At 37.8% G+C, this 288,358-nt stretch overlaps 10 protein-coding genes across 16 annotated transcripts in view; 6 read left to right on the top strand and 4 right to left on the bottom strand.

Moving 5' to 3' along the window:
* Window positions 1-25,121: 25,121 nt before the first annotated feature.
* On the bottom strand, window positions 25,122-28,299 carry LOC134665386 (uncharacterized). The gene is made up of 2 exons (XM_063522317.1): window positions 28,192-28,299; window positions 25,122-27,770 (listed from the first exon to the last, which is right to left on the bottom strand). The coding sequence occupies exons 1-2, from the start codon at window positions 28,197-28,199 to the stop codon at window positions 26,339-26,341; spliced, it is 1,440 nt and encodes a 479-aa protein (XP_063378387.1). The 5' UTR covers window positions 28,200-28,299; the 3' UTR covers window positions 25,122-26,338.
* Window positions 28,300-28,717: 418 nt separating this feature from the next.
* On the top strand, window positions 28,718-52,850 carry LOC134665410 (brahma-associated protein of 60 kDa). Its single transcript, XM_063522364.1, has 11 exons — window positions 28,718-29,134; window positions 37,909-38,168; window positions 39,020-39,252; window positions 40,993-41,084; window positions 42,038-42,166; window positions 44,916-45,089; window positions 46,345-46,425; window positions 47,183-47,302; window positions 49,000-49,095; window positions 51,718-51,828; window positions 52,671-52,850. Exons 1-11 carry the CDS (start codon window positions 28,937-28,939, stop codon window positions 52,830-52,832), a joined length of 1,656 nt encoding a protein of 551 aa, XP_063378434.1. The 5' UTR covers window positions 28,718-28,936; the 3' UTR covers window positions 52,833-52,850.
* Window positions 52,851-54,907: 2,057 nt separating this feature from the next.
* Window positions 54,908-62,251, top strand: LOC134665533 (aquaporin-like). Its single transcript, XM_063522508.1, has 6 exons — window positions 54,908-54,991; window positions 57,516-57,685; window positions 60,073-60,288; window positions 60,877-61,014; window positions 61,371-61,451; window positions 62,063-62,251. Exons 1-6 carry the CDS (start codon window positions 54,952-54,954, stop codon window positions 62,249-62,251), a joined length of 834 nt encoding a protein of 277 aa, XP_063378578.1. The 5' UTR covers window positions 54,908-54,951.
* Window positions 62,252-93,563: 31,312 nt separating this feature from the next.
* Window positions 93,564-133,750, top strand: LOC134665385 (lens fiber major intrinsic protein-like). Its single transcript, XM_063522316.1, has 6 exons — window positions 93,564-93,659; window positions 112,590-112,786; window positions 114,640-114,811; window positions 115,504-115,685; window positions 132,925-133,005; window positions 133,465-133,750. The coding sequence occupies exons 1-6, from the start codon at window positions 93,647-93,649 to the stop codon at window positions 133,597-133,599; spliced, it is 780 nt and encodes a 259-aa protein (XP_063378386.1). The 5' UTR covers window positions 93,564-93,646; the 3' UTR covers window positions 133,600-133,750.
* A 2,029-nt stretch (window positions 133,751-135,779) lies between these two features.
* On the bottom strand, window positions 135,780-138,130 carry LOC134665532 (ubiquitin-conjugating enzyme E2 S). Its single transcript, XM_063522507.1, has 4 exons — window positions 137,727-138,130; window positions 136,855-137,003; window positions 136,309-136,503; window positions 135,780-135,974 (listed from the first exon to the last, which is right to left on the bottom strand). Exons 1-4 carry the CDS (start codon window positions 137,872-137,874, stop codon window positions 135,780-135,782), a joined length of 687 nt encoding a protein of 228 aa, XP_063378577.1. The 5' UTR covers window positions 137,875-138,130.
* Window positions 138,131-138,454: 324 nt separating this feature from the next.
* On the top strand, window positions 138,455-141,044 carry LOC134665628 (uncharacterized). The gene is made up of 3 exons (XM_063522586.1): window positions 138,455-138,632; window positions 138,840-139,089; window positions 139,452-141,044. The coding sequence occupies exons 1-3, from the start codon at window positions 138,587-138,589 to the stop codon at window positions 140,596-140,598; spliced, it is 1,443 nt and encodes a 480-aa protein (XP_063378656.1). The 5' UTR covers window positions 138,455-138,586; the 3' UTR covers window positions 140,599-141,044.
* Window positions 141,045-148,657: 7,613 nt separating this feature from the next.
* LOC134665416 (beta-1,3-glucosyltransferase) lies at window positions 148,658-198,437 on the top strand. Of its 2 annotated transcripts, none has more exons than XM_063522374.1 (11): window positions 148,658-148,760; window positions 159,529-159,576; window positions 190,669-190,778; window positions 191,354-191,545; window positions 191,759-191,907; window positions 192,652-192,841; window positions 194,826-194,961; window positions 195,215-195,368; window positions 195,573-195,682; window positions 195,909-196,075; window positions 197,079-198,437. In XM_063522374.1, the coding sequence occupies exons 1-11, from the start codon at window positions 148,751-148,753 to the stop codon at window positions 197,232-197,234; spliced, it is 1,422 nt and encodes a 473-aa protein (XP_063378444.1). In that variant the 5' UTR covers window positions 148,658-148,750; the 3' UTR covers window positions 197,235-198,437. The 2 variants fall into 2 exon arrangements, with proteins under 2 accessions (XP_063378444.1, XP_063378443.1); XM_063522373.1 differs by lacking the exon at window positions 148,658-148,760 and adding an exon at window positions 159,365-159,411.
* A 9,747-nt stretch (window positions 198,438-208,184) lies between these two features.
* Window positions 208,185-210,112, bottom strand: LOC134665531 (endoplasmic reticulum chaperone BiP-like). The gene has a single exon (XM_063522506.1). It carries the CDS (start codon window positions 210,066-210,068, stop codon window positions 208,185-208,187), a length of 1,884 nt encoding a protein of 627 aa, XP_063378576.1. The 5' UTR covers window positions 210,069-210,112.
* A 23,164-nt stretch (window positions 210,113-233,276) lies between these two features.
* Window positions 233,277-288,358, top strand: part of LOC134665434 (uncharacterized) — a 579,666-nt gene continuing 524,584 nt past the window's right edge. Inside the window, exon 1 of the mRNA XM_063522406.1 lies at window positions 233,277-234,154. Within this exon, the coding sequence (XP_063378476.1) occupies window positions 233,348-234,136 (789 nt within the window). The 5' untranslated portion in view covers window positions 233,277-233,347 and the 3' untranslated portion in view covers window positions 234,137-234,154. The remainder of the gene's footprint in view (window positions 234,155-288,358) is intronic.
* Window positions 238,873-288,358, bottom strand: part of LOC134665393 (integrin alpha-8) — a 169,643-nt gene continuing 120,157 nt past the window's right edge. For 3 of the 6 annotated variants that reach the window (XM_063522329.1, XM_063522334.1, XM_063522333.1), the window contains 24 exons: window positions 273,827-273,953; window positions 270,813-270,833; window positions 269,871-269,932; window positions 254,745-254,802; window positions 254,515-254,580; window positions 252,325-252,500; window positions 251,731-251,937; window positions 251,392-251,491; window positions 250,951-251,185; window positions 250,443-250,609; window positions 249,524-249,666; window positions 249,046-249,239; window positions 248,540-248,801; window positions 247,962-248,119; window positions 247,483-247,658; window positions 246,942-247,076; window positions 245,983-246,057; window positions 245,459-245,897; window positions 244,683-244,894; window positions 244,178-244,426; window positions 243,842-243,918; window positions 243,307-243,459; window positions 242,582-242,812; window positions 238,873-242,012 (listed from right to left, as the gene is read on the bottom strand). In XM_063522329.1, the coding sequence (XP_063378399.1) occupies window positions 241,935-242,012; window positions 242,582-242,812; window positions 243,307-243,459; window positions 243,842-243,918; window positions 244,178-244,426; window positions 244,683-244,894; window positions 245,459-245,897; window positions 245,983-246,057; window positions 246,942-247,076; window positions 247,483-247,658; window positions 247,962-248,119; window positions 248,540-248,801; window positions 249,046-249,239; window positions 249,524-249,666; window positions 250,443-250,609; window positions 250,951-251,185; window positions 251,392-251,491; window positions 251,731-251,937; window positions 252,325-252,500; window positions 254,515-254,580; window positions 254,745-254,802; window positions 269,871-269,932; window positions 270,813-270,833; window positions 273,827-273,953 (3,801 nt within the window). In that variant the 3' untranslated portion in view covers window positions 238,873-241,934. The remainder of the gene's footprint in view (window positions 242,013-242,581; window positions 242,813-243,306; window positions 243,460-243,841; window positions 243,919-244,177; window positions 244,427-244,682; window positions 244,895-245,458; window positions 245,898-245,982; window positions 246,058-246,941; window positions 247,077-247,482; window positions 247,659-247,961; window positions 248,120-248,539; window positions 248,802-249,045; window positions 249,240-249,523; window positions 249,667-250,442; window positions 250,610-250,950; window positions 251,186-251,391; window positions 251,492-251,730; window positions 251,938-252,324; window positions 252,501-254,514; window positions 254,581-254,744; window positions 254,803-269,870; window positions 269,933-270,812; window positions 270,834-273,826; window positions 273,954-288,358) is intronic. The other 3 variants (XM_063522331.1, XM_063522330.1, XM_063522332.1) reach the window with 3 other exon arrangements.

Below are 288,358 nucleotides of genomic sequence, written 5' to 3'. Positions count from 1 at the left end.
GTTGTAAGTTAAATTGTAACTAAACCTAGTTAGCCACGTTCCGAAAAGATTATTGACACCGATTTGAATACAATCGAATTCAAATTGTTAATTAACATTGAATTATGTATAGACTGCCATCAAATGAGCCAACTTATCGTATGCCAAATGTTTGTTTTGCTTTAACTTTTCTGGTGATAAACAATATAAGTTTAAACAAGTTTGTAATATTGTCTTCGGTTAGCGCGATAGTCACTCATGAAACGGATTATATCGCGTATATTGAATTCATACTATAGTCGCACCAATAAAAGTCTGCAGCGGATTTGATAGCCTACACAGTGTAAGTGTTATTTATACGTCATAATTTCATAGACGTTTAAAATGACACTTGCACTGCGTGGGCTATCAAAATCGCTGCAGACTTTTTACGGTCTATTCCTACATCCCAACGTGACTTCCCCGTCAGTCCCGTCACCCGTTCACCAGCACGAGCGCTTTAAAGGGTTCGAAACGTCGGCATGTATGTAGTATGAATTCAATATACGCGATATAATCCGTTTCAATAGTTTAATTTCATGTATAACAAGTTTGTATTGTAGTATTTGTAGTTTGTATTATAGATTTTGACCTGTGAATAATCAGTTCTTGGATTTTTTTCGTAGGTCCCTCGGGGGGGTCACTGGTAGTGTAAATTCAAAAAGTAAACTGAATCAGGCTCCTGTGTATATTCGAAAAACGGTTTTTCCTCAATAACTCGGCCATTTTTGATTTTACAGTAAAACCGTGAAGACAAAAATTGTAGGAAATTTGATTCACGACATTTTAAACGTCAAACTTCTATGAAATTATGACGTATAAATAACACTTACGCTGGGTGGACTATCAAATCCGCTGCAGACTTTTATTGGTGCGACTATAGGCATGGTGACAAATGATAAAGAGCCGACCGATCTTAGCCCTACAGATAGAGTCTGTTCGGAAAAAAATGTGTGTGTGTGAATGTATGGAGCCCAATACATTCCACGACTCTTCTCTTTCTGCACAGCCTCTAGTATTTTTAACACTTTTGTCAACTTATACATACCGGGTGTGGCCTGTAATATGAGCAAAAAATTAAACTGTAAGCTGTACTCCTCATACTGACCAATATTTGTTCAGCGACTTTTAAAAATAACTTGTGGTTTGATTTTTAATACACTTTAGAGTTTATTCTAAGACGCAATGTATGGCGAATTTTGTTATTTTTAAGGCGTGACAAGCAACGTCAATCACAATGATATGGCATGGTGATGGCGTCCATTGAAGATAATATTTATTTTGTATGAAAAATAGGGAGTCTAAATACTTCATAATTTTTAAAAGTTGTTGAACAAAAGTGTCACCGTTTGAGGAGTACAATCTATGTTTTAATTATTTGCTCGTGTTACAAGCCACCAGTGGCGGCGCGTCCATATAAGCCGATTCCCACCGGCTTGCCTGTTTTTGGACGTTTGAGCAGAGTTGTACAGGAAATATGTTAGACAAATTAGCCCAGGCTTGCCTATGGATATGTTTGACGCGCCGCCACTGCAAGCCACACCCGGTATACATATTATGTCAATCCTTACTTTCCCCCCAAATAACGACGCTCAACGCTGACCAAAGACAACAATATGACATCACTTAGTTTGACACACTCGACCCAGTTCCGATGTCCCACATCGAGTGATATCACACATCGGTCACTATAGAGACATTAGAGACTAGTAAAAATACTGCTGACCCTAGTGAAGGAATCGGAAGAAGATTATTGACCGAGCGTCAACGAAGATCTCCGTTTCAGCTTGGGCAAAAATGATTTCGTATGTTCTCCTCTGCAGGTCACATTTCTTAACCGATTCTCGTTAAATTCTTGATTTTTGAGCATGTTTGGTAGTTCCGTAGAATTGTTCTGCGGTTGCGTTTTTTGACAAATGTCGGACTCTACTGGATTTCGTACCGGACTCAGCGAAGTATGTATTTTTAATTTTTACAGTTTATAATTATCACAAGGTCTACACTACAGCTCATAAAGCCATGTGTAACGCAATTTTATATGGAGGCAGGCGTGGCTTACTCCGCGATGTTATTGCGTCGCTAAAAGTACATGCGGCCCACACCAATTTTGGTGTCTAGCCATAGTAGTTGCCGCGCACCGCTACGGAACGGACGCCTGCTCGCGCTTGCGCCACCTAGCGGTCATATTTGTCGTAAATATCGTAATAGGCACGTTTTTTAGAGAATGAACCTTCTGTACTAAGTACTATGTATACTATTATTTATTCCGCGACGGAGGCCCATTCTATATTATTTATTTGTCTGATGACAAGTACGAATAGGTACATTGATGAGCGATTACACTATTGCACTTTGCCCGATGCCCTAGTGAGTCGCGAGGATAGCTCGAATTGGAACAATCGAATGAGCAACATATTTGTTTGTAATTTTATTCATAATCGTAATTTAGACATTAGACTGATCAGATATTGAGAGAATACGAATAAGAATAATATTTGTTTGAAAGAAAAAAGCTTATTAACAAATATCAATATCCTGTGGCCCCACACTATGTAAGCTATGCCTGTCACTTAGTAGCCGGATTCGTAATTCGTATGCTAAAGGTTAAGAAAAAACTAATCTAATTCTAATAGGTGATGTAACCGTTAAGGAAATTATGAAATTCAAAAAAAGAAATATTTAGGAGGCTACCCAAGCTGACCAGGACCGGAGTCAGTAGAAGAAAAAGATTCGAGCCCTACACCCCAGCAGGGGGTAACAGGATGGAAAGAGGAAGATTGTTTCTCAATAAATAAAAAATAAGGTAGACCGGGGTGACTTTGGAAAATTTGGGGTTACTTTGATAGATTTAAAACGGCCATAAATTACCATTATTAATTATTTACTGAAAATGTTCCTGTAACTAGTTAGATTACATATATTCATATTCACCTACTCTAAAAAATCTCGCATAAATATATATTATGGCTTGAAAACTAGAATTTTAAAGTCGCCCCTGCATTTGAAAGTCACCCCGGTCAATGGTACTTACGTCAGCGTATAACACGAAATTAAAATTAGGTAAATCTGAAATTGCTTGAATTTAAATATTGCTAGTGATAAAATTAGCCCTTCACTCCCTTTAAGTCCTTTTTGCCCTCTATAATCGGTCGTGAGTGTCGTGACCCCCTGCGTACGTAGGTAGGGGTGCCCCTTAATACGCCTAACATCAATTGACATGATATGAATTCACATAACAGATTTGGCATAACATAATTGTTCATAACATTGAACAGGCATAATGATAAAAATGCATAACACTTATTGCGCATAATAATGAATCCGTATAATTGAAATATGCATAACATTATTAAATATAACTTTAACTGTCATAAAATGAATACGCGTAATTTTATAAAGCGAGCGAATTATTTAGATGAATCAGGGCAAAACTAACTTTGTTAGGTTAGACTTCGATGTTAGGTTTTTTTTTTAACAGCCAGATAATATATTATATTATATATATTCATGTCCTAATTAATTCCTCAGATCTAATTAAATAAATAAAACAATATATACAATCAAAACTACATTTGTCAGTACCTACAGTTATATTGTAGACCTATATTATGTTTTAACTCACATTATAGACGGGTCTAACGCGAATTATATTCAATTACCTTTATTTACCGACGTTTCGGAGCGTGCAAGAGAGGGTGAAAGAGCACATAGCGGCAGTTAAAAATCGCCAATTACACAAATCCGCAATCGCCGAACATCTTACATCTGGCACAAATCACTGGATTGAGTTGCATAGACCAAAAGTCGTCTCCACTGAACGCCATTATTATCCTCGAGTTGTGCGAGAAGCAATTGAAATCAAGAAACACCCCAGGAATTTTAATAGGGAGGATGGTTTCAACTTATCGCCAACTTGGGAACCAGTGATACAGAAGCTAAAGCCAAAGGATCTATCTTCGGACGGGTGCGTGGATATTGTGAGTGTTGCGTGTCGGACTATTGACAATAATTAACATTATGTGTGGTGGGTGGTTTGAAAATGTGATGTCTACCCCAAACTTTTCCATACACTTTTCGTCGGGTAGATGCACAAATCTCTGTTTTGACATTTTGCTGGGACAATCAGTCAGCCGCGACCACGACCAGTGAAACCTGTGTCGAAACGTCGGTAAATAAAGGTAATTGAATATAATTCGCGTTAGACCCGTCTATAATGTGAGTTAATATGTATTCAAAACGCGAAAGTTTAAAATACTATATTATGTTTACCAGTGTTCATAGAACCATAACTATAAATCGGTAGGATGGAAAAAAATGTCCAAACTAGGTGATGTAACAATCTTTTTCTTCCTTTTATATTTATACCATTTAATATTATGCAAAGTAACGTTATGCTTATTACATTTATCCTAATTCATCGTTATGCCAATTTAAGTTATGCGTATTAAAATTATACGTACTCTCAGTTATCCTAAATAATGTTATGCGTTTTAACATTTATGCGTAATTTATGTTATGCCAATTTCAATTAGAAATATTACGTTATGCGAATTAATATAGACCCACGTAGGTAGGTATAGGTATTAAAGTAAATTTGAATGTCCAGTGTGTGCTGGTCACAACAGATAACCTACCCTTAATTCATAAATAAGCGGTGCCTACTCCTAACTATAATGATGATGACTCATAACTATATTAAATTATAATGAGCACCTAAATACTAGGGTAATTGCGTCAGTTTACCGTCCAGTGTCAGTTTCCGTCTACTTGATTGATTAGCAAATTATAATACATTTCATTTTGAATTTGCTACTTGCGAAATATAATTTTTATATAGATACTGTAGATAGATAAATTGTTTAGGTAAATAGGTATTAAGGATTATTAAAAAGACTTGTAAATTATATGAATTTTCGACTTCTTCTTCTTCCTCGCGTTATCCCGGCATTTCGCCACGGCTCATGAGAGCCTGGGGTCCGCTTGACAACTAATCCCATGATTTGACGTAGGCACTAGTTTTTACGAAAGCGACTGCCATCTGACCTTCCAACCCAGAGGGTAAACTAGGCCTTATTGGGATTAGTCCGGTTTCCTCACGATGTTTTCCTTCACTGAAAAGCGACTGGTAAATATCAAATGATATTTCGTACAAAAGTTCCGAAAAACTCATTGGTACGAGCCGGGGTTTGAACCCGCGACTTCCAGATTGCAAGTCGCACGCTCTCACCGCTAGGCTACCAGCGCTTCCTAATGAATTTTCGACTATACCTAAATAATAACGGATTACCGGCCGATACCGCTTGAGTAGACACCGCACCGTATGCATCGCGTGCGTTGTTGCACTTTTTCCGTGGTCTATTTTTAGATGCATTATTTCTATTGCACTCTTGCTTCCGTTATAACGCTCAAAGCCAATGTAACTGCGACTATACTCTGTATATTTAGCTACTTAAATAAAAGTAAACAAACGATTTGTGCATTTTCGGGTAGTTATAACATTACCTTATATTTCGGGTAGTGTGTTCTAGACCGTTTGCGATGTAGACTAAGGCCTGAGTTACACTTGTAAGTTTTACTTACGTAAGTAGGGACAAAGCTATTTGTTAGAATGAGATAACGATATTCATCTCTCATTCTGTAGTATAGCCGTGTCCCTACTTACGTAAGTAAAACTTACAAGTGTAACTCAGGCCTAAAAGGGATACTTATAGGCAAAATATTACACTAGTCATTTTGTGTTCTAGACAGTCCGAGATCAAAGTATTGAACTTGTTTCGATACGACCTTGATATTGATGCTGATCGGTCCATGCAAAATTAAATTGAATTCGTGCGGCCGTTTATGCCGCAAATAAAGTAAACGACACTCAACTTCACTCAAGGGAATCAAAATTTATAAAGTATTTCCGAAATTTGGCAAGCAACCTCGTCTTAAGACGAAACAGGAACTGAGTTTTAAATATTTTAGGTAAATATACCCGTCTCGCTAACGGAAGCGGCTCCTAAAACTAGTGCGATAAGGACAAGGCGAAAAATCCTGCGTAAAAATTTCAAAAATCGAGGTTTCGTACTCGACTGTTTCCTCCTCCAAAACTTAACCGATCGTAACCAAATTTGGAAATCTAAATGATTATGAAATTATCTGTGTCAGACCGTTTCGCTTTTTTTGCTAATTGATATCAGTTTTGAATACTACGCCTCTCATTGCGGCATAGTCAATGAGGCCATTTTTGAAGGGCTCTAGCGCCTTAAAAACAAAAATATCAAAAAAAGCAAAACGGTCCGACACAAATATTGACAATATTAATCTGTGTTGAAAAAGTCATTGCTCTAGCATCAAAACCCACGGAGGAAACAGTCGAGTACGTTTTTGTATGGAGAAATGACCACTCCTGTTGGCTCTTAAACTACAGATTGGAAAAATCTAAAAACTATAAATTTGAAAAATAAATATTTTTGTACGGAACCCTCGGTGAGCGAGTCCCGCACTCGTCCGGTTTTTTTCTTAATGTGTATGTGGGTACTTATTTTACGTGATATGTAATTGCGAAATTAAATGTAATATTAGGTACATATAATTATGGATTACGTAGGATAGAGCCGTGTTCCCATATTTTTGCTACCTTGTCCGCTTAGTTATATTTGACCTTGACTGTACCGCAACGACAACACAAGGAACCAACTAATGAATTTTATTCCTGACTGACTACTTTGAATTTAAGATTTTTACCAAACTCAAATGCTCTCACATGTTGTTTCATATTGAACTTTAATTCGATGAGAATAAGATTGGTTTTAGTGCGTAGATATATATTCATGGCGGGCCTGACCTTTGCGCCCAAGTTGACATCGTGCATGTGTTTAGGTATGAGCAAGACTTACCATGAAGTTGGGATTGATTTTAAGATTTCTAAGGTTCAAGTTTCACCGGCTTCCAAATTTAATTTTTTTAACCTTCGTAAAACTAGTAAAAATAAAAAATAAAAACCGGGCAAGTGCGAGTCGGACTCGCACACGAAGGGTTCCGTACCATAATGCAAAAAAAAAAAAGCAAAAAAAATTGGTCACCCATCCAAGTACTGACCACTCCCGACGTTGCTTAACTTTGGTCAAAAATCACGTTTGTTGTATGGGAGCCCCATTTAAATCATTATTTTATTCTGTTTTTAGTATTTGTTGTTATAGCGGCAACAGAAATACATCATCTGTGAAAATTTCAACTGTCTAGCTATCACGGTTCGTGAGATACAGCCTGGTGACAGACGGACGGACGGACGGACAGCGAAGTCTTAGTAATAGGGTCCCGTTTTAACCTTTGACAAAGCCTGGAACCCTAAAACAAAGTCAATTGTAATCAATTGGCCGATTTTTTTTGTCAGGTTTTGATAGATTTCCTACTATCTTCCTACAAAACCGACGTTTGACAGCGATTCAGGGACGAATCATGCTATCCCTTTTTAATGTATGGCACTATGCAAATGAGAATAAGTACGGTGGAAAGTATTAATTTCGTGTTTTATCACAGTGACAATCAATATGAAAGTCGCTAGAGACCTCATGCTATTGTCACTGTGACAAGGTACAAAATGTGTCATAAACAGTCATAAATTAAAACTTTCTGTCAGTAATAAAACTGCATGTAACAATTTTTTTAACAGTAGAGTCTGCCGAGTCTGTACATGACATAGCCACATCACATATACATATAGTCTGTACATGGCATTAAGTCCGCCTTTTGTACTCAAAGATTTTTCTTTTGTGCAATAAAGATTAAATAAATAAATAAATAATAGCCATACATTTCACAACTTTTCTCTTTCCGCACAGACTCTTTAACTTGTTTTTAAAATATGTATACAGCGATCGCTAGCGACATCTAGTAGGGAGTAGTAACATTAGACTCAAACTTTTAATGTTCAACAGATGGCGTCACCGGCAATAGCATTGTTGGTCTTTTATTTTACAATTTCGTTCATCAATACTGGAGTCAGTTATGTAACGCTGCCATACATGACCCAAAAAAATTTTATTGAGCTATGAGCTTCATCACATCTGATATTTGAGTAATTCTAAGCATTTCTAGCCTGGGAGGCAAAAAGAAGCGTGCGTCTAGTCGGGGAGGGTGGGGTCATCTTTAAAAAAAATCTATTCGGATCCTGGTGGCTACTAGGGCAAGTTTGGTATCATTTTCGTATAAACCAAAGACGTAGAATTCATTGCTGATATTTGTTTTTTTCAGTTTCATAGTAATTTTACAAGAAAAACGTAAAAAGGTGAAAATTTTGGTTGAAGATTTTTGCTACGCGGTGCCGAAACTACAAAAGATAGAAAGTTGAAATTTGCACACTAGATTACATTTATAAAATTTACAAGAGATAAGAAACGATTTTGAGAAATTCAACCCCTAAGGGGTTTAAAAAGGGGATGGAAGTTTGTATGGGGTTCAAGTTTTATTTTAAGCTAGGAATTTGAAACTTCGTAAAACGATATATTATTAAAATACAAGAAAACTAATTTCAGCGTTTTTGAAAATTCATCCCCTAAGGTGGTGAAAAGGGGGTTGAAAGTTTGTATAGATATCAAAAAAAATTTCGAACGCGGGACTTGAATCTTTGTATTTGAGGATATTATTAAAAGACAGGAAAAGTAATTTCAGCGTTTTGTAAAATCCATCCCCTAACAGGGTTAAAAAGGGGTTGAAAGTTTGAATCCATTACAAATCCGAGTAGACGCACATTTCTTATTGCTTCCCAGGCTTGAAATGCTTAGAATTACTCAAGGAACATATGTGATGAAGCTCATAGCTTAATAAAAAAATTTTGGGTCAACTTTATAACTGCTTCCGCTACAACTCACTCTCTGAGATTTAAAACACCGTGATACAATGTCTAACTTCCATTTAGGTACTTATGTTCTGCAGTATTAAAAAAAAAACAGAAATAAAGAATTTGTGTTTTGTATTTGTAAAACCGTGATACCTACCATTATTGCCGAGGTCCGAGGAATACCTGAAAAGCAAAATTTCAAACAGAGCTTGTATATGTTTAGGGTAATTGAGATAAAAGGTAGAAAGCCGTGCAATGGCCATTTCTTCGGTCGCAAATTTCACGCGGCGGGGTATATCTCCCCCCTAATTGTTGTCCCCTTCTAATTTCCTGGCTTTATGCCGCCCTCTCATATTGGAACGATGTATTAAGTATAGGTATACTGCAAAACGTAATTCAAGACCAAAAAAAGTAAAATAATGTTGCCACTTTTTACTAGCGCGTCTTGTATTTATGTAAAAATAAGTAAATAAAAGTACTGTTTTAAATCGTAGGAGTAAAATTAGTAAAATTACTAATAAATAAATTATCTTGGCGTTTTTATTTATCAAAAGGAATTTACTATTTTACAAACAAATTATTGCAACATTGTCTTACTTTTTTTGGTCTTGAATTACGTTTTGCAGTTAGTATATCTACTTGAAATATCTATTACTATTATATCTATTACTACTAGTATATCTATTACTATTACTGTAGGTAGGTAATTTAAAATTAACGCAGCCTTGAAAAAAAACTAACGGTATTAGGTACCCCAGTTGTACATTTATTTGAAATGTTCTTAAAATAAGTATATTAGACTATTGATAAAATATAAATAGTCACATTGATTTAACACATTAACTACAAATTGATAAAATAATATCACATTGATTTAACACATTAACTACTATTGCTAAAATAACATATCACATTGATTTAACACATACTATTGATAAACATATCACTATTGATAAAATAACATCACATTCATTTAACACATTTACTACTATTGATAAATAAATATCACATTGATTTAACAGATTAACAATAATATCCGATTGACACCGTTATACGATACATGTAGGTAGACATCCTTAAAGTTATAATACTTAATAAACTGACACATAATTGAGCATTACAATCAATAAACACATTTATCACAATAGAATACAATACTAAGTGGAAGGTAGATGGAGACAATCTTAAAGTTATACACATCATTGCACTATCACAATCAAGAGACAATTATTACATTAGAATACAATAAATGTAAGTAGACAATATTATATGTTACACTTGAAAATAATTGTACAATTGTACACGGCTACAAGACAACCTTGTAGCCGTCCTTGTAGCTGCCCCGCTTCCCCCTATATCTACTTGAAATCACTATTACTCTAGGTAGGTAATTTAAAATTAACGCAGCCTTGAAAAAAAACTAACGGTATTAGGTACCCCAGTTGTACATTTATTTGAAATGTTCTTAAAATAAGTATATTAGACTATTGATAAAATATAAATAGTCACATTGATTTAACACATTAACTACAAATTGATAAAATAATATCACATTGATTTAACACATTAACTACTATTGCTAAAATAACATATCACATTGATTTAACACATACTATTGATAAACATATTACTATTGATAAAATAACATCACATTCATTTAACACATTTACTACTATTGATAAATAAATATCACATTGATTTAACAGATTAACAATAATATCCGATTGACACCGTTATACGATACATGTAGGTAGACATCCTTAAAGTTATAATACTTAATAAAGTGACACATAATTGAGCATTACAATCAATAAACACATTTATCACAATAGAATACAATACTAAGTGGAAGGTAGATGGAGACAATCTTAAAGTTATACACATCATTGCACTATCACAATCAAGAGCCAATTATTACATTAGAATACAATAAATGTAAGTAGACAATATTATATGTTACACTTGAAAATAATTGTACAATTGTACACGGCTACAAGACAACCTTGTAGCCGTCCTTGTAGCTGCCCCGCTTCCCCCTATATCTACTTGAAATCACTATTACTCTAGGTAGGTAATTTAAAATTAACGCAGCCTTGAAAAAAAACTAACGGTATTAGGTACCCCAGTTGTACATTTATTTGAAATGTTCTTAAAATAAGTATATTAGACTATTGATAAAATATAAATAGTCACATTGATTTAACACATTAACTACAAATTGATAAAATAATATCACATTGATTTAACACATTAACTACTATTGCTAAAATAACATATCACATTGATTTAACACATACTATTGATAAACATATTACTATTGATAAAATAACATCACATCCATTTAACACATTTACTACTATTGATAAATAAATATCACATTGATTTAACAGATTAACAATAATATCCGATTGACACCGTTATACGATACATGTAGGTAGACATCCTTAAAGTTATAATACTTAATAAAGGGACACATAATTGAGCATTACAATCAATAAACACATTTATCACAATAGAATAAAATACTAAGTGGAAGGTAGATGGAGACAATCTTAAAGTTATACACATCATTGCACTATCACAATCAAGAGACAATTATTACATTAGAATACAAGAAATGTAAGTAGACAATATTATGTTACACTTGAAAATAATTGTACAATTGTACACGGCTACAAGGTTGTCCTTACTTAAACGTTAATACTTATGTAAAGTGTATTCGGGTAATACCGAAAATTGCACATTGTCGGGTGTCGGGTAATGTTGAAAAAGGAAATATGATGGAATTATAGGTGATCAGAATTACCTGATATTCTGTGGTATTCAGAATTACAAATGCAAACTAAGTACCTACGTTACAATTATTTTATACCAAAAAAAATATTACGATAAATACACACATAAATAAAAGAGGGTCTATATATTACGTAACTTAAAAGAGACATTGACATGAAAAGGGTTCACGTATTTTGTGTAAATTTGTGCTTAACACAATTTTGAGATCAGGGTATTCTTTAGTACTCGAATCCAATGCTGGTGTCGTTATAGCCTCCACTTCAAGAGGAAACCTTCTATGGATAGAGCATTCATAGGCATTTCTCAGCCACTGGCGTGTAAACTTCACACAGCCCAGATCCTCTAGCTGTAATAATGCATAATTCCTTATCTTTCTGATATTGGTAAGGAGGTCTGAAGAGAGTATATTTTGAACGTAGCCCAAGCAGAATATAGTGACCGCAGGTGGCGGCCTGTAACATAACGTCGCGAGACCCCACCCGCTCCAATTTCTGTCTAACAAGTCATCGCGAACGCTGATATCTAAATACTCCAAATTGCTACATTTCGCCAGTGCCTCCAACATCTTATCATTCACTGTTTCATTATCCCGAAGAATAACTTGCTTCAGGTTGTGATATTGTCCTAAGCATTCATTCAAAGATTTTGTGATCCAATCGATATCCCATCGATCGCACCCATAAAAAGCACTTGGCATTTGATTCTCATATTCGCATAAGGATAGGTGTTCCAATTCCCTCATGCCATTGATAAATAGAGGAACATTCATGTATACATATATTGCACTCCTATCCAGAGCAAGTTTTTTTAAAGAGCCCAGGTTTTTGGAGGCACCAATGAAATGTTTCAAATCGAATGAATCATATAACCTGCTGATGCTTAAACATTTTAGTGTGTTTGACTTAATTGAGTTCAAGCAATCGCCATGGAAATTTATATTATATATAATAAGCTCTTCAATCTCCACTTTATTAAAAATTGCGCTCATTTCAATATCTTTTAAATTGGTTATATTTTTTAATTCCATCTTCCGTAAGTTCATGAAATTGTTGGATGTATTTAATGGGTTTGGGTAACTTAGTTGTTTTCTCCATTGTTTGATGTTATTATATCTTTGTTGCCATATACCCATTCGTCCCGTAAACTGGATTTCGCTCAAGTATGTACATTTCAGGGATATAAGTTCAAAGTATTCTTCTTCCAGCCATACTGTGGAAATTTTAACAATAGAATCCCCCCATTTATAGATTATGTTCCATGCCAATGAATCTGGGTAAGCTTCAGCTCGAATTAGTATTGTTCGGTGACTGTTGTGAATAGTCAGTTGAGCCAAATCTCTGCTGCAGAGATAGTAGAAGGTAATGTTATGGATACTCTGCATGTATTTGACGATTGCTCTCTGCCACCTCCGGGAAACCCGTTCCGATCGCACCAGATCCCCGATGGGTACATACTTCAGTATGGCTCGAGCACAAGTATCATGTTCAAGTAACTTTAATATTGATATCCTATTGTTTATTTCTTCTTCTTGGGCATCGTTGAATTGGCTTGAGCAGCAGTTTAAAAGAATACTGGAATGAACAAAAATGTTTTTATGTTGTTTTTTTTTATAACTAAAACTTTAACGGCTTAAGGGGCATATATCTTAAGTATGTACCCTATGTGCGATAAGAGCGTGACCGGTAAAACATGTATCGCGATATTTTAAACCATCTTCATTCAAACGCCTTCTGATTGTATCTAGAGATATCTTCAAAACTTTTTTCTTTAATTTTCTTGCCCAGGAGACCCAGAACGCAATGATAGAAGTAAATTTTTTGATATCATCTGCAAGACCCGTTTTAAATCCTATGTGGAGGAGGTCTTTTTTATTTTTCCCGTGTTCTGGTAAATGGTAAACATTTTATACTCCATATAATGCTTCACCCACTTAATTACAAACGCCTTCGATTTATTTATATGCAATCAGCTTGGTTTCGTGACATTTTGGGCCCTTTCGGGTACGTACAGAAGGACACTGCCTCATAATAACGTGAATCGTAAGCAACATTCTTTTTTTTATTCAAGTGTTTAAACAACAGATTGCGTCAGCGCATCGCGCTGATCCACGCAGATCAATCTGGGGCATAAGCCAGCATAAACATATTGTTTGAGTTCCGGATTCAAACCAATTACGCAAAAAGTAATATAGAAAGAGATGTTGAAGACATTCGAGGAATCACCGCACAATTCAAACACTACTGCGACACAGTAACAAAAACCAGTACGGAAATTCACTGTGCCCAATTGTATCGCCAGTTGTATGAAGGGCAAGAAAGATTAGAGGAAATCACTAATTTAATCTTGAATATAGGACAAATCAGAAAAAAAAGAGGATTATTCGGCCAAATGTTGACTTCGATATTCGGGGTAAATGACGAGGTCTACAAAGACATAGATACGTTACAAGGGAACCAAAACAAGCTGATAGAGGCCGCCAATCATCAAACCAAATTCATGATATCAACCATCGCAACAGTCAACCAAACAGAAGAAAGAATAGTAAAAAAGCTAGAAACATTCCAGACCAAGTTAAATCAAGCAATACAATATATGAACAATGTGAACAAATGGTACAAAAGAATAGACATCAATCGCGTAAACATTAACATTCTTCACATGTATCAACTCGCAGCTCATTACATAGATGAGATTATAGAACACTACTCCAGACTTCAAGAAGCATATCTACATCAAGGAACGATCTATGATGTACTACAACTAAAAGAAGTTAACCAAATTTTGACAAACGCCAATAGCAAGCTACCAACGAAGCTAAGAATAGTGCAAAATCAACTAATAGATACGAAGGTCACAGAAAACTCAACATACATAAAAGTATATGGTTATTTCGCATTACAAGATATAACTAAATACACTTTGATTCACGTGACACCAGTACCAAAGCAAAATAAAAAAGGAAAAGTATACAGTTTAGAAGTATATCACAACATAATTGCGATTGATTACAATAATGAAAATTACTTCGAACTAGAGACCGAAGAATTTAAAGCATGTCTCAGAAAGAATACAGAATACATTTGTTACCCGACATCAGTAAAAAATATGCAGGAAAATAAGAATTGCATCATTGATCTGTTATTCAAGGGAACTGAGATGGTCAACTGTAACACGAGAGAACTGAACCTAACAACAACCGTATGGAAACAATTATATATGCCAAACACTTGGCTAATCATGACAGCAAAATCAGTGAAAGCGTCAATAATTTGCGATGGAGAAAGGGAAGAAATTATGATCCAGAATACAGCTGTCATCCACATTGCAGAAAACTGTATTATCAAAACAAGAAGAAACATTCTAGCAGCAAGAAGAGCTAACACAATATCGGTGTTAGCAACGTTCTCAAGACAAGCCAACTTTTCATTAAATACAAACGAAACAACCAATCAAATAGAAGATATAACCAGAGATGAGGAAGTTCTTGACAGCTCCAGAGACATATTTAAACATCTCACTAGTAACGAGAATTTACTACAAAAACAATTAGATAATACAATTTGGAAACAGATACAAAGTAACTCAGTAGCAATTAGTCTCGGTTCGTCGTTAGCAGTTTTTATTCTAATAATACTAACAGTTTGTTATGGTCCACAGGTCCTGTTACACATTCGTACCTGCACAACCAGCCAGCGGTCTGCTCCACTGTGCGCCGCCCCCGCCAGGTCGGCTCCACCGAAACCCAAGCGCCACAGAACAAACCCAACGGCCAACAGCAGCCAGTTCGAAGAAATAGAATTACGTCCGATGCAGCCGCTATAGAGCAGCTTTCCATCATCCCCGCTGCCTTCGGGAGTCGCCAGGATGTTTAAACAACAGATTGCGTCAGCGCATCGCGCTGATCCACGCAGATCAATCTGGGGCATAAGCCAGCATAAACATATTGTTTGAGTTGCACTTTACATGGATAGAATACAAATAAGATTTACATATGTGTGCTATAGATTAAGTTGTGTATATAAAGAAATGCAAATTGTAAATAAATCAGATACCAATTGTCCGTTGGTGTTTCACTACCTCCATACCCAAAAACCTCTGCTTGCTCAGGGCGGCACTCTGAGAGTAGAGGCTCCCATCCACCACCTTTTTACAGGAACCCTTGCTGTGGCATAAGACTCCTTCAGCCTTAATCGATCGTTTGAGCCTGGGCGATCGGCAGCAAGTATCCATCCACCACCTTGATCCCCCCCCGTAGGGAATCCGTCTGTTACCGATAGGTCTCCCGGTACAGACATCCTTGTCATAGAATAAGTTAGGGCTAGGGAAGTAGGGACTTAGGCCAATAGGATCCCTTGCTATCGCCTCCCACCTTATTTTATGCAGTCTGTGCAGGCACATGCAACGCCTGAGTACCATTTGATTCCACATCATTTCAGTCCACTTAGTAATCCAGGTACTCGGCCTTAGCGTGTGGCTGTACATCAAGTTTAGGTGGGAAACTGTCAAATGAAATCTATTATTTTTTACGAAGCATTGTAGGCAAAAGGAGATTCTATTCAGCTAGTACTTTTTTTCTGTGCCACATCCTTAAATTATACATGAACACCGGTCACGCTCTTGTCAAACACACTGTATGTAGTGCTATATATAGAGCTGAAATTCAGAAAGAGTTATCTAAGTTGGTATTCCACCTGTCCAATTTCTTTGTCCAATGTGTATTTTGTATCACATTTTGGATGCAATTACATTTTACCAGGAAATTGGACAGGTGAAACGTTAGTATAAATTTTCTCAAATGATTTTTTCGAGCTCGGGCCCTAATCTGTTAAATAGTTATTTGTACAACAAGAGATCAAAGTTTAATATTTCTTCGATTGCTTATTTGGAGTCCCGTGCAAGCGAAAGATTCTATAATAGATTCACGAGCGTAGCGAGTGAATCTAATTTAGAATCTTAAGCGTAGTAAGGGATTCAAAAGCGCACGAGATGTAAATAAGTTTGATCTCGTGTAGTACCTACACAAAATTTTTCATCCTAAGCAGTGACAGAGGGACAGAGATAATAGAATCCAAGTATATCGAACTTGTATTAGACCCCGCATGTTGAAATGACATTTGACTATAAAAGTCACTTGAATGACATTTTGTCTCACTCAGTGAGCAAAATGCGATTTTGCTCACTCATACTGTCTCACTAAGTGAGCAAAATGCGATTTTGCTCACTGAGTGAGACAAAATGACTCAGTGAGCAAAATCGCATTTCGCTCACTGTTTTTAAGAAGCAAAGTGCCCTTGTTCGAGCTGCTGAGGTGAAAAAGCCTTTGTTTCTTTTAAGAGCGGTCTTCAGCACGTGCCAAAGCAACCGTGTCCTTTAAAAAGCAACTACCGTGATAGTATTAAAGTTCAAATTCATGTGACAGCTCATTCATAGAACAATTAGGCTGGTAATTTCTTTGACCCGAAGAATCGAACAAGGGTTAGGTTAGGTTAGAACTGCGAGCCTTACAGAAACGAAATGCTAGTAGAAAAGTGGGTGGTTTTACCTCCTTTTCTACATAGTGCACCATTTACGAATAATCTTTCACCGGCCCCCATAGAAGTAGGGTTTTTTTTTCTTACAAATTATGTTTAAAAGATTAGGGCCAGTGCCCGAAAAACTCATCTGAGACAATGCCTAGTTACTATACAATACATTACACTTTACACTAATCACAAAGAATTTTTATACAAAAATATCAAAGATTTTTTCTAGTATGATGAACGTAAGTATAAAACTTCCATGATAATTATAAAAGCTAACGTATATAAAAACATGTTAAATTACTTAAATAATAAATTGAATGCCGGTATTATTATTTAATACTTACTTGGCCATGATGCTTCACTTTATTGACAAAAAATCACCACAATAAGATCAAACTGTTATTGCAGGAAACAAGCAAAATTGATAGGTATTGATTTTCTTCGAGTTTGACCTTAAAATTAAAGGCTCCACAGGCTATGCAACGAACAGCATCGAATTTACGATGCATTTGATAGCACAGACTGAGCGGCTACCGCGAAAAACGAAATTCGAAAATTGCGGGGATCTTTCTCTTTTACTCCAATGAAGGCGTAATTAGAGTGACAGAGAAAAATCCCCGCAATTTGCGAACTTCGATTTTCGCGGTTACAACCCTGAAACCCGACGGTAATTCCCCGGGTAAGGAGTATTCACATGCTATATGTTTTTTTTTTAATTAAGAGTGGGAATCTCTATGGTCATGTCGTGGAACAAATTCAGATGTCTATGGATGGTCTATGGCACCTGTCTTTTTGGATGGAAAAATTTGTACGGTTACGGAATATCTGAATTGAAAGTGACTTTGTAATTTCAGCCTATGGAATCTGAAAAAAAAAATCCGTTCGTGTGAGACCCCTTATAAGGGGTTATTAAGTAGCTAACACACTATCGCACCGCACCAAGGTCATTGTGGGACACACCCATAAGTAAGAGGGAGAAAGAGATATCGCTTTCTCCCTTTTACTTATGGGTGCGTCCCACAATGACCTTGGTGCGGTGCGGTAGTGTGTTAGCTACTTTATACTAAACTGCAAAACGTAATTCAAGACCAAAAAAAGTAAGACAATGTTGCCGCTGCAATAATTTATTTGTAAAATAAAAAATTCCTTTTGATAAATAATCACGCTAAGATAATTTATTTATTAGTAATTTTACTCCTACGATTTAAAAAAGTACTTTTATTTACTTATTTTTACATAAATACAAGACGCGCTAGTAAAAAGTGGCAACATTTTCTTACTTTTTTGATCTGGATCTATAGAGAATGGTTGTATTATTTATACTCTGGCAATCCAACATTGACAGTAAAAGTCAAGGCCCCTACGCTTTCTGTTCTCTTTGACGGCGCAGCAACTAGTATAATTTCTCTCTCCTCGCTATTTTAAAAATGCCATTTGTCAAAAAAGGACAACCATACTGTTGACAAGGTGAACTTCAAATCAAGTGTTGCCTTTTTTTATGCATCCAGGCTGTGTATGTGTGCGTAAAAACGTGTATGTGTGCTCTTTTAGGGATGTGAAAAGTCGATTTTAATCATGTTATATATCGATAAACGCTACACAGCGGAACGAAATAGCTATTAATTGAAGCTTCAATATCTTCGTTAAACATACAGGGTGAAATTTAAATCACTGGCCAAATTGAAACACCCGAAAGAACTCGAAAAAATATTAAACACGTGTTTTTTCTTTTAATACCGCTCAGTACATTTTTTTCGAAATAACTCATCATCAAGTTGTCCTAAAAACCTCGTACGTTATGGTGAACCGACAACTACCCACTACACCCGCTTCTCTCTTATCAGTTAAGGTCATTGACACCCCGCCCCTCCCGTTGTTTGCAATCACGTCACCAATTATGAACCCTATTACAGCGAGATAAGACGCTTACCTACATAAGTTGCTAATTTTTCCTTCATACTTTAACGGGTTTAGAACCGTCAAAATGCAAAGGCAACCCATTTTTAATCTAAAATGTTATTTCTGACTAATGATTATTAACAAAACGTCCGTGGCTTTTTCAAAAACTAGGTCAGGAATCTTTGCATTCAGGCGTATTTAAAAAATTGAATCAACTTATGTACTTACATTTGATTAAAAGTCGACGCAATTAACGAAAGTCCCACGAGATGGTACTCTTGGATTCAATCCTTGTCTGCGAAGGCGTGGAACTGATTCCATTTCGTATAATCTTTGTGCACCACGTAAACACTCACCACTTAATAAATAACACCGTACCATTTCGTAATATTCCCGGTTCGAAATCATTTTTTTAAACCTTAGTACGCGCGCGATTATTATTTTAAGGTTGGCGAGTGACGAGTGACTAATCATTTATGCTTACCGTTATGTTTACCGCTAGCACGGAATGGTTTAGACTACCCTCGAAATTGATAAACCTGCCTACCATCGCCAACACTAAGTGGGTGGACCCTATTGCAACGATTATAAGGTTTAGTGTAGGTCAGATAAGGGTTTTGCTGATGTTGTTGTTAAAACCTACTATTAGGTTTGTTTACATTTGTGGTAATAGGGTGACCACGAATCATGGAAAATATTTAAAAATTGAAAAATTTAAATCAAAAAAAAATGTACTCTTTTTTTTCGCTAAATAGATTCCTTAAGTGTAACCTAGTGCCGGGAATGAATATGGCCAGTGATTTAAATTTCACCCTGTATACATAATTGAAATGCTAATGAATAATAAATATATTAGAATATAATAAAATCTTCAAATTATTGCGGAACACATATCTTAGTAGGTATTTATGTATTTTAATTAAATATCTGAACTTTCCCTTGGTTCCCTGCTGGGGCGTGATGATAAAATTGTGATCTGATAACCACAATAAAGAATAAAAGCGTTTTTGTTCATTTTAGATATCGTCAAACCTTTGAAGTAAAATTAAAATTGTAAGAAATGTCGATAGTTTATCGATATGACTTTATCGACATGGCTACAGCCTGCGATCATATATAACTATGGATACCGCCTTTAGGAACATTACCGTTCAAATTCTCGGGCCAAATTAGCACACACACACAATTACGCCTACATTCAAATAAGACGACGCGTTTACAGAGCCTGTAATCAAAGCTGGTAAACGAAATAATAGTCATCTTTATTACACTAATGGTACATAGCTAAGTGTAGATGAAATGCATATAATGTCAATAACTACCAATCAGCGACATTAATCCGCTAATAACCTTCTTGCTGTACGTACTGGCCGCTGAGAGTTCGCGGTTCATATTTGATTAGAATATGACTTGGACAGGGATAGGTTTATGCCATACAGTGAAGAACCAGTCAAATAATTCACGTATAATAATTTAATGCAGATTAAAAGATAACTAGTTAAAATGTTGTTATGACATGACAGACTAACTCAACATAAGTAAATATATCATTGTTGTATAAATGTATTCCGCTATAATAAGTATTTTGTATATTTTATTATCAATCTGCATGGCAGTGCGAAGTCACGTTCAGGTATAGTCTGTCCGTTTTTCTAAGATCAAGTACGCCATAGTAAATGTATGGCGAACTTGATCTTAGAAATCGAACTGGCTATACAGTCTGCAAAATTTACATGGGTACACGAATCGGGTCAAAAATATTTGAACAGGCGGAGTCACAATAAATCCCCACTTTCAGTTTAGAATATTTTATATGTATATAGCCCGTCAAGCAAGTTTGTCAGTAGAAAAGGTGCAAAATTAAAAATTTGTATAGGACTACAGCCGTTCGCGCGCTTACATTTTCTAAATTTGCCGCTCTTATAATATTTTAAACTTTCGCGTTTGAACACATATTAACTCACATTATACGAAACGAAACTGATTTACGTCGGTAAATCAAGGTAATTGAATATAATTCGCGTTAGACCCGTCTATAATGTGAGTTAATATGTTTGCCGCTCTTTTCTACTGACGGAAATGGCTTGAGAGAGAACCTACATATATGTGACAGTAGAGAGTGGATTCAAATGATCAACATTTTCAGATAATGTGTGTATTTGTTAAATTAATTCAGTGAAAGCATGATAGGAAAAATGTATCTACATATACCGGGTATGATTATCGCACGGGTTATATCTCATGAATAGAACATATTCTAGATATCTTGCCAGGCATCCACTCAATTTCATGTCTCTCTAATTGGACAGCTTTTTTCCATAGTTCTCTGCGAATAGCATCTTGTGGGAATCTGAATGGAAAGTAATGTAAAATGACAATACCAAATTTGATTATTAATTTGAAATAACTAGGTAGTTTTTTTATAGCTCCATCTCATGAAATAAAAAAGGAAAATACAAATCTGTAAGAAGGAATTTATTACTACATTTATAATTATATAGAAAATACCTAAACCAAACACAAGTTAATAAAATAGTCTACTTCATTTAGCATAACACCATCCCTATTATCCTCGCAATTTAAAAAGTCGTATGTTGTTATGAAAGTCGTATGCAGTTGTTACGTTTTAGCTTAGCACGGTAGTATTGAAAACAAATCGTCATGTTTTTTCCAAATTCTACTGAAGTTATCTGTTTACTACAAGTGAAAAGTGATTCCACTGTCCTTGGTATGAACTAAAATAACTTCTGCACCACTTCACGACACATGAATATATTTTTAATTACAAAAAAACGTTGTTTTTATAAATCAATTTAGCCATTTGTCACTGACTGTCATCTCGGTCGTACTGAGATTGCCAATCGAGCAGTTTGTAAGTACCGCCTATCGCGGGGTAGTTTGCGTTGGGTCATAATTGAGCGAACAGAATACTTCCATGTATAGCATTTCGCTGGCTACAGCAAGGTGGTGGTGGTGGTGAAAATTGTTAATCGTACACTAAACAAAAGTGGCAACAGTGACAGCTCGCTGAGACACCGTCTCTATATATTATAGGTCTATGGTAAAAGTAGGCGGCAACCTTTATAGGATTACTTACAGCTATCTGCAAAACGTAATTCAAGACCAAAAAAAGTGAGACAATGTTGCCATTGCAATAATTTGTTTCTAAAATTGTAAATTCCTTTTGATAAATAATCACGCTAAGATAATTTATTCATTAGTAATTTTACTCCTACTATTTAAAAAAGTACTTTTATTTATTTATTTGTACATAAATACAAGACGCGCTAGTAAATAAGTGGCAACATTTCTTACTTTTTTTGGTCGTTTTGCAGTTATAGGAACCCTTATAGGATCACTCGTGCGTCTATCTGTCTGTCTGTCCGTCTGTCACAGCCCATTTCTTCCTAAAGTACTGGACCAATTAAGTAGAAATTTGGTACATATTTGTAAATTTGTGACCAAAAGACGGACACCTTACGTAAACAAATTAATTTTAAACATGGAGGCCACTTTAGGGGGGTAAATGAGAAAATGAAAAAATATGTTTTTTTTAACTATATGTGACGTTTCATGGCAAAAGGTACCTTATGGCGGCTGGCGCTTAAGTCGCATAGCGCCGCAATAATATTGGAGCGGCGTTAGTAACAGCGTAAGCGCCAACCACCATAAGGTACCTTTACCCGTGGGACGTCACATATTGTGTTACATTCAAATGAAAGAGTTCATTTTGAGAATGTCAAATATATTTTGAGAATGTCAAATATATTTCTTTTTTAATTTTAAAATAAATAGTTAAGAAGATATTTACGAAAATAGCCAAAAACTTATCATTCCACCCCCCCCCCCTTTATCTCCAAAACTACTGGGTCTAAAATTTTGAAAAAAAATACACAAAATAGTTCTTTCCTATTTTATTTTATTATTCATAGGACTAATTACCTACTTAGTTTTTGATCCGACCAATACGGAGTTTTAAAGGCAATTCACTCGCGTTTCACATATAAAAAATACATTGTTAAAAATTGGGTAGGTACATTGCTAAAATCTACGAAACCCTTGGACCGCGAGTCCGACTCGCACTTGGCCGGTTTTTTCCTAAACTGAACACAATACCAAATATGCCCTTAAACGGATCCCCACTATTTTTGTGTATTTTATGTAACAAATTTTTAATTTTGTGCCTTTACTTGCCTGCAAAGTTGACTTGCCAAAGCATCTATCAACTATCATTTTTCAGGACCCTTTCTGCTGAGAAGGAAAGAGAAAGCTTATGATATGGTGTTTCACTGTCCTCCTCCACCACCACTTTAGCAACTAGAGTTAATAGTATTTCATATTATACATATACTTAATTTAAATTAGGTAATTACTCTAGGTACCTATAGCTTTTAATGACTCCTTTAATTAGGTATAGGTTAACTAGAGGAGATCCCTCTTAGGGTGTTTTATCTGATGTAACCAATATTCCGTTCTTTTCGTACAATTAAGTGTTTACTTACTAAGAGTTAAGCCCGCTCCACACTCGTGCGCGAATCGCGGCGCGAAGCCGCGAACGCGAGTCTGGAGTCGATTTCGCATATCAGCGAACTAGACTCCACACTCGCGTTCGCGGCTTCGCCCGCGATTTGCCCGTGATTCACGCGCATAGTCTGGAGGGGGCTATAGATCAATTTAATTTTGCAGCGATTTGGATAGCTCAGACGGTGCAAGGTGAGCGTCAGGATGGCGGGTGTTATTTAAACTTCATAATTTCATAGACCTTTAAAATAACACTGGCACAGTCTCGGCTATCAAAATCGCTGCAGACTTACCTTGGTCTAACTCTAGCAGTGTCCGACGAATGAATTAATAGATGTAATGTAATCCTTATACGAAGGGTTGGTTTCTGATTTCATGAAAGATTGAGGAAGTAAAATACGTGTGAATATATAAAACGCAAGTATAATAAAATCGAATAAATTTCTCCATAAACTTTAAGTAAGAATTAAATATACATTTCCAGACATCAAATTCCTATTTGTTACCAATGGGCCACTGGCTAAACAGCGATCATGAGTGTTTTTTTTATTATTTAATTGATTTTTTTGTGCTTTATCTGTGTTTTAATAAATTTATTTAACGTAAATACAAAAAGAAGGTATCTAGACACGCGGCAGCGTGTCAAGCCAAGTTCAAGCAAAGGAACTGGCTAGCCAGCGCCAAGTGTAATATTACACGAACCACTTGGTGCCACTTTTGACCCTTCTATAACTCAAAACATCTTTAACGTAAACACATAAAACTACGTGTGTTTAATTATATCCATAAGGACATATAGAAGCCCAAATTTCATGAAGCTAGCTCAAATGGTTATAAAGATATGAAGGTCAAAAAGTCGTAAATTTTAAGACTGAATGACATACCTATAGTACCTAAACCTAACCTACTTTCAGATGACCTAGAAGGATGAAATTTGGAATCCAGCTCAGTTATTGTGTGAAAGCGTAGGAAAAAATCTAAAAATTAAAAAAAGTTATAAAATAGGGGGGGTCCCCATACAAAAAAAACCATTTTTTATTGTGACTGACATATAAGTACCTAAACCTAACCTACTTCCAGATGACCTAGAAGGATGAAATTTGGAATCCAGCTCAGTTATTGTGTGAAAGCGTAGGAAAAAATCTAAAAATTAAAAAAAGTTATAAAATAGGGGGGGTCCCCATACAAAAAAACCATTTTTTATTGTGACTGACATATAAGTACCTAAACCTAACCTACTTCCAGATGACCTAGAAGGATGAAATTTGGAATCCAGCTCAGTTATTGTGTGAAAGCGTAGGAAAAAATCTAAAAATTAAAAAAAGTTATAAAATAGGGGGGGTCCCCATACAAAAAACCATTTTTTATTGTGACTGACATATAAGTACCTAAACCTAACCTACTTCCAGATGACTTAGAAGGATGAAATTTGGAATCCAGCTCGGTTATTGTGTGTAAGCGTAGGAAAAAATCTAAAAACATAAAAAAGTTAATAAATAGGGGGGGTTCCCATACAAATTTCTTTTTTATTGTGACTGACATATAGTACCTAAACCTAACCTACTTCCAGATGACCTAGAAGGATGAAATTTGGAATCCAGCTCGGTAATTGTGTGTAAGCGTAGGAAAAAATCTAAAAATAAAAAAAGTAATTAATACAAAGAACAGAAGTAAAAAACATGCAGCGGAAACACAAGAAAAAACATTAAATCTCAATACCTGCCTAGTTTTCTTTACAAAAAGTATTGATATCCCATCAAAAACATAAATGTAAAAAAGGAGAGCCAAGTTCAATACAAAAATTATGCTTGGCTGTGGGGTTCGCCGCAAAAAGAATGGAGATTTAAATGAGTGCCAAGTTCTATGCAAAATCCAAATATGTATTTATAGGAACAAAATAACATTATAAACAAGTATTAAACTCTATTTCTTTGCTTTATTGGATACCTATAACAATTGCTGTTATTTAAAAAAAATGTGAGATCTTAAAGTAGGTTAGATTTGGCTTGGCCAGTTTTTATCAGAATTACAAAATATATATGTTGAATAACTTTATAAAATGACTGATGTAATGAAAACTGGCCAAGGCAATTTATGGACCTCACCTTCGGTTCGGGCCACGAACACCTGCCATCTGAAGCATTTATGAATTCACCTACCTATGTAATGTACTATAATGATTCCGTCGCAGTTGTACCCAGTCAGTGTAAACAAATGTGAATTATTTTGTGCAATTTGTGCCGAGTGGCAATAGCCTCCGGCACCTCCGGGTGCAAATGGGAATAGCCGCCAAGCCGCCATCCAGATTTATTAATCTTTTGAACGTTTTACAATTTTACATCTTGAACAAAAACGACACTTACACGCCAGGGTAGTGGACGCAAGCGAGCTAATGTAAACCTTACTTCAAAGTTTCAAAGTGTCAAGGTTACATTGACAGCGTCCGCCATAACACCTTGTCCTTGACGCTGTGGGCACGACTAACGACTAGTAATAATTACTTTATTAGGTATTCTTGACATTCAAAGGGTTAAAAACAGCGCAGAATTCAAAATTGTTGTAAGTAAACCTCCGGGTTTATTTTTATTGTGTATCGTTTTAATTTTATGTACTTTAACACTAAATAATAAAAGTAGGTAGGTACAAAATATATATGTACTCTTATTAGATTATTTCATAGAGATCTACATAATAATATATCACATTCACATCCCCCATTATTTGGAAAGGCTACATTCTTATTGTTTGTGTAATTTGGTTATTGATTATGTTCAGCTCCACTTAACACGATTTTTAGATCAGGGTGAAATTCCTCTTTCAATGCTGGTAGGCTTATAGCTTGTACCTCAAGTGGATGTGTTCCCTTCATGGAGGCTCTAGAGGCTTCCTCCAACCATTGCGGCGTGAACTCCACGCAGCCTATAGTCTCTAACTGCTCAACCATAGGCATTTTTATATTTCTAATGCACAGCAGAAGATCTGAAGACGGCATGTTTTGGATGTAGCCGAAGCAAAGAGTAGTGACTGCAGGCCGAGGCCTCCGGCACAATGCCGCCACGCCCCGTTCGCTCCAAAATGTATAACGTCCAGCGTCATTACTTATATCCAAATACTCCAAACTTTTACATTTCACCAACTCTTCTAGCATCTCATCATCCACTGTCTCATTGCCCTTAAGATAAAGCCGCTTTAACTTATCAAGCCGGCACAGAGATTCAATACATCCGCTAGTCTGATAATCATTATCCCATCGTAACTCAAAGTAGTCGTAATAATAGTGGCATAATGATATATGCTCTAACTCGGGCATTTCATTCAAAATTAAATGCGCATGGGTGAATATGCTTAAGTAGTTGTTGTCTAGTGTCAAACTTTTTAAATTCTGCATGTTTTTGGTAGCACAGACTAAACAATTTAATAAGAAATATGTCCACATACAACTAATGTTTAAAGATTTTAAGCTATTTGGTTTGATTTCTAGCAAACTATCTCCATACAGACGAATATTACAGATCTCTAGTTCTTCAAAATCAATATTTTTAAGTATTATAGCCATGTCATCGTCTCCTAAATCAAATATATGTTTGAATGCTATCTTCTTCAAATGCTTGCATTTATTGATTTGTTTTACTGGAATAACTATCTGTTTTCCGCTTTGCCTACCCTGAAAAATCTGATTAAAGAGATTTTTTCTTTTTCTTTGACCCACAAACTTGATACAATGCAAGTATTTACATTTCAGAGATATAAGGTCAAAATATTCCTCTACCTGCCTTGATGTGAATACAGTCACTATAGAACGGCCCCATTTCTCGATTATTGCACAAGCAAATGAAACAGAACATGTGTCTGAACTGATTTGTATTCTTCTGTGGTAGCTGTTGCTCTCACTTTTATCACTACTACCATATTTGGCAAGGTGCAATGTATCTCTATCTGAAATATCATAAAAGCTCACCGTGTAAATACTATGCATATATTCATGGATTGCAATCTGCCACCTTCGGCAGACCCGTTCAGAGCGCACCAACTCTTTAAGGGGCACATGGTCCAGGATTGCTCGGGCACAGACATCTATACTAAGTACCCTTAGTACTGGGACTCCATAGTTTACATCTTGTTCGTATGTATCTACCACAGGTTCAGAGATTGTGTCAGCATCATGCTGCCGGAGACAGCAGCTCACAAAACTGGAATGAAAAATAAATAAAAACTTTTAAAACATTTTTGTAACTAACTGTCCCAAGATATATTATTATATTAAACCCACAGGCTGTGTACTGCGCACAAGCATTAATTGTTAAACAACCAATTTTATAGAAACCATTTTAAATGCTAATTTAAATTAATACATTAGATACTTTAATTTCCAGCAAGTAGAGTAGGTAATTATGTTTACTTGTTTAATGTCATAATAAAACTATTTCTTATGTATTACTCCACTTAGTTACTGTTTATGCAAATCCAGTTAAATTTACATTTTCCATCAACAATCGGACTTTATTTTTTAAATCTAAGTTTTCTCTATCAAAAGTAAATGGTTTGCGAGTTATATAAAATGGCATAAAACGGACATAAGCAGGATTTAGGCAAGTTTCTGTAGCTTATTACTTGGCCATGAATACCGTGTACACTGAGTTGAATTATATAAATGAATAACTTATAACAAAACCATCTAAGAAACAAACATTTAATTTAAACCACATTTAAACAAACAACGCAATGATAAAAAGACAAGTAGCATTTGACACTTTTAACAGCACCAAACTGACATTAACATTTTTTTTTTTTTTATAATTGGGCATCCTGTGGCCTATTTTATAAAGCTACAAGTTACAATTTACAAGCGGAAGTCTCGTTCTAACACATAGGGTTAGAAAGAGACTTCCGCTTGTAAATTGTAACTTGTAGCTTTATAAAATGGGCCACTGGCATTTGAGACCGTATCCCAATTATTACAAAAACTTGTGATTTGTTTTCGCATTGTAAAGAATATAATACTCAGTCATTATCGTTTTCAATGTTAAGAAAAGATATGGATCACGGTGTTGTGAGAATTTTATTTCGTCGTCAGCGATTATTGTATTGATGTGTTGGCAACATTATTTTCCATAGCGTCGTTCTGCTCTAAAGTCAAAAGCACAAAATCGAAAGGCAAAACGTCAAATTTACTTGTTATACTAAAAATTTGAATCATTAAGTTTAGTGTTCTAGGAATTAAAAAACTACTTAAAATCAAGTGTTTTAGAATAACTCTTTCACTTAAACTTATTGTAACGTAAGACAAGCGTAGTGATTACCAGTAAACGTGTAATGGAGTAGAGTGAATTTTGTGTGATCACCGCGTACGTGTATTATGGCTCAAAGATTCCCTCCCGGTGGCCCTCCTGTCGGTCCGAGCGGGCCCGGCGGGCCGGGCGGGCCGGGGCCGGGACCAGGACCGGGCCCGGGCGGGCCGGCGGGCGCGGCGCTGCCGCCGCAGCCGCGGTACGCGGGGGCTGCTCCGCCGCCTAACGCCATGCCGCCGCGACCGTATCCTGGACCTAATTTTCCGGTAAGCCCTTATAGAAGTACTATTTGTGAAAGACACATTTGTTTTTATTGGACAAGAATAACATTGCAATGCTAAGTATGATAGGCCTAGGAATTTGGTTGTTTATGAATGTGACATGAAGCAACTATATTGTTAGTCATTTAAACTGCAAACAGTTGATGAAAATGATTATTGTTTATTATAAATATGTATACAAAAGAAAAACAAATGAGAACACTTTTGAGTGTCCAAGTGGCTAAAAAAAGCTGCATTCAGGAGATATAATGTTCTGTCTTTGAATATTTAATTGGTATGAACTAGACTATAATTCTCTAGTTACTCTATGATTATTTGGTTAAAGAGTTATATGCATAACTAGGTCACCTTAGTCCACAAAGTGGTGTATTGTGTAATTTTCATTACAAATTCTAGATTACGACTATTGAAACATATGTAGAATAGTCGGTAAATAAAGTTCATCATCATCTTCCTCGCTCCATGACCTTATTTGGGGTCGGCTCTCCTGATACATTTCCGCCATTCTGGGTGTTGTTGAGTTAATTCGGGTGTCAGTCCCTCCGTCTTTAGGTTGTTTCTGGTAAATAAAGTAAAAAAAAATTAGCCTAGATTCGAAATTCGATAGACCCATGTTATAATAAATATTTTTTTTTCTTTTTTTTTTATCTACGTATTTTAAAGGGAAATTTATAATAATAAATATGTTTTAATAAGTGTTCTTTAAGTCTATTTGTAGAAGAGTTCACTGAAGCATGTTGAGCAACTACCAACTTAAAAACTATAAGTTAGACCAACCCATATAACCATTCCAGTCGCAGAATCATCAAAGTGGTAACTAAATGTCAGATGTGTCGTAACAGAGTCCACACAATGTGTCTAGAATTGTTTCGAAACAAAGTGTCGTCGCCGTGTGTACACTTTTCCGTAACAAGGTGTCGACACATTTGTGTGCACTTTGCGTGCGGTTTGCGACTAAATCTGACAGCAAATTTGTGACAGCAAATGTCAATATAAAATACCTCTTGAAAACCAAGGTTTGTCAAACTACTATTAGTGTCTCGTGTGCTTGTAATTCTAGTAAGGTATCATGGGCGATATGCGAATGATAAAAATCGACCAAAACCATATAAACACCCAACACCCGTCAACCTTTTACAGAAAAGTTTTTAAAGAAATGCAATACGCTACTAGGTCAGGCAACGAATGCTCAATAAAGTTGTAGAGGGAAATGCTCGGAACACAATTTTTGACTCCTTAACTTGGTTTGGACAAGTTAGGAGGTGAACATATCAAAAGTCCTCGGCCGTAGCCCTTGAGCGGGGGGAGAGAGGGGGCTTTGAAGGTCCCATTTTCCGGTTTTTCGATTATATCTCGGAAACTATGCATCTTAGCGACATGGCCACTTATACAAAATGAAAGTTAATTTAATTTGTTACAAGTTTATTCGTAAATTTTTTCGATATGTTGAATAGTTTTTGAGATATCCGCTCTTGAAAGTTTATTTAGGGCTCTCAATGTTATCTTGATATATTACATCAGTGAAGGTGCTAGGCCGTGTATGGTATCGTTTTCGTATAAATCTGGGTTGCTGAATCCATTTAAGGTATCACATTGACACCATTCCACAAAATTAAAAAAAATCTTTTTAGGGTTCCGTACCTCAAAAGCAAAAACGGAATTCTTATGGGATCACTCGTGCGCCTGAATACACAAAATAGTTCTTTACCTATAGATGACAGGAAAACCTATTAGAAATGTGCAGTCAAGCGCGAGTCGGACTTAATGTACGGAACCCTTAATACGCGAGTCCGATTCGCACTTGGCCGGTTTTTTTTTAACTCCTCTTGACGCTTAACCGCTGAACCGATTTCGTTGAAATTTGGTATAGAAATAGTTTGCGTCCCGGAACAGGACATAGGATAGATCTTATAACCAAAATCATCTTTTGAAGGTGTGAAAAGTGGCGTGGAAATTTGTACGGGAAATCAATAACCGCTGAACCGATTTACATTAAATTTGGGATAGTCTACATCTTTGATTTAGTTAAAAATTATAAAAAAAAACATGACTTCTAACCTAAACTTAAACAGTATTAACTTCAAGAAGTCAATTCTGAATTCCCCCCTACACCTCATTTCACACCTTTAAAGGATGATTTTTGAGATAACTTATTATGTCCTGTGTCGGGACTCAAAATATATGTGTACTAAATTTAAATTAAAACTGTTCAGCAGTTTAAGCGTGAGGAGGAGTTTAAAAGAAAGTAAGTTTATATGTTTTTACTTTGGAATGGTGTCAATGTGATACCATAACTAAATTTGGTACTGCGCATTTATACGAAAACGATACCAAACATGGCCTCGTAGCTTTACTGTTGTAGAAGTCAAAATAAAATTGAGAATCCTAAATTCTTATTACTTGACCAAACTTGTGTAAAAGGAAAAGGAAAAATAAAAGTCTTCGGCAGGAATATAAGACACAAATATATATATATTTTTTTGCGTTACTATTTCAATCATCAAATATTTAAACATATCTTGATTATATTATTCTAGTGAGATCCTCATAGATAAACAAAAACATTTACTTAAAAAATTACAAGGTCGAAATGTCACGGAACTTGTGAGTGTAATATGTGAAAAATAAAAACTTTTATGACAAAAAAATCTGGACACAATTTAAGAAGCATCCAATTGCGTCGAGGAATCATCTGTATTTTTGCTTGTTTCATTACCTCCTCGCTTCTTTTTTTGTCCTTTGTATTCTGTAGCAATTTGTTAGATCTGAAAATAAAGATAACTTGCGTCGTCACGGATGTCGATTTATAGGTTTTAGGGAGTGCAGAATTCGAAAACGATGATCATTTTACAATCCAAGATGGCGGCTACGTATTTTGTCATAAAAGTCGTCATGAATATCGTTTTATAGGTTTTAGGAAGTGCCGATTTCGAAAATGATGACCAGTTTGGAATCCAAGATGTGGGCCGTGCACTTTCTCATAAAAGTCGTCATGGATATCGTTTTATAGGTTTTAGGGAGTGCAGAATTCGAAAATGATGACCATTTTGGATTCCAAGATGTCTGCCGTGCACTTTGTCATATAAGCCGTCATTGATGTTGATTTATAGGTGTTAGGAAGAGCAGATTTCGAAAATGATGACCATGACCAACAAAACGACATCCATGTCGACTTTTAACATAGTGCATGGCCGCCATCTTGGATTCCAAACTAGTTATTAATTTTGAAATCTGCGCTCCCTAAAACCTATAAAACGACAGCCATGACGACTTTTATGACATACTGCATGGCCGCCATTTTGGATTCCAAAATGGTTATCATTTTCGAAATCAGGGCCCCCTAAAACCTATAAAACGACACCCACGACAACTTTTATGACATAGTGCATGGCTGCCATTTTGGATTCCAAAATGGCCATCATTTTCGAAATCTGCGTCCCCTAAAACCTATAAAACGACACCCATGACGACTTTTATGACATAGTGCATGGCCGCCATCTTGGAATCCAAAATGGTCATCGTTTTCGAAATCTGCGCCCCCTAAAACCTATAAAACGACACCCATGACGACTTTTATGACATAGTGCATGGCCACCATTTTGGAATCCAAAATGGTCATCATTTTCTAAATCTGCGTCCCCCAAAACCTATAAAACGACACCCATGACGACTTTTATGACATAGTGCATGGCCGCCACTCTGGATTACAAAATGGATATCATTTTATAAATCGGGGCCCCCTAAAACCCATAAAACGACACCCATGACGACTTTTATGACATAGTGCATGGCCACCATTTCGGAATCCAAAATGGTCATCATTTTCTAAATCTGCGCCCCCCAAAACCTATAAAACGACACCCATGACGACTTTTATGACATAGGGCATGGCCACCATTTCGGAATCCAAAATGGTCATCATTTTCTAAATCTGCGCCCCCCAAAACCTATAAAACGCCATCCATGACGACTTTTATGACATAGTGCATGGCCGCCATCTTGGAATCCAAAATGGTCATCGTTGTCGAAATCTGCGCCCCCTAAAACCTATAAAACGACACCCATGACGACTTTTATGACATAGTGCATGGCCACCATTTCGAAATCCATTATAGTCATCATTTTCTAAATCTGCGCCCCCCAAAACCTATAAAACGACACCCATGACGACTTTTATGACATAGTGCATGGCCGCCATTTTGGATTTCAAAATAGTCATCATTTTCTAAATCGGGGCCCCCTAAAACCTATAAAACGACATCCATGACGACTTTTATGACATAGTGCATGGCCGCCATCTTGGAATCCAAAATGGTCATCATTATTGAAATCTGCGCCTCCTAAAACCTATAAAACGACACCCATGACGACTTTTATGGCATAGTGCATGGCCGCCATTTTGGACTCCAAAATGGTCATCATTTTCAAAATTGGGGCCCCCTAAAACGTATAAAACGACATCCATGACGACTTTTATGACACAGTGCATGGCCGCCATTTTGGATTCCAAAATGGTCATCATTTTCGAAATCGGCACTCCCTAAAACCTATAAATCGACACCCATTTCGACTTTTATGACAAAGTGTTTGGCTACCATCTGTATGCAAGACATTTCTATTATTTATACGTACAAAAATGGCCCCCTGTCAACTTCCAACCGAGATTTAATCGATAATTTATGGGATTAATGTTCAGATTAATTCAATTTCAATCTATGTTAGGTCGACTAAACTAATCGTGATTAAAATTTGAGGATTAACTTTTTTTATTCCATTAATTAGTCGAATAAACAGTTAATCTATTAAGTCCCATCTCTGACCACGGCATTTTTACACTTTGAGAATATCTGAAAACAAATGAACACAAGGAGCCATTTTGCAAATCCAGTAACTTTGTTATTACTTTTGACAGCGCGTGTCATGTGTCTACACAGAGTCGACACAAAGTCGAAACATTTGCGACTACTTTGTGACTGCAATATTTCTCAGCCTTAAACCATATTTATACATTATAATTAACAAGTTTCGTAGTATGTAAAGCGTTATTTCTGTTATTTAAGTATAATATACGCATCGAAGTACTAAAAATGCATCAAATAATATAGTTATGAACACAGTCACTGAGAAGTAAACAATTTCATTTCCGGCTAAACTAAAACAATGTGGTGGCGCGTTGATTATATTACACTTAGTTTATCAAATCACTCGAGCAGTTTAATTCCCCATAATAATTTATGTCCTATTGTAATATAAATGCAAACAATATATAATTACGTCTTGTAATCCGTTTTAGAGATGGCGTATTAATGTCACTTATTTTTATTTAAGTATTTTTCCATCTGACAGTTTCCATTTGACAGGAACAAAATGAACGAATGAACGAATGATTTTGGCATAAAGTAGTCGCAAACCCGAAACAATGTGTGCACACGGCGACCACACTTTATGTCACTTTGTGTCATGTGTCGACCCTTCCCCATTTCTGGTAACTGTGTCGACACGGCGACGACTCTGCGACTGGAATTGTGACCGAAACAGACGGTGTCGACACAAGATGTGTCTACACCGCGTCGTAACGGCGACTGGAAATGGTTGTATGGGAAGCCAAGTTGGCAGCAATTTTGATATTTTAAACTTCAATAAAAAATATTTTTAACTTCTAACTTCTAAGATGAAATTATGATGTTACCTTTGTATAGCCGGTCAAGCAAATCTTGTCAGTAGAAAAAAACTCGAAATTAAAATTTTCTATGGGAATAATTAATAACCGATAACCCTTCGCGCCTACGTTTTTAGGGTTCCGTACCCAAGGGGTAAAACCGGACCCTATTACTAAGACTTCGCTGTCCGTCCGTCCTTCCGTCCGTCCGTCCATCCGTCCGTCCGTCTGTCTGTCACCAGGCTGTATCTCACGAACCGTGATAGCTAGACAGTTGAAATTTTCACAGATGATGTATTTCTGTTGCTGCTAAAACAACAAATACTAAAAACAGAATAAAATGAAGATTTAAGTGGGGCTCCCATACAGCAAACGTGATTTTTGACCAAAGTTAAGCAACGTCGGGCGTGGTCAGTACTTGGATGGGTGACCGTTTTCTTTTTGCATTTTTGTCCGTTTTTTTTTTTGCTTTATGGTACGGAACCCTTCGTGCGCGAGTCCGACTCGCACTTGCCCGGTTTTTATATTTGCCGCCTTTTTCTACTGACAAGATTTGCTTGACCATCTATAATATACAGGGTGATTAATCCAAATGGGTCAGTATGGAGAAGTCAGAAACTATGAGAGATAGCAAAATCTGTTCTTAGGAACCATGGCTTCGATTTTAGATTTAATAATAATGGCATTCAATCATTTTTTTTAAATCTATCATACATAACCGGGATTCGAACATGGTCAATATTCTTGTTGTTTGTTTGTATGGCAACTTTTAAACGATGCGTGATAGGTGGGGGGTGCTCGACCAAATATCATAGAGGGCCCCGAGACAAAACAAAGTACATAAAAAAAACCAAAATGGCCGACTTTTTTTTTAATTTTTTCAAGTTGGTCCGAGCGCGCTGAGATTCGGCATGCGGCGAGCCTGGGGGCCCAAGATTACAAAGTCAAAAAAATATTTTTGGAAAAATTCAAAATGGCGGTGGACACGGGCAAAGTAAAATTTTCAAGTAAATTAAACGAGCCCGAAGGGCGAGCTTCATGCCGGGAGGCCGAAGGCCGACCCCGGTGCAAGGCCGAATGCCCTGAGCCTCCACCCCTACTCCCAAAACGCGAGGCCGAAGGCCGAACTGCGTGAATTCGCTGCTTCCGAGCGTTCTACCAAGTCCACTGTATTGATGACCGAAGCCGGCAGGCCGAATGCCCCACGGCGAAGCGTCGAGGCTTGCGAAGGCCGAAGGCCGAGCTCTGCGTAGGGCCGAAGGCCCGAAGCGTCACACGAGAGGGGGAAGTTGGAGCTTAAACACGACCCAACACTTTTCCTATTGGGAGTCGCTTTTTGGGCGTTGGGGTGGAGGCCTCGGGCCTTCGGCCGTCCACCGGGGTCGGCCTTCAGCCTCCCGGCCTGAAGCTCGCCCTTCAGGCTCGCTTAACCTACTTGGAAATTTGTCTTTGCCCGTGTCCGCCGCCATTTTGGATTTTTCCAAAAATATTTTTTTGACATTGTAATCTTGGGCCTTCAGGTTCGCCGCATGCCAATTCTCAGCGCGCTCGGACCAACTTGAAAAAATTAAAAAAAAAGTCGGCCATTTTGATTTTTTTTATGTACTTTGTTTTTGATATTTGGTCGAGCACCCCCACCTATCAAGCATCGTTTATAAGTTTCCATACAAACAAACAACAAGAATATTGACCATCTTCGAATCCCGGTTATGTATAATAGATTAAAAAAAAATTGAATGCCATGCATTATTATTAAATCTAAAATCGGAGCCATGGTTCCTAAGAACAGATTTCGCTATCTCTTATAGTTTCTGACTTCTCCATACTGACCCATTTAGATTGATCACCCTGTATTTGGTGCTCGCTACCTACATGTACCTTGCTGGCCGCCGATCGCCGGATGAATTTGGAATGCAGTTTCGTTGACATCGACGAGATAATAGATATGTTTTTGTTCTTGCATTCGACAGCATCTCCCACAACGCAATCTGGAAGGCCCTCAATGACTGTAAGATAAGCTCCAAATACATCAATACTTTAAGGAATATATATGAAAACAGTACTAGCAGAGTTAAACTCGAAACAAGAGGAAAAAAATTCAAAATAGGCAGAGGAGTCCGACAAGGGGACCCAATGTCACCAAAGTTATTCATAGCGGTGCTGCAAAACATATTCTGCCAGCTAGACTGGGATACAAAAGGAATTAAAGTTTTTGATAAACACTTAAGTCATCTACGATTCGCGGACGACATAGCTATATTTTCAGAAAATTCCAACACTCTACAAATAATGCTTAATGAGCTAAACGAGGAAAGCTGTAAAGTCGGTTTGGAAATGAACCACACAAAAACCAAAATTATGACTAACAGACCCCCTACAAAAATACACATACAAGGCAAAGAACTTGAATTTGTAGATCACTATATATACTTAGGCAAGAGAATATCCTTTGACACAGACAGCAACAGCCAGGAGATAGACCGCAGAATCCATATCAGCTGGAGGAAGTATTGGAGTTTTAAAGAGCTTCTAAAAGGAAACTACAGTCTTAAACATAAGAAAACAGTAATGGACACATGGATCCTACCATGCCTCACGTACGGTTCTCAAACTTGGGTGCACACAAACAAGAACATGCCAGAGAGCAATGGAAAGGAGCATTCTCAGCATAAAACTAAAGGATAAGATCAACAGCAAATACATCCGATCCAAAACAAACATCATAGATTCACTCGAGTTTTCGCTGAAACAGAAATGGAGATGGGCCGGCCACATAGGAAGATTGACAGATGACAGATGGACCAACAAAGTCACAAAGTGGCCAGGACCCTATGGCAAAAGGAAGGCGGGAAAACCCATAACAAGATGGTCCAAGGACATCATAGCCACAGCCGGAGAAAATTGGCTGATCACGGCAAAAGACCGAAAAAGGTGGAAAGATTTGGAGGAGGCCTATATCCGAAAGGGATCCTTAATATAGCAAAATAACATCATAATTAAATACTATTTAAGGAAAAAACAAAGGCTTAAATAAAAAAATAAAAAAAATCTTGCAGAAAAATTATTGTTTTTTTACCAATCGTTTTGTGCGATATTACAGCAACGCAGCGGCTTCACCCCGCCGCCGGTGCCGGCGGGCGGCACGCCGCGGCCGGCGCCGTACGGCGCGCCCCCGCACGCGCCCCCGCACGCGCCCCCGCACGCGCCCCCGCACGCGCCCCCGCACGCGCCCCCGCACGCGCCCCCGCACGCCGCGCCGCGCCCCGCGCCCGGGCCCGGGCCCGCGCCGCCCGGCAAGCGCGCGCCCGACAACCGCAGCCCGCTGCCGCCGCAACATAAGCCGCCTAACATGTACAATAAGTATGTATTTTTTTTGTACAATCGACAGCAGAAGTCGCTTAGCGGGCTAGGTGTTCAAAATTACCTTGACAGTCTTGACACGCTCTTATTTTAACAATAAAGTCTCGTCAAGATCATTTTGAACACCTGGCCCGCTTAGCAACTTTTGCTGCTGACTGTACAGCGTAATGGCGTTATTCATAAACGCGTTACTAGCCTGAATTAGCTATGAATTGTGTGTCTTTATCTGTTATTTTGACGTATGTATTTGTGAGAAAGGGATAAACATAATATAACAAAATCAGGCCTGTAAAGTTTAATAAATATGGGGGTAAGTATTTTATGCTGTATAAAAAAAAGTATATTAAAAAAAGCCCTACGCAGTGTGCCTCGAAATCCATTTTATACCAAAAATGCCTTACATCATTTTGAATAAGAGTTAATATTCTTCAAACTACTGAATCAATTTCTATCAAAAAAAAACTAAAAGCCACCGCAAAACTCGCTTTCACGTAAAAAAACCGCATCGAAATCGGTCCACCCATTGGAGAGTTACGATGCCACAGACAAACAGACAAGAGTGTACATCCTGGCAAGCCACGGCTGCCATTCGGTGGTTTCCAACCAAAAGCGATGGTTGCGTCAGGGGAGTGTCAGTGTCACTACGCAGTTTAGGTACATTTGGCCGGCGCGCCTCCCGGGCAGGCGTATGGCAGTATTGGCAGTGGGCTGTCGCTCGGCTCGCACGATAGTCGTGTCACGTGGCGCTCGCACAAAATGAAAATACACAATGGCACGGTAGTTATTCTGTGGTTGCGTTATTCATTTCGCCTCTCCGAATCATACAAACTAACCTTGCCTATTTATTACAGCGAGTACGCAGCCGGCGGTGGCAAACGCAAGAAGCGTCTAGCAGACAAGATCCTTCCCCAGAAGGTCCGAGACCTGGTCCCCGAGTCCCAAGCCTACATGGACCTGCTGGCCTTCGAGAGGAAACTGGACGCCACCATATTGAGAAAGAGGCTGGATATTCAGGAGGCGCTGAAGCGGCCTATGAAGCAGAAACGAAAGCTGAGGATCTTTATATCCAATACTTTTTACCCAGGTAAAAACCCCACCACAAGCTGGCGATGAACTTGAATGTCAACGTAATAGTTACTTATTTATTACAGACACTGTGGCCTTTTCACGGGCACGTGCATATAATAATAGCCATCATAAAATATGCTTTCACTTTTCACGGGCACGTGCATATAATAATAGCCATCATAAAATATGCCTTCACTTTTCACGGGCACGTGCATATAATAATAGCCATCATAAAATATGCCTTCACTTTTCACGGGCACGTGCATATAATAATAGCCATCATAAAATATGCCTTCACTTTTCACGGGCACGTGCATATAATAATAGCCATCATAAAATATGCTTTCACTTTTCACGGGCACGTGCATATAATAATAGCCATCATAAAATATGCCTTCACTTTTCACGGGCACGTGCATATAATAATAGCCATCATAAAATATGCCTTCACTTTTCACGGGCACGTGCATATAATAATAGCCATCATAAAATATGCCTTCACTTTTCACGGGCACGTGCATATAATAATAGCCATCATAAAATATGCCTTCACTGTCACCCATAACCCGTAGACAACGCATTTACATGCAGTCGCCATCAGATATATCGGAGCGGCCGAGGCGCTCACAAATATCGGAACACGCCTCTATTGTCAAGGCGCCAGAGTGCGTGCTCAGATGTCTTTGAGCACTTCCGCAGCTCCGATATATCTGATGGCGACTGCACCAAAAACGGTATCTCCCCGTTATTACTCCATAAATCGTCTACACTACAATATGTCAATGTGTTATACGTTGCTGTTGTCTTTCTGTATTGTTTTTTTTTTGAGGTGTGTAATAATAGTACATTTCGATGCTAGTGCGGAAGGTATGTCATTACTTCACGAGTACCGAGATATCTTGCCACGAGCCGCAGGCGAGTGGCAAGACTCGGGACGAGTGAAGAATGACATTTCCGCACGTGTATCGAACGACGTTTTTTAATACAGTTGCGAAAAAATAAGAAAAACATTGTTAATCGTACACTAAACAAAAGTGGTAACAGTGACAGCTCGGTTAGACGTCGTCTTTAAGTATATTATATCTATGGGCGTTTGGCAGCTATTCCGTTCCATTCAGTCAACTTATTAAGAACGGAATTTTCAATATTGAATATTAAAAAATAAACGTGTTATAATGATGAAGAGGTAAGTAATTAAATATGAAATATGTAATATTTTTCGTATTCTTACATTAACGGTAGGTTTTTATGCTGATTACGACGTTTAAAGGAAACTAATATTAACACTCATCAATAAGTAGTCGTGAATTGGAACAAGTATAAATTTAAAAAAATTGGAAAAGTAAAAAGCACTAGTTCGAGATAACCAACTTTCCGCACGCTAAACAGCTACGTAAAGTAGCACTTTTTGAGCAACTGTATTAAAAAGAGTATTTGTATTGTATGAGGGCCTCCGAATCGCTAAACTTAATTGGCAATGGGCGGGGCACATTGCCCGTAGAACTGATGGCCATTGGGGCGGAAAGGTTTTCGAGTGGCAACCACGTACCGGAAGGCGCAGTGTGGGCAGACCCCCTACAAGGTGGACTGCCTACCTGATAAAGGTCGCAGGAGTCCGCTGGATACGGGTGACGCAAGACCGGTCATTGTGGCACTCTTTGGGGGAGGCCTCCTCCTCGAGACGTCCTCTGGCTGATATGATGATGATGAGGGCCTATTGTGAACTACTGTCTGATGCTCCTGTTTTCTTGAACAGGTCAGGGCGACAACGCGGTGGCGTCATGGGAGCTCCGTGTGGAGGGGCGGCTGTTGGACGACGCTAAAGGAGACCCTGGCAAGGTGCCGCAGGTAAGTACAGTATTTCAACATATCAGTTGAGGGACAACTAGACCTTTTTTTTTGGGAGGAAAATCCATTATGGATACCTCCACACCGCAGGGACAGCGCGGAGGTTATGTCGGACTTTCACCGACTAAAAACCTCCCTCCTCGGCGCATTTCGGACGGCTCTGGGATCTCTAATGAACGCGCCAGTGCCGTCCTAACGCTATGCCCCTTTGTGAGTCCCCTCGTTTTTCAGCCGCAGTCCCTAGCTGCGACTGTCTCCGACCCCGAGAACCCCTTTTAGTCGACTTTTACGACAGGCACGAAACTGTACGAACTGGCCCCAATTTCACCACGGTGACAGGTGCGACAATTGTAAAACATCAATGTTGCTGACGTCACAGGCATCCATGGGCTACGGTTACCGCTTACCATCGGGCGGGCCGTATTCCTGTTTGCCACCACCATTGTATTATTAAAAAAAACTTTATTATATCGGGAAAAACAGATATTTCTCTTGCTAAGTTTATGACAATTGTCACATGAAACACTACAATTGTCACGAAATTCCGACATATAACTCATTTCCTGTCAAGATTCACCGACAATTCTACAAATATTTCGACTAGAAAAAATAATTCTTGTTTCACAACATGATGATTGTAATACATACAATTGTAGCAAAATGCCTGTCATGTTTGTAAGTATTTCTATAGAAAATATTTTATAAAATTGTAATATGTCACCTGTCGCTTGACAATTGTCGCTCGACATATGGTCACTGACAATTGTAGCCGTGGTGAAATTAGGGCCTGGTCTTGCTATTTCAATCAGTCTCGGTACAAAAACTACTGAATTTGACTGAAGTAGCATGACAAATACGAACGTTGCCCATGGAAAACATCTATAATTAACTAATTATTTTTTGTAATGAATAAAACTGGTTTGCCAAACTAACTTCTATTTCTGTGTTGCCAGGTTAAACGCAAATTCTCATCATTCTTCAAGTCATTGGTGATTGAGCTGGACAAGGAGCTGTACGGGCCAGACAACCACTTGGTGGAGTGGCACCGCACCCTCACCACGCAGGAAACTGATGGATTCCAGGTACATCATTTTATTTACAAAAATTGCCTACCCATCTACCGCGATGTCAGAAGAATAGAATAAATTTTATTTATCTCACAAAGGATACATTTAACAATATACATGTACAAAACTTAAGAAACTAAAACCCGTTCTGAGCCATGCCGGGTCCAAAGGTCCCCATCACACTAGCATTACTCCGCTGAATGGCGATGGAGACCTGTCGGACAAGCCATGACTCAGAACGGAACAGAAGCCCTTCTCCCTGAGGCGCTTGCCAAGCTCTCTGATGAGGTGAGAATAGCATTGATTTTCTTATTTTTGCCAGGATGCCAGCCTTGTGATCCTAAAGGCATCGCATTACTATCCCGCTTGTATCTGACTCGGCCGTCGTATACCAAAGAGTTTTAATAGGATAAGAAGTATGAAGTCTCTGTAGTCAAGAACTTTTTACTTTTACTAATTTGAAGTAGGTAATATATCAAAGAGAATTTAGTGTAAAGGCGGATAGTTGAAGTAATTGTTGTAGCCAAAGTAAATTTACTGCCATCTTTCGACACATGATTAAAACTTTTAAAATGCCATTTGACTTTGATACTTATTCTTTCACTTGAGATGTGTTAAAGGGTCTAGCCGTGTTTGTATGGGGCATCGGCCCCAGAAGCCAATTTGATTGCCGTTTTGCCAATTTATTAGGCCAGATGTAAGATGCTATTTCACCAAAAAAATAACCCTAAAATGCTGCAGGTTTTTGAGAAAATTAAAAAAAAAGAAATTTCGTTTTCATTTTTTTTTATCTAAACTACCGAACCGATTTTTTTGTAACTTATACACATTATGTAAGTAATCTAGATGAATTATTTAAAAAAAAATAGAGTTTCAAATATCCTTATAACTAGTAATATTTTCACTTTTAATTTTTCAAAAATTTTTTTTTTATATTTCCGAAATAGGGACACCCACCAATTTTGGGTATTATATGTATAAATTAATGTTCTATAACATATATTTTTTTCAAAAATATTCATTTGGCTCAACAAGGTAAAAATACCGTATGTATGTATGTAATGTATGAACAGACACATCCGGGAGAACTCCCGGTCCCATATCGACCACCGCGCCGCTCTGTACGAATTTGAATTTCGAACGTAACAAATTGCTAAAATGGACTATATTATTATTGGCTGTATGCGGCTTGCTTGTCGTCGCGTCACGAAATTAAAAAATAAAAAGGCGGGAAACGCGGCTCACTAAAAAGTTCCGTTTTAATATGAGCTGCGTTGATATTGATCTTGCAATGGAAAAAAAGGAGATTATACACAAAATATTTTCAAAATCTCCAAGATCGTTACATTACTAAAGTCGCACCAAACAAAGTCTGCAGCGGATTTGATAGCCCACGCAGTGTAAGTGTTAAGTATACGTCATAATTTCATAGAAGTTTGACGTTTAAAATGACACTTGCACTGCGTGGGCTATCAACATCGCTGCAGACTTTTTACGGTCTAACTATACGTTCTTAGCAATATCTGCAAACGACTTCGAGAATATGCGATTGATTATATAGAAAAAAGCCCGCTGTCCTTAGAGGAAATGTAAGCTCTTATAGGATCACTCGTGCGTCTGTCTGTCTGTCCGTCGGTCACAGCCTATTTTCTCGGAAACTACTGGACCAATTAAGTCGAAATTTGGTACACATATGTAAATTCGTGACCCAAAGATGGACATATATTTATATAATTTTAAAATACATGGTTCGAAGTTATTTAAGAAAATAGCCAAAAAATGACCATTCCCCCCCTTTAATTCCGAAACTACTGGGTCTACAATTTTGAAAAAAATACTCATAATAGTTCTTTACCTATAGATGACAGGAAAACCTATTAGAAATGTGCAGTCAAGCGTGAGTCGGACTTATGTACGGAACCCTAGAAACGCGAGTCCTAATCGCACTTGGCCGGTTTTTTAATTTCGTGACGCGACGACAACCAAGCCGCATACAGCCAATAATAATAATATTATTATTATTGGCTGTATGCGGCTATTATAGACTATATTATAGTCCATTTTAGCAATTTGTTACGTTCGAAATTCAAATTCGTACAGAGCGGCGCGGTGGTCGATATGGGACCGGAAGTTCTCCCGGTTGTGTCTGTTCATACATTACATACATACATACGGTATTTTTACCCTGTTGAGCCAAATGAATATTTTTGAAAAAAATATATGTTATAGAACATTAATTTATACATAAAATACCCAAAATTGGTGGGTGTCCCTATTTCGAAAATATAAAAAAAAAAATTTTGAAAAATTAAAAGTGAAAATATTACTAGTTATAAGGATATTTGAAACTCCATTTTTTTTTAAATAATTCATCTAGATTACTTACATAATGTGTATAAGTTACAAAAAAATCGGTTCGGTAGTTTAGATAAAAAAAAATGAAAACGAAATTTCTTTTTTTTTAATTTTCTCAAAAACCTGCAGCATTTTAGGGTTATTTTTTTGGTGAAATAGCATCTTACATCTGGCCTAATAAATTGGCAAAACGGCAATCAAATTGGCTTCTGGGGCCGATGCCCCATACAAACACGGCTAGACCCTTTGTTAAATATCAAAAAGTGTCGCCATCTTTTTGAGCGATGGCGCCATACCTTTGGCCTATTTTTATTATGACAATAACTCTATTATACACTGTATTATCTTTGCTTTTACTAATTTGAAGTAGGTAATGTATTATTTTTGCTCACTAAATTTTGAATTACAGGTGAAACGCCCTGGCTACAAGAACGTGCGTTGCACTATCCTACTGCTACTGGACTATCAGCCGCTGCAGTTCAAGTTGGACGGTCGCTTGGCCCGTCTGCTCGGCGTGCACACACAGACTAGACCTGTCATCGTGAACGCACTCTGGCAGTATGTTAAGACACATCGTCTGCAGGTACAGACTCAACTACTTCTTGTATTTAATTATAAAACTATTCAATAACGCCCTGGCTACAAGAACGTGCGCTGCACTATCCTACTGCTACTGGACTATCAGCCGCTGCAGTTCAAGTTGGACGGTCGCTTGACCCGTCTGCTCGGCGTGCACACACAAACTAGACCTGTCATTGTGAACGTACTCTGGCAGTATGTCAAGACACATCGTCTGCAGGTACAGACTCAACTACTTCTTGTATTGAATTATAAAACTATTCAAAAACGCCCTGGCTACAAGAACGTGCGTTACTCTATCCTACTGCTACTGGACTATCAGCCGCTGCAGTTCAAGTTGGGCGGTCGCTTGGCCCGTCTGCTCGGCGTGCACACACAAACCATACCTGTCATCGTGAACGCACTCTGGCAGTATGTCAAGACACATCGTCTGCAGGTACAGACTCAACTACTTCTCGTATTGAATTATAAAAAAAAACTATTCAAAAACGCCCTGGCTACAAGAACGTGCGTTGCACTATCTTACTGCTACTGGACTATCAGCCGCTGCAGTTCAAGTTGGACGGTCGCTTGGCCCGTCTGCTCGGCGTGCACACACAGACTAGACCTGTCATTGTGAATGCACTGTGGCAGTATGTCGAGACACATCGTCTGCAGGTACAGACTCAACTACTTCTTGTATTGAATTATTCATTTAATTTTCAGTTCTATCATTGTATTTTAGTCAACTGAGAATAAATATTCAAAATATTCAAGGTGCATGACATGCATGTGTAAAGGATGACTCACGCTAGACCGGGCCGTGCCCGGGCCGAGGCGTCCGACATGTTACTACTCCTTGTATTGGATTATAAAAAAAACTATTCAAAGTATTCAAACAAAACCTTTTTTTGCGAACCTTATTATGAGACAGTTTAACCTAACCTAACAGTAAATATGCCTGTGTCCTGCCGTGTGTTCAACGCTCTTATAGATGAAGACTCTCGTGTGCTCTCTTTATCAATTTTGAAAGTTCTCTCTCGTTCTGTCTTAATCTAATGAGTAATGACAAAGGCATAAGTTGATCATAAAAATTGTATTTATTCAACAACGCAACCTTGTCCAGTTTTTTTGTACATCGCAAGAAACAAAAGAATAGTAAGTGATAGAAACTTCAGCAGCAGAATTATTAATTTTTACAAAATTTATGTGTATTTTGATATGAATCTTTTTATTTTCAGATTCAAAAATCTTAATTTTTTTTTAATTGTTGTATCCAGGATCCTCATGAACGCGAATGGGTCGTCTGCGACAAGTATCTGGAGCAGATCTTCGGCTGTGCACGTATGAAGCTTGCCGAGGTAAATATACGTCACCACACCATGACAACAGGTTGCAAATGCTCTCTTTATTCTTCAAAAACAAATGAGAAAGTTACATTTTACACACAAGCGTGGCAATATAATTTGAAGCAAATTTTTTTACTAGACTTATACCTATCGACCGGGATATGAACCGTGATTATCTTTTGTATTGTTTGTGTGTGAACGCGACCAGACCAACGAGTGTGAACGCATCCGGTGGTAACGTTGAAAGCGAACGCAGCCGACCCGTACGAATGAGGGTTAGACCGAGCGCGGTCTACACAACTTTGACACCTGCCCGCTACCTTCAGCTACCCGTGAACAAGATGCATGCTACTGATTCGAAATATCGGGAGCTCGAAAACAATACAAAAGCTAAACACGGTTCATATCCTGGTCGATATAGGTCTAGTTAAACTAACCGTGAATCATTCATTAACTGTTGACTGTATGTTCTGTCTTTTTTCTTCTTGTCTGTTACCTTCCGTGATTCTTCTCACTTGATGGTCTCATCGGAAGATCAGCGCTGGAAGCCACCAGCAACATGCTGAGATGGGGCCATTTCGTGGCACTTTAATCTTATTTTGTGTTTTCTTTTATACTATGTACTGTTCCGATTGTTTGTGCTTACGAATAAATCTATTCTATTCTATTCAAAACTGCATTTTATTTGTTGAGGAGTTAATTATTGAAGTTTAGCTTTAAGTGTCAGTTAGTAGTATGGTATTAATGCATGTTTATTTTGTGATTGCAGGTCCCGGGTCGCTTGGCCGCCTTACTGCACGCTCCGGACCCGATCGTCATTAACCACGTAATCGGCGTCGAAGCGCCGCATGACGCTAAACAGACCGCTTGCTACGATATTGACGTAGAAGTGAGTATAACCTAGTCAAAGCTTGGTCCTTTTCACGAGAAAACGAAATTATAATAAAATGTGACGTTCCTCGGGTAAAGGTACATGGCTGAGCCTATAGTTCGTTTTTAGGGTTCCGTACCCAAAGGGTAAAACGGGACCCTATTACTAAGACTTCGCTGTCCGTCCGTGCGTCCGTCCGTCCGTCTGTCACCAGGCTGTATCTCACGAACCGTGATAGACAGTTGAAATTTTCACAGATGATGTATTTCTGTTGCCGCTATAACAACAAATACTAAAAACAGAATAAAATAAAGATTTAAATGGGGCTCCCATACAACAAACGTGATTTTTGACCAAAGTTAAGCAACGTCGGGAGTGGTCAGTACTTGGATGGGTGACCGTTTTTTTTTGCTTTTTTTTTGTTTTTTTTTTTTGCATTATGGTACGGAACCCTTCGTGCGCGAGTCCGACTCGCACTTGCCCGGTTTTTTAGGGTTCCGTACCCAAAGGGTAAAACGGGACCCTATTATTTAGGGTTCCGGACCCAAAGGGTAAAACGGGACCCTATTACTAAGACTTCGCTGTCCGTCCGTCCGTCCGTCTGTCACCAGGCTGTATCTCACGAACCGTGATAGCTAGACAGTTGAAATTTTCACAGATTATGTATTTCTGTTGCCGCTATAACAACAAATACTAAAAACAGAATAAAATAAAGATTTAAATGGGGCTCCCATACAACAAACGTGATTTTTGACCAAAGTTAAGCAACGTCGGGAGTGGTCAGTACTTGGATGGGTGACCGTTTTTTTTTGCTTTTTTTTGTTTTTGTTTTTTTTGCATTGTGGTACGGAACCCTTCGAGCGCGAGTCCGACTCGCACTTGCCCGGTTTTTTTAGCTTTAGAAATAAGGTAAACAGTCTTGATGTGTCTTTTAATTGAAAAACACTTTTTAAAAATAAGTTACGACAAATATGTAACAATTATGAATCTAATACGATCATTTATTTTCATCTGCTTTCATAAGTAATAGTTTTTGATTTTTAAAAAACGTTTTCCATTTAAAAGACATGTCAAGATCGCTTACCTTCTTGCAAGTTCTTTCTAATGCAAAAAAAAACGAACTATAGTGTGGGGATCACTGTACCAGCACAGAATAAATAATAGTACTAGGTACAGAAGACTCACTCTAACAAAACGCGTCTGTTACGATCAGGACAGATATGGCTGCTAGGTGGCGACAGCGCCACGCGCGGCTTATGGCCACGGAAATTGGTGTGGAACGGATGTACTTGTAGCTACCTGTTGCAAAGCGACGAAATCGCAGAATCAGCCTGGTACTAGGCAGAATCTTTTGAAATAAATTGGAAAGCTGATTTATTGAAGTAAATATAATTTGAATTAAAATGAAGGCCAGAAAATGATGGATTTTACACGCTTTTCTTCCTATTGACAAAAACAAGTTACAGGTAGGTGTTGAAGTCCCTGACTTCTGAGCTAGGTAAAGACCTGTGTTACAGAAGTCAGTGTCCTCTCCCAGACAATAGAAACTGTATGAAGAATATCAAATCTTATTATTAACTACATTTCCCATTTTCTTTTAGTTTTTAATTTTATATTGAAAGAATTTAATTATATTTATTTACAGGGCTTGTTTTGACACCAAATATTACTCAATCAAATATCAACTGCCAATAAGTGAATAATTTTCTACGCAGGTGGACGACACATTGAAGTCCCAGATGAACAGCTTCCTTCTGAGCACGGCCAACCAGCAAGAGATCCAGGGACTCGACTCCAAAATACATGAGACGGTACGTACAATCAATCAAGGCTCGGAACCGGTTATTTTTTTTCATACAAAAAATACCGGTATTATTACGTTCTTTACGGAAAGAGCATAAAGTTATTAAAAATATTGGGCTGTTTTGGGATTTCAAAAAAAACCGGTTCCGAGCCCTGGAATCAATACTTTCACCAAAGACATATGTAACTTCGTATAAGACAGTGGCGGTACTTCCATACAAGCCCAAAAGCCGGGCTTGCCTTAGTTGCCTTACCGAAATTACGTAGTGATAAGATCAATAATCAATATAGATTATTTTTAAACCGCGCGCCAAATGAACCCTTACGTATTATTAAATTCAAGCCACAGCGCGAGAACCGCGGCGCCAGCGTGTTGCAAAATTTTGCCGTGGCGCCTCCTCCGCGCGAAAGAAATCAGGCGTAGGATGAATATCTGCTGAGAATTCAGCTATCCTGCTCGCTCTCGTCGGATTGCGGTTGCAAACCGACGAGTGCGAGCTTGCTTTTTCGTCCCGCTCTAGGCGGTCTAAGCCTACAAACGCCATAAAACGATGTAACTATTTGTTGGTATGTATAGCAATTTTATAAGGCGATTTTAAGCCGAGCTTTTGGTGTGAAGTTAGCTGCATAAGTTCACACGGGCACGCGTTTACTTCAAGTGTATTATTATTTAGCCGAGTCGAAAGTAACGTAACGAAAGGTCAATTCATTTAAGTGAATTTGAATTAAGTAGTGAATGTGGATTTCTTCGTTTGTTGTGACGTTTATAAGTGTTAACAATGGATGAAGTTGTTCCTTGTGACGGTATGAGATGCGTCCACGTATTACTCAACGAAAGCAAGGTAAAATCGTTAAACTTTGTAGAAAAACGGGATATATGTATATCATTTCCGCGCCAAAACCAACACCCGACTTGTGTGTTCTCAGATAAGTCAGTCGCATTAAGAGAAAATTTTGTACGACCGTTTACAAAACACAAGGATTGTTGGTTTACTCCAATCAAGGCGTAATTAGAGTGACAGAGAAAGAAGCATGCAATTTGCAAATTTCAGTGTATGCGGTAGGCCCTCTGATCATCATCATCATCATATCAGCCAGAGGACGTCCACTGCTGGACATAGGCCTCCCCCAAAGAGTGCCACAATGACCGGTCTTGCGCCTCCCGCGACCTTCACCAGCCCACCAGGTCATCAGTCCACCTTGTGGGCCCTCTTATATGTTTATAAAATTCTATCTAGTAGTTATGGTAGTACCTAGTATGCCCTGTGCTGTGCGCTATGATAGCTCGCCGCGATACGCTAGCAAATTCATTTGAGTCCAAAGAGTGAGATTGGACATTTATTACGAAAACATATCTTTCGGCTTGCCTTACTCCGAAACCCTAGGCACGCCACTGGTATAAGATGAATAAAGTCTGAGGATAAACGTGCCTCGGAAATAAAAAAAAAGTCATTCTCGGATAGATGGCGCCACACCTTTAGCCTATGCTCGGCTAGATGGCGTGACGACACCGTTTCATATTTAACAATTTTAACACATATATCAGTGACTGAACATGGATCAAAATGATACAAAAATAATAAAATCATTTATCCATATATGTACATTTTTTGGATAATCTTATACGTTTTCATTTTGAGTTTTAGTCGTGTGTCGATAGATGGCAGTAAATTTACTGTGACTACAAAATTTACAATGATAGGACCCCTCTATACTATCTATTCTTTTTGCTTTCACCAAAGAGAATAGAGTGTATAGAGAGTTCTGTCATGGTATGTAGCCACAGTACTTTTACTGCCATCATTAAAACTTTTAGAACGCATTTGACTGTGATTAGGGAATGCAATAACCGGCCAATCTTCATAACCGGTTTCGGTTACGGTTATGCCCGAAAAATAAACGAATATCGGTTATAATTATTTTCAACAAAAATGATAATTTTACAATGAAGTAAATAAACAAATACGAAAATAAAGGTACAGTATTAGGGAACGTGAGTATAAGTCTTCATTTTTTAATAAAACACAAAATATAGTAAGAGTAAAATATGACCTTGGACGTGATACAATATTCAATAAAAATATTTCATTAATAAGGGAAGTAAATTTGGTATATTTTCATTATTAAAGTGGATTACAGGAATGACAAAAATTATAGTCACAGACGTCACAGCCAAAAATGGCAAGATTTTGTAGTCATTAGAAGATAGAAACATAGAATTTAAGTCATAAATAAATAACCGAAAATAACCGTTACCGGTTATTCCATTTTCCAATATTGGGTTGTGAAATTTTGTCAAAATATTCGGTTATAACCGATTATTTCGGTTACGGTTATAACCGAATTACATTCCCTAACTGTGATCCTTATTGTTTCACTGATAATTATGTGTTCTTCTTCCTCGCGTTATCCCGGCATTTTGCCACGGCTTATGGGAGCGTGGCGTACGCTTGACAACTATCACGCAATCTTCTCGACAGTAGACCAAAGGTATGACGTATGACGCCATCGCTCGAAAAGATTACCTTGGGCCTAGTCTCGAGTAGATGGGTTACTTTTTGATAACTAACAAATTAATGAATCAGTGAATTTTTACTATTTTTAGTTATATTTTTTTTTACAATTCACAGGTGGACACTATCAACCAGTTGAAAACGCATCGCGAGTTCTTCCTATCATTCAGCAAGGACCCGCAACAGTTCGTGCATAAGTGGCTCGTGTCGCAGTCGCGTGATCTTAAGGTGAGTACACAGTGAATCAGTATATAGATCACAGGTGGACACAATCCACCAGCTGAAAACGCATCGCGAGTTCTTCCTATCATTCAGCAAGGACCCGCAACAGTTCGTGCATAAGTGGCTCGTGTCGCAGTCGCGTGATCTTAAGGTGAGTACACAGTGAATCAGTATATAGATCACAGGTGGACACAATCCACCAGCTGAAAACGCATCGCGAGTTCTTCCTATCATTCAGCAAGGACCCACAACAGTTCGTGCATAAGTGGCTCGTGTCGCAGTCGCGTGATCTTAAGGTGAGTACACAGTGAATCAGTATTTAGATCACAGGTGGACACAATCCACCAGTTGTTAGAGATTTATTTCAAATCGTCTAAAATCGCAAACCTTTTACTGACCTAACACTGTATAAAGTATGGGAGTGCTACAATTAATATCATTATTTTCATAGATATTTCACATTGTTTATTTATTTAAAACGCGAATAGTCACATATACAAATATAATTAATGATGACATTGCCACACATTGTTGTTGCAAATGCAATGCAGAGTTATCTTGGTCCGACTCTATAGTCTGTACTTTTAGGTACTTAAATAGTCGTAAACAATTCGTACATTTTCGGGTAGTTATAACATTTATTGGTTGACCAACCAAATACAAAACCGCCTGGATCTGTGACTGAACGACTTGACTTTAAGCTACTTTATTTGATCGTATAATGTTCTCATCTACCCTCAACTGGCTTTAGGAGTCATAGATTAGGTAGATTTTGTTTACGTTTATAAATACCTAAAAGTACAGGCTATAGACATTTTACATACCCAATGTGTCTTGTTTTTCTCCAGACGATGAACGGTGGCGGTGGCAACCCGGAAGAGGAGCGTCGTTCCGAGTTCTACGCGCAGCCCTGGGCCGGCGAGGCCGTCGCCCGCTACCTGTCCGCCCGGCTCACGCAACGCCGGCAGCAACTGGACGCGGCGCTTACTCCACATCTCACTAGACTTTAAGTTCTGTAGCTTTTTAGTCTATATTAAGAGAACTGTATTAGATCTACTAAGAATAAACGGTTTTGTAATCATGCCATATTGTTTTCTTACTTTTAGCACAGAATAAATAATAGTACTAGGTACAGAAGACTGACTAACAAAGCGCGTCTGTTACGATCAGGACAGATGATATGGCCGCTAGGTGGCGACAGCGGCACGCGCGGCTTATGGCTAGCCACACAAAATTGGTGTGCACACCAGCATTCAATTCGTAAGTATGAGAAGGAAGTAAGGAAGACGCTGCTCCTTTGATTGCGTTGTTTTTCAAACTGCTCTTATTTTTTTAAAGTTAGTACCAACTTATACAATTAATTAATTTATCTGTTACTTTTGTTACCAATCACGCCCGAAGATGAAATCACCTTGAATTAATTGTTGATTAATCGTCGACGTTTTCTAACAACAGACAGTTTGTAAAGGATTTTCCTATCTTAAACATGTTTGCTCTAAGATAACGTATATACTTGCTACTGTCACCTGTATTTGAGTTAAACTACAGACTACATGTATAATTCTGTTAAACAGATTTAGGCTTATCTAACAAATTGTATACTGCTTCTGAATTTTTATTCCTGCTTCGGATTTTATCCTGGAGGATAAACTACGAAAGCCGGTAGGAATCGAGTAGAATGTACCCACAGTTATTTTGCTAGATAGAGAAACACATTTGGTGTTCAAATGGTTTCTCTGATGTTTCATTTTATCAAACAAGATCAATAAATAAAAATTGAGAGAGGCTGTATCAGGGACACAGCCGCTATGGCTGACGTGAAACGTGGTGTGGACCGCCAATGCCAAGGCCGAAGGCCGAGCTCCACGTAGGGCCGAAGGCCCGAAGCGTCCAAGATGTCAGTGCTTAAACACATAACAATAGTACAAGTGACTAAATGCGAAGGCCGAGTTCCGCGTAGGGCCGAAGGCCCGAAGCGTCCAGAACATCAGTGCTCTAGCACAGAAAAATAGTACAAGTGTCTAAATGTGAAGGCCGAGCTCCGCGTAGGGCCGAAGGCCCGAAGCGTGTTCAAATGGTTTCTCTGCTGATGTTTCATTTTATCAAACAAACCTGATCAATAAATAAAAGTTGCACATTGTATGAAAAATTTATAAACTAAATACTTTATAAACAAAAATTCATTATTAAAACGCGAAGGACAATTTTCCTAATCGAAAGTCCTATCTGAGAAAAAAGCCCATTAACTAAGTACGTTAAATTTTTTTTTACTTCAGTGATAGTGATAGATCATAGTTTTTTGTCTACAAAAAATGCGGTAATCGTTTCAGCTAGAGTCCAGTGGCAAGCTATTCTAATCATTCGTAGACAATACATGAGGTCACTTGGAACCTAGTCTCCTTAAATAGAGTGCGAAAATTAACGTATCTCACTGTTGTCTCATGAAACGCTATTGTCAGCTGAAATTCTGAAGGGAATCGCGAGGCCATGTAAACAGACTAATATAACTCGAGATAACGTGTTTTGATAGACACCTGCCATTTGCGGAGCGGGTACTAAGGTGTTGATCCGTCTTTATAGTTAAAAACACTAAATAACTTTATAGAGAAAAACATACGGCGAGAAAAAAAAAATACTTAACGCGGTTAAAGCCTTAAGGAGAAAAAAATAGAGTCTGTGCGTAAAGTGTTCACGAGTCGTGGAAAGTATTGGGCCCCATACATTCCCCGACTCTTCTCTTTCAGAACAGACTCTAGAAGTATAGGTACCCATGGTACCATGGTAGTGAGTAGTAGTTGTTACTTAACGTGGCTACCCCAAAGTATAAAGCCCTAAGGTGAAGAACTTTAGAAGTGTTCAAGGTACTGAGTAGGAGTGATGTGTGCGTAGTTGATGTTCTATATTTGAATTTCAACGGTTTTACTACAGTTTTGACACAATACACAATTACTTACTACTTTTTTTTTACTACTTTTTTTTTAACTCAATTTGAGTGGTATTTTAAGTTTTGTAACTTTTTTGAGTTTATTGTATGTAGCCCATGCAATCCCTCAGTGATTTTATCTTAATGTGTAGTGCAGTTTGAACTGTAAAGTGACAGTGGAAACCGAACAGATAGAAACGGAAATCATGTCTCCGTCATCACAACAGGTCTCCGCACCGCGACGTAGTAAGTACCTACTAAGTTCCACACATTATTTATTTTCCTAATAGTTGGTTCTTTTAATAATACACGCACATACAGGAGCCTACATGATCGTACTCCGTGTCAGCCTGTGTGTAAAGGGGCCCACTGATTAACAGTCCGCCGGACGTAATCGGCCTGTCAGTTAGAACAAAAATTTGACAGTTCCGAACAACTGACGGACTGTTAGTAAGTGGTCGGCTTTAGATAGACTTTGGACAAATACAGAGGCGTCTACCGCGAAAATCGCGCGACGGGCTACCAAAAGGACAGCTTCTCCTTTCTGAGTGAGAATAAGCCCGTTTGAAAAGCAAACGACGGAAGTCCAGCTCTACTACTCCAACAAATCCTTTTGAAGAACTTCATTAAAACGCTGCAAATTAACATGAAGTACCTAATAAATTTTAAGAGCACGACGTAGTATCAATAGCTAGATTGAATCCTTACTGAATTAATTGTCGCTGAATTATGAAACTGTAGGTAATAGTTATTTGTTTTACAAGGGGGCAAAGTTGTTGTTTAACCGCTCGTGCTAATATTGATACCCAAGCAAGCGAAAGATTCCAAAATTGAACCACGAGCGTAGCGAGTGGTTCGAAAAATGGAATCTTGAGCGTTGCGAGGGTTTCAAAGCACGAGGGTTAAACAAAATTTGCCCCCGAGTGAAACACAAAATTTTTCACCACACCAACCCGAAGCAAATATTAAATGTAAAATATCAAACAAAATCAAACCATATCAAATCCAAATGAATGTTATTAAATATTTATCATCCAAAACCATCATTTAAAAGTCAATTCTACCAGCAAACATAAGAAAACAACTCAAAATTTGCATTTGATTACTTTGCCTCACATGTGGATAAAATGCAACTTTGCTATTCGTTTTCGAAGTGCAAAGTAAGCCTTTCCGAGCTGGTGTGGTGAAAATATTATTGCGTTTTTTTGATAAATAACAAATAACCGTGTGGCAGATTTATAATCTTTCTCTTAAGTAGGCCATTGTCATGAAGTACCTACTTACCTATCTCTTTATTTATTACGTTTTACTTATTACGTATTGAGAGAATTCAGAGGAAATTTGTGACACATTTAAATTACAAATTCAAAAAATCTATTGCATCTTCCTCCTACACTGATAAATGTAGACAATATAATCTCTTAACACTAGAAGACAGACGTAAACTTTCAGACATGAACTTCCTCTTTGATGTGGTTAACGCTCGTATTGATTGCCCAGAACTGCTATCCGGTCTATCATTCCGAGTTCCAAAACGTCGCACTAGACATACCGCCCTATTTCATGTTCCTTTCCACGTGACTAAGTATGGTGACAATACAGTATTATCTCGTATCCCTCGTTTATATAACTTGGAATTCGATTCTGCGGACCCCTTTTTCGGCTCTAAGAACAAATATATGAATGATATCCACAAGACACTTTTTAAAAAATACTAATAAATTAATAAAATTAAAATTGAAATTATTCACCAGTCTGTTTACCCTGACCATCGGAGACACACACTGAATTAACTGCAGATATTTATAAAACAAATAAAACCTTAAAATAAATGTCATAAACTAAAATTAAAAACTAGATATTACAACTAAAATTATAAATAAACTAATTGAATGCAGATTTATTGAAGCATATGCACTTAAATAAAAATGAAACACGAACAATATATTGTATGTATTTTAATGACGTTAGTTCATGAACACAAAATATACTTACATGTAATATGCAACTGCATGATAATCGTTTACGAACCTAAACTTACATTTATATATCTAAATATTATCATAACTTCATAATTTAATTAATGATGAGCATTTTGTATGACTAGCACACTGTCTTTTTTAGTTCTTAAATGTTTAATATGTTAATTGTTAAGCAATACCTAGATACTATTTACTTACGTTATTTTAAGTAAAATGTAATCAATGGATAACTGTTATTGGCCATCTGTTATATAAGCATTTATATGTAAAACTTTTATTTACGGCTGTTGTTGTCCTAAATATCAATAAATAAATAAATAAAAAAAATTAAAAATTACATGCAGGTAATTACTTTACACGCTGACGCTTACCTACCTAATCTTGTAGCAGCAGTGCTGAATGACAATAAATTAAAATCTTGTGTATTGGATTTTATTATAATTTTGTTTCGTCAAAACTAAGGATCACCCTTTATTCGGAGTCCGGTCTAGCGTGAGTCATCCTTTAAGGGCTGTGCACACCGGCTTGCGTGTGCGTCACGTGCACGCGCGCGAGCGCTAAAATGTTGGAGCCGCACACGCACACGTCGCGCAAGCGGTGTACCGTCTTTCATAAGGATCTGTATACTACAACGCTGCACGCGCACGTGCACGTCACGCACACGCAAGCGGTGTACCATCTTTCATAAGGATCTTTATACTACAACGCTGCACGCGCACGTGCACGTCACGCACACGCAGCCGGTGTGCACTGGCCTTTAGTCATCTGACAGATCTTCATTTGTTCAGCCAAAAGCCGCTGTAGTTGTGGACTCGACTACACAGCGCGTGGCGTGCTTCTAGCAGAGTGGGCGGGCACCACACTGCTGGTGTTCTTGAGCTGTCTGCCAGCATGCGCCGGCGCGCCGCAGTATGCGTGCGCAGGCGCCGCGGGTCTCGCTGTTGCGCTCCTAGTTCAGGTAATATTACTGCTTAAGCTCTGGTTTCCTAGGATAGCGGTGCCGTCATATAGCAGCCGTCTCCATACAAAAATACTACGACATCCATATTTAGCCGTATTATTTTGTATGGAGATGGCCGCTATATAACGGCACCGCGCTATCCTAGGAAAACCGAGCTTTAGACTGCTTAGATAAAGATCGGAAGTAATGAGCAAACTAAATTTGTCACAGTTAAAATGTTCGGTCATAGTCCAAAAAAAGCTTCATGGCGCCACATTGGGGGCAACCGGAGAAAGCGTTAACTCTGCACTATAAGCAGCTAGTAAAAAAAACCAGACGCTCTCCCTTGACTCTGAAGGCTCCAACGTCGCTAGAACATTCAGATAAAGATAAAGATAAAAAATAGTTTATTCAAGTAGGCATATTGCAATGCGCTTATGAACGTCAAATGAACCTTTACCGGCTCCAACCGTACACCTCTGCCCCGAGAAGATTTAAATCCCCCCTCAATTGGAGGAGGGTATCCCAATATGGGACCGGCAACAAACTCGGCGGGACACATCTTTTCAAAACATTATTACATCTTATAATTAACATGCATTACGAGTAATTAAGAAAAATACAATTTAAATTACTATATAATTCATGCAATTATACTCAGTGAGTACATAACTTTATAGAATTTGATATAAAAAATAAACATATATGTACATGAAATCACAAATACGTAGCTCTTTCAGAAAACATATCAAATCTTACAAAAGGAAAAGAAATTAAAATCAATAAAAGAAATGAGAATACATATTATATGAATCTGACTGATTGTTATGAGATGCTTTCATACAATTTGATGTGCTTTCTTACCTGAGCTGAGTCACCTTTAACTCTACACATAATACAATATTTTTAATTGCTACTTGTCGTTATTACAGTTTCTGGTTTGGACCATGCATGTTTGTCTGTCAAGTAGTCCTCGACTCTGTAATAAGCCTTCAACATCAATGACTTTTTTAAGTAATTCTTAAGAGCTGGAAAGGGTAATCTTAAAGCATCCTCAGGTAACTTGTTATAAAAATGAATGCATTGCCCAACGAATGACTTCTGTACTTTACGAACACGAAACTTTCTGATAGCAAGCTTATTTTTATTTCTAGTATTATAGTTATGGACATCAGAATTCTTAGTGAAGGAGTCTAGATTCTTAACAACATAAATAATACTATCATATATGTATTGGGAAGCTACAGTTAAAATATTAATTTCTTTAAAAAGTTCTCTTAATGATTCACGCACCCTTAAATTATATATAGAACGAATGGCTCTCTTTTGTAAGACAAATATAGTCTGTATGTCAGCTGCTTTGCCCCAAACCAGAATACCATATGACATTACACTATGAAAATAACTATAATAAACAAGGTGAGCTGTCTCAACATTAGTCAATTGTCTAATTCTCCTCACAGCGTAAGCGGCCGAACTTAATTTGTTTGCTAGTGTTCTTATATGAGGACTCCATTGTAGATTTTTGTCCAATGTTAAACCAAGAAACAGTGCTTTATCTACCATATCTAAGCATTCATTATTCAAAAGTATCTTAGAATCGACTAGTTTAACATTCGGCAAAGAAAATCGAATGCATTTAGTTTTCTTAGCATTAAGAAGCAAATTGTTCATAGTAAACCAGTTTAGTACATTAACGAGTGTGCTGTTAATTACACTGTAATCGGTAGATTTACGATCAACCTTAAAAAGTAATGATGTGTCATCAGCAAAAAGAACAATTTCACAAAGATTTTCTACTACACATGGCAAATCATTTATATAAACCAAAAACAGGAATGGACCCAAAATAGAACCTTGTGGCACTCCTAATTGGACTACAGTACCGCTAGACCGGGTTTTGTTTACAACAACTGTTTGTGTTCTGTTGCTAAGGTAAGAAGACATAAAGTTTAGGGCATTTACTGACAGACCATAGTGTTCTAATTTCAAAATGAGCGTTCCATGATCCACACAATCAAATGCTTTAGAAAGATCAGAAGGGAGAATTCCCTTAAATTTTTATCGCCTAACCTAACGTCAGCATGCGAGTTTCGTCACATTGCTGGCTACTGAAGTAGGTATATCGCGCAAGCGAGTCACGTCGTCATCAACGACCTCCACCATCTTATCTTATGGTTTTCGAGGGCGCTTGCGGATACACCCATATTAGGATCTTTTGTGCAATCACCCCTACCCCTTAAGAAAGATCCGTCAACTACCCAAGAGTTTTTTGGACCATCTCCATGTGCCGGATGATGCAGCTCATCGGTATCGTTTGAATTCCTTTGATTCCATATAGCCTGCTCCAAAGGCCCGAAGCGTGTTCAAACCTCCACTATCTAATCACAAAATCTGTATTCCAGTGCTTCGACCACATATCCGGCGCCATGTTCAATCCAACCGTTCTCCTAGCGGCAATGCTAGCGCGGCGCGTGGCGCCCGGGCTGGGCGCCGGCATGTTCGGCGCCCAGCTGCTGGGCGCCGCGACGGGCACCGGTCTGCTGCGGCTGCTGGCGCCCGGGTCTGACGCCGCTGATTTGTGTCTGACATTGCCCGTGGATACCTTATCGGTGTACAAGGTAAGAATTTAGCTATGATGATGTTCTGTAGGGACGTCCGACCATAATATGGGTTGATGTTGATCGCCTCTTACGTTCATTCAGCGCGATTCTCTGGAGTTGGAGCTGCAGGTCACTGTCCCGGTGGCGTTCTCACACTCTCTCTCTGTGGTCGCTCCCTCATGACTGAGGATCGTGGTCATCGGTGAATGTGGATGCTCCACACGGTTTTTATGATCTGCCTCCAACGGTGTCTGTTCATCGCGTCTCTGCATGACAAATGACAACCGAGCAAAAGTTGGTTGAGGATGGTTCCCACACTATTGCTCTCTTTTCCTGCAGAATAGAAGGACACTAAGGGTCAGTTGCACCAACTACAATAGACGGACTGATAACGTCACTCAGAGAAATTGGTCACGATTCACGAACCAATGTCATGGATGTTAATTTTTTAAATATTCAACCAAGTAACCAATAACAAGCTTATTAACACGTTCACTGTCCGTGCCCCCACATATGGGTCACGGACAGCCTCTATTACAAAGCCGTTAGGTTGACAGTTCAGTTTGGGACAGTAAACGTGTTAATATTTTATTTTTTTATTAACAGGCGGTGTGCATTGAGGCCGTCCTGGGAGGGCTATTGGCGCTAGCCAACATGGCGTCATGGGACCCTCGAAATCGACTGCTAGCCGACTCCTGGCCGCTACGAATAGGTCTGAGTGTTGCGGGCCTATCTATAATCGCGGTACGAAAGTTATTTTAGGCATTTCCTTCAAGTCGCTTATTTTTCATTGAAGGAGCTCCAATAATCCCAGTTTTTCCATGAATCCTACCATGTCTTTGAGGTTGTTGCTCCTTATGTCGATTTCTCATTCTTTTCCCTTCCTATTCTTTCATTCCACCTTCAACGGAAGCATAGCTATAGGCTTCTCCATTTGAAAACAATGAAGAGAGCCAATGACTTTCAAATCTGTAGCTCTTCGGACTCCTCTTGGCTCTTGGCGTCTAAATCCTTTCGATTTCGATCGCCAATCATCCTTGCCTGTAGGTATTTAGGCTTGTTCTTTTAGATAATTTGTTTATTATTTAATTTATTTTCAGGGTCCGCTGACTGGTGCGAGCATGAACGCAGCACGCAGTTTTGGGCCTGCGCTGTGGAGCGGCCACTGGGAGCACCATTGGGTGAGGCACAGACCCCTGACTTACAAATTAGCATTTAATAGTATATTTTTTCAATTAAATTTTACCCATAGTTTCGACGTGTACGTCGAATAATCCATTAATTTGCTGTCTACTTTATAGGGTATACTAACAGTTTCTAAGTTAAAGCGAATGGACGTAGACGTTCAATTTTGTCGTAGAGCTAATAGTAAAAACAAATTATATACCTAGGTATGTCTTAGGTATACTTATCTAGGTTTTCTATTTTATTTAGTTAAGCTTTTCGCGCCCCCCTTACGTACCATCGTAATAAAATAGAAACCCCAGATAACTAAGGTGTGCCTACTACCAGGCGTGACTCACTCCGCGATTTCGTCGCTTTGCTACAGGTAGCTAAAAGTGCATCCATTCGGCCCAAATTTTGGGGTTTGCCATAAGCCGCGCCTGGCGCTGTCGCCACCTAGCGGCCATATCTGTGCTGATCGTAACAGACGCGTTTTGTTAGAGAGTGAGTCTTCTGTACCTAGTACTATTATTTATTCTGTGCCTATACCACCCATTTATGGTAACGTGCTTGTACCAGGTTAAAAAAAATCATTTTAAATATTAACACGTAAAATTTTCTTTTTCAGATATACTGGGTGGGTCCCCTAAGCGGCTCACTTCTGTGCACACTCCTCTACCGCCGCATATGGGCGGTCGACGGAATGCCGCCGGCGCGCGCGGCGCCCGACGTCACCGCAGCGTTGCCGCTGCGGCGCGAGCGCGGATCACTCGATCCTGCAGTGGAGCCCCATAAGAAGACCCATTATTCTGTGTAAAGACGATTTTAAAGATTTGAATCAATATCTCTCTTGTCTTTTTAATAAGTCCTATTGAATGATTTTCGGTTAGTTTCACTAAGACTTATATCGGCCGGGATATGAACCGTGACTTTTGTATTGTTTTCGAGCTCCCGATATTTCGACGCAGTTACATGCATCTTGTTCACAGCAATACAAAAGGTAATCACGGTTCATATCCCGGTCGATTTAAGTCCAGTCCTAGGTACCTATATTTCTACAGTCCGCTTAAGCACTCTAAGTTATGGTGGTATTCCATCTGTCAAATATATTGGTTCAAAGTGTATTTGCATCTCACATTTTGCTTAATGAGAGAGTGAGACGCAATGTACATTAGACAAGTGGAACACCCTTAAGTTATTCTTTGCCGACTTTGGCGTTGCCATAAAATAAACGTCATATTTTTATAGAAACTAGATGTTCATGGTGATACTACACACTTGTCATAGCAAAATCTGTGCAGAGTGCAGAGTTAGCTTGGTCTGACTCTAACAAGCCCAGATAGATGGACATTAACAACGCCATCTGACGACGAGTAGGAGCAACAGTCGAGTTTTTTTAGTTTTATACTAGGTGGCGCTAGTGGCACGTGGCTGTTTAGTTTATACCGGTAATTATTTTATCTTTATTCCTTTAAGGGAAAATCTCTCGTAGAAAATTCAGTAGGTACTGTAAAACATTATCAAAAGTGGCACCAAGTGGTTCGTGTAATATTACACTTGGCGCAGTTCCTTTGCTTGAACTTGGCTTGACACGCTGCCGCGTGTCTAGATCTGCAAGTCAAACTTAGGGCAAATTAGATAGATTTAGATAGTGCACCATCAAACTCAAGTATCAGAATCATAACCGTCTTTCATTCGGGCTCATACAAGTCCCTTTGCGGGAGTCATCATCATCATCATCATCTCAGCCTATATACGTCCCACTGCTGGGCACAGGCCTCCTCTCGAGCGCGAGAGGGCTTGGGCTATAGTCCCCACGCTAGCCCAATGCGGATTGGGGACTTCACATACACCTTTGAATTTCTTCTGCTTTCTTTGCGGGAGTATTCATCGCTAACTACAAGCATCCATGCATTCTACGTATATACTATACGAGTTTATAGGTTATAGGTTCTCGACGGCTTGGTTTCCGCAATTCGACGTCATATTATTGCGCCTATTTTGCGTGATGGCTTGGCCTATTTTTGCCAACCCAACTCTACCAAGAAGCCTAGCAGACCCTTGACGTTGCCGACGACTTCTGGGAGACACCCCGATGAGCCGAGGTGTTGTGCCCGGTACTATGCCACCCCTGGACATTCGAGAATGCCCAGGTGAGAATGGTCTGCAGAGGGGGCTATCTGTAACACGTAGGGTTAATAGGTGCTTGTTTAATGAGGCGTGGCTAATCAATCAATCAAACAAACCATTTATTTTCAGGCAACTAAGCAGTGGCGGATTTGCTGTCTTTGCCGCCCTAGGCCCTGTGGCCGCCCCTTACGCAGCACCCATCACATTGTCTACCATTTGTGTTATTTCTTGTTATCATCTAGGATTTTGTCACAATTTGCCGCGCTTAATATCTTGCCGCCCTAGGCCCGGCTACTGGGCCTTATGGCAAATCCGCCACTGCAACTAAGGCCCATAGATACCTTGCAAACTAACATATAAGTATATCATCATCATCATCATCATCTCAGCCTATATACGTCCCACTGCTGGGCACAGGCCTCCTCTCGAGCGCGAGAGGGCTTGGGCTATAGTCCCCACGCTAGCCCAATGCGGATTGGGGACTTCACATACACCTTTGAATTTCTTCGCAGATGTATGCAGGTTTCCTCACAATGTTTTTCTTCACCGAAAAGCGACTGGTAAATATCAAATGATATTTCGTACGTCGTTTCGTAGTTCCGAAAAACTCATTGGTACGAGCCGGGGTTTGAACCCGCGACCTCCGGATTGCAAGTCGCACGCTCTTACCGCTAGGCCACCAGCGCTTCATATAAGTATATAGAATAATAAATCTTAAATACTAAAAAAATCATTTTGTTGATGCAGTTTTCTGTTACGGCGTCACCTGCTCTGTATTACACCCTTTGGCCAGAAAAAGTTATGGCCCCAGCCATAAGCAGGAGCTGCATACGTAAAAGATCTTTCTAGTATATTCAGTATCAAATATAAATAATTACGTAACAATAACAAGCGAGTGACCGCGTAATGTCCGATAACCCGAGATAACCTCTCAAACAGATAATTCACTTTAATGTTCCTATTATTCTACTTTTATTGTTTTAAATCGGTAAACAACCAAGCGTGATGCCATAATTTTTGTCAATGGAGCATTGAGAAATCGATCATACACAAAAAACATTATCTTACCTCCTAATGTAAGGACGGTGAATCCTGACCCACCGTGATACAGTTCACACTAGTACGGGGGTCAGATGACACTTACTTGCCTTTTGGTTTTGTACCATAACACAATGTAAGTTATGTAAGTAGTTTAAGCACCTTTATTAACTCAATAAAATATCTTTTATCTTTTTATCTTTTTTTTATCCTAAGTCCCTGCGTAAATTTTTTTGTACATGTACCAAAATCTATTTTGAACTTTTATTGTATAACTAAGGATTCCAATTACAAAAACAAAACAATTGCTTCTGGGTCTCAGGAGGATATAGGAGGCCAACGAGCAGACGAGTCTCCTGATGGTAAGCTATTACCGTCGACCATGGGCACCTACAACAGGATTGCGTGATGCCGGTGTATATTGGGAGTACGCCTTTTTCTTGAAGGTTTGAATGTCATATCGGTTCGGAAATACCTTTACATACGTTACCGCCTTAGAGGATATAACCAAACGAAGACGATCTGTAATTTTCGGTACAAAATAGTCTGCCGATTTTTGCGGAGGGGCACGTCAAATGTATACGTAACGCAAAAATTGCTATGTCAGATAAACATCGGTCCATACAATGCGTATGACCATTGGCCGCCAATTTTCGACAGAGGGGAACGCCTGTTAATGGCTACTCCGTTTGGTGATATCCTCTAAGGCGCAGGCGTCAGTTCATTCCTCAGTTCATTTGTTCGAAGCCCCCAACCTTTCCCATGATCAATCTATGTCCACCCCTTTGTTATTTTATTATTAACAACATATATAACTAACAATAAATTCTACCTATAAAACTGAACGCCGCAGCTTCGCGTATAAATCAGACACCGAATAGCTTAAGAGATTTAGTTCGCAATTTGCCGCTAGATGTCTCTGCTTGTGTTATAGATGACGCTAACGGTAGTCGTAGGTACGTAGTTTACTTAAGTTACATAGGTATTTAACTTTACGGCTAAGCTTAGGAACGGATCGAATGTTTATTAGCCATGAAATCTAATTAAATCAAATGAACTCAAATTTTTGAATTCGTCTATACAAATTCCAGTATGGACGATCTATTAGCGGTAAAATAATTGGAATGTTATCGCCATTAAGCCGGTTCGGAAATACGTTACCGCAGGCGACAGTTCATTCCACAGTTTAGCTGTGCGAGGTGCGAGTCAGGAAATCTCTGGAGAAAGGCACACTGCCGTATTCGAACTTCAAGATATTCACAAGAGACGACACGTACTAGATCCATTCTAGATACGTTAAAGTTTAGATATCAACTAGTTCTCTTTTGCAGCGCAATTCGGGCAACCAATGTCACTTTTACGTTAGATAGAGTAAGATATCTATTAGATGTGAATTAGATCTCTAAGTCATATCCTGTGCAAATCGTTCAAGAGTATATCTCCATCGCGCAAACGTCTGACAGGTTAGATCTTAAACATAATCGTTATCGTATCTTGGCGATGTCTGAAAGATGTCTCATAGATGTCTATTTCATAATCCGAATCGGGCCCACAGTTGAGGACTGCCAATAACCATCTTGTGGTGAAGATGAAAATGTAGAGCGATGGCTGATTTATTATCGGCAGGAATTATCCGAACCATTCCTCAGACCGCTTCCCGTTACTACATGTGTCAAACAGATTACTGTGTTACGTCTCTCCTGTAGACATACACAAGAGTTAAGGGCTGTAAAGGTTAATTTTCTTATTTCACCCTTATCCACGTGAAAAGGTCCTCCTTTTATTTAAAGAACTATGATGAAATCATTACTTACATGCCCACAAGCTGTTAACTATTGCCCACAGAACAGAAAACTAGTGTGTTCGCGCGAACTGTCCATTTTTCTCTCCTGTGGGCTATAGTTAAAAGCTTGTGGGCATGTAAGTAATGATTTCATCATTACCTTAACTCTTGTGTATGTCTACAGGAGAGACGTAACACAGTAATCTGTTTGACCCACATGCGATAGGATGCCAAGCCGATCTAATGAAATAATCTGATCTGATAAGAACAAATAGTGACCGGCAATTCGAGTCAAAAAGCTTCAGTAAATACTTCTTTTTAACTTAATTAAGTCTATGTGACTCTCACAGATCCAATAATACCTAATTATAATATATTTTCAAAAATATCTATTTTGCCCAAAGGCTGAGCTTAACTATACAAGTATTAGAGCGGGGAAATGCGGCCAGTGTCCTGGGGACTATGCAGTATGACCCAGGTGACATTAGGTTTCGTTGAAAATTGTACCTTTGTAAATATTGTAAATAATAATTATAAATTAATACCTAAATTGCCATTTGACCACGCAGAAATCGCCGCATCGTAAAGCGGTCGCTGGTTGATAAGCGGCCCGTGATAACCCGGGACGTATCACCATCATATCACCGTCTAAAATAACCAACATATCACGTTACAGTCTAAAATAACTACATTGATTACTGCAAACTTACTACATTCCGACAACATGTTTACCTTAATTAAATAAACAAAAACAACGGGTTGCACTCCGGGAGTACTAACAGAAGTGAAAACTCAATGACTAGAGTCTGGCTACTGGCACCTAAGGATATGCGTTAAATATACGTTGACGAGCACTCGTTGTCAGCTCACATAATTGTGTCGCTTAACTTCAAACTCTGGTAAATCCATTGGACCCTCTCAGCAGATATCTACCCTATTACCAAAATCGCATAATCTGACAGATGGATTTACCCGAGTTTGAAGTTAAGCGACTCAATTTCTACCACTATGTAATGTACAGTCAACGATAAACACATATGTTAACACTTTCCCACCATATAGCTTGTAAAAAGGCGAAAAATGAAATGTAGTGTAAATAAAACCTAGTTCGATAATACCGTAATATTAATCTATCACAAAAAAAATACATAAGTACTATGCCAAATATGCTAAGTGCTAAGTATCAAAATATGTATAGAGCACCAACCTCTTAATTTGTTTACATTTGTTAAGGAGTTGTAAAAATTGCATTTTTCGTTATTGCATACACGTCGACTTCGCACATTGTCGTAATTATTTACGAGCTTAAATAATAGTTTGCGAACCTCACTCAATATAGACATAATTACTATTATTTAACGAAAAACTGCAATGTTTACAACTCCTAAACAAATGTAAACAAATTAGAAGGTTGGTGCTCTATAAATATTTTGATACTTAGCATTTAGCATATTTGGTATAGTACTTATGTATTTTTTTTTTGGTAATGGATTAATATTACGGTATTATCGAGCTAGGTCTTATTTTACCATTTTATTTTTCGCCTTGTTACAATGGTATAATGGTGAGAAAGTGTTAACATAAGTGTTTATCGTTGACTGTTTACATAGTGGTAGAAATTATGTGAGCTGACTTTGAGTGCACGTCAACATATTATATTTAACTTACTTATATCCTTAGGTACCTTACGTGTGCACAGAAAATTAAAAATATTTTCTAGTATCAAAACTATAATTCCTACTACACAAAGTGTGACCAGCCCAAGATTTTTTGAATTTCCCGCCAAACATTTAGGTAAAATTTCAGTAGCCAGACTCTAGCTATGTATAATTGACCCATCCTCCTTTCTATTGAAAAACTTTAGTTCCGAAATTGCTGGCCAGTGAGCTTAAATTTGTATCGTTAATTGTTTAAAATTCGAATAGAAATTGAAAAGTTACCTTGCAGACCTCGCGTCTAAATATATTTGGTCATGATATTTTGAGTTTTATTCACCAGTACTAAAGTTCAATTTTATTAGCGATTTCATCAAGATGTAGCTTTATTGAATAATATTTGAGAAAGTTAGAATGTAACTGTGAGATCCTCGTATTTCAACCCGTTCAAGATTAGAACATTGAGCTTTATTGCTTAATATAAAAGTCCAGTTTTAAATAATTGACCTGATTATGATACGTTGTGACTAAAGTTCTTCGGTGAATAACATTGTCCATGACACATGCCGTCAGCGTTACGTTACGTTACGTTACGAGTTTATCATTTTTACCCCACCTCAAAAAGTGCTCAGCGCCGCTAAAGAAGTTTTCACTTCAAAAATGAAACATATTTATTGCAATAATACATTAATAAAGTTGGGACTTCTTATTATCATTTCTCCACTGCCTAAAGGTTGTCTGGAAGAGATCACTTTTTAGCGATAACACCGCCTGTTGTTACCCCTGTCTTCATGTAGGTATTTATGAGTGTCTCTCTGTAAATGTTTTTTGAGGTTGTGTAATAAAGAGGATTAGTATTTTATTGTATTGTAATTTTATACTTTATAGTTAGACTAGCCTATGCCCGCAACTTCGTCTGTGTTGAAGGATTTTCATTATAAAAGTTATAGGTAATATGAGTAGGGTTGCCACCCGTACTTTAATATCAAGTATTGTACTCTATTTTAGCCGTGTGTACGTTATTTTTTACGAAACACATAAAGTACGCCAAAATACTTTATTTACAACATTCATCAGTGATTAGTATTTTTTTAAGTAAAACACACATATTTTATAAATTTTCATACTTAAATTGAACAGTAAAATACTTTAGAGTATGTTTCTGAACGAAATTTTATTACATTTCGCATTTTATGGGGCCTACCTACACACAATATGAGTGAATTGCAAAAAAAATGTACATAGTTAAGCACATGTACTTAGTCTAAAGTAAATTGCTTCTATTGTTTTACTACATCAGTTAAGCCATTTCTATTTAAGTTGGATGCATGAAAGTGTATTAGCGTATGCTATCGACATGTGTACGAATTCGAATACGTATAGTATGTGTACGTTAAGTAGGTACAATAAATACAATTGACATAGTAAATTTTCGTAACACAAATTTTTATTATTTATTTAGTTATTTATTATACTAGAAGTTACAACTTTATTGTTACATACAATGCTCCACAAAACTACATTTAGTTTGACTGTGGAGTCATACTATAATACTATACTTAATTAAATTTAAAAATTAGAATAGGTTTACAATTAATATAAATTAATTAATCAATTAAGCTAAGACTAACAACAGCTTCTTAACTGCGCTTAATTACGTACTTACATTTTTCTTTTGCAATTCACTCATATATCTATGGGACTCTACATTTAAGAGGAAAGGAGACGACCGCTTCTCCTTAAAGGTAGTCCCCATTTTCCTGTCCGGATATTGACGTTGTGAAAAACACTTTGACATCATTTTATGAATATTAGTCATAGCTATAGCCTTTGACTTTTTTTCAATTTTTAGTGTTCCGTACAAAACTTTGTTTACGGAACACTTATGGGATCACTTCGGTCTTGTTTGGTTATTATAAGAATTAGGAGCGACAAATCAATTCCATACTATCTTATTCCATTATGCTGCTAACTCTTATAATAATTAAAATTTCAAAAAATAGCTGCACCGATTTGAATAAAACAAAAAGAGAAAGTGTCATTATTCATATTTTCAGGGAAAGAAAATAAAAAGAGAGATTTAACATTAACGATGACTCGATGACACTGCCGCACCTTGTCATTGCAAATGCCTGAAATGCCAATTGCAGGGTTATCTTGGCCCGTCTGTCATTGGGGTATTATTAGGTACTATAGAGAAGCCATACCAAATATGGGCCGGACACTATCATGAATACTGACATTACTTTGATGGAATGACGTTTTTACTTATAGTGTAGGGATTGGCATGAAGGAATGACGGCAAGTAATGAAGGTTATTTATATAATATTTCGTCAGTATTGGAGTTATGTCAAAGTAATGACGCTATAAATTTACATTACTACTGACAGTGAATTGATTAGAATGATGGAATCAGAAATGACAGAAAGAATGATGGACGATAATGAAGTTATTAAACTTTTTTGATATTTTTGAAGTAATGACATTATATCAGTATAATGTCATTATTTTGTCATTACTATCAGTAGTGAGGGAGCGCAAAACAATGAAATTGTCGTAATCGCAAAACGTCGTGAGGTGAGACTCACACGCGTATTCGGGAAACGAGATAATCACAAGATCTAGAAACGATATAGAGATCAACTAGATTTACATTAGATATCGACTAGATGTGACTTGGATATCAAAGTCATAACTTGTCGAGATCGTTCAAGAGGGCCTCCAGAATCGCGGAAACGTCAAATTTGACATATCTATCTTACAAATCTTTAAATTATCCATATCGTAACTTGTTGAGGTCTAGTAGAGATCTAATACATTTTCAGAATCGAGCCGTCACGCTCCGCTTCTACTGTTGTCAAAACAACGTCAACTCACTTGGCGTAAAATACCACTGGTTTTGTGTGTCGGTTCTATACGTTGTAATGTTGTTGTTGAACGTTGTACTTAATAATATTAATATTTCAACGGGCTCTGTTGGTTTGTAAGTTTTTGTGACACAATGTACCTATTATTAATATTGAAATCAATGACTCCTTTATAGATGACAACAACATGCTGCTCACGCGCCAGCCATCATTACAATACTATCTGCAAGTCAATAACTTCCTACTGCTAATGAAAACTCATTAATAATGATTACTAATGAGGACCGGTTAAGAATAATTTTTAAGAGTAATAGAATAAGAATAATTTCATTTATTCACTGCAAACTAAAACTACATTATATTACAAAAATAATATTTAAAGCATAGAGTATATACATAGTTTACCTCGAAATGGTCCTGCCTCAGCATGATGCTAACCCGAAAGTCAGCGCTGGTCTTCCGGCGAGACCATTTGTGTGGTTATTAGATCAACATATTAATATATCCCTTACGTCACTATAAGGGTAACATTCCATTTCCAACGACAGCTGCACTACTGTCAATTTTATGGTAACATTCCATTTGTGACTGCACCTGCACTACTAGTACTGAACGCGTCGCTGTTATTGTCAATTTCCATAGTAAAATGAACAGTAATGCAGCTGTCGTTAGAAATGGACTGTCACCTTTACTATGGAAATTGACAATGACAGCGACGCGTTCAGTACCGGTAGTGCAGCTGCGGTTAGAAATGGAATGTTACCATAACATTGTCATCATGGGGCATTAAATAAGGGCACTTAGGGAGTAACTACAGGTACAGGGTGGAGTAGGGAGAGGCTACAGAAATAGAGCCGGAGAAATAGCGTGTAGTCTAAAACGGACTTTATGAAAGCCCGAATTAGGGAGTCAAAAATGTACTAACAGCTTCGTCTATATGTATTTGATATATATTCCGTCGTCGTAGCAAGGCAGTACCTATATAAATAGCATAGCAGAGGCTTATCTAAATAAATTGCAGTTCACTAGGTCTAACGTTGCTCGTCAAATGATATCTAATTGTGTATAAACAAAGCTATCAAATACTAGTTAATTTTATCTGTTCCTTTTGCTAACAAGTTTATTTGTATTTTATCTGGTAATTGTACATTGTATCTAATGTATTTGTAGTAGCCAAACTGTAAAAACAAATAATTAAATATTTATTAGCAGAGCGAGGGATGACATGATGCGCGCCAATAGTCTCACAAAAGAGTATGCCGGCAAAGTCTGAAATTTTCTTTTTTTTTCATTTACCTTCTCAGGTTAGGCTTTGTAAAAATACATACAAAAACAATACAAAATACATATGAACACACTGTAAAAAACCTAACCTAGGGTGCCGCCAGCAGAGATGCAGGGCCCAAGCTGCCGGTGTGCCGGTGGTCAGGGCCGCAGAGACAGGAACCGATGGACTATCTGCGAATTATCGTCGAAGCAACATTCCCCATGGCGGTTATCAGGTGAGCCAAGTGAAGGTACTTCCTGGGGCCCGATTTTAGAATTTCTACCACTCGATTTCGTGTATTTCGTTAAATGATATCTCCACTACTAGGCATTTAAATTCTACTAATAGAATTGAAATCGAGTGGTCAATACCAATAGATTCCAAATTTCGATCGCTCGTACAGTCAAGGAATTTAATTTCCGACCCATTTCGTACTTTGTCACAGTGACAACCGTATGAGGTCTCTAGCGGCTTTCATATTGATTGTCACTGTGACAAAGTACGAAATGGGTCGGAATTTAAATTCCTTGACTGTACTTCAAAAATTACCATTTCGCAGTTTTCCACCGATATTCGAATGACGAATTCGAGCGATCGAAATTCAAAAATCGGCCCTCTGGACTTGTCCTTCTAGGCTTTCACGAGATTCTGTTTTATTATAAGTAATAGTTTTTCGAATGTGTGAGTCTCAAACAAACGACTCACAATAAATATTTACTTTAAACGTTATCTAGAGACAGTAAATCACGCTTTAAATCACATCAAAAGTGTATTGTTTAGTCATTTACATACGTATTGTTGACGTATTGTATTAAATTGTCAGCACTATCGGTCGGGAGAATTTGTACAGCCGCCATCAGATATATCGGAGCGGTCAAGGCGCGCACAAATATCTGAACACGCCTCTATTGTGAAGGCGTTAGAATGCGTGTCCAGATATTGTGAACACCTTGGCCGCTCCGATATATCTGATGACGACTGTACAAACATGACACTCCTCACGTGTCGTTCTTGTCTAACAAAACCCAAATATTTATTAGTTATAAACTAAAAACGAGAATCAGACAGACAAAGGCGTCTGACAAAAATTATACGCAATTCTTATGTATAAAAAAGATAAATACAATAAGTAAATATTTAATGAATAAGTCACACTGTCTGGAATACCGTGTGAACATGATAATTTACAATAATAATAAGGTAAACGTCCTAGCTCTCGACATGCTAATGCCCAATAGATGACACCTTGCTGTCATGAGTGTCACCTCTATTGAAAATCACTTAAGTTTCACTTCAAGATAACATATAGGTACTGGGACCGCGTCGAGTACCAGGGAGCCGATTCTTGTAATTCGACCGCTCAATTTCGTGTATTTCGTTCAATAATATCTCCACTACTAGGCATTTAAATTCTACTAATAGAATTGCAAACGTGGTCAATACCACTAGATTCCAAATTTCTATCGCTCTTATTCCAAAAATTAGTATATCGCTGTTTTCTACGGATTTCCGAGTGACGAAATCGAGCGATCGAAATTCAAAAATCGTCCCCCAGTACGTTTACTACACAGTTTTTTTCACCACACCAGCTCGGAAAGGCACTTTTGCACTTCAAAAACTGATAGCAAAGTTGCATTTTATTCACATGTGAGGAAAAGTCATCAAATGCAAATTTTGAGTTTTTTTCTTATGTTTGCTGGTAGAATTGACTTTTAAATGATGATTTTGGATGATAAATATTTAATAACATTCATTTGCATTTGTTTTGATTTGATATTTTACATTTAATATTTGCTTCGGGTTGGTGTGGTGAAAAGTTTTTTCCTCAACTCTTTCAAAGGCTCGGTTATATCGAAGTTTTTCTGGGAACAAGTAATTAGCGAATGATTAAGGACATCTAATGAGGGCAAACGGAAGGGCGTTATTGGCATCAACTGGATGAACGTCGATATCGCTCTGCTGAAAGAATAATCGCGTAAGTGCGGTTTCAGATGGCCTACCGCGAAGCACGTTCGACGTTTTGCCTTTCTGTCGCACTTATAAATTCGTACGTAAGTGTGACAGGGAGGCAACACGTCGAACGTGGTTCGCGGTAGACCCTCAGACTAAACTGCAAAACGTAATTCAAGACCAAAAAAAGTAAGACAATGTTGCCACTGCAATAATTTGTTTGTAAAATAGTAAATTCCTTTTGATAAATAATCACGCTAAGATAATTTTATATTAGTAATTTTACTCCTACGATTTAAAAAAGTACCTACTTTTATTTACTTATTTTTACATAAATACAAGACGCGCTAGTAAAAAGTTGCAACATTTTCCTACTTCTTTTGGTCTTGAATTCATCATCATCATTGGCCTTTACGTCTATTGCAGACGATTTATGGTGTAACATACATTACACCGCCTGGGACGGAATTAAGGAAACGCAGGGATGCCCAGCACCTGCATTACCCTCTCGGCTTCACTGTCTTAATAAATAAAACCCGGAATGGAGTTTCCGTAAGGCGCAAGTAGGGTCCAACCTGAAATATGCGGCAGATTCCTGCAGCTGACCTGTCTCCACACGTATTGGCTCGCCTTTCCTGTGGCATAAGACAGTCTTGAATTACGTTTTGCAGTATATCGTATTTTACTGCGCGATGGTCGTTTCGGCGTTACGAGTTTACACGCGTGTTACATTTCCCTACATTTGGTTATTAAGTGCTTACACGCGCGTTACTTTTCTCTACATTTGGTCTATAGTCTAGGCTTCTTAGCAGGTGCTGCCCCCTACGCTTCACGCTGGCTCTATTTCACATAGTGGGGTCTGCCATCTAGTGGCTAAAATCTAAAAATTGAAACTTAGCATTAGCATAATGCTCCGGGCCAATGAATAGAAGGCGTCTGTGCCGCAGTCTACAGTTCATGCACCCTCCCTATAGAAGCTTCTAGCAATTAGAATGACCTGCTATTTTGGCTAGCAACGCCAATCTGCCGTATTCGAACTTCAAGATATTCATTAGAGACGACACGTACTAGATCCATTCTAGATACGTTATAGTTTAGATATCAACTAGTTCTCTTTTGCAGCGCAATTCGGGCAACCAATGTCACTTTTACGTTAGATAGCGTAAGATATCTATTAGATATGAATTGGATCTCTAAGTCATATCCTGAGGAAATCGTTCAAGAATTTCTTCAGAATCGCGCAAATGTCAAATTTGACAGGTTAGATCTTAAACATATCGTTATCGTATCTTGGTGATGTCTAATAGATGTCTATTTCATAATCCGAATCGGGCCCAATATTACAGGATGGGTGACGGTCCGTTGCGTACCCAATCTCCCAGAAAGGAAGTTATTCAGCAAAAATAAACTAAATTTCAAGTAAACTCAATTGGGCATGTCGAGGCGATAAATCGGTTTGTCATCACCTTGGGTGCTTTTTTCATGCCCCCTAAGTGACCTGCCATGAGAATCAGCAAATAAGGTGCTAGCGTGTGAAACGTCTCAATGTCAAGGCATTAGACAGGCTCAGAACGGTTACCATCAGTTTGTCACTGACATAAACGCCGTCGAGAACGTAATTTACTTTCTATACATCCCGTTCCCACTAATATGCGAGTGCGAGCGGGATGTATAGAAAGTAAATTACGTTCTCGACGGCGTTTATGTCAGTGACAAACTGATGGTAACCGTACTGGGGGCCGATTTTTGAAATTCGATCACTCGATTTCGTCACTCGAAAATCGGTGGAAAACGGCGAAATGCTAATTTTTGAAATACAAGCGATTGAAATTTGGAATCTAGTGGTATTGACTACTCGATTTCAATTCTATTAGTAGCATTTAAACGCCTAGTAGTGGAGATATCATTTAACGAAATACACGAAATCGAGTGGTCGAATTTCAAAAATCGGGCCCCTGAACTATAGTGTCCAACCGAAACCGGATTTTTTTGCCGAATCCGAAACCAAACTGGCCGAAATTGGAGCAAATAACCGAATTTTTTTGGACGCACGATATTTTTTATGCCGCTTTTTGAATCCGAAACCGTATCTTCGGTCGAACACTAAAGGATGACTCACGTTAGTAGAAAGTATTCCCCGATTCTGGCCCCGCCTCTCAGTGGTCCCCGATCCTGACCCCAAGGCCGAGCCACCGCCCCTGCTGAACCTAAAAAAAAAAAAAAAAAACAAATAGCCCCCCATTTGAATTGATTGCGCTAGGTCTCAGCAGTGCCCGGCGCCTCCTTCAGGGACTTACGAAATACGCTAATTAAACAATACACCTTGTTCACCACGGTAACAATAGGCTTATCGACCCTTTTCTATTGTTCGATCTCGACTCGGGCGCGCTATTGTGTTACCGAGCATACTACCTGCCTGGACCCTTTCCTTAACCCACCGACGTCTCCATTCATGCTTTCTTTATGTGTGTATACTGTAGGTGTTTGTGATAGGTATTTTGCAATAGGTATTAGCGACAGCTATTTGCAATAGGTATTAGCGATAGGTACTTATTTGTGATGCATAGGTACTCTAACTACCTTTCTACTACTTTCACCTAGTCTTCCGATATAAAGTAAACTCGTAGTTACTTGTTTCTTTCTATTATTTAAAAAAATAACGAGGCGTGTGAGGCATTTCTTGTGCACTTGTGTTCATTGTTATAATAGCTTAATTGTTTTATTGATAGACGTCTATTATATTTTATACTGACAATGGATTTATTGTTTCCTATACCTATTCTTTTATAATTTGGGTTTGAGTAAAGAGAACGTCTGTTTAGATGAACTTGTTGATACATGTTACTTTGTGTGATTTAAAAAAAAGAACGAGACATGTCAACTGGTTTCAACATGATTTAGTCTAATACATCAACATTTCTTGTGCGTTGCTATTCATTGTTATAACAGCATAATTGCTTTATTAATAGACGTCTATTATATTTTATGCTGACAATGGATTTATTGTTTCCTATACCTATTCTTTTATAATTTGGGTTTGAGTAAAGAGAACGTCTGTTTAGATGAACTTGTTGAGACATGTTACTTTGTGTGATTAAAAAAAGGAACGAGACGTGTCAACTGGTTTCAACATGATTTAGTCTAATACGTCAACATTTCTTGTGCGTTGCTATTCATTGTTATAACAGCATAATTGCTTTATTGATAGACATCTATTATATTTTATACCGACAATGGATTTATTGTTTCCTATTATGCTTTTGAATTTGGGTTTTAGTAAAGAGAGCGTATGTATTAGATGAACTTGTTGAGACATGATTTTAACGGTACTGTACCCTGGTCATAGTGACACAGTATAAAAGCCGAAGAGAAATGAGTTTGAGTAAGTATTACCGTCGTGGCAGTCCACTGTATCAGAGCTCCTTGTATCTATTGCAGTATATAGAAATATAGTGTTAATTCAACAGTGAAGTGTTTAAGTGTTTATAGAAAGACCCAACAATGGATGTAAGTATGTCTTTTATTACCGTAACTTACTTTGTTTTGTTTTCACTTGTGTTCTTTGTGTTTTAATTATCAAGATCGTAGACAGTGTGTAAATTATTGTTTTATATTGTTTCAGTTCACTGAAAATACTTTCAAGAACTATTACTACCCGGATAATAATAAAGACGAATCAAGCGATGAAGAGGGTACGCTTGGTTTCAAAGTTAAACAAGCCATCGCAAAGAAACGTTCAGGAAACAATATCGATAGTTTCTTTGAACGACCTAAAAAGCAACCCAAAATTGTGAAACGGTCTTCGAATGTGAGCAAAAGTTCACCAGACGGTGTTGCAAACTTATCATCCGGACAAGACGACGGGGCGTATGCATCACATTTGATTAAAATCGAGATATATGATATGCAAACAATTAAAAACGTCCCACCCATGGAACACTGGAAGCATGCGGACTTCAGATTGAAATATTTTGCGTTGGAAGACGATTTGGAGCTACAAAATACGCGAAATATTATTTATAACATAACAAAGCAATTAGCTTGTAAGGACAGTAGTGTGAAATATTTTATAGATAATAAGAAACAGTGATAGTTATAATTATTAATGATAGTAGTAGCTTAATGATTGTGTTAACGTATTTCTCATTTTTTACCTCTCCTTAAGTACATTTTCCATGTAACAGATTATTTTTATTGTATAACATTACAACAAGTTTTAATTTAAACTTCTCACTTGTAAAGGTCACAGTCCCCACTCTTAGAAATCTTATACGTGTAGTCAACTATTTAAATGAAAGAAAGCACTGTATGATTTCTCATTTCATAATGGACTCTTTGAGCTGTGATGTCTACGATCTTGAACTTATCAGACTCTGTGAAGAAATAGAAGAAAATGAAGATCTATGCGAGGCTGCCCGTCTTGTGAGCCAACTTCATCGAGAGGCGTAAGTAAAAATATTCCTGTTCATACATGTTTATAACTCTTAACCGGTACCTGTTTAACAAAGGATGGGTCCGTAACTTGTTGTGACCTGAACTAATTGTTAGGATAAACGTGGGGTGGGAGAGGACTGGTTATATAAGCGGGGTATCTCGAGTTCATATCATTCAGTGTTTTGGTGCCGTGCTTGTATTGTGATATCCTTTTCCATAATGGTGTTTACTTATTATCATATTGGTCTCACCTTACCTCGTGATAAGATTGAGGAATTAAGTAAAGAATTTATTGTATCATATTTTCATAGAAATATTCGAATGTGGTACATTTCAAACAAATTACCTCACACGTTACTGGAAGATTCTGATATTATACCGTATTATACACCATGTGATGGGCATATAAAAAATTCCAAGGGGAATACTGAGTCATCAGATGTGATTGATGGAGTTTTGATGATGCAGGCCTATTGTCAGCAGTGTCGAAAAGACTTACGTTAGTATATACAACCAACCATTTTAGTAATTATTTTTATTTTATCTCACATTAAGATATTTATGTTTATTTTGTATTGTTATAGATCTTCTCAAATAGGACGGGGAGTAAAAAGGACAGCTGCAGTTTTGGAGACTGAAGAATTCTTGTTGAAGAAAAACCGTCCAGCGGCTGCTGAACCTGTCACATCAACATCACCCGAACCAGTTCCCGATGTCATTGTGAGTACAAATAATAATCATGAAATTGAATGTTCTGTGTGTAATAAGTTTGTCTCTAAAAGATATTTTAAAAATCATTTAAATAGTAATCTTCACAAAAATAATGTTTTAAGGGCTGACATTGAATGGGTTAATGTTCAGTTAATTGAAAATGCTTTTAAGAATAGGGTGGCCACTTACAGAATACTATTAAATGAAAATGTTCACCAACCATTTACTCCCGAATCTATTTTACTAGGAAATAAAGATAAAATCTTTGCATTATTGGATCGTTCCCTCACTGATCACCATGCTTTAAAAGTAAACTTTATTTTAAATGCGGATTTTACTCAAGAGAGCAAACAAGTAAATAATACATTTGATTTCCAATTATGTAACAATGTAGTTGATGTTAGCAGCGACAAAGATGAGATTTTCGAGTCAGTTGTTAAAGATATATTAACAAAATTATTTAACTTTGAGAGAAAAGATAGTGGATGGAGTTTAGTAAAATTTAACTATCTAGATGTCAATGTAAACAAATTTAATCCATTGCGTGGTTCTTCCTATATCGAATTACCACGTGATATTCAGAACAGAAAAGCAGTTATTAATGTAAAAAATAGTGATCATGAATGTTTTAGATGGGCTGTATTGTCAGGCTTGTATCCACCTACAAGTCATCGTTCAAACACTACGAAATCGTATATAGCGCATAAAAATAAATTAAATTTTGGAAATTTAACTTTCCCACTTAAAGTTGGAGATATTCAGAAATTTGAAAAAATGAATGATATAAGTATAAACGTTTTTGGTCTTGAATACAATTCGAAAAGTAAAATACATGATGTAGTAGGCCCATTACACTTAACAAAGTGCAAAAAAGCTACCCACTTGAACTTATTGTACATATCCAAAGACAGTAAGGGGCATTATTGCTATATCAAAAATTTATCTAGGTTAGTATCCAAACAATTATCAAATACACAGCATGCCGCACATATTTGTGATGGTTGTTTGTCGAACTTTACAACTCGTGACAATTTAATGAATCATCAAAGAAACGATTGTTTCCATGTTTGTACACATTTACCTTCAGAACAGGATAAAAAGAAAAACTGGTTCAATGAAAACGTTTCCTCCAATATACTTACTTTCGATAATTATGAACGTAAATTAAGGGTACCTTTTGTTATTTATGCTGATTTCGAGGCCTTTCTAAACCCGATTCAAACAGGTAAAATTAATCCTACTACATCCTCAACAACAAATATACAAAAACATGAGGTATATAGTTTTGGATACTATATTAAATGTTCTTATAATGATAAATTGTCAGTGTACAGAACATATAAAGGCAAAAATTGCACCCAGGAATTTATGAAGTATATGGAACAAGACTTAAAGGCCATTTGTAGGAGAAATACTTTTGTAAAAACTCCATTGCCTTTATCTAATGCAAATAATGTGCATATTTCTCAGAGTAGTACATGTTATATTTGTGATAAAAATTTAAACGAGGATTCAGTCATTTCCTATAATTACCATACTGGTCTTTATGAAGGAGTGGCACATAAATTTTGTTCTGAAAAATACAGGGCACCTAATTTTGTACCTGTATTATTCCATAATTTGTGTAACTATGATAGTCATTTTATAGTGCATGGGCTTGGTTTGATGGAAGGCGACATTGAACTGATTCCAGAGAACAAAGAGAAATACATTTCATTTTCTAAGAACTTGCAAATAAATAATCGCACAGTTAAATTGAGATTTGTTGATTCACTTAAATTTATGTCCAGTAGTCTTGACAAATTGGCAAAAAACTTGTTGCCTGAACAATTTCATGAATTAAAATTGAATTTTTCATGCGAGGAGGATTTTAAACGCTTATTACGAAAGGGTGTATATCCCTATGAACACATGTCATCATACGATTCTTTAAACTTAACAGCTCTTCCCTCTAAAGATGATTTCTTTAGTTCCTTGTCTGATAGTCACATCTCAGAGGAGGATTATGATCACGCAAAAGATGTTTGGTCTCATTTTCAATGCAAAAATATGGGTGATTATTCTGATTTATATTTAAAAACTGATGTTTTATTACTAACTGATATATTTGAAAATTTTAGAAACCTTTGTCTTAAGACGTATGGATTAGACCCCGCTCATTATTATACTGCTCCGGGATTAAGTTGGGATGCAATGTTAAGAACTACAAAAATAAAACTAGAACTCCTAACTGATATCGATAAAATAGCTTTTATAGCGAAAAATATTCGAGGTGGCATATCACAATGTAGTAATAGATATGCGAAGGCTAATAATATTTTTTTGTCAGATTATAATCAAAATATCCCATCATCATTTCTTATGTACTTTGATGCAAATAACCTTTACGGGTGGGCTATGTCTCAATGTCTTCCTACCGGTAAATTTGAATGGGTAAATACAGATACTGACTTTAATATATCTGATGACGCTGATCATGGTTTAATTTTAGAAGTTGATCTCGAATACCCTAACGAGTTGCATGACTCTCATTCAGATTTGCCATTCTGTCCTGAAAACGTTTGTTTGGGTAATTCCAAAGAAAAAAAATTAATTCCTAATTTAAATAAAAAAACGAATTATGTCATTCACTATAGAAATCTAAAACAGTGTTTAAAAAATGGTTTGAAATTGAGTAAAATCCATCGCATTCTTAAATTTCAGCAGTCTATGTGGTTAAAAAGTTACATAGATTTGAACACCCACATGCGATCACAGGCATCATCCGATTTTGAAAAAGATTTCTTTAAACTAATGAATAATTCAGTGTTCGGTAAGACCATGGAAAATGTTGCAAAACGTGTAAATGTCAAATTATTAAATAACTGGGAAAATCGAGGAAAAACACAGGGGGTTCAATCTTTGATAGCGAAACCCGAGTTCCATAGTTTATCCATATTCTCTGAGAATTTAGTGGCCGTTCAGTTGAATAAAACTAGAATATTTTATAATAAACCGATTTATTTGGGATTTTGCGTATTAGATATATCAAAAACTTTGATGTATGACTTTCACTACAGCTACATGAAAACCAAATATCCAGACAATCTTAAGCTTCTTTATACAGATACTGATAGCTTAGTATATCAAATTTTCACGGAAAATTATTACGCAGATATAAAATCAGACCTTAATTTATATTTTGATACATCTGACTATCCTCCTAACAATAAATATGATTTGCCGTTAATTAATAAAAAGCGATTAGGGTTTTTCAAAGATGAAAATAATGGTAGAATTTTAAAAGAATTCGTAGGTCTGAGATCTAAAATGTATACCTTAGATGTTGAAAAATATGACGAGAATGATGAGAAAACTGAAAAATACGGTGTTTTATCAAAAGCCAAAGGAGTCAATAAATGTGTTACAAAAAAATTTACTCTTGACAATTACAAAACGTGTTTATTTAATAAAAATTTGCAACGCGCTCAAATGCTAAGATTTAAGTCTATAAAACATATAATATTCACTCAAAAAATAAATAAAATATCATTATCGCATGAAGATACAAAACGATACTTATTAGAAAACTCTTCTGACACTCTTGCGTGGGGTCATTATAAAATACCGCAATAATTAAAAAGTTTTTTAAGTTGTAATTTAATCACACAGAACATTCGAATTCCAAATTATTGTTTGTACATTGTATATTTTTAAGATATTACTTGTAAACATGTAAAAAAAAAATGTATGAATTTTATTTTATTATATCTTTTAAGGAAGTTTTGTAAATAAGAAACAAAAAAATTAATGTTAAAAGTGTGATCATATATAATAAATTTATTTTTTTTACGTAATCCTTTTGTTTTTTTCTACTATATCTGAGTTGTTTAAATAGTAATCTTCTTTCTGAATATTACCATTTAAAGTCCATCCGTTAACATATCAACACTCACCCACACACACACACATACACATAGATTACGATATTTAATAATGATTCACTTTTATCATCCTTTCACCACCATTGTCGCAGGTCCTAGTGGCTGTGGTAAAACTCAATTTGTCACAAACTTTTTGAATAACTCCAAAGAGATATGTAATGTTGAATTTGATGAAATTATTTGGTGTTATGATGAAATGCAACCTCTCTACAATCTGGAAAATGTAAATTATAGTCAAGGAATACCAGATTTTTCAATTTTTGATGGGAAGAAACCTAAACTTCTTATTATAGATGATTTGATGAGAGAATCAGATGGACGAATCGTTGACATTTTTACGAAAGGTAGTCATCATAGAAACTTAAGTGTTTTTTATATTACACAAAACATATTTCATCAAGGTCGAGGTCAACGTGATATTTCATTGAATACAAGCTACATTGTATTTTTTAAAAATCCCAGGGATAAAACTCAAATACGCTACCTGTCACGACAAGTTTACCCAGAAAACTCAAAGTTTGTGGACGAAGCCTACAAAGATGCTACAAAGGAGGCTCATGGTTACCTCATGATTGACCTGAAACAAAATACAAATGACATATGCCGTTTCAAAACAAAAATATTTCCGTTCGATGGGCATTGCACAGTGTATGTACCTAAAAAGGGGTTTAAATATGATAAAAATCAGCATATTTTAGTCAGTTCTACATGATGCATGCAAGAGTAAACACATATAAACATTTACTTGAAGCATTGCAGTTGCTTAAACCCAAATATCGTACTGCGTTACTTAAATCTTGTGACGATGAAGAGATCAACATTATTTGTGAGTGTATTTATAACGTCCTAAATGGGAAAATTCCATTAGAAAAAAAAGAAAAGACGAAACTAAAAAAATATAAAGATATTTTAAGAAAATTAGTTTCGAAAGGGAAACATAAAATAAGAAAAACTGTTATAGTTCAAAAAGGAGGCGCATTTCTACCTATTATTTTAGGTGCAGTTTTAAGTGCTTTAGTGAACTCTTTATCATAAGCAAAATGGAAAACACAAAAAAAATGTTATTAGTAGAATCAGATTTTATTGAAAGACTGAAACGGAATGAGAGTCCACCCGAAAATTCCTCATCTCGGCTAGATGGAGAGATGCAAAAGATCCTTAAAAGTAAAATGAATGATCGCGAAAAGTGGACGTTATATTCTCAAGCATTACAAAGATTTCTACATTTTATTGAAACAGATCGAAAACCGTTTAGAATACCCATCGTGATGGAGGGGCTAGATCAAGTCATCAACGAAAGTAATGATATTATAAAAACAAAAGTGAACAAAAAGGAGGAGAATGAAAATAATGAGTCAGTTACAGATAATATAACTGAAGCAGCCACACCGTCATCGTTTAATACACCACCTGGTGAAATAAATCAAGAACTAATGCCAATCAGTCCATCAAAAATTATAAACATATTACCTAAATCTTATGAAAGAAAAGCTCGAACGTTGTTAGATTACATTGTTTCAAGTAAACCGAAAATTTGGTGGAAACAGACTGGTGAAGTTGTTATAAATAACCAAACCATTCAAAATAGTAATATTACTGATTTGGTAAGCGACACCGTTAGATGTCTTAAACGTCCTAAGCCAATTGGATGGGAAGTGTTTGCTTTACTTTTAAAAGATATCGAAGTTCCTAGGTCATGCATAGGTAATCCTACAAATTTAGCATTTATTAAAGGTACTCCTTTGATTGAACCCTTTACCCCCTCCACATCTGTGAAGACGAGAGCCTCAACAGATAAAGATAATAATACTTCTACACCTCTTGCTACACGGGAGCAAAAGAGATCCGGAAAGAAAATAGAGTGGGAAAGATGGACTCCTTATTAGACATTAACAGAATCTACTATGATGTCTCTAATCCAGCTGGCTATAGCAGTTTAAATAATTTATCAAAGGAAATGAAAGGTCAAATGAACAAAGAGGAAGTGAAAAAATGGTTACAATCTCAAGATACGTACACGCTGCATAAACCTACTCATAGACGATTTACTAGAAATAAATACATTCTCTCGAACTTTAATGAACTTTGGCAAGCCGATTTAAGTGATATGAGTACTTATAGTCAATATAATGATGGGTACAAATATATTCTTTGTGTTATTGATGTATTCAGTAAATATGCTTTTGCAAGAGCCATGAAGAAGAAGGATTCAGCAACTGTTAAACAATGTTTTGAAAGCATATTTACTGAAGCCAACTCTGTTCCCCGTCACATCCAATCTGATAAAGGTACAGAATTTGTTTCAAGGGCGGTTAGAGATTACTTTAAGAGCAAAAATATTAATTATTATACCACTAATAACCCCGACATTAAAGCAAGTATAGTAGAAAGGTTTCAAAGAACACTTAAAATGAAAATGTGGCGTTACTTCACTCATAAGAATACATATAACTACACAAATATATTACAAGATCTTTTACATTCTTACAACCATAGCTATCATTCTAGCATTAAAATGCGCCCAGTTGATGTTAGCTCTAATAATATTATGACTGTTTGGTGTAATTTATATGATCGCAAAAAAGATAGGCAAATTTCATCAGAAACTAAAAAACTAAATGTAGGTGATCATGTTAGAATCACTAAATATAAGCATGTGTTTCAAAAAGGTTATGAAAGTAATTGGAGTGATGAAATATTTATTATTGATTCGATTATTAATAGATCGCCACGAGTTGTTTATACAATAAAGGATTTAGAAGGTGAACCCATCATTGGTACATTTTATTCTAAAGAATTACAAAAAGTAACTTACCTCCCCTCCAACGAGTATAAAATTGATAAAATAATACGCTCGCGTCGAGTTGCTGGCAGAAAGGAAATACTAGTTAAGTGGCAAGGTTATCCTAATAAATTTAATTCTTGGATACCTGAATCAAACTTAAAGAAAATATGAGTGAAAATAGTTTTTATCTAACTTTGTTAAGTAATAGTTCATCAGATTACTACACGGATAACACGACTGCACATTTCTTAACTAAATTACCAAAGACCATTAAATTGGATGGAGAATGGGTAGTTGGGTTGGTGGAATTTCAATACCCTTGTTCCATGTATAATGTTCAAGAGCACGAAAACATCATTTATTTAAAGAAAACGGTGTTATCACCCACCGATAAAACTACAAAAATAGTGGATATAAAAACTCATATACCAGCCACTACATATGATAATATAGATCATTTTCTTCAAGCGTTTAATGAAAACCCACAGTTAAAAAATAACGTAAAATTTCGATATGATGGATTAACAAAACTGGTTGGAATAGCAACAACAAATAAAGAAATAACATCTATCATAACAACTCCGATACTAAGTCTGCAATTGGGTTTTAAACCGAGAACAAATTTAAAACAAAATACATTAGGAAAAAACCCTGCAAATTTATATTTAGGTTTACCATCTCAAATATTTGTTTATACTGATATAATACATCCACAAGTAGTCGGAGATGTTATTACTTCATTACTCAGAATAATACCTTTAGATCCAACTAAGTTCATTTATGGAGCTTATAAAACTCACATCTTCTCACCCGCTCATTATGTACCAGTTTTACGAAGAGAGTTCGATACAATTGAAATAGATATAAGAACAACGACTGGTGTCAGAGTACCATTTCAATTTGGATCTTCTTGCGTGAAGCTACACTTTCAACGAGTAAAATGATTTACAACAGATCGTCAGTCTCTTGTCCTTACGAACATTATTATTCACACCAAGCCGGCTCTGGGATAGGTATTGTCTATAAGGGAGCTCCATACCAACGAGGACATGGTATAGGCAGTTTTTTGGGTGGACTATTTAGATCAGTGCTCCCTTTGTTATCTAGCGGTTTAAAAACCATTGGAAAAGAAACCTTAGGGGCAGGGGTTGGTCTGTTATCTGATATGGTAAATTCTCGTCCTATGGATAGTTCCATTCGATCACGATTTAAGGAAGCGAGCGCTAACCTAAAAAGAAAGGCTGATGAAAAAATTGATTCTCTCATGTCAGGATCTGGGTATAAAATGTCGAATAAAAGAAGAGAACCGCTCATTACTCGAAAAGCATCGCGACGAAGAGGAAGTAAAAATAATAATAAAAATAACGATATATTTTCAAGTTAAATAATGTCATTTCTACACAATCATTCATGTGAATGTGCAAAATCAGAATTAGATATATTTGCCCTTCCATCAACTCAAACAAGTATTGAAAGCGGACATTGGATTCATTACAAACCAATTTCATCTTTAAGTGATGATGGCCCCATTGAATTTCAAGTACCTGGATCAGGAGATGACTACATTGATCTATCACACACAATGTTACATATTACTGCTAAAGTGTTGAATCAAGATGGGACAAAATTAAAAGCAGATGCCGGAGTTGGACCCACCAATAACTGGCTACATTCCCTTTTCAACCAACTTGATGTATATTTAAATCAAAAACTCATATCACCCCCAAACAATACATATGCTTACCGTGCTTATATGGAAAATCTTCTCAACTATGGACCGGCAGCCAAAAAAACCCATCTTACTTGTGGGTTATGGTATGAGGATACCCCAGATTTTATGGATACCGTTGACGCCAACAACAAAGGATTTCAGAAAAGACTAGAATTTATCAAAGAGAGTAAGCAAGTGGAAATGATTGGACATTTGCATGGCGATATATTTAACCAAGAGAAATTCTTGATAAATGGCGTTGAATTGCGTATTAAGTTAGTCCGATCAAAAGAATCGTTTAATTTAATTTGTCATCAAGATAAAAAATTTAAAGTACAAATAACAGATGCTAGTCTCATTGTTAGAAGAACAAAAATTAATCCTAGCGTTTTGTTAGCCCATCAAAAAGTATTGGCAACAACGACTGCGAAGTACCCCATTACGAGAGCAGAAGTTAAGGTTCTCACAATACCATCAGGGGTCCAGGGTAAAACATTGGATAATATATTTCTCGGACAAATTCCTAAACGGTGTATTATTGGATTTGTATCAAATTCAGGTTTTAATGGAAATTTAGCTTTGAATCCATTTAATTTTCAAAACTATAATATGAATTCATTTAGTTTGTTTGTAGATGGTCATGAAATTCCTTCTAAAACATTACAACCGTCATTTAGTTCTGGTTTAATAGCGGCGGCATATCACACCTTATTTTCCGGAACTGGTATTCATTTTCACAACGAAGGTAATGGAATAAGTAGAACAGATTATGGTGGAGGTTATTGTTTGTTATGTTTTGATTTAACCCCAGATTTATCTGCTAGTTCAACTTCACATTGGAATCTTGTTAGACATGGAAGTGTTCGGATAGAAGTACGCTTTGATTCGGCTCTAACTAGCACCATTAATTGTATCGTTTATGCAGAATTTGATAACATTATTGAAATAAACAAAAACCGTGATGTATCTGTAGATTATAATAGTTGAAAAACATAATTATATAAATACAATGTTTTCTTTCGTTTACTTTATTTTGTTGTAGTCATTGTTTGCAGCATCATCAAGACAAAAATTGTTATTAATTAAGTAATTATGGATACTAATGATATACAATTTTGTATGAAGAAATTAAACCCACTTTTTGAAACAAATGTTTTTGCTGCTAACAAAATACCTATTTGGGTCGATCTACCTGTCTTTATTGTTAGTAATTTGGACCCTGACACGAAACCAGGCTCCCACTGGGTTGCCATACACATTGATGTTACTGGTATAGGAGAATATTTTGATTCCTTCGGAAGGAAGCCTTCAGGTTACCATAACTTATTTTTAAAAAGAAACACCAGACAGTGGTTTTTTAACAATAAACCTCTTCAAAACCATTTTACTTCAGTTTGTGGTGAATATTGTTTAGTTTATTTGTATTTTAAATATCATGGAAAAACTATGAAAGATATGCTAAGTTTGTTTTCTGATAATTCTGTATGTAATGACCTTATATTAAGGAATATGTTTAAAACATTTTTTGTGAAATAAAATAATACGTGTACTTAAATAAGATTTTTTATTTTTTCATATAATACAAAGACCATTCTAAACTATACTTTTTTTTTAAATTTTATTATTTACAAAATATTTCTTAACATTCTTTGTTACTTAAAAACGAGACGACACAAAAAAATCTGTTACATGGAAAATGTACTTAAGGAGAGGTAAAAAATGAGAAATACGTTAACACAATCATTAAGCTACTACTATCATTAATAATTATAACTATCACTGTTTCTTATTATCTATAAAATATTTCACACTACTGTCCTTAGAAGCTAATTGCTTTGTTATGTTATAAATAATATTTCGCGTATTTTGTAGCTCCAAATCGTCTTCCAACGCAAAATATTTCAATCTGAAGTCCGCATGCTTCCAGTGTTCCATGGGTGGGACGTTTTTAATTGTTTGCATATCATATATCTCGATTTTAATCAAATGTGATGCATACGCCCCGTCGTCTTGTCCGGATGATAAGTTTGCAACACCGTCTGGTGAACTTTTGCTCACATTCGAAGACCGTTTCACAATTTTGGGTTGCTTTTTAGGTCGTTCAAAGAAACTATCGATATTGTTTCCTGAACGTTTCTTTGCGATGGCTTGTTTAACTTTGAAACCAAGCGTACCCTCTTCATCGCTTGATTCGTCTTTATTATTATCCGGGTAGTAATAGTTCTTGAAAGTATTTTCAGTGAACTGAAACAATATAAAACAATAATTTACACACTGTCTACGATCTTGATAATTAAAACACAAAGAACACAAGTGAAAACAAAACAAAGTAAGTTACGGTAATAAAAGACATACTTACATCCATTGTTGGGTCTTTCTATAAACACTTAAACACTTCACTGTTGAATTAACACTATATTTCTATATACTGCAATAGATACAAGGAGCTCTGATACAGTGGACTGCCACGACGGTAATACTTACTCAAACTCATTTCTCTTCGGCTTTTATACTGTGTCACTATGACCAGGGTACAGTACCGTTAAAATCATGTCTCAACAAGTTCATCTAATACATACGCTCTCTTTACTAAAACCCAAATTCAAAAGCATAATAGGAAACAATAAATCCATTGTCGGTATAAAATATAATAGATGTCTATCAATAAAGCAATTATGCTGTTATAACAATGAATAGCAACGCACAAGAAATGTTGACGTATTAGACTAAATCATGTTGAAACCAGTTGACACGTCTCGTTCCTTTTTTTAATCACACAAAGTAACATGTCTCAACAAGTTCATCTAAACAGACGTTCTCTTTACTCAAACCCAAATTATAAAAGAATAGGTATAGGAAACAATAAATCCATTGTCAGCATAAAATATAATAGACGTCTATTAATAAAGCAATTATGCTGTTATAACAATGAATAGCAACGCACAAGAAATGTTGATGTATTAGACTAAATCATGTTGAAACCAGTTGACATGTCTCGTTCTTTTTTTTAAATCACACAAAGTAACATGTATCAACAAGTTCATCTAAACAGACGTTCTCTTTACTCAAACCCAAATTATAAAAGAATAGGTATAGGAAACAATAAATCCATTGTCAGTATAAAATATAATAGACGTCTATCAATAAAACAATTAAGCTATTATAACAATGAACACAAGTGCACAAGAAATGCCTCACACGCCTCGTTATTTTTTTAAATAATAGAAAGAAACAAGTAACTACGAGTTTACTTTATATCGGAAGACTAGGTGAAAGTAGTAGAAAGGTAGTTAGAGTACCTATGCATCACAAATAAGTACCTATCGCTAATACCTATTGCAAATAGCTGTCGCTAATACCTATTGCAAAATACCTATCACAAACACCTACAGTATACACACATAAAGAAAGCATGAATGGAGACGTCGGTGGGTTAAGGAAAGGGTCCAGGCAGGTAGTATGCTCGGTAACACAATAGCGCGCCCGAGTCGAGATCGAACAATAGAAAAGGGTCGATAAGCCTATTGTTACCGTGGTGAACAAGGTGTATTGTTTAATTAGCGTATTTCGTAAGTCCCTGAAGGAGGCGCCGGGCACTGCTGAGACCTAGCGCAATCAATTCAAATGGGGGGCTATTTGTTTTTTTTTTTTTTTTTTTTTTTTTTTTTTTTTTTTTTTTTTTTTTTTTTTTTTTTTTTTTTTTTTTTTTTAGGTTCAGCAGGGGCGGTGGCTCGGCCTTGGGGTCAGGATCGGGGACCACTGAGAGGCGGGGCCAGAATCGGGGAATACTTTCTACTCACGTTAGACCGGGCCGTGTCCGGGCCGGAGCTTTGGGCGTATCGTTTGCTATGGGAAACATCACTGTCATGTCATAGAAAAGTAAGCGCCGGAAGCTCCAGCCCGGACACGGCCCGGTCTAACGTGAGTCATCCTTAACTCAGTGGCGGTATATGAGATTGATTTAGGGCGAAAATTTCAGTCTCTACTTATAAATTCCGGATGGTATTTAGACGATATAGTGGAGGGCGATAGGTTTAATAAAAGTAAGCATTAAAAAATTGTAATTGTTTAATAAATAACAATACGTAAACATGTCAATTCTAACGCTCATACCACACCACGTTCACACACACCGACATAACGACATGACGACCGGTCTGGCCTAGTGGGTAGTGACCCTGCCTGCGAAGCCGATGGTCCTGGGTTCGAATCCCAGTAAGGGCATTTATTTGTGTGATGAACACTAATATTTGTTCCTGAGTCATGGGTGTTTCCTATGCATGTAAGTATGTATTTATCTATATAAGTATGTATATCGTCGCCTAGCAACCATAGTACAAGCTTTGCTTAGTTTGGTGCTAGGTTGATCTGTGTAAGATGTCCCCAATATTTATATATATATATTTATAAGTATTAAGTAAGTACTTTGGAATTGTATTTGTCTATTTATAAACGCAGGTCATAATCATAAATAAGTCGTCTTTCCTAAATAGTCTCACAATTTTTAACCGACTTCAAAAATGGTGGAGGTTATCATTATCAAATCTACTTATATGTTATTTTTATACCTACGCACATAAAATAAGACAAACATCTGGATTGAGATAATAATACCAGTAGCAACTATAATTAGGTACCTACGTAGTACGTATTTCTCAAAACATGTTGAGTTTATATGTGACGTCCCACGGGTAAAGGTACCTTATGGCGGATGGCGCTTATGCTATTATTACCGCCGCTCCAATATTATTATGGCGCTATGCGACGTAAGCGCCAGCCGCCATAAGGTACCTTTCTTCGTGAAACATCACATATAATCGCGCCTATGTCACATCTGGATCCGAATATATTTTTTTACGTTTTTTATACATGAACAATTTTTGTTGATAACGTAGAATCCGTCTAAAAAAACAGTTCCAGTACTGGGCTATACAGGATGTTTGGTACATCGTTTGCCAAATTAAAACGGCAAATAAGTTGAGTCATTTGCTATCTTCTCAGGCCTAGAAATTTTTATTTTTGTGCAAATTTTTTTTTCACTTCTATGATAGTTTTTCGTAAATTACAAATTTTTACTTGCGTAGTAGTAAGTTTTCAATTTTGTTTTTCTAGGTATGAGAAGATAGCAAATGACTCAAGCTATCTGCCGTTTTAATTTGGCAAACGATTTACCAAACACCCTGTATACTACTGCGAAAACCGAAGTTCGCAAATTGCAGACATCTTTCTCTGTCACTCTAATTAGTCTAATTACGCCTTAATTGGAGTAAAAGAGAAAGATACTCACAATTTGGTGTGAATTTGTTTTGAATGAATACCTAAAGATACAGACTATATATAGGGTTACGGATCTCCCAAGAACTCTTGACGTTTGCGTAAAGCTTTTACTTTTAGCCCTTCCGCTTTTTGATAAGATTACAAAAGTTACACAATTTAGAAGATACAGTAGTTTGGCCGCGTCGGCCATTTCCGGTAGCTGTGATAAGGCCCCAGTGCCCGTATGGTTCTGTATCAGAGAGGTTACACTTTGGACACAGGGCGGACACGCCATACATCAAAAATCATTTGCGTTTACATGTGTGCGCGGCACGTCTGTACACGCGTCATTGTGTATGTATAGGTACGGCCTGATTCGAACTTTAAGATATAGGTACGTCAATAGATCTAGAAACGATATGGGTATATGTCAGTGTAAAATGTGACGTTTCTTCAAACACAAACGTCACTTTTGACACTGTCACATCGAATCCATATCGTTTCAAGATCTATATTAACTGACGTATCTTAAACTTCGAATCGGGCAGCCACTAGTTTCACGTCCAAGCGTAAGCTGCGTAAGCGCGTTGGTCAACTTTTGTCCTCCAAAGATTAGGCGGGAGGCTGGGCGCCGCCCGCGCATGTAGCGCGCACGTTACATCACAGTCCGCGTGCGACTCTCGGACGCGCCACACGCCACCATGCCGCGAAACGGTCAGTACCGGTGTCCGAATTATTTACGTATTTTGTGAATAATATTAAAAATAATGACCGGCATAATAGTGAAAATTATATAGGTCATACACTCGTCTGTCGGTCGTCTCTACGAATGCATGTATTTATTTTGCGAAAATTGTGAATTGAAATAAACGTCTGAATTCGTGAACTGGCATATAAAATATGGCCGGTAAATTAATGCAAATTATTCGTAGCGTACAATAAACTGACACTGCCATTCATATATTTTATGTGAAATCTGTGAATTAAAAAACCTACAGTCAAATTATTTACGAATGTGTGCATGTCTAATAAAAGTAATAAAACTACTGGTAAATAAGTGGAAACTTCAGAAGCCAGAGATAAAGATGTACCGGTCCGCCCGAGACACACAATGTTTTTCATCACACTTGTGAGGAAAAAGGGGAATAAATAAAACTTCTACCTAATTTCGTACGTACATTAGCCGTAGATCGAAATTTAGGATTTACGGACCGCGTCACCCCGCAAGTGTGATGAAAAAATACATTACAGCCCTTGTTCGAAATTTAGGATTTACGGACCCCGTCGCCTACGTGTAATAACACATGGGGGCCGATTTTTGAATTTCGTGTGGGTCTCTTCAATATATCTCCACTACTAGGCATTTAAATTCTACTAATAGAACTGAAAAAGACTGTGGTTAATACCACAAGATTCCTAATTTCTATTGCTTCTATTTCAAAAATATAAATTCGCCGTTTTTCACAAATTTTTGAGTGACTAAATCGAGCGCTCGAAGTTCAAAAATCGGGCCCCTGTTACAAGCTAGTGTGATGAAAAACTATTTACATATTTAGATGTCCACTAAGTACCGGTGATTTAGTGGCAATTTCAATAGGTCAGAGGTCTAAATGGACCGTCATATCGTGAATTTGATTTCCGAAAATGGCGGCTTATAAAACCGAATATACCAAACTAGCTGTTGCCCGCGACTTCGTCCGCGTGGAATCTTATCTCCAACATATTACATCTTTAGTACCTATAATTTTCATATCCAAGCAATGTTGAAATTAAGTATACTTTTCTTTTTTAGCAAGTTGTATGAAGTTTTAAGTCAAGTGGATTTTGATGTTGGTTGCTGAAATTACTTTTCTTGTATTCTCATAATAGGTAGGTAACCTATGCCCTTATACAAAGATTCAAGTTCCGCATTCCGCACTCACAAAATATCTGATCTCCATACAAACTTTCAACCCCTTTCTCACCACCTTGGGATGATTTTCAAAAATGCTTGAATTAGTTTTCATGTTTTTTAATTTATTACCTTTTTTCCAAAAAGTTAAAGTTCCTAGCTTAAAATTAAATTTACACCCCAAGACGAATTTTCATCCCCTTTTTGGGAATGAAGGGATTGAATTTCCAAAAACGTTGCAATTACTTTTTTTTGTAATCGGCTGTTATGCCTTTCTAAGAAGTTTCAAAACCATTTGTAATGGATTCAAACTTTCAACCCCTTTTTAACCCTGTTAGGGGATGAATTTTACAAAACGCTGAAATTACTTTTCCTGTCTTCTAATAATATCCCTAAATACAAAGATTCAAGTCCCACACTCGAAAAAATGTTTGATATCCATACAAACTTTCAACCCCTTTTTCACCACCTTAGGGGTTGAATTTTCAAAAACACTGAAATTAGTTTTCTTGTATTTTAATAATATATCTTTTAACGAAGTTTCAAATTCGTAGCTCAAAAGAAAACTTTAACCCCATACAAACTTTCATCCCCTTTTTAACCCTGTTAGGGAATGAATTTTACAAAACGCTGAAATTACTTTTATTGTCTTCTAATAATATCCCCAAATACAAAGATTCAAGTCCCGCGCTCGAAAAATTTTTTGATATCTATACAAACTTTCAACCCCTTTTTCACCACCTTGGGGGATGAATTTTCTAAAACGCTGGAATTAGTTTTCTTGTCTTTGAATTTGATACTTTTTTACAAAGTTTCAAGTTCCTAACTTAAAATAAAATTTGCACCCGAAGACGAACTTTCATCCCCTTTTTAACCCCCTTAGGGGTTGAATTTCCAAAAACGTTACAATCAGTTTTTTTTGTAATCGGCTATTATGCCTTTCTACGAAGTTTCAAAGCATTTGTAATGGATTAAAATTTTCAACCTCTTTTTAACCCTGTTAGGGGATGAATTTTACAAAACGCTGAAATAACTTTTCCTGTCTTCTAATAATATCCCTAAATACAAAGATTCAAGTCCACCACTTGAAATTTTTTTTGATATCCATACAAACTTTCAACCCCTTTTTCACCACCTTAGGGGATGAATTTTCAAAAACGCTGAAATGAGTTTTCTTGTATTTTATTAATATATCTTTTTACGAAGTTTCAAATGCCTAGCTTAAAAGAAAACTTTAACCCCATACAAACTTTCATCCCATTTTTAACCCCCTTAGGGGTTGAATTTCTCAAAATCGCTTCTTATCTCTTATACACTTTATAAATGCAATCTAGTGTGCAAATTTCAACTTTCTGGCTTTTGTAGTTTCGGCTCTGCGTTGATGAATCAGTCAGTCAGTCAGTCAGTCAGTCAGGACACTTGCATTTATATATATAGATAGATTATTTACATACCTATTTGTGCATGACCACTAAAATATGGCGGCAAATTAATGACAATTTTAATAGATATCTCTGACCCTCTAGCTATTTTGTTAAAATCGTTAGCTAATTAATTAATTAATTTACTTTATTTATTTAAGATAACATTGGGTCCATCGGTGATAGAGTCAGACCAAGAAAAGTCTGCAGCGGATTTGATAGCCCACGCAGTGCAAGTATTATTTTAAACGTCAAACTTCTATGAAATTATGACGTATAAATAACACTGGCACTGAGAGGGCTATCACAATCGCTGCAGACTTTCCGTGGCTTAACTCTAGTTCATTCTAGCCTACGTTAATACTTAATAATAAACATACAAAGATTTTGTCTTTTGGCTTTTAGACAAGTGAAAGACGTAATATGTATATCACGCGTATTCGGGAAACGAGATAATCACAAGATCTAGAAACGATATAGAGATCAACTAGATTTACATTAGATATCGACTAGATGTGACTTGGATGTCTAAGTCATAACTTGTCGAAATCGTTCAAGAGGACCTCCAGAATCGCGGAAACGTCAAATTTGACATATCTATCTTGTCGAAATCGTTCAAGAGGACCTCCAGAATTGCGGAAACGTCAAATTTGACATATCTATCTTACAAATATCTTTAAATTATCCATATCGTAACTTGTTGAGGTCTAGTAGAGATCTAATACATTTTCAGAATCGAGCCGATGGTTGCTTATGGCAAATTTATTAAGTATTTGAGAAACTAAGAAAAATGGCTTACAGTTTATTATAAACAGTTTTGTGGCATATTTAAAAAAAAATGAAAGTAATTACAAAGTCGTCAACACTGGGCAAATTATACTTATTTACTCCATGCATAAAGCAACGATGTATGTGAAACATGATATCAACATGAAAGACTATGTAAACTTATGTGATGAAAACGACAGTCAGACGGATACAAGGCGAAAAAATCAAATATACATGAAAATATACATGTAGTAAAAATACACGACTCGTGTAAAACATACGCGTCATAAAGGTATAGTTATATTTCTGGGTGTAGTTTACTTTTAGTTTTTTCTATAAATAAAACTTGGGTTTCGTGAATTTTTTATTTTATTTATTTCATTGCATGTTTGAGAAAAGCACTATACATACCTCGGCGGGGAATGGGGTTGCCCGCCTCAGACCTATCCTATCTATAGTCTATATGTCTTCGGCCGGCAACCCCTGTCGGTAGTAATGTACTATACTTAGACTACAATGGTAGGTACTACATTAATTTTATCAGTCCGCGATTAATGCGAATTAAACACAAATTTTATTACACATTCGAAATAATTAGTTGTCTATGTTACGGTGTGCATAAAAATATTGAAGCTGCGGCACTGAAAATAATCACTACACCTTATAAAAACAGTCCCGCGCCGCGTCTGTTTGTCTGTCGGCTCGATTCAGAAAATGAATTAGATTTCTACTAGACTTCAACAAGTTACGATATGGATAATTAAAAGATATTTGTAAGATAGATATTTCAAATTTGACGTTTCCGCAATTCGGGAGGTCCTTTTGAACGATTTCGTCAAGTTATGACTTAGATATCCAAGCAAATATCCAAGTCACATCTAGTCGATATCTAATGTAGATCTAGTTGATCTCTAAATCGTCTCTAGATCTTGTGATTATCTCGAAATCCGAATAGGCCTGTGTGTTTTTTTGTCCGGATTTTCACGAGGTTTTCAATAGAGTGATTCTTGAGGAAGGATTAGGTGCATATTTTGTTAAGCTTTTCTGTAACCAGTACGAAGCTGGGGCGGGTCGCTAGTTTGAAATAAAAAGGAAGACAAATGTCGTTAAATAAATACATAGCTTTACCTACATATTAGTTAAATTCTCACAAACCTGAACACTATACACCAAACTAAACACTATTCATTACTCATTTCATGTTATTTCAGAATGTCGTTTTCAGTGTTGCCAAATCGGATTTTGAAAAAAATGCTAGAATAATGTCTAGATTATGCCAAAATTATGCTAAAGATTTTTAAAATATGCTAAAATGTCACTTGAAATTAAACACTTAAAACACATACATTTTTAAATTTTGCCACCTTTTTCTACAGATAAGATCTGCTTGACCAACTTTATATAGATTGTCGACGTCCATCCGTCCACAAAAGTCAAAATTCATATAAAAATATGAACCACATAAGGCGATGGCGCATATTGTTGCTGCCAAGTTGGTCAAACTTGGCTTAGACTAAATTATACTAAAAAATATGCCAGATGCTAAATGGAAAATTTTGGTGCCAAAGCGAGTGAAAATATGTCAGATCTGGCATCATTTATGCCAAGTTGGCAACACTGGTCGTTTTAGAATGAGAGCGTAACTTCCATTGTATGGAAGCGCTTTTTGGCGGTGGCGGGCATGAACAAAACGATTTACATGAAATAAAAACAGATGTAGCATATAAATATGTAGGTATTCTAATCAAATAGAAATTGTAACAATGCATGTCTATCAACATTTATTAAATTCACACAAAAGATTTCAGAATTAGATTAGATTGTTTTATAAACAAAGTAAATTTAATCACTAATCGATCTAATCAGTGTCTGGAGATACAACATAGATACGGTCAAGAAATTTACATTCAGTACCATTTCAGCGTCTTTCATTTTGATTGCCACTGCGACAAGGTACGAAATGGTACTGAAATGAAATTCTTTGATTGTACCTTCCAAATTTTTGATAGTCATCTACATAATTAGGCAAACTAGTATTATGTATTACATAACGGTAATTATCATGAAAATGTAGGTACCGTACATTAAAAAAATGGTTGTCTGTAAAGTCGGTTTACGGACGATAATTTTGCGTGATAACGTCATAAGAAAACGTGGCCGTAACGTTACCATGGAGATTTGTCCACAACGTTACACTTTTTCGTGCATGCTACCGGTGTTCATCGATTTATCGCATTCACCGCCAGGGGGCGTGGCCTAGGAACAAACTCAACAAACTTGTATGACGGTGAACGCATATGTGCGTCGGGGGCAATGAATTAAATTAAAAGACGTTATCACGTCAAAAAATATATTTATTTACAAATCGTTTATACCTACATTACACTGAGAGAAAAATCATCACGAGGAATTAAAAAACAGTGCTGTACTGGGGGGAAAAAATGAAGTTTTAGTAATAATTATGGACGTTTCACTATTTCTGTAAAGTTTATTTATTTCTACAAACAGCTCAGTAATCCCAAATATAATTTCAACAAACAGATAATAGAAATTGCAAGAACTAATAGAAATTGCAAAAGTCAATTTGTTCCTATTAGTTAACTCTCTCTCTCCTTGTCCCCGGATTAAGTTTATTTTTGTAATTCTAAGTGTATTTTTGTTGTACTTTTCTCTCAGTGTATTTACGTGAGTGTTTCTGTGATGTGCTAACGGTACTCAGTGTGAAACTTATCGCAGACGGATTACCATCCAATACCCGGCATTCAAAGTCCAAAATAACAATTGAAATTCTAATGAAACAATTGAATATTTACTCAATTCGCGATCGACACTAACTTAGGCAACAAAAAGCAACAATCTTAACTATCCAGCGGTGGACCTTATGCCTTTTGTAATAAGGTTTACGAACTGCCAGTTAACAGTCTGGACGATGGTACGAATAGTACAGTTATTTAATTTTATTCACACTTCGCACATTCACATATTGTAATCATTGATTTAATTTAGATTGGTCTCTTTCTATTTCTACAAAGACGGTTAGAATACAAAACTATTTTTCACGGCGAAATAGAAATGTTTTTAAAAGGTATTTTTTCTGCTGAACTTCTTAGATGCGCCGGTAAAGTAATGATAACATTCCATTTCTGACCGCAGCTGCACGACTGGTACTGAACGCGTCGCTGTTATTGTTAATTTCCATAGTAAAATGAATAGTATTGCAGCTGTCGTTGGAAATGGACTATCACCCTAATTCTAATTAACTTATTTTTTTTTGATAAATGACAATAATGTTCCATTCGTGCTCTTTCACGAAACGATTATCAGAAAAATAATGTACACTTATACGCGAATTATACACGTAGGTATGATAAATAATAATACGAATATTGTTTAATGAATTCATTTGATAATAATGCTGCGTGCGAAGTGCGTAGGTATTAAACGACCATAGAATGTTAATGTCACATTTGCGTATTGATTAAAAATACAAACTGGTTTTATCTTTTTTGCTGTTTCAAGTGTTCAAATTAAATGCCTAGCTAAACTGGAGTTAACTTGAAACCTTAATAAGTTTCTTGTCAAAAATTTAATCTTTCCGGAAAAAAACAGATGGAAACTGAAACGGTGACCGAAGAGCTGGCGGCTTCCTCGCACAACGTATCAGCATTGCGATACAGCGAGGAAATGCCGCCAGCATCCTTGGTAATATGTACAATGCCTCAAGGGCCTATTTTAGGTTTAAGCTAGTTATTAATTACGTATTTGTATATATTTTGTAAATAAATAAATGACACTATAGAAGGCGTGGCTCACTCCGCGATTTCGTCGCTTTGCTCCAGGTAGCTAAAAGTACCTATATACATCCGTTCCACCCCAATTTTGGGGAAAGCCATAACCGCGCGTGCTGTCGCCACCTAGCGGCCACATCTGTGCTGATCGTAACAGACGCGTTTTGTTAGAGAGTGAGTATTCTGTACCTAGTACTATTATTTATTCTGTGACTATAGTAAAAACAAAATCGAATTAGTTGAAGTTCAATGTACGATATTATTTATTTATACCCGATCACGGTGCTGTACTTTTTTATAAATGATAACTGTAATCTTTATCTGGATACGTCGGATTGATATTGATAATTTCACCCTTCACACACCCAATTCTGATAAGACTGATAAGGTATCTTTTGTTGATTGAGTAAAAGTAGCAAAAAGTAGCGTGGGACGTGATTTTAACTGACCCTCTTATTGCATTTCTGATAGTGATAAGAGTTATAATAATAACCAAAATAATTCAGTACGAGTAAAACGAAATCAAAATGTAATTGTGTCACAACAGCTATATTATTAGGTACTCGGAAACTATAACATATATTTTAATGAAATGTAGAGTACCTATGTGTATTTTGTGTGCCGCTAGATAAAATTTAAAAAAAATAAATTATTTAATAATAATAAGTAATAATTGTCAGTTAAAAGTTGACGTCAAAGATATCTATCTTTACACTTTTGCACCTAACTACTTTTAGGCGGAAAATGTCTAAATATCTTTGGGCCCGATTCGGATTTTGAAATAGATATCTTTTGGACATCACCAAGATACGATAACGATATGTTTAAGATCTAACCTGACAAATTTGACATTTGCGCGATTCTGGAGATACTCTTGAACGATTTCCACAGGATATGAAAATGAAAATGAAAATGAAAATGAAAAATGATTTATTGGTTACACAATAATACTTTTTAACTGGAACTACAACAAGAACCTTCTTTTAAGTAAACAAATACTTGTGCCAGAAGGCTCCGCTCTTCCATTTGTTACAAAGATTTACCATAATTCTCTAAGTCTTAATCTTATACTTAATATAGGGTAAGATACTTTAAATTAAAAACTAAATCAAATTTTAATACAATTTACCATGCATTTTGACAAATTTCTAATTAATATGCGTGTGTGCGTATGCGTGCTAGTGTGTGTGTGTGCGTGTGTGTGTGTGTGTGTGTGTGTGTGTGTGTGTGTGTGTGTTCATGTGTCTATGTGTTGTTTTTATTATTTATTTTATTTATTTAATTTTTAGGCCAAGCAATAAGAAGTTATAGAGGGAAATGCTAGGAACACAATTTTTGACTACGTAACTTTGTTTGGACTAGTTAGGAGGTGAACATATCAAAAGTCCCCGGCCGTAGCCCCGGTGCTGGGGGGTAGAGGGGGGAAAGAAGGTCTCATTTTTCAGTTTTTCACTTATATCTTGGAAACTTTGCGTCTTAGCGACATGACTACTAAGACAAACCAAAAGCTGATAAAATTTGTTACAAGTTTTATTCAGTCAAGTTTTCCGATATCTTGAATAGTTTTTGAGATATCCGCTCTTGAAAGTTTATTTAGGGCTTTCAATTTTATCTTGATATCTACATTAGTGACGCTGCTAGACCGTGTTTGGTATCATTTTCGTATAAATCGGGGGTGTTGAATTCAGTTTTGGTATCACATTGACACCATTCCTAAGAAAAAACATATAAACGTTAAACAAATACCTTTTTTTTTTAATTCCTCTTCACGCTTAAACCGCTCAACCGATTTAATTGAAATTTGGTATACAGATATTTCGAGTCCCAAGACAGGACATAAGATACTTTTTATCTCAATAATCATCCTTTAAAGTTGTGAAATAGAGTATGGGGGGAATTCAACTTCGTCGACGAAACTGAATTCCTGAGGTTAATACTGCTCAAGGTAAGGTTTGAAGTCATGTTTGGTATCATTTTCATCTAAATCACAGATGTATTCCGTCCTAAATTTCATCTAAACCGGTTCAGCGGTTATTGACTCCCCATACAAATTTCCACCCCACTTTTCACACCCTCAAAAGATGCTTTTGGTTATTAAAACTATCCTATGTTCTGTGTCGAGACTGAAACTATTTATATACCAAATTTCAACGAAATTGGTTCAGCAGTTTATGCATGAAGAGGGATTTAAAAAAATATTTTTTTTTAAATTTTGGTTTTTCTTAGGAATGGTGTCAATGTGATACCATAAATGAATTCAGCACCCCCGATTTATACGAAAATGATACCAAACATGGCCTAACAGCTTCACTGACGTAGATATCAAGATAAAATTTAAATCCCTAAATAAACTTTCAAGAGCGGGTATCTCAAAAACTATTCATGATATCGAAAAACTTGACTGGATAAAACTTGTAACTAATTTTATCAGCTTTCGGTTTGTCTTAGTAGTCATGTCGCTAAGACGCAAAGTTTCCAAGATATCAATGAAAAACCGAAAAATTCGACCTTCTTACCCCCCTCTACCCCCCAGCAGCGGGGCTACAGCCGGGGACTTTTGATATGTTCACCTCCTAACTAGTCCAAACAAAGTTATGGAGTCAAAAATTGTGTTCCTAGCATTTCCCTCTACAACGTTTTTTGAGCATTCATTTCTTGACCTATTTATAGCAAGATAGATTCAATTTCTTTGTATGTTAAAATTTTTTGCCATTCAGTAACGATTTTTTTACAGTCATATAGTTGCTGTGGGTAGATATCGAGTAGCTCGTTTATGGTGTTATATAGCTTAGCAGATTGATGGTAGAACTGTCTTTTGGCAAATTTAGAGTTTGTTAGAGGCACTGGTGCAGCTTTGCGCTTTCTCCTACGAGTTACTGCACTAGTATTGTACTTTATTGTTGTGTGTAATTTTGTGACTTAGAGATCCAATTCACATCTAATAGATATCTTACTCTATCTAACGTAAAAGTGAAATTGGTTGCCCGAATTGCGCTGCAAAAGAGAACTAGTTGATATCTAAACTATAACGCATCTAGAATGGACCTAGTATGTGTCGTCTCACTGTCGTCTCTTGTGAATATCTTGAAGTTCGAATACGGCAGTTTGACATTGACGGTACCTGCGGGAAAAACAATAGTTTCCTGGTGTTTATATAACCACAAGCCGCAGCGGAGTGACCGCGACCCTGACTCCTTTATCTAAAAATGGCACTGTGTTCCTGAGGCCCTACCGATACCGTCTTCTTCCGGCCATGTCCCATTTCTAATTGGGGGTCTGCTCTCCTAATCCACCTTTTCCAAAGATATCGTCGTGATAGCCTAGGGCTTGTGCACAAATCACGCGAGCCTCGATAGGGGGAGGAGGATCACGAAAAAATCACGATAGATGTTACGTTGTGGGAGGGGGGATATAAGGAAACCTCACCAAATATCACCAAGAAAAGTACAAAAAAGTACAAAAAGTAGGGGGCTTCAAAAAGTAGCCGAAAACACCTCGCGTGATTTGTGCAAACGTGTAGAAAAACAAATATCTTAAATTTCGTTACCCGCCTCTCTATCGCTCGCATATATTACAAATTAGGTACAAAACGAGTGCCTCAATACCGCGTATTTTAATAGGTACCTACTTACTATAATATTGATATCCTAAATTTGATATCAATCCTTAGCTTTTGGAGACAGGAAAAATATTTTCGTTCGTAGACTTTGACCCAGATGTTTGTGAAGTGAAATGTACTCGCGTTTATAAATACCTACTCTTGTTTTCAGCTTCACGGAAATAATATCAACATTCACACCCATTTGAACATGCTGAGTAGGTTCAATGAACTAATTACCAAATATAAATATAATTAAGTAATTAAACTAGTAGCTCTGTGAGCTGTAGACCTCGCGATAAGCTTCATAAGCTTAAATTTAAATAAAAAAAATTTTCGTTATCATTATCAAAGCAAATTCACAACGGTTCTAGTGCCATAGACGGTGGGCCCTACTGGCACTTAAGTCCTTTATGCCAATAGAACATTTAAATGACAGAAAAATTCAGTCTAACTACCGAACTTGATCACAAAAATTCACGAGAAATGCGACAGGTTGAGTACGTTCGGAGTCCGGACATACGAAAGCATTTTTGTCCAAGTTGGAACGGAGACCTTTGCTAACGATGCCGATGCCGCTTTGCTAACAACGCCCTAAAGATGTCAAAATAAGCAATAACAATATTTCAAATTGGGTGTAAAATATAAATACATCCGTCACCCACGCGGCGTTTCGAACCAACGTCTCATGCATATTAATTTTCGTTTACGTAATATTGTATTATAATATTGATTTGTGACTTAGTAGGTGGGAACAGGAACACGGGGGCGATGGACAAACATATAAAAAAGCTGTACCAAATACTAATATTTGGCTTCTTAACATCCAAGGTTAATTTAGAACGATATTTCAGTTTTTTAAATGTTTGATACGAACAAAGACATATGTAACTTCGTATAAGATGAATAATGTCTATGAAAAAAATGTGCCTCGGAATTCAAGAAAAAGTCATTCTCGGATAGATGGCGCACACACCTTTAGCCTATGCTCGCTTAGATGGAGTGACGATACCGTTTCATATTTAACAATTTTAACACATAGATATCAGTGAATGAACATGGGTCTAAATGATATAAAAATAATAAAATCATTTATCCATATACCGGGTGTGGCCTGTAACATGAGCAAATAATTAAAACATAGATTGTACTCCTCAAACGGGGACACTTTTGTTATACAACTTTTAAAAATTATGAATTATTTAGACTCCCTATTTTTCATACAAAATAAATATTATCTTCAATGGACGCCATCGCCACGCCATATCATTGTGATTGACGTTGCTTGTCACGCCTTAAACAAAACAAAATTCGCAATACATTGCGACTTAGAATAAAGTTTAAAGTGTATTAAAAATCAAACCACAAGTTATTTTTAAAAGTCGCTGAACAAATGTTAGTTAGTATGAGGAGTACAGCCTACAGTTAAATTTTTTGCTCATATTACAGGCCACACCCGGTATATTAATTTTTTTGATAATTTTATACGTGTTTATTTTGAGTTATAGCCGTGTGTCGATAGATGGCACTACATTTACAGTGACTATGACAGGACCCCTCTATGCTATCTATTCTTTTTGATACGAATGATAAGGTACGAGTAATCGAAATATATATTTTTTTATTTGAATGCTGCCTAGAGCAGCAACTGCGGCAAGTAAAACGACATAAAAGATAGATAGATAGATAGATAATTTCTTTATTGATACCCACAACATACACGGCATTGAAAAAGTACAAGATAAGAACATGCAAAGCAACTTAATTACTAAAAACTATTAACTAATACATTAAAAAATTATGAAGCCATGTGTCGTGGCACAGAAAAGGCGCTGGCTCAGCATTGTGATGCGGCAAGCCACATCGCTGGTATTCTGCCAGTACCTTACATACAAATATGCAACGCTTATTTAAAAATAGTTGGTACGAGTAATATAAGAAAAAAAAAAGCTTGCGCGTACCTGCAATAATATGTTACACAACGACGGCCGCAAAAATATCTGCCACGATCTTATTTGTTGAGCCCTAAGAGAGTGCCGAGTGCCACATATTTTTGCGGCCTTCGAAGAGTAACATATTATTGCTGGTGACTGTACATAACATAAGAATAGATAAATAATATATAATTTCATATACATATTGCAACAAAGACATAGTTGTAATATATGAAATTATATGACACCGGGCACATAGCTTGCATTGTGCATTAAGTTACTGTCATGCAAGACAATTAATGTGACAGTTGACACATATTTTCAAACGCATTTAAGAAAATCTTCGTGAAATGAAATAGGTACTCCATTGATTTAAAATGTATACAATAAACCAACATTTATGATAATATTTAAGAGTAAAGCAAAAGTAAACTCTTAGGGGGCTTTGTTCGTTGTCATAATTTTTTAATGTAGGTAAGGTAAACGTACTAGTGCTCGACATGCTAATGCCCAATAGATGTCACCTTGCTGTCACCTCTACTGACGATGGCTTAAGTTTCAAGATGACACGTGCTGGGACCGCGTCAAGCGTGGCTCACTCCGCGATTTCGTCGCTTTGTTACAGGTACATCCGTTCCACACCAATTTTGGTGGCTAGCCATAAGCCGCGCGTGGCGCTATCGCCACCTAGCGGCCATATCTGTGCTGAGCGTAACAGACGCGTTTTGTTAGAGAGTCTTCTGTACCTAGTACTATTATTTATTCTGTGACCGCGTCGAGCACCAGTACATTTACCTTATATCATCATCATCATCATCATCTCAGCCATAAGAACATAGGCCTCCCCCTTTTTTAGGGGGTGAATGCCATAATCGCCACGCTTGGCAGGCGGGTTGGCGATCGCAGTCGAGTACACCGAATTTGAGGGACGCTGCTGCCCGTCCACCGGTGGTCTTGGATGTGGTTTAAGGACATACCCGGGTCCCTATACCTTATATGCTTTGTGTTAATAAATAAATTAATGAAAAAATAATGAAAGAAGTTAAAGTCAAACACGTTGAAGTCAAAATGAAATATAATGTACGTAGGTACCTAATTAGGTAAACAAGTCTGCTATGATACCCTTTATTCACCTTTGAAACAATCTACATAAACATCGTGTACAAGTACTGTTCAAGCAAAGCAAGCAAGTAAGCATGTGAAGCAAAAACATGAAAAAAAAACTCGTAGCGCGAGTTCAATGGGCCTTAAGGCCCCAGTACACAATGGGCCATGCCACTCCAAGGGACGCATTTATGCGTTAGAGGGAGCAAGTGATATTGCTATCTCATTCTACCGCAATGGCCGGCGATGGCCCATTGTGTACTGGGGCCTTAAGATAAAATCAGTAGCCAAACACCGAATTGCGAGCCCAGAATTTAACAAAATAAAATTAGTTTTTATATCATAGATACTAGTTTCAAATTGCAAATAAAATTAATTTTATATGCTTTCTTAATTGACTTTATTTAATTTTGTGAGAATTAGACCCGTGAAAATAAATGTAACTTTAACTTCAAACTTCAACATTTCTTCAGCAAATAGGCCACAATGGCACTTTTACACGTGAACATCGAATTTACATACAAGCAAAAATAATAATAATACATCAACAATTATAAAATACAAGTAACTGCAACTACCAATTCAAACTAACGTATTACAATTACTGAGAGATGTATGTTATGGTCTATTAATGTCGAATTACATAAAAAACTATATTAATATATTTCGATTTTTATTTATTTATTGGGAAATAAACAGCTTACAATTGTGCACAGTATATATTAAAATGAAATGCAATGCGATTCTATAATTATAATAGTCAACGGTGTAGCATTACACATTATTACATATTAAATTTATACAATGATAACAGCGGGGGTGTGGCGCTGGCGCCCGCATCGCTTTACATTTCTGGAATGACTCCAAATTTAATTAAAATAATTCTCGATTCTACTCGCGGACGCTGACTCCTGCTCACCGAAAACATTTAATTTATAAGCAATTTTCAACTTTATCCGAAGGAAATAAGGTGCAAGAATATGTGTTTTTGTCTCGTCACAATTCTTGTATACTGATTTCTGAATCTGGTCCTAAAAATATCCGAGAAATCAGTAAACATCGCATTTTAGGTGGGCGGTTCGTGTTTTTTCAATGGGAATTTAAATTATTATTTAGAAGCTAGGTTGCATTAGGTTGATAATAAGTTTTATGGCAATAATTTCATTTTTGGTACAAGCTCTGACTGTACTTTACTTTCCACAGGCAACTTATACTCATCGAGACTATTCTACCAACCCCAAACACAATTAGGTTGCGTTGTTTTATCACAGAGTTCCTATGGCCACCTCCTGTCTCCATCAGATCAGCACGGTGGTACCATAATATTGCATTGTCATCCAATTTACCATGTATGCATAATCGGAATAGGAACCGGATAGTGGGTAAAATTTAACTCGCAAGACTTGACTTGTACAAACATGGATTAATTCAGAGGAACGCAGAAAAAAAGGTATTACTGGATTGTAGGGGGCCGATTTTTGAATTTCGACCACTCGATTTCGTGTATTTCGTTGAATAATATCTTCACTTCTAGGCATTTAAATTCTACTAATAGAATTGAAATCGCGTAGTCAATACCACTAGATTCCAAATTTCGATCGTTCGTATTTAAAAAATTTGCATTTCGCCGTTTTCCAATGATTTTCGAGTGACGAAATCCAGCGATCGAAATTCAAAAATCGGTCCAGGGGGCCGATTTTTGAATTTCGACCACTCGATTTCGTGTATTTCGTTGAATAATATCTCCACTTCTAGGCATTTAAATTCTACTAATAGAATTGAAATCGAGTAGTCAATAAGCTAGATTCCAAATTTCGATCGTTCGTATTTAAAAAATTTGCATTTCGCCGTTTTCCAATGATTTTCGAGTGACGAAATCCAGCGATCGAAATTCAAAAATCGGTCCAGCACCAAAAGTAATTTCTAAACTAGTAATTAAACTTTTTTTTTGCGTTCTCTAAATTTGTCCATGAGTGTTGCTCCTTACTTACCTAGGTACAAATGGTAAGTTGGAATAAAGGCTTGTAAAAAATTACAGATTCGATGAAACCGGTAACACCTTACCGTTTTATGTCACCGTGATTTTGATTATACAATGATTCGTGTTTGGGATTATATGACTTGATATATATACATCAAGTCATATAATCCCAATAAAAATACGAAGCTTTATTGAATTGCCCCGTTAATCTATTACGAATTGTAAATATGACGAACCGGTAGCGTTGCTTACCTTCAACCAGTCCAACCAAGCTGTTGTAGGCATTCGTATAAAATACAATGTACATACATATTTATTAGAATGTAAATATAAAATGATAGCCTAAATATTTGCATATTTAATTTGGATATATTTACATTCGGCTAATGTGCTCACTTTTTAACTATTCACTAAATATATTCGCACGGTTATATGCTCTTTTCTAATTTATGTTAACACGCAGACTATATGTAGTCAAATATGTTATCGAAAATCAGTTGAAATCGGTTTGATTACAAAGTGTTTGCCTAGCGTTGAATACGAGTATTCTTATCATGGCCATGTAGCTTCTATCTCGAGATATGGACTAATAAATTGGGGAATCTCGATACTCGGATTCTTCTGTTACAAGACTACATTACTTCAAGAAAATATGATGTTATAAAGGCAATAGGAACGGAATTATGTTGCATTAAATTCATCACAGTTGTGCATTTACCTTCAGACGCCATGTCTGATTATTATGTATTAAATATTGTATTTACATATTATGGATGAATTAAACAGTTATGGCAATTCTTGTGTTATATTGTATGAATATTTTGTTTTACTACATATTTATGTATGACAATGTAAACAACACAATGGAGTGTATTTCCTAGATTCCTATTTACTGTATGTAGGTGTTAGGTACTGTAATTTATCCGATACGACCTTCAAACTTTCACGAAAATTAAGAGCGTAGCGTCCCATCTTAAAGGCCGGGAACGCACTTGTAACCCCTCTGGTGTTACAGGTGTCCTTGGGCGACGGTATTGTTTACCATCAGGCGGTTTGTCTGTTCGTTTGCCTCCAATATCATAAAATATAAACCTATCCGTTAAAACGTAAAGGTACCTAAACGGACAAACCACATGACATTGGCAGCGTGACTGGGTCACGCAGTATGGTTTATTTATCTACCCAAAACAAACATACAGACGTTAAATCCAGCGTCGTTGAGATCATTTTCTTCGAGTTTAGACATTTTTTTGTACACTGATCGATAGAGATGGAAGACTAACTAATACGTCCGTAGAGACGTAGAAAAAATTAAAATAAATTAATAATATACATAATTATGTAATAATGTAATAATATTTCGGCAAACTGCAAAATATATAAGTTTAATACTTATACCAGAAAAAATTATATCACCTTATAAAACGTCAAATGTTAATGTAACATTTAATCTAAACAGATGACAGGTGGGCACGTCTCCAATTTTCAACAATTAGGTACAATCCATTCCCTTTAGTCTGGCATCATTCAAATTGACTGACATGAAACATACACCTTCTTGATAAAGTAGTGTTATTATTGTTCTACTTATGTAGTGTTCATCCTTTTAATTTTAGCTGTACCGTATAACGGGGTGAGTAGGTTTCGCGGGGAGAGTTGGGTTATGAATGGGGAGAGAAGGTTTGAGAGGGGGGTGAGAAGGGATTTTAAGGCTACTGCTACAAAAATAATGTATTCAAATTTAAAATGGGGCTATAGTAATACGCATAATAAAAAAAATCGATCCAACAATCTTCCAAAATCACCTTTGTATGAAAAACCCTCTCACCCCAAATACGAGGCACTACGGGGTGAGGTGGGTTTTCCTCTTTATCGTCAAAGTTATGAAATGGAACTACCCAAAATAAAATACAAACGTCCGAACCACTTATTATACACCCAATTCACCCCATTTTACGGTACTTAAGGGATCCTATCTCATCGCATAATAATTGATTGTCATAATGTAATGTTACGCATAAATCTCTTTTCGCATATTTTTTCTCCAGCTGAAACAGAAAGTATTTTCGAAAATATTTTGCATAGGTTGTGTAGAATAGGGTAGGTTAGGTTTGTGTTATAATTTTTCAGAAATGTTAATATTTCCAGCACAATAACAATTATGCAAAATGAGTTTTATGCGTAACATTACATTAGGACAATCAATTATTATGCGACCCAATATGGACCCGTACTTAAGATGCGTCCACATTGGCGCCATTTACAGTCAGCTTTCAGTGCCTTTCCACATGAGGCGCGTCTAAATATTTATATTTGATGGCCTCCTCGCCTAATAGTCGGCAGTGACCCGGGTTTGAATCCTTGTAAGGGCCTTTATACAAATACTTATATATACATAGAAAACATCCATACCTCAAGAACAAATAAATGCCTTTACCAGGATTCGAAACCGGGACCTCCTGCTTCGTAGGCAGGGTCACTAAAGTCAGACCGAGAAAAGTCTGCAGTGATTTTGGCACACGCAGTGCAAGTGTCATTTTAAACGTCAAACTTCTATGAAATTATGACGTACTATCAAAATCCCTGCAGACTTTGCTTGGTGTGACTCTACCGACTAGGCTAGGAGGTCGTTATTTATTTATTTATATCAGAGATAACTCCGTATAAGATAAATAAAGTCTAAGAAAAAAAACGTGCCTCGGAAATCAAGAAAAAGTCGTTCTCGAATAGATGGCGCCATTACCTTTGGCCTATTCTCGGCCAGATGGCGTTGACGACACCGTTTGATATTTAACAATTTTAAATATACATATCAGTGAAAGGACATGGCGAGGGTTTGGAGGTCAAACCCGATAAATCCAAATATTTTATCATTCAAATAAAAATTCTACGCATGTCACATATAGTTCTAATTTCAAAAACCCTTTTACTCGACTTATCGGGTTTGACCACGCACCCCTCGAATTGGGTCAGTATGGAACAATAAAAATTCAAAATCATTTATCCGTAAACATATTTTGATTAATTTATACATTTTCAATTTTATTTTAAGTTTTAATCTTGTGTCGATAGATGGCAGTAAATGTACTGTGACTACAAAATTTACTTTGGCAATAGCCCTCTATACTATCTAATCTCTTTGTATATATTATATTTCAGACGAAGCCCGGGGCGTGAGCGGAGCCATCCGCGTGTACTGGCGCGCCGTACTAGGAGAGTTGGTAGCGACAGCACTGCTGGTGCTGCTAGGCATCGCGTCATTGGTGCCTAAGATCTCACAGACTGACACACTAATAGGCCCGCCTTTGGCGAACCCGGCTCTGGCTTTTGGCTTCGTAGTGCTGTGTCTAATACAGGTATTCATTTATTGTATCTAAGCCTAGGCATCATCCAATTTCTACAGATCTACAAAAACCTGTAGATCCATGGGGTCCTGGGACGCGCATAAGTTGATCGCAGAAATCGCGAAGCGTCTGGTTGACGTAACTGGTGACCGAAGAGCTGGCGGCTACCTCGCACAACGTATCAGCATTGCGATACAGCGGGGAAATGCCGCCAGCATCCTTGGTACAATGCCTCAAGGGCATATTTTACATTTAAGCTAGTTATTAATTTATTTTTAAGTAATAAATATATATATTTATTTATTATACAAAAGGTTAAAGGTACATAAATAATCATAATACAAAAGTAAGTTTTATATCTAAATATTAAAATAATCCACCTTTGCACCCGGTACAGCCCGCGCAGGTCTTTTAGATTAAAATATTTTAATATTTAGATATATTTAAGTAATTGGTTTTTTGACATTTAGAAAATTTCTCGCCATCTCGATTTTTTTGATCATAATTTTTTCAAGTGCATGCAGCATATATGATCGATACTTGGTTACTGAGCTGTAAACCTCGCGAGCACAATATAAGAATTAAGACTGAAAAAAATGCCCCACCATTCTAAAATTTCCCAAAGTGAATAGACAGAAAGTTCTATTTAATCATTGAACTTGTTCACAAAATTTGTGACCTGGCGAGAACATCCGGCTATGCATTTTTGCCCAAGCTGAATCGGAGACCTTCGCTAACGCTTCGGTCAACAAGTTGAATTCGAGTAGGTACAGAACAAAGGGTACTTTTCAAGACTTGTGTAACAATTATTCATGTTTATAAAACAAATATTAACTGTTACCTTATCTACCGAACGGGTGACCGGTTAGTTTATCTAGACAGGGCTGGGCTAACTACCATGTTTAGTTCAAATATTTGTTCCTGTGTCTTGGATGTGTTCCATACATGTACCTAGTTAGTCTTAAGTGTTTGTTTATGTAGATACTAAAGAAATGTGATCGAAAATATACTTTTTACCCGACTACGGGTAAGCAAAAGGAGAGTTATGATTTTGAGTGGTATGTTTTATACCAAAAAAATGTAACATAGGTATAAAGTCCGTTTAAAACGTTTCACACACCTTAGGTACTTAATCAATCGTCCTAACTGGCATCCTAACTATAGCCTCGTGCCGCCCACCATACAAAATTATAGCCAAGGAAATTAGAATCTTTTTGTATTGGGTTGAATTTCATTTGTTCGAAAATTTTACGAGACAAATGAAATGCTGCCTAATTTGTTTTCTATTAAGGTTGACATTCCATCGAAACTCATTGTACATCCTAATTACATTGGGCGGCACGAGGATAGGGTCCTAAAAAAATATTCCGAGTTTAGTGCAGTCAGACTCTTCCTAAACGCGCGGTTAGGTACAATTTAACGCCACCTTTAGGTTTTAAAAAATCTATTTTTTTTTGCTCCCGATTATTCATTTATTTATTTTATTTGCTCTTTCTCTATTCAACAACCGGTCATTGTTAAAATTTGTTTAATAGATTTAGATTAAATCTAGATTCCCACGATACAGGCTGAGCCTAGTGTGGGGATCGTTGTATTATTTATTTTCGTGGAATAAATATATTTTTATTTTATATGTATATAAATTATACTTTCTTAATTTCTATTTTTGAATAAATATCAGTTTTAAGCAACAACTAGGTATTGTTTACAAAAAACACTGCTGTAGGTACACTACCACCTGCGAGTGAGCGGTATCTCTTGACACAAGTGTCATACATACTGCGTACGCTTTAAAAGTCTAGTTACAATTTTATTACGTGTGTTTGTGCTTAATCAATAAACATGGTTTTATTCTATAATTACAGGCATTCGGCGAAGTATCCGGCGCGCACATGAACCCAGCCATCACTCTGGCGTCCACGCTGCTCGGTCGCACGCCAATCTTGCTAGCCGTGGCGTACACGGTCGCGCAAATGATAGGCGCCACACTTGGCTATGCCGCTCTATACTCTATAACGCCACAGAGAATTCTAAACGGTTCGTATGAAATCATCAGCATCATATCAGCCACAGCAAAGAGTGCTACAATGACCGGTCCAGCGGACTCCGGTGACCTTACCAGGTCATCAGCCCACCTTGTGGGGGGTCGTATGAAATATCGACAAAAAAAAGAACCAACTGCACAAAATAGTATGATATGCCATCTTTTCATGTTAAGAATGACTGATGCTAGAACGACCCGGGTCCGGGCCTAATAGGCAACCGACTCTTCATTTTCTATACAGCTTAGGTGACCGGTGATCTCGTGATGCTTTCTATAAATAACGAAATGTCGGATACCTCATGAGTGAGTCATGCTTTACTGTAAATCTGTGATGGCTACATATTTTTCAGTTTTTCTCAACTGCCCCAATATGGTGTGGTATCAAATGAAACGGCTTGACACTTACGCGCAAGTGAGGTACTAACATAGAATAGAGTAGGTATCCTGTTACCTGCCTAATGAAAACAATGCAAATCCAATATGGCCGCCAATAAAATGACGATTTACAATTTGTCAAAATCCCCTCAATACTAAAGTGTTGATCGAGTAACTTTGTCCAAGTGCACTATACTGACCACCATACAATTGTTTTAACTTTTAACCAATGTAAAAGTATGGTGGTCGGCGTCAGCGTCGAGCGAGCGTTTCATAGCCGACGCTTTACTACGTTTACTCCTTGTTATAGAAATACCAGCGCTAGGCGTGACGCTCCCAGCGAATGGGTTCAGCCCCCTGGCTGCCACGGTAGTTGAGGCCCTGATCACTGGGCTCCTGGTGCTTCTGGCTTGCGCGCTGTGGACGGGCCAGCATGACCCCTCCGCGTCGGTCAAGTTCGGACTTGTTGTGGCTGGATGTGTGTACGTTGGGGTGAGTACCTTGTCCTGTGAAGCTTAAAACGAGTCTTTTCAGTCACACACTGCTTGGTTATAGAAATACCAGCGCTAGGCGTGACGCTCCCAGCGAATGGGTTCAGCCCCCTGGCTGCCATGGTTGTTGAGGCCCTGATCACTGGGCTCCTGGTGCTTCTGGCTTGCGCGCTGTGGACGGGCCCGCATGACCCCTCCGCGTCGGTCAAGTTCGGACTTGTTGTGGCTGGATGTGTGTACGTTGGGGTGAGTACCTTGTCCTGTGAAGCTTAAAATGAACCTTTTCAGTCACACACTGATGCCAGCTTTTCAAACTTTGACAAATGACATCATCACAACTGTAGACTTAGCTTGACTAGAGTTAAGTCTGCAACGATTTGATAGCACTCGCAATGCAATTGTTATTTGAACATCATAATTTCATAGAAGTTTGTCGTTTAAAATAACGCTTGCACTGTGTGTGCTATGAAAATCATTGCAGACTTATCTTGGTCTAATTCTAGACATTCTGTAAGGTAGACTGATTATCGTTCTTCTGAGTCTCCTGGCCTGTGCATTAAGAACGGAAAAGTGTGCTATCGCAGCTACCAAATAAGTTAAAATGCAATCATACCCTGGCCAACAAGCCAACCTTAACCTGGGTTGACCAACCTGTTAAAGGCCTTTAAATTGATTACATGTATCGTGGTTAGCAGATCTCTATCCAGTATTCCCAAAGTAAAAGTCTCATGAGAGAGGGCGCTGCTGTGCCCGTGTTTACATCGAGTCCTTGTTATTTTGTAAAGCATAAATCGAATAGTAAGAAAATCAACGTAAAACAGTGTTAAAAAGGTGCAGTTATTAGTGAAGTATATGTACAATTGTGGGAAGCTCATTTACTTTATTATTCAGTGCGAAAATTTAAAATAACACTTCATAACGGATTCTACCCTATGTTTAAAACTCGGAAGATAAAGGAAGAAAACTACACAGAACCGTTCCAAAGAGGTTAGTTCTACAGAATCTGATACAAAGAATATAATACTCACTAGGAGAAGAACGATAACTCCATACAAAAAAATGTCCCCTTCAAAAGTTCGTTTATACTACTAGCGCTCGGTAGGATACCATTGTAATTAGAATTGACAACCCGTTTAGCCTAGCGGGTATTGGCAGTAATCCAGTTCAGGAAGCTAATGGTCCTGGGTTCGAATCCCGGAGAGGGAATTTCTTTTTGTATTATTTTATTTTTTGTTGGGGTCAGGTTTTTAAGAGCCCATCAACGTGCACACTAGCGCCACTGCTGAATACATTAAACTAATTTTTATGTTACTGGATTCGTCAACCTACCCGTTCAAAACTAAAGCGGCCGTTTTTGTTTTGAGCTCATAGATTGACGAATCCAGCAACATAAAAACTAGTTTGATGTATTCAAAAGGTACTTAAATACACAATACAGTCAGTAGCGGCCACTTTTTTTAAATACCTGTAAAATTTAAACTTAACTTAAATAATCACGAATATTTATTTTAGCAGTGGTGCTAGTGTGCACGTTGTTTGGCTCTTAAATTAGCATATCACAAATAAATAAAGAAATACGTTATAAGATAATGATTTGGTACTATATTTAAAAATTCGTCAAATATAAAAGGTTACAAAAAGTTACGTATTATTAAGATATAAATATTTTCATTCCTATTAGGATTAGTGTATATATATTAGGAGCAATATATATGAATACATACATTGATATGGCAAATGGTTACAAGTTGTTATTACATCTATCCGGTTATCGGACATTTCTGCTCCACAGCTCCACGCAGCGTTCTTGGTCACCGGAAAACTAGTCTGTATATGCAGCAGATACGTGCCCTTTGAGCTTTTTCCAAGAAATCATATGACGGGCCAGGATTATATTATTATCTCACGCTCAAGCCATGATTCACTTTCTAAAACAAAATATTTTTTTATTTTTTTTTTTATTTTATTTATTTCCACACTTACAACTATCTTTACAGGTGCTAAACCTAAGACAATAGTGCAACTATTAACATATATAATTATATATCTATCTAACATATGTATATCTCTAATTGATGTTATGTCGCATATAACATAATATGAACAATGTGGACTTAGTGAATTCAGTCAGAGAACACCAAAACAAATCAATGTTCTCGGCGACTAGGTTAAGGGTCCGCACCGCGCGCGTCAGCGGCGCCTTCCCGAGCAGGTTGGTGCGCCCGCGCCGCTCGGCCAGCAGCCGCGGCCGGAGCCGCCGCCACACGTACCTGTCGGGCACGTACAGGCTCACACAGCTCAACACAACACTGTTGTAGGCTTTCCCCCGCAGCAATCGGAACAAGTATGTCGCCAGACACAGCTCTCTGCGCACCTGCAACTCGTTGTATCCCACCATGCCCAGGACAAACAACGTGGGATACATAAGAGGGTAAAAAGGATATACTCCATATTGTCGTAAATACAGAAAACGAATAAATTTATTTTGTATACGTTCGATCATTAACTGGTATTTCGCCTCATGCGGAGCCCAGATTACTGCATTACATTCGAGATTGCTGCGGACGAGAGCATTATATAAAGCCGCAACTGCTCCAATGTTCGTAAAGCTGTGAGACCGACGCAGTACAAAACCAAGCATCCTGTAAGCTTTTTTACAAATATTTTTAATATGATCCCGAAATCTCAAATCAGATGTAAATTTTAAACCTAAATCTTTAACCTCTGTCACTTTTTTTAAATTTTCGGCTTGGATATAGTAGTCGTGATAGATAGGGGTGTGCGCACGAGAAAAAGTAATAGTCACGCACTTGGATGAGTTAAAATATAACTTGTTACTTTCACTCCATAAAACGACCCTGTCTATATCGCTCTGGAATTTGACGCAATCTGCAGCACTATTTATGGGTAAAAATAACTTTAAATCATCCGCAAACAGTAAGCATCCCGCATGTCTGATAATCTGGGGCAAGTCATTTACCATTATAATAAATTCTAAAGGACCAAGGTTGCTTCCTTGACTTACTCCAGACCTCACAACATAAGGATCCGACCTGTGTCCGGCGTACTCCACATACTGCCGCCTGTCAGTCATGTAACTCGCAAAGAATTTCAATAAGTGAGGAGTCAAGCCTACGCCAGCCAACTTTCTTAGCAGGATGTCATTATCGACGACGTCGAACGCTTTTTTAAAATCAAAATAGGCGGCGTCAACCTGGCCCCCACTGTCCACCACTGGCATAATCTGGGACACGTAGCTGAGCAAGTTAGTAGTTGTACTACAACCCGGCCGAAACCCGTGTTGCGCGTCCGAAAGCTGGCTCTGTATCTGTTTATAAATCATATTTTGTAGCGCTGACTCAAAAGCTTTTGCGGGCGTGGACAACACTGCAACCGGCCTATATCCATCAACCCCCGTGCCACCTCCCCCTTTAGGAACCGGGACTACACGAGTTGTTTTCCATAACTCTGGGAACACTTCATCGCGCAAACAAGTGTTATAAATATGTAGAAGCGGTTGACTTAACACAAACCGGCAGTCTCTAAATAAAAAAGCCGGGATGCCATCAGGTCCGGCCGAGCGCTTTGGTTTAAGGTTCTTCAGAGCTCTCATCACATCAGCCAAATGCAGCATTTCAAAGTGTATTCGCAAGGAGCTTGACACGCATTCTGCCTCCGCGACGGCTGCGTTCACGTCCAGCTCCGCTGGAACGGTGCTATACACAGATTGAAAGAACTCTGCAAATTCTTTAGCACACTCGTTCTCGTGGAGAGCCATTCCGTCCTTAAAAATCTTCTGAGTGCTACCATGCGTGGTCTTAGACTTCACATAGTTCCAAAAAGCCCTTGGGTCCTCCTTCAGATGAGCTTGGACCCGTTCCTGATATTGTACGTAAGCCATTTTAATCAAATATTTTACCCGTGCCCTACACTTTGCAAACGCGTTATAAGTTTCAGAGGATTTTTCAACTTTATATTTTTTATGAAGGGCCGCTTTAGACTTTATTTCACGAATAACATCAGCGCTATACCAATCAGGATAAGTGTATCTAAAAGAACAAGGCCTTTGCGTTTTTTTAGGCACATATTCGGTTATAACGCTGTTGATAATTTCGTAAAAATAACGCATACATTCTTCTACAGTATTAAAATTATATAGCGGAGTCCAGTCAATGGACGATAGTGACGCGTATAACTGCGGATAGTCTGCCTTAGCAAAGTTCCACCTGTGTTGCGCCTGACCGTCGGCATCAGCGTCGGAGCGGCTCGCGCCCCCGCGCCCCCGCGCCCCGCCCCGCGGCACCGACACCGACACCTCAAGCGGCGGATGGTACGCGTCAACCGGCACCAGCACCTCCGACGCTGCGCGTACGGTAACATTCTCCCCCAATGATGTTAAAACAAGGTCTAAATGTCTATTGTTACAATTTTCTATTTTGTTTCTCTGACTGAATCCACAATAAGTCTGAAAAAATTCAAAATAATCGCTAACATAGGTAGTACAAGAATGTAAGTTGAAATCTCCTACCACCACTACTCGGCTATGCGAAACACATAATTGTTCTATAATCCTAAATAAAAACAAATAATCGCATTCTTTACTATTGGGCGGTATGTAAACAACGCAACACAAAAACAACAACTTATCCCGCTTGTACACATTCGCACAGACGAGTTCGAACACCTTATCGCTCACGGTGACGTCACCCGGCAACTGCACGCTCCTTAGCCCGATGCGCGGTGGGGCCACGAGAAACACGCCGCCTTGTTTTCGTCCATCTGTGCGGTCACATCTGACAATGTTATAGCCCCGCGGTATTATTTCAGCATCGGTAATAGACTGATTGCATCCTGATTCTGTAATTGCAAACAAATCTGCACTTGAGGACGCCAATCCTAAATAAAAAATTTCCAACTTTGTTCGAAGTCCTCGCACGTTTTGGTAATATACCTCAAATGTTTGATTTTGGGATATATTTAGGGTCTCTGGGTTTTCGAAACCACACCCACTCGCTGAACTCGACGCCAGTGGGCCAAACAGTCGGGTCACACAATTGATCGTAATAACTTTCTGGAACACTTATTATGAAAGATGCATAGTCTCTTTCCGTTTTATGTTTTATTTGCTCCACCTTTACTACACAATCATTTCCACATATTTCTTTGACGTATGTTTCTAGTTTTTCTACCGTTACTCCTTTTTTTAACCGCCATACATGCAGATATTTTTTACGTTCTGCACCTTGAATATCTCCCGCGTTCGATTTGGCACCTATTTTTACTTCGTTATTAGGGAACCTACTTCTCCTTTTTTTCCTCTTTGCTTCTTCCCATTCACCTTCATTACTTTCGATATTTTCCATAATTTTCTCGGTATTATTTATACTTGATAAATCTACCAAAGTAGTGTTGCCCGCTGGCTGCTTTATATCCGCGCGTGAACTATCTTGTTTAGTGGCCCCACTTTGTTGTGATGACGTAATGGGAAGTTTGGTACCTGCCGCTGGTGAGTTGTTTGGGCGCAATTTTTCTGACACCGCGGGTAGATTCTGTGTGGTCACCTTTGCATACGATTGTATTGGTGTTTGTGCACTAGGAGATAAAGTTTGACTTTTTCCTTTAATTTCCATGCCACTAATGCAAGCCTCCAGTTGTTCATTTCTTTTTTTCAATTTTTTTACTTGGTCTTCTAGTTCGCTAACGTTACTTATTTTTTCTTGCGCTACCTTCATTTGCTCGCGTAATTCTTTCAACTCCGATTGATTTTTAATAAACAGATTCTCTAACTGTTTAAATGCTTCCACTTGATTATCCAACCGAATCAAAATCTCGGTCCGGAAGCCACTAAGTGCATCTAATATTTTAGAATCATTTTCATTCAAAGAAACATCCATCTGATGACGATTGCCGCGTATAGTATTAACATTACTCGTAGGAGTGAAGGTCTGGTCCATGATTTTTCCTCTTACCGGTGTATCGTCGCGCTTCGGCCTCGAGCAGGCACATCCTGGGCACAACCACTGGTTCTTGTACTCGTCCGTGAACGTTTCAAACGTCTCCGTCGACAACGCCAAACACTTAAGATGAAACAGTCTTTTACATGCTTCCTTTGAACATTCCATATAGGAAATATCATAAATTAGGTCGTCACAGCCACCACATCGCGACGACATTACATTTAAACGCAAGTACTATTTTTATTTAATTTAATAACTCTCATAGAATACAAACACGTCCGCACTACGTAAGGCCGCGCTCGAATATATGCGCAAATTAAACAATATAATCTAACTTCCTAATTACTAACGTCGCTAATTCCTAAGGTCTAAATTTACCAGCTTACTCGTAAACAATGAGAGGTTTTACATCTATGATGAATTTAGATTATAATTTCGGACGCGCGATATAGCGTCCGCGGGACTTACGGGATATTAAAAAAAAAAGATAGTAAGATTAAATTATTATATTTGAATTTGGTAATTAGTACGCTCATTTTTATTTAAAGATTGATATATTTCTTACCTTGAAATTATCGCTGTTTCTGGTTTACTACAACGGTTTCCACACAAACATATTAGGGCTTTTCATAATCCGGATAAGAATTGTTAATGAAGTCACCATTGCCGGATACATAATACAGCAAGGAAGGAAGAACGACAACGGTTTAAATTTAACTAAGTCTGTGCGAAGACGCATTTAGATATGTTGCTCGTACATATGAATAGTTTTTATTTTTAAATTAATAGGTAAATAAATATATTTCAAGTGAATAAATCGTTTTATATGAAAATTTATATTTTTGGCGTTAAATGACTTAAATGACAGCATTGACATAACAGACTTTTGTCTCGTCTATGTTCTTACCGGCCAGACTCAAATCAAGGCCTATCAAAGAGGCCTATTGACAAAGTTTTTTTTTTAAATTTTATCGAGGAGGGTAGAGGCACGTCTACCCTTCAAAGATTTTATGAACATAGACAAATACAAACTGAAATAGATGATAATATACATATTTCAAAAAATAATTTACTTATGACTAAGTCATATGTAAATTATTATTTATTATTTATTATTTTATGAAGTAGTCAAAGTCATAATGACTTTGACTACTTCATAAAATACAAATCAAAATATATTTGATAAAATAATTGGATTTGTTCCTAGAAATCGTATAGACAAAGCCAGTTCTAGCAATGTTGCTGTAGTAAAATATTTTTATGGTAATTACTGGCAATACAGCTCTAGAAACGGAGCACACATGTACAATTATGAAGGGTCACGTCATTCCAAGGAAGTCAATAGGCCTTGATCTGATATCAGTGCGACTATTAGAAAATACCCAAAAGTAATATACACGAAAATACGGCACAAAAAAAAGAAATATACACAAGTGTTTATAATAGCGCCATCTAGCGGAGCACTGAAGAACTACATCACCAGCTACTTTACGATAACGATCGACATCATTGTAGTTACGCTACTCGCCGCAAGAGGTCTCCAAACTCAAAAATGGAAGAGATAAAGCAAATGTTAGCAGCTATACAGGTTGATTTAAACTCTCAAAAAATTACAATGAAAGAAATGGAAGAAAATATAAAGATATCGATAAACAAAAATATAGATGACAGGTTTAGTTTTATGGAGACACGAACAAATCAACTAGAAATTAAAGTAGAACAACAACAGAAAACGATAGATTTCTTGGATAGACAAATTCGAAGGAAAAATGTGGTTTTCTTTGGGGTAAAAGAGACAGAGAAACATTACGATAACCTGCTAAGCCTAATTTTGGACATCATCAATACAAAAATGAAAATCGAATGTCAAAAATGGGAAATTGAAACTGTCAGTCGATTGGGTAAACCAAGCGAAAAAATCAGGCCAGTAGTTGTGACATTCACGACGACAAGTAGGAAATTAGAGCTTTTAAGGAAAAAAAAGTCGTTAGAGAATTCTGGTATTTATATAAAAGAAGATTTTTCCCCCAACGTTCTCCAAAAACGAAGAGCCCTTCAGGAAGACCTGAAACGAGAGAAAGAGGCTGGAAAAATGGTTGCTCTACGCTATGATAAAATAGTGACCCTTAATCCACGTAAATCAAACCAGTCGCCTATAAATCGAAGTTCCAACAAAAGGTTACTATCGGAATCGCCAGAGACAGCCAGCGCAGCGGAAACCAGAAACAATGAGGAAATTAAAAAACAAATCTTCAAGAAAAACAAACCAGAGAGTATAGTTGGTTACCTACGCCCGGCACAGCTAAATACAGCACAAAATAATCCCGGCACAAGCCGCGAACCTCAAGAAAAAAACTAAACAGCGCCTCTCCCGCCCCATCATCTGCAAGTTACATTTTAGATAGAAAAGAACAAGTACCGATCCCCAAGCCGGCCGGTCACCGTGGGGAGCTCGACCACAACCCTCCAGCAAGCAAAAAATTAAGCTCAAGCTCACAGAAACTATACATACCTATGCACGTATAACACCCGTACTCTGTCTACAACGCCAAAAATGATAGAACTGCAAAACGCTCTGTCTGAAGTAAAATACGATATCATAGGTCTCTCTGAAACTCGTCGGCATGGTTATGGAATCATAGAAGATGACAAAAATATTTTATGCTATTACGGAGAAACACAAGGTTTGTACGGAGTCGGCTTTCTTATAAAAAAGCAGTATAAAAATAATATAATAAGTTTCGATGGAATATCAGATATAATAGCCGTTCTAAACATGCGATTTAATAACAAGCCGCTTACACTGATTCAAATTTACGCCCCGACATCCGAAGCCAGCAATGACTCTATCGACGAGTTTTACTCCACTTTAGACAGCATACTATCACCAAATAATAGAAATTTGATTCTCCTAGGAGACTTCAACGCCAAGATCGGTCAAACTAAACGCGAAGAAAGTCAAATAACCGGCTCGTACGGTTATGGTATAAGAAACGAGAGAGGCCAGAGATTAATAGACTTCGCAATGAAACACATAAGCTAACCATAGTAAATACACTGTACAAAAAACGCCTTGGCAAGAGGTGGACATGGTTAGCACCAAATAAAGAAATCAAGAACGAAATCGACTATATAATGGTAGCCAAAAAACAACAAATTAAAAACTTTGAAGTCCTTAATATAAAGTTCAACTCGGACCATAGATTTTTGAGAGCAACCTACATAGCAAATCAACCAAAAAGGAGCCGAGTAATGTTCACACAAAATACAAAGCGTGTGTTTACAAAAGAAAATGAGCAATTTCTCCAAAATAATTTACACACCAATCTATCAAAACTACAATTATCACAGAACGAGAAGGTTCAAGAATTCTACGACGCTGTTGAAAAGTGTATTTTACAAAGCACATTCGCTTCTAAATCACCTGGTAATTCGAAAACTAATATAATTTCCGACAGCACTAAACTTCTTATAGATCAAAGACACAATCTCCAAAAAAATAAGCCTCTATCAAAAGAAGACAAAACTACACTCTCTTTGTTGTACAAAAAAGTGAATAAAGAAATAAAGAAAGACTATAAACAATACCGCTTAAACATACTTGAAAAACATCTCCTTTCCACGGGAAGCACAAAACAAGCCTTCAAAGAACTTGATAGAGAAAAAAATTGGATACCTAGACTAAAATCACAGTCACGATACACAAAAAATAGAGATGAAATATTAGAACACGCGACGAAATTCTATGCGGATCTATATGCAAAAACTGACACCCAAAATTCACCAGATATAATAACAACCACAATAAAGTGCAATGGAACCCAAAGTAACGAAGTAGAGTTGTTTGATGAAACGGAAATTAGAAAAGCTCTTGAAATCTTAAAATCCAAGAAGAGCCCCGGAAATGATGGTATTACAAATGACATTCTAAAAGCTGTCGCTCCTATACTGCTTTCTCATCTTGCACATCTTTTTAACCTGATTTTAACTCAGAGAGTGGTCCCTGGGCAATGGACAGAGTCAGACATTATAATACTCTACAAAAAAGGAGACCCGGCCGACATTTCTAACTACCGACCTATAAGCCTTATGTCGAGTATTTACAAATTATTCGCATCATGTCTACAGAGAAGGCTTTCTTCTACAATCGAAAAACATATACCCATAGAGCAAGCGGGCTTTCGAAAAGGATTCTCTACAATGGATCACATTCAAGTCATCGAACAGCTTATAGCCCTAGTAGCATTTTCGTTGGGGCCCACGGTGCCAACGGTAGGGAAAACGGTGGGACGAGGTTCGTTCCGTAGCCAACATTAATTTTGTATTGGCCCACCATCGCATTTACCAACATTCGCTGTGGCACAGATGCCCAACAATGGGCCTTTGTGTATTTTGGTACCGTTGGCTAAACAACGATAATATTCGTTGGCCCGATGATGACATATATCGCATTTACCAACATTGGCAGTGGCAGTGATGCCCAACAATGGGCCTTTGTGTATTTTGCTACCGTTCGCTAAACAACGATAACATTCGTTGGCCCAATGGTGACGAATACCGCATTTACCAACATTGGCTGTGGCACGGATGCCCAACAATGGGCCTTTGTGTATTTTGGTATCGTTGGCTAATCAACGATATCATCCGATGGCCCAATGACGACAAATATCGCATTTACCAACATTGGCTGTAGCATTGATGCCCAACAGCGGGCCTTTGTTTATTTTGGTAACGTTGGCTAATCAACGATATCATCCGATGGCCCAATGATGACAAATATCGCATTTACCAACATTGGCAGTGGCAGTGATGGCCAACAATGAGCCTTTGTGTATTTTGCTACCGTTCGCTAAACAACGATAACATTCGTTGGCCCAGTGGTGACGAATATCGCATTTACCAACATGGGCTGTAGCACGGATGCCCAACAATGGGCCTTTGTGTATTTTGGTAACGTTGGCTAATCAACGATATCATCCGATGGCCCAATGACGATAAATATCGCATTTACCAACATTGGCAGTGACACTGAAGCCCAACAATGGGCCTTTGTGTATTTTGGTAACGTTGGCTAATCAACGATATCATCCGATGGCCCAATGATGACAAATATCGCATTTACCAACATTGGCTGTGGCACTGATGCCCAACAATGGGCCTTTGTTTATTTTGGTAACGTTGGCTAATCAACGATATCATCCGATGGCCCAATGACGACAAATAACGCATTTACCAACATTGGCTGTAGCATTGATGCCCAACAACGGGCCTTTGTTTATTTTGGTAACGTTGGCTAATCAACGATATCTTCCGATGGCCCAATGACGACAAATATTGCATTTACCAACATTGGCTGCAGCATTGATGCCCAACAATGGGCCTTTGTGTATTTTGGTAACGTTGGATAATCAACGATATCATCCGATGGCCCATTGATGACAAATATTGCATTTACCAACATTGGCTGTGGCACTGATGCCCAACAATGGGCCTTTGTTTATTTTGGTAACGTTGGCTAATCAACGATATCATACGATGGCCCAATGACGACAAATATCGCATTTGCTAACATTGGCTGTAGCATTGATGCCCAACAATGGGCCTTTGTGTATTTTGCTACCGTTCGCTAAACAACGATAACATTCGTTGGCCCAATGGTGACGAATACCGCATTTACCAACATTGGCTGTGGCACGGATGCCCAACAATGGGCCTTTGTGTATTTTGGTAACGTTGGCTAGTCAACGATATCTTCCGATGGCCCAATGATGACAAATATCGCATTTACCAACATTGGCTGTGGCACTGACGCCTAACAATGGGCCTTTGTGTATTTTGGTACCGGTGGCTAAACAACGATAACATTCGTTGGCCCAGTGAGCACAAATATCGCATTTACCAACATTGGCTGTGGCACTGAAGCCCAACAATGGGCCTTTGTGTATTTTAGTAACGTTGGCTAATCAACGATATCATTCGATGGCCCAGTGAGGACAAATATCGCATTTATAACTATAGCCGGTCAAGCAAGTTTGTCACTAGAAAAGGTCGCGAAATTCAAATTTTCTATGGGATGATAACCCCCCAACTAGCAAAATAGTCGTATAAGAATTGATTTACTCAGCCTGTAATCGTATAACAGCCGAGTTACGGTTGTTGAAACACCAATTTATCGTATAATAGCGGTTAACTCGACTATTTAGCAATTTTCGCTAATTAGTGCTATAATCATGTCGTATAAACGTTTATAGCACTATCTTTTAGCACTTTTATTCCACCTTTTAATAAATGCTGAATTAGCGCTACTAAATCACTTTTATTCAGCATAATTGTTCTATTAAAATCATATAACAGCTATAGAATAGCTAATTGTCTGAATAAGGCGCTTTAATACAACTGTTACTCAACTCTCTTCTCTGTTGCTATAAAAGCCTATTAAAAGCAATCCAATAACCATTTGGCAACAATGCTGCTGTAACAGCGCGCTTATATCATAATTCGGGTAATGGGGCTCAAACCGCTGTTATAGGAGCTGAAGTGTATTGACAGGTTTTATTCAAAATGTATTCAGCTTAGAGTACTTTTAAAGAGTTTTGAACTACAATAACAGCACAAGTCAGCCATGTTGTACGTTTCAATACCTATAGTCCGGTGGCCAACTGCATGAAACCCTACCTGATAAAAAAATAGAAAATCCTACTCTGTAGGGGTAGCTGACTTTTAGTAGCATCAACTGCTCTTGGTCGGCCGCGGCTTAATTTCGCAAATTTTGCGTAAATGGCAAAATAGTGGCACAAAAATTCATCAAAAAAAAAACCCCATCGTATAATAGAATGAAACTTGCAGGGTAGGATAGCTGCCTTTGAGGACAGCAAAACAAAAGTGGTCAGCTACATCCTGTGTTGGCAGGTTCCTGTGTTCGACCGAATTTGTGGTACCACGTGACAACTACAATTTACCTCATCGAAAAATAGAATGAAAAAAACTGATTGTAATACCTACATTAAATTTGTTGACGTATGTCTTGGTCGGCCTCACCTTAGCCTGATAGCTTTTGCAGTCCGTCCGCATTAAAAAAAATGTGAATGGCAGCAATCCTACCATACAAGTGACATTCTATTTTTCGATGAAGTAAATTGTAGCTCACGTGGTACCACAAATTCGGTCGGACACAGGAACCTGCCAACACAGGATGTAGCTGACCACTTTTGTTTTTTTGATGAATATTTGTACCACTTTTTTGCCATTTGCGCAAAATTTGCCAAGTTAAGCCACGGCCGACCAAGAGCAGTTGAAGCTGCTAAAAGTCAGCTACCCCCACAGAGTAGGATTATTCTATTTTTTTATCAGGTAGGGTTTCATGCAGTCGGCCACCGGACTATAAATCCATAAACATGGCGACAACATGTGCTATAAGTGTAGCAGTAAAAGCAGTTACTCGACTTATAGTCGAATTAATGAGATATAACAGAAACTAGATCGTGTAAGCAAATTTTTACTTATTTTAATTAATATTTTTTTATTGAAATTTAAGAAAATAGGCGGCCCATGAATATATATGAACCAGTGCCTTTGGTTTTATCAATAAAGTATTTTTCGCGCTAGGTTTTACTGTATTACGTGTACTTACAGACAGGAAAAACTTATGTACACAATCACGGTAAAAATAAATGTCATGGATGACAGCAGTAAAAAAATACTTAAGTACCTTTTTGTTTTATTAGACACTTGAAGACCATTAGGCCTCAAACTTAATCAAATAATTGAAATATAATCGCTTACCTGAGATCGTTTTTAGCACATATTTGTTGAATAAAAGCATTTACTGCACTCTTACACATTCAAAATGCCGAGTAAAAGCAATTCGGCTACTTTTACGAAACATTTTTGCTGAGAAAAAGCAGTGCGGTTGCTTTTATAGAACACTTTCACTGAGTAATAGCAAATTGATAATGTTTATAGAACAAATAATCGAATAAAAGCACTATCGTTGCTATTAAAACACTAGAAGCGCTTTATATCAACTTTTACTCAACTCTTACAGCATCGATTTGCTTCTTATACAGCGCTTACTCTATTTTTATAACACGTTTAGTCTGTATAAGTGCGCCTTTTCGCGTTGAGTAAACGCTTACAGGACTTTTATTCGACTGTTTTTACACCGTTTATAGCACCAAAAAGCGAAAATAAAAACGTGCTCTCAACTTTTATAGCACATAGATTTGCTAGTTGGGCCTTCACGCCTATATTTTTTAGTCGCTCTTTTCTAATGACGGAAATGGCTTGACAGAGTATAACACTATAAACAAACAAATAAATATCACACGAGCATTTTAACAGAGGCCAGGGGCTGCGTGACGTCATCAAAATAGCTACCAGTTGAGTTTGCTTGTGGCGTCACTAGATGGCGTTACAGTCTCCAAACATCGAAGTTATAGTTATATTCTCGATTATTCCGAATATAATCATAATATTTTTTTAAAGTAACTTATAAATCTAATAGCTATAACTATAAAATTTATACATAAATTTAAAGAATTGTATTTTACCAACATTTTCTCAATTTAAATCTCAAAAAACATAAATCTCGCTTACGAAGTTTCGAAGTGCGGTTAGTATATATACAAATTAGAGTGTATAGTAAGTGTACACATAGTGTAGTGTGTGTGTGTGTAGCGTGTGTAGTGTGAGTGTGTAGTGTGTAGTGTGTAGTGTGGCTTCGGCAGTACATATACTAAAATTGGAACGTTACAGAGAAGATTAACAAACAACTGCTGCCTAGGGCCTTCATGTGGATACAACCAATGCCTACCGTAGTGTAATTGTAATATTTATCAGCAAAGGCCCAACGTCGTATTACACAACCACTTACCTAACGTAGGGTAACTGTAGGACTCGTAAACAAAAGCCCATTACATAATTAGACTGTAGGCCCACTATAAATTACACAACTATTTACCTACGGTAATATTGTAAGAATCCTACACAAGGCCCAACGTTAAAGTTACAATGTAGGCCCTTTGTGGGACAAGCTGTGTTGGGCCTTCAACCTGGTGCGCGACTATCTACCGACCTACCTGACTTGCCGTTGGGTAATTGTTGAATTTGCAAACAGAAGCACAACGAAAAAATTGCCCTTTTTAAATTTTTTGCAGTTGGCCCTACAGCAAGCCATACGGCCAAATGTAACAATTAACCAACCATCAAACAAATGTGTATAGGCCCAACCACGGCCCAACCAAAACCACCACCGTTGAATAATTGTATGATTTATTCAAATAGGCCCAACGAAAAAATTACTCTAATGGCCCTCTGTTGGGAATCTTCGGGAGGGCCTTTGTCGAGGGCCCTCCAGCAAATCGTACGGCCAAATGTAACGATTAACCAACCATCAAACAAATGTGTATAGGCCCAACCACGGCCCAACCAAAACCACCACCGTTGAATAATTGTATGATTTATTTAAATAGGCCCAACGAAAAAATTACTCTTATGGCCCTCTGTTGGGAATCTTCGGGAGGGCCTTTGTCGAGGGCCCTCCAGCAAATCGTACGGCCAAATATAACGGTTGCCCAACTAATACGTAAACAAAGGCCCAACAAAATCCCTACAAGAAAATGCTATTAGGGAGAGAAACATATAGAATTTAATAGCGTCATGTACATAGCTTTTATTGATTTTCAGAAAGCTTTTGACACTATATCCCATGAAGCCATATGGAAAGCACTGTCAGATTACAACATTCATAATACATACATAGATATTCTAAAATACGTATATAACAACTCTACAAGTAAAATTAAGCTCGAAAACACAGGTAAAAAAATAAGGATAGAAAGAGGAGTAAGACAGGGGGACCCGATATCACCGACTCTATTCATTGCCGTCTTACATAACATCACTAAATCGCTTAACTGGAGAAATAAAGGCATCCAAATCGACGGAAAAAGCTTAAACCATCTCTGCTTTGCAGATGACATCGCAATATTTTCGAACAAGTCAGAAGAAATACAGGATATGATGCAATCACTACAAACGACGAGCAAATGTATCGGCCTCGAAATGAATATCAATAAAACCAAAATAATGACTAACGGAAGAAGAGACAAAATATATATCGATACAGAAGAAATAGAATATGTAGAGAGCTATATATATTTAGGCAAGGAAATCTCATTCGATAAGAACAGAGGAGTTAAAGAACTGGACAGAAGAATAACAAAATCATGGAGCAAATTTTGGAGCCTAAAAGAGGTCCTAAAAAGCAATCTTCCAATAAGTCTAAAGAAAAAAGTTCTAGACACTAGTTTACTGCCGTGCTTGACCTACGGCTGTCAGACTTGGACTTACACCAAAGACATAAGACACAAGATTCAAACTTGCGAAAGAGCCCAAGAAAGAAGCATACTAAACTTAAAAAGACTAGACAGAGTGAGGAACACAAAAATAAGAGAGAGAACGAGAGTCATCGACGCATTAGAACACTGTCTGAAAATGAAATGGCAATGGGCAGGCCATATAGCGAGAATGAGCGACCAAAAATGGACCAAAAACGAGTGACACTTTGGAAAGGGCCACAAGGAAAAAGAAAACCTGGCAGACCAACCACAAGATGGGTCGATGACGTCACCGACACCATACCGCACAAATGGCAAGAGGTAGCGCAGGACCGCTCAGAATGGCGGAGGCTGGGGGAGGACTTTACTCGCGAAGAGGTCCACCAATCATAGTATTTAAGTTTTTTAATTTTAATATCAATAATTTTAATTAGATATGATAGCTATATTGTTATTTTTTAAGTTATTTGTTCATATTGTGTGGAATTAAAGGCTTTTTTATTTTTATTTTTTATTTATTTATTTATTAAAAGTCTCATGCATCACATAGCAGAGCAAAAACGCTTTCCAGACTGCTTGTTATGGATGGCTTTATCCAGTTTATCCATGTTTATCCACGTGATAAAATAGCTGTCACTTTTTAACACCGTGGGATAGAATTGATAGAAAGCGACGGACACCATTTTATCACGCTATCATGTAGACAAGAAAGACCATCATATCCGTACAGGTTGTATAGATATATTTTTTTTAGTTAGCCTGCTGTAGTGTCCCACTGCTGGGCAAAGGCCTCTCCCTCTGATTTCCATGACTCCCATTGTACTGCCTTCTCCGGCCACGTCCGCGCTTCTTTTGCGGCATCCACTTGGTGGCTATACTAGCCCACCTATCCGGATGCATGCATATATTTAACTTCATAAAAGCAACATCGGTTTCTTCCTTCCAGGGTGAAATGACCGGGGCCAGTATCAACCCGGCACGTAGCTTTGGACCTGCGCTAGTCACACAGCATTGGGAATACCTATGGGTAAATATTATAGTGTATTGTGCGGTTTGATGATGATGATGCATTTCTGTTATCCCTCGTTAGGGACATGGTGCTCGCAGAAGAATTCTCCATTTGTCGCGATCTTGCGTGGCTACTTCCAGCTGTTTCCAGCCGAGTCCAGTTGAGCCAGCCTCCTTCTCAACAGATCGCCTCAATGTAGTACAAAGCCCCCAAAGTTCCCTTGGCCATCGGCCATATCAACTGCCGCCCTCAACTAGCCCGGCCATATCAACTTCCGGTCCGGATTGTCTCTTCCCCGCCAGGGGCCAAGATTTCTTTCACTCAACAGACTGATTTTAATCCTTTGATTGCCACGCCTATATGTGCTGTATCATCGTGAATCTTCTCGGCAAGCACGAAGGTTGATTTTGGGCTGTAGCCGCGCGCGTCACTTGACGTCTTCGGTGGTCAAGGGTTAATAATATTTGTTGTTTTCAGGTATACTGGGTAGGCCCGCTGGCCGGTTCGGCGCTTTTCGCGCTCCTGCACAAATACGTGCTGGCACCGCAAGCGCATAAGCCTCCGCCGCCGGCGCGCGAAGAACTGCCGCTGAACGACAAGAATAACTGCTAACGCGGTTTAAAAATAGAACTGGGGCCTGTTTCTCTAAAACTTGTAACTTGTAATACAAGCGGATGGCACTTTTTGACAGCTTTTGTTAGAAAGGGACTTCCACTTGTATTACAAGTTACAAGCTTTTGAGAAATGGGCCCCTGGGTGCGTAGCCAACGTGCAATCATTAACGCTCCGTAGCGAAACGCAACTGTCACTGTCGCACTAGTGTTGAAGAGTGATATAGAAAAATAACTACGATACGCTACGTGCCTGTATATAGGTATAGTTACCAAACTGAGAAACATAATCACCTTTTTCGAATAAGCTGTGTTTTATATAAAGTCTGGTAAACAAATTTTGTCAGTACAAAAAGGCGCGAAATCCATTCTTCTTTTGTACAAATGCTCTAATATGAGAGATTAGTCTGATAAATTGGGTAAATCTAATTATAATTTCAGTACCTATGTTCGTGCGTGCGTTGTAATGTATGTATTCTTATAAGCCACGTCACACTGTACCGCATGTCGCGGTGTGACATCTCTAATGCCTTGGGAATTTGTGAATACTAACCTACCTAATACACACATTAGAACGAATCAGGAATACAAGATTTAATTAATAATAATAGTGTTCAAATCGGTCTCTACATATACATATTAATTGTATACATTGAATTGGCTGACAACGCGTAGAAAAAGAAAACACCTGTTACAATATTATTAATCTTATTGTATCAAATACGTCCATATCTAATTTAACTTTTATACCTCTAATATACGATTGAATTTCGAATGCAGATCTATGTTGATTTTCATATTTTTAAGTATGCCAACGAAAAGTTACATTTGGGTGAATTTTAAAAGAAATAAACATTAGTTACATAAATAACATTTATTGGACTTAATATGAATATACGATTAATTAAGGTCTATCAATGACTTCTTTGGAATTCACCCTTCGTGAATAGTATAGGTAATAATACTAATAATAATCGGATTTTTTCGATGCTGTCTCAAAATGCTGTAAATATTGTGGTTTATATTTTTATAAGATTTGTTTTGACAATAAAATACTGTTGACACATTTCGTATTTTACTTTGTAACTGTATCTAACTTAGTGATCATTTTAAATGTGTGTTTTGGCGACATCTAGTGTCGAATAGACAGAAACGCAAAGTGCCGACTGTAAGTGCTTTAGTGGTCGGTAAATTAAGATTAATGTAAACGCACTTCATGGCACAAGCGTGTTTTCATGTAAAATGTTTTTTTTAAAGAGAATACATCACTTTTATCATTGTTAGTTTGTACAACTTGTACAAGAGTTTACTAGCGACATCTAGCGTCGAGTAGAAAGAGTGCCTAGGCACATAAGGGAACGTGCACGTTGGAGGGTCTGCCACCTTGTAACCTGAATCGGAAACATAAACTTTTACATTGACACTTCACGCCAAAGCAAGTGCTGCCATCTACCGTTCTCGTAAGTTTTCTTGTGCATAGTAGGTTCTGCCATCTTGTGGGCTACATCAAAAGCATAAACTTTACACTTACGCCAGGCGTGGCTCACTCCGCGATTTCGTCGTTTTGCTACAGGTAGCTAAAAGTACATCCGTTCGATCCCAATTTTGGGATTTGCCATAAGCCGCGCGTGGCGCTGTCGCCACCTAGCGGCCATATCTGTGCTGATCGTGACAGACGCGTCTTGTTAGAGAGGGAGTCTTCTGTACCTAGTACTATTATTTATTCTGTGCTTACGCCTCGCGCCAAAAATCTGGAGCCGTCAGATTTTTGGCGCTGCCCCCTACAGATCATGTACGCTCCCTATTCTGTAGCAAAAACTTTCACATACCTTAAGGTGAGTCAGTACTGATCTCACGAGGATAAAGTCTGACGTTATGGTATAGAGCATCTGCATAGCACAGCCAGCTTCGAAAATCGGATTTTTTTGGCATGAGGGTGCCAGCGGCGCCCCACCGCCCCGTGCGCTTGGAACGTCGGGAGCCCGACTTATATGAATGAACTGCTTCACTCGACTTTTTAGAATGAGGGCCCCCGAGGCACCGGTCTTTGGAGCGTACGCGGCGCTCCAAACTTTAGTACAATAGTAATAAAAACTCCAATATAATAATCGCAATCAGTTATTTATTAAATATAATGTGAATCCAATGTCATAATATTTGGTAATTTAGTCCCGGGAGAGTTCATAATCGCTTGAGGACTTTGCGCTTGTCGCGCGCGGGCGCCGGCTTGTCCCTCGGGCGCCGCTCGCGCTTGGCGCGCGGGCCCTCCCCCGCCTCCGCCTCCGCCTCCGCTGTCGCTGTCGCCTCTGCGCCGGCCTCGCCGCTGCCCGCTGTAGTGGGCTCGTCCAAGCCGCCGATGAGGTTTGTGTTTTCATTCTGCAATGAAACAGTATGCATTATATTGTGAACAATAAGGACCCGTTTGCACCGACTCTGACAGTTGACGAGCCGATTAACGTCACTCGACAGTGAACTATGAAAATTTCCATACAATAAAATTTAGCGAACACTTTAATGACAGGGTGCAACCGACCCTTAGTCAGTCCTTAGTAGTTAGTGGCGGTCCCGAATTCAGGAAGCCGAGTATTCTATGATGATGAGACTGTGATGTTTCGTTTTGTAATATTTTGTGTAGATTTAAGATTTCAAACACAATGTAACATTGTGGTTGAATAAAACGATGAGGATAAATTTTAGTTTATGTCGTTACCTGGGTTTCATGCCCCTTGGCAGGTTTGGCATGTATCTCAGTAAGCAGCTTGGCGCGAGCGAAATATTCTTCATAGCGTCCCCGGAGGAGTTCCGCTGCGTCCGCATTGAGGGCGGAGTCTGCGTTGGGAGCGATCATTAGGCAGCGGAGCGCTAGGAGCGCGTGTTCGAGGCCTAGCTCTGGGCGCCAGTCGCGCTGGAATTTTCAAAGGCATTATTAGTATTGAAAAACCACAAGACTTCAATCCGAGCACTTTTCAACTGTTAAAAATGTTTGTAGTTAGTAGTTTTTTTGTAGAAAATGTCTAGCTCTATTTTGCGTCACCAGACGTCTGAACATCCAGTAATCAACAATTTTTATGCATTTGTTATCTCAAACGGAATCTACTTTTACATAATTGTTTCTTGAGAGACACATTAGTCTATCATGACTTCCTAGCTTTCTGATTGCCTTTTAGTGCCAAGAGCTCCAATTCGAATACAAAATGAACCCGACTATTGGGTTCTTGGCACTGAAAGTGTTTAATAATTTAGGGTAAATTAGTACCTTGAGTGTGTTTACGCAGACCTCTCCCTCTCGGCTCACGTTCGGGTGGAAGATGCGCGTCAGGAAGTAGGCTCGGGGAGGAGCTGTCGGGAACTCCTTGCCCAGCTTTATCTGTACACGGAACACGCCGCCGAAGTATGGTGTCTCCGCTGTAATGTAAAATATGTAAATTAACATCTATGTGTTAAAATTGTTAAATATGAAATGGTGTCGTCACGCCTTCTAGCCGACCATAGGCCAAAGGTGTGTGCGCCATCTATCCGAGAATAACTTTTTCTTGATTTCCGAGGCACGTTTTTTTCTTAGACTTTATTCATCTTATACAAAGTTACATATGTCTTTGCTAAGACTAGAATACTTATGGTTTTATTCATAAACGCCTTACTGGCCTGAATTAGCTAGAAATTGTTTATCCACATCTGTAATTTTGACTTACATATTTGTAAGAAAGGGATAAAAGATAATTCAACTAAATCAGGGCCATAAAGTTTTATGAATAAGCCTATTCATAAATATTTCGAATCTTAATAGAAACTCTGTATTATGAAATACTATACTTGACAGTCAATAGACCCAACAAATGGGGTCCTTTTGTTGTATTATCGATTAAAGTTACAACATTGACTAGGGAAATTTATTATTACTTTCAAACCCAAGAAAGTTCCAGACATTTCTGTATTACAAATTACATTCTTAGACTCCAAAAGAACCACTAAATACTGACAAGCCGTTCCATCAAGCTCATTATTATTTTAATAGAAAATACAAGTAATGAACTAACTAGCATCTAATTATTATGCAAGCTTGTGTTAATTAGCAAGTTGCACTAGCTAGGCACCGTGGCTTGCACATGAGTATAGAGTACAAGGTACCTGGTCCATCAATAAGCGCTGTGATGTCGGAGAGATCGTCGTCTCGCAATAGCAGCTTGATTCCCGGCGGGGGCCGCGCTGCCAGCCTCCGTAGTTCGCGCAGCGCCGTGCGCGATCGCTGTGGCGATACGTTCTCGCTGTTCCACATGCCGCCGCCCTGTTTCAACACCGCTCAAACCCCTAAAATCTCACAATCACCCCGCCATCACGATCGAAACGATACAAACACAATCGACAATCTGTCTTTGAACACTGTCTCTCTAATTAACCACTTTATCGATATCTTGAGCTGCCTTGTTGAAACACAATAGGAAATTAGAATACTGCTTTATATCGTCGTTTCTTAAATAAATACACGATTAAATTATGCTTCTATGTTTGACAACGAGATCGAACGACGAAATCGACCATGAACAACATCTGTTGTTTTTTCAGAAATACAAATGTTTTGTCCAACGGTCGAAAAATTCCAGATTTCTCTATTTAACACTTTAGAACCATGTTTAGTCTATGGATATAATAAAATTGTGGATTTGTGATATTCAAATAAATGAATTCGTTAATTCTATTTGATTCTTATTTGATACTAAAAAATACAACTGAGAGCATCCAAAATGTATTAATCACAAATCTAAGCTGTTTTGGAACGTACCCTTGTACCTGCTATCATGACATGACATTGACATATTTATTATTAATCTATGGTCTGAGTCCAAAATTTGGAATCTGGTTTTATCCTCAGATTATTTGTTAATTTTGTCGCAATTTAGGGAGAAATAAGTAAGACCGGATAGCTGAAACGTTAATTCATTAATGGCCCTTTGAAAACTTTAAGTAAAAACTCTCTTAAGCCTAGTAGAATGCCGGAGACAAGTGCATTAAGTCGAGCCGGCGGCCCTATTACAGGTTAGTAAAATGCTTTTCAGCTTGGTGGTACACTACCGGAAAGCTGACAGGGCTAGAAAATCGCAGCTACAAGTTTGATATCAAGTACTAGTCTTATTTATCTAACGATGTTGGTTTACATACTTATTACCTTTCTTAAATGAAGTACCAAAATAATTTCGTTAGAATTATCGTTTCTCGATACTTTATCTCTTGTACTTTTAACAGAAAATGATGCTGAACACGAGTCAGACTCCGAACCAGGTGGTTTCGCGCTAAGCGTGGACCTAAGCGCCTGCATGGGCGCCCAAGCGCGATGCCGCGTGTGGGTGCGCCGCCGTGCCCGCAAAGTGCGGTGGCTGGCGAGCCGCGTGCGACGTGTAGCTAAGATTAAAGGGCCATTGCTGTTGTTGGCGGGGGATCATTTGCTACCACCCGGTGAGCCAATGAAGGTGCTGCGTCATGATGATACAGTGCGGTTAGTATCTCTATGTACTCATTACTAAATACCATGATTTCTGTTTGCAAATAAGTCTGTGATGTGAACACTGAAACCGGTCACTTTTGTACACCAGTAAAAGTCAAAATTTTACTTAATTACACAAACGGGTCTACTGCAATATAATTTCATTGTTTTTATCTTAAATTCTGATGTTTCAGCTGAGTTGCACCATCAATGAAATTATATCGCGGTAGACCCATTTGTGTAATTAAATATGGTTTCTTCATGTTGTTGGCACAGAAGTGCAGGCCTTCATATAAGCTTACTCCACACCTTTCTATCGTCATCAACATTTAGCCTTCATGACACTATTTATAGCCTATTTAATTATCTGGCAGGGTCGCGCGAGCGGAACACAAATGGCAGCAAGCTTTCAGCATTGAAGATTCTGATGAAGATGCACCAATGCCAATCCAACATCAGTCAGTCATACTAAATGGCTTCACCAAGCAAATCAACCCTAATAAATCTACAACTGAACAACATGAAGCAACAATCATTAACCAACAGTCTTCAGTTGTGCCAGCACACCCAACCCAAATCATACAAAACAACCCCACAACCCAAACAACCTTCGCCAAGCAAAACAGCCCCAAGAAAACAAAAATGCCGGAACCTGCCAGAAATCAACAGTCTCCAGTTGCACGTAAACGGAAGTTTACAGTAGGTGATACACTTCTCTGGTTAAAAAGGGCAGAAGAAAGCAGAACAGAAGCACCACCTGAAACTGAACCAGAAAAACCTCGCCATTCAAGGTTATCTAAGCTGATTGAACATACTTCAAAATTAGAAGAAGTCGCTCAGAAGTTCACAGCAATGGACCAAGAGTCTGTGTCGGTTGACAATGATGCATTGAATCAAGTCAAAAGAAGAGCACTAGCATTGTTAGAACAAGTGACAGACGAAAAAGATACAGATGTAGTTGACGCGCCTAAGAAGAAACGGCGCCGGGTGCGCCGACGTCGACCAGCTAAGCTTTCCAATCAAGAATTTATTCAAGATCCTGACTCTGAATCAGGAATACAAAATGGATCACAACTCTCGAAAAATCATCTTGAACCGACAAAAGAACTTGATGTACAAAATGGATTCAAGGAATCTCTAAAGCTAAATAAACATGTGGATCTGACGAAAGAATTAGATTTAGAATCTAAAGCTATGCTGATTAAATCCATTACCTTAAGCCCTGACAAAGACCCGGATACAACTAAGGAAGATCAAGATAGTGATTCTGATGATTCTGACATGAACGGACCAGAAAAACAACCAGCCTCAACCACTCAGCCAATACATTCTGTTCAGTCATCTAAGGCTTTGATAACTCCAACCATGTTGGCTGCGCAGCCCACTCCAACATGGACGGTGGATGTTATAGACATGCCACCAGAGACTCAAATACCTGTACTAGTAAGGGACACAACACCGCGGCCGCCTCGTGTTGTACGCGCGCTTGGCACCGAAACTCGCTGTGATACTTATGTATAAGAGTTTCCATAATGATGTAGCCCTAAGGCAAATGAAAGTGTTATAATATGACTTATTATTTTTAAGTAATGATAATGACCTTAATTGTTAATTAGATATGTCTGGGCTAAGTAATAATTCATAAGTTTCATAACAAGTCTTTTATTTTTTTTGTAAGATTCCTAGTCCAAAACTCTCGATAAATATGCAAACCCTGGCAAACGGCAACACGTTATCGCCTTGAGCCCCGGTAACAAAGGAATCTATGCTTACCCGCCACATGTTTTAGAATCGCACACTTAGGAATAAAAACATCACAGGAAATTATTACGTGTTAAGTTAGTTTATGTCAACAGTTTTGTTGTTGTGCTCATTTTGTTATTACTGTCCCTCTAATAAGAATAATATGTACATATTTTGCATTAGTGTTAACGCTCAGTAGCCTATAAAATTCCTGCATGTATCGACTTATCTCAATAAGTGAAATGTAATATTTCTTTTGAGACAAATAAAATATCTTTAACCCGAAATATTAATTTGTTTAAAAGTCCATAATTTTTTTTTAAATATTTGTTTGTCAACCATACCATCTAGATGAGAAAGTTGAAATTGAATTCATCTTCACCACATCAACCAAAAGACAAAACTGGACAAAGACCTTCACCAGAATTTCCGCAACATCCGGTCTAGAATAGCCCTCATCGGCCTACCTTGTTGGAGGCTTACTACGTTGCGTTTATAATTTTAATTTTATGCATATAACTTGAATCCAAAAAGCTGCACACTTAGGTTTTCGTTGTTTAACCTGTCGTATGTGTTGTGGCCGAAAAATGGTCGAAATCGATAATGAACTGGTTCACAGGCCATAAGAAAAGGAAAAGAGGTAGACCATTTAGAAGATGGGTGGACGACATCAAAGCCACAGCAGGAAGCACATGGACGAGAGTTGCCAAGGATAGAGAGGAATGGAGAAGGTTGGAGGAGGCCTTTTGCCAATCAATCAATCACTTACTGTCTGAAATAAAGGATTATTACATTATGTGTTGTGGCCAAAAATGGTGAGTTCAAACCTCAGTATGCCTCAGTCGCACTGAATAATTAGAGCAGAAAAAATCTTTCCTAACCAAAATGCAATAAGATGACTAAATATTCGGTCAACATAAACTAATAAAGTCAGAGGCGTAACTAGGGGGGGGTTGGAGGGGGCACGTGCCCCGGGCGCCGTCCAAGGGGGGGGCGCCAAAATGGGCAAAATACCTCCCATAGAAAATGGACCAGTCAAAATGTAGGACACAGCCAAATTTTTTTTTCGTGACTTGCTCAGTATAATCCTAAAACCTCCCTGGCAACGGAAATGCAGTTATTTTATAGCCACCCTGTATACAGGATGGTCCAAACCTTGACGTCAAAAAAATTTTTTAGAATCGTCGTCGTGGGTTATCAGAATATACCCCATGTATGTTAGCCGATTTTTCGTAGTTTACGAGTTTAACTTTTAACTTTTGTTAAGAAATTCCGGGGTGAAGCTTTGCTTTGCTTTTATGTCTTCTAATAATTGTTCTTTAGGTCCCTGTAAGACACGACATTTGCTTTTGCTTTTAGTTGTTGTATATAGCTTGCTCGTGGTTTTCCTCTTCCTCTCCTAGCCTGGCCGAGGACCGCGAAAACTGGCGCATACTCCACCGACAAGAGCCATGCTCTTAAATTATGATGATGAATAATTGTTCGTGGTATTTGCACTGATAACATGAAATAGCGATGGGGAAGTGACCCCATAAAATAATAGTAGAAATAACAAAAGAGGACTATTTTTAATGAATTACTAATTTGGAAGCTTTCCACCTCAGTTTCTTTGACCGGCGACTATGAAAAATTAGGACTATTAAGTATCCCTTTTTTGACCTTTTAAAAAAACTTAGGGTCTAGCAGTTTCTAAAATATTAAAAAGTCCTTGAAATCGCTTGTATTTTTTATTTATTTAGGTAAGGGCATCTAAGCTTGACATGCTTGAACGTAAAAGTTTGTCTTTTTTTCCCAACTCAGCCAAGGTGTTTTTAGGGTTCCGTACCCAAAGGGTAAAACGGGACCCTATTACTAAGACTTCGCTGTCCGTCCGTCCGTCCGTCTGTCACCAGGCTGTATCTCACGAACCGTGATAGCTAGATAGTTGAAATTTTCACAGGTGATGTATTTCTGTTGCCGCTATAACAACAAATACTAAAAACAGAATAAAATAAAGATTTAAATGGGGCTCCCATACAACAAACGTGATTTTTGACCAAAGTTAAGCAACGTCGGGAGTGGTCAGTACTTGGATGGGTGACCGTTTTTTTTTTCCTTTTTTTCGTTTTTTTTTTTCATTATGGTACGGAACCCTTCGTGCGCGAGTCCGACTCGCACTTGCCCGGTTTTTTTAGCAACTGCGCCGTTTTTCAAGGATTATGTTACAAAAAGAAACATTCAATAAAGTTCAATACTTAGTTTTTTTTTATAAATTAAATCTTCACCCCAGAATTTCTTAACAAAAGTTAAAAGTAATAAAAATCATTTTTTTATGTAATAGTCAGCAAATGAGCAGACGAGCCACCTGATGGGAAGCGGTCATCGTCGCCCATGGACATAAGGAAACATCACAGGAGCCACTTAAGCGCTGGCGACTCTTGAGAACCCTAAATACCCGCTTCTTGAAGTATCCCATGTCGTAGCGCAAAGGAAATACCTCAGGAGGCAAGTCATTCCACATTCTGCACGTTCTGGGGAGAAACGAGCGAGATGCCCGCTTATTCTTGGTGTGCCATGTATCTAAGAAGTGAGGATGAACTTTGCTCCTTTGGCTGGAGGTGCGGTGATAGAAACGAGACGATGACACCAAATCAAAAAGTTCTTCCGAGCACTCCCCATTATACAAACGGTAGAACATGCAAAGAGAGCCAACGTCTCTCCGAAGGCTAAGAGGTTCTAAGCCGTCAGTAAGTTCGGGATCGCCGACAATACGAACTGCCCGCCGTTGGATGGAGTCAAGAGGAAGGAGCTGGTATTGTGGGGCGCCAGACCAGAGATGAGAACAGTACTCCATATGAGGTTGAACCTGCGCTTTATATAACAAAAGCCATCATAGTGCGATAACTACGCAACGTCAGCTAACATATTCTGATAGCCTACAGCGTGAGGAATTTAAAAAAATGTTTGGACGTCAAGGTTTGGACCACCCTGTATAAGACGTGCCGTGCTAACATCGCTCGTTCTGTGATACTAGAATGTCATGAAAAACCTGTGTCGGGTATTAAGAGCATTCTATCCAGAGTTTCGGTGTGGGATTGGGACAATTTAGTCCAATTCAATCCCACCAAGACTCAATTTTGCGCGTTTAGCGCTAAGAAAACCTCATTTTTCAAGGCACAAGCCTTCCCATGTCAGGGAGTATTGGGAGCCTCGGTGTTGACATCTTCATCAGTGACGTCCAATAATATCGTAGACACCTTGCTGGGTAGCCTGCGCTCGTATGCAAAAAAACTCGGCGTGCTCAATAAAGGGAGGCGATACTTTACTCTGGGGTAGACAGATCCCATTTATTGAGTACTGCTGTCACCTTTGGGCAGGAGCATCTGGATGCCACCTTGGACCCTTCAAATCAGCCCAAAGGCGCGCTGTACCTATGAATAGTCTACTCACAAGCGATATTGAACCTTAAAGGTAGACTTCCGAGCAAAGCGGCTCCGGCGACACTAACGCAGCGACACTGACGCGGCGACAGAGCGATAGTATTATGCAGTATGGAAATGTATGAACTTACTTCCGAGCGCAGCGTCTCTATCGCAGCGACAGTGGCGCCGCGTCAGTATCGTTCTGCGATAGCGGCCGTGCTTCGTCTGCGCAAGCACTGTCGCGCAGTCGCTGCGATCGCACGTGGTTTTGAGCCTATGTCAGTATTTAAAATATCTAAAACATGAATATTAAACCGACAAGAGCTCCTGAATTTGTCATCGTTCTCGTTTAAATGCTTTGTTTTTCAAGATGCTACAAGTGCCTTCGTCTATTCTACTTTTGAAAATTGAGTTGGGTAGGCTTCGCTTCATACTGTAAAAGTAACGAAGGAAAAGATCGTGATCCTCCTCTTCTTCTACAAATATTTTCATAATTGATCGGTTTATCATAAGTATATCAAGTCTGCACCGTATGGAATAACAACTGCGACTGTCGCCGGATCGTGCCGCTCGGAAGCGAATCTGCGTCAGTTAACGCTGCGACACTGACGCAGTGGCTCTGACGCTGCGGCCGTTGCGTCAGAGCCGCTTTGCTCGGAAGTCCAGCTTTAAGTCTAAGGAGATCTCCAAAAAATAAGTGTATAAGTTTTAAAATGGTCGGCAACGCGCATGTAACGCCTCTAGAATGTAGACGTCCATAGGATGCGGTGGCCTCTTACCATCAGGTGGGTCGTAAGCTTGTTAGACACGGATGTACTAATAAAAACACTTATTTGTCTCAGTTAAAAGTTACTAACTTTAATAAGTAAAAAAGTAACCCTTTCGTTAGTTCATTTCGTTTGGGAGGGGGGGGGGGGGGGGCGCAAATTTGGTGCCTGCCCCGGGCGCCATATCTTCTAGCTACGCCTCTGAATAAAGTAAAACAAGTAATTTATTAATCCATTAATTTTATTATGGGCAAACTACACACAGTAGATGTAAGAGTAAAATAAGCAAAAAAAGTAAAAACACAACCTTCTTTGCTGACGGTACTTTTATTGCACAAAAGTTAAACCACCATGTTTTCAGAGGGCCTACCGCGTACCACGTTCGACGTGTTGCCTCTCAGTCGCACTTGTAAATTCGTATGTAAGTATGACGGAGAGGCAACACGTCGAACGTGGTTCGCGGTAGGCCCTCTGGTATCATCGATACATTACACTGATCAATTATAAACCTCACTGCAACGAAATAAGGTCTAAAGTGAGGAAGCATTTCTTACATTAAGCCGCCATTTCCTATTTCCATCGCACGCGCATAATAATGTTGTCCCCCTGATGATGCCATCGGCCAATGCCACTGTGCGAGCGGGATAGCAAAGTGCGTGCGATAGAGATAGGAAATCGAGGGTCAATGTAAATTCTTCGTGTCCTTACATTACCAATGATTAGTGTTGCTTTTAGTAAAATACCGTCAACAAAAACTTATGAATAAAAGATATTACAAACTATTACTAAAATGTGTATAATTTAAGTAGGTAAGTAAAAAATCAAATAAAATAAATAAATAAATAATACCTACCACCAACCATTTTCAAAGATTATGCTTTTCATTACATTACCAAGTTATTCGATTTCATCATAAACAAGTCCAATCCATTTAGAAAAAACATATTCAACCAAATACTTAATTTTAAAATTTTGTCCTAATAACTACGAAAAACAGAAGAGATCTAGTGTCGAAAAGCTTTTTTTTTTCAAGTGGTCCCTTGTCACTAAAAGGTTTTAATTTCACTAAAAGACTATTGTATTGCCAATAGTGAAAATTAAAATAAATTATTAGTTTTTACAATGCCACATATTATTATAGTCTGACAAAAAAAGAGTAGAAATTAAAAAGTGGCAATTATGTAGTGTCGTCCCTTTCATTCAAAATATATGCGGCCGATCGTAAGATCAGGCATATCGTGAAATTCCTAGGCATATTGTGAAACGTGAAAATCTTTAACTCGTTCCCTGAGTCGACGGAACCCCGCTACTACGCGGGGCTCCTATTTCTGGGCAGTTTGCCCTTCGGGCATCTGAAGCAACCTAACGGACCTATCTTAAGAACCTATCGTTATATATGTGACTATCCTCAAAACAATACACAGGAACATTACAATCTGCTTGATCTTACGATCGGCCGCCGACATATATAAGAAAACAGGATGACACTACAGTATTGCCACTTTTTAATTTCTACTCTTTTTTGTCAGACTATATGAGTATGAGTGTATTTGGGTCCTAATGTGAATCAAATGATATTTGTTTATTTTTGATGTGTCAATTACATGCTTTTAAGAATCTGTTAGTAGAATGACAAGCTCAGAAAATCTATTTTATCAGGGCCAAAATTGAAATATCCTATATCTATCAAGTTTTGCTTCAAATATTTATGTCACATTCAAAAGTTTATGTCAACCAGCGATCCGTAACCTCTTGAATAATTAAATGTATCGGTTTCTTGACTATCTCTGAAGAATTGTGTGTACGGAAAACCATGGTATGATCCATGATTAACGGATTGTTCTTGAAGATTTTGTCTCTTTGGTTGTAACGATGAATATCTCTGTAGAGATCAAAGAATCTCATATTGCGTTTGTTGTTACGGAGATAATCATGCACAATGGCCTGCCATTCTCTGCTTACTCTCTCCGAGCGTACCAGATCCGGAAAGGGTACCTTCTCCAGGATTGCTCGGCAGCAAATGTCAACTCTGAGCACATCAAAGATTGTTATAGTGCTTTCTTCTGAGCCGGTATCCTCTATAGCTTCCATTTCACAATCAGAATGCCAACAGATATCTGGAATAATACATTTGTGTTATCAACTAATTTATTTAATTATAACGAAATGAATAACAAATTTAATACGAAATGAAATGAATATAAATTAAAAAAAAAATGTTTGAGGTCTGTACCGTATCGGTAGGTACAATATGAATCTTTAATCTTTGTTACGGCGATCATTATTCATTGGCCCTTTCAATGTTGTTAAAGTTGATTTTTTTTAGTTATGGTACTTATTTATTGCGATTTGTATGAGTAAGCCCATTCATAATAAAAAAAAATCATTGATACATTCTATTTAATTATTATATTTTTTCACAAACATGCAAATACGGTATTTCAAAGTCAATAATATAAAACATCCCTCTAGATTTACACAAATCTGAAAAAGCCTGATAAGTGAAGCTGCTTAAATCTGCTGCCAATCTATGTAAATTGGTCAAAGCAGACGCGTTACTGTTATATAAAACCATGCATTTAATAACTTTAAGATCCCGACCACTGCACCTATTTAGGTAGTTATGTGTGAAATGTGAATTGATGATGCTAGGAGTCAAGACACAGGTGATATCGACAAAATAAACAATGTCGCTAAAGGGATAAAAATAAAACGTAGCCAAACGTAAACTGTACTTACAAATTTTATTGATTTCAAATGAGTTTCCAGATATATCTTCAAAAGTAGTGCCAACGGTCAACTAATTTGTACAGCTGCTTGCAGGCAGCGATTACCCGATCCCGATTACAATGTATTTAATTTAAGTAAGAATTTCTATTGATTGGTTTCGTTTGAGTGGTTTTTCTTGGTCTGACGGGAACATGTCACCATGACGTTGACGGACTGTGATGGTTGTCAGACTTGTCAGTGTTTTGTTTCACTTGACGCATTGATTTGTCTTCTCGCTTCTCATCTCACTGGTCGCAGAATAACCAGAATAACAAAGTATAAAACTTTGATAGAACTAAAATGATAACGTAAGTATCTTTCATCAAAAGTACGTGTGTGTGTATGGTATGTATTATAATTATAATACATACCAAATCCTAAGGTCTCATTTAACGTTTAATGCTAAAAATAAAAAACATAATTGTTCAAATTGACACGTTTTGGAACATGCCATGGACAACTTCTCAAAGGCGTTTTCTCAATTTTAGTCAAATTGATACAAGCTTCCAAAAAACATCAATATTAATGGTGTATGGTTGGTGCATGCAAGTGTCTCCCTTAACTAGAGTTAGACCAAGAAAAGTCTGCAGTGATTTTGATAGCACATAAAACGTCAAAGTTCTATGAAATTGTGACGTATAAAATACATATAAACAACACCTGCACTGCGTGTGCTATCAAAATCGCTGCAGACTTTTCTCGATCTAATTCTAAACATTTTATAAATCGTTATTATACAGTTGAATAAAAGGGAACGCTAATGATAATTAATTAAGTATTATTGTTATAAGATGCGTAAGCCCCAAACTCTGATATATTTTTCATTCTTAAAAACGTCTCATGTGTGTCACTGTCAACAGACTCAACAGTGTGATTGTTAGTTAAATTGTTACAAAATTTACTTCAAAACAAAGTTTCAGCTTTTGTTTGCTTTTAGTGTGCAAGTTTTTACCAAGTTATTTTATAGTTATTCAAAGGCTAATTAAATACACAATGAAGACTGGTAAGAATTCCTAGTAATGCAACTTATTCTGTATTATATTTACTGAGTCAAGTCACCTTTTGTTTAGTTTCTAGCTAGAAAGGTTATTTGTAGCTATGAACTAACAATTAAAGTAAAACTTATGCTTAACACGTTGAACGCCGGGCCGTAATTTTGCATACAAAAATCGGTCATCCGTGTGCCGCGCGGCAGCCAATCGCTAGATTTTAAGTTTCACAAATTTAAAATTTTACACTGAAAGAGCTTTTGGTTTGAGCAGTTGTACAGTCATCAGCAATAGTATCTTACACAACTAGGGCCGCAAAAATATGTGACACGTTCTTATTTGGAGCGCAATAAGAGCGCGTCATATATTTTTGCGGCCCTAGTTGTGTAAGATACTATTGCTGATGACTGTACAACAAGCTGGGTTCGCGACTCCCGACTGCCCCAAGCAGTAATTGAAACAGAGTGCAAAGGATCTAGGGAGTAAGAAACAAAATGTGTCGAAGTCTAGTTACAGGTCCCACTTTGTTGCTTACCGTAAGGACGAGATTTTCTTGTATTTTTATACAAATAACCTGTCAAAGCGTCCTTATTGCAACGACAAAATGGGACTTTTTGCTTGGAAACCACACAAATGTTCCACAACTTACAGAGACAACATTATTCATGTTTTGTTAAATAGTAAGAATCCTGAGGGCCTAATGGCTCCTCTACACGATGGGCCAGCGCCGGCCACTCCAAGGGACGCAGCCAATGCGGTAGAATGACATAACAATATCACTTGCTCCCTCTAACGCATAAATGCGTCCCTTGGAGTGGCCGGCGCTGGCTCATCGTGTAGAGGAGCCATAAAACAGGCGTGCCAATGTACGAAGTTCCTGGTACAACACATCTATTCTTTAGCAAACACTTCAAGACTTTTCTAATTACTTAAACCAATAAAAAGAAGATATAACCAATTCCGCTCGAGAGCCAATGTGGGGTGTAGGTGTACTGGAGCTCTTTAATACAATGTTTACCTTATGGCTTTGAAATAAAGTTAAAATTTGTATGAACTTTGAAGTTGGACTTTAAGTTTCTATTTTTCTTTTAGCCTTATGTAAAAATAACTCCTAAGACTCAGTAGTTTTCGTTGTTGGAAAATGTAATGCTATAAAATAAGAGCGAGTATAAATTTTGTAGGTAAAACTTATATTTACACGATACCGTCATATGGGCGTAAGGTGAAAAACGGGTTATTCCCACTAGTTACCACCAAGTTCTTACCAGTGGTAACTACTGGGATTTTTTTTCCCACCTTTCACCACTGGTAACTACTGGGAAAAAAAAAATCGCGCAAACTATTCAGTTTAGAAAAAAATGATAATAGTACACTTTGTCTGATGACCGTGACATTGAGAGAGAGCGCAGGGAGTTGGCTGTGAAGAAGCAACATGCTGGCCCGTAGGTTTGCCCGTAGCACGCAGGAAGTTAAAAAAACTCTTTTTAAAGCCTTTTGTCAGATTTTCTACACGGGTAGCCTATGGGCGAGATACACGCGACGAGCATACGACGCACTGAGTGTCCTCTACAACAATGCTTTTAGAATGCTGATGGGACTGCCCCGTAGATGCAGCGCCTCAGGTATGTTCGTAGGCGCGCGCGTCGATGGGTTTCACGCCATAATGCGCAAAAAGTACGCGTCGATGCAGAGGCGATTGAGGGATAATCATAACAGCATTCTAAAAGTCATTGCTGAAAGGATGTGTAGCTGTAATATACAGAAACGGTGGGTAGACAGTCTCGAGGAGTGTGTGTCATATGACAAATAGTTTTTAAGATATGACTGTGATTTAAAATTTTTATTATGTGTTTTAATTTTTAATTTGTTTCTATGCTAAATTAATTAATTTTAAATGTGATTTTATTATATAATTTTAATTTTGTTTTTAGTATTTTAATTTAATTTAACATTTATATTGTAATGGTGATGTATGATTATTTATTATTGTGATTCGTAAGGTAATTTATCAATGTATGGATCTTAGTTATCTGAAATAAATGTATTTTGATTCTAAGTATGGGGTACTCCCAAAATTTATTGCTTTTTTTTCTATTTTTGTGTGAAAATCTTAATGCCGTTCTCAGAATAGATCTACTTATCAAGTTTAAACAGTATAGTTCTTATTGTTTCGGAAAAAAGTGGCTGTGACATACACGGACAGACAGACAGACGGACAGACATGACGAATCCATAAGGGTTCCGTTTTTTGCCATTTGGCTACGGAACCCTAAAAACAGAATAAAAATGAAAATAAAAAATAATACTGGGAATAAAAATTCCCAGTAGTTACCACCAAGCTGAGTTGGTGGTAACTTATAGTTCGTTTTTTTTAGCATTAGAAAGAACTTGCAAGAAGGTAAGCGATCTTGACATGTCTTTTAATTAAAAAACGCTTTTTAAAAATCAAAAACTATTAATTATGAAAGCAGAAGAATATAAATGATCGTATTAGATTAATAATTGTTACATATTTGCCGTAACTTATTTTTAAAATGTGTTTTTCAATTAAAAGACACATCAAGATTGTTTACCTTATTTCTAATGCTAAAAAAAACGAACTATAGTGGGAATTTTTTTTCCCAGGAGTTACCAGTGGTAAAAGGTAGGAAAAAAATTCCCAGTACCTAGTTACAACTGGTAAAAACTTGGTGGTAACTAGTGGGAATAACTCTGAAAAACTTATTATTAACTGACGCCATACCTCATTATTTTGTCGGTTTCCTAAAGGAAACCGACAAAATAATGAGGTATGGCGCCTAATTTTACTAACAAAATAAATTTTGTTAGTAAAATTAGGCTAAATAATAATGAAGTTTCTTTCCATCTAACCGTATATTAATCAACTTTAAAATCCAATCAAGGAATGGAGCTGTTCGAGTCACTAGCACGTACACCATTAAAATGGCTGCGTCAGACATTTAACGGTCGACTCCGTCTTGACGTATTTTAAACGTCTTTTCCAAGACTTTATTAAATAAATAGGTCTTGCGGTTACTGTACCACGGAATAAATAATAGTACTAGGTACAGAAGACTCGCTCTCTAACAAAACGCGTCTGTTACAATCAAGACAGATATGGCCGCTAGGTGGCGACAGTGCCACGCGCGGCTTATGGCTAGCCATAGCCACCAAAATGTACTTTTAGCTATAGCAGCTAGGTGGCGACAGCGCCACGCGCGGCTTATGGCAAACCCCAAAATTGGGGCTGAACGGATGGACTTTTAGCTACCTGTAGCAAAGCGACGAAATCGCGGAGTGAGCCACGCCTGGCCACGCCTGACTGTACCCGTAGTGTAAATTTCATTCGAAAGCGTGACGTGACGTACGCGTTTGCAAAGTGTCATTTTGTATGGGATTTTTTGTTTCCAAAACGTCTCGCTTGGCGCTCTGTTCAAAATCCCATACAAAAATAGACATAACGCGACATAAGTATTATTTTTATTGAGAACATTAATCAGGACCAGGTTAAAGTCTCTAAATAAATATCAGGTCAGTTAAGGGAAGAGGTTTACTAGCCAATCAGTGCAATATGCACGTAGCGGTCGTCCGATTGCTAAGGCAGCTGCCCGACCGGAAGCGAGAAAGTGCGTAGGTATAATTATTATAGACTATTTTCTTGCGCAATTAACGTAAGTGTGGGTGTACTTAGATCTCGTGCTGGGAATTTAAGAGGTGTATATAATCGTTTATCCTGGCGGTTCACATGTCAGTACTTTGTCAGTAAAAAAAGGCGCTAAACTTAAATTTTCTATGGGAAGTCAACATACGCGCCTACTTTCCGTTTCCGGTTCCGTACCCAAAGGTTAAAACGGGACCCTATTACTAAGACTTCGCTGTCCGTCCGTCTGTCTGTCACCAGGCTGTATCTCACGAACCGTGATAGCTAGACAGTTGAAATTTTCACAGATGATGTATTTCTGTTGCCGCTATAACAACAAATACTAAATGGGTGGATGGGTGACCGTTTTTTTTTGCATTTTTTTCCGTTTTTTTTTTGCATTATGGTACGGAACCCTTCGTGCGCGAGTCCTACTCGCACTTGCCCGGTTTTTTTACTACCTTCTGACAAAGGGGGTGTGCCAGAGTGTAGTTTCCCATAAAGAACTATGAGAAGTTACCGAAATTCACGTAAGGAAAATTTCGTAATTTTGTCAGCACGTCAATACACTGGTAGTAACATCGCCTATAAGCAGGCGTGGCTCACTCCGCGATTTCGTCGCTTTGGTACAGGTAGCTAAAAGTACATCCGTTCGACCCCAATTTTGGGGTTTGCCATAAGCCGCGCGTGGCGCTGTCGCCACCTAGCGACCATATCTCTGCTGATCGTGACAGACGCGTTTTGTTAGAGAGTGAGTCTTCTGTACCAACACGAGAACGCGAAGCGAAGCGATGCGGCGAGGGGTGAATCAATCCTTTTATACCTATAGAAGTGTCCTACGTGGGCGATCTCGTTGCGAACGCGAACGCCTTGGGCCCGCCGCGCCTCGTCGCGTTCGCGATTTATTGGCTTACGTAACGCTACGTCTTACGTAGGCGAACAACGCGCGAACGCGGCGCGGCGCGGCGCGGCGAAAGCGGCCGCCGCCGCGCCGCGCCGCGCCGCGCCGCCTGACATTCGCGTGCAAATCGCGCCGCACCGCGTTCGCAACGAGATCGCTTACGTAGGACACTTCTATGGGCATCAAAGGATTGATTCACCCCTCGCCGCATCGCTTCGCTTCGCGTTCTCGTGTTGGTACAGAAGACTCACTCTCTAACAAAACGCGTCTGTCACGATCAGCAGAGATATGGTCGCTAGGTGGCGACAGCGCCACGCGCGGCTTATGGCAAACCCCAAAATTGGGGTCGAACGGATGTACTTTTACATCCGTAGCCGCGCCGCGTTCGCGCGTTGTTCGCCTACGTAAGACGTAGCGTAAGACGCAGCGTAAGATCAGAGAAAACACTCGCTTAAGAAGAAACCTGCTGATCGCTACTCGCTAATCGCCGCCGGTGGGACAGCATCCTTACTCCACTTTATTGGCACTGCGAAATTAACTTGTCTCGGTTTTTTATGGAATTGGCTGGAATAGGGTTTTGTTTTCACAAACATACCAGAGAGGCAGTGGTAGATATATTTAAGTAGGCACCTAATACAAACAAACAGAAAGAAACAGTTTATCTGGACTTATCTACTGGATTAACCCGTGGAGCGCCCTACACAGACACGTGTGCTGGTAACTAGTATAGGAGTTCCATACTACGGTAATTCTGGGGCGCTCCAGGGGTTAAGGTGGCAACTCAGAACTCAGAGTCCTTAATGCTGTAATGTGTATTGTATGTACTACAAATAGTCTTTGAAATAGTCATTTTAAATCGCCTTCTGCCCCTCTTACAATACAATAATAACGTGTGGAACATATTACTGCAGGTGACTGTACCTAATATCAACTATATAAACAAGTGCGAGTCGGACTCGCGTTCCAAGGGTTCCGTGTTTTACACAATTTTTAACAATGTATTTTTTATGTGAAACGTGAGTGAAATCTCTTTAAAAAATCCGTAGGGGTCGGATCAAAAACTGTAATTAAGCCCGACTCACGCTTGACTGTACGTTTCTAATAGGTTTTCCTGTCATCTATAGGTATAGACCTATTTTATATATTTTTTTCAAAATTTTAGACCTAGTAGTTTCGGAGATAAAGGGGGGGAATGGTCATTTTTTGCCTATTTTCTTGAATAACTTCTTAACTCTTTATTCGAAAATTATAAAAAAAGTATATTTGAGATCCTTACAATAAGCTCTTTCATTTGATATGTAACATGATATAGCTTGATTTTTTTTTTATATTTTCATTTCCCCCCAAAAGTGGCCCCCATGTTTAAAATTCATTTGTTTACGTTACATGACCGTATTTGGGTCTTAAACTTACATATGTGTACCAAATTTCAACTTGATTGGTCCAGTAGTTCCGGAGAAAATCGGCTGTGACAGACGGACAGACAGATAGACAGACAGACGCACGAGTTATCCTATAAGGGTTCCGTTTTGTCCTTTTGAGGGTACGGAACCCTAATTATATCAAGTGAAGATCGGATTTGTAATGTTTAAATGCCATCTCTAGTCTACACTCGATTTTATGGATTATTAATGTTTTTGATGGCTTTAATAAATAAACAATAATATTGCAATCTCACTTTTACTAAAATATTGACCGTTTTCGAAAAACAAAAAAATGCGACTTTAGTCGATTTTTTTGCTCCCGAGGTAGTGGACCACAAAACTTTTCTCACCTTGGTTATATTTTGCATTTAGTCATGATGCTAAACTATAAACCACGGAAACAGCAAAGAAAACTTCTAACTACAAAACCGTATAGCGGTATAAAAACTAGAGATGTCCCGAATAGTGGTTTTGGCCGAATACCGAATATTAGGCCCTTTCGGCCGAACCGTGACCATGACGTGCGAACAGTTTGAGTCACAATTATTATGAAAACTGTTCGCCAACAAAGCAAGTTTGTTAAGATATATTTTATGTATAACAGAATTAATTAATGTACTTAGAGTCAATCAAATCGGACACTGAATCAGACCCATGACAAAAATAAAATATTATGTAGGTAATCAAAATAAAAATCAAAAAAGGGGCTTCGTATTTAACAACTTTCCAAGAATACATTTATCTTATTGTGTATTTTTTCTTTTTAGGTGGGTGCAACGTATATTTGGTATTCGGCCTCGGCCGAATAGTAGGGTCATACGGCCGAATACCGAATATTCGGCAAAGGCATTCGTGGCATCTCTAATAAAAACTCTTTAAAAAGATATTCTTCGCCTGCGATCGTAAAAGCATTTCATTTTCGAGCTGACTTTTGTACGTACTTCCCGGAGTATTACTTTTTTTAATATGACGAAATGCTCTCACTTAGAAAAAATGAGGAGGGTTTTACGCATTCAGTGCTAAGCGAATAGCGGACCATTGAATTTGAAAAACTTACTTAAAAATTTATAGTATTTTTTTATTAATTTCTATTGTTATCGAATGTTATTATTAAAATGTTGTTTTTATGTTAAACATAATAAAAACCTCACCTCACTGTCCAAGGCCTAGACCACGTCACGCGACGCTATATTTCTCACAACATTTTAAGTTTCAATTAAATATTTTTTCTCTATTGAATAAAAAAATGAAGCGAGATTTTCCAATTTTCCTATACATTTTTTATCCGATTCCCCAGTATTTTATAAATCGGAAAGGGCTTTCATGCCATGAAACAAAATACCCGACCATAGAAATATTCGGAATTAATCTCATCAAAGCGCTGAAACCGTATTTTTGAACGCACCCTGCGAAATGCTTTTAGGGGTGTTATTACAAACGCCTCCGTGGTGTGAGTCGAACGGGCACATCACACCGCTACCTACTACTACTACCTAACGGCGCAGCGACAAAAAATGAGTCTTGGTCTCCGACACGAGCAAACGCCATTTGTCTCGATCCTGCGCAATCTCCCGCCAGTTATCGGCTTGAAGATCGCGCAAGTCCGTTTTAACCTCATCGCCCCAGCAGCGATTCCATCACAGCCTTGGGCATTGGAGGGCTTGGTCACTTTATCTTTCGTACTCAGTTACTCCGTTGGCTCAGCGACCCAAAATGAGATATGGCCTCTCCGAGACAAGACAGCGCCACTTTTGCGGCCCTGCCTACGAGGTCCTGATGGGATCGAATCTCGGTAAGGGCATTTTTTTATATTATTCAGAGCCCAATGTGTCCCACTGCTGGACAAAAGCCTCTTTTTCCACACGTCTCTATTTAGTGGAACCTATTTGTTGTTATAGCGGCAACAAAAATACATCATCTGTGAAAATTTCAACTGTCTAGCTATCACTGTTCATGACGTACAGCCTGGTGACAGATAGACAGACAAACAGACAGACAGACAGTGGAGTCTTAGAAATAGGGTCCCGTTTTTACCCTTTGGCACGCAACCCTAACATGTAGATGGAGGTTTCGACTTTTGAGGTCTCAGTCGCACTTGTATACCATTGCAACTCGCTAAGCATCCGGAATACATACCAGGGGACGGGCGTTCTGAATAGAACAAGAGTTTTGAATAGCTCCAATCCCGGTGATTGATTTTCGTTGCAGTAAATTAGGCCTTTGTAAAGGTCGGAGCTTTTAACGCGGGGGAACAATGCATACTAATTATTACCGGGTTACTTTGGACTTTGCCAGCGGAATGTATCCTGGTCAATAGACTTAGAAAATCATGCTGATTGTAGATTTAATTACAGATTAAGACGAAAGGATAAAGTCGTTGTTGATTGTAATATGTATTATGTGTACAGTTGTTTGTTGTCCGTAAAATAAATAAAATAAAGGGGAAGTCGTCACGTGACCGCTTCACAATGTAAACGTAGTCCCCATTATCCTCTCTGTGATGTAAGAAATAGAAGCGAAAACCTTGAACCTAACCTAACTCATTAGCAAGTCATATAGGTATAAGCAAGTGGGTGCTGAAGTGTTCATTTTTTTTTGATCTGAACACAACCTTGTTATACCTATTAATTTATTTGAACTGACAAATTAGCTAGGTACAGATGTAGTGCATAATTATTTTCCATTGTATTTCACGGAAACTTACGAACGTGTCTTGCTATTTCAGTCAGTCTCGGTACAAAAAAGTACTATGACAATTTATGACATTGAATTAACTAGCATGACAAATACAAACGTTTCCGAGAAAATAAGATGGAAAACAATTATACATTGCGTCTGTACTGTACTTCTGCGCCTGATCTATATAGTTAAAGAATTTTCAAATTCCCGAATTCCAACAATCTCGATCAAAGCCTACTCCGGCAATACGTTTCGCTTTGTCATATTCTACATTTTCGACGTTCAAAGCTACGTGGGGTTTTTCAACATTTTTATGCAAATAGGCTTGAGAACAATCTATTCGGAATTCTGGCTGATTGTGAAATGCTGAAGCTTTTATGTTTTTTGTTTCAGTTTAGACTTTGAGCAGTGTCATAACCGATGATTGGGAGTTGTCAAAGAGCTCGGGATAATTTTAGGTGTATGTTTTTAGAAAACTGATGAAAACAATATATTTGGATAATGTATAATAACTTGTTTCGAACATTTTCAACGTGTGAAACCGTAAAAAAGTACTTATAGGTAGGTGCCTATAAGTACTCTTACTTCAATACTTCATCTACCTACTTTACTTGCAAAATATGCAATCCAATCGTAATCTATTGCCAATTATACAGGGTGAAATTTAATTCACTGGCCAAATTGAAACAACCGAAAGAACTCGAAAAAATATTAAACACGTGTTTTTTCTTTTAATACCGCTCAGTACATTTTTTTCGAAATAACTCATCATCAAGTTGTCCTAAAAACCTCGTACGTTATGGTGAACCGACAACTACCCACTACACCCGCTTCTCTCTTATCAGTTAAGGTCATTGACACCCCGCCCCTCCCGCTGTTTGCAATCGCGTCACCAATTATGAACCCTATTGCAGCGAGATTACCTACATAAGTTGCTAATTTTTCCTTTCATATTAACGGGCTTAGAACCGTCAAAATGCAAAGGCAACCCATTTTTAATCTAATATTTCTGACTAATGATTATTAACAAAACGTCCGTGGCTTAAAAACAATGAGTACAAACTAGGTCAGGAATCTTTGCATTCAGGCGTATTTAAAAAATTGAATCAACGTACGTACATTTGATTAAAAATCGACGCAATTAACGAAAGTCCCACGAGATGGTACTCTTGGATTCAATCCTTGTCTGCGAAGGCGTGGAACGGATTCCATTTCGTATAATCTTTGTGCACCACGTAAACACTCACCACTTAATAAATAACACCGTACCACTTCGTAATATTCCCGGTTCGAAAACATTTTTTTTAACCTTAGTACGCGCGCGATTATTATTTTAAGGTTGGCGAATGACGAGTGACTAATCATTTATGCTTACCGTTATGTTTACCGCTAGCGCGGAATGGTTTAGTTTAGACTACCCTCGAAATTGATAAACCTGCCTACCATCGCCAACACTAACTGGGTGGACCCTATTGCAACGATTATAAGGTTCAGTGAAGGTCAGATAAGGGTTTTGCTGATGTTGTTGTTAAAACCTACTATTAGGTTTGTTTACATTTGTGGTAATAGACCACGACTCGTGGAAAATATTTAAAAATTGAAAAATGAAAATAAAAAAAAGTGTACTTTTTTTTTCGCTAAATAGATTCCTTAAGTGTAACCTAGTGCCGGGAATGAATATGGCCAGTGATTTAAATTTCACCCTGTATAGTGCAGTTAAAAATCGCCCTTATCTACAACCAGTAACGGTTATTTTTGCTTGAAACCGTCCCAAATAGATTTCTAATTAAATGAAGGTAATCTAATCGCGTGCATATCGTTGCAGCGTGCAGCGCGATACGAGAATAAGCGCTTGGATATGATTTGCTTTGCCGTCGGCTCTCCGCCTATGAAAACTTTTCAGCCAATCACATTCGTCAATCTACTTAGGAAACTCGACAAATTCGTCAGTACCCGATAGACTCGCGAGGGAGGTGTACGTTCGCTCCGCATAAGTTTTCCCGCCGAAATGTTCGCGAGAGGTAGCCGCGTTCTAAATTTGAAAATTTTGTTTGTGTTCACGATTACAGATTAAATACGAGTGTTGATCAGTGAAATTAAAATGAGTGTGTTTTTCAACGGGTTTTCTTTTGTTTCAGTGTTATTGGTGCTAGTATTTGCGTTTGTTAGCTGCGTACAGAGTTTTGGTAAGTGATTTTATTTTATACCATTTAATTAAAACATATAAAAAAGAAGATAAGTTTGAAAACAGAGAAAATTTAAATTTTATTTGAGTTCTACAATCTTCAGTGATGATATTACTTTCAAAAAAAATATTTAAAAATGGTTATCAAAATTTTATAAACAAATAATAATAATAAATCACAGCGCCGGGCCGTGCTCGCCGACGTCACCATCCCCCATGATGAGAATCTCGTGAAGGCCGAGAAGGACAAGTCCAGCAAGTACCTAGACTTGGCTCATGAGATTACCGCCATGTGGGATGTTGACTCGACGATCATTGTTCCGATAGTCGTTTCAGTGAACGGTTTAATAGCGAAGAGTCTTGACCAACATCTCGAGAGACTCTCGCTAGGTGGTTGGATCAAGGGACAGATGCAGAAGGCGGTGACTTGGACACGGCGCGGATAGTACGTCGGTTCCTCTCTCTGCAGCCCTGACCACCGGTAGCTTGGGCCTTGCCCCGCTGCTGGCGGCAGCCTAGGCAGGGGGGTGTCACTACGCAGTTTAGGTACATTTGGCCGGCGCGCCGCGTTGCGCGGCGTATGGCAGTGGGCTGCCGCGTGCCGCTCGGCTCGCACGATAGTCGTGTTACGTGGCGCTCGCGCAAATTTGAAAATACACAATGGCTTCGAAACCTATATCTCGATCTAATTACCCTATAAAAGATATTGTTCTGTTTACGGATGTCTAAAGAACAAGGTTGCAGAAATAACATTTTATTAAATTCCGGACGATATTGAAAGGTGAATTTAAACTTTAAAACATAACATAAATGGTACAATGCCTCAGGGGCCTATTTTAGATTTAAGCTAGTTATTAATTTCGTTTAGTTGTACCGCTGTATATATATTGTATGTAAATAAATGATTGTAAGACATAAATACTAAGTAATCAAATTCGACAACTAATTCGTTTTGTTTGCATAAAACTTAAGCGCTTTAGACCAATTTAAAATGATTATTGGTCGCCCAGAAACAATATTAGGAACTGACCGACATATTTTCAAAGGAATACGGCTGTGGCATATCTACCTACTTCCGTAAGAATCAGACATACTCCGGATAAAAAAAATATGTTTACAGAATCAACGTTAGTAATTCCTACATATTAATCTTAAAAATAATAAATCGGTAGGTATAGGTACAAAAACTTGTCAAGTTTCAACCCTGTGCCGACGCTCACAGCTCGGTCATAAAACTGCGGCGCGCAAGGAAGATTCACGGTTCGTGCGCGGTTACGTAGGTATATAAGTTTCAATTTTGCGTGCAGGTGGCGAGTATAGGTATAATTTTATACCTAAATGTGACTTTTGTGAACGAGTGAATTTTCTGTACGGTAGTACTATTAGTTATTCTGTGGCCTAGGTTAGGTTTTTTATAATGTGTTTATATGTATTTTTTATTGTTTTGTAAGTGTTTTTATATTTTACTTTTATATTCATATTATAAAAACCCTAGCCTAAGAAAAATTATGAATAAAGAAAAACAATAAATTATAATATTTATTTGTACTAAAATATATTATACATAAAAAAATCAATTCTTTACGGGTTATAAAAAAATGCTGTACTTACCTAAAATTTAGCAAAAAAAAATCGAACACTTTATTTGTCAATAAACACAACCTATAACTAAACATTTGTAATATTTATTTTAGTCCCGCTTCTCAATTTTTATTTTATAATTGAGAAGCGGTACTAAACTACTACTTTTATTTTATAATAAAAAATCGATATTGCAATCAAATAAAAATTACGAACGTAATATTTTTATATTACGTTACATTTTCATGTAGGTATTCATTTTACATATCTCAATATAGTTACTTGCCGTGCAAATTAATACGTGAACACTTCAAAGTACTGGGGGCCGATTTTTGAAATTCGACCACTCGATTTCGTATATTTCGTTAAATAATATCTCCACTACTAGGCATTTAAATTCTACTAATAGAATTGCAATCGAGTGGTCAATACCAATAGATTCCAAATTTCGATCGCTCGTATTTCAAAAATTAGCATTTCTACGTTTTCCACCGATTTTCGAGTGACGAAATCGTGCGATCGAAATTCAAAAATCGGCCCCCTGCACGTAACTTGATCAAATCCATGATTTCCATTAGAATTGGCTTGTAGCAATAAATGTGGCATCAAAGAGATCAGCGGAGCAAAGATACGAAGTAATCGAGTGGAAAGTCAATCGGAGTTGTCACATATAAACATCCATACATACATATATTAAATCACATTTACAACCGGGTCGCGAATTTATTTTATTACCTTTATTTACCGACGTTTCGACACAGGCGGCCCTGGCTGGCCTACACTGAGAGAAAAATCATCACCAGGAATTAAAAAAACCGGGCAAGTGCGAGTCGGACTCGCGCACGAAGGGTTCCGTACCAAATATAAAAAAAAACGATCTCCCATCCAAGTACTGACCACTCCCGACGTTGCTTAACTTTGGTCAAAAATCACGTTTGTTGTATGGGAGCCCCATTTAAATCTTTATTTTATTCTGTTTTTAGTATTTGTTTTTATAGCGGCAACAGAAATACATCATCTGTGAAAATTTCAACTGTCTAGCTATCACGGTTCGTGAGATACAGCCTGGTAACAGACGGACGGACGGACGGACGGACGGACAGCGAAGTCTTAGTAATAGGGTCCCGTTTTACCCTTTGGGTACGGAACCCTAAAAACAGTTCTGTACTGGGGGAAAAAATGAAGTTTTAGTAATAAGACGAAACAGGAGCTGAGTTCTAAATATTTTAGGTACATATACCCGTCTCGCTAACGGAAGCGGCACCTAAAAGTAGTGCAATAAGGACAAGGCGAAAAATCCTGCGTAAAAATCTCGAAAATCGAGGTTTCGTACTCCTGTGTTTCCTCCTCCAAAACTTAACCAATCGTAACCAAATTTGGAAATCTAAATGATTATGAAATTATCTATGTCGGACCGTTTTTCTTTTTTGGCTAATTGATATCAGTTTTGAATGCCACGCCTCTCATTGCGGCATAGTCAATTAGGTCATTTTGGCCATTTTTGAAGGGCTCTAGCGCCTTAAAAAACAAAAATATCAAAAAAAGCAAAACGGTCCGACACGGATATTGACAATATTAATCTTAGTTGAAAAAATCATTGCTCTAGCTTCAAAAACCACGGAGGAAAACGAGGAGTACGTTTGTATGGAGAAATGACCACTCCTGTTGGCTCATAATTATGGAGGTTTCACTATTTCTGTGAAGTTTACTTATTTCTACAAACAGCTCAGTAATCCCAAATCTAATTGCAACAAACAGATAATAGAAATTGCAAGAACTAAAAGAAATTGCAAAAGTCAATTTGTTCCGATAAGTTGACTCTCCGTGTCCCCGGATTAAGTTTATTTTTGTAATTCTAATTCTAAGTGTGTTTTTGTTAGTCTTTTCTCTCAGTGTAGCAAAGGTAATAATCGCTATCGCTTCGCCGTCGAATCGCTTTGTGTTTCTCTATCACTCTTCCATATTAGTGTGATAGTGACAGTTGCGTTTCTTTCGCTAGGGAGCGTTAGGAATTGGCATTTTGTCTACGGGGCCAGGTTTCACTGGTCGTGGTCGCGGCTAACATGCGGTTGTGTGGAAGAGATCGCTTGTTAGCGATAAGACCGCCTGTTGTTAACTAGTCTTAAGCTTGTATTTCGCTTTTTGTATTTTTTTAGGGTTCCGTACCCAAAGGGTAAAACGGGACCCTATTACTAAGACTGCTGGCCGTCCGTCCGTCTGTCACCAGGCTGTATCTCACGAACCGTGATAGCTAGACAGTTGAAGTTTTCACAGATGATGTATTTCTGTTGCCGCTATAACAACAAATACTAAAAACAGAATAAAATAAAGATTTAAGTGGGGCTCCCATACAACAAACGTAATTTTTGACCGAAGTTAAGAGCCCTTCAACGTGCACACTAGCGCCACTGCTAAATAATCGTGATTATTTAAATTTAACGACAGGTATTTAAAAATGGGGGCCGCTACGGACTGTATGTAATGTAGCAACATAAAAACTACTTTGATGTATTCAAAAGGTACTTAAATACACAATACAGTCCGTAGCGGCCCCCATTTTTAAATACCTGTCGTCAAGTTTAAATAATCACGATTATTTAGCAGTGGCGCTAGTGTGCACGTTGAAGGGCTCTTAAGCAACGTCGGGCGGGGTCAGTACTTGGATGGGTGACCGTTTTTTTTTTGCCTTTTTTGCATTAGGGTACGGAACCCTTCGTGCGCGAGTCCGACTCGCACTTGCCCGGTTTTTTAAATTTATCGTGCAATAATATGTTACGTGTTGTTCAAAACGCGAAAGTTTTAAATGTTGTTTTGATAGTTAAAATATTTTTAATAAAATAATTATTGTATATATGGACATCCATATTTTTAATAGAATACTTATTGTATATATGAATATCCATATGTCGATGTTTCGGTCAAAAATCTGTCAAGCCTTTTGAGAGAGAGAGAGAGAGATCTTTATTTTGCATCCAATGTACATATTTATATTACATACGAGTAGACTACATAGTAACATACAGGCACATGGACCCTGGTAGGGTATCGCAAAAATATTTGTAACAAATCAAGTTATAAATTTTATGTGACAAGCATAACATGACTTAAAGTAAATTAAGAGTAGGTAACAATAATTAGGAGTAATCAATTAAATATTTTTTTAACTAAAATGTGTTTTCTTACTTACATATACTTATAATTATAACAAGGTATCTTCCATAAACTCAGATATACTGTAGTAGCACTTTTCGACCAGTTTACTTTTTAGATTTGTTGCAAATTGGTTGTATGATGTTTTTAAATAAGCGGGAATTTTATTGTAAATTATAATAGCCCTGTAATAGGGGCCGTTTTTGTAGATCTCTAGTTTCGGCTCCGGAAGTTCTAAATACTGTTTTCGTCTGGCATTTTGGCAAAATTTAAAAAGATGTATATTTTTGTGGACGAATATGGCTACTTCTAAAATGTAAAGAGAGGGGAGGGTTAAAAGTTTCAGATTTTTAAAATAAGGTCTACAGCTAATTGGTTGGTGGATATTTGCTAGGATTCTGACGCATTTTTTCTGCATTACAAACAGTTGCTGAATATCGGTGCTATGGCCCCATAATAGGATACCATAACGCAGCCATGCAACTGCCTGTGAATGGTACACTGCTAACGCGCATTCGAAGCTGGTACTGCTTTTTAATATGCTCAAGGCATAGGTAAACCGCGACAGTTTGTTTTTTAATTTTTCTATCTGAGCTTTCCAATTTAAATGATTATCCAATGTGATGCCCAATAGACTGCAATCAGTAACCTCTTCGATGTTAAGATTTGTTGACACAGAATGTAGGTTTAGGGGTTGTTTCTGTCTAGGTCGGAATTGAATTATTTTGGATTTGTCGTTGTTAGTTAGTAGGTTGTGGTCCTGGAGCCAATGCGTTACTGAATTAAATGTTTGTTCTATATAAGAGTTGCAGTTATTGTCTGGACATTGAAATAATAGAGATATTTGGCCGCGCCGATACTGTATTTTCGGTAGTGTCCGACCGAATTTCGGTTTTAAAGCAAAAAGGTTTCGTAAAAATACCGGTTACAATTGGACCCTAGTTAAAAATGCAATAAAAGCCGTGACGCATGGTTCTGCAGGAAAAAAAAGCCTGATTACTGACTGTTAAAAAAACTTACATAAAATTTATATGTTAGCGTTATTTTCTTAGCGTGGTTGACTTTTAATGTTGTTTAGTCTTTTAAATGACTTAATTGTTTCATAAGTAGGTATCTTTATTTGTAATTAGGTTAATTTCTGTGACTAAATTGTTAATAAAAAAAAAATGCTAAGTTATCTTTAAACCTACTAATTAAAAAAAGACTTAAACCAATTTTAACGAACAATCGGTAAGAGTAGGTCACACTAATATTTCTAATTGTTAGCCAGACCCCGTGATTAAACCTTGACGCCAGACAAATTAATACAATAATAGTCTTAAGAGCCAACAGGAGTGGTCATTTCTCCATACAAACGTACCCCTCGTTTTCCTCCGTGGTTTTTGAAGCTAGAGCAATGATTTATTCAACACAGATTAATATTGTCAATATCTGTGTCGGACCGTTTTGCTTTTTTTGATATTGTTGTTTTTTAAGGCGCTAGAGCCCTTCAAAAATGGCCAAAATGGCCGAATTGACTATGCCGCAATGAGAGGCGTGGCATTCAAAACTGATATCAATTAGCCAAAAAAGCAAAACGGTCCGACACAGATAATTTCATAATCATTTAGATTTCCAAATTTGGTTATGATTGGTTAAGTTTTGGAGGAGGAAACAGAGGAGTACGAAACCTCGATTTTTGAGATTTTTACGCAGGATCTTTCGACTTGTCCTTATCGCACTACTTTTAGGTGCCGCTTCCGTTAGCGAGACGGGTATATTTACCTAAAATATTTAAAACTGCCTTATGGCATTAAGTCCGCCTTTTATACTATAAGATTTTTCTTTTGTGCAATAAAGATTAAATAAATAAAACTCAGCTCCTGTTTCGTCTTAATAATGCTACACGAGCTGTCTGTCTGTTCATTATTTATGTACTTAATTATATACGTCAGTAACGTCTCAATATCGTGGGCTGAATTTTAATGTGTATTCAATTGGGTTATAAATGTAGTAGTTATTCTGTTTGTTAGTTTGTGGATAATTCGGTTTGGAAGTTGCAAATTGTATTCTAGTCAGTCAATGCCTCAATAGAGTTATACAGAAATTATTGTCCGACCGAAAATACAGTTTCGGCGTGGCCGAAAGGATCAGTTTTGTGGCTGAAACCGAACCTTTGATTTTTAGGATAAACCTGCCGAAACCGGCACTTCGGTGGAACAGTATATAGTTAACAGAAATATTAGCTCTAGTCTTAGAGCATTTAATAACTGGAGTCGCCTTTAAGAGCTTACCCCACGTCTCCAGTTATTAAATGCTCTAAGGCTCTATTGGCGCGGGGTCGTTCTACATAATATGAAAGGCATTATTAGTATTTATCTACAGTGAAAAGATTTCCTATAAATAATTAGACCTTTTCAATTGACTCATTATCTTACTTTGTGCAGTCAGTAGCAGAAGTTGCTAAGCGGGTCACGTGTTCAAAATGATCTTGACGCGACTTGTTAAGAAAATAAGAGCGTGTCAAGGTAATTTTGAACACCTCGTCCGCTTAGCAACTTCTGCTGCTGACTGTACACGGGGACGCGAGGAATTTCGTAACAAAATTTGTCACACTTTGTCACAAGTGTCACAACTATTATGGCCAAACTGCAAAACATACTTTGTCAACTACCTATCAGTGGCGGCTCGTCCATAAAAGCCGATTCCCACCGGCTTGCCTGTTTTTGGACGTTTGAGCAGACTTGTAAAGGAAATATGTAAGCCAAATTAGCCCCGGCTTGCCTATGGATATGTTTGACGCGCCGCCACTGCTACCTATAGCAGTCGAATATCGCAAAACGAGTAAATATTTCGCTCTGTATATAAATTACCATACAGAGACCCGTTTCCATTGCCACTAGGTGTATTTAATCATATAAGTACAAGAAAGACAAGCAATTGTGAACGCACGTGCAGTTTCTCCCACGTCCCATGCAAACTTTAAGTAAACTTAAGGAGTTTGTAAAAGATCCTCTCATCTGAAACAGCTTTATAGAAACTAACTAATCGTGAGCCTTATCTCTTTGAAATAAGGTTCAAGATTTACAGTTAACATGCGGCGACTGTACCACATCAGATATATCGGTGCGGCCAAGGTGCTCAAAAATTGAACACGCGCTCTAACGCCTTGACAATAGAGTCGTGTTCAGATATATGTGAACACCTTGGCCACTCCGATATTTCTGAAGACTAGCAGCAGAACTCTCTAGTTTTATTGATCGTGCGTGAACCTTAAGTCGTCGCTATAAGGTTTAAGTATTGTCAGTTAATATACGACGGTACGATACAAGTACGCAATGTGTGTTGAGTAGAGGGTTCTGCGATATTTTTGTTTTATGTGTTCATTACGTGTTTATCTTTCATTTGACTGCTTTCATTTCCACACGCTTCATCGCTCTTTACGGCCAATCCTTCATCCTACTTTTGTCCCCTTTAGTGTCTGTATACATTTTTCTTTATTGTGTTTTTGAACGCATTGGAGCTTGAGTCGGACGCTAAGTTTTCATGCCACGTGCTACGTCTAGTATGGAGCAATGCGAGCTTATAGGGAGCGTATATGCGCACTATTGCCTAGTCTGGGCAAAGTTAACATCAGTCTATTTTTTTGCATACGGTCTCTTCGATGGATGATGATGATGTTGCGAATTTAATAATCTTTCTAATTGCCAGAAAACAATCCTAATGGTGAACGTGTATACGTATTATAATGCATTATGCCTATTATCTCATTCTAAACATTACAGTTTCTGCGTATGAGAGAGCAATTCATTCCAAAGGAAACAGAATTGTCCACAAATTAACCGTAGTTGATGGTCGTAGTTGTTGGTGCAGTTTTTCATGCTACAAAAACGAATGTCTCCAAAATCGTTCCGTCAATTCTATCAGCGACGCCATTCACAGCCGGGGCTAAATAGGTAACTAAGTCATGACTCCTAACTTTGCCGATGAACATGACATGATATCCAAACGAATGTCTCCAAAATGGTTCTGTCAATTCTATCAGCGACGCCATTCACAGCCGGGGCTAAATAGGTAACTAAGTCATGACTCCTAACTTTGCCGATGAACATGACATGATATCCAAACGAATGTCTCCAAAATCGTTCCGTCAATTCTATCAGCGACGCCATTCACAGCCGGGGCTAAATAGGTAACTAAGTCATGACTCCTAACTTTGCCGATGAACATGACATGATATCCAAACGAATGTCTCCAAAATCGTTCCGTCAATTCTATCAGCGACGCCATTCACAGCCGGGGCTAAATAGGTAACTAAGTCATGACTCCTAACTTTGCCGATGAACATGACATGATATCCAAACGAATGTCTCCAAAATCGTTCCGTCAATTCTATCAGCGACGCCATTAACAGCCGGGGCTAAATAGGTAACTAAGTCATGACTCCTAACTTTGCCGATGAACATGACATAATATCCAAACCAATGTCTCCAAAATCGTTCCGTCAATTCTCTCGGCGACACCATTAACAACCGGGGCTATATAACTTAAAGTCACGATCCCCAACTTTGCCGAAGAACACGACATAATATACCGGGCCGGTATTACCGGCCAGATATTAGAATTCTCAACTATCGAACCCTACAACTTTTAAGTCTTTGCATAATTTAGCGTGTGTGCAAACTTGTCCGTTTTCACTTAACCAGCCAAGTGTGAGCTCCGTTTCCTTTGAATTGTTAAGGGCGTAGACAGCTCAGTTAAGTTGGTTAGTCAAGTCGATGCGAAGGGAAGACAATTGGGCGGATGGTGAGGATCGGCGGGGATCTTAAAGTTTTGTTACAGTATAGTTTATGAAGAGGACAGGATCGGGAGTTTATAGCAAGGTATGCAGTCGTAGGTATATATCGTATGCAGACTTATAAAGAAAAGTTTTTCTTTATTTTATTGGGAGAATCTGTAAATTAAAAAAAAACTACGCTTCGTAAAGTGTATTTACTTGATAAAGATGATAATGCATAATTATTTTCCATCGTATTTTCACGGAGACGTACGAATGTGTCGTGCTATTTCAGTCAATATCGTTACAAAAAGTACTGATAAAATTCTAATCATGACCCTCAAATATTCGTAATAAAAAACTCATATTCGAATCGAAAACTGTCGTTATCATTACTTATTGAAGCCCTAAAACTTAATAATATCCGTGTAATAGTATAGAATTAAGCGACCTACGTGACCTAGTGCTTCCAAGTACGTCTAAGTTCTCAGACTCCTTAATAGGTCTAAGTTTAATCCATGTCAGGCTCGACCCACGTCGAAGACAATAAGTTTATTACACGGCTCATACAATATGGACTAGCGATTGGTAGGGTTGCCACCGAGTTTACCCTTTATTCAATTAAAAAATTAAATCAGGCAACAAGGCCCATATTATAAATACCTTACAGACTAACATACATATGTATCTTATAAACTAAACTGTATTTATGCGACAAAACCTATGACAGTAACTAGGGAATGTATTTTTCGCTTATACATTAAAAAACGGCCAGAAATGTCACATATAGTGTTTAGTTTAAACGTGGTGTTAAAATCGTAGTGGATTTGCGTGAGTAATCCTTATTTACTCACGTCAATCGGAATTCCTTCCTAGACTGTCTTCAAACTCCTTTAGGTTTGAAATGTTAGTAAACATTGTCAGGCTGCAGTGTTTCAGTCATTTTGTCTTATATACACGGTGTAACATGGGGAAACCGAATAATTTTAACCACGCATTTCTGAGGTCAAAAGAAGGAAAAAATGTAATATGAATTTAGGTCAAAAAAAAATTTTATTTTTTATTTTTTGAATGTATTTGTACTTAAAAAATAAATGTCATTGGTAAACTTGTTACTTAAAATTGATTTTTAATTTTTTTGTAAAACCTTTTTGCAAAGTGTTACTTGTAACTTTTTGACATCTGTCAATAAGGATATTTAGACTACGTCCCATAGCAGCAACATTACCATCAAAAAGGCCTTTTACATTATGTAACAACAAAAACTTGTTTATTTTTAAATTAATATTATCTCTGAAACTAGGCGTTTAAAAAAAAGTTTATAGGACATTTTTGTCTCTAAATATGATCAGGAATACGCGAATTATTCGGTTTACTTAATATTCATCTAATCATCTGCCATACATTGAAAGATATGTCCGCAAGACAGATTTGACAGAAACATCTAAACGTATAGCTACAGACGTTTCAGACAACCGATAATTGTAATCCACACAGCAGTGGTAACCCTGCCAATGAATATTTGATAGCAAATACGGTATTGAAAGAAGGGGTAGCCGGTTCTCCATAATTACAGGACCGTTACCGAACGTTCAAACAAGCGTTTCGAACGTATAATCACAGTTTCCTACTTTTCTGTATTAACTAATACCTACTGTTGGATTGGTATCAGTAACTCTTGCATAACACTTGGGCTTAATATTCAAGTATCGACCAACTATGAACACAAATTGAGACACTATGATTGTCATTTATGTTTTTATTTGGGCTAGCTAGCAGTGGCGGCGCGTCCATAAAAGCCGATTCCCACCGGCTTGCTTTTTTTTGGAGAGGGTTTGGCCAATTTTCTCCTTGGTAGCCTAATGCGGATTGCGTTGGGCAAGTACCATTATATCTTTATTAGTCGCTAATTTTTTGAAATAGTACGTAAACTGGAAAGCAGTAAGCCACAATCATAACTTAATTCCAATAAAACAAATAATATACGCTCGCAATTCCGAAAAACAAAACTTAATGTCCCAATTCCGGATACCTGTATAATCTGCCCGTAGCCAGTATGTCAACGCGATTAAACTTTCACCCATATTTCCTGTCACGATATTCTTATCACTTATCGACAATTCGCTAAACCACTATAAATATGCTCCCGGTTTACACACACCTGCTATATCCCTCAAGGTCTGACTTCCGTGGTTTGGTTAGAGCGAATGTAACGTAGGAATAAATTACGCTGTACGCTCTGCATTGTTTTTAATTTTAAATCTCTTTAATGCAGCAGTGTTAAATCATAATTGCAGGTGCATTTTTAACTTTCAGTATGTGATATGAATTGAGAGCCGGTATTGATTATATCGTTTATGAATTGTTCTCTGTGGAACCGTGATATCCTGCCGACTGCGCCAGTAAGATATTAAGATTATTCTTAATTTTAAAGTTATATAATAATGTCTTCGGTTACCGCGATAGTTACCGCGCTTTTACCGCGGTACCGTGACGACGGTATGAATTCAATATACGCGATACAATCCGTTTCAATAGTTTTATTTAAAGTTACACATGTTTATTCTATTCTCGTAACTATCAGTTATTTTCGAAAATGCTATTTATGAGTAACACGTTATTATGATGTAAATACAATATAAACTATAACATAACTAAATATAACAAATAAATTTATTTAAAATTTAACTTAGGCAACAACATATTACAGACTCACACATACATATACACATACATATGTATTTTATAAACTTCGAACTAAACACATCAACAAACACATATATTGCGTCAACTGTTGTATCCAATCGCAGAAATAGATTTTCGTAAATTTATGTTATAAGTTATAAATAATAAAAAAAATCCTTGCTTTATTAGGAAGATTAGGTACAAATAGCTTGTTTTATTAGGAAAATTAGGTCTTTTAAGGCCTTTTAAAGACTAATTGGACGCAGACAGTAAATAACAAAGGCGATGGCCATAATCAAAGTGTTTAGCGCTAATGGACCGCCCGCGGGCCTTTCAGCCTCAAATGCTAAAAATAAAAGTCTCGTATTACTTAAAAAGTATTTTCATTTAGGTACACTGAGGTTTTTCTGTAGTGACAATATTAGAATGGATGGAAAATAATGAAAAAGAGATTCTTAAATGTAAAAGTAGCTAATTAATTTTTCGATAATTTATTTCACAAGACAACACAAGACAAATAATAAAAAACCGGGCAAGTGCGAGTCGGACTCGCGCACGAAGGGTTCCGTACCATAAAGCAAAAAAAAAACGGAAAAAAATGCAAAAAGAAAACGGTCACCCATCCAAGTACTGACCACGCCCGACGTTGCTTAACTTTGGTAAAAATCACGTTTGCTGTATGGGAGCCCCACTTAAATATTTATTTTATTCTGTTTTTAGTATTTGTTGTTATAGCGGCAACAGAAATACATCATCTGTGAAAATTTCAACTGTCTAGCTATCACGGTTGGTGAGATACAGCCTGGTGACAGACAGACGGACGGACGGACAGCGAAGTCTTAGTAATAGGGTCCCGTGTTACCCTTTGGGTACGGAACCCTAAAAATGCAACCACATAAAATATATAATTTTGCTTTCAGCAGTCGGGAAAAAAAAATACTTCGCCCGGCCTTTTTGTCGCAATCGCAGAAAAAAGGGGCTGGTGACGGAAAATGTGTATCAAACTGGGGATTTCCGTAGTGACAACCTTTTATAAAGGAGAAAGTAGCATTAAACAGGGTAAATAGGAAAAGTACGGCTGAATTAATTTTGAAATATATGCAAAAAGCACTTTTATTTATTTGTCGCAATAAAATACCCCAACGAAAAACTTTCCGTTTTTATTGCCCAGACTATATTTTATTGTGAATAATCCTTAGTCTGTTGACAATTTTTGATTATACTTGTTTATCTTCTTATCTTATTGTTTTCGGGCGCCCTCGCGGATACACTTCGACCCATAGGGATCTTTTGTGCAATTATATACCCCCTTGTTATTACGAGTATTATACGTACTTGTTTACTTTTGCTTTATGTACCCTTTGGTCACCGAACTCGTGCGATAAATCGATCTGAATTATTTACACCAATCGGTTGAGCCTACAAAAAATCTGGCACATGTGCGTTTGAATGTTTACCGAAGTAGCAAAAAATGTTGGCGCAAAGATAAATCAGAATAAGCCATCGGCGCCTCTATTTGGGATGCGCAAAGTTCAATGCGATTTGTTATCGGTTACTGTTATGTATGCTTATTGCGCGTAATAACTTGCTTATTGAAACCACACATTAATATCGAATAAAACTCAGAATATTCTCATCTTACTTTTCATAATAATATGAATATAAAAATGTATAAACAAACAAAAGCATAACCTAGGGTGCCGCCAGCAGCGGGGCAAGGCTCAAACTTCCCAGTGGTCTGGGCCGCAGAGAGAAGAACCGCCGGACTATCCGCGCCGTGTCCAAGGCTGCATCTGACCTGATCCAACCACCTAGCGAGTTTCAGGGTGGTGGTCAAGACTCTTCGCTATCAGACCGTTCGCTGAAAAGACTATCAGGACAATGATCGTCTAATCAACATCCCACATGGCACATGATGGTTGTCCCCTGAGCCAAGTTTCGGTACTTACCGTGTCCTTCTCGGCTTTCACGTCATCCTACTTTATTATTATATTATACTTTAATTAAAAAGGATCGTTACTAGCTCAGCGAAAGCGGTGCTGAAAACTTCGATTTAGTGCAAAAACATTAAGTTCGACAAATTAAAGTACAAGACTCTCAGAATTAGACGGTGTTAAAACCGCCCGGGCGCCGGTCCCACCTCGAGGGCCTGGAATTATTGATGCCACTCGGCGACAACGCTTAAATGCCTTTCTATAAGACTTATACTCGTAACGTAACAGTGGCGGAGCGTCCATAGAACTCGATTCCCATCGGCTTGTCGGATATTCAGGCTCTTGGGCTATTTTCTTTAAACTTATGAAGAAAAGGAAGGGCAAACTCAGCTACGGCTTGCCTACGAACAATCTAGATGCGCCGCCACTGTAACATAATGTAGATATATTTCAAAAACCGGGCAAGTGCGAGTCGGACTCGCGCACGAAGGGTTCCGTACCATAATGCAAAAAAAAACAAAAAAAAACGGTCACCCATCCAAGTACTGACCACTCCCGACGTTGCTTCACTTTGGTCAAAAATCACGTTTGTTGTATGGGAGCCCCATTTAAATCTTTATTTTATTCTGTTTTTAGTATTTGTTGTTATAGCGGCAACAGAAATACATCATCTGTGAAAATTTCAACTGTCTAGCTATCACGGTTCGTGAGATACAGCCTGGTGACAGACGGACGGACGGACGGACAGCGAGGTCTTAGTAATAGGGTCCCGTTTTACCCTTTGGGTACGGGACCCTAAAAATGATGATAAGATGATAAGTACTGGTTGACGAAATATAATTTGCATCGATCTTTCGAATTAGTGCAAATTAGATACATTTCATCAAGAAATATTATCGCTTCCATTTTTTTTTCAAGAACATAAAGCACACATGATAATAAGAGTGCGAATTATTTAGATACTGAATAGAAGTCATACAGGATTTTGCTTCTAGGGTCAACTCTTCTTTGGATTATTGATGTCACTTGAAGCGCTAAATGATTTGAGAAAGAAATATGCAAAATTTTGAATCATTAACAGATTAAAACTTATTCAATGTAAATAAAAAACCGGGCAAGTGCGAGTCGGACTTGCGCACGAAGGGTTCCGTACCATAATGCAAAAAAAAACAAAAAAAAGCAAAAAGAAAACGGTCACCCATCCAAGTACTGACCCCTCCCGACGTTGCTTAACTTTGGTCAAAAATCACGTTTGTTGTATGGGAGCCCCATTTAAATCTTTATTTTATTCTGTTTTTAGTATTTGTTGTTATAGCGGCAACAGAAATACATCATCTGTGAAAATTTCAACTGTCTAGCTATCACGGTTCGTGAGATACAGCCTGGTGACAGACGGACGGACGGACGGACGGACGGACGGACGGACGGACAGCTAAGTCTTAGTAATAGGGTCCCGTTTTACCCTTTGGGTACGGAACCCTAAAAAACTATATAGATGCTCGTAGAACCCGGCTGACTTACCCATATCTAATGATGGAATGTTAAGAACGTATTTCAAAGTAAAATCTTTAGTTTGACATATAACGTATGCAGCAGACGGTGCTAAAAGCGCTGGTCCCGTCCCTCGGGCACAGAATTATTGATGCCACTCGGCGACATCGCTTAAATGCGGCTTTTTGGGTTTAAGAATTTATAGGCGTTAAATTGTGTGTACAAGACAAATGGCGGCTGTTTAGTTAGCCTTTGTTGGGATCTTTGCCAATTTTTAGAGGGTACTATAGACTCCAGCGTGTACGAGGATGTGCATATTATGCATACAAAAACTTTTAACAGACGGTTTAGGCACAGGCAAAAAAGTATATCGCTTATGTACCCACCTGAAACTAAATCTACACTGTCACAACTGGACACAACTGTCCAAAATCCCGACATATACGTAGTTCATTGTAGTCGTAGCTGTCGTAGTAGTAGAGTAGTAGTTAGTAGAGATAGTTTTTTTATCGATCCCGACCAGAGATATATATAACTCCGTATAAGATAAATAAAGCCTAGAAAAAAACGTGCCTCAGACGGCCAAGAAAAAGTCATTCTCGAATATGGCGCCATTACCTTTGGCCTATTCTCGGCTAGATGGCGTTAACGACACCGTTTGGTATTTAACAATTTTAACACGTATCAGTGAAAGAACATGGGTCAGTATGGAACAATAAAAATTAAGAATCATTTATCCGTAAACATATTTTGATTAATTTATACATTTTCAATTTTATTTTAAGTTTTAATCGTGTGTCGATAGATGGCAGTAAATGTACCGTGACTACAAAATTGACAATGACAGGACCCCTCTATACTATCTATTCTTTTTGATCCCGACATAGTTTTTGGATTTGTCAAAGTTGTGGGTATTTTGTATCACCAATATTTTTAACTTTCGTTGACAGAATATAAGATGAATGAGAATACTATAAAATTTATTAAGCCCTTTGGACTTTGGGGTCAATCATAAGTATCATTACGGATTGGAAACCCGAAAACTAAAGGATGATGGAAAAAAGAACTAGGGTATTTCTTGAAAGACAAAAACAGTTCTAATTCAAGATCAGTGGAGATATTGATGTTCCATTGCCGAGCAGTTTATGAACGGATATGCAACATGCAACTTTCTTTGCCAATGATCGTAGGTACATGCCTACTCGGGCTGATAGCCTGGTTATGTCGAAACTTTTAAAGCCCGAAAAGGATTTCGGGGGTTGCCGAACGCCATCAATAATTCCGAGCCCTTGGGATCTCTCAGCGTATGCTTTTAGTATCGCGCAGCCTGCATGGATAGTACGTGTGCTACGCTGAGCTTGACTGTGTATTTGATAAAAGCATGTGGTGATAGTTTCTGATAGCCTTGTATGTCAAAACTTTTAAGCCCGAAAAGGATTTCAGGGGTTGCCGAACGCCATCAATAATTCTGAGCCCTTGGGATCTCCCAGCGTATGCTTTTAGTATCGCGCAGCCTGCATGGATAGTACGTGTGCTACGCTGAGCTTGACTGTGTATTTGATAAAAGCATGTGGTGATAGTTTCTGATAGCCTTGTATGTCAAAACTTTTAAGCCCGAAAAGGATTTCGGGGGTTGCCGAACGCCATCAATAATTCTGAGCCCTTGGGATCTCCCAGCGTATGCTTTTAGTATCGCGCAGCCGGCATGGATAGTACGTGTAGTACGCTGAGCTTAACTGTGTATAGTGTGTATCTGATAAAAGTATGTGCTGATAGCCTGCTATGTCAAAACTTTTAAACCCGAACACGATTTATAGTTCGTTTTTTTTAGCATTAGAAAGAACTTGAAAGAAGGTAAGCGATCTTGGCATGTCTTTTAATTGTAAAAAGCTTTTTAAAAATCAATAACTATTACTTATGAAAGCAGAAGAATGTAAAAGTTCGTATTAGATTCATATTTGTTACATATTTGCCGTTACTTATTTTTAAAATGTGTTTTTCAATTAAAAGACACATCAAGATTGTTTACCTAATTTCTAATGCTAAAAAAAACGAACTATAGGAAGTCGCCGAATGCTATCGATAATTCTGAGCCCTTGGGATCTCCCAACGTATGCTTTTAGTATCTCGCAGACTGCATGGATAGTACGTGTGCTACGGTGAGTTTAACTGTGTATAGTGTGTATCTGATAAAAGTATGTGCTGACAGCCTGATATGTCAAAACTTTTAAGCCCGAAAAGGATTTAGGAAGTCGCCGAATGCCATCAATAATTCTGAGCCCTTGGGATCTCCTAGAGTATGCTTTTAGTATCGCGCAGCCTGCATGGATAGTACGTGTGCTACGGTGAGCTTAACTGTGTATCTGATAAAAGTAAGTGCTGACTTGTGCTGATAGCCTGATATGTCAAAACTTTTAAGCCCGAAAAGGATTTAGGAAGTCGCCGAATGCCATCAATAATTCCGAGCCCTTGGGATCTCCCAGCGTATGCTTTTAGTATCGCGCAGCCTGCATGGATAGTACGTGTGCTACGCTGAGCTTGACTGTGTATTTGATAAAAGCATGTGGTGATAATTTCTGATAGCCTGGTATGTCAAGACTTTTAAGCCCGAAAAGGATTTAGGAGGTCGCCGAACGCCATCAATAATTCTGAGCCCTTGGGATCTCCCAGCGTATGCTTTTAGTATCGCGCAGCCTGCATGGATAGTACGTGTGCTACGCTGAGCTTGACTGTGTATCTGATAAAAGTAAGTGCTGAAATGTGCTGATAGCCTGATATGTCAAAACTTTTAAGCCCGAAAAGGATTTAGGAAGTCGCCGAATGCCAACAATAATTCCGAGCCCTTGGGATCTCCCAGCGTATGCTTTTAGTATCGCGCAGCCTGCATGGATAGTACGTGTGCTACGGTGAGCTTAACTGTGTATCTGATAAAAATAAGTGCTGACTTGTGTTGATAGCCTGATATGTCAAATCTTTTAAGCCCGAAAAGGATTTAGGAAGTGGCCGAATGCCATCAATAATTCTGAGCTCTTGGGATCTCCCAGCGTATGCTTTTAGTATCACGCAGCCTGCATGGATAGTACGTGTGTTACGGTGAGCTTAACTGTATATAGTGTGTATCTGATAAAAGTATGTGCTGATAGCCTGATATGTCAAATCTTTTAAGCCCGAAAAGGATTTAGGAAGTCGCCGAATGCCATCAATAATTCTGAGCTCTTGGGATCTCCCAGCGTATGCTTTTAGTATCGCGCAGCCTGCATGGATAGTACGTGTGCTACGGTGAGCTTAACTGTGTATAGTGTGTATCTGATAAAAGTATGTTCTGATAGCCTGATATGCCAAAACTTTTAAACCCGAACAGGATTTAGGAACTCGCCGAATGCTATCGATAATTCTGAGCCCTTGGGATCTCCCAACGTATGCTTTTAGTATCGCGCAGCCGGCATGGATATAATGTGTGCTACAGAGCTTGACAGTGTGTCTGATAAAAGCAAGTGGTGATAACCTCTGATAGCCTGGTATGTCAAAACTTTTAGGCCCAAAAGGATTTAAGGTTGCCGAACGCCATCAATAATTCCGTGCCCTTGGGACCTCCGAGCCTGTATGTTAGTATCGCGCAGTCCGCGTGAATAGAACGTATGCTATGCTACTGAGTTTGACAATGTGGCTGATGAAAGTATCAGAATTATGATTGGAATAGGTTATCGACCTCACTTTGAGAGCGATTAGGGCGAAAGTCAAAAGCCAGAGAGAAAATGATTTTCGTGATAAAAACGATGCTATGTTCTTATTATTCTTCCGGTACTAAAACAAGATCTCCATTACATGTAGGAGGTAATAGACAGAGTTACTTTGTTATTTATAATACCTACTTTGTAGGATTAGTAAAGATTTAAAATCTTCTGTTATCGACTAGCTTCCAAGAATTGTTGTTTAGTAACAAAACAATGCTCTCAATAAAATACGGTCTCAAACCTCTAAAGTACGAATACTTTAGTTTCAAATAAAGATTCAAATGCATCGACTTTCGACTTTTATCAGAGCGCAGTTCAGTCACAATAAACAAAAGAGCGTAAGCGCCAGCCTTTCTTACCGTCGCAACCTGACGTGTAATGTACTTTATTCCAAAGGGTTAAGGTTTACTAATGATTACTTAAATGCGTATTTGATTGTATGAACATAAGTCGTTTTAATACTGAATGAGTCCCCAACTTGAAGATAACAGAGTGTTCTAGAATGTTATTCAAAACGCTGGTCGAGCGCGGGCGAGTCCACTCTACAGGACAATTTATTTTAGCCAATCAAAACTTATTAACCAATTCACATTTTTGTTTTTGAAGTGGAGACTTCTTTAGCGGCGCTGTGAACTTTTTGTGATGGGGAAAAAATGTTAAACTCGCGACAGGTCACGTGGCCGTAAGATTCGTAAGACGGACACGTGACCTGATCGAAAAACTGTTACAATGTCATTGAGTTTTCACTTCTGCCGGCACTCCCAGAGTGCAACCCGTTGTTTTATTGGGGATTGGGTAATATTAAAAGCTGCGAGAGGGGTATCTTTATCGAAAAGGGATCTTTCAGTGAAATGTGTCAGATAAGTGTCTGTCATATGGACCGTCTTTCGAACTCACAATCAGTAATGTACCAAGAGCTTCGTCTATTATAGTCCGTTCGTCGCTCTTGTGCAAGCGATGTTAATACCGACAGTTATTCTTGATTTCCTGTTCGCGAAGTTATTTCTTTCGTTTGTTTTATTTCACTTTTATGTATCTTGCGGAACAGCTCTGCATAGGGTTGCCATGTGAAAATATGAAATACACTGACAATAATCTGAAGATCTTCCTAAAAATCCTGATTTCCTGGACGGTCATTTTTCCATAAGTTCGACCTCCCCAATTGGTTGGTTTAATTAGACCTCCATATCTAGAAGTTTAAAAAAAAATATTAGTTTAGTAAATCCTCGTCTTTGCCACCTTTGCCTACTAGCTTCTTAACTCATCATTTGATTACATGCTGTAGTTACAGCATAACCCTCCCATTCCTCTGCCTAACTCCAAACTTTAACTATCATATAGCTATAGTGGTTAGTTGAGATTTCTAGAAAACCATGACAGCCAGCCAAATCCCCTCGCAATCCTGACAAAGGACCAAAAATCCTGACATGTCAGGAAATCTCAACCCTATCTGTACCTAATATGAAACGTGGGGTTATTGTCTGTCGTTATAGTGGGATATTACTTGGTGAAATATTTTGGACTAAAGTCAAAATATAGAGAGAGATTTTATACGAAGTATTTTTCAGTTAATTTGCTGTAAAAGAACGAGTTAAGACGTAATCTATCAGCACTAAACAATGAACCTGTACCTATTAACAAATATAATGGTACATTTTTACATAAACTAACTTATTCCCATAGTTTGCTCTTGCGCTTTTGAATTTGGAACTTTCATTTATTGTACTCAAATTTAATCTGTACTTGTACGAATACACAGGGACTTACGAGTTTAAAATATAAATACACAGAATATGCTCAGGATCAAATATAATTATATGTACCTATTATTAATAAAATACGTGCATGTTAACCGAAGACTATTTATTGTGAGACAGAACGACATGACAGCGATTCATATCAAAAACATATTTGGAACACCACAGTTCCATATTTAAATCAACACTGTAGATGGCGCTGCTGGATATCATAAAACTACACCCCCACTATATCTAAGCATAGCCATCAGCATCATCAGCATTAAAAAAACAGCTTTAAAAAAAAACTACACATACCTACTACTTAGGCACAAGTCCTAACTTCTCAAGAAATCTAAAGTGCTTGACAAACCCTAGACTCTTCGTTAATAAGTCAGCTGGCATCTCAGCTGTTGCTAAGTATTTTGCTTCTACCACACCTTTAGCAATTATATCCCTACTAAAGTGGTAACGAATGTCAACGTGCTTCGACCTATTGTGAAACACAGGGTTGGCCAATAACTTCAGGGCACTTTGGTTGTCATTATAAATTGTAATTAATGACATCTTATTTGTAATTTCATGGTACAATGACCTTAAGTACATAGCTTCTTTAATACATTCAGAAATACTAATATATTCCGATTCACAACTGCTCAAGGACACGCTATTCTGCTTTTTACTGCACCATGAAACTACACTGCCAGACAAAGTGAAACAAAATCCTGAATAGGACCTCCTATCAAGAACATTACTGCCCCAGTCAGCGTCAACAAACCCGGTAAGCTTTGAATCAGACTCACTACTATACCTGAGGCAATAGTGTTTTGTTTTCTTGAGATAACGCAAAACACGTTTGGCATGAGCCCAGTGTTCTCTACCATGACAGTTATTAAACTGGCTCAGATACCCTACGCTAAAAGCAATGTCAGGCCGCGTCAAAACCGCTAGGTACATGAGACTACCAATGAGTTGTTGATAAGGTAATTCAGTATCACAGCTCTCACCTTTATCTAAGTTCAATCTCTCCTCCATAGGAGTTTGAGCACTGTTACAGTCTGTCATATTGAACTTATGCAACAACTTGTTAACATAATCCTCCTGATCTAAAGTTATCACATTATGTTCTTTATCAACACACACATTCATACCTAAACACTGTTTGACCTGACCAAGATCTTTTAATTTAAAATGTGAAGACAGCACCTGCTTCAAACTTTTGGTTTCCTCTTCATTATTAGAAAACACAAAGAAATCATCGACATATAGAGCTACTACAGTCAAACCATTATCATTTTTCACATATAAACAAGGTTCAAGTTTAGACCTAGTATAACCATACTCGGTTAAGCAATCATCTACCCTCCTGTACCACGCCCTTGAGGATTGTTTGAGACCATATATGGCTCGCTTCAACTTAAGCACCTGCCCTTTACCTTCAGATGAAGGAAAACCTTCTGGCTTCTCCATATAAATATCCTCCTCAAGATAGCCGTTCAGGAAAGCAGTAGTCACGTCTAAATGAGAAATATCTAAATTTAATTGAACCGACAAAGCAAATAAAAGTCTGAGAGTTGTATGCCTTACCACGGGCGCGAAGGTTTCCTCATAGTCCACTCCGTACTTCTGAGTATAGCCCTTGGCTACTAACCTGGCTCGGAACCGCACATTGCCCTCACTATCGTACTTCTTCTTAAGTACCCACTTGCACTTTACGACACTAGAGTCTTTTGGAACGCTGACAAACTCCCAGGCCTGGTTGTCTTCGAAACTTTTCAACTCTTCTGCCATAGCTTGTCTCCATTGCTCTTTCTCTGGTCCGCGCAAAGCCTCTGATAGTGTAAGACCACTGGCATCATCCATCCTGCTAGCATCTGAACATAGATTTGAAATGCCATACCTTTCAGGCGCTTTTCTTTGTTCTGCTGTTCTCAGGACTGGTCCGATCCTCTCAGGAGCAGGAACATTTTCAGGAACTGAAACACTCTCAGTTGTGGTATCTGCATCCTCATACTCACTAGGATTCATTGACTCAAAAGATGAATCGGTCAAAGTTCTGGAGATATCTGGATTCTCATCCCCCACTGAACTTTGACACCCTACTTCAGCTTTTTGTATTGTTGGTTGTTGAACTTCAATTTGGCAATACTCTTGTTTTTCAAAAACTTTTACATCCCTCGCTGTGAAAAATGTTCTCTTTTCAGGATCGAAAAGTCTATATCCTTTGACCCCTTCTGGGTAACCCATTAGGATAGCTTCCTTAGACTTTTTCTGCCACTTCAACTTTTTCTCTTTGGGAATGTGGACCATGACAGTACTGCCGAAGATTCTTAGGTGACTTAGGTCTGGCTTTGTTCCTGTCCACATTTCAAAAGGTGTTTTGTTGTTCAATCCTGAAGCTACTGTTCTGTTCCGTAGGTAAACTGCACAACTACATGCTTCTGCCCAGAATTCTGTGGGAAGCTCAGCATCGAATAACAAGCATCTGGCCTTCTCACACACCACACGATTCTGGCGCTCGCACAACCCATTTTGTTCAGGCGTATAAGGGTTCGTCCGTTGATGCAGTATCCCATTTACCTTCAGGAACTCGCTGAACTTCTTGCTTGCATTTACTGATGTCAATCTTGTCACTAATACTGAAACCTTCCACTGCATCCTTCATTTTCGCCATGTATGAGCTATTAACATGGGCGAGACGACGATGCCAAGTCTCGGCAGACACTGCCATAGCAACGTTGGTCGTATTTTCTGGCATATTCAATTTGTAAACGCCGTTTGTCAAAGCAGCCGTAGCAACAAGCTGTCCACTTCTGTTGTAAATCTTACAACCTTTCTTAGTGAAGTCTACTTTGTTACCTTTCTTTATCAGTTGGCTTACAGATAACAGGTTCGTAGTTAAACTCGGTACACATAAAATATCTTCAACAGTTATGTCGAATTCACTGTCGGGAGTCACAGTCGTAATCTGTACGTTTCCGGAGCATAACACTGGCATACATGCCTTATTTGCTGCAACTATCTCGCGAGTGGCCGGCTCGTACGATGCATTCATAACCCAACTTTCATTAGCCGTAAGATGAGTACTAGCGCCACTATCAATGTAGTAATCGGTTTTCTTGAAATCGGCACTTAAAAACACAGCACTGAATGCATTCGACTGTTTACGTGTACTATTCTTTTCAATATTTGGGCACTGATTTCGATAATGCCCCGGGACTTTGCATCGAAAACATATCACTTTGACATTTCTGACTTTTGTCATTTCGCCGCCATCCTGTTTACCACAGACAATCTTGGTTTTATTCTTCTTATTATGTTGGTAACTTGACGTACTCGCGAACGCACTCTCAGTCTCGTTCCCATTCCTTGTCAAATTTGAATTTTTCTCTTCCATGTCTAAAAGTTTTGTTTTGATGGCATCTGTCGTGATAGAAATGCCGGAATGCTCTATTGCCATGATCATCGGGGAATATTTCTCAGGCAAACCTGCTAATAATAGCGAGCCAATCCATTCATCACTAATGGCAAAACCCGTACCACTCAATTTCTGACCATTTTCAACCATTTTCGTTACGTATTCTGTCATCGAAGTCGAATTTTCGAGTCTTATGGAAATTAAATTTCGCAACAACGTAATTTTTCTGGCGAAACCGGAGTCATCAAATAAGCTTTTGAGTTTAGTCCATAATTCAAACGTAGTTTTGATGCCTTTTACATGGACATACAAGGAAGGGTCGATTGTCAAAATCAATTTCGCACGGGCTTTTTCGTCATCTGCAACTTCTGTACCCGTAGCTTCTGGCTTACGCGCAATAAACTTTTGCGTGCCCTCTAGGATAAGAAAATTCTCTGCAGCGAAAACCCATTCACAATAGTTTTCTCGGCCACGTAACTTGGGCACATTCGTCACATAGTTTGGTGACGACATCTTCGGATTTCTGTCACAGATCGCACTCACAATATATCACACACGATACACTATAAACTAGCAATCTAATACTGGACTAACCCCCCGTATTTATCAATTTAAATCGCCCATAACCTATTATTAATAAAATACGTGCATGTTAACCGAAGACTATTTATTGTGAGACAGAACGACATGACAGCGATTCATATCAAAAACATATTTGGAACACCACAGTTCCATATTTAAATCAACACTGTAGATGGCGCTGCTGGATATCATAAAACTACAGTACCTATAAGTAGAAGTACGCTAATATATCTGTAAGTAACTGAAAACAACGAATGGTTGCATTGCAAGTGTACCATGCCGTTGAAACGATTTGTCGTGTGCCGTGACTTTTATACGTAAAATAAATGTCCCGCCCCAAATATACGATCACATCATGCCATAGACCGAGCAAAACACGGCCTAAAGATTACTTAAAATGCACAGAATTATCAAGAAACATTCATCTTTCGGGCCATATATTCAGCCTCGAGACACGGTAAAGCAGGCGAAATGCGATTTTAATGTGTCGCACCCCACAAAATTCACAAAGTTGAACGCTACAGGTCCAGCATAAGTTTGACTGCTGAATAGGTGTCATGGTTGCGCGTTCAGAGGTCAAATTATACTGGAGAACAGCTGGATGTCGAGTGGAAAATGTTCTGTGAAGGTAGACAGGTGATCGCCAAACCTACATTATTCATGCCTCTTCCCCGGGGCATTGGTTTGATTCGGGAATCCGTAGATAGCACATATTCGTAGTATGCATTAAGAATGCAGGTGAGTTGAACTCTCAGGTGAACCACTATGCATAAACCAATTAGACCAATCTGATACGAGTATTTTCTAGTTTTTCTGTCCAAAAACGTACGTGAATTCCATACGTTTTTGTAACATTGAGAGATACAGAATATGATACTAAATTAGTAATATGGTAAAAATCGTACTGAGAGTTTGAGCTTGATATGCTGTACAGTACTGTTAGAACATGCGACTCAGTGAGAGAAAATGTATCCTATAGCATTACGCTTATATTGACTTCTCTTAGCACTTTTCATTCAAATACAACTTTTGTTCCATCTTCTACATCAGGGGTTCTCAATCTTTTTAAAATGTCATATTGGCGCCCTAACTTATTTAGACTATTCGAAATAGATGGAATAGATAGAGTAGAAGGTTTTCATTTATGACCCGTTTTGTACAGTCAACAACAGAGCTATGAATACAGGCAAAGTGCCAAAAATATGTATACACGACCTTAATGTACAGGCAATAAAGTACTGTATACATATTTTTGACACTTTGCCTGTATTCATAGCTCTGTTGTTGACTGTACCTTGTCACAGTGACAATAGTATGAGGTCTCAAGCGACATTCATATTGATTGTCACCGTGACAAGGTACGAAATGGGTCATAAATTAATACTTTCGACCGTACATGGTGAGGAGGATAGCCTCACGGCGCTCCTCTTTCCTGTCTACGGGGCACCGGGTATAACTACCCGGTATCTAACCCGGACCCGGGTATGTCCTTAAACTACGTCCAAGACCACCGGTGGACGGGCAGCAGCGTCCCTCAAATTCGGTGTACTCGACTGCAATCGCCAACCCGCTTGCCAAGCGTGGCGATTATGGCATTCACCCCCCAAAAAGGGGGAGGCCTATGTTCAGCAGTGGACGTCTTATGGCTGAGATTATCTAACCCGGTACCTAACGGTAGTGCCCTTGAGCTTCGCTTGGCTCGTCTTGATACATTGGTTGCTCTGAACGTTCGACTCCTTAAGGTGGTGAAATAACCTCAGATCTAGATAGCTCAGCGTTTATGAGTCGTTTTAATGGAATATCGCGATTTATGCGAGTTCGAGTGTCAGCTTTAGTGGGTGATCTGCATTTTTATAAGACGGTAAACGGATTTGAACGATCCGTTAATATTAAATTGGGATGGGTTTCTGAAAAATTGGGAATATAAAATGGCAGCTTTATTATTTTCTTTGGGCTTTATTGCACATATAAATGGAGGAGGAAAAGCGGTGGAAGCCGATTGCTTCTGACGTCCGACTTTCAATCCGGAGGTCGTGGGTTCAAATTCTGGCTCGTACCAATGAGATTTTCGGAATTTATGTACCGAATATCATTTGATATTTACCACTAGCTTTTCGGTGAAGGAAAACATCGTGAGTAAACCGGACTAATCCCAATAAGGCCTAGTTTCCCCTGCGGGTTGGAAGGTCAGATGGCAGTCGCTTTCGTAAAACCTAGTGCCTACGTCAATTCTTGAGATTAGTTGTCAAGCGGACCCCAGGCTCCCATGAGCCGCGGCAAAATGCCGGGACAACGCGAGGAAGAAGAAGAACCTAAACGCACGCTCTTAGCTAGGCCATCAGCGCTTATACAAATTTAGGTTAAGTAGGTTTAATTAGAAAACCTATCTAAAAGAACCATTTCAACTACCTGTATAAAAAGCAAAGTAAAAGCCCCATTAAACCACTCCGATATTTAAAAGGCAATTTGAAGCGTTTTATTAATGGACAACAATCCGCACTTCGCCTCTGTCGTGAATAATTTGTACGGAGTGGCGGCGAAAGAGTGCCGTTTTATTGGCCAATTCGCGCCGGGGTTGCAAATGCAGGAGTAATATTGTGGCCCACTTGCACCACTAACCCAGGGTTAAGCGGTTATACCGTTAACCCAGTGTCAGATTGTATTGGTAACCATGGTAACTCCAGATTTTTCCGGTTAACCCCGGGTTAGTAGAATAGTGCAAGTGAGGGTTAATAGGGTTGTTGACACATGGTGATTTTTGTAACTACAAAAATCTAGTTAAAAAGATAGAAAATGAGCAATTTAAATATTACAATAAAATGGAAACGGTAAAAAATATATGGGAGCAATAAAAAAAATACAAAAACTCAAAATTTCAAAAGTTATTTTTTTTTAAACATCCAGGAAAAAACAAAATAGAAGAGAGAGAAGAGAATAAGAACGTGTCAAGGTAATTTTGAACACCTCGCGCGCTTAGCAAATTCTGCTGCTCACTGTACCTCAGAATGTCGTGCGAACTGTCGTGTCGTGTCGCCGGCAAAGGAAAGTCCGCATTGTGTCGAGTTAATCTCGCGGCGTATTGTGGCCGCAAACTAGTTGCTAAAGTGGAAGAGAAATTGCACTTAATACAATATACTCAGGATTGTGATAGAAAAATATACCAATGTATGTAAAGGCAAATAGGTCGTTGCCGGTCCCATATTGGGATACCCTCCTCCAATTGAAGGGGGGATTTAAATCTTCTCGAGGCAGAGGTGTAGGGTTGGAGCCGGTATAGCTTTATTTGACATTCATAAGCGCATTTTAATATGCCTACTGGAATAAACTATTTTTTATTATTTTATCTTTATCTTATCTTTAGGTATTTAAGGTGCAGCGGGACAATTTCGACTGCGGGATAATTTCAACTAATCGAAATATCTTCCATGTTTTACATAATTAACTAGAGTAAGTAAGTCCAGATAGCGAAAAAGATGTGTTGAGTGTGCCTCTAGTACCCTATTCAGTGAAACGTCGAAATTGCCCCGCTGCACCTTAGATATTAATCGGTTCGCATCTCTACGAGACCTAAACCTTGCTTTGATCCCGTGCGACGATTAAAACATTTTGTACCCAACATTTTTTGAATGCCATTTGTCTGTGTCTTTAGTTAGTTTCGATTCAAAATATGGGCTCCATATGACGCAAATAACATTTGGTTGGTAAAGCATCTGCAGGACGGGCCGTAATTGGCCGTATGCCAATTTGTGTGACGTTAGATATTAGATACCTCAAATGGACTATCCGTGTCAGATTGTCAGATTACGCCGCGTCGGCTCTAACCGATTTATCATAATCTGACGCTAACCTACGGTTCCCGTAAGCACAGGCTTAGGGTGGTCAGGCAATAAATGCTCTAAAGAAGTTGTAAAGGAACACCATTTTTGACTCGGGAAACTCCGGACTAGTTAGGAAGTGAACATATCAAAAGTCCCCGGCCGTAGCTCTTGAGCCGGGGGAGAGAGTTCCTAGCATTTCCCTCTATACCTTCTTAATTATTGCTTGGCCTAAGGCATGTCAGGGCTGCTTGCTTAATTTATTGGTCTTTATACAAACTAGAACAAGTGTTTTGCTCATAAAAAAACATAAAATAAATTAATACGACGCCATACAAGTCCTAATCTTTTTCAAACAATCTTTAGGTTACTTATAGAGAATTAACATTGAAAATTTAGGGAGTGAGTAGAATATCTAAACGGTTTTTGTACATAGTAGGTATCAAAATTATCGACTTAATGCTTGTTTCGCAAACCTACAATAATATACGGGGTGTGGCCTGTAACACGAGCAAATAATTAAAACATAGATTGTACTCCTTAAACGGTAACACTCTTGTTCAACAACTTTTAAAAATTATGTAGTGTTTATACTCCCTATTTTTCATACAAAATAAATATTATCTTCAATGGACGCCATCGCCACGCCATATCATTGTGATTGACGTTGCTTGTCACGCCTTAAACATAACAAAATTCGCAATACATTGCGTCTTAGAATAAACTTTAAAGTGTATTAAAAATCAAACCACAAGTTATTTTTAAAAGTCGCTGAACAAATGTTGGTCAGTATGAGGAGTACAGCCTACAGTTTAATTTTTTGCTCATATTACAGGCCACACCCGGTATAACACATTCTTAGGTATTTGAGGAGCCATAAATGGGTTCAATGCATATGTTTTTATGCTATTATTTCTGCATACATGCAAAAAAAAATATTATTACGTATTTGGCAGAAAATATTATTACGTATTTGGCAGCTAGAGTTAGTCCAAGAAAAGTCTGCAACGATTTTGATAGCATACGCAGTGCAAGTGTTATTTATACGTCATAATTTCATAGAAGTTTGATGTTTAAAATAATACTTGCACTGCGTGTATTATCAATATCGTTGCAGACTTTTCCTGGTCTAACTCTAATATCCACCTATATAAATGCCTATGATGTGTATAGGTATCGAGTACTACATATGTAAGCAATGCCTAATTGTTTAAAGGATTATACTTTGTTTTCAATTATTTTAGTAAGATAACTATCAATCTTCTTCTTCTTCTCAGCATGTTTGCGTCCACTGCTGAACATATGCCTCTTTCATGGATTTTCATGTTGATCTGTATGCGGCGGTTCTATGCCAGGTCGGCCCTGCCGTTTTCTAATGCTCTAGCTATACGTGTCTTAGCTTAATTGGTCGTTGTTACGAAGTTACAAAAAACCTTATCATCTTTGCTAGTTGACAACCCCGGCTTGGAAGCTAACTCGATATTGACAAGTGATGTGGGTGACTATGCGAGATTGCGATGACTCGACGGTAATCATTGTTGCGTGCCCTATTGTTTGCACTAGATTAGATACAAGTTATTGAAGTTATGAGTAAAGTGCACAAAATACTTATGAAATAGAGTAGAGATGCGCAATGCGCTTCACTGAGTTAAAAATACTCTTCGTTAATATCTTTCGCTCACGGTGATGTCACCGTTTATATCACTCATTTCGCTCACTTCGCTCAGTGGATCAGACTACTATCGGACTCGGTGATCGGACTGTATTGTTCAAGAGTGAGTGTAAAGGTAAATGTCAATCGATCAGATACACACAGTCATAAGTGCGACCAAGATAGCGAATCACGCGATACAATCAATTTCAATTTTTTATTATATTATATTATAGAATTTTACATGTAAGGTACAATGCTTAATGATAGGTCAAAAGCTACTGTTCCCGCCATGTTTTCCTGACACCCTCCCAACTCTTCCGATCCGCTCCGAAACATATTCGCATCGTGTCAATCGTTCCTCGCTCGTCACACTCGGCCGGCTCATTCGAATCATGAGTGGGAAAGAGAACGCAAGGAACACTGAGATAGATGAGCGAGATAATCAGTGAGTTGAAGAGTGAGCGAGATCAATCAAAAGATATAGTTAATTTAAATCACTCACTCGTGAACGACACATGGCTGTAGTAAACTAAATATAATTATGTTTATTGTTGCAGATTCAAGAAATGTGGTTTTCATCATAATAAGCCAACAGGAGCCTTATCTGGCGAGCGTGGCCTCTCGCCTAAAGCAGGAAATCGAGAGCCAAGTCTTTCGAATCGAAAGGGTGAGTTTGTTAAATCAGTAGTGAGGCAAAAATATGCAAACAATAAACTCAAAAAAAATCTTAAATTTCTATTAGGCAAGTCACGATTGACTTCAATGAATATGGACGCCCCGCCATCAACCAATACAGATCTACAGTACTGTAGTGAGGTGATCATACTGTTCCTTAAGTTTCTCTTCACTAGAGTTCAAGCTATGCCTCCTGGTTTTATTGGCTGGCACGACTGTGACGCCAACTAAATGAGTATCCCTACCAGGAACTAGGTCTTGACGCATTTAAATACAATTCTCAATGACCAAGTATTCTTTGATATTTAACAGTTTCTTTTCGGTGAAGAAAAACATTGTGAGGAAACCGGACTAATCCAAATAAAGCCTAATTTCCCGCTTGGGTTAGGTCAGATAGTAGCCGTTTTCACAAAAACCAGTGCCTACGCCAAATTTCAGGCCGTGGCAAATAGCCGAGACAAACGCAAGGATCATGATGAATCCACCAAATCCAAGTTACATTTACTTTTTAAAAACTTGAACATGATTCAAATTGGCTACGATTACCTACTATCTTTAATTCCACAGCGGAACCCCATAGTCCACCTAACCCACGAGGATTTCCCCGTCCCGGGGGCCTGGAGCATCATCCCACTGCTTAAACCCCTGGTCTCCAAGTACCGAGGAGGTGATGTCAGATGGGTCACGTTTCTAGAGGAGCATACCGCCGTGCGATGCGAGAAGCTTTTGGAAGCTTTGGCGGCTGCTGATAGACAGAAGGTGAGTCAAAACTATCTCCACAGGAAATTTAAACGTTCCAGACTTTAGTCGTAGACCGGGATATTTTTGAAGAAAGACTATCAGCAGAGGCGTATAAAAAATCGCGATAGACCCGGGTATAAATATGTTTAAATATTAAAATAACAATATGGTGTTGCCCGTATTTCTCGCTGTCATTATTTCCATTTATTCAAATACCATTCCCTCACATAGGACACCAAGTGGATCGGCTATCCCCTCAGCGACGATGAGCCAACCATCATCCACCACTTCGCCATATACGAGGAGTTGGAAGAGGAGGGGGGATTCGTGTATCCTAACTTCGCCAGCGGGTTCGCTATGAGAATGGAATTGATTGAGACGTGAGTACAACAGATATTCTTCTATATATTTGTATAGATTCTTCTATAGATTCCAAAAAATACTTCAACAGCTATTCGAAAATCTCTACTTTTCTGTCGTCTAAAACAGCATCTATATCTATATCACCTTCATCCTCTCTGGGAAAGCTCGACAGGCTCGATCAACCCTGATATATATTTATGAGTTATGACATACCATAAGTAGCTAGAGCTACCTATACATATAAAATTCAAAATTGCTCGGGCCCCCTGGGTCCACATGTATTATTAATTCTCATTTATTTATTTTTCTTCTTAAGTTAGGTTGTTTTTTAACATGAATATAAAAGTAAAATACAAAAGCACATAAAAAACAATAAAAAATACATATAAACACATTATAAAAAACCTAACCTAGGGTGCCGCCGGCAGCGGGGCAGGGCCCAAGCTGCCGGTGGTCAGGGCCGCAGAGTGAGGAGTCGACGTACTATACCTACGCGCCGTGTCCAAAATTACCGCCTTCTGCATATTATTGTATATTTATATTATTAACCTCATCGATTTTACTGCAATACCTGCAAGTTCCGTTTTTACTCATCTTTTGTACAAGACAATGCGGAATACCACCACTATATTCTATTGGAAAATTAGTCTACAATCTTATCTGCTGGTGCATTGAGCAAATTTTGCTACTGGAATATTCAATTTCTTGAATGCCGTTTTCGAGATCGAACATTAATTATTAACACTTAATTTTATTCCCAGCCTCCTAAACCAAATAGAAAGCGGCCAGCATAAGCTTGAAGCCGACTTCTCCATCGACCCTGGCTTCGAGCTGGCCCAACTAGTCTACGGGGATAGACATAACCCTGGCCCCTTATTAACGGCCGATCTCAGCTTCTGCATAGTGTCCGGAGACAACTGCGCTACTTATCCGAGGCAGTTTGAGACGTGCGTAAGTATATATTTCATATGGTTTGGGCTTTAAAATCCCTTGTTTGTGTATGTTTTTTCAGTGATAACCCAAAGGGTTAATGTGTAGTTACTATACATCTAAAACAGTTTACAAATCTAGTGAATTACTTTCAATATGTGGCGTCCCATGGGAAAAGGTACCTTAGGGCGGTTGGCGCTTACGCTATTATTTACGCCGCTCCAATATTATTGTGGCGCTATGCGACAGCCGCCATAAGTTACGTTTTTCCGTGGAACGTCACATATGACAACCAATCCAACCAAACAAAAATTGCCTGTGTATGAAGTATGTGTATGAGAACAATAAGTATAGAGTCAGACCAAGAAAAGTCTGTAGCGGATTTGATGGCGCACGCAGTGCACGTGTTATTTTAAACGCCAAACTTCTATGAAAAAACCGGGCAAGTGCGAGTCTGACTCGCGCACGAAGGGTTCCGTACCATAAAGCAAAAAAAAAAACGGATAAAATGCAAAAAGAAAACGGTCACCCATCCAAGTACAGACCACGCCCGACGTTGCTTAACTTTGGTCAAAAATCACGTTTGCTGTATGGGAGCCCCACTTAAATCTTTATTATATTCTGTATTTAGTATTTGTTGTTATAGCGGCAACAGAAATACATCATCTGTGAAAATTTCAACAGTCTAGCTATCACGGTTCGTGAGATACAGCCTGGTGACAGACATACGGACGGACGGACGGACGGACGGACAGCGAAGTCTTAGTAATAGGGTCCCGTTTTACCCTTTGGGTACGGAACCCTAAAAATGACGTATAAATAATACTTACACTGCGTGGGCTATCAAATACGCTGCAGACTTTTCTTGGTCCGACTCTATGAAACATCCAAAATAGGTGTTGTTAAAAGCGGTTAATAAGTTAAATGCACTACAATTAAGGTTTTCCATTATGCTTCACTACCTCTTAATGATCGTAATCATGATAATAAATGCGGATCAGCATCCCACATCCCACGTACGGATTTAATATCTATTTCAATCGCCGATTATAACCGATAAACAATAATAATTGCCTTCACTGTGCCTAATTACGCGTACTTAATGTATTTAAGCCATTTAATTCTACCGGCTTTGTTGGTTAAAATCTATACCAGGCGTGGCTCACTCCGTGATTTCGTCGCTTTGCTACAGATAGCTAAAAGTACATCCGTTCCATACCAATTTTGGTGGCTAGCCATAAGACGCGCGTGGCGCTGTCGCCACCTAGCGGCCATATCTGTCCTGATCGTAACAGACGCGTTTTGTTAGAGTGAGTCTTCTAGTACTATTATTTGTTCTGTGTCTATACCAAATAATGCTTAGGGTTCGGGCCACTTGCACCATCCCTTCTCGATTCTCGATGTAAGCTTAAAGCGGAGAAGACCGTCCATAGAGGACCATCTACCAGCTCTTTCGTCGCTTGAAAAAAGCTACGTCTTTTGTACTTAGAAAGTCGATAAAGAAGGAGTAGTGAAGCTTTTATACCGGGTGTGGCCTGTAATATGAGCAAAAAATTAAACTGTACGCTGTACTCTTCATACTGGCCAATATTTATTCAACGACTTTTAAAAAAACCTTTGGGTTTGATTTTTAATACACCTTAAAGTTTATTCTAAGACGCAATGGATTGCGAATTTTGTAATGTTTAAGGCGTGACAAGCAACGCCAATCACAACGATATGGCGTCGCGATGGCGTCCATTGAAGATAATATTTATTTTGTATGAAAAATAGGGAGTCTAAACACTTCATAATTTTTAAAAGTTGTTGAACAAAAGTGTCAGTTTGAGGAGTATAATCTATGTTTTAATTATTTGCTCGTGTTACAGGCCACACCCGGTATATCTTTCATAGGTGAGTTCTCGCCCTGTATGCAGCTTTGTCTTCCCAGCAATATTTTTTTTTAAATTAGATTAGATTCCTATTCCTATAATAGTGTACCCATTAATGTTCTTCATATCGGCAGGGCAGCCCCATTCCCGAGGAGTCGGTCTTCTTCGCAGTGAAGACCTGGAGCGGCTTCCATTCGACCCGAGCGAAGGTCGTCAAGCGGACATGGGGGAGACACGTCACCAATCTCATGTTCTTCAGCGACCAAGCTGGTAATATGTCAATCTGTCTAATGCTATTACGAATGTCGCCTTTATAGGGTCATTGCATCAGTTCACCAGTCCACTTGGCGTAGCTGCCACAAAGAATTGAGGTTTCAGTCATATCCTTCTACAAACTTTCCAGCTGTGGAAAGAACCCCCGTTACATTTTTCCTTTATCTATTAAAAAAAATACTATGAACATAGAACCGAATTGAAAACCTTGTGCAATATTGAAGTTGGTTAATACCTAGTTTGTTGTCAGAGACATCACTGCCAGCAGTTGACACAGGCGTTCCAAACACGAAAACGGGCCACTGCGCAAAAACGGTCGCCATTTTGAAGGAGGCTGTGAGCCGCGTGCGCAATATGCCGCACGTCAAATGGATATTCCTTGCCGACGATGACACCATCTTGGGGTTAGTATCATTATGTATTTTACGCTATTCGTGTAAGGTTGAATTTCTCTTGTCTGGCGCTAAAACTGTCGTGAGCCGGCGTGAAAACGGATTACCGGCCTCGTATCCCTATCAAACCTTGCAATCGAGTCTACTAGGCCGGTAATCCTTCATTTCCCGGCCTCTAAAGTAATGTAATATTTATTCAGATTGTTTTTTTTTTAGTGTGCAGAGACTATGCGAGATATTGAGCTGTTACCGCGGCGGCACCGATATTACAGTCATAGGTGAACGATACGGCTACGGCTATGTCAACAAAGAAACTGCTGCCAAAGGTATGCAATAAAATGTGTACATTCGCCATCAGATATATCGGAGCGGCCAATGTGCTCACAAATATCTGAACACGCCTCTAATGTCAACACGTTAGAGTGCGTGTTTTGATATTTTTGAGTAACTCGGCCGCTCCGATAAATCTGATGGCGACTGTACAAGTGTACATTCGTAACAAATCCCCCATTTTTGTTGACAAAATATTCAAAAACTGTTTTCTTAATTTAGGCTACGACTACATAACCGGCGGCGGCGGCACGGCGTTCAGCATTGCGGCCGCTTCGCTACTGTCGCGCTGTGTGTGCACAGCCCTAACGTCGCCCGACGACATGACGCTCGGCGCGTGCGCGAAGGAACGCGCCGTCCCGCTCACTCACTATCCGCTGTTTCATCAGGTGAGTGCAGTTTCATTCACATGAGAAAAGTTGCCAAATTGTACGTTAGATGGCGATGTATCTAGCGCGCCGATTCCTAAATCGCGCTAACGGTGTGTCGACGTAGAATATGTAAGTAGCTAGATTTAGCCGAAAACCTAAAAAACGGGATCTTAGAAGTGATTATAATTAAATTTCCCGTGTTAAAATCTCTTTGAATATTGATCCTGGCGAAAAATTGTACTGAATCTTTCTTGTAGGCAATTTTATGCAGATTACTTATTTAATATAACATTTTTTGCTATGCGCCACCGTTTAAGAGTTATTTACGAAAAAAAGGGACCTTTAATGTCAAATATTTCACTTCCGGTCAAGATTTCGATCGAGCAACCGGCAAATTCGGATTCAGCGGGGTCAAATTAGGTTAAAAACCCGGTTGCCAAAAAGTAATATGATTTGCCAGTCGCATCAAGAAGGAGAGCGATTTTGAATTTTTATGCCTATAGTTCGTTTTTTTTAGCATTAGAAAGAACTTGCAAGAAGGTGAGCGATCTTAACATGTCTTTTAATTGAAAAACGCTTTTTAAAAATCAATAACTATTACTTATGAAAGCAGAAGAATATAAATGATCGTATTAGATTCATAATTGTTACATATTTGCCGTGGCTTATTTTTAAAATGTGTTTTTCAATTAAAAAACACATCAAGATTGTTTATCTTATTTCTAATGCTGAAAAAAACGAACTATAGTCTAACATTTTTTTTACGCGATTATGGGGTTGGTCCCATATTAAAAGTTGCTCAGTATTATCCCAAAACCTCCCTGGCAACGGCAATGCACTTATTTTTTGGCCACCCTGTATTTAGTTAACCTCTAGCCGCCCATACGTCAAACCTTGCCAAGCAAAATGAAATTTTATTTTGTCAACACAAAGTTCAAATTAGAACGGAACAGGAGACCTTTTAATAGGTCTCTGGGCTAGAGGTCTGTGGCTTGGACTGACTCGACCATTATTTTCGCAGGCACGCCCTCAGGACTACCCCCGGGAAGTATTAAGCCGAGACCGACCTCTGTCCTTTCATCGACACTCCTCGCCAGAACCCTACAAGGTCTACGCGACCTGGTTCCAGCATGACGATCTAGCCTTGAAGCATCGATACTCCAAAGACGAGTTATAAGTTAAATCTTTGTTCTTCTAACAATCTGCAAATAACTATTGTCAATAGGGAAACGAGAAACTCTGCGTAGAGGGCGCTACTATCACAATCCATCACAATCTGGGAGTCTACCGTGAAACAAGAAAATCGAAATTTCGTTATCTAACCTCTCGTCACTCTTGCATATTCGAGCGAAAAATTTTCGCGTTTCCCGGTAGGCCCTTGTTAACTAACCGCCTTGATGCGTCAATGTCATATTTTATTATCTGTGAAAACTGTAATTTTAGTATCTAGGATACAAAAACACATCTTAGGATCAGTAAATGCCCAGTTTGTAAAGAAAAGGCCAAGTATAGAACAAATGAAGTCTCTCTATGAGACAGTTGCTATTATGTATAAGTAATACATTAAATATTAATGTTAAGTAGGTATTCGCTTTTTATTGCATTTATATACACCAGTTGAGTCAGAATTATTTTAAATTTTATTAAGTAGTAAGTTTATGTTAAAGTTAATAGTTAACCTTCAGTAGGTAGGTACTTACGATCAAAATGTGTAAGACTGTATGTTTTAGAAAATTGTATGTATAATTGTATTATGTAGGAAATAATGTTATTATTGTAAAATTAAAGAAAGTATACTAACAATAGATGCTTTATGTGATGTTAGCAATTTGTATTATTATTGTAAGATAAATGCCATTATTATTTATACTAGATTTTCGGTATAGATACCCATTATATTTTTATGTTATAATATTGACAGTTTATTTAAACTTTTTTTAAAATTTTTATGCTTTATAAGTACTGTCTACAAATTGTTTTGCTTATTATTATGTTGCTGTTAATCTTGTAAAAATTGTCTAGCAAGATTAAAAATATATAAACTACCTATGTCACAACATTCATGTCACAAATTAAGCATATTCCATATGGATGGAACCTACAATTTAATTGTATAAGCGCCACTTGCACCGTCTCTCTAACCCGGTGTTAACCGGTTAAACGTTAATTGTACTGGTAACCATGGTAACTCCAGGTTTAACCGGTTAACCCCGGGTTAGTGGGATGGTGCAAATGGCCCTATGAGAATCTTTTGAACAGTTAAAAATTTAAATAATCAGTTGATACTTGAGAACTTGGCCATGACACTACCTCGATATATTAATTTTAATGCTTATTTCTTGTGTCGCTAACAAATAATATCAGTAATGTATATCACTAATACGCGTATTAAATTTTATAAATATTTTTATACCACTGAAGTTTTATGTAAATTACGTCGTCCATCCGTCACTTTTTACCAATAAATAGTGACGGATGAACACCCGGGTACCTACCCCCTAGCTTGAAACCTTAAAATAAATAAATATTGCTAGTCTTAGTTGGTAGCTATTTTAAATAACATTATTATTGTAAATCTCGAGAATGTTTCTCGAAAGTCCAAGCTTCGATAAAACTTAATTTTCTCGATTCTACATCTTCTCTTCGATCAAAACTTAGAATTTATCTGAAACCCGCATTGGTTTTACAAATGGTTTATTGAATCCGCATATTTCCGTCTGGAGTACTTTCAAATCCGACCGAATGCACAAGAATTGCCGGAGTAAATGGGGCCCTTTAAAACTCAATGCCATAATGCCCATAATAGATATGCTTTGAAATTATTTGTTGGTATTGAATCGTATAATTTAATACTTAATAGGGTATTTGACTACTACCAGGCGTGGCTCACTCCGCGTTTTCGTTGCTTTGCTACAGGTAGCTACAAGTACATCCGTTCCACACCAATTTTGGTGGCTAGCCATAAGCCGCCCGTGGCGCTGTCGCCACCTAGCGGCCATATCTGTCCTGATCGTAACGGACCCGTTTTGTCAGAGAGTGAGTCTTCTGTACCTAGTACCTAGTAGGTACTATTATTTATTCTGTGCTGTCAAATCAGTTTGTTTTTTTCGAACTGTCAAAACGATTTTGGTACCTTACTGTGGAAATACTGTGGAATTTATATGAAACGCTAGCATGTGACGTCACAATCAAATTACCTACTCTTTATAGTTTTAAACGGGTTTTAAAATAGAAATCGTGTCTAATAATAACTGCTGTCTACGTTTCACTATTAATATTCTAGTGCTTTATTTCATGCATGGTGTAATAGTATTTTATGCAACCGTTGTTTAAGAGAGGTCAAAAAAGGCGAGTGGCGTGAGTAACAATTTGAGGCGAAGCCGAAAATTGTTAATAAAGACGCCACGAGTATTTTTTGACTCAGTTAAACAACGTTGCATACAATACTTTTTCTACGACCAAGCACTTTGAAATAATATTGAAAATTTAACAAATCTTTTTAATTCAAGAAGTAGCAAAAATGGAGGGTACGGGCGGGAAACGAATGAATGAATGAATGAAATTTAAAAAAAAACATGTCTATGGTTCACTTATTTGTCAGAGATGACATTTAAAATAAGGTTGGCAACACTGTATTTCATTCAATATTTTTTAAGTGGTCATTACACGAAGTATCGTTAAATCGCCAAAAAGATACTGCGTGTATGCACAAATGCTTTTTTGGGGAATAGACTAAAGACTTGTCTTGACAACTATAAGGTAGGGTTTTAAAGGTGTGTGCACGACCCTTTAAATGACAAATAAAAGTACGGGAGTAGAAAAAAATATTTATTTTAAATACAGTCAAATACCTACCCTACGCGTGCGATATGGCTCCTCTACACGATGGGCCAACGCCGGCCACTCCAAGGGACGCAGCCATACGGTAGAATGGGATAGCAATATCACTTGCTCCCTCAAACGCATAAATGCGTCCTTTGGAGTGGCCGGCATTGGCCCATCGTGTAGAGGAGCCAATAGAGATAGGAACAGGCGGGCCTAAGCGTCCTTTCTTTAAAGTCCTACTACGCTTAGCGTGAAATCTTTTTTAATTAAAAATCGTGTCACCGTTTATTAAATAAAATTTATTGTAATGAAACATTATTCCAACCTGCTAAAATCCGACAATACAGTAAAACTTATATTAACTTTAGGTAAACAATTCTTAGTCGAATTCATAATATAAGTATTCTCTCGTAATTTTTTTTAATACCTATCTTTACCTAACAATTTATCAATCAATCAATTCATTTATTTGTCGAAAAGCAGGTAATGTTACAAACAGGTGTTACATACATATAATTAAGTGCTCCACTTTTGGCCATATGAGGCATACAAATACTTATTTAACGTAAGTGGCGGTGTAGCTCATGAGTTACAAATTAATTGTCATCATCCTTGAATAATAATAAAAGTTAACTATTTACATACTGCGTGCTCATCAAATAATGTCAAAATACTAATTGTTAAATGTCAAATTAAGGCCTATATTCTATAGATAATAAATTACTTACATGCATCAAAAAAGTTCGCTGTCATTTAAATATTCGTTTATGTCATAGTAGCACTTGGTTTTCAATAAAGTTTTCAACGTATTGCGGAATCTGTTAATCGGTAAAGTTTGTACCGATTCTGGTAGTTTGTTAAAAAAATTTACAGCCTTTTTTTACAGCAAAAAATTTTATATTTCCTTACGGGTAATTTTACCTTACTATATTACAATTAGCTGCAGAGACTATTGACTTCCCTGCAAATCTGTTCACCTAATTTTACGGGAGGCGACGATTTTTTCCTAGACTTTACATTTACAAATCTTGTAAATACAACAAGGAATCCTTTATTAAAAGCGTATAATATAGCTCGGATCAGCAAATTGCTGCTCGGTGCGTACATCTGTACTTAACACAATTTTCAGATTGTAGAATTCGTCTGTTTTGGCCGACAGGCGCGAATTTAACCAGTTTGAACTTCTCACTATAAGTTCGAGTGGTTGCATTTGAGTTTGCGAGGCGAGAGAGGCTTCTTCGAGCCACTGTGGCGTTAGTTCCACGTAGCAGCCCAGTTTCTCCAGCTCCCGAATAACAGGGAGATTCCTAACGAAGATTGCTAAGGTTATACTTGTGAAGGTCTTAATATAGCCCAAGCAAAGCGTCGCGACAGAGGATGAGCTGCGGCAAAGTGCTGCCACGCCGAGCGCTGTGTACTTCTTAGGCCAACTCTTGTCGTCGTAGCTAATATCCAAATACTCCAGCTCTTTACATCTCGCCAGCGCCTCTAATAATACGTCGTTCACAATTGTATTATTTCGCATATAAAGACGCTTCAAATTAGTAAGCTGACTAATTGATAAAAGTAACTCATCAGTAGACACTATACACGGGTCGTTGAACAAAATAGAACTGTATTTACAAGACGTGTAATTACAAAATGATAATATTTGTAGCTGCGGCATTGCGTTTAGCAGTAAATGCACATAATCACGTTTGATCACATTATGACCGTCAAGTTCTAAGGTCGTTATATTTCGTAAGCTATAGATGGCAGTGTGTAGAGCTTTCAACGTCAAGTCATTTGACTTGATATGTTTCAACATGTCTCCAGTTAGATGCAAATAAGGTTTACTGATGGCAGTTTTCCTTTTATGTTTATTTAATTCAGATATTTTCAACTTCTTGCAATTTTCAAAACGTGTTTCTTTCAGAATAAGCGAGTTTAAATGCCGCAAGTAAGGACAACTCGATATAATATTTTTGAAATAGTCATCGCTCACTTCAGGAGGTCCAAATTTTTCAAGAGTTTCGCATGCTGCAAACAAGCTTTTATGTGCAAAATACGTCTGTGCTTTTCGGTTGATTCCATAGTTAGTGCTGCCTTCACGAATCGATTTCAAGTAGAAGGAATAGACATTGTAGAAGGTATCTTTACTGCAGGAGTGCATGTAGTCTCGCACGGCGCGCTGCCACTGCCGGCAGACCCGCTCTGAGCGCACCAGCTCTCTGACGGGCACGTAGTCCAAGATTGCGCGCGCACACGGGTACAATCCAAGCACGTCCAGAATGGTGATCGCATCTGTCTCAATATCATCCATGGTTTGTGCGCAGTCTTCAAGTACAATGCCTAAAAAGAGTAATGAATATAGTACCTACAGTGAAACCTGGGTGATTTAAATCTCAAGGGACCGGCAATTTAATGACAATTAACGGTTTTCCAATTAAGGCATTAAAGCAGGTCGTACCAAATATCCAGATTAAAAAAAAATGTTATAGAGGTTCTCGTAACATAGGTTGCGTTTATTATTTATTATGTAGTACCTAGATAAAATTTCCCAAAATTAATCATGAAACTCACATCTATTATTTAAAAGTGCCTAAATGACTACATATTTTATATACCCACCAGAGGGTTAGTTAACTAAGAGTAGTTAACTAACCGTTGTTGCTGTTTCTTAATTATTTAATCATTATTACCATGTAAATTCATGGAAATGACATTATATATATCCGTCACGATTGTATAATTTGAATTTGTAACGAGTAATAAAACGTTACAATACTTTTCTTCGAATACCAATTAATTTAGTTTCGTCTGACTTTTTTTTCATTCATATAATAGTACCTACCTACAACTATAAATGAGGATATTAGAGCTAATTATGGCATATACATTGTGTAGAACAGGGGTCTTCAAACTTTAGCCCGAAGGTACCTAATGCCCACAGAATAAACCATGGCCAGACCCGCACTTAGCGACCCGTAGTTTGGAAACCCCTGATGTACCGCCATCTCTGCCTACGGTAGATTTATTTATACAAAGTTAAGTAAAATGCTACTTACGGGCATCCAACGGAATTCAGAAAATGTTTAATGTGATATGTGGTGGTATGTCATGTAATATATAAAAAAAAAACACTGGTCATAAGTAGCACGCGCGTGCGTAGCGATAGCGACTATTAGCGTGGCGCAGTGCGTCTTGCGCAAATAACAAAAGGCGACTGAAATAAGTCGATAGGTACTTGACGCGTAAGTAATGTTCGCAGTGAGGTTAGGATTTAATAGCATTTAATTCAGGCGGGTTATACATACTACGTTAACCTCTAGCCGCCCATACGTCAAACCTTGCCAAGCAAAATGAAACTTTATTTTGTCGACACAAAGTTTACATTACAATGGACCTTTTTATAGGTCTCTGGGCGGCTAGAGGTTAAATTAAAAACAAATTCGTGAGGTCAAATGGCAAAACATTGGGAATATCCATTGAAAAAGAGTGTAGACTATTAATTAGAGTATTATATTAAGTGTAGAGTAACACGCGTATTCGGGAAACGAGATAATCACAAGATCTAGAAACGATATAGAGATCAAATAGATTTACATTAGATATCGACTAAATGTGACTTGCATATCTAAGTCATAACTTGTCGAAATCGTTCAAGAGGACCTCCAGAATCGCGGAAACGTCAAATTTGACATATCTATCTTACAAATATCTTTAAATTATCCATATCGTAACTTCGTTGAGGTCTAGTAGAGATCTAATTCATTTTCGGAATCGAGCCGTATATTTTAATATTTTTAATGGGCAAACACCCATAAAATAACGAGAGGTAGGTGTGGTGGGGTTCTTACTTCAATGAGTTGTCTCGTACAAACACGCATTTTCTGAAGATTTACAGGTTTAGGAGTATATTCTCTGTCACAATGGACGTGAAAATGCTCAGTAATAGTAGAGGAGTAAGGGAGGGGGACTTAGGTATAAATACATACGTTGTCAATGTATTTTTGGACCACCATGACCTATGAATGTACCTATGATACAATAACTTTGATTGTATTCTCTATTTAATAGTTTAGAAACGTCTGGTGTATATTCATCGTCATCGATTAGCATATTCTATCGACATTTATCATCTTGGCTAGGTTTCTTTATGTGTCTATAAGTTTCCAACAATATCGACACGGAAAATGATAGTGAATATCATAGTAAACGTGACAATGAAAGGGTTTTATGCCCCTTTTAAAAATGTTATCGGACTATCTAATATTTGACTAGCATTAATATCAAGAAAATCTCAATTTGAAACTGTCTCACTAAACAATATTAGCCACCAAAGCCCTTACCCGGATATTCCGTATATCCGGAGGTGTTATCCGTTTTATGCCCTATCTATATTTGCCCGGGTCGCGCGGATAAAAATCATTTTCCTCCAACTACCCGAGGATTAGGCTCATAACCGTAAAAAAAGGGCCTTGTTTATGTTGTTACGTCTTTTAATTTGAACTGGGATTAAGTTGCTTGAAAAGGCTAAAGAAACCATATTAATATAAATGAATAAATAAATAAATATTATAGGACAATTTTACACAGATTGTGTTGTGGGTACTAGACGACGATATTTATAATATACACATATATATAAATACTTATATACATAGAAAACATTTATAACTACGGAACAAACATTTGTGATGAATACACAAATAAATGCCCTTACCAGGATTCGAACCCGGGACCTCTTGCTTCGTAGGCAGGGTCACTAGATACCAACTAGGCTAGGGGGCCGTTAAATTCATAGGTATCGAATTCATAGGTATTAGTAATATACAGGGCGATCAATCCAAATGGGTCAATATGGAGAAGTCAGAAACTATGAGAGATAGCGAAATCTGTTCTTAGGTACCATGACTTCGATTTTATAAATGGTCAAGCAAATCTTGTCAGTAGAAAAGGCGCGAAATTCAAATTTTCTATGAGACGATATCTCTTCGCGCCTACATTTTTCTTTGCCGCCTTTTCTACTGACAAGAGAAACTTTATTTGTGTAATACATTTATTTTAATTTTAATATCCATGTTATAAAATAACCTTACTTATGAAGGAATACCTAATAAATAAAGGCATAATATTATCAGAAAGAATGAGCCCTGAAATCTTCTACATCACTTAAATAAAGTATTTTCTCTACATTTGAAAACAAAAATCAACAACAAAGCAAGAGGCTTGAAAGATGCCGTTTTACGAGTGGCCGCGGGGAAAGCGACATAAGCGGCAATAAAGTAAATTGGAGTCTCCTCCATATTCGAGTTATTGTCCGCTTATCCCCGGCCTACCCTGGCGTGGAGATTTTGGAAAATTAGGAGTAATAGTTGTAAGGGAAGCGTGATATGAAAGGCGAGAATAATAAGGCTTTCAAAAATAACCTAAATAATATCAATATTACTTTGCATGTGTTGGGTTTGCTACCTTAATAATATGTTAAAAAAAACAACGGGTTGCACTCCGGGAGTGCCAACAGAAGTGAAAACTCAATGACTACTCCAAAATGTCTGCAGCACTATGTATAATTGACCCATCCTCCTTTCTTTTGAAAAACTTTAGTTCTGAAATTGTTGGTCAGTGAGCTTGTTTAAAATTCGAAACTCAAATTTGTAGCGTTAATTGTTTAAAATTCGAATATAAATTGTAAAGTTACCTTGCAGACCTCGCATCTAAATATATTTGGTCATGATATTTTGAGTTTTATTCACCAGTACTAGAGTTCACTTTTATTAGCGATTTCATGAAGATGTACATATAGCTTTATTGAATTATATTTGAGTGATATAAAGTTAGAATGTAACCTTTTTCATGTAATGTCATTGAGTTTTTCTTTATTGATTTAAATGCCATCTAAATGAGTGGCCATCTAAACGTTACGGTCACGTGATCGCTGTCTCGAGCTTATCATTTTTTTCCCCACCTCAGAAAGTGCCCAGCGCCGCTAAAGAAGTTTTCACTTCAAAAAAAATTGAGGGTGACCAGTTGCTTTTTAAGATGAAAATGTTAAAAAAGCTTCAATTACCGCCTTTGTTGTCTAAGATACAAAGCAACACGGAGCTTGCATATTAATGAATTCCTACTTTCTACCGCAAAGATTTATCTTGCTGCGGGCTCTATAGGCGGTTATGACCTTAGCGTACTAAGGAGTACACGTAGAGAACCACCACGTGCAATAATAGTTATTTAGGGTTCTGTCTGTTGCCGGGTGCGTCTCATAATGAATATGCACTTTTGGTATAATTTCAGTTTATAAACGTTCAAAAAGTATAATCATCTTATGTATAATGCACTAAATGTATATTTTCAATTAGTATAATATAAAAATAATATAACATTCTATATACATAATCGTTGTTTGGTATACTATACACATAAACTAACTATATTTAATATAACATTTATTACGCATATAAATTAAAATAATTAATAAAATTTCATATAATTATCTGAACAAAACATTGGTAAAATTATTTGGATTTCAAAGTTTATAGTACTTAACCAATAATAACTGTCAGAAAAGTAGGTTAGGTTAGGTTTGAACTGTGACCTTTAGAGAAAAAAAACTGCTACCAGAAAAGTGGGTTAGGTTAGGTTAGAACTGTGACCCCTCAGAGAAAAAAAACTGCTACCAGAAAAGTGGGTTAGGTTAGGTTTGAACTGTGACCCCTCAGAGAAAAAAAACTCCTACCAGAAAAGTGGGTTAGGTTAGGTTAGAACTGTGACTACTCAGAGAAAAAAAACTGCTGCCAGAAAAGTGGATTAGGTTAGGTTTGAACTGTGACCCCTCAGAGAAAAAAAACTGCTACCAGAAAAGTGGATTAGGTCAGGTTAGAACTGTGACCCCTCAGAGAAAAAAAACTGCTACCAGAAAAGTAGATTAGGTTAGGTTTGAACTGTGACCCCTCAGAGAAAAAAAACTGCTACCAGAAAAGTGGGTTAGGTTAGGTTTGAACTGTGACCCCTCAGAGAAAAAAAAACTGCTACCAGAAAAGTCGGTTAGGTAAGGTTTGAACTGCGACCCCTCAGAGAAAAAAAATTGCTACCAGAAAAGTGGGTTAGGTTAGGTTATGGAAAACACGTAATTACGTACTAATCACGGCAAACTCAAAGTATATTGTTTATACAAAAAAAATTTTAAGAGTGAATATAATTTCTCTTCTTACCCACACATAATTAGAAAAACATTTTATGGAGCAACTTTACTATCCATGCTATCGTCGTAATTGCATCTCTTATATTTATTGTGTGATATTCGTTTTGTATATTATATTATTTCAATGTTATACATTTTCCTACTTATCATAAACGATATTATATGTAAAGTACATTATACAATATAAAATTATAGAATTCATTGTTATACGTATCGCACGTTATACTAATTGCACGTTATGCCATTCAAAATTATACTAATTGAATTTATATATTCTGAGCAATATATTATAGGTTTGTATACGTTCTATTACTTACCCCTGTTGCCTGCAGGTATAGAAGATGTATAAAATAGGTTATTTTCATTTCTTATGCTCTCTGAAAGTGAATACTTTTTTTTAAATTGATTAAAAAAGGACTTGTCGCATAATAAAATTACCCTAACTGTGATAAAACGAATAAAAATTACGAATCCAATTCCTTTGAGTGTAATGTGACGACAACTTTTTATGATTAATACAAGTTCTCGCTGAAAGAAAGTCTTTCACACTTCCCTATAACCTAAATTAGATCTTATCTCTCAGGAAACAGAGTTCATTTTCTAAAAGAAAGCAAAGTACAGGGCAGCACTCAAAAGTTAGTCGCTGAAGAAAAATGTAAGTTTGCATGGAGTTGGTACTTAGCGACGTCGCGTGACGAATGACAAATGGGACCACTTTGACCCGAGTGCGGCCCTGGCGAAAACTTGGTACGAATAAATCAACCTGTAATATATTACGATATCCTGAACGTATAAAAGTACTTATAGCTTAAGAATTAGCTTGCACTCCGTGGTCCATAACGGTCAAGCAGATGGCATCGCATTCTCACGCCGATGAGGACCCGACAAAAGTTATTAGACAAAACACCTAAGGTAGGTAAATGTAATAAACATATTTAAATATGTTGGCTAACAGCGTATTGCATAACGACTACCAATTAAATTTTGCCGAAATCACAAAAAAAAACTTTGGAATTAAAAGTCCAACTAATTGTAAGTATAATATTTATTATAAAAATTATAACATAAATGTTCTATAAACTACCTACAGTTTTTTGTTCAATTTATAGAAATGCACAATTACAACTCATCCTTTTCGTTATTAACTTCATACTTATCTATTATTGGCTGTATGATAACTTCCAGCGCCCCTTTTTGTTTCTCGTATTCCTCTTTTTCTGCTTCCTGATTATCATGAAGCCACGTCACGGCATTATCAATTACTTCCTCAACTTGTTTTCTATCCACATCACTCATATTAAGCTTAAGTATAATATTTTTTGAAGAAAATACATAACTTTCAAGCTCGTTTCTCGCCTCGACTTTTTCTTTTCTCTTTCTGTCATCTACAGCAAATTTCTCAGCATCTTTAATCATCCTCTCAATATCACTAGGACTTAGTCTGTTCTGATCATTCGTAATTATAATCTTCTCTTTAACTCCGGTTCCTTTATCCTCAGCGGACACATGTAAAATACCGTTAACGTCTAACTCAAAGGTAACTTCTATCTGTGGCACTCCTCTTGCAGCTGCTGTTATGCCTGATAAGTCAAACTTTCCAAGCAAATTGTTATCTTTAGTCATAGTTCGTTCTCCTTCGTAGATTCTTATAGTAACTGTTTCCTGATTATCACTGGTAGTAGAAAATATTTGCGATTTCTTTGTAGGTATGACGGTGTTTCGAGGTATAAGCTTAGTCATGATACCTCCTACCGTTTCAATGCCCAATGTTAAAGGGTTGATGTCTAAAATCACCATTGCCTCATTATCTTCACCGCTGATTATGTTAGCTTGAACTGCTGCACCGTATGCTACTGCTTCATCAGGATTCACACCTCTAGAAGGTTCTTTATTGAAATACTCTTTCACTAATTGCTGCACTTTCGGAATCCTAGTCGACCCACCAACAAGCACTATTTCATCAATATCTTTCACGCTCATTTCCGCATCTTCTAAAACTTTCATTACTGTTTTAAAAGTTGATTTGAATAAATCCATGTTTAGCTCTTCGAACTTAGCTCTGGTCAGGGTTTCTGAGAAATCCTCGCCTTGGAAAAACGACTCGATTTCAATTTTCACTTGTTGCTTGGAAGAAAGAGCGCGCTTTGCTTTCTCGACTTCTCGCCTCAGTTTCTGAACTGCGCGACTATTTCTCATTATATTTTTCCCTTTCTTTTTATATAGCTTTATAAAATAATCCATAACACGGCGATCAAAGTCCTCTCCTCCTAAATGGGTATCTCCATTTGTAGAAACTACTTCAAAAACTCCATTGTCTATAGTAAGTAGTGATACATCAAAGGTTCCGCCTCCTAGATCAAAAACTAACACATTTTTTTCTCCCTCTTTCACGTCGAGACCGTACGCGATAGCTGCTGCAGTAGGTTCATTGATGATTCTTAAGATATTCAAGCCAGCGATTTTGCCAGCATCTTTAGTGGCCTGTCGCTGAGCGTCGTTGAAGTAAGCCGGCACAGTTATCACAGCAGCAGTCACATTTGTACCAAGATACTCTTCAGCAATGTCTTTCATCTTCTTTAACACCATAGCGGAAAGCTCTTCGGGAGCAAACACTTTATCACCTTCACCGATGTTAATTGACACATGTGGTTTATTATTCTTCTCTATAACTTTGAATGGAAAGAACTTCATGTCTTCTTTTAAGCCAAGGTCATTCCAGTCCCTGCCAATTAGTCTTTTAACGTCAAAAACGGTATTCTCCGGATTGTTAGTAGCTTGGTTCTTAGCAGCATCGCCTACTAATCTTTCTCCATTGTTAAACGCCACATAAGATGGGGTGATACGATTGCCCTGTTCATTAGGTATAATTTGGACACGACCATTTTTATACACGGCAACACACGAATAAGTTGTGCCCAGATCTATACCGATGACTGGTCCATACTTCTTATCCTCTTTGGCAAACGCTACCGCGATGTAAATAATTATTACAATGATTTTCATATTTAAATGTCCGGTTTTCTTTATAGGGTCACTCACTGATTTGGGATTAAGAAATAAAGAAAAAAGTATTGTCTGTTCCACTTTAAAATTGCACTGAATTATTGCTTGTGAAATTTTTCAAAATAAACCTGAATTTTTCAATAGGTTTTTTTTCTCAGTAAATTCGTGCGAAGTTCTATAGGGTTGTGAGCTTTTAGATTTCTCAACTGCTAATATATGTTGGGCTTATTTCGCGTGGAGCGTTGTGATTGGCCGACAAAGTGCTCCGTGAGTGGTGACGTGGCAGTGACACTGTGAGAGATTGTGGTGTAATAGGTATTTATTAGAGTTCTATTATTTAGCTGACGTATAATATGCGGTAAATTAAAATATTTATCAAATGTATTTTGAATAAGTTGTATATGGTTGTACAGCTCTAAACCCTAACCATTATCCAAAGTATTGTCCCATCCGACAGAAATGATGAAATTTTAGCTAGTTTGACAGTGCACGACGTTGTATGGGGACCTTGCACTTTGAGACTATGCGCTGAAACTTGGCACAGTTGACTGTTAGCTGGTCTTGAGCAGATACAGATCGGTAGACATCGAGAACCACGTCTCATTTAGTGGGGGGGAGGGGGGGAAGTTCGACGCCGCCGCGCTTCACTTGGAGCAACATTTCTCTAAAACTATACCTATTAGGACATGTGATATATCATTTTCGAATAAATTAAGGATGAGAAATCTAGTTTTGAAACTAGAACAATGCACTTTCTAACAAAAAAAAAAGCGTAAAGTAGAAAAGACTAAAAAACGTATTTGTGATTTTTTCATAATTACCAATTTTTTTTTAAAGTGTAGCAGGAATCTGAAAACAATAAATACAGTTGTAAAGCTACACTTATTACGTTTAAGAAAATATATAGTTTATTATACAAAACTTTTGATAAATGGGAGATAAAAAATAATATTAAGCGTGGGTCAGAGTGATCTCAATACAAAATACTATGAATGTCGGAAAGTTACTTATAATTTGTTCTACAATCGTTTATTTTTTTTAGTTTTTCGTAAATAACTCGTAAACGGTAGCCCACAGCAAAAAATAATCTGTTACGTAAATAATCTGTTTCAGATTTCTTATTTATAACTAACTTTAGTGCTACTTTTTTTCGCTAAGATCAATATGTAAAAAAAATATTGAAGGGAGAAAATAAATACTAAGGTCCCCTTTTTTAGTCATTCGTAAATAACTCGTAAAGGATGGCCAATAGCAAAAAATTTATTTATACATGAATAATTAGCATAAAATTTCCTACAAAAAAGGTTATTCAAACTTTTTGGCTACGATCAATATTAAAAAGGGGACCTTAGAATTTATCTTCTCTCTTTAATATCGTTTTTAATATTGATCCTTGCCAAAAAGTTTTAATAACCTTTTATATAGGAAATTTTATGCTAATTATTCATCAACTAAAAATTTTTTTGCTATTAGCCATCGTTTACGAGTTATTTACGAATGACTAAAAAAGGGGACCTAAGTATTTATTTTCTCCCTTCAATATTTTTTTTAATATTGATTGTGGCGAAAAACAGTAGCACTCATTTTATAAGAAATCTGAAACAGATTATTTACGTAAAAGGTTATTTTTTGCTGTGGGCTACCGTTTACGAGTTATTTACGAAAAACTTAAAAAAATAAACGATTGTAGAACAAATTATAAGTAACTTTCCCACATTCATAGTATTTTGTATTGAGATCACTCTGACCCACGCTTAATATTATTTTTTTATTTTTTATCTCCCATTTATCAATAGTTTTGTATAATAAACTATATATTTTCTTAAACGTAATAAGTGTAGCTTTACAACTGTATTTATTGTTTTCAGATTCCTGCTACACTTAAAAAAAAATTGGTAATTATGAAAAAATCACAAATACGTTTTTTAGTCTTTTCTACTTTACGCTTTTTTTTTGTTAGAAAGTGCATTGTTTTAGTTCCAAAACTAGATTTCTCATCCTTAATTTATCCGACAATGATATATCACATGCCCTAATAGGGATAGTTTTAGAGAAATGTTGCTCCAAGTGAAGCGCGGCGGCGTCGAACTTCCCCCCTCCCCCCCACTAAATGAGACGTGGCTCTCGACGGCTCCCGGTCTGTATCTGCTCAAGACCAGCTAACAATCAACTGTGCCAAGTTTCAGCGCATAGTCTCAAAGTGCAAGGTGTCGTGCAGTAACAAACTAGCTACTGCATGTTGCATACAATTGCAGATCAAACGAAAAAAATAATAATTGGCAGACCTCTTCTCACTCCACTGTTTTAAATCCTGATTTACAATTTGTACTATTTTTATTATAGTAAAACTGTCAAAGATTTTCTTTATTATATTTTCTAATTTTACATTTTGACGAGCATTGTTCTGTACACTGTACCACAACCATAGAGTATATTGAATAATACACCACAACATAGTAGGTAAGGCTGCCCGATTCGAACTTTAAGATACGTCAATTAACAGATCTAGAAACGATATGGATTAGATGTGTCAGTGTCAAAAGTTTTTGTTGACATGTCTATTCCATAATTTTCATTTCTAGATATTTTAACGTAGGTATCTTAAAGTTCGAAATGGGCCGTAAAATCTCTGAAATAAATAGAGATAGATTATTATCTTTAGGTATTTATTTCAGGGGCCAAATTCGACATGTACATCTGTCAGATTTCGCATCCATGTCAAATCAACAGTTGATTTTATTGCGTACTGAGTGTTGATTCCATCAACGGTGGATAATATCATTTGGTACAACCAAAACTCAACTCTAAACTAAGGGTGGTTCGGTTTGGTTTGCTTGTCACCCTAACTGTGGATTGTTAATGTCAAATTTTGATATTGTACGATACGTCAAACGTCGCTTGTCGAATAGGGGTCCAGTCAATATTCCATAATTTGTTCCTTAATCAATCACCGGAGTGTGTGGTGCCATTGGTATACAGGGTGGAAAGGCACGACGATCCTTCCCGGAAGTATTAGGTCGTTTAAGTGATACAGAGCAGATTGGTAATGGTAAGAATCGTTAATTGAGTAAAAAAAAAAAATACCAAATTTTCTACTTTTTAACTGTGGTGATAACCCTATAGCATGTGCACATGACGGCTAGGTTAAGGATCTCCGTCGGGAAAGCTCGGGACTTTACGCTTTTTTCCGATCGTTGACAGAATCGCAATGATGTATGAATGACGCATAAATGACAAATAAATCAAATGAATGCAAAAATATAACAAACAATTTTATTACTTCCTTAGATAATTACTTTTTTCCAATATTTAACACTATCTTCTCTTCACATCGCCGTGTGCCTGCTATACTGCCACAATTCAAAATTTTTGATTTTCTGGATTATTGCAGATTCGTATTCAAAATTGTTCAATTTACGACCTTATTTCGAGAGCCATAGCAAAAAAGGTCTTTAAGAGCCTTTTTCTCACAAGTGGCCTTATGCATTTGACCATAAATTGTCAGACAATTCCCTGCAATACAGCCACTTTTGAGTTGTGGCTATAAAGCACACGTTTTAAATGAAGCTTTTGAGTTGCGTCCTAGAAAATAATAATTAGCTGAGTTACACATATTATTATTATCGCGTACAGTGATCTTGTTCCTATCAAAGTTGATATAAGTTCAAAAACTAAAACCCGACTACTGCAAATCGCGCTCTAAAAAGTATGAAACAAGATAGAATTCTTATCTGAAGTTATCAAACAGGAAATATTATAAATGTTATAATTTTTTTAATAAAAAAATACAACGTAATAAAATGTATTACATTTTTGATATATTTACAGAGATATTCAAAGGATCGCCGTGCATGGTCGTATGCCACGATTATAAACTTTAAGGTAAAGTGGCATACGACCACAGCTATCCTCTGAATCTCTGTAAAAATATAAATAATGTAGTAAATTATACATATTACGTTGTATTTTTTTATTAAAAAAATTATAACATTTATAATATTTCCTGTTTGATAACTTCAGATAAGAATTCTATCTTGTTTCATACTTTTAGAGCGCGATTTGCAGTAGTCGGGTTTTAGTTTTTGAACTTATTTTTTATTTAATTAATTTTGGGGTCATGACTTCGTTACTAACTACCTATTCGAAGTCACTTTATATTACTTTTTCGAGGGCATCCCCAGTACAGAAATACACGCAGAGCGCCACATATATCGGGCTGCGCTATCCTTTGGCATGGAGGCGCTTCCGGCGCCCAGCTTCGGAACGTGTACAGTGCGCCTCCTACGTCGGGCTACGCCCGACTCTATTACTATGAGGGCGCCGAAGGCGCCCGGCTTTGGAACGCGTAGAGCGTGTCTTGTACGTCGGGCTACGCCTGACTCTTTTAGTATAAGGGCGCCAAAGGCGTCTCTTGTACGGCTGTTTCATACATTTTGGCTGATCTGGACTTATACCTATTCACGTTATAAAATATTGCAGGTCATTAAAAAAAACACTATGTTTATAGCGGCCAAACAAATTTATTTTGCAAATACCTTCTTGTATCGCCGTAGTCGGGTAATACGCGGATAGAATCCAGAGCGCTTGTAGATTCGTAGTTCGAATTACCTACCCGATAAATTAATGTTTCATCGGGTGCATGCAAGCAAAGCCGGTCGCAAAAGCTAACAATATTTATATATTTGAAATGTGCTAACTGAGCTCTTTCAAATGATATACATCACGTAATTATTACTTATTTTTATTTTTTTCGTTCGTGACTTTATGACCTCTAGAGGACGCCTTGTTCATTTTTTTGTGACTTCATATAGCCTATAACCAGCGGACGATTAAGATAATTCGAATGACATATCATTTGTGAAATTATAATGTGTACTTTAGAAGTTATGAGGGAACAAATGAACATACATACATACATACATACATACCCACATACATACCCACATACATACCCACATAAATACCGGTCAAAATCATAACCCTCCTTTTGCGTTGCCGTAGTCGGGTAAAAATAAAGGGATTTTAACTATTTTGGTGTTTTTATTTATATTTGCATGGTAACCTTTATCCAATAATTTTGTGTTTAAATTTGGCCGCATCTCAAAATCTTTAAAAAACGTTTCTGCAATACGGCCACAACTCTAAATACCTGTCTTTCGGGCCTTGTGTCTTAAAAAATATACATTTCTTTTAAAAAGTGGCGTGGTCATAAGGAAGGTTAATATCATTCCGAGTAAAAAAGCTAAATTTTAAATTCATAGACCTAAAACTAAAGGAGTAAGATCCTATTAAACACCCTGAACTATACTCTCAAAACTTTGAGACGCGATTTCTCGAAAAAACGGTTTTTTGAGATGTGGCAGTGTAGCAGGCACACGGCGACATACGGTTTTCAAATGTACCTCCGCGTCTTATAATGTACTTACGCCGCAGCCCGCACCCGAGCCCGCGCACATTGCCCACATGTCATTTCATTGAAGAAGAAAGAGAAGAGTTTTGTAGTAGATATTTGATAATGTTCCTCATTTTTCCTCCGCAGATTGTCAAAAGCAGCAATTAGCCTTTAATGTCTCATTTCGTCCGCAGTTTCACATTCCGTTTGGTACACCATATCTTTTACACAGTCCCACAAATTTAAATAACCACGAGCATCTAACAACGGTATTTTTATTTGAAGAATATGACATTAGATAAGTAAAGTTCAATGACAATTTAATTTCAAACATCAGGCGTCTTGTCTATTTCCTACCACGCAAGAAGGTTTGTTAGTTAGGTATTTAAGAAGTACCTATTTATTCTTGATGTATTCTTAGTAGATATTTCATTTTTGCAAATTCATACGGTCTATCAAACACAACCTACTTGTATTTTTTTATTATTTTAGATAGTTTCGAATTATTCGAAAATAATTTTGTGAAACGTGTTAAGAAACTAAAACCTTTTTATCAGTCAAGGAAACCAGAGATATTTATAAGAAGATTGCGTACTTTTAAGTGGTTGTCAATGTCACAATTTAAACTGTCGTTGTAAACAATGTTGTGGTTAGTATTATTAATATTAAGGAATAACATAACTACTTCATTCAAGTATTGAACAAGTGGAACCACTAAGAAAGCGAAAATCCTGCAACGATTCTTACCGTGTTGTAAGCAGACCTAAGAATAGTTGGATGGCAACAAATTAGTACAATTTCCTGTCGTATACAGATTGTTTACTAGTGAGTTCATTGACCTTGTCACCTGTTAGGGTTAGAACAAAGTAGTTTTTTGCATGGATGTTTAAAAGGCCATAATTTAGAAACGGTTGCCCATATTAACATAGTTTCTATGAAGAAAATGTAGACCTTAGGCTAAACAATCCGCCTTTTGCGGAAAGGATCGTCGTGCCTTTCCACCCTGTATATTATTATATACCTAGCATTTAAGTGGCAAAACGTTTCCAACTGAACAATCATGCTTCGAAATCCAGAGATTTTCTTCAAATATTGCTCGTATTTACTCTTCCTTATCGCAAGCTCCTAACTTATTCAATCACGCGTTCTAAAGTGAAACGTATGCTCTTGAAAGTACAGTTCACATTCTATTGCGATACAGTGAGTAGATAAGGGGATGTAGGAGTATACGGTTTGAAGTGAATCGGCTACACGCTTTGAGCGCTTCGATTCTTTGAGCAAATGCAAATAAACTACGTTTACCAAATCGTAAATCAAGGCACTTGGTGCGCGGCTCCATTGTTTAAAAATCTGAGAAGTTTCTTTTTAAGAGTCAAAAAACTAGAGATGCCCCGAATAGTGAATTTGGCCGAATACCGAATATTCGGCGACCGAATATTCGGCATGATATGCGAGCATTATGAGTCACAACTATTATGAAAACTGTTCGCCAACAAAGCACAACTTTCGCTAAGATTTTATATTTTTATGTTGAACAGAATTAATGAATGTAGTTAGAGTTAATCAAATCAGACCCATGATAAAAAACAATATTTTGTAATCGACAAATGCTCAAAAACATGCTTTCGTATTTACCTACTTTCCAAGAATACTTTTTAAATATTAAATATACCTAGTTTTTGGTTATTTTTTTGTATTTTTTTTTTAGGTAGGTGCAACAGATATTCGGTATTCGGCCGAATAGTAGGCAACATTCGGCCGAATACCGAATATTCGGCAAAGTGGCCGAATAGGCCGAATACCGAATAGTTGCCGAATATTCGTGGCATCTCTACAATAAACCCGCCGTTTCTCGGCGTGCTCCCGAAAATTACATGCTGAAATACGATTAACATGAAACTTTGGTATGAACATAATACATTTCTTCAAAATAAAATGGCTGTCACATACAGGTAGACAGATAGACGGATATGGCAAATCTATAACTCCGTTTTTGCTATTTTGGATATGGACCCCTAAAAAAGGGGGGAACACTCTGCTACTGAACCAGTAAGCCTAATCGTATGCCCGTCAAGCTACAGTCAGTCAATCAAGTAAATTACAGGATATTATGCACGTCGTCTTTAGGACTTTCGCATTTACGGTGGCGCTTCCACACTCTGACGCTTGCCACGTCGGTGTAGTCTACAGCGACTTGGTAATCCTTTTAATAAGCTAAACTAGGTGTACACACTGTAGTTAGAAGGATTTGAACTACCTACATGTCTATGTCTATATCCATAATGAAAGGGGTTATAGCAACAAAGCACATTTCAGACATTTTTGCAATGATATTCATGAAGTATTTTAAATTAACGTAAAAACTAGTGCCTACGTCAAATCATGGGATTAGTTGTCAAGCGGACCCCAGGCTACCATGAGCCGTGGCAAAATGCCGGGATAACGCCAGGAAGAAGAATTCATGAAGTATTTTAAATTCGTGTGAATTTCGTTCCCATTCGCTTGACAATGGACACGCGCAGACTCGCGAGCACTTACCGAAGCGTATTCCGGCGCAAGTGTCTTTGCATCGCCATTACTTTTCACGAATCGAGCATAAAGAGCAACACGAGGGGTGTTATAGTAGTGAAAGTTATGTTCTTAGCGAGTTCTTCAAACGTCACCGATAATTGGCGGCATCGGCATTTACAAAAATAAAAAAAAAACAGAATCAAAAAATGCAAATAACTCAAATACCAGATGACATAACACTTTAAACTCTCGCAGTTTGTACACATATTTAATTATACGAACGGGTCTACCGCGATATAATTTCATTGTTTTTACTTACCTTAAATTCCGACGTTTCGCTCACTCGCTCGCCACTCAGCTGAAACGTCGGAATTTAAGGTAAAAACAATGAAATTATATTGCGGCAGACCCGTTTGTATAATTAAATATGTACCAGATGACATACAGGGTTACTTTTTTACCAGTACAATAAATCAACATACGTAATTGTTGCCAAAAATAAAAAATACCAGCATTCTTTGTTACTACTATTTGGGAACAAAGAAACAAAAATACCAATGCCCGAACTTATCCGCTAAAGTACTACAAAATGTGGATGCCTTACGCATCAATTAGCAAACGCACGAACTGGCAACTGTTTGTTTACGTCATCGCGCGCGATTTCATACCGTTGACACCTTGTAATTAGTGCAACCAGAAGTTACTAAATTGGTGAAGGATAAATTAATTGATGCGAAATAAAAAAAAAATTGTCTTTATTTGTGCAATGTGATCTATTATCGATACCAATGATGTGGTAAAATTTATTGTACCGGTAAAAAAGTAACCCTGTATATCTGGTATTTTTTATAAAAAAAGTTATGAATCTACTGCTTAAGGTTTATAAATAACTGATAAGTTGATAACCGATTGGGATAAGCTTGGCCAAGGCAGAAACTAAATAAATTGCAAACAAGCGCCTGCGTTTCACGAATAGCAAAACAGCTTCAAGTGGTATTTTCCTTGTCTAGAACACAAGTCGGCACACTGAATGTGGTTATTGTACCTAGGTTCTTCTTCTTCTTGATCGGGTCACTCTTGACAGAGCGGTCGTGGCCATCATTGGAAGTCTCCCTTTGTGACACGTTTGACGGCTCGCCTCCACTCCTCCCTGACGGCTGCGCGTTTAGCGCATTCGTGCAAGGGACCGTCCATTGCTGCCTTTATTTGGTCCGTCCACCTCATGGGCGACCCATGGGTACCTAGGTACTTAATTCCAAATTATTTATTTGTTAAACATAGGTATGTACAACAGTAGGTCTTACATGTATAATATAGTAAGTAATTAACACTATGTTTCGCCACATGGCACACAAATAGCTACAGAGCACATTTATAAGCATGCAATTATAAATTTAGTCTTAAAACATATACAACAGATACAAATTAAAAGGTTATAAAGTTTCCTGAGTCTGACAAATAATTTTATTATAGTGGCTCCTTTGATATTGCTTATGCCCATACAACCATTTCCAGTCGCCGTTACGACGCGGTGTAGACACATCTTGTGTCGACACCGTCTGTTTCGGTCACAATTCCAGTCGCAGAGTCGTCGCCGTGTCGACACAGTTACCAGAAATGGGGAAGGGTCGACACATGACACAAAGTGACATAAAGTGTGGTCGCCGTGTGCACACATTGTTACTAGTTTGCGACTACTTTATGCCAAAATCATTCGTTCATTCGTTCATTTTGTTCCTGTCAAATGGAAACTGTCAGATGGAAAAATAGTTAAATAAAAATAAGTGACATTAATACGCCATCTCTAAAACGGATTACAAGACGTAATTATATATTGTTTGCATTTATATTACAATAGGACTTAAATTATTATGGGGAATTAAACTGCTCGAGTGATTTGATAAACTAAGTGTAATATAATCAACGCGCCACCACATTGTTTTAGTTTAGCCGGAAATGAAATTGTTTACTTCTCAGTGCTTGTGTTCATAAATATATTATTTGATGCATTTTTAGTACTTCGATGCGTATACTATACTTAGATAACAGAAATAACGCTTTACATACTACGAAACTTGTTAATTATGATGTATAAATATGGTTTAAGGCTGAGAAATATTGCAGTCACAAAGTAGTCGCAAATGTTTCGACTTTGTGTAGACACATGACACGCGCTGTCAAAAGTAATAACAAAGTTACTGGATTTGCAAAATGGCTCCTTGTGTTCATTTGTTTTCAGATATTCTCAAAGTGTAAAAATGACGTGGTCAGAGATGGGACTTAATAGATTAACTGTTTATTCGACTAAGGCCCACTTGCACCGTCCCACTAACCCTGGGTTAAGCGGTTAAACCGTTAACCCAGTATCAAATTGTACTGGTAACCATGGTAACTCCAGGTTTAACCAGTTAACCCCGGGTTAGTGGAATGGTGCAAGTGGCGCTAATTAATGGAATAAAAAAAGTTAATCCTCAAATTTTAATCACGATTAGGTTAGTCGACCTAACATAGATTGAATTTGAATGAATCTGAACATTAATCGAATAAATTATCGATTAAATCTCGGTTGGAAGTTGACAGGGGGCCATTTTTGTACGTAAAAATAATAGAAATGTCTTGCATGCAGATGGTAGCCAAACACTTTGTCATAAAAGTCGAGATGGGTGTCGATTTATAGGTTTTAGGGAGTGCCGATTTCGAAAATGATGACCATTTTGGATTCCAAAATGGTGGCCATGCACTATGTCATAAAAGTCGTCATGGGTGTCGTTTTATAGGTTTTAGGGGGCGCAGATTTCGAAAACGATGACCATTTTGGATTCCAAGATGGCGGCCATGCACTATGTCATAAAAGTCATCATGGGTGTCGTTTTATAGGTTTTAGGGGGCGCAGATTTCGAAAACGATGACCATTTTGGATTCCAAGATGGCGGCCATGCACTATGTCATAAAAATCGTCATGGATGTCGTTTTATAGGTTTTAGGGGGCCCCGCTTTCGAAAATGATGACCATTTTGGAATCCAGAATGGCGGCCATGCACTATATCATGAAAGTCATCATGGGTGTCGTTTTATAGGTTTTGGGGGGCGCAGATTTCGAAAACGATAACCATTTTCGATTCCAAAATGGCGGCCATGCACTATGTCATAAAAGTCGTCATGGATATCGTTTTATAGGTTTTAGGGGGCCCCGATTTAGAAAATGATGACCATTTTGAAATCTGAAATGGCGGCCATGCACTGTCATAAAAGTTGTCATGGCTATCGTTTTATAGGTTTTGGGGGGCGCAGATTTAGTAAATGATGACCATTTTGGATTCCAAAATGGTGGCCATGCACTATGTCATAAAAGTCGTCATGGGTGTCGTTTTATAGATTTTTGAGGGGGCGCAGATTTAGAAAACAATGACCATTTTGGATTCCAAGATGGCGGCCATGCACTATGTCATAAAAGTCGTCATGGATGTCGTTTTATAGGTTTTAGGGGACGCAGATTTCGAAAATGATGGCCATTTTGGAATCCAAAATGGCGGCCATGCACTATGTCATAAAAGTTGTCATGGGTGTCGCTTTATAGGTTTAAAGGGGCCCTGATTTCGAAAATAATGACCATTTTGGAATCCAAAATGGCGGCCATGCACTATGTTAAAAGTCGACATGGATGTCGTTTTGTTGGTCATGGTCATCATTTTCGAAATCTGCTCTTCCTAACACCTATAAATCGACATCTATGACGGCTTATATGACAAAGTGCACGGCAGACATCTTGGAATCCAAAATGGTCATCATTTTCGAATTCTGCACTCCCTAAAACCTATAAAACGATATCCATGACGACGCAAGTTATCTTTATTTTCAGATCTAACAAATTGCTACAGAATACAAAGGACAAAAAAAGAAGCGAGGAGGTAATGAAACAAGCAAAAATACAGATGATTCCTCGACGCAATGGGATGCTTCTTAAATTGTGTCCAGATTTTTTGTCATAAAAGTTTTTATTTTTCACATATTACTCTCACAAGTTCCGTGACATTTCGACCTTGTAATTTTTTAAGTAAATGTTTTTGTTTATCTGTGAGGATCTCACTAGAATAATATAATCAAGGTATGTTTATATTTGATGATTGAAATAGTAACGCAAAAAAAAATATATCTGTGTCTTATATTCCTGCCGAAGACTTTTATTTTTCCTTTTCCTTCTACACAAGTTTGGTCAAGTAATAAGAATTTAGGGCTCTCAATTTTATTTTGACTTCTACAACATTAAAGCTACGAGGCCATGTTTGGTATCGTTTTCGTATAAATTCGCAGTACCAAATTTAGTTATGGTATCACATTGACACCATTCCAAAGTAAAAACATATACTTTCTTAAAAGAAACATATTCTTTCTTTAAAAACTCCTCTTCACGCTTAAACTGCTGAACAGTTTTAATTTAAATTTAGTACACATATATATTGAGTCCCGAGACAGGACATAATAAGTTATCTCAAAAATCATCCTTTAAAGGTGTGAAATGAGGTGTAGGGGTATTCAGAATTGACTTCTTGAAGTTAATACTGTTTAAGTTTAGGTTTGAAGTCATGTTTTTTTTATCATTTTTAACTAAATCAAAGATGTAGACCATCCCAAATTTAATATAAATCAGTTCAGCGGTTATTGATTTCCCGTACAAATTTCCACGCCACTTTTCACACCTTCAAAAGATGATTTTGGTTATAAGATCTATCCTATGTCCTGTTCCGGGACGCAAACTATTTCTATACCAAATTTCTACGAAATCGATTCAGCGGTTAAGCGTCAAGAGGAGTTTAAAATAAACCGGCCAAGTGCGAGTCGGACTCGCGTATTAAGGGTTCCGTACATTAAGTCCGACTCGCGCTTGACTGCACATTTCTAATAGGTTTTCCTGTCATCTATAGGTAAAGAACTATTTTGTGTATTCAGACAGACAGACATACAGACGCACGAGTGATCCTATAAGGATTCCGTTTTTTGCTTTTGAGGTACGGAACCCTAAAAAGATATTTTTTTATTTTGTGGAATGGTGTCAATGTGATACCTTAAATGGATTCAGCAACCCAGATTTATACGAAAACGATACCATACACGGCCTTGCACCTTCACTGATGTAGATATATCAAGATAAAATTGAGAGCCCTAAATAAACTTTCAAGAGCGGATATCTCAAAAACTATTCAACATATCGAAAAAATTGACGGAATAAACTTGTAACAAATTAAATTAACTTGCATTTTGTATAAGTGGCCATGTCGCTAAGATGCATAGTTTCCGAGATATAATCGAAAAACCGGAAAATGGGACCTTCAAAGCCCCCTCTCTTCCCCCGCTCAAGGGCTACGGCCGGGGACTTTTGATATGTTCACCTCCTAACTTGTCCAAACCAAGTTACAGAGTCAAAAATTGTGTTCCGAGCATTTCCCTCTACAACTTTTTGGAGCATTCGTTGGCTGACCTAAGTAGCTTATTGCATTTCTTTAAAAACTTTTCTGTAAAAGGTTGACGGGTGTTGGGTGTTTATATGGTTTTCATTTGCATCGCCCATGATGACTTACTAGAATTACTTACGAGCACACGAGACACTAATAGTAGTTTGACAAACCTTGGTTTTCAAGAGGTATTTTATATTGACATTTGCTGTCACAAATTTGCTGTCAGATTTAGTCGCAAACCGCACGCAAAGTGCACACAAATGTGTCGACACCTTGTTACGGAAAAGTGTACACACGGCGACGACACTTTGTTTCGAAACAATTCTAGACACATTGTGTGGACTCTGTTACGACACATCTGACATTTAGTTACCACTTTGATGATTCTGCGACTGGAATGGTTATATGGGTGTTCAAGGGCGGCTATGATTGCTTCTCATTAGGCGGCTCGTCTGCTCGTTTGCCTGCGTATTACATAAAAAAGGGGTTTTCAAACAGCATGGGTACGGTGACAGGTGTCATTTCCATACAATTTATAAAGCCTAAAACGCAAAATGGTACTGAGATGACAGCTGTCATCTGACAGACAACTTTGCCCCCTTGTATTTGGAACGCTACCCGTTCTAGTCAAGGAAAAGCATTCATATTATTATGATAAATAAAAATATTAACGCCTCATTATATTCCCAGAATACTTAACAAAAGTATTTCGATTATTATCATACTATATTGCTTTTGATGACAGTTTTCATGTGTGTTTATCCACTGATAAAGTTCACATTCAAGGGCAAGCTGATAACTTCTTAAACTTGAACTGGGTGAGATAGGGATACTCGTAAATGTACCATTAAAGCGTGGCCTGTAGCAGGCGTGACTCACTCCGCGATTTCGTCGCTTTGCTACAGGTAGCTAAAAGTACATCCGTTCGACCCCAATTTTGAGGTTTGCCATAAGCCGCGCGTGGCGCTGTCGCCACCTAACTAGCAGCCATATCTGTGCTGATCGTGAGACGCGTTTTGTTAGAGAGTGAGTCTTCTGTACCTAGTACTAATATTTATTCTGTGCCTGTAGGTACCCTCAGTGTAAATTTCATTCGATAACGTGACGTGACGTACGCGTTTGCGTATAATTTTGTATGGATTTTAAGTTTCCAAATCATCCCGAAAAAACTCAAACGCGAACGCTTATCAATTATCGAATTAGGGGTTCTGATAAAAAAACTTGATATTTAAATTAAGATGGTGTTATGGTCAAGAAATTAGATTTTGTTCCATTTCGTACATTGTCACAGTAACAATCTGATATAACATATAGACGGGTTACTAGGGGCTTTAATATTGTGGTGTTATTTCTAGTAGGTAGCTAGGTAAGTAGGTACCTATGATGTATTTATACTGTACATGTAAAACGGGATCCCTTTGTTTCACATAAAGTTGTAAGTCATTGTATTGTTTGTCCTAAAACTGAAACCGTATACTTTTCAGGATTTTCGCAAGGGTGTCCTATAGATAGGTTAGGTTAGGTTTGTTTTACGGCCATCCTGAAAAGCTTCGTGTTTTTAAACTAAACAAACTATGACTAACGAAAATATGGACAAACAATACATTATGACTTAAAACTTTTTGGGAAACAATAGAGACCCATGTAAAACAGTTTATAAAACTAATCGAAACAAAATTAATTCACAAAATAAAATATATATTTGATTGCATTTTTCCCCTGTCTCCTCTACTCGGCTGTCTTCCTCAAACCATGAATCAGAATCAGTTGGACTCAGTTTATCTTACTGTATACTTTACTACTAAAATGAAGCTAACATTTAGCTGTTTCACAATTTTAATAATCGTTATTAGTGTGGACTGTGGACTTGTAAAAGAATTCGTCGGAAAAGTGAAAGAAGATATACATACAGTGGTCGACGGAACTGTTAATGCTATTGGAAAAGGGACACATAAAATAACTGAGGGTCTTGGCGTGTTTTTACATCGAAATGAAGGTAATAAATTTCCTGGACCAAAGACGGTAGCATCTACTAACCAGATTTCGAATGATGAGAAGACTGACACGAATAACAACGGAGCAACAGATAATAAACATGAAGAAAATTCCGCTGGAAATGAAGATCTTGCACAAAATTATAATCATATAAAATCTACTCCCACCACCATTAGTACAATGAAAGAACATACTTCAAATAGTGATAACAATCAATATCCAGAAAATAATCAACATACTGAGCCTACAACTGAATCAAACTATAATAAACACCCGGAGCATGAATCTAATAGCGATAAGGAAAACATAATACAATATCAAGCTACAACAACAGCTATAAATACAGCTGGAACTACAACTGAGACGTGGTTTAACGGAGCCGAACTAGAAAATATTTTGCCCACTATCACCCATGATGAAACTCATTTGACTGGTGATACTAACGATTTGGGCACTGGAGAACAAAAGAATACAACCGAATCGAGCAAAGCTAATTCTGATGAGAATATAAAACCAACAGAAAATAATGAAAACAAAGCTAATTTGGTATCAGACCAAATGTTTTTTAAAGACAATAAGCCGAAGCAAAATGAGAATAGTCGTAACGTTTGTGCTAAAGGGTTAGTGAGAACAGCAAATGGGGAATGTCGTAAACAGGTAGAGATTGATGTGAGGAAGAATGTAGAGCCTATGGTGGCTAATGTCTTCCAAGCTGATAGCTGTGCTAGTGGTTATGCGAGAGCCTTGGACGGTTCTTGTCAGAAGATTGTTGGCTGAGATATGAAAGAAAGTCGTTTAACTATTAGGTATGTTAAGTATAGGATTAAGTAGTATATGTAACCTAAACTATAAAAAAACCTATTGTAACACATGTATCCAATAAACGATGTGATATGATATGATATGATATGATATGATATGATATGATATGATATGATATGATATGATATGATATGATATGATATGATATGATATGATATGATATGATATGATATGATATGATGTGATATGATATGATATGATATGATATGATATAATATGATATGATATGATAAAATTACGTATATGAAAATCTACTTGTACCTACCTACAAAATAGCATTTTTATGATGTAACATAAATAAATTTTTGAGTAGTATTACGAAAAGTTTGATGTGGTTAAAAATAAGAAATATATTCTAACCACTCACTTGCTTGATATTTTTCAGTGACCTCTATTATTATAATAAAATAAGGGTGACAGCTGGTAGCTACAGTTACCAAAAGCAAGTGAGTGGCTAAAAGAATACTTTTACTCTACAAGCATACTGGTTTTAAATATAATATTGATAGTTATCAAGTATTTTAATTAATTTATAACATTTCACACTTTAGTAGCCAAGTCACGAGCAGCCATTAAACAAGTCGAATTGGCCTGCAGTGTGGTCTAACACCGGCAGACGTGTCATTAATCGGCTGTCAGATCACGGTGTGCTACTGACAGTGTACAGTCAGCAGCAGAAGTGCTATGATTGCGAATCACTTAAATTTTATGATGATGTTTTCAGGGTTTTAAGGCCTAGTATAAAGGGGCCCACGCCCACTGATTAACAGTCCGCCGGACGGTATCGGCCTGTCAGAACAAAATTTTAACAGTTCCGAACAACTGACAGGCCGATACTGTCCGGCGGACTGTTAATCAGTGGGCCCCTTAAGTTACTCTATAGTTTACTATGTGCACTAGTACTGAAATCAGGCGCCAGAACATTGCAGTAACTCCATATTAAGTATCTCGGCAACTTTCGTTGCCGACTGTACGGGCTTACTGGATGCACATGATGAACTATCCGGAGTTACGTCTATCGTAAGGAGTTAGGAGACAAGTTACGGATCAAGTTGGGCAGAGTTGCCAACATTATGCTGCGATGAAGAAAATTCATTATACCTAAGATAGAAAGTATAGAGAGCCCAAACGGCTTCACGTTTGTAAAATGAAGACGCCGTTTGTAAAATGCCGTAAAGGCAAATTGTAAACAGTTGGCCCTTATGATAAAACAACGCTAACTAATTATGTTTGGGGTTGTTACAATTATCTCTAAGAGTTTTAAGTTTTAAGTTAATGACGTGTAAAATGTAACTATGTTTATATTTACCAATAAAGTCTGTATTCTGTATGAGTTTTTAGTTGCATGTGGAAGGAAAAGCGATAGAAGCTTGTACTAACCAAAAATTAAATAATTATTGCCAAATAACTTATGTTCAGCAGTGGACGTCTTATGGCTGAGATGATGATGATGAACTTATTAATTTGAGATTGTAGGAAGTAAATATCGGGGCAGTGTCAATCAAAGATTTACGATAGCTCCATCGAATTCAACTTTTAATATACCCAGTTCAAAACTAAACTGCTAGAAAGAAGACATAAATCTCCAAGTCCGAACGAGTTAGCTTTATCGCTTGAACGATAAATCTTTGATCTTTTATCGACGCGATAAAAAGCACTTGAATTCAATTCCAGCCGACCGCCATGCTGTCTGCTATCGTATGAACTGTTAACGAAATGAAATGAAATTTATTATTCATAACATACAGTCAATACATAATGGGATTATTTTACATTTTGTATATTTGATAAATACTTAATTTTGTACATTAGTTTCTCTTATTATATTGCAAGAGGTAGATTGAAAAAATCTTGATAATTATAGAAATTATTTTCCTAGAGCTATATTATGTCTTTAGCCTAATTTTAAAGCTTTGGACGGATGCTGCATTTCTTACCTTGACCGGTAACCGATTATACACGGAAGGACCCAGGTAGCATACGGATTTTTCAGTTTTACTTATTGCATAATAACACCGTCAATAATAAAAGAAATAACGCTTGAGCAAATCTCATTTCACGCAACCACCTCGTTTCCACATCGTTATGAGAACGAGAGGCGCTCCCAAATTCAATTTCCACTATTACTATTCTAACATTCCCCAATACCTCTCCGACTTTGAACCCTAAAACTGAAGAATTAAGGTTGAAGATGGTGTATTGGGCGCGAATCTGATATAAGTAAAGCAAACCATTTGCCAAATTCAGAGGCGATATCATACAGAGGCCATTATTAAGAGCTCGTTTGGGATTCCCCTTGTGTTGTTCGTGTTAAGATTGCGTGGTTCCACTATCGTTGTACGATTAGCAATGTACAAATTGCAGAACATTCCCAAAAAGCGGAAACGTTCTCGAGAATGTTCTCAGAACATTCCTGCAACATGGAAATTATTGTTTAAACAAGAGAATATACTTGAAATAAAGTTTAAATAGGCATAACTTAAAACTAAATGTTATTATGCATATATTATTGTCTATTACAGTTAGCTATTTTGTTGATGTGATAAATTTACCAATAAGTTGCTTAAATTCTCACTTTATATCAGAGAACATTTCGACTTTCGACAAATTTTTCCAAAATTTTTTTTAGTTTCATTAGAATCTAGAGGCCTCTATCTCCCGCCATGCCAAATCTCAGCGTGCTCGGACCAACTTGAAAAAATTAAAAAAAAAAGTCGGCCATTTTGTTTTTTTTTAATGCAGTTTGTTTTTTCTCGGGGCCCTCTATGACATTTGGTCGAGCACCCTCCACCTATCACGCACCGTTTCAAAGTTGCCATACAAAATAAAAGTGGCCAGTTTCCCCCAATTGTAGCATTTTTCCAAAAAAAATTTTTTTATAGGTATCTAGGGGACCCCGAGATTCCGTGACCAAAATTTCAGCGCGCTAAGACAAAATTCAAAAAGTTTAAAAAAAAAGTCGGCCATATTGAAAAAAAATGGCGGCGTCAAAAACTGCCAGGGTCCCTCTATGACATTTGGTCGAGCACCCCCCACCTAAGTCTGACCGTTTGGCCGGGCCGTCATACATTTTTCTGACCGGAAGCGGACGACCAAAAGTCGGAATTTTCTGGGGGTAAGGACTACACCTAAGCTATCGTGAATATTCATGGTATAAACTACGATAAATAAATAAATTCTCGTTCTCGAGAACATTCTCAGAAGTTACCGAGAATTTCTCATGTGGAAAGTTTCGCAACTTTGGAAAGTTCTCGTGCGTGCATTGCTATGTACGATACGATTATCAGATCAAGAATAAAATCATGCCCCGTTACACTGACGAACTACAAAGATTGGCCATATACCTACCACGGGTTTACAATATACTACTGACCGTTACACAAAAACATAACAAATTATAAACTTAAACCTTCCTCAAGAATCACTCTATTGATAGCCCGTCTGTCTGTGACCAGGCTGTATCTCATGAATCGTCGAACAATTGAAATTTTCACAGAATTATCTGTACATCATACATCATCATCATGTGTCATACATTAGTATGACATAATTTTTAGGGTTCCGTACCCAAAGCGTAAAAACGGGACCCTATTACTAACGCTCCACTGGCGTCTGTCTGTCACCAGGCTGTTTCTCATGAATCGTGATAGATAGATAGACAGTTAATGTATTTCAATTTTCACAGAGTATTTCAGTTGCCGCTATAACAACATTACTAAAAATTACGGAACCCTCGGTGGGAGAGTCCGACTCGCACTTGTCCGTTTTTTTGTTATCATGGCCCCCTGTATCCGGCAAATGCCGTGCCGTATAACAATGCAACCGCGTACCGTACATCCGGGATCCCGGGCACGTCCCGCGCCGGCTGGGACTGGATCCTTGTAGTGTCAATATTCTTTATTGTGCGCCCCGGGATAGATAGTGGTTTATAAATATTGGTCAATGTGTTGTTACGTGATCTGACTGTGATAACAGTGATCCCGTTATGTCTATCTATAGGTACTCCTCGGTATAGGATAGGGATCATCCATTAATTATATCACACGAATTTCTAGGTTTTTTGACCCTGTACTTATTACAGCGGAGTAAATAATTAGTCAGAGTGCCGTCACAAAGTTTGTGACTCCCCCTCCCCCCTGTCACAACATGTCACATTTTCTTGACCCCCTCCCCCCCTAAACGTGTGATGTAATTAATGGATAACCCCATAGAGGACAGAGGGCCTACCGTGAAAACCGAAGTTGGCAAACTGCGGACATCTTTCTCTTACACTATAATTAAGCTTTAATTGGAGTACAAGAGAAAAATGCCCGCAATTTGCAAACTTCGGTCTTCTCGATAGGCCCTCAGTGTTAGAGTTACTTCTATGAAATTATGACGTATTAATAACACTTGCACTGCGTAGGCTATCAAAATCGCTGCAGACTTTTCTTGGTCTATCTCTAATACAATTTTAAAACGCTGCAAGCAGGCCGAGGCAGTCCTACAGACTTTAGTCAGGTCAGCAATATAAGTAGTTGGCTCACCACCTTATTAATCAATATTATGGCTCCTCTACACGATGGCCCAGCGCTGGCGCCGCGAGATGGCCATGCAATGGTTGAGAGCGCGCACTATGGATTGATGGGCCGCTTGTAGATGCATAGTTACGCACCATCGCTGGCCCTTTGATGTGCGGACGAAAATACCAAAACCGTGGCCATCCCATCGCCATAAGCCATCCGATACCACTAATTATGCTCTCTACACGCTGGGCCATCTTAGCGGGCCAGTATGATATATGGTCCATCGTTTAGAGAAGCCATTATGTTAGTGCAAGAATGCTGGTATTGTATGTAGTTTTCGTGCTCAAAACAAGCAATTATTTTCTATTAATTTGGTTTGAATTTTCATAAAGAATAGGTACCTAGCTGATTTAATCGGTGGGTATTATTTGGTATTACTGTGGTATAACTACCCTATGTCAAGGGGGAGGCCTATGTTCAGCAGTGGACATCTTATGGCTGAGATGATGATGATGACTACCCTATTGTCGAAAGTTTTGACATTCTCTGCAAGCAGCTAGGATAGTGCCTTCACCAGACACACTATAACTACCGTACAACTCAAACCACAGCACGTTCTTTGTGTTATTCCAATCAGAACGAACGCAGACAAGATGGACCAGTATAAGTGCATCTCCGTTATATTAACCGAAAGAATAGAACAGAATAGAATTGAGTCCTACGAGTATAAAAAGCTTAATCTGATAATACTCTATTCTTCAAAAACTTTCTCACTTTATCGACGCCAAGTTGGTACATCCCACCCACACCCCATCCATCCATCCACCCATCCATCCGTGGTTGGTCCCATATTAAAGGCCGGCAACGCGCTTACAGCCCCTCTGATCCTCGCTTACCATCAGGCAATTAGCCTGCTCGTTTGCCTCCTATGTCATAAAAAATAAGTTTTTGGCAAAAATTTCATTTTTGGTACAAGATTTTATCGCTGACTGTACTTTTCTTACGACAGACAACTAATACTCATCGCGACAATTCTAAAAACCCCTAACACAATTAGGTTACGTTGTTTGGTTGTTTAATCACAGAGTTCCTATGGCCACCTCCTGTCTCCATCATCAGATCAGCTCTATGGTACCAATAGCATATTGTCATCCGATTTATACATGCATGCAAAATTTCAGATCAATCGGAAACCGGGAAGTGGATCAAATTTAACTTGCAAGATTTGATTACGGTGTACACAATGACAGACATACCACGGCCAGGTAAAACTAAATAAAAGCTTGTAAAAAGAAAATAAAGTTAATTTAATCCTATCTAGTACTCTGTTTGAGTAACCCGTCCTAGGATAACTAGTCGTGTCAGATCTCGTCCCCGTTACTCTGGCCATCTTAAACTTTCAACTAGACAGCAATACGAATAAAGCATAGTTGCGAAGTTAGGCATACGTCGGTTAACCAACTTGTAGCGCTGGAAAAGTTAAAACACGTTGTAGCTGGCTTAGAAGTTTGTATTAAACAGGGTACTTCCAGCTCTGAGTCGTGACTGTTTTAGAAAAACATTTAGAATACAAACTAACCTCCAGACTACGTACCTACATACTTAAACTGTCTGACCGAAACCGAATTTTTTGTCGGTTTTGAAGGTTCGGTTTTCTTCGGCGGAAACATGATTTTATGTCCGAATAAAAAACTTGCTTGAACTTGAACATTATTTTTATACTAAATCCTGCAGAAATCGAAGTTTCGATCATACACTACTTTTAACTCCATTGTAAAACTCTAAGAATAGGTTTCAAATTGTAAGATCTTACATTGATCTTGATTTGTGTTGTCTGAATATTATTTTATATAGATGTAACATAATTATAATTGTTTCCAAAGAAAAAGAAAAACATTGTTTAATTTTATAATTAAAAAATCTGAAAATTACAAAAGCGAATGTTTCATCGACACACCTTTTTTTGTTAAGAACTAATAGAAAATTGCCGACTATTTAAGTATTTACTGTTGCGTTAAGCGAGGATAACTAGGTAAATGAAGTGATTTTGTTGGTTCTTAAAAACAGTTACATTCCTCGCTTTTTTTTAATTTATTGAATACGTTGCTACGCATCCTCGCACTACTTTGAAGGAAACGCAGCCTAATAAACAAAAAAATACAAGGAATATAATATGACTCACTTATTATTAGGCCCTTAAACGATGACGAGATGTTAAAATCTTCCACCAGAATATAAACAAACCAAATTGATTGACACCTGGCATCAAGCAGACTCCTCTGAAACACGTATCAACCATTTTAGTCCATGTAATCGATTTGTAAACATCGGCTAATATGTTTCATGACTAATATAGATTGAGGTCTGAGAAATATAAGATAACGAGAATTACTAATAACCTATTGGAGCAAAATCACCGGTGCAAAGTACAACAAACATACTTAATGCTCACCGAATACATATAAGATAAACTTAATTAATTGTGTGTTAAAGGTCAAAAACAGTAGATAAATATCTCGGCTGGCTCATTAGCAACTCAGAACTATTTGTGGATTCAATTGGAGGACATCTTTTATCATCCAAGCTCATATAATTAACAAAATGAAGCTTTATATTGTGTTATTAGTGGCAGTATTCATTGCGGATAAAGCAAGCTGTGGCGTCATCGAAGGGGCTTACGACAAAGTTTCAAATACGACACAAGCAGTGAAAGAAGATGTCTATAGTTGGTGGTCTTACGGTGTAGACAAAGTCATGGGAGAATCAGAAGACGCAAGCAAAGCTGCTCATCCAGCTGATGAAGATCAAAGCAGCTTAATTGGTAAATTCTACAATAAGGTCAAAGGAGGCGTTTCTTCCGGATACATGAAGGTACACAATTTCATTCTCGGAGAAGATAGTGACCCTAACAAAACTATTATAAGAACTTTATACGAAAGAGCCCTGAAAAGACTATCAGATATTAAATCATATATCTTTGGAGATCATCATCCCGCTGATAAACCTGAATCACATAAGATTGAAGAATCGGTTAAAGAAGAAGTTCTAAAATTATTATTTTCTAACAATACACATATTTTTGACACTGAAAGTGAAAAATCCGCTCTTGAATCGTTGAGAAGTAAACTAACTAAAACTGGGGATGAAGTATTAAGCTTAGCGAATGACGAAAAAGATGTGATAAGAAAGGCGTATGAAAGTGTTCGTCACAAATCAGACGAACTTATGTCAAACGCAGACAATATGAAGACTAAAATGAGTGAAAACATTGATAAAACGCAAGAATTCATTCGAGACGAATCGAAGAAATTCAATGAAGCTGCTCAAAATGTTGGTGAAGAAGTGAAGAAGGCAGGTAATGACATTGAAAAGAGACTGCAAAGTGAGTGAAGTGATAATATTGTTTGTGTTGGTGCATGCAAGGTCGGTCTCAAGAATTGCATCATCCATTGCAAAATACTAGGTACCTACTAGACATAATATATTATTTTAACGTTTGTTATTTATATTCCAATTATATTTTTGAAGAATAATTGCGTATAGTTTAAATTACTCATAACAAATTAACTAGGTATGTAAGTGTTTCATTGATACATACTTATTAAAGAAAAGAGAAATGTGATGCTCCACTATGAACGTAAAAGTTGACGTTATGACGTCACTTCAGTCTATTTGCGCGGAATTATTTTGGTCCGACTCAACAAATGAATTAAATATTCCTCAATAATAAATATGTTTCAATAAGCCATGTTTCCAGTCACAACTGCAGGCACCTGCACTGGCATTAAAATTAAATCAGTATCATAACTAAAACCTAATATTAGAACAGGTAAAAATTTGTTAAAAATGTGGTTTTCTAAGCTTGATACGCTAGACCAGGCCGGGGCCAGGCCGGAGCTTCCGGCGCTTCGTTTTCTATGGAAAGCATCACGTAATCACCGATCAGTCATCATGGCACGCATCTCGATCGAATCAAAAACTGAAACAATAATAATAGTCCATAGAAAAGCGATTTCTTTGTGTATGATTTATTGCCATTTCGTGTTCACGGTGGCGCTTGAGACAGGTTTATGTCGGCTCCGATACACGGTGTTCCCTTCGCTTGTCTAGCAATCAAGAGTTTTTTTTTAACGAGCCTAGAAAATGTCCCATTGGTGGGCAAAGGCCTCCTCCCCCCTAGACTTCCTGTGTTCCTACCGGTGAGTAAGATTGTCAGAGCTTAATAATGATCGAGGGTGCGGGGTCGGCAATGCGCATCTCTGGAATTACAGGCGTCCATAGGCTACGGTGACCGCTTACCACCAGGCGAGCCGTATGCTTGTTTGCCACCGACGTAGTGTAAAAAGTTCTACAATCTTCAATTCGTTAATCTAGGCATGTACAGTGGATTTAGGATATAACGACGATGAAGGGACCACCGTCGTTGTTATATCAGGGGCCAAATTCGAAATGTGCAACTGTCATATTTCGCATCCACGTCAAATCAACAGTTGATTTTATTGCATACTGAGTGTTGATTCCATCAACGGTGGACAATATCGTTTGGTACAACCAAAACTCAACTCTAAACTAAGGGTGGTTCGGTTTGGTTTGCTTGTCACCTTAACTGTGGATTGTTAATGTCAAATTTTGACATTGTACGTATTCGAGAACTTATGATTTTTCCCACATCAACGAGAGATCAACACGATACGTCAAACGTCGCTTGTCGGATAGGGGTCCAGGAAGTCATTATTAAATAGGCAAAGGTAAAAAAGGTAATACATTGTATCAAAACGATGGGAATACAGTCGTGTCGTGCCTACGTGGGATATCGCCGCTTACGTGAATTTCGGTCACACATAACATAACATTGCTTTCAAAGGTTATAGTTATGGCGCTTACTACGGATGTTCAGCGGAAGTGACAACGTGATTGATGTAAGTATAACCACGAAGAATATATTTCTTTGATTTTGTACCAAAGGTTACTAAGAGCCTCACAAATCCGCCTCAGTTCTCCCATAAAATCGAAGTTACGCTATCATTTTAAAACAACCTGCATAAATTATTTATTAGGTAATAATTGAAAACATTGTTTGCTCAGCAGCGCAAGTGTATCTAATAAAGGTGAGATCATTTTGAACACCTAGCACGCTTAACTACTCCTAGGGTCCTAGGCTAGCACTGAGTGTACATTATACATATAAGTAATCTACTTTTGTATATTGTACTTTTATAAACTGAAATAAATGTCATACTAAGAAAAAGTGACAAAGGCCTCCAGTGCCCCAGGCTGGAATCGAACCAGCGTCCTCTGCTATCGCGGCAGGTGCCTGTGCCATACGGTCTTACTTTTTCACTTCTATGACAACAAAATCAACTAAAACCAAAGCCAAGTGCTTATAACTAGCAAACAAAAGAAACTACAATCCCTCGACATTACTCTTCTGAGACTTGAGAAATCACTACTTTGACCATAAAACGAATCTTAGCACTAACGCCGTAAGATACAAAATAAACACATCTGTTGTCTAAAGTGTTGTACGGTCGGGAACAAACGGTTGCCAATTTTAACCTTATGGACATTGACATAAGGATTAGATTTACAGATAAGTAGCTGGGTGTACGAATCTTGTTAGTTGTAATGATTAGGCTGGGGTCATGTAGTTTCTGTGATTGGATGAGGTTAACTCATTATACTGCTTACAGTATCTTATTTATATTCTGGAAAGCTACCTTTTTCAGTAGAACAGGGTACGAAATTATAATATTGTATGGGCATTCGTTTTTAACGACTAGGTACCAAAATTTTTCAAATTTGTAGCCATTAAGGTACTGGCAAAGCTAGCTTGTCAGAGTATCAAGCAAATAACCTGAAGTACATATTATAAAGATACTAAGAACAATGTTTGTATGATATTGGAGGCTAACGAGCAGACAGTTCGCCTGATGGTAAGCAATTACTGTCCCCCGTGGACACCTGCAACACCATAAAACTCCCGTGAGAATCAAACATGTTAATATTATTTTAAACGGGTCACTCACGTATTATTAAGTCGAATACCAATTAGCTCGACATGTTTCGATCCAATCCACTTGATTCACTCAACTTCAACTCAACTTCAATTTCAACTTTCGATGTTTCACTCGTGTGATCCTTTAATGAAACTCACTTCGTTCGTTTCTTAAACCCACACTCGTATTTTAATGCCTATCATTATGTTGCAGTCACATAAACTACTGTTATGTTATAGTTCTATTTTTACGGGTCTTAAAAACAAAATAACTAACCTCGAGACTGCTTAATTAATACCAAGTACTCGTGATTTAAACACACATTTGCGTTGCAATCGAGGGTTGATTGCATATGGAATTGGCTCTTTCAAAGCAGATTGCAAGTACTTATTGGTCAAATTACTGATATAAAGTAAAGCAAACCTCATGCACAAGATATGTATTTAGAATGAGAATGATTGACTAATTTAATTAATTTTTCAATGTCACATAAGTATGTATTTACAAAAAATACATTGTATTTTTGTCTAGCTAAATACATTGTATTTTTTTCAGTGTGATCTTGGCCCGGGAGTAACCCGGATGGCCGAGGGGCTTAGCCGGCTTAAGTACCTGAGGACGCTGGTTCGATTCCAGCCCTGGGCACTGGAAACCTTGGTATTTTTTTTAGTTTTATTAATTTGATCTCGTTTGTAGTCACTCTGAAGAACAGGATCATTTTTATCAGCAAGATTATATTGTAAGGGCGTGCGACTTTCAATCGAAAGGTCGCGGGTTCAAACCCCAACTCGTTTGATTTTTTCGTAACTTATATAAGATATGCCATTTTATATTTACCAGTCGCTTTTTAAACCTAGTGCCTAAGAAGGCCTAAGATGTTGCATTACAACCCTTAAACCCTGTGCCCTTAAAACAAATGTTAAGTAACATCAGCAAAATAATTGCCAATTAAATATTTCCCCGATTGTCTAATTTGTATCGGACGGTAGAGTCAACAAGGCAATAAATAGAGCGAGACAAATGAAGGCAGTATCGTCATTTCATTTCCGTCCGGACGATCAGACAGCGAGAGATTTACGGCCGAGATTCTGAAGTAGGTACAGGCAGCAAAACAACCACAATTCCATAATAATTAAAACCACATTAAATTGCTAATCCACGAAATAATAACGTGTTAGTCAATCTGTGCTAACCCGTTTTACTTACTTGCAGGGTAAAATGAAATGCAATACAGCGACGCCTTTGATGTTAGCGTAAATGCCGACACCGCACAAGAACACAGTAGGGTTGTCACAGACTTTGACACAACCGCCCAAAAAACTTGGTGTTGTCCATACCAACAAACACGTAAAAGTACCTATAAATAAACACGTAAACATAAAATCTTACAGGTGTATTCGGATATTAATAATTAGATCTGGATCAGTCATGGGTTTGATCTATCGCTGTCAAAAGTAGCATTTCTTCAACCAAAAACGTCACTTATGACACTGGCAGATCACATCCATAACTGATCCCATCACATGGGATCTTATTATCAAAAGCCGAATACGCCTGTTAGTACGATTTTCATCGTAGACTTTGACAACAACGACATCTCTTCCATTAAATAACCATCCGAGTTTCACGTTGTTCTGCTGTCCCTACCCAATAAGAGTTAATTTAATCGCGGGCGCAGCCCGTCGTTCGTCTTCCCGCCAATTTGAGTGGAACAACCATCCCCAGGCCCCCCTGTTACTGACATAGACATAACTGTAGCCTAAGATATTGACAGGGAAATACGAGTAATTACCTATTACCTGAGCGTTTCTTTTATTTTTTGCCATTTTTATATATTGTGACCTTTTTTGCCACTTTTGTGTTATTTCTAGTCAGGATCGCGAGCCTTTTTCATCCTTGTAGGAGAAAAAAAGTGTCCTAAAATTTTCTATACATTCTTCAAACTTTCCTTTTTGTTACCGCCATTCAAAGTATACAAAAAATCTCTGGGACATTTTTATTTCCCATTAGGATCGAAAGAGATCTTATATTAATTTAATCTTCGGAATAACCCCGATTCCCCTAAACAATACGAGACAAACAGAATAGGACACCAGCAACACTCGGTACGTTACAAATAAAACAATTAAATGAAAAACAAAATTTTTATTAAAAGATTTTTTTTTGGTAAATGCAAAAAATTACCGAACATTACTCATCCGTCACATTCAAACAGCTTCAAATATTTTAGTTTCCGTTAACCATAAGTACAAGCTGACTTATTAATAAACGAGTCAAATAAATAATTAAAATATTAAATTAACAATTTCACAATTATCGCGTTATTACTATTATTTTTGTTTCTTCCTGAAATACGATATTAAATCTAAAATAAAAATCAACATCTTTCTAAAATATTAACAAAATTTAAAAATATTTGTTTTAGATTTTATTTGGCCAATTATTAAAAAAATTATGTTTTCATAGATTAAAAAATCATTCTTATTTTTGACGAACGAAAGTAAAACAACATTTCAAGAAGAAACAAAGATACTTTAGAATATTTACATTATTTTATAATTAGTTAGTAACTGGCAGACCCAGAAGGCACGTGCTTTTTTTAAGTTAGCCATTATTTTAAATGCCCAAATGGGTATAGAATAATTAGGTATATTTATTAAGCAAAAGCTCTTCCGATATAGACATAAGGCACGGATTTTAAGTTTGATGAGATTCTTATAATTTTATTAAAATATTTCGTAATATATTGCTTTAGTTTGGATATGTTTTATTCCACTTTCGATTAAATCACAAACGTTTCTTCTGTCGTAATATTGGTCTAACATATAAAATCTCACGCTTAACCGGCAACGCCATCTAGTGTTTTTTGTACACCTATGTAATTTCTGCTAAATGTGCATCCATGCCACAGTTAACTCTCATGGAGCAACTGTCGAGTAACACAATGCAACAGGAAATAACTAGGAAAAGTTACCGAATGTTATCGTATTGCAAAGTGTTGCTGCACAAAAGTTAACTCCGGTGGGGTATCCACCTTAATATGCCAAAAAATGGCTAAATGTTGAAAATATTACACACGCCATCTACATTCCTTATTTAGTAGGAGATATGCCTTCCTTGATTATTTATAAGTATCCCTTTTTAGCATTTACACCCCTTTGTAGTTCAGTTAGCCAAAGAAATTCGAATAATGTTAAATTTAGTTACATTTCTATACTAAAACTTAGATCACATTTTCTCTTTTACATGTAATACCTTTTCCCGTGTACATTAATGGCTCATTTCTTTTATTTCTAGTTATTCATTTCCATGTATTGTACCTACGCGTATGGCACTGCTGATAAAAATATACATCGGTAAATATAATAATAATATTTTATTTTAGAACTCTGTCTTCGTTTAAGATGTAATTGACATGGCGTTATCTCGTATATTCCCGATAGAAATTAATAGATCAAGTGATTTTTATATTGATTTGAACTAAATAAACCACATTTTTCGTGAAAAAAGGTATTACCAACACATACATTATCACACCTCCACAATATCATCTTCTATTAAAATTTTGTTCCTCTACATACTAACACAGGGCACCGAAATAATATTATGTATTTAGTATGACTAGTAGTAAAAAATAAATTACAGTAACCAGAAATCCAAATCTTAGAACATTTTTCTCAAAAAATTACCAAGATTGGAACTCCCTTAACAATCTCGAGGCACTTTTTATGACACATCTAGTTATGTTAAATGACTGTATGTTATGCTAGTAAATGTACAACTTTCGGACAACCATTTTGACAACTGAGCTATGGAAACATCAAAAACGAAGTTAAAATGTCCAGGAGACCAAATACGCCTCCTGAATAAAAGATAGGGCAAAGTAGAAAAAAGTTGAAATTACTTTTATGTATAAAGTTATATTACAACGTAAGTATAGTGTACAAATACCTACAATATTTGAGCGTTTTCCAAAAAAAGTGTACATTTCATTCATGTCTTCAAAATATTGACTTCTTCGTCTCATTTTACTCAGAATCATTTGTACATTTAAGCCTCATACATGAAAAAATGTGTCCAAAGATTTCCTTTCCAGATCGTCACATTCTTGTATGAATTTATTTTATTAGTATGAACGTGACGCACTGGAAAAAAAAATATTAGTACAAAATTTTGGGATACATGTTTTCATGTATGAGGCGTGAATGTACAAATGATTCTGAGTAAAATGAGCCCAAGAAGTCAATATTTTGAAGACATGAATGAAGTGTACACTTTTTTTGGAAAACGGTCATTTACAAACCCTATTCATAAGAGTTTGAAAAAATAAACAAAGCAATAAATGTTTTTCAACCATAGCTCAGTCGTATCAATATAAAATTCACAATTTCCAACTGCTCTCCGTCCATCACCACCATCAAACTTTCGTTTTAAAAACAAAAAGTTCCTTCAACTTTTAATGTCACTCCTAAAAACATCTATAATACACCATTTAGATCCCTACCCTAATTAAGATATGGCTTGAAAGTACAAGTGTGTAGCTTTAACTACGGCAGTGCTTTACAAATATTTTAAAACAAATTATTTAGCATAAAGCTAAGACTAGGTACCTACTTATCAAAAATATTTAGATTTTTTCTAAAAGCGAAACACTACTGACAATGTCCATTGTCCAAATACGCAATTCACTTTTTTCGATCTACAACAGGCCTGTCCCGCTCAAATGCACTTTTTTCGCCTTCTACATTTTTCTAAGCATTTACAACTCTTTTTGTTATAGAAAAATACAATCTTTAAAAAATTCTGTACGTAAACAATTCCGTAGAAGGTTCATTCCACAAAATTTGTCTACCGTTGTCTCTGAAGATTTCTAGCCTTTACGGGTAGATAAGTTTAATTTTCTATATAAATGGCCTGACCCAGAGAATAAGCATCGGCTATAAAAGGCGAAAAAAAATCTTATACACGAAATAAAATGCGTTTGTACGGGGCAGCCTGCGAATGCTTCAGATCAGAATACCAACTGCGCTTTGAAATTTCACTTTTAACTTTCAATACCTATCAAAACTAGTAGAGTCCCTGCTGGTGACGTCACTCGCAGCATCTGTTGAGCTGCTGGAGGAGGTTACAGAAGTCTCGGAGGTGGCTGAAGTGGCGGTGGTGGCGGAGGCAACTGGCTCCGCGGGCGGGTATCAGAGGTGCTCGTCGCGACCGTTCAGGGGCTGGCGCTCGTTGTGGTCTGAGGGGCGGTTACGCTTGAAGAAGCCGCACTGGAAGTTAATAGTTAAGGTTAAGTATAGATTTTTACAAGATTCCAGACACAATTTACGACAAGAAAGAGACAAATAACCTCTGAAGACGAAGCTTAAACTCTTAAAGTCGAACCATGCTAAGTTTTTACGCGGTATGCTACGTCAAGTACCTATAGCGCTCTTATGGAATCATGTGTGTTTTGTCACTGGCAAATCGTTAAAAATTTAGCGTGATCGAAGTTTGGGCTCCATTGGACCGTAGTCACTGAACTTGAATTCCTTACCTTCACTTATCTACTAAGGCGTACTTATACCTACTTATTAAGTAATTGTTAGATCACATGAACCATCGTTTATCGGCAAAGTCGTTTAGAATAGAAATATAAATTCGGGATGACATATAAGTACTTAGCAAAAAGTTAATACCATTTCCGGTATTAAAGTTTTGTTTTGCGTTTTTCACAAAACATACAATCTGCCTTAAAAAGTTGTTCTCGTTTATCGGCAAACGACAATAGAAATATATATTTTTTAAATAAATGATGACCTGATCCTGACCCTTTTAAAGAGTGAATTGTAAATCTCACCTTATACAAAGCGAAGATCAACAGCAACAACAATAAAGCGCCCACAATGGCAGCTAAAATGATCACCCATAGCGGTATGGAGCCGCTCTCAGCGGCGCCCAGCTGTGGGGTGACTAGCGTCTGGGCTTCAGCCTGGTGCCAGTGCGTGTGCTTCGGGGAACCCACTATTGGGAGCTGAGTGACATGGGCAGCCACGAGGGAGGAGAGCTTCACTGGACGGTCTTTTGAGATCTGGGGAAAAATATATGAGTGAATTTAAACAGCACCTATCGTGATTAATCTACCTACAAGTATTGGATATATGCGAAGTGGGTGTGTATTAGGGTGGTAGGTATTCCACCTGTCCAATTTCTTTGTCCAATGTGTATTTTGTCTCACATTTTGCTTAATGAGAGAGTGAGACGCAATGACAGTGACAGACCCAAACTGACGACGACACTAGGTATCAAAAATTAATGCGAATCTTAGGATAATTTTTTCAAAATTTTAACAGGTTTGGTAGGACTGTTAGTTGTTCTCTATCCCCACATTATTTATTTATTTTATTTATTTATTATTTATTTATTATTCGGAGAACCAACAGCTATCAATTGTACAATAGTTATGTATATAAATAACAGAAAGCCAATTATAGGTTCCCGCCAATAGCAACAGGTTAACATTATAACGCCATAATTAAATTTTCAGTAAACATGTGCATAATAAGTACATGCTTTCAAGGTTACCTCATTGAGCACACTCGCGTTGAGTCTTGTCCGCAGGGCAACCCAGACTTCTTGTCCCTTGAGCAACCTTCCGGTAGCGCAGTGGACCACTGCGCACTTGTACTTCTCGTTACAGCTCTTCAAAAGAGCGCTCAGCTGACTGTCAACCTGGAACTGAATGGGAATTTATAAAGATAATTGTCATACGGCTTGTCATGTGCTTAAGTTACTTATTTCATTCAGGGATGAAGTGCTTAAGGGATGTTTGCGAAGACCAAAATGGACTGTTTGTGCAATACAAAAAGGAAAAGCTTCATCCTTGGTGCGCCGGGTTCGAGCCAGTTCCAGTGGCATTCCAAGGGAGTTTCAGGAAAAGTTTGACTACCAGTATCTGTATCACTGTCACTTTATCCTGTCAGTTGATTCATCCACTGATATCTAAACATAAGGGGTGTCTAAGGCTCACTACTTAGACGTTATGTATAATATTTCTGCCACTTTTTATAGCCATTCATAAATTTCTTATTAATAAGTAATAAGCCTAACACAAAAATACCTGATCCTCTCGTTTTCTTCTGGCGCTTTCGTGTCTTTGTCCTGATGAATAGCTGCCTCCAGCTTGTGCACTATATCCTGAAAAATAATTGACATCATCAGACCCCTGTCATGCTGACAGTTTTCATTACCAGAATCACTGACAAAATGGGGAATCTTCATTGTGTCGAATATATAATGAATAACTATATCTTTTTCTTTTTTTTTTCTTCTTTCTTTTTCTTTTTTTCTTTTTCTTTTTTTCCTTTTCTTTTTCTTTGTTTGATTCATTGCTGTAAATTTTCTTTGCGACAATAATTACTTTTTCTAGCAAATGATTTTTTCTAGGCAGACTTACCTGATTCAGAATGGCTTGAATAGGAATATCCTCCACCAGTTCTCGAGCTTGAACCTGACTGCGAGAACTGTCCGCCCTGGTAACCCTGGCCCTGGGATCCCGAATACCCGCCCTGGTAACTTTGGCCCGATTGTCTTCCACCGAAGGCTTGGCTTCCCTGGCTGGCTGACTGTCGACTGTCGTAGCCTACTCCAGTTACACCGCTTCTGAATTCGCCGTTAACTCCTTGTGCTGCTTGCGCTCCGAAGCCTGGAATCAAATGTTTTTTGGTGAAATTCTCACAGTAGTATACCTACCAGTACTGATATATAATATATAAAGCGAGATGACTCTTTTGGACGACTTTGTCATTTAACTGAACCGACTCAGGGATTTAATTCTAGGCAAAAGGATAAAATGGATTCGTCATTGTAACATCCCGCGCGACCTAATCAAGTCCCCTAGAGAATTGGCAAAATCTCTGTTTTGAAAATTTCCCAACTGTGACATATATCCTAATTCTCACCTCCAATTTCATCCTCACTGTCACCAACGCTCGTCAGACCAGCCCTGTACGTCGCCGAATCCCGGTTGATGATATCACGGTTAACCGTCTCCGTAGTCGCGAAGTCTCGATGCACGAACGGTACGGAACCACCTTGATAGGATCCTTGGGATCCACTGTGCGTTATGACGCCTCGGGAACCTTGCTGGCCGAAGTATCCTTGGTTGCCAGATCTGAAAGAAGGGTGGAACGTAAGGAGATAAAGTATTAATAGATTATCAATAGTCTCTCTAAGATGGATGTAAGCAAATACAGACAGGCTAAAATCTTTGATTGTATTAAATGTGAAAGTTTGTGTTAAGAATTTATTGCGTGATATGGATGAGGCTGTATGACTTCTACATTATGCGTTAATTTTGGCTGTCAAAAGTAGACTTCATATGTTGGGTGACCACTGGTCACTGATTACAATACATGGTTCGTTTAGTAGGTACAGCGCAATCTCTATCATCTGTTAAAAATTTTCTTCGACTGCATATCTTTTCTATCCAGTAGATAACATAACTTTGATACCTATGAGGTAAAATTACCTTAGACCGTATTTTTAAAAAGCAAAATAAAATTACAGTTGACATGATAGAGCTACTTTATGGAAACTTCTTACTAACATGTTAACGGGCTACAGCCCGTACAACCTTCGTACTTTCCGACCAGGTTCACGGTAACGCATCACAGACAATAAACATGGCGTTCAAAGGGTAAGGACATCAAGATTTCATTGATAACTGAATACTTACGCATGGTAAGACCCTCCAGCTTCTTGGCCCATCAGCCCTCCATATTCGGTGCTAGTTTCCGCTTGCCACACTATCCTATTCTGGTCATCATACACAACCGTCCTATTCAAATATTTCGTCACGGTATAATCTTTCGGTATTTCATCGCGATTTCGATTGTAGTCGAATTTTCCACCAAAGAGGCTGTTGAACTGTTCCCTAGCTACCGCTTCTGCTTCCATTCTCTTTCTGGCTTCCTCTTGGGCTAGTATGGAGTTTCTGTCGTAAGAACCAGAGAAGCTAGAGCCGCCATTTTGCCTGTAGCCACCGCCTGATTGGCTGGAGCTGCCGCCGGACTGGCGGTAACTGCCTCCTGATTGGCTGTAGCTTCCACCTGATTGGCCATACTGTCTACCTGCTTCTCCGATGAACTGACCAGCTTGGCTGCCGGAGTAATATCCTGGAAAAGAAAATATGGTTCTCGTAAGTTTATTGAACAACAAACTTTGATTAGATTACTAATTTAAGTGATGATAGGTACTTACTTTGTTCATACCAGTCACGGGAATTCTGAGCTATATATTCTCTGTATATGGATGCGAATTCACTGCTTTCCATGGCTGAAAATAGAGATTGATGATTAACAAGATTAAACATGGTCAAACAAAGACAAAAAAGTTTTTCTAAAGTCGAAATGATGTTTCTTAAACAACTTAGTTCCTTTTATGCATATATTTAATTTTTATTTTATTATTTTAAATCTAATGGAATTTAGTTACGATATGGATTCTATGGTCCGAAATAAATGAATTTTATTTATTTTATTTTATTTATTTATTTATTTATTTATTTTTTTTATTATGCATGGGTTTACTCATGGCCACAGACTAGCCGAGGCGTAGACGTGGCCTACGATGGAGCGAGCTCGCCCAGAAGGTGCCTGTTCACTCTTGATTTGAAGGTTGCCGGGTTATAAGAGCACGGAAATATAGACGCCGGCAAGGAATTCCACTCCTTGGCAGTGCGCATAAGGAAAGTAGAAGCAAAGCGCTTCGTGCGAATTGGCGGAATATCTACCAAGTAAGGATGGAAACCGGCCGTGCGTCTAAAAGTCCGATGGTAAAATGGGGACGGTGGAATGAGCTCGTGTAGCTCTTGGGCACACTCCCCGAAGTGGAACCTGTAGAATACCGACAGGCTGGCGACTGGCTGGCTGGTTATTTTATGCAACCAAGTTGAAATAAGAAACACTGTCAAACGGTAGGAAAAAATATTGAGGTGAATGTGGTGAAGACCGGCATATATTTTTTTTGGTTGGGAAAACCATCATAGGGCAAGAACTCTCATATATACGTACTTCATATATACACGGTCATAAGGAAGAGTTTCGCTCCTTCTTCCCTATCGACCTTCTGTATGTGGAGTATGTGTACAAACGCAAGACTTAGAAGCGACGAAAGAGTATGTAGACGGACCTTATATAAAAATGATTAATGAAACCAACCTTCCTTCTCCTTGTTTAGCCAAGACACGTAGGGCGAGGACACGATCAGGTTGGCCGGGTTGACGTTGCGGGCTACATCGCACCGCACGTTGCCCAAGGGCTGAGGCTGTACAAGCATGTACATCAGGTTTTCCTCTGAAATAAAAATGATTTCGTTTAGATTGAGGTTATATTAAATTTAAATCAACTCGTTTTATTTCGAACAGTTTATAGCTCCAAATATGAGAGGGCTCTAATGTAATTCTTCCAACTGTTTATTGAAAGTAAAGATAATTTACACGTGAGAGTCTGGTACGATGGTCGAGTTAGCAAACATTTTAAAAGTTGGCTTGATGAATGATGTTTTGTGAACTCGATTGTACGACCATATGATGACGAACTCGATGTTATACTTGTGGAAGACCTGGGAGCCAACATTACTCAAAGAACCTCAGAACCTAGCCTTACCGCATGAGGTAAAACTCGGTCACATCGGCGGTGAAGGGTCCCTCGTTCCTGATGTCCTCGGTGAAATCCAACTAGCCTTAGAAGCCGGTCTTACCTGTAAGAGTCTGGTACGGCCACATGATGTAAAACTCAGTCTCATCGGCGGTGAAAGGTCCCTCGTTCTTGATCTGGTACTTGTGAATGACCTGAGGGCCGAGCTTGGCCTCATCGGTGAAGTTCTCCAACTCGTAGAGGGAGGCGTTGTAGTGCAGCTCGGGAGGGTCGGAGGTACTGAAATGTAGAAAATACCATATTTATACATATATGTAGCTGTGTTAAAAAGCTGAATGCCCTCACACCTCATATTAAACAATGATCTCATGTGGTCGCGACCCTTAGTCATGAGGGAACGAGGAAGAAGAAGAGTAATAAATAATTTCTCATTTTACACGAACTATAAAATTCTTTCGATAAACATCAATTCATCATCATCACTTTAGTCATGTTTTTTTGCACATATTTACACATTGACAATTTTATGCAACTACATTACATACTAAGCACATACTTGGAAACCAATGAACCTACACTTACCCAATGACTGACAACATAGCTTTAACCACGACACCGATAGAGAGATGCTGCACGTTGTCATAATTGGTGTTCTGTTCAGGATTCGTCGAGTTGGTCTCCATATCGAACATCATACTGGAAACCGTCGTGTCGACTTCGAGGACCACGCGGAAACGGACCTGGGGAGACGAAGGGTGGATAATATTGGATATAAAACAGTAGTTTACAGCATCTCTGTGGAATTGGTCGGAATCAGTTATATAATGGAACTTGATAATGTCGCTAAGCAGGAAGAATTTTGTACTCTCTATTGCAAGAGCATAGTTAAATTGCTGTCCCACTCGCACAGCAATATAAATATACACGTGCGATAGAGATATGAAATGGTGGGTTGATGCACGAAACTCTTCAAGCTCAGCGTCATCCCTTAGTTATGAGTTAGGCAGTAAGTACTTATAGGTGATTTTTTGGAGCATTTGAAACAATTTGTATAGTTTGTTAGCTTAAGAGGGAAAGGAACTACATATTTGAGAATCTAACGAAAAGCAATTAAAAGAAGTGTAATTAGAATGAAGTGTGCCCGAAGCAGCCTTACCAACCTTTTCATCTCTAGACATAGGATTGCCCAGATCACACTTCAAAGTGGTATTCAGACTAACGTCCTTCCCACCAATGACCGAGCAGTAAATGTTGGCTTGACTGGCTTCACTGTCTTTATCCAGCCTCTCCATCTTGGCGAAGGTGACTCCAGCAGGGATCTTCAGGTAGTAAGTCGCTTCGAAGGCGTCCTCGCCGCTGTTCGCGACTGTCACGTCGAGGTTGATGTTCTCTCCGGAGCCGAGGGTGTATTCTCTTATCGGCCTGATAATGAAGAAAAAAATTAGAGACCAAGAAGACAAAATTATTGATGTTTCCAATTTTTTTCTTTTTTTAACTTTCTTCTTTAAAATTTGTTCATAACAAGCTCTCTTCAACTTTTGTCGCATCAGGCATACAAGGTCAGGGACCATAGCCAAGATGACAATCATTTATCGACAAATCCCAATTGATTTGTTCAAAAACTTATTCTGGTGTACGGCAAATAGTATCAACACTGTCAACTTACGAGGAAACCTGCATATGCAGATCAGGTATGCACACGTTGTCCGGACCACAGTTCTTCTGTATATTCAGGGAGTCTGCGGCCTGAACGCTCTGCGTCTGGTCCAGGACCGGCGGTACGATGTCACCGTGCGGTTGGCTCATCAGGTTGTACGTCATCTTCACTTCGATGGGGGTTAGCTTGTCGCGGATCTCCTCCTGGGATGAAACATTTTTTGTTCAATATTTTGACTATTTTTGGATGAGACTTTTGTATGTATAACACTTTTAGAGATCCCCGAGAAATACTGCGTGGAGCCAAAAGATGTATCGGCGATCTAGACTAACCATGATCAGTTGGGTGAGGGTCTGGTTGGGTGAAGACGATGGACGTTGCAAAGATCCCAGGGACTTAATTTAATTTAATACATCCAAGTTTGTCTACCTAGAGACCTTCCTAGATTAGGAATGCCTATCAGTTAAAGTAGCTAAATAGCACTTACATCCAAATAAACGGTGAGGCTGTCGCACTTCTGTTCGCCCTGTACGAGCACAATGGTTGTCGTATAGGAGGTCTCTCGTCGCTCGGTCAAGATCCTCTTGGTCGTTGTCTTCCTGGAGTCAAGGTCCAAGCTCACGTTGAATTCTGGAAGAGTTATTAAATTCAAATGTTACTTTAAATTTTTGTAACAAATATTCTTCGACACCTATGTCTATGACATGAATATTGATATGAGAGGCATTACCTATTTGAAGACGTAGACAATAATAATTGTTGGTATGAAGTGAAAATTCATCTAACACAAATAGTGGTGCGAAACTAGTGTATGCTAACATCAAATTGGCTACTGAGTGGTTTATAAGTATGTGGTTTTTTTGCACCGAATGACAATGATGAGTAATTTTGACAATGATTGCCAATCGCTACATCTCCACTCACCAAAGTAGCAGATGTATCCTTCCGCTTGGAAAAAAGAATACAAATTTTGAAAACATCACGTTTTCAGAAATAGTTATATTACAACATGAATGATGACAATTATACTAATAATGTTGATATTGACGATGTTGCTGCTACTAGTTGATACATTGATGATAAAAGAGAGGCAACATAGCCTTCTTAGATCTCTCGTACATACGGGATAAAACAATGCAATAAATGGCGTTGAAATGACAATACTTAATGATCATGAATATCATGATTATCACTGAGTTAAAAGATAGACAATTCGAAGGCAATCAATGGATGGTTCAAACCCGATCACTGAGCAAGTATGCGTGCGAAACCGACGTGTTATAAAAATTAGTCACAGTTTCTACCTCTATCTTTGAAATATGTGATGATGATATCGTCTCTATCGATGTTGATCGTGAGAACGATGATATAAGGGATAATCATACTTAAACTAGTATAATACTCACCAATTTGTCGGTCTACATTGATACCGCCGTACTGCAGGCAGTAAATAAGCTTGGAGCAGACGGCTCTAGTCCCGTCCCTAGTGGTGCAACGTTTATCTGTCAATGATATCAACTTAGTATCCTCTTGAAACTTCACTTCGGCCATCACTTTTACTACCGGTCGGGACCTGAAAACAAAGAATTAGAGATCTTTATCCAATGTTATAGGCAAATAAATGCGAATATTATAAAGAAGTTTTAGGAAATACAATGAATGGATGATTTTATAAGAATAATCTCGCTTTTGCAGATCGCATTTAATAAACTTTGGGTATCTAATTATATTTTATAAATAACTTTAACGATGAAAACTAAATTAACGAATGTATTGAAATTTTTTGTCAAGAAACATAACTGAGCTTAAGTAACAAACAGCGAAAAGCGAAGTCTATTTTTACCCCAAACATTCTAAATAATCACTTTTAAAAATATCACCATAAAAGCAAATTCAACATTCACAAATACTAACTTCAAAAACACAACACTGTCCGATTTATAAGCGCCAACAGCCAAGTCATTGTAGCTATTATCGTCCAAATCAACGCCTCCAGACAAGGAGAAACCGAAGGTCGTTAAGTATGGAGAGATGTCTTCTGCCTTTATAGCTTGGGAGTACTTGTCCCTGATGCCGGTCTCGCTGCCTTGGAAGATGTAGACGACGCCGCGACCGTGCTCGCCGCCGTATGGAGCTCCTACTGCAATATCTGGAACAAGAATAAGCTTGTAAATGCTTGGGGGTTAGGTTGACTGGTTGTTGCCTGATAACAATTAGTTCGCCTTATCAAGCCTTATCTACAATTTTGTATCGTGCATTAAATTATAAATAAATAAATGTTTCTGTTGGAGAAAATAGAAAATTCATAGTATGGGAAATACTAAATACATACTACAGTAGAATAAATAATATTACCTCCAAAACCGTCATAATTGATGTCACCAAGCGATGCGACGGACAAACCGAAACGACCCCTGGATACCTCTCCGGTGATCCAATGGCTCTTCGAAAATGACTGAAACCACAAAACATTATATTGTACCTAACAGTAAAAATTTTGAATGTTAGACTAACTTATAAAGTCAAAGGAAATGATACTCTCATCGGAAGATCAGCGTTGAAAGTCAATAGCATTAGGTATCCCGAGATGAAGCCAATTCGTTGAATTTCCTATGTCTTTTATTTAAATATTTTTCTCGTTTGTGCTTATGTAGCATTTCTTCTAACAGTAGAAAACTAGTGTAGTTAATTTACCCTATCTTTCCCCTGGTAAATGACGTAGATCCTCCCATGCTCGAAGCCGTCGCTCTTAGGTTTGCTGAACATGGGCGAGCCGACGATGACGTCATCTTGGCCGTCGCCATCGATGTCGCCAGAGGCCAGACTGTAGCCGAAATAGGCGCCGATCTGAGAGCCGCTGATGTTCTGGATGTTCTGTAGATCCCAGGTATAGAGGACCACCTGTAAATGATAATAAATTAGAATTTGATGTGATAGAAAAATTCGGATGTACAGACCACGGCAAAAACAAAAAGAACTGAAAGAATAGGTAGTGACAAAACCAACGCAAATTTTTGGATGATATTGACCGAGGATCTTATTCAAACTACCATTCTTAGTAACACTAGCTTTCATATTTTTTTGTCTTATATATTTCAATGCCTTCCTGACGTGTATGAGTTTCAACACTGGTTATGTACTCAAAGAGTATGTCTGATTACTCTGATTGTCTGTCAAGTCTAGTTACATCAGTTTGACAGCACCGGCTTCCTTCGAATGCAGCGGACCCAGTGTCTTCTTCATGACATGTTTTACGAAAAAGCTTTTTGTAAAATATTTCATACTTACCAAGCCTTTCAGCCCAGCTCCCCTCGGCATACCGACAGCAACTCCTTGCTGTTTAGTACCAGCGAAGTCTCCCACAGCCACCGAATAACCCATGTACGAGTCGTCATACTTGGGGTTGGCTTCTGGAGTGGCAATCAGGATAGGGTTCGAGGCAACGCTCTGGGAGTATATCTGACCTAAAACGCAAAGACAAATTTAAGAGGATGGCAATAAAAAGTTGGTCATGTGGATGATTTCAATGTCTTGTGTGAAAATTCTTTAGCCTTTGATATAAATTAGGTGTTACAAAAATATGTTGAAAGACGTGGCTGCATAAGTTTTCTTTAGCGATATACAACTGAGTATGAAATCATCCACATTATAAAAGAGATGTAGCACTCAATGACAAAGAATTAAAATAATGATGTAATGGTAACATAAAAATGATAAATGGTAAACTGATGCTTATAAATGTTTATAGACTCATAGTTTTAAGCATTATGGATTGAAATGAACTTTTGTAATTTTCACATGTGATAATAAATAGCACCTCGTTATATATAGCTTTATAGTTATAATAATTTTGTTATAAATATTACAGTAACCAAAGCCTTGTTTCAGTTGTCAAATTAATTGAAAAGCCAATTAATATTGTATAAAATTGATATTTGTAAATATATTACTAAGCGTTACATTATTCCCTTTGCGGTTTATAAAAAAATCGTCGACTGTTTATTTTAAGAATAAGAACATAAGTAAAGACATTTCGAAAATACCTATCTACTGAAGCCTTATAACTACTTTGTTTTGAAAATATGAATGATATATTCAATTCAAATAGATCATTTAAGTAACAAAACGAATATGATATGTCGTCGTTGTGCTTTCCAAAGCTGACACTTTGACAAATAATTATCTAGCCAGTAGCGCCAGTGCATGTAGTGTATAATTATTTTCCCTCCTATTTTCACGGAAAAGTACGAATGTGTCTTGCTATTTCAGTCAGTCTCGGTACAAAGTACTGACGTTGACTGAAGTAGCTTGACAATTACGAAAGTTTTCGAGAAAATACGAAGGAAAACAATTATGCACTACATCTGTAAACACATAAGGTTACACATTTGATTAAAACAGTGTCCTTATTAAATGTAGTAATGCGTGATGACGAATATATTATATTGTATAACAAAAACATATAATTATTATGAACAAAACTATAAGTGGACCGTCAGCGCTACAAAAAACATCGAAGAATTGGAATAAGGCATCTCGATACTTATATAAATAAAAAAACTTTGCGTAAGCAAAACGCAACGATAATGAATCATTATTAATGATGAATATGATGATAGTAACTTTTGACATAAAGTAATGAATTGGCTGTTGATATATTTTTTCTTCAAAAAGAGACAACGAAACACGAAACACATCCTGCGGCAGAAAATTTAATGAACTAAGCTTTTTCTGCGAGGTTGTGATTACGTATTTTTGCTATTTTTCTGCTCGAAAAATGTACTTTACAGTCGATGTCATGATGTCAATTAAGCTAAGAATGAAACCGAACTATTCAAATAAATGATTATCAGAAATATAATAACAATCATAAAGATGAATAGTTTAGTTGGCACAGTTTGTATTATTAAATCTAACTCTGTAAGTTCGAGACTAATTCTCACTAAAATTTTACTAAACATAATCCTTAAGTAAATCCCATTAGTCGCTTAAACTAAAGAGTCACCATTCAGGGTACCTAATTTACCAACGCCCTCTACTCTATACATCAAAAATTTAGGGATTTCTAGACAGTAAGTATTAATATAAACAACCATGTTAGTAGATACTAAATCGGACACATTGTTACTGTTCTACTCACGAAGGCGATCCCGTACATGTTTCCTTACAAGAATGACGACAGTAACGTTAATTATATCTCCACCACTATTTACTCAGACAATACTAGGCACTGTACTTATGTCCTTAGGGTTAATGTTGTTTAGTTTTCGTCATTCTTATAATACATTTTCTTAACAATTAAGATCCATGTTAGCTTCCCCGCCTTCGTGAGCACCTATATTAGTGGAATTATCTCGAACATTAGCAGAATTAAGATTTAAAACAACTGTAAATGGTTCACAAGGCATTAGGATTAGGCGCTCATAAGCCTGGCTATGTTATTCGGTTAACGAGTTATTGGTTCTGGCCTTGTTTTACCTTCCTCCGGTATTTTCATATAGTAGCTGTTGAATGGCTCCTTAGGATCTATTGATATTGTTCGCCCTGTGGATTGAACATTTCAGACACACTTAGATCTCCGTGTTGAACTGTTGAAGCTTGATAATTTTACAATAATGCGCCAGATTAAAGTCTCCAAACAACGAGTCTCAGGATAAGACAGTAAAGAGAAAATGAAATGAGTTGAAAGGAATAATGTGACTTTTTACCTTGCCAGTACCAGCTGCCAGGTGCTCCCATGAATAAACGCTCGAATCCGTTGACATCCTGGAAAGAAGAGAAAAAATTGTTGCAGTTTATGTAATCTTTGATTTTCTCAGACTTAGTTTAAGATTATCTAGTGTTTATTTTTGTGTGTCAACCTATCTTAGCAATATCTTTTTTCATTGCTAGCATTGTTTTTTTAACTTACGCTTCACCGCCCAGGTCAGAATTTTATCTCATTTGTCTGTATTGTTCAAGGTATTATTCAAGATATCATTAAAAACGTTTACCTAGATCATGTGGGTGCTATTCTGAATGTAACGAGTATTTTATAAAATAGTTGCGTTTTGAATTGAATGTATATTTTTATTTATAATATCAATAATATGTCAAAAAGTAAAATTTTTATTGTATTTATCAAATCAGTTAAAAAACAGATGTCCGTAAGATCCAAACACTTAACTGAACAAGATACTTGAAAAATCAATGTAAGTACAAACAACTGTCACCACATGGCAGCCGATATAAACTATTCAATCACTTCCATTACATGACACTACAGATAGCAAAGGTAGTAAGATCCATACGATTGAAATAGGTACGTTTTTTTAATAGACTTTTGAACATAGACGTAACAGCTACTTTAGGTTCTAATTATGCAATAAACTACTTTAATCAATTCAGTGAGGCCTTTTACAACAGCAAATAAGTTGGTGTTGTGTCTCAAGGGCACTTAAATATTAAATAAAAACGAATGTAATTTTCAAAACCCTAACTAAATCATGCTCATAGTAGTAACAAAGAATATACAACTAACAACTTGGTTTTTAATACTGATATTTGTATACATTATACAACTCAAATCACAACGATAATTTAGAGAAACTTACAGCAATTTATATTATTTGTATATAACATTACTACGTAGTTATATAAATATATTATAATCACTGACGTAGCTGAAACTGCCGCCAAGCTTAAATGGGACTGGGGGGGACACGTCTGCCGTATGCCGGATGATCTGTGGGCGAAAACAGCCACCCGCTGGGTCCCACGGACTGTAAGGCGTCACGGCAGACCTCGTCGGAGATGGCGGGATGAGCTTGACACCTATGAGAGAGACTGGTGGGAGACTTCAGGTGACAGGGATACGTGGAGAAATAAGAGGGAGGCCTTTGCCCAGCAGTGGGACAATATAGGCTCATAATAATAAATACACTTAATAACACACACAAAGGACACCCACTTAAATTGATGATGAATGACAGACTTAACAGACAGACGGAAAACGACAAAATACATCTGAACCACCTTCTTTACATGGACGACATCAAGTTGTATGCTTCTAACGAAACAGACCTGGAACAACTGGCAAATTTAACTGAAGAATTCTCACATGACATTCAAATGCAATTTGGAATTGACAAATGTAAAATCAACTCAGTTAAAGCAGGAAGAGTCTACAAACACAGTTATACCTTAGAGTCAGGAGAAATAATAGATCCACTAGATGAAAACACAGGGTACAAGTATTTAGGCTATTTTCAATCACAACAGATACATCACAGGGAAACTAAGAATAAATTAAAGGTGCAATTCAAGCATAGACTTCACTCCATATTCAAAACCCAGTTGAATTCAAGAAACACCGTTAAAGCAGTAAATACGTATGCAATACCAGTTTTGACGTACTCGTTTGGCATAATTAAATGGAGTAAATCAGATCTTAAGAATCTTCAGCGAACAATAAACACTTCATTGACTAAGTTTAGAAAACACCATCCAAGATCTTGTATTCAAAGACTAAGCCTACCGAGAAAAGAAGGCGGCAGAGGTATAACGGATATAATTAACCTACACAATAAACAAATTACAACATTGAGAACATACTTTCATCAAAAATCGAATACATCTATTATCCATAAAGCCATAGAACAAAATGATAACCAGTTTACACAATTAAACCTGAAAGACCGAGCTACCCAAAAAACAGCAACAATCACCGACCACAAAACCAAAATAGCCGAATGGAGTGCAAAGTCTCTACACGGTAGGCACCGCCATGATTTGAGCCAACCCAATGTCGACATAGTGGCGTCGAACGCATGGCTGAATCGTGGCGAGCTCTTCCCGGAGACTGAGGGCTTCATAATTGCTATTCAAGACCAAGTAATCGAGACCAGAAATTACCAAAAATTTATCATGAAAAATAGAACCGCAGATTTATGCAGAAAATGCAATAGCCCAGGAGAAACCATTCAGCACATCACAGGAGCATGCAGAGCAATAGTTCAGACCGATTACAAGCACAGACATGACCAGGTAGCCAATATTGTACACCAGAGACTAGCAATGAAATACAAATTGATTCCCCAACCAGCAACCGCCTACTACAAATATACGCCAAACAGTGTTTTAGAAAACCAGACGCATAGAATGTATTTTGACAGAGCCATTTTAACTGACCGCACAACACATTTCAATAGACCGGATATCACTGTAGTGGACAAAATTAATAAAACTGCCCTCTTAATTGACATTGCAATCCCGAACACACATAATCTTCAAAGTACAATAGCAGAAAAGTTAACTAAATATATTGACCTTAAGGATGAAATAGCCAGGATGTGGAAACTCAGAACCGTTACCATAGTTCCTATCGTTTTGTCCACTACAGGTGTTATCCCACAACAGCTACATGCCTCCATAAAAACCCTGTCTTTGCCGCCGTCTTCATACGTAGTAATGCAAAAAGCAGTTATTCTGAACACATGCCGAATAGTTAGAAAATTTCTTCACAATGATCTACAGCTCCCTACCACACAGAATCAACGTCCATCTGTTACACAAACTCTACCCGGATCAAACCAAACCCAAAACAATCAAAACCTTGAAGATTAATATGAGATGCACTTGGCTTTGGCCCGTGCATCCCATTACACCAGTATTTTATGAAATGCTGAGAAAATAAAAAAATAAAGAAATAATAATAAACATTACTACATTCTTTAGCGCCTGACAATAATGTAACTGACAATCGAGAAAAAGTGGCATCCTGCGAGAATTTTTTTATGGACCACGGACCAATTGTATATCTTGAATTAAAAAAAAATGTTATTTGAACTGTGTTTTGCTTATAAGTTTCACCACTTTCACTGTATCAAATGTGCTCTAAAAGATCAATTGAAATTAACACATGGCAATCAAGCCCCGAGTACAAAGTGTCGTTTGATAGCCCTGTTTTTACGACTGGCCTGTATATTTTTATAGGTCCACTCTCCACTTCGGCCGCCTGATTGGGGGTGTCAGGATAGATGAAGCTGGAGAGTTCATTTTTACGATATTTTAAGTGGAGTCCCATGGTTATCATGGTGTTATAAATCTGTGTACTTTTATTATAATCTACGCATGTGTACTAGGAAGTTTACATTATTGTAAAGTGTAAGTAAATGTCGCAGAGAACGCATCTTCAAAGTAATTTGGCCGGGATTTTTTTGAGATAAGTACCTTCTAAATGTAGGAATCTAATTTGATTAAATAGTTCCAAAAGCACTTGTAAGTGAAATAGTAATCAATATAATCAATTTCATAAAAAAAAGTAAGTAAATTGTTTAATGTATTTAAAAACTTTAGTTAAATCCAGTCTATTGATTTTTATAGCTCTCAATAGGTACAGTAACCACTAGGAAATTAACATAATTTTTCTCATGTCTACCAAAATTCTAACTACCTTTGTAAAAGGTTACATCTACTCGGCGCACTAGAGTTGCTACTGAAAATAATCAGTTCTCGTGTCTGTGTTACACCTATTGTGACAAAAAAATACTCGATCCCGCTCACTGGCATTCACTTGTATGTAAACATAAACAAGAGGTGACAGTGACAAAGTCCTTGTTGCATCCTTGTTTTGCTTCAGTTTTTTTCAATGACAAGTTTAAATAGTAGCATTACGTTCCATTGGATATAATATATTTGTGATATTAGGTATATCTTCTTCTATGTAAATTGACTAAGTAGACCCAGAAAATTATTAGTTTGGTAAGTACCTAAAGGTTTTGAAATATTTTACGTAGAATTCTCAAGTTTTGTAAAATTAAAAAAAATAAAATAAATATCAAGTCATCATCATCACCACTGCTTCCGCTTTCAAATCATTGTTGTACTCAAAACAGAACTACAGATTTACTTAAAACCCTTAAGGATAACCTTCAACAAAAAAAGACAAAATGTATTCGTGTGAACGTAGTAATACCAGCACCTTTAATTGACTGTCAATGTACCTTATATCTTGGCAATAAGGCTTATTGTGAGTTAACAGAGTTGACGAAGGCATAAGATATCTCAATGAAAGCTCGGAGCTTTGATAAAAACTTCACAAAAAAACCGCTTAAAAAAATGTTAAACATGTGTTTTGCTTTGTTAGTTTTGTCAATCGGGTGTTTTTGTCGGAGTATCTTTGTTGATTGATTGATCGACAATGAGAAAATTACGTATAGATAATTATAATACCTATGTATATGTACCTACCGAATATACAGGTTGTAAAGCATATTAATTACATGTAGGTTAATTCAAAATTCTCATATAAAATCCGCGCCAGTTTTCGTAAATTTACCTAAAAGTACCTAAATGTAGGGGCCAATACCAAAACAAATCAAATAACTTAGATCATTTTTGCATGTGTGACGCTTATACTATTAGTACATAATCTTACAAGGAACAAGCAATTTGCAAGTATCTAAGAAATTATAGGTGTATTGCAGTGGCGGCGCGTCAAACGTATCCATAGGCAAGCCGGGGCTAATTTGGCTTACATATGTCCTTTACAACTCTGCTCAAATGTCCAAAAACAGGCAAGCCGGTGGGAATCGGCTTTTATGGACGCGCCGCCACTGGTGTATTGTATAGCTAGTTAACTAGTTATGGTATCAACTATAGTCGGTATTAGCTTTTAAAAGTGGGCATAGGTACATCATTTATCCAAAGAAAATATAACTTTAACTTTCCCACGCCACCAAAAGGAGACAGCCCTAAAATCAATAAAAGCTAGGACATTAGATTTAGCATTGAATCGTGCGCCCGCGCCGCGCCGCGATGAATATGCGACGTTGCGCGCAGGCTTATTGCCGACGTACACCGAGGATTAAGTATAGCTTCTCGTAAATATTATACGGTAAGAAAGAGTAGACATTCAATAAAGGTAATCCAAAATATTACTTGGTAACACCGGATTTCTAGTCAAATCATATATGTATTTATTATTTGCATGCTAGCAAACGCTTCCACAGTGTAGGTATGCATAGAAAGACAGGTGATGGACTTGCACGATCCAAATAAGTTACAAAGCAAACTCTAAACTAAAGCCATACACTGAAGAACAGTATCTAAGGCTTAGAGCATTTTAGTAACTGAAGACGTCATTGCTGTCATTTTCTGTATGAAAAAGTCTGGCTGCGGGGACGTCAAATGCATTGCTATTTCTGCATTATTTGTACGTAACGTACAAATAGCCATGACCCCTATTCGACAAGCGACGTTTGACGTACCGTGTTGATCTCCCGTTGATGTGGGAAAAATCATAAGTTCTCGAATACGTACAATGTCAAAATTTGAAATTAACAATCCACAGTTAGGGTGACAAGCAAACCAAACCGAACCACCCTTAGTTTAAAGTTGAGTTTTGGTTGTACCAAAATATATAATCCACCATTGATGGAATCAACACTCAGTATGCAATAAAATCAACTGTTGATTTGACGTGGATGCGAAATCTGACAGTTGTACGTGTCGAATTTGGCCCCATGTCAGTCCATACAAAAGTTTGCACAAATGTGCAAGTTTTTCGACAATGGGGTAAGTTCTTAAAGGCGACTCCAGTTATTAAATTTTCTAAGATTTAAGGCAACCTAAAATATTTAGGTCCTTCATGGCGATATGACTCAAGAACCTACATGGCAGAAAGGAAGTTGCTAGAGTGGGACTGTAATAGAGGTATTGCACTCTCGCTTTAGCAGATAGCTGTGTCTAAACGCAGCAGGACCATAAGCAAAACCGTAAGAGGCCTTCCTTCTTCTTACATATTTAAGGTTCCTTAAACAATGAATGTCCAGAAAACATCGGTGCATTAATAGTGGACTTCAAAACGCATAAGGTAAGGTAGTGCTTGACATGCTAATGCCCAATAGATGACACCTTACTCACCTTGCTGTCACCTTTAGTGACAATGAGTTAAGTTTCAAGATGACATGTACTGTGGGATCGCGTCAAGCACCTGAGGGGCTACCGCGAAAACCGAAATTCGCAAATTGCGGGGATCATTCTCTTTTACTCCTATGAAGGCGTAATAAGAGTAACAGAGAAAAATGCCCACAATTTGCGAACTTCGATTTTCGCGGTTATAGCCCAGTATTATGTTTATCTTAGTTCTTAGAGTTTTCGAGGTTATTTGAATATTGGTTATCCTGACAACATGCAAGCAGAGAGAATGGAGCGGCAGTTGCGCGGCGGCGCTTGTATGCCCTTTAGAGCATGCTAATGCGAAAATAACTACAAGGTATTAACAATTTTCAACGGGTATTTCTCCAACTGTTAATGTTTCTTTTTTTGTAAAAGTCAGGTAAAATCGCTCTGCCTAGTAGGTAAGCCAGGTTTCAAACTGGCTGGGTCGGTAGTGAGTAGAGTAGGTATTTATTATACATACGTCATAAGTATATCAGCTAATTAATTTACTATTTTGGCTCAGCGATCCAAAGATAATCTTGGCCTCCGAAAGGAAAGCGTGCCATCTGTCCCGATCCTGCGCAACTACCTGCCGCGATACTGACGCGAAGCTGAAGCAGCTCCGCCGTCATACAGTCTTCCCAGCGATATCTGGACCGACTCACCAGTCAGTCATCCCAAGAACGCCCTCTTGACAGTCCGATCCTCTCCCATTCTGAGTAGGTGACCGAACCAGCGAAGTCTGTGGGCTTTCGTACAGAACTTCGTACTATCTTTTGTACAGAAAGAAAACTGTTGGATGAGGGTATCCGATCGTTGAGGAGATCCTTGTGGGAGATCAGATCATGCTCTTCTACTATTTACCCTCGTCAAAAAGTCCTCGTCCTGAACCAGATCATTCGTTAACAACATTACTGGTCTATACCTACCTACCCGTTCTTTCGCAATCCCAATTTAAATTCAGGGCCATACGGTAGGTATATAACTTACAGCATTCTGTTCTTCAAGTCTAAACGGTCAACCTCCATCGATCATTGAATAACCATAGGCCTTTTTGGATAAAACTCTACCATTACACGGACATTTCCAAAGAAACCACTCGAAGACATAAATCAATACTAAATCTCCCAAAACCAATGTTTACTCCGACAAAGGTACAGCCTTATTATAGCCTTTTATGAACATATTTATTTCATTCAAACTACAATCTTAAGACCATTGAAAAAAGTTCAAGTTGCAAACAATTTTTGAGTGATATAAGAGATTTGAAAAGTTGTTTTTTTACTCTGTGGTCAGCGCTTATTTAGCTACGAAGAAAGTTAGCCTTTTCAATTTGGCGTAAAATTAATATTTATGCACGCGTTTTCTCTTTGTTTATTACAAACAAAACATTGTTTGAAACATAACATACCGCACAAACCGCGCGTTCTTGTCATGCGATAATTATTATAGGTATTTTAGTGTATGATAACAACAAGATGATAATCTTGTTTTTAAACGCTTTTGCCGTTGTATCCAGCCAACGTTAAAGGCCCAGTGTCACGATCTAAGAAAAACTTAGAGGATATAACCAACGGAGACGCCATGTCTATAATTTTTGGTACAAAATAGTCTGCCGTTTTTTGCGGGGGAGGGGCACATCAAATGTATAGGAACGTCATGTCAGATAAACGTCAGTCCATACATGTGGTTGACCATTGGCCGCCTATTTTCGACAGAGGGGAACGCCTGTTAATGACCTCTCCGTTTGGTTATATTCTCTAAGAAGAAAAATAAAGTAGTAAAATAAGTAGTATACGTAAATGCTGTTTTTCCAAATATTGTAACGCTGTACGCAGCGTACTGCGTCAACCGGAGACCAAAGCCTAAGCTTTGCTTAGCCTTTCAAAACCTGTCGGTCTTCTTTGACAACATTGTGTACCTATTTTGCATACATAAACTATATTTTAAAGGCGGCAGCAATAACAGCACCCCAACCATATTGTCAGCCATTCAAAGGGTAAATCTGCCACGTAACATGCATTTTATGATCCATAAAGCGATTGCCAATAATTGAATATTAAGTTGTGAAAGTGCCAACTTTATGACAGATAAAATTAGCCTTTGTTATTGTGATTATTGACTGCGTTAACATATGAAAGGCACCGCTTTCCAACTAGTTTGATGGGATTGACAGATTCCCGGTGAAGGAAAAACGCAATTTTACACCTTTGGTCTCCATTTCTAAGCGTGTCCGCCCAAGTTCAAATAAAAAAGTAATAGCGAAGCATAATAAGTTTTATGCGATGCGAAATGTAGGAAAAATGACAATGCGCTTACCGCTGCGTAGAACAAAGTAGTATCATTCGATTATTTGATGTAAAATGGGCGATTATCGCATAATACAACCGCGCGCTTTAAACGAACCCATTTCAAGCTACTTTTGACCCATTAACAACCTGATAAACCTCCAGAAAACCAATTTCGTAGGGTTGAAGCCTAGTCAGTCAAGCGTAACCGAAAATGCAACGGTCACCAACAAAAAAAGCCCGTGGTTGAGAGATTGTATAGTTCTTGTGGTTAAGAATAATGTTTAGTCAAGAGAAAAACATAAAGAGATGAGATGTTAACCCAATTCAACTTTTCCATCTAATTTCACCTACTTGTTCTACTAGGACTATGGCCCTGATAACTACCACGTACCTCTAGTGGGTGATTCTGACAAATAGAATAAATGTACAAAATGTGTTTACAAAAACAAACATACAAAGTCAGCCCGTAAATACTTGCAAAGAGTATAAAAGCAGACAAATCCTTATTCCGTAAGCGGTCAAGGCGTCCGCTCCCGCCGAAACGCTATTGTCTGCAAATGACTGCCGCATCGGCTATTTTGCTAAAGTTATTCCAACTATAATGACGAAGGAAAGCGAGTCTAACGCTCTTGGTAACCAGAATAAACACCAGTAAAAGCTGACCGGCAAAGCCAGCGGCTTCTGGTGGAGGTCATCGTTTCAAAATCCGGCTGGTGGTTACTAACTAGTAGTAAGGAGTGACTTTCTATGGCTCAAGATTTTTCGATAAAGGAAAACATCGTGAGAAAACACATTTTGGGAATAAATTCAAAGGTATTTTGGAATTCCCAGTCTTCATTGGGCTAGTGCGAAGGCATGTTATAACCCTTGTAACAAATTTTCAAGTCGAGAGTTTACTGGTCTTGAGCATATAACTCTGCAACTTTAAGAAATGGGTAACCACACCAAGACGCTTACGGACGAGCCATATTGGTAAACTCGTAGTGACAGGGAATTTTGTATTACAAAGGGTAGCGTTGCAATAAGATACAAATGTGACATATTTCGGAATATATTCATGCCCCTTTATAAGGATGTCTGTGCGCTTATTCCAACGTTTGCCTTTAAAGTTGGCAGGCCTTTTTAAGTCGTTTCATTGCGATTGAAACGGAATGATTTATAACTCTGTCAATAAACTAACTTATTCATACGGTAAATAAATAAATTCTGACGACTATATTTCTCAATAGACAACATAGGTAATGATACTAATGATTAAAAAACTGTTAAAGGTCGGAATCTTAAGTAAATTTTATAACAATATAAGCTAAACTTTACACACATGTGTGGCAAAGAGTACCGGACAGGTGCGAGTCGGACTCGTACACTGAGGGTTCCGTACTTTTTAGTATCTATTTTTTGTCATAGCGGCAACAGAAATACATAATCTGTGAAAATTTCAACTGTCTAGCTATCACGGTTCATGAGATACAGCCTGGTGACAGACAGACGGACAGTGGAGTCTTAGTAATAGGGGTCCCGTTTTTATCTTTTGGTTACGGAACCCTAAAAACTATGGTAAGTATTCATTAAAAGAGGCCGCTATAATTTCGATTTCATTATTCAGTGTTTATTGAACTTTTACAATTTCGAAACTTACATTTTCGCGCTTTACATTTACGAAAAGATTAAGCATAAACATATTTTTTTGGAGCGAAGAAATCCCGTTATTCCAATAATTTGAAGGTTCGTATAACTCGTATAACATACCTACTAGTAATTAATGTGTTAGTTTACTTGACAGCTAAACAAAGGGGCTGGTAAATCTCTAGTTAACCATAATGTAGATTAAATCTAAACTCTAAATCGCCGTTAAAAGACTTAAAAGGAACCGTGGAATAAACTCTTTAACACCTCAACGTCCATTTAAGGTATAAAAAGGAACATCAAACCGGTGCAATACTAACTTTAAACTGTTGCACAAACGTCTACAATTATTCACTTTTATCGCACATCAAATGAACCTTACCGTGGACATACGGCGGTCACTTTGTGGACAAAATGTTGTATGTGCGTTTGGCTTGTTATACCCTTTACCTTTCCTGTACTTAGCCGAAGCTATTTGATATCTGACTACATAAAGTTCCTACGTCTCTAGAGACCATATAATACTGGATAGTCGAAGGCAAAAGCTCGCTTGCGCTCAGAAACAGTTCGAGACAACTAAAATCCTTTACGTCTTTCTAACATGTTAATGTGTTATCTTAAGTATGTGGACATACGACGTAAATTCAAGGCAGGTATGTTGCGTTTTAGTGCTTTGCACTGTTTTAGCACTGCTATTATTTCACAATACATAGTCTCAGATAGAACAATGTTACTACCTCTAGACCAGTATATCTAGTATTTTAGAGCTTTCCAGTCGAGTACCGTGTTTAGGCCACGAAGCTTGCTGAGTGGCCTAATTAAGGTACAGTCGCCATCAGATACACCGTAGCGGCCAAGGTGTTCACAATATCTGAACAGGCACTCTAACGCCTTGACAATATATAGGCGTGTTCAGATATTTGTGAGCGCCTTAGCCGCTCCGATATATCTGATGGCGACTGTACGAGATTGAAAAGATTGATTCTATTAGGTACTATTGTGTACAATTCTTTTTCTATCAGTCACCTAAAATAATAATTTATCTACTATAAGTACAATCTAAATAATTTAAACAAAATTAGGTAAGTATCTCAGTAAATAGATAAAATTATATAACAAAAGACATCAGCGAATTTTTTTTCCATTATATAGAAGCGCGTTGATGTATTTTGTTCCATCGTTTGATTTTGTCTTGTTTACCGCACCGATACGAGATTGGTCAAATTCATAATAGCTCTCTAAAGTGTTTCGTAAGAAGTCATTATAGTTGAGTCGGGAACTCATAATGAAAAGTGTGAAAATATAGTTTGGTATACGAAGTCTTCATTCAGCCATTAATGTCGACGAGTAGAAAAGTATCTTTAGGTAATCAGAGATCAATTTATATTGGTATTTTGAGTCAAACGCTCTGCGCTTGTTCAGTTCAAATGTAATAGGTATATGTTGTGGATGCGCTTAGCGAAACCAAGCACGTATAAGACTTAGGTGTCCGAGTTGTTCAAATAATGTCACCGTTGTTTGATTTTGAATCTACAGGCTTAGGAAACAGAGTATATTTTTGAATAGATTTAGTTGTGGCTTGGTTAAGAGTAATTTGAAGTATAATAGAGATGGCGGCATCTTGAGATGTGCTACTGTTCGCCGAAAGACAAACATCTGTTACGGCGCCGCCGTTTCAAAGAAAAAACTTAGTACTAAGTACAGTCAGTCAAATCAAGAGTAACGGATTTGACTACGTATCAAAATTATCTTATAGTACCACAAAAAGAGACATCATTCTATAGGGATATATCTCTGTTTCGAAGCAAATTCGTTACTTTTGGAGCGTTGCTTCATCCGTTACTATTTATTATTGCTGACTGTACGTAGCGTATTACAGATGTAGTGTATATTTTTTCCATCGTACGTTAGTTAGTATTTGTCATGCTACTTCAGTCAACCTCAGCACTTTTTGTACCGAGACTGACTGAAATAGCAAAACACGTTCGTACGTTTCCGTGAAAAAACGATGGAAAATAAGTATGCACTACATCTGTATACATCATTATGCGTTAGTTAGGTTTCGTGTGAATTATTTTACTTGCGAGCTTTTAATAAAACTTTTCTCTCATTATTATTTTTTAATAGTATTTATTAAAATGTATTTAATTAGCACTTTAAAAAATATACAGAGGATTGATAATTGGTATAAGACGCGATTTTTTGCATGTATAAATGGTACAAAATTAAGAAAGGGAGCGATCATATTAAAAGTAAGATGTTTGCTGAGTAATACCCGTTTCATTTCTTTAAAAGATTACGTTTAAAAAAACAGTTTTACGCCAAAAACAGACCAAGAGTTGTAAAAAACGCTCACGTTTTTACACACGTCAAATAAATAAAACTAACCATAAAATTATTCCAGATAACATCCCTGAGGGTCCCTGATTTCGTTACACACCTAATCTAATATGATAACGTGTTTTATTAGGGGTACATTTTATTGTTAAGGTATTAGGGACCCTTGTGAGATGAATTTAAATGGTTTATTTAGATGTTTTGACGTTTTGCCCCTCAAAATTTATGGCTTGAAGATAATGGGTTTTTATATACGGGTTGCAAAACGACAGTGTTTAAAGCTTTACTTGGGGTAACCCGCATAAAAAAAGATAAATAGTATGTAATTAATTAACTTGTAATCTTAATTAAGTCTACTTAAGAGTTGACAGCGACATGTTTATTCTTAAATACATTTTAATAAAAGCGCTTTCTCTCATTTATTAAAAATTTTCTAAGTTTTATTACTTTGTGAAAAACGGATAAATGTAGAGATAGTGAAATTGGTCATTTTGTACGTCGACAAAAAAAAACTTGGTTGGTACTTTTAAAAATAATTCAATTAGGTATCCTGTCGCAGTTTAGACCAACAATCAAATGCGCTTAATCATTATTTACATTTTTATAAAGGTTAGGAGGAGGTAGAAGTTAGGTAGGTAAAAGGCCTGTATGCCAATAAATAATCAAAGAATATCTTGCCATACAAGTAAAATCGAGTGTATTTTAATAAACGCGTACATCACTAAATACGCGTTATTAGCATCTCATTAGCAATTTTACTCGAAACTTCTCAGAAAAGGAATCATGTTAATCGCTTTTTAGCGCATACGAGTCTAAAGTTAATTCAAACCATTAACAATATAATAACTGTTAAGTCTTGGCTTTTCAATACAGTAATATTTAGTGATGTAACGATACCGATATACAAAGTATACATAACATTTTAGATGAAATTACGCACAATTTTAAATTAGTGTTTTATTTTTCATAACGATAGTAAGTTCAACAGCCAAATGTAAGATCTATAATACTTAGGTACCGCGCATTTAAATCACATTCACGCATTCATCTTTCTTCAATTATTACCTAGTCGAAATAGCTTTCTGTAATCTTTCAGTTTCACCTCAGCTTTCCTACCGACACCTAAATATCATAAGTATCATACTGGTTAGATCGAACATTCGCCTCGCAGTCGCAACGCTCAAGAGAATACTCGGTAAAGTTCTTACAACAGATTGCGGCATTTAAGGCACCGAGGCAAATTGACCATAAAATGACCTTTTTATTTTATTAAGCCCAAATTGTGGGTTAATCGTTCTGAATTTATATAAACCTTTAGTGTTGTCAATAATATATATGACAGTGGTAATTAAGAATGTTGTTTATTAAGTAGTTTTACCATTTCATTAAAAGTTAAGTTTAATTAAGCTAATGATACTAAAATGAAATTAAAATGAAGAATATTTGGGATACAAGTGAGCGATAAGATTTTACATACTATTTATGGTTAAAGAATACGGAACATCGTCGAGTTTTTAATGAATGACGGCTTTTAACGGGTCAAGGTCAAACACATTTTAGAAAAAGGTTACTTCTGTGGACAATATTATACCTACATTAAAAGTTATCGACCCGGTTACATATGTAGGTATGTAACGTTTTTCTTATTTGAGTCTCAAGTACCTACTGCAGAAATGTATCCCACCTGTTAGAGTACAGCGTAATAATTAGCTTTGGATTATTAACTTTGCGATGTCTACAGGAAAGAAATAAAATGTGTATGACCCAAGCGGAGGTAGTTTTTTGATACTGATTGTAATGACTATGCTTAAAATGAATATTAGTAGGTAATACCGATTTATAAATGTATGTATTTGACATAAATACAGCAACAAACCCACGACAGACATTCAAAATTTAGCAGGAAACTCTTGTAAAACGTGATACGGTGGTCGTGGGAATACCTTATTTTTGCCATGTCTGATGTAAACACTTGGTAGAATAAGGACCTATCTTACAAAGTGACTGAAGTTATTTAGGACCTTGTCGGTTTAAGGCTTTATACATCGCACGTGACTTGCGCAGCCTTATGAATTATTAAAGTTTTATTGTCTTTGCAAAAACGGAGTCCTATTTCGAAATAGTACTCAATATAGCGAATTGTTTTATTGCTGTTTTATCCGCGTCTATATTTGGGACAATTGGATTTTTAAGCGGTCGAGAGATCGCGACATGGGAGGACGCCATATTTGTGTTTTTTTTTAATGTCTATTTATACAAGGAAGAGACGGCGCTAAGATAAAAAGCTTGAAATTAGTGCTTTTTGGTAAAAATGGAAGTCAGGATACTGGTTATTTGTGCTTTTCTTTGTTTGGACGAAACAGTAACCTTTTCCTTAAAACCGACTTTGAAAAAAGGAGGATGTTATCAATCAAAACCAAATGTTACCAAGCTAGTCATTAATACCCCCAAGCAAGTAATAAACAACTTTCTTTCTTTCTTATCGAACGGCACCAGTATCGGCATTGCGTTTGTTCGTTGTTTAAGAAATAAAAAGCAAGTCTTCATTCTAAAAGTCATTAACTAATACCTAATAATAAACAATCCTACTTATTCTCTAACTCACATTATGTAGTTGACAAAATTGTGATGATTGGAGATACAAAAAGGCAACCATACCTTGGAAATAGCAGCAGAGAATCCAGCTTGGCACACCCCAGTCTTCCTGTTCCCATGGCTCGCTGGAACATAAAAAAATACATGAATGTTTTGAAGAATACAACAGAAACATCAAATAGGTCACTGACGAAGTGCTCTTGCATTGAAGCCCAATCTTACACTACAAGGAGCAATTTTATATAAAAATAAAAAGTGGTAACATCGATAACAAACCACAAAGGGCAATTTGAATTATTCGCAAAGGGCCTATTTAAGATGACGATTTTTAAAAAGCCCCATATCTGAAGCGAAGTTTGGTGTTACCATTTTTTCATTTACCACTAAATTGTGCCTTGCGTGTTTTTAAATTGTGAAGATACGATTTCGCACAACATTCACACAATGCTGACATGACATTTGTGCTATAATATATTATAAAGTGATTTTATTTACATGAAATATTTATTCATGGCGGTAAAATGGTATCTAAATGGGATCTGAAAATGGGGATTTAGTGGAAAGTTATAGGATATAAAAAAGTTGGGTGATATATGGATTATTCTGCCACTTAAATATTACACAAAATGACATGATACATATATTTACTGTAGTGTACTATACATTAATTAATTAATTAAAATTGTATGGCACAATCGAGAAAAAGTTTCCAAAACTGCGAAATTTCCACATTGAAAAATTTTGGTAAGTACCTTCTCATATTCTTTTATGAGGATCGAAATTATCCATTTTCAAAATGAAAGCATCCTTAATTTCCTATGAAGTTTTCTTAAAATTTCCGACATATTTCAGTCACAGTTTTGAAACATGCCGAAACGTTTATATGTGTTATGTCATTTTGTGTTAAGGCAGAACAATGAAAAACATTTTACATGTGTCGAAGTGTACTACGAATACGTCCAGGGTGCAGTTATTACATCGAACTGTACCTTCCCGTACACTCACCCTCGTCCACGGTTTTGAAATCTAAACAACGAACATAGAAATAAACACGTCACACATATATGTATATAATACACACATGATAAATATAGAATATAATATTAAGCTTAAGTTATACACATATAGCTAACTCAACATGTGTAGGTAACCAGTATTTTTTATCTCTAAGGTTTTATTGTTTAACCTCTTTGCCTAAAAATTAATAAGTTTTCAAATGACATATTTATAAGTGCTAGTTTTGTTATGTAACAAAAAATAATTTTAAAAATAAAAAAATAAAATACATATCTAAGATTTCTAAGAATCACCGCTTGATAAACTGCTTTCAAATAAAAAACTGTATCCAAATTCGGTTTACCCGTTTAAGAGCTATGGTGCCAGTGCCACAAACAAACTCATAGTGGCCGAACTAATCCTTTTTTGCGCCGGGTGTAAAAATAGTTTGGAAGTAATATTTTATTTATCAGTCGGTTGGTTTGTTACTATATCAATCGAGGCAGTAATAGATATAATATGATATCGTTATAAATATAAAATACTTAATGCATATTGTAAAAACATTCACAGGTGTGTTTCAATAGAGCTGATAGTATCTGTCTTAAAAACTTGGGCTCTTATGCGTTGTTTTCACAGGTGCAAGTCTTTTGAAATGACATATAAATTATGTTAAAGCAATATTGCAATAAAAGTATTGAATAACCAGTGAACACTTAATAACACCGATAATTCAAGTTTTTATGTAGTGCAAATTAATTAACTTTTTTCGTAAACCACGAATTGAACATTGAGCTTCATAAATCAACATTCGGTACGCCGCAGGCGCACATCATTAAGACCATATCCGTCTTTTTCTTTCCTGTTGACGATTAAATCGTGGGAAAGAGAAAACTGCCGAGCAAAGCATAACTGTAATTACTATATTTGACTCTAAACCTTGTTGTAATGGGATAGGGTAGATAACTGAATGAATTTTTAAATGCCGTGTTGCTGGTCGTCACTTCGTCAGCCATTACCGGCGGAAGTGATACGAATTCGCGCTTCGATCATTTTGCACGCAACAGTGACTTTACAGTATTTGATATTGCTCGATTTAAAAGTAGGTCGATTTTTATTATGGAGTCAATTTTTGTGTTGGTTTTGGATAAAATTTGGGTGATTTGAAGAGCTTCACATTCTGTGCGGAATAAAGGCCAAACCACACCGGATGCGTGTGCGTGACGTGTGCGTGCACGTACGCGTCCCGCTGCGTTGTAGAATATGAAAACTCATAAGAGAGGACACACCGCTTGCGTGACGTGTGCGTGACGTGCGCGTACGCGTGACTTGCACGCAACGCAGCTCCGACGAGACAAACCGGCTGCGTGCTGCGTGCACGCGTCCACGCAGCGGAGCGGCAACGTCGCTTCGTTGCGTGCAGTGATGACGTTGTGTTTAACTGCGTTCCCTATGAGAGGGCGAACCGAGCAGGTTCGGACACGCACAGCTCGGTGCTGCATAGGTGCTGTGCGTGTACACGCGCAGCCACTTGTATTTATTTACAACTCGGCCGGTGCGCGTGCTGGTTTTTAATACGGATTCAGTGATAAAAGAAAAACTAATTAAAATCTTTCGTTAATATGAATGTAAATTTACAATATAGCACAAAGATTACCACAAATAAGTCTTAAAAAAAATAATTTGGCCTGTGGGAAAGATTCGATTTTAGCTATTAACGATACTATTGGAAAACAAGGTTGTTGTATTGTGAACTATTTTGCGTCGGTGAACAATATTATGTACTCTCAACTATCTCGATTCAAATATGAGACATTTTTTTCTTCTAATTGCAAGGCAATTGCATTAGGTGAGCAGCTTCCATTTGCAACGGGAGTTATAGAGTTATAATAACATGATGTAGGTACTGTCGCAGGAGTATTTTATTTTACTGCTCGCATGACTGAGCTGCAGCGTGCGCCTGCGTGGCGTGTGCAGCACGTTGCGTGGCGTGCGCTGCGTGACGTGCGCGTCACCCGGTGTGACAGGGGTGCTGCGCACGTCACGCAGCGCACGCCACGCAACGTGCTGCACACGCAGCCGGTGTGGCTCGGCCTTAAATTAAAAATGACTACTTGTCCCGTAAAAAATATATGTAAAGTTACAAAAATACCAAATACGTTTTCCTAATTTAGAAGAAGTATTTTTTATGTGAAACGGTGAAATTGGGATTATATTGATTGTGATAGAAAACTTTATCTACCTATTTTTTTCCGAAAAACAATTCGAAATCAAGTATGTTTACATTAATCTTTAAAATATACTGCATATATGCATTTTTGTCAAATACTATCAATGAATTGATCTGATGAAGTGATAAATCAATATCCATTCTAAACTGGCCCCAAGTTGGGCGCCAAAAATGTACTATTAAATTCATAGTTGGCGCCCAACGTGGGGCCAGTCTAGAATGGAATGGAATGGCAGTTTAGTTTAATCACTTTATCAGCAGGCGGATTATGGATAACTTTATCCACATTTATCCACGTGATAAAATAACTTCCGTAATAACTCTGCGGGATAGAAAGAGACGGACACCGTTATCACGCTGTCACGTAGACAAAAACGACCATCATATCCGTACAGATCAGTTAATTGATAGTTACTACAGTATTTGACAAGGATGTAAAGAAATATTTTAAAGTTTGTCATAAATACAGACAAAAGGTTAAAATAAGTTTTTGCCAAAAAAAATATTTTTGACAAACTAATTTTAAACTTATTTTCGTTTCTTTCCAAATGTAGCTAATACTCATCGAGACAATTCGAACAACCCCAAACACAATTCGTTTGCGTTGTTTTATCACAGAGTTCCCATGGCTAACTCCTGTCTCCATCATTAGATCAGCTCCATGTCATCATAATATTGCATTGTCATCCAATTTATCGGGAAATCGGGAAGTGGGTCAAGTTTAGCTCCCAAGATTTGACCTACACTGTCAGGGCAAGTTAAAAGCTTATAAATAGTCTAGTCAAATACTCACGGGTGCGACAAGGAGAGAATTCTTTGACATCATTTCCGTCCGAGGACGAAGCGACGAAGCATGCGCCCACCGGGTCGCGGTGCTGCAGGCGGTGATTCACGAACGAGACGTAGCGAGGGGCGCAGGCCTGGGGGCGAAAGAGAGGGAAACATTAATATGGTAATAGTCAACTAGGAAAGAAATCTAATTATTTTTATTAAATATTTGGTACAAGAGGAACATGCACATGCATGCCCTTTAGAGTTGGTCAAAGGCGCATAGCCTTTCAAAGATTGCATATAGGAACTCGAGAAATAGGGACAAATACTGACGTGGCCGGGTCGCATAGAGATCCAGGGCGTTAGAGTTAGACCAAGACAAGTCTGCAACGATTTTGATAGCACACGCAGTGAAAGTGTTATTTTAAACTTTGACATAGGAGGCAAACGAGTAGACGGATCACCTGATGGTAAGCGGTTACGGCCGCCCATGGACCTGCAACACCGGAGGGGTTGTAAGCGCGTTGCCGGCTTTTAAGATGGGAGTACGCTCTTTTCTTAATTGAATGATTGAAGGTCGGTCGTGCGTCAAAATTCTATATAACACTTTCACTGCGTATGCTATCAAAATCGTTACAGACTTTTCTTGGTCTAACTTAGTCTAGGCTGAATATGATTCAGAAGCCGGTTCGTATCCGGCCTACGCCACTGAAGGGCTTGGTCAGTTTTCCTTTATTGACGAAAAAATAAATTCGGTAACAAATAAATACGGACCCATACGCCAGCCCAAAAAACACCATTCGCCTTTATTCAAGAATGTTGAAACTTACAATTAAACGTCTACAATAAATTTTCTTTCATGATCTAATTTCTACTAACATTTCTTCTAAGAATCCAACTTTATAGTTTCTTCGAATATAATCTAACATAAAACGTACGCATATAGCATTACGTTCTAAATAATATTTATAATCATGCCCAAAGATTTACAGCTAAAAAGGAGTAAAGCAAACGTCAGAGTATCACTGACCTTTGAGATTATGTTTTAATAGTGCGGAGTTATGGTTATCTCCGGAAATATCATACGTCATTTATGAACCATCGTCCCCACTGCTAACTGACAATTCGTGGGTACACCCTATTGCAAGGGCTTAAGGTCCAACAATGGGCAGTTAAGTGTGTTGTATGAACTCGGGCTAATCCGGACTGATCCTGGAATAACAAACGCTGGGGCGAGGTAATCCTTTTGTTAGGGCTGACACACGCCGCTAATGCTTTAGATTTGAATTTCCAAATCTGTGGGTGATACAACGCCTACATAGTTAAGTAAGCATGTTATAAATTAAATACATTTGCTTTATTGCATTTATAAAAATGGTTAAATTTTCATTTTATGAATATTTGTGTTTTAGTAATTCTACAAAATGTTTTAGTAGTATTAGGGTAGTAAAAGGTATTTTTGTGTCATATTTCATGCTAAGTACTTCCTTGACGTGTCCATAAAATATATTTAGGATTGTAAAGGACGAAAGGGGACGCTGTTTGACATTTCATTTGTATTTAATATTTTCTAATTAATCTGTACAGATTATAATCACAAATAAATATATTTTATTTTTTCTTCCTTCTTTAACACTCAAAGGAAACAATTAGTTGAATTAACACATTTAAAATTCAATATAAAAGTAAAATAATGTTAAATGTTATTTGCAGTACGTGAGAACCCTAGCAGCCCCAACAGCAAATGAAATGAAAACAGTCGCAGATGCGCGTGCGCTAGTTAATAAAGAACAGCTAATGAGTGTTATGGACAACAAACGCCATCTGGCGGAAACACTCGCTTTTCACACGTCTTCAGGTGATGTTTAGACGTTACTCTGACATTTCACGTATATTCAGATGCCTACCTAAAGTCGGTAATAAGGTTTTTCAAGTGATGTTGACTTAGCTTTGACATTTTAACCTATTTTTTAGGTAAAGTAGCGTTTATTAAAGATACTTATTAGTGATGTACCGACTATTGATTTGGCCGACTAGCCGACTAGCCGACTAATCGGCGCTCGAATGGCCGATTAGTCGGCCGACTAGTCGGCTAGTCGGCCAGATCATTAGTTTCGTATAAGTTCAGGTGAAAAACAATAGTTTTGCTCTTTTGGTTGCGCTATTCATATATTTTTTATATTTATTATTAATTATATTAAAGCTTTATTTCTTCCATAGTTTTAACAGTTTTATAAATATATTATTTGACATGAATTATAAATATATTTTTTTTATATGGACCCCGTTTGGGTAAAAGCCTCCTCCAACCCATGCCATTTTTCAGGGTCTTTGGCTGACTCCATCCAGCTTGCACCTGCGACCTTATGAATATCTTCTGCCCAACGCCTTCGTGGCTTGCCTGGTTTCCATTTTCCTTGTGCTATAGGCCCTGACCATGTTGTTGTTTTAAGTGTCCATCTTTTATCATTAAATCTAGCAATGTGGCCTGCCCATTTCCATTTGAGTCTCAATGCATTCATATATTAGCTTGGCTAAAAGGTGTTCTCTACAGGTTCAACGACCTATCACAAGAATCCTCGTTCAATTTCTGTCTTTCTTTTATTTTGCGATCCTGCAAGCCTATTATGGATCGCTTTATCCACGTGATAAAACAACTGTCACTTTTTAACTCTGCGGGATAGAGAGAGACGGACACCGTTTTATCACGCTGTCACGTAGACAAATACGACCATCATATCCGTACTGAGCAGACCGTCAGTAGGTATAACTTGTAGGAGGTATTTCCAAGGCTCTATTTCTATTTCTATTTCCTTTAAGTATAGAACTAGGCCATGAAATTACACGAGAATCAGTTGAGATCGACCTGAGAATTATATGAACAAATGTTTTCACACCCTGAATAGGTATTTTGGTAAAATAGACATAAAACATATGGTAAATATTGACTGTTGGTTTCTTTTTTTCTGTTTTTCTTTCACTAATAAAGTGCCGACTAGTCGGCCATTTTTGCCGACTAGTCGCCGACTAATCGCCGACTACAAATGTGGCCGGATAGTCGGCTTTCCCGACTAGTCGGCGACTAGTCGGTACATCCCTAATACTTATGCATGTGTGGTCCGCTGTTGGTAGTTGGACAAAATACTTGCCCAATATAAAAAAACCCAAATAACAAACAATTCGTATAATTCAAACACATATTTTAGCTACTACCTACATGTGCGTCTTTACCTCATATGATGTACTTAAAAGGAATGCTTAATATCAATATTACAGTGAGTATGAATCATATTGCCATCTTTAGCCAGTTCGCGTTGAATTTGTTTCGAAACTGCGACTTTCTTAAGGCGTCTTTGTATGATCAATACGGATCTTTGTATGTAATGTTGACTCAGCTTGAGTCATGGCTGCATTTACTTCATATGCGGATAATAAATACATACTTTGTAGGGTTCGAACGGATACAGAAATACTATAAACTTATATAGGAGTAATTTACTAAACACATTTTAAGGACTAAAGGGGCCCACCGATTAACAGTCCGCCGGACGGTATCGGCCTGTCAGTTGTTCGGAACTGTCAAAATTTTGTTCTAACTGACAGGCCGATACCGTCCGGCGGACTATTAATCAGTGGGCCCCTTAAGGCTTTAGACACGAGACGCCTATAACATCGCTAAAAAACAAAGCTAAACAAAAAGTTTTTAGGTATTTACTTATCGATTAACCCCCTTATTCATAAACGTTTACTTAAGTTGACAAGCCGATAATAATCGTCTGTCCCTTTCCATCATACCAATACGTCGGAAAGGGACAAACGATTATTATCGGCTTGTCAACTTTAGTAAACGTTTATGAATAAGGGGGTTAAATGTTTGTGTTCGCGCCCCTTTTCATTCATTATCATTCACATTCATCCATATCGCTCACTCTTTCTTTCATTGACATACTCGACCTCATTTCTCATGTCACTCGCCTTTTGCCGACCTCCTTTTAACCGCCAAAAACGTAATAAAATTCAAATCGAAGTCAGTGCTGTCAGTCATAAAAAATATACGTCTAAAATATATCGTAAAAAAAAAATCGATTCGCGAGTGAGAATAAGGTGAAAATAAGTGGAGGATATAACGAACCAACCATTCATCTGGCGGCCGCCACCAAGAACCATTAAAAATACATTGAGGTAAGGTCGGCCCCATTAAAAACATAAACTAACACTCATAGCCATAGTCCCTGCTATCTTCGGGCTGCACTACCGCAGGTCCTTCAAGCTTACATTCCGCTCCATTTCTGGTCCTTCGAGCCGGATTCTCTTCTCTTCTTTTCCCTTTTCTCACCTCATACATTCATTGCGAATCGTTCTCCTCCCGCACCGCCCTTATAAATATTGCCTAAAATATTCTTTATTTACGCTCCCGCAGTTTAGGTATTTATTTATATGAGTATTATTTTTCTCCGCGCCGCCCTTATAAACTAGTTACCTAAACATAATTTATTAACCGCACCCGCAATTTAGGTATACTTATGTTTATAAGAGTGTATCCTTATACCGGGTGTGGCCTGTAACATGAGCAAATAATTAAAACATAGATTATACTCCTCAAATTGTGATACTTTTGTTCTACAACTTTTAAAATTTATGAAGTATTTTGACTCTCTATTTTTCATACAAAATAAATATTATCTTCAATGGACGCCATCGCCACGCCATATCATTGTGATTGACGTTGCTTGTCACGCCTTAAACATAACACAATTCGCAATACATTGCGTCTTGGAATAAACTTTAAAGTGTATTAAAAATCAAACCACAAGTTAGTTTTAAAAGTTGATGAACAAATGTTGGTCAGTATGAGGAGTACAGCCTACAGTTTAATTTTTTGCTCATATTACAGGCCACACCCGGTATAGGAACATAAATTGTTTTACCGCATAACTTAACCCGTCTCCTGCACTATGGCGAAAGATACAAAAAATATCGAAAGCGTCGACAGCGCGTATTATGAAGATGAGTTGTTGATGCTTGAAGCAAAACGCAATATCTTCTTTGAACTCGTCCAGGGCATTTACAATAAATCGCTAGTAGTTGATACAGATGCAGACAGTCGCGAGAGTTTCCTTGCCGCTGCGGAAAATATCGACGAACTTCGCTCCGAGTTCAAAGAGGTTGTCAATGAGTATAATCGCACGTTGCTAAGGGCTAGAGCGGCTGCTGTCCCTAATTATCAGCCGATTATAGCCTTCGAAGATTTGTACTGCCGCATCAGGAGAGCGGTTAAGCGGCTACAACCAGCCGCACCGCCGGCCTCTTCGCCACCTTCTATAGTGGAGAGAGCCAGACCTTCTTTGCCAACGATGGAACTGATAGCGTTCGATGGAGACATACGTAACTGGCCGCTGTTCTACGCTAGTTTTAAATCTAGAGTGCACGACAATCTGTCGCTTACCGACGAAGAGAAGCTTTTCTACCTTATTGGGAAATTGTCACCAAAAGCTCAAGCTGTCTTCGCGGGTATAACTCCGAGCGCTGAAAACTATCAGCTTATCCTCGATAGTTTAATTGACAGATTTCAAGACAAGCGCACTCTTGCCTCGACCTACATGGATCAAATGCTCAATTTAAAGGTTAATTCTAACTTTCAGACATTCATCGATAAATTCGTCACAGCTGCGAATGCGCTTAAAGCGCTTAAGCTTGATGATCTAAGCGACTTTATGCTTCTGCATATAGCATTAAAAAAGTTAGACCAGGAATCTCTACGAGCATTTGAAATGCTGCACCGCAATACGAAGCTGCCTACCTTTCGTGATCTGTCAGATTTTATGAAGAGTCAGTTTAGGATTTGTCAAAATGTGCAACCATGTACCGCCGTCTCCGCCGCCGTAAATCCATCGCGCGAAAAAGGTGTTAAGTCGTCTCAACCGCGTAGTGCCGCACCAAAACTACAAAGTTATGTCGCTTGCGCGAGCACTACTAAATGTTTGTGTGACAATATTGTCCATGAACATTTATTTAAATGTCCGTCCCTTAACAACTTAACGCCTTCCGAACGCTTCAAACGCGCTAAAGAGCTTAAGGCATGTGTTAACTGCCTTAGTATCAAACACCGCACCCGCGAGTGCAATTCCGAGGTGAAATGTCGAGTTTGCCATCAAAAGCATCATACTCTGTTGCATTTTGACAACGACAAGGATGAAAAAGCTACGACATCTGATGTGACAAATACATCTGCGAGCGCCGCGGCTAAGTCGTTTTCACCGCCGGAGAGCACATCTTGCAACACGTCTATCGTGACTCAAGCACTAGCGGCCTCTAACAATAAGATGTCAAATCAAAACTCAACATCTTCGTGTGATACGGTTTTGCTGTCCACCGCAAAGGTTATCGTCCGCGATAATAAGGGTGGAACACAAGTCATCAAATGTTTACTTGACACCGCGTCACAAAGTAACTTCATTACTGAGGAGTGTTGTAAGCGATTAGGTCTGAATTTTAATAAAAGACCAAGCGCTGTATTTGGCATTGGAAAAACTAAAAAAATTGTTAAGGGTAACGCAGATATTCAAATATTTTCGCGGTTTGACGAAAACGTCAACTTTGACGTTTCGAGTCTTGTGGTAGATCGCATCACCGACGACTTGCCGTCAGTGCCCGTGGACATGTCGACCCTCACGCATGTTCATGGACTTCCTCTGGCTGACGACACGTTGGATACGCCCGTCGCAATTGATGTCCTGGTGGGTGCAACTATATTCCCGCATTTGTTGTTACCGCACATTGTCAAAAGCGACGTGGACCATATGCCACCGGCTATTCAGACGGTATTGGGGTATATTTTAATGGGTTCGGTCCCTGCTTTACAGGCACCGCGTAAATATACTTCGGCATGTTGTACTTCCGTTCAGGACTCCATGGACTACCTCCTCAAAAGGTTCTGGGAGATCGAGGAAGTATCCGCTCCGCCCGCTCAAAGTCAAGATGAACTTGAATGCGAGGATTACTTTCGCGCTACCACCACGCGCGACGCTAGTGGCAGATATACTGTCGCATTGCCTTTCCGAGATGACGTGTTCAAGCTTGGAGAGTCGCATTCTGCTGCTAAGAGGCGCTTTCTTTGCCTTGAAAGGAAGCTAGAGTTATCGAGTATGTTACGTGCCGCCTATGACGATATCATTCGGGAATACGTCAGTAAGGGTTACATATCGGAGGTAACTAACGCCATGAACGCCTCACCAGCTATCGCGTACACAATTCCTCATATGGCTGTCGTGCGCGAGGACAAGGCAACGACCAAAGTGCGCATGGTCCTGGACTCGAGTAGCAAGACAAGCACAGGCCTGTCGCTGAATGATGTATTGCACTCAGGGCCCAACCTTCAAGGGGATTTGTTTTCAATCCTTCTGAACTTTCGCTTATTCAGAATAGCGCTTTCGGCCGATTGCCGTCAAATGTTTTTGCAGATTGGTGTTCGCGAAGCGGACCGCCAGTTTCAGCGAATCTTGTATAGATTCCGCCCGGCAGATCCCATTACCACGTACGAGTTCAATCGTGTGTGTTTTGGCATGAAGTCGAGTCCCTATCACGCGCTCCGCGTCGTCCGTCAGCTGATTGCAGACGACGGACATAAGTATCCCAAGGCCGCAGCGATTGCATCCTCCTGTACTTACATGGATGACGTATGTTTTAGCATTATGTCAGATGACTCGCAACAGCAGGATGAGTCTGTTGCTATTACTGCGGCTAAGGAACTGATTGATCTATTCAAATGCGGTCAATTTGATCTTGTGAAATGGACCTGCAATTCAGACGCCGTGCTACGCGAAATACCCGCTTCGCACCGGGCTTCCGTAGACATTGAAATCGACCCAGGGGTCTCCCAAAAGGTTCTTGGCTTATGTTGGAATAAGTCTGGTGATTATTTCCATTTCAAAGTGACAGAGCCAGACTCAACGTGCACTAAAAGGACGATCTTGTCCGCAGTGGCACGTCTATGGGATAACGTGGGCTTAGTAGCTCCAGTTGTCTTATATGCAAAACTCCTCATCCAGGAGCTTTGGTTGATCAAATGCGACTGGGATGAGACTCCCCCGCCCCATATTGTGGATTTATGGGAACGATTCTGTTCAGAGTTGCCAAAACTCAATGAAATCCACATACCGCGTCATCTTGGAGTAGTACAGGGTTGTACTATAAACCTTTTAGGCTTCGGTGATGCATCCGAGCGTGCATATGGAGGTGTAGTATACCTTCAGGTTCTAAAAGGAGACGAAGTGACAACTCGGCTGGTGTGTTCCAAGTCGAAGGTCAGTCCCCTTAAAACAGTCTCAGTTGCGAGATTAGAATTGTGTGCTGCAGTCCTCCTGGCGAAGCTCATGCGGAAGGTGCAAGATAACTTCGAACCTCGTTATAAGATCAACGAGATCTACGCGTTTACTGACTCGAAGGTTGCCCTCTGCTGGATTCAGTCATCACCACACCGCTGGCAGACGTTTGTTGCCAACCGGGTAGTTAAGATTATTGAAGCTATTCCGGCCAGCTGCTTCCATCATGTGGCGGGCTTGGAAAATCCCGCGGATTGCCTGTCCCGTGGACTGACGCCTGCTAAGCTAGTGGATCATCCTTTGTGGTTCACGGGACCAGCTTGGGCTTCCAAGCATCCATCAGAGTGGCCTTTAAGGGAACTCGATCGAGAGTCCATCGGTGAAGTGCCGGAGCTTAAGCCTCTTGCACACGCTACGACTACGGATATGCCAGAGTCACCACTTTATTCGCTCGCTCAGCGGATATCATCGTGGTCACGACTATTGCGTATCATCGTATACGTGTACCGCATTCTTAAACCGAAACTGCGATCCACGGCACTTACTCGGTCTGACCTAGAGTTTGCTGAAGGCAAAATTCTTTCATCGTTACAAAGTCAACACTTCAGCGACGATATTGATAAAATTAAAAGCAAGAAGTGTTGTTCGCCTGCCTTACAAAAGCTTAAACCGTTCATGGATAAAGACGGTCTGATTCGTGTTGGAGGCCGACTGTCAAATGCTGACTTGGAATATACGCAGAAACACCCAATTGTGCTTCCCCGACGTGATCATGTAGTTAATCTGATTGTCGATTACTTCCACAGAAAGCATTTGCATGCCGGTCCTGAGGCATTGATGTCTATACTTAGGCTTCAGTATTGGATACTATCGGCTCGTCGTGTCATTCGTGACCGAGTTGCCAAATGCAACACGTGTTTCCGAGCGAATCCACAATCGTCTTTCCCGCTCATGGCAGACTTGCCGAGCTGTCGCGTGAATAAGGTGGATAAACCTTTTACGCATACGGGGTGTGATTATGCAGGGCCCTTGCAGTACACACCTACTCGTGGCAGAGGAGTCAAGAGTCGCAAGGCTTGGTTATGCATCTTCACTTGCCTCACGACGCGCTGCATTCATATCGAGATAGCGACGGAATTGAGTACCGCTAACTTCTTGGCTGCTTTAAAGCGCTTCTTGGCGCGGCGGGGCCCCGTCCAATGCATGTATTCGGACAATGGGACTAATTTTACCGGCGCCAACTCTTATATGCGAGACCTCTACAAGTTTTTGGACGATCATCGTCCACATCTGGAAATGGAGCTCGCGGAGAACCGCATTGATTGGAAGTTTATTCCTCCCGCTTCTCCACACTTTGGAGGCGCGTGGGAGAGCATGGTGAAAATAGTCAAAAATCACCTTTTCAAGGTAATCGGTACGCAAATACTGTCATACGAGGAACTTCTGACTACGCTTGCGCAGATAGAGGCTCTGGTAAATTCACGACCACTGACAGCCCTGAGCAGTGATCCCGCTGAGCCGTCGGCTCTCACTCCGGCTCATTTTCTCAACACTGCTCCGCTGTTGTCTTTACCTGTTCCATTGGTGGAGTCAGCCAATTTACGTGACCGACATGCCCTCCTGGATAAGATAGTGCAGTCTTTCTGGCAACGATGGCGTGCAGAGTATCTGCATCAGTTGCAGTCTCGAGCTAAATGGACCACGCCATCAGTTCCCATCGTAATTGGCACTGTGGTTGTTATAAAGGTGGATAATGCGCCGCCATTTTCATGGCCTTTAGGCGTTGTGGAGGCAGTGCATCCTTCGAAGGACGGCTCAACCCGCGTTGTCACTGTCAGAACAAATAAAGGAAGTTTTGTCCGTCCTGTCGTGCGATTGTGCCCACTGCCTAACCAATAATATGTATATAGTATAATTCGTTAGGATAATACTTTTCTTTTAGTTTGTTATTTCGCTATTGTTGTGAATGATCGTTTAGTTTGATGAGAAGGGTTATCTCTTACTTTATTTAGTTTTGTTTCCTTTAAAGGAACCCTTTAAAGCCGGGGGGGAATGTTCGCGCCCCTTTTCATTCATTATCATTCACATTCATCCATATCGCTCACTCTTTCTTTCATTAACATACTCGACCTCATTTCTCATGTCACTCGCCTTTTGCCGACCTCCTTTTAACCGCCAAAAACGTAATAAAATTCAAATCGAAGTCAGTGCTGTCAGTCATAAAAAATATACGTCTAAAATATATCGTAAAAAAAAAATCGATTCGCGAGTGAGAATAAGGTGAAAATAAGTGGAGGATATAACGAACCAACCATTCATCTGGCGGCCGCCACCAAGAACCATTAAAAATACATTGAGGTAAGGTCGGCCCCATTAAAAACAAACTAACACTCATAGCCATAGTCCCTGCTATCTTCGGGCTGCACTACCGCAGGTCCTTCAAGCTTACATTCCGCTCCAGTTTGGGTTCCAACTTGTACCTTTAGAGGTCCCCGGCTACATATTACAGGAACATAAGATATATGTAATGGCTTCTCAAACTTCACCTAATAAGGTAAACGTACTGATGCACAACGTGGTCTCAGTACATGTCATCTTGAAACTCAAGTCATTGTCAATAGAGGTGACAGCAAGGTGTCATCTATTAAGCATTAGCATGTCGAGCACAAGTAGTTTTACCTTACCTAATTGTCACGCTAAAGTACCTACATACATTAATTTAGTATGCCTAAATAGTATCTCACAGCGCTAATTAGGTTTCCATCTAAAATAAATTGACATGTTTCTTAGGTATATTTCACATCCGCAAACAGATCCCACACCACGGTACTTGTGAACCATAAGCCGCTCCTAAATTAAATCCTCTTGAGGTTTCAATTGCACTGGAACACTTGCGAAATGGCTGCAGCTCATAAAGGAACGCTCAAGTCAGGAATGTTTTATTATGATACACTGTGGGAATGTTCGTTAGTTTTAGACGAGGTATTAAATGGGTCAAACAGATCACTGTGTTACGTTCTTTCCTGTAGACATCACAAGAGTTAAGGGCTATAAAGATTAATTTTCTTATTTAACCCTTATCCACGTAAAAAGGTCCTCCTTTTATTTACAGAACTATGATAAAATCATTACTTACATGCCCACAAGCTGTTAACTATTGCCCACAGGAGAGAAAACTAGCGTGTTCGCGCGAACTGTACATTTTTCTCTCCTGTGGGCAATAGTTAACAGCTTGTGGGCATGTAAGTAATGATTTTATCATAGTTCTGTAATTAAAAGGAGGACCTTTTTCCGTGGGTAAGGGTTAAATAAGAAAATTAATCTTTATAGCCCTTAACTCTTGTGATGTCTACAGGAAAGAACGTAACACAGTGATCTGTTTGACCCAAATAGACAAGCTAGTGCATAGGTTAATTAATAGTACAGTCTGAGTCATATAGTAGGTAGACTAGGTAGCATCCGAAGTATTCAAATAATTCGGTACACCATTATTATTTGTATGCCGTACCGAACTATTTGAATACTTTGGATGCTAACTACTATACGACGCTGACTGTACGTCATTAATATTGCCAGAAAACAGTGTGCTGCTGCTAGAGCAGTGTAATAAAAAGTCATAAACGGTCGGGAAAACCGGCATCTTTTCTGTGGACATACGGAAGTTAATGATTTGGTTACATTTTTCTAAGACTTTCATCATACAAATTTTAAGAAGAAGTATTATTACGAAATTTAGGCTTTAAAATTTGTTTATTTTATTTTGTCCACAGGAAAGTCGCATAACCTTAACTAATCCTACTAAAAAAGTTTTTGACTCTAATGTTGTGCGAAATGGTGATAAACATATTTTTTTAAATCAGATATGCGGAAAGAACATATTATAAAACACTATATATAATATAATTTATGACTTCTTGATAAGATACATATAAGCAAGCAAGAGTAGGTCCTACGTAGGTCTAGCTAAAGTGTTAGTTTCTCCGAGTGAGATACAATCTGTTATTTCTGGCAACAATATAATTCCTGTAATTGGAATGCGTTCCCAGTCGTTCTAATTCTTAGAATTGTGTCCAGACGTGACAAAATTAACTTGTAATTAAAACGTTTCCGCATATCAACAGGTCATTATAAAACTGTGGCTTTTAACATTTAAACTCGACAGATAGCAAGAAAAAGACTCACCGAAGAACTTTTCATCGTACGAAATTGTTGCACTAGTCACTAGTTTTGTTTCTCTTTGAAAATAAAGGAATGTCTCCTTTTAGTAAAATGAGCCAGCTTAAGGATTTAAGGTAGTTTCCCTCCAGGGCCCGACTTATCTTTCCACACTGTATACCCAAATCACAGTCTTTCAATTAAACAGTTGAATATTATAAATCGAACAACAATTGTGATGATAAACGATCAATTGCCGTTGTCGTGCAAAACAATAAAAAAACAACAACTCGAACTAACGGTCAACGAACGAAATATGACTCACTACGGCTGACCAATAAAAACTAACGTCGTAAAAGGCGAATTAGACACGAATAATCAAACGAAATAAGAAGGTCAAAGGAGTAAAAACACGTCATAGTATTCTGAGTATTCGCGAGTTAGTAGCCTTACCGTGAGTCACAGGTGACGGCTACACAATGACTCAATATAATTATAGGTAGTGTACAAAATCAGTTGATGAAATTCACATCGGGAAAAATTATAAAACCTAGCCCTTGAGAAACATGCACGTATTTTAATAACAAAACTTCCGTGAGACACACATGCACATATAAAAACACATACCTACAATACCTACATATCAATATGTCAAGCGTTTTTCGACTTAAAATACGTGAGTGACCCGTTTTTAATTAATATATTTAAACATGGTGCAGTCTGAGCATTTTCTGAGGTTCTTCCGTTTGTACAAAAATAATTCATTTCATCATCATTTCATTTCAGCCTATATACGTCCCACTGCTGAGCACAGGCCTCCTCTCATGCGCGAGAGGGCTTGGGCTATAGTCCCCACGCTAACCCAATGCGGATTGGGGACTTCACATACACCTTTGAATTTCTTCGCAGATGTATGCAGGTTTCCTCACGATGTTTTCCTTCACCGAAAAGCTAGTGGTAAATATCAAATGATATTTCGTACATAAGTTCCGAAAAACTCATTGGTACGAGCCAGGATTTGAACCCGCGACCTCCGGATTGAAAGTCAGACGTCATATCCACTCGGCCACCACTGCTTTTGCACAAAAATAATGTTTGAGACAATTTAGATAAACTAGATAAAATTTTACTATTATGGCTATATGAGTCATTCGATCTAAAAATGTATGAAAATAAATTATTAGTTTTTCATTGGACGAACTCCACTGCATCAGGTCCAACTAGTATAAGGTTTACTCTATTTTATATGTATGTTATGCAGTTCAGTCGCTATGTTTAAACTATGGCGTTACATTCAGGAATTCGCTTACATTGTCGAGTTACAGTATCAGGGAAACGAGGTTACTGTTTTCTGAAATTTATTGCTCATACAATTTGCTTTAGTCTGTAGTGCCGGGATATTTTATTACATATTGAAGGTACTATCCAGATGAAGCAATAAAGGTACTGTTTGAATGTATACTACTTCAGCATTACTGCTGCAGTGATTTGGCGTGATTACTGCCGATTGTCTAGTTCAGTGTTACTGTTCGGATTTTTGACATTTTGTTATGTCGTGTTTATGACGGGTTTATGACGTGTGATAGGGGTTTACGTGATGCTTTCCATATTGAAAACGAAGTGTCCGCCCCGGCGGCCGCCCGTACCTGGTCCATTCTAGCGTGAGTCATCCCTAAAGGGGCCCACTGATTAACAGTCCGCCGGACGGTATCGACCTATCAGTTGTTCGGAACTGTCAAAATTTTGTTCTAACTGACAGGCCGATACCGTCCGGTGGACTGTCAATTAGTGGGCCACTTAAAGGTCTGTGGAGTCCGTTTTAACCTAGTCCCAGAAATTGGCACAATCACTAGTTTTACGAAAGCGAAACTTTCCAACGTAGAGTGAAAACTTACTTAATGTGATTATTTCTGTATTCCTCACGAGATGTTCGTCCAAAAAGCGTTGGTAAACTTCAAATCATATTTCGTACATATCATACACAAAAAGCACTCGACATACGAGAATCCCCATTGAACGAACTGACCCACTTCGTCTCATTCAATGCGCGTACGCATGGGAAAGCTATTCTCGTAAAT

Source organism: Cydia fagiglandana, chromosome 6 (assembly GCF_963556715.1).
Source record: "Cydia fagiglandana chromosome 6, ilCydFagi1.1, whole genome shotgun sequence".
NCBI lineage: Eukaryota > Metazoa > Arthropoda > Insecta > Lepidoptera > Tortricidae > Cydia > Cydia fagiglandana.
Note: the sequence above shows the minus strand (reverse complement) of the source record. Positions and strands in the feature narration are given on the sequence as shown.

Coding starts and splice junctions, on each gene's coding strand:
- LOC134665532 (XM_063522507.1), bottom strand. CDS start 137,874: ATGTGGAACAGCGAGAACGTATCGCCACAGCGATCGCGCACGGCGCTG. Junction 137,004..137,726: donor AGCGCTTATTGATGGACCAG/GTACCTTGTACT, acceptor TTTACATTACAG/CGGAGACACCATACTTCGGC. Junction 135,975..136,308: donor CCAAGGGGCATGAAACCCAG/GTAACGACATAA, acceptor GTTTCATTGCAG/AATGAAAACACAAACCTCAT.
- LOC134665416 (XM_063522373.1), top strand. Junction 191,546..191,758: donor CGGCTGCTGATAGACAGAAG/GTGAGTCAAAAC, acceptor TCCCTCACATAG/GACACCAAGTGGATCGGCTA. Junction 196,076..197,078: donor ACTATCCGCTGTTTCATCAG/GTGAGTGCAGTT, acceptor TTATTTTCGCAG/GCACGCCCTCAGGACTACCC.
- LOC134665531 (XM_063522506.1), bottom strand. CDS start 210,068: ATGAAAATCATTGTAATAATTATTTACATCGCGGTAGCGTTTGCCAAA.
- LOC134665533 (XM_063522508.1), top strand. CDS start 54,952: ATGTCTCCGTCATCACAACAGGTCTCCGCACCGCGACGTA. Junction 60,289..60,876: donor ATACCTTATCGGTGTACAAG/GTAAGAATTTAG, acceptor TTTTATTAACAG/GCGGTGTGCATTGAGGCCGT. Junction 61,452..62,062: donor GCCACTGGGAGCACCATTGG/GTGAGGCACAGA, acceptor TTTCTTTTTCAG/ATATACTGGGTGGGTCCCCT.
- LOC134665410 (XM_063522364.1), top strand. CDS start 28,937: ATGGCTCAAAGATTCCCTCCCGGTGGCCCTCCTGTCGGTCCGAGCGGG. Junction 38,169..39,019: donor CCGCCTAACATGTACAATAA/GTATGTATTTTT, acceptor TATTTATTACAG/CGAGTACGCAGCCGGCGGTG. Junction 41,085..42,037: donor ACCCTGGCAAGGTGCCGCAG/GTAAGTACAGTA, acceptor CTGTGTTGCCAG/GTTAAACGCAAATTCTCATC.
- LOC134665385 (XM_063522316.1), top strand. Junction 114,812..115,503: donor GCCACAGAGAATTCTAAACG/GTTCGTATGAAA, acceptor TCCTTGTTATAG/AAATACCAGCGCTAGGCGTG. Junction 115,686..132,924: donor CTGGATGTGTGTACGTTGGG/GTGAGTACCTTG, acceptor TCTTCCTTCCAG/GGTGAAATGACCGGGGCCAG.
- LOC134665628 (XM_063522586.1), top strand. CDS start 138,587: ATGCCGGAGACAAGTGCATTAAGTCGAGCCGGCGGCCCTATTACAG. Junction 138,633..138,839: donor AGCCGGCGGCCCTATTACAG/GTTAGTAAAATG, acceptor TACTTTTAACAG/AAAATGATGCTGAACACGAG. Junction 139,090..139,451: donor CGTCATGATGATACAGTGCG/GTTAGTATCTCT, acceptor ATTATCTGGCAG/GGTCGCGCGAGCGGAACACA.